A 284,803-nucleotide genomic window follows, 5' to 3' on the forward strand; every position below is an offset into this window, starting at 1 on the left:
ACAAAGAGCAAGATTCAAGCCTGCTGTTTAGATCACAAACAAGCAGAAACACAAATGCTTCTATCAAATGCTTCTAATACAAATATAGATAGATAGATAGATAGTATGAGAAATGTACAAAGAGCAAGATTCAAGCCTGCTGTTTAGATCACAAACAAGCAGAAACACAAATGCTTCTATCAAATGCTTCTAATACAAATATAGATAGATAGATAGATAGTATGAGAAATGTACAAAGAGCAAGATTCAAGCCTGCTGTTTAGATCACAAACAAGCAGAAACACAAATGCTTCTATCAAATGCTTCTAACACAAATATATATATATAGATAGATAGATAGATAGATAGATAGATAGAGAGCACATGAATTTGTTTTCCTGTCTTTTCCTCTCCTTTTCCAGCCTGCTGTTTAGATCACAACATTTATCAGTGATGCAGTGATGCAACGCGACCATGCTAATTTTCGCTAGCAATGATATGGGATTTCCTATATAACATTAGCATCAAGCTAATTGCGCCATATAATTTCTTAGCTTTTCAAACGCGAATTCAAACGCGGAAACAGAAAGTGTTTGATTACAACAAATATTATATAGTATAGTATATGAAATATACAAAGAGCAAGATTCAAACATTTTTATTTATTTTTATTGTTTGACGGGACTCATTAGAGAAACTGTCGTCTCTACGTGCGATTGAATTGTAACTTTTGAAACACGAGTCTACAAATTTTCTGCCGTTTGTTGTAGTATCGGTAACATACAGTCTGCTTGTAACTTCAACTTTTTCGTGAAGTATCACGTTTGGTGTTTTGGTCATATGAGCTTGGGGGTGAGCCAGCTTGTGCTTTGGCAGGCGTATGAGCTGGGGGTGAGCTGCTTCCACCGCATTACCAAGACAATGGGCGTTAATCCCTTCACAGCAGGGGAGTGGGCTACATGGACCCTACCAAGCCCTGTGAAATTTTTCGCTTCTCTAGGAGCTCTAGTGTTAAAGGAGGGGCAAGGTGGGATTTAAATTGAAATGGTCATCAGGTATCACTGGGTGCAGTTAAAGGGGCTACACCTCTGATCATGCAACACACAGGAGGAATCTGTTCCAACACAGACTACATTCTTAAGTTTTCCTTACATGTGAGGTTGGGTATTAACATGGAGATTTGTTCTCTGAGCAAAAAAGAGAGGAGCAAGATATTCAGCATCATCCCAGTTTATGACCTAAGAAGCCTTCTGACCTGTTGGCAGATCCAGGTAAGTGCTGGATTTCCAGATAGATCTGAGTGAGTCTAGTTACCAGAGATGTATTTGAAAACAATGTGAAATTCATCACCCATTACCATGCAGTATGGACCCTAAGAAGTGTACACTGAGATTACTTCAAATTGGAGCACTGATGTGAAATATAGCCATAAGTGCTCCAAATTGTGGTACTTTCATCTGTGTCTTGCATCTCCATTTTCTGCAGACTTTGATTCTGTTGCAGATTCAGCTAAAGATCATTGTAATTTCTAACCATTTTAGCTATTCTTAAGCAATGTTTCAATTGAGTTACATGCAATTAATTATTGACACAAGGATTTCAGCTCCCAACTACGTCACAGTATATACCTTAACAAATGCACTGACCTGTTGAACAAAATTTGGTAAGTGCTATTTATTAAGGTAGTTATAAGTGACACATGCAACAAACAATGTGGAATTTAGTTCAAATTTGGTAAGTGCTATTTGTTATGGTAGTTATAAGTGACATATGCAACCAGATATATTTATCAATTGTATAATACATGTTTTGAGATTAATTTGGGGCATGTTGAAATTGTCTTAGAGGAATGGTGATACTATGTTTTGAATCCTGTAAAAAGTGTACTTCAACTTTAGCAACTTTCTTCAGACATTAAATGTAGAAAGTGCTACCAAGTTGAGGTATATTTTTCTGCAGATTATACCACACACAAAAGTTTTAACTTATATTTGCAAGCAATTTGTATAGAAATACTGTGCCAAAACATTGATCAGGTTTTAGGTTAACACTATGGAAACATTGAAGAAAATGTCATTTGCATTTCTTTTGTAGGACTGTCTGGAAAGATGATTGCTTTCGCACGTCTCAATCACTCCAGTCGTTAAGGTAGAAATGCTCATTTATAGCCACTATTTCATGAGGTGAATGGCTTAAAGGAGGGGCAAGGTGGGATTTAAATTGAAACGGTCATCAGGTATCACTGGGTGCAGTTAAAGGGGCTACACCTCTGATCATGCAACACACAGGAGGAATCTGTTCCAACACAGACTACATTCTTAAGTTTTCCTTACATGTGAGGTTGGGTATTAACATGGAGATTTGTTCTCTGAGCAAAAAAGAGAGGAGCAAGATATTCAGCATCATCCCAGTTTATGACCTAAGAAGCCTTCTGACCTGTTGGCAGATCCAGGTAAGTGCTGGATTTCCAGATAGATCTGAGTGAGTCTAGTTACCAGAGATGTATTTGAAAACAATGTGAAATTCATCACCCATTACCATGCAGTATGGACCCTAAGAAGTGTACACTGAGATTACTTCAAATTGGAGCACTGATGTGAAATATAGCCATAAGTGCTCCAAATTGTGGTACTTTCATCTGTGTCTTGCATCTCCATTTTCTGCAGACTTTGATTCTGTTGCAGATTCAGCTAAAGATCATTGTAATTTCTAACCATTTTAGCTATTCTTAAGCAATGTTTCAATTGAGTTACATGCAATTAATTATTGACACAAGGATTTCAGCTCCCAACTACGTCACAGTATATACCTTAACAAATGCACTGACCTGTTGAACAAAATTTGGTAAGTGCTATTTATTAAGGTAGTTATAAGTGACACATGCAACAAACAATGTGGAATTTAGTTCAAATTTGGTAAGTGCTATTTGTTATGGTAGTTATAAGTGACATATGCAACCAGATATATTTATCAATTGTATAATACATGTTTTGAGATTAATTTGGGGCATGTTGAAATTGTCTTAGAGGAATGGTGATACTATGTTTTGAATCCTGTAAAAAGTGTACTTCAACTTTAGCAACTTTCTTCAGACATTAAATGTAGAAAGTGCTACCAAGTTGAGGTATATTTTTCTGCAGATTATACCACACACAAAAGTTTTAACTTATATTTGCAAGCAATTTGTATAGAAATACTGTGCCAAAACATTGATCAGGTTTTAGGTTAACACTATGGAAACATTGAAGAAAATGTCATTTGCATTTCTTTTGTAGGACTGTCTGGAAAGATGATTGCTTTCGCACGTCTCAATCACTCCAGTCGTTAAGGTAGAAATGCTCATTTATAGCCACTATTTCATGAGGTGAATGGCTTAAAGGAGGGGCAAGGTGGGATTTAAATTGAAACGTCATCAGGTATCACTGGGTGCAGTTAAAGGGGCTACACCTCTGATCATGCAACACACAGGAGGAATCTGTTCCAACACAGACTACATTCTTAAGTTTTCCTTATATGTGAGGTTGGGTATTAACATGGAGATTTGTTCTCTGAGCAAAAAAGAGAGGAGCAAGATATTCAGCATCATCCCAGTTTATGACCTAAGAAGCCTTCTGACCTGTTGGCAGATCCAGGTAAGTGCTGGATTTCCAGATAGATCTGAGTGAGTCTAGTTACCAGAGATGTATTTGAAAACAATGTGAAATTCATCACCCATTACCATGCAGTATGGACCCTAAGAAGTGTACACTGAGATTACTTCAAATTGGAGCACTGATGTGAAATATAGCCATAAGTGCTCCAAATTGTGGTACTTTCATCTGTGTCTTGCATCTCCATTTTCTGCAGACTTTGATTCTGTTGCAGATTCAGCTAAAGATCATTGTAATTTCTAACCATTTTACCTATTCTTAAGCAATGTTTCAATTGAGTTACATGCAATTAATTATTGACACAAGGATTTCAGCTCCCAACTACGTCACAGTATATACCTTAACAAATGCACTGACCTGTTGAACAAAATTTGGTAAGTGCTATTTATTAAGGTAGTTATAAGTGACACATGCAACAAACAATGTGGAATTTAGTTCAAATTTGGTAAGTGCTATTTGTTATGGTAGTTATAAGTGACATATGCAACCAGATATATTTATCAATTGTATAATACATGTTTTGAGATTAATTTGGGGCATGTTGAAATTGTCTTAGAGGAATGGTGATACTATGTTTTGAATCCTGTAAAAAGTGTACTTCAACTTTAGCAACTTTCTTCAGACATTAAATGTAGAAAGTGCTACCAAGTTGAGGTATATTTTTCTGCAGATTATACCACACACAAAAGTTTTAACTTATATTTGCAAGCAATTTGTATAGAAATACTGTGCCAAAACATTGATCAGGTTTTAGGTTAACACTATGGAAACATTGAAGAAAATGTCATTTGCATTTCTTTTGTAGGACTGTCTGGAAAGATGATTGCTTTCGCACGTCTCAATCACTCCAGTCGTTAAGGTAGAAATGCTCATTTATAGCCACTATTTCATGAGGTGAATGGCTTAAAGGAGGGGCAAGGTGGGATTTAAATTGAAACGGTCATCAGGTATCACTGGGTGCAGTTAAAGGGGCTACACCTCTGATCATGCAACACACAGGAGGAATCTGTTCCAACACAGACTACATTCTTAAGTTTTCCTTACATGTGAGGTTGGGTATTAACATGGAGATTTGTTCTCTGAGCAAAAAAGAGAGGAGCAAGATATTCAGCATCATCCCAGTTTATGACCTAAGAAGCCTTCTGACCTGTTGGCAGATCCAGGTAAGTGCTGGATTTCCAGATAGATCTGAGTGAGTCTAGTTACCAGAGATGTATTTGAAAACAATGTGAAATTCATCACCCATTACCATGCAGTATGGACCCTAAGAAGTGTACACTGAGATTACTTCAAATTGGAGCACTGATGTGAAATATAGCCATAAGTGCTCCAAATTGTGGTACTTTCATCTGTGTCTTGCATCTCCATTTTCTGCAGACTTTGATTCTGTTGCAGATTCAGCTAAAGATCATTGTAATTTCTAACCATTTTAGCTATTCTTAAGCAATGTTTCAATTGAGTTACATGCAATTAATTATTGACACAAGGATTTCAGCTCCCAACTACGTCACAGTATATACCTTAACAAATGCACTGACCTGTTGAAGAAAATTTGGTAAGTGCTATTTATTAAGGTAGTTATAAGTGACACATGCAACAAACAATGTGGAATTTAGTTCAAATTTGGTAAGTGCTATTTGTTATGGTAGTTATAAGTGACATATGCAACCAGATATATTTATCAATTGTATAATACATGTTTTGAGATTAATTTGGGGCATGTTGAAATTGTCTTAGAGGAATGGTGATACTATGTTTTGAATCCTGTAAAAAGTGTACTTCAACTTTAGCAACTTTCTTCAGACATTAAATGTAGAAAGTGCTACCAAGTTGAGGTATATTTTTCTGCAGATTATACCACACACAAAAGTTTTAACTTATATTTGCAAGCAATTTGTATAGAAATACTGTGCCAAAACATTGATCAGGTTTTAGGTTAACACTATGGAAACATTGAAGAAAATGTCATTTGCATTTCTTTTGTAGGACTGTCTGGAAAGATGATTGCTTTCGCACGTCTCAATCACTCCAGTCGTTAAGGTAGAAATGCTCATTTATAGCCACTATTTCATGAGGTGAATGGCTTAAAGGAGGGGCAAGGTGGGATTTAAATTGAAACGTCATCAGGTATCACTGGGTGCAGTTAAAGGGGCTACACCTCTGATCATGCAACACACAGGAGGAATCTGTTCCAACACAGACTACATTCTTAAGTTTTCCTTATATGTGAGGTTGGGTATTAACATGGAGATTTGTTCTCTGAGCAAAAAAGAGAGGAGCAAGATATTCAGCATCATCCCAGTTTATGACCTAAGAAGCCTTCTGACCTGTTGGCAGATCCAGGTAAGTGCTGGATTTCCAGATAGATCTGAGTGAGTCTAGTTACCAGAGATGTATTTGAAAACAATGTGAAATTCATCACCCATTACCATGCAGTATGGACCCTAAGAAGTGTACACTGAGATTACTTCAAATTGGAGCACTGATGTGAAATATAGCCATAAGTGCTCCAAATTGTGGTACTTTCATCTGTGTCTTGCATCTCCATTTTCTGCAGACTTTGATTCTGTTGCAGATTCAGCTAAAGATCATTGTAATTTCTAACCATTTTACCTATTCTTAAGCAATGTTTCAATTGAGTTACATGCAATTAATTATTGACACAAGGATTTCAGCTCCCAACTACGTCACAGTATATACCTTAACAAATGCACTGACCTGTTGAACAAAATTTGGTAAGTGCTATTTATTAAGGTAGTTATAAGTGACACATGCAACAAACAATGTGGAATTTAGTTCAAATTTGGTAAGTGCTATTTGTTATGGTAGTTATAAGTGACATATGCAACCAGATATATTTATCAATTGTATAATACATGTTTTGAGATTAATTTGGGGCATGTTGAAATTGTCTTAGAGGAATGGTGATACTATGTTTTGAATCCTGTAAAAAGTGTACTTCAACTTTAGCAACTTTCTTCAGACATTAAATGTAGAAAGTGCTACCAAGTTGAGGTATATTTTTCTGCAGATTATACCACACACAAAAGTTTTAACTTATATTTGCAAGCAATTTGTATAGAAATACTGTGCCAAAACATTGATCAGGTTTTAGGTTAACACTATGGAAACATTGAAGAAAATGTCATTTGCATTTCTTTTGTAGGACTGTCTGGAAAGATGATTGCTTTCGCACGTCTCAATCACTCCAGTCGTTAAGGTAGAAATGCTCATTTATAGCCACTATTTCATGAGGTGAATGGCTTAAAGGAGGGGCAAGGTGGGATTTAAATTGAAACGGTCATCAGGTATCACTGGGTGCAGTTAAAGGGGCTACACCTCTGATCATGCAACACACAGGAGGAATCTGTTCCAACACAGACTACATTCTTAAGTTTTCCTTACATGTGAGGTTGGGTATTAACATGGAGATTTGTTCTCTGAGCAAAAAAGAGAGGAGCAAGATATTCAGCATCATCCCAGTTTATGACCTAAGAAGCCTTCTGACCTGTTGGCAGATCCAGGTAAGTGCTGGATTTCCAGATAGATCTGAGTGAGTCTAGTTACCAGAGATGTATTTGAAAACAATGTGAAATTCATCACCCATTACCATGCAGTATGGACCCTAAGAAGTGTACACTGAGATTACTTCAAATTGGAGCACTGATGTGAAATATAGCCATAAGTGCTCCAAATTGTGGTACTTTCATCTGTGTCTTGCATCTCCATTTTCTGCAGACTTTGATTCTGTTGCAGATTCAGCTAAAGATCATTGTAATTTCTAACCATTTTACCTATTCTTAAGCAATGTTTCAATTGAGTTACATGCAATTAATTATTGACACAAGGATTTCAGCTCCCAACTACGTCACAGTATATACCTTAACAAATGCACTGACCTGTTGAACAAAATTTGGTAAGTGCTATTTATTAAGGTAGTTATAAGTGACACATGCAACAAACAATGTGGAATTTAGTTCAAATTTGGTAAGTGCTATTTGTTATGGTAGTTATAAGTGACATATGCAACCAGATATATTTATCAATTGTATAATACATGTTTTGAGATTAATTTGGGGCATGTTGAAATTGTCTTAGAGGAATGGTGATACTATGTTTTGAATCCTGTAAAAAGTGTACTTCAACTTTAGCAACTTTCTTCAGACATTAAATGTAGAAAGTGCTACCAAGTTGAGGTATATTTTTCTGCAGATTATACCACACACAAAAGTTTTAACTTATATTTGCAAGCAATTTGTATAGAAATACTGTGCCAAAACATTGATCAGGTTTTAGGTTAACACTATGGAAACATTGAAGAAAATGTCATTTGCATTTCTTTTGTAGGACTGTCTGGAAAGATGATTGCTTTCGCACGTCTCAATCACTCCAGTCGTTAAGGTAGAAATGCTCATTTATAGCCACTATTTCATGAGGTGAATGGCTTAAAGGAGGGGCAAGGTGGGATTTAAATTGAAACGGTCATCAGGTATCACTGGGTGCAGTTAAAGGGGCTACACCTCTGATCATGCAACACACAGGAGGAATCTGTTCCAACACAGACTACATTCTTAAGTTTTCCTTACATGTGAGGTTGGGTATTAACATGGAGATTTGTTCTCTGAGCAAAAAAGAGAGGAGCAAGATATTCAGCATCATCCCAGTTTATGACCTAAGAAGCCTTCTGACCTGTTGGCAGATCCAGGTAAGTGCTGGATTTCCAGATAGATCTGAGTGAGTCTAGTTACCAGAGATGTATTTGAAAACAATGTGAAATTCATCACCCATTACCATGCAGTATGGACCCTAAGAAGTGTACACTGAGATTACTTCAAATTGGAGCACTGATGTGAAATATAGCCATAAGTGCTCCAAATTGTGGTACTTTCATCTGTGTCTTGCATCTCCATTTTCTGCAGACTTTGATTCTGTTGCAGATTCAGCTAAAGATCATTGTAATTTCTAACCATTTTACCTATTCTTAAGCAATGTTTCAATTGAGTTACATGCAATTAATTATTGACACAAGGATTTCAGCTCCCAACTACGTCACAGTATATACCTTAACAAATGCACTGACCTGTTGAACAAAATTTGGTAAGTGCTATTTATTAAGGTAGTTATAAGTGACACATGCAACAAACAATGTGGAATTTAGTTCAAATTTGGTAAGTGCTATTTGTTATGGTAGTTATAAGTGACATATGCAACCAGATATATTTATCAATTGTATAATACATGTTTTGAGATTAATTTGGGGCATGTTGAAATTGTCTTAGAGGAATGGTGATACTATGTTTTGAATCCTGTAAAAAGTGTACTTCAACTTTAGCAACTTTCTTCAGACATTAAATGTAGAAAGTGCTACCAAGTTGAGGTATATTTTTCTGCAGATTATACCACACACAAAAGTTTTAACTTATATTTGCAAGCAATTTGTATAGAAATACTGTGCCAAAACATTGATCAGGTTTTAGGTTAACACTATGGAAACATTGAAGAAAATGTCATTTGCATTTCTTTTGTAGGACTGTCTGGAAAGATGATTGCTTTCGCACGTCTCAATCACTCCAGTCGTTAAGGTAGAAATGCTCATTTATAGCCACTATTTCATGAGGTGAATGGCTTAAAGGAGGGGCAAGGTGGGATTTAAATTGAAACGGTCATCAGGTATCACTGGGTGCAGTTAAAGGGGCTACACCTCTGATCATGCAACACACAGGAGGAATCTGTTCCAACACAGACTACATTCTTAAGTTTTCCTTACATGTGAGGTTGGGTATTAACATGGAGATTTGTTCTCTGAGCAAAAAAGAGAGGAGCAAGATATTCAGCATCATCCCAGTTTATGACCTAAGAAGCCTTCTGACCTGTTGGCAGATCCAGGTAAGTGCTGGATTTCCAGATAGATCTGAGTGAGTCTAGTTACCAGAGATGTATTTGAAAACAATGTGAAATTCATCACCCATTACCATGCAGTATGGACCCTAAGAAGTGTACACTGAGATTACTTCAAATTGGAGCACTGATGTGAAATATAGCCATAAGTGCTCCAAATTGTGGTACTTTCATCTGTGTCTTGCATCTCCATTTTCTGCAGACTTTGATTCTGTTGCAGATTCAGCTAAAGATCATTGTAATTTCTAACCATTTTAGCTATTCTTAAGCAATGTTTCAATTGAGTTACATGCAATTAATTATTGACACAAGGATTTCAGCTCCCAACTACGTCACAGTATATACCTTAACAAATGCACTGACCTGTTGAACAAAATTTGGTAAGTGCTATTTATTAAGGTAGTTATAAGTGACACATGCAACAAACAATGTGGAATTTAGTTCAAATTTGGTAAGTGCTATTTGTTATGGTAGTTATAAGTGACATATGCAACCAGATATATTTATCAATTGTATAATACATGTTTTGAGATTAATTTGGGGCATGTTGAAATTGTCTTAGAGGAATGGTGATACTATGTTTTGAATCCTGTAAAAAGTGTACTTCAACTTTAGCAACTTTCTTCAGACATTAAATGTAGAAAGTGCTACCAAGTTGAGGTATATTTTTCTGCAGATTATACCACACACAAAAGTTTTAACTTATATTTGCAAGCAATTTGTATAGAAATACTGTGCCAAAACATTGATCAGGTTTTAGGTTAACACTATGGAAACATTGAAGAAAATGTCATTTGCATTTCTTTTGTAGGACTGTCTGGAAAGATGATTGCTTTCGCACGTCTCAATCACTCCAGTCGTTAAGGTAGAAATGCTCATTTATAGCCACTATTTCATGAGGTGAATGGCTTAAAGGAGGGGCAAGGTGGGATTTAAATTGAAACGGTCATCAGGTATCACTGGGTGCAGTTAAAGGGGCTACACCTCTGATCATGCAACACACAGGAGGAATCTGTTCCAACACAGACTACATTCTTAAGTTTTCCTTACATGTGAGGTTGGGTATTAACATGGAGATTTGTTCTCTGAGCAAAAAAGAGAGGAGCAAGATATTCAGCATCATCCCAGTTTATGACCTAAGAAGCCTTCTGACCTGTTGGCAGATCCAGGTAAGTGCTGGATTTCCAGATAGATCTGAGTGAGTCTAGTTACCAGAGATGTATTTGAAAACAATGTGAAATTCATCACCCATTACCATGCAGTATGGACCCTAAGAAGTGTACACTGAGATTACTTCAAATTGGAGCACTGATGTGAAATATAGCCATAAGTGCTCCAAATTGTGGTACTTTCATCTGTGTCTTGCATCTCCATTTTCTGCAGACTTTGATTCTGTTGCAGATTCAGCTAAAGATCATTGTAATTTCTAACCATTTTACCTATTCTTAAGCAATGTTTCAATTGAGTTACATGCAATTAATTATTGACACAAGGATTTCAGCTCCCAACTACGTCACAGTATATACCTTAACAAATGCACTGACCTGTTGAACAAAATTTGGTAAGTGCTATTTATTAAGGTAGTTATAAGTGACACATGCAACAAACAATGTGGAATTTAGTTCAAATTTGGTAAGTGCTATTTGTTATGGTAGTTATAAGTGACATATGCAACCAGATATATTTATCAATTGTATAATACATGTTTTGAGATTAATTTGGGGCATGTTGAAATTGTCTTAGAGGAATGGTGATACTATGTTTTGAATCCTGTAAAAAGTGTACTTCAACTTTAGCAACTTTCTTCAGACATTAAATGTAGAAAGTGCTACCAAGTTGAGGTATATTTTTCTGCAGATTATACCACACACAAAAGTTTTAACTTATATTTGCAAGCAATTTGTATAGAAATACTGTGCCAAAACATTGATCAGGTTTTAGGTTAACACTATGGAAACATTGAAGAAAATGTCATTTGCATTTCTTTTGTAGGACTGTCTGGAAAGATGATTGCTTTCGCACGTCTCAATCACTCCAGTCGTTAAGGTAGAAATGCTCATTTATAGCCACTATTTCATGAGGTGAATGGCTTAAAGGAGGGGCAAGGTGGGATTTAAATTGAAACGGTCATCAGGTATCACTGGGTGCAGTTAAAGGGGCTACACCTCTGATCATGCAACACACAGGAGGAATCTGTTCCAACACAGACTACATTCTTAAGTTTTCCTTACATGTGAGGTTGGGTATTAACATGGAGATTTGTTCTCTGAGCAAAAAAGAGAGGAGCAAGATATTCAGCATCATCCCAGTTTATGACCTAAGAAGCCTTCTGACCTGTTGGCAGATCCAGGTAAGTGCTGGATTTCCAGATAGATCTGAGTGAGTCTAGTTACCAGAGATGTATTTGAAAACAATGTGAAATTCATCACCCATTACCATGCAGTATGGACCCTAAGAAGTGTACACTGAGATTACTTCAAATTGGAGCACTGATGTGAAATATAGCCATAAGTGCTCCAAATTGTGGTACTTTCATCTGTGTCTTGCATCTCCATTTTCTGCAGACTTTGATTCTGTTGCAGATTCAGCTAAAGATCATTGTAATTTCTAACCATTTTACCTATTCTTAAGCAATGTTTCAATTGAGTTACATGCAATTAATTATTGACACAAGGATTTCAGCTCCCAACTACGTCACAGTATATACCTTAACAAATGCACTGACCTGTTGAACAAAATTTGGTAAGTGCTATTTATTAAGGTAGTTATAAGTGACACATGCAACAAACAATGTGGAATTTAGTTCAAATTTGGTAAGTGCTATTTGTTATGGTAGTTATAAGTGACATATGCAACCAGATATATTTATCAATTGTATAATACATGTTTTGAGATTAATTTGGGGCATGTTGAAATTGTCTTAGAGGAATGGTGATACTATGTTTTGAATCCTGTAAAAAGTGTACTTCAACTTTAGCAACTTTCTTCAGACATTAAATGTAGAAAGTGCTACCAAGTTGAGGTATATTTTTCTGCAGATTATACCACACACAAAAGTTTTAACTTATATTTGCAAGCAATTTGTATAGAAATACTGTGCCAAAACATTGATCAGGTTTTAGGTTAACACTATGGAAACATTGAAGAAAATGTCATTTGCATTTCTTTTGTAGGACTGTCTGGAAAGATGATTGCTTTCGCACGTCTCAATCACTCCAGTCGTTAAGGTAGAAATGCTCATTTATAGCCACTATTTCATGAGGTGAATGGCTTAAAGGAGGGGCAAGGTGGGATTTAAATTGAAACGGTCATCAGGTATCACTGGGTGCAGTTAAAGGGGCTACACCTCTGATCATGCAACACACAGGAGGAATCTGTTCCAACACAGACTACATTCTTAAGTTTTCCTTACATGTGAGGTTGGGTATTAACATGGAGATTTGTTCTCTGAGCAAAAAAGAGAGGAGCAAGATATTCAGCATCATCCCAGTTTATGACCTAAGAAGCCTTCTGACCTGTTGGCAGATCCAGGTAAGTGCTGGATTTCCAGATAGATCTGAGTGAGTCTAGTTACCAGAGATGTATTTGAAAACAATGTGAAATTCATCACCCATTACCATGCAGTATGGACCCTAAGAAGTGTACACTGAGATTACTTCAAATTGGAGCACTGATGTGAAATATAGCCATAAGTGCTCCAAATTGTGGTACTTTCATCTGTGTCTTGCATCTCCATTTTCTGCAGACTTTGATTCTGTTGCAGATTCAGCTAAAGATCATTGTAATTTCTAACCATTTTACCTATTCTTAAGCAATGTTTCAATTGAGTTACATGCAATTAATTATTGACACAAGGATTTCAGCTCCCAACTACGTCACAGTATATACCTTAACAAATGCACTGACCTGTTGAACAAAATTTGGTAAGTGCTATTTATTAAGGTAGTTATAAGTGACACATGCAACAAACAATGTGGAATTTAGTTCAAATTTGGTAAGTGCTATTTGTTATGGTAGTTATAAGTGACATATGCAACCAGATATATTTATCAATTGTATAATACATGTTTTGAGATTAATTTGGGGCATGTTGAAATTGTCTTAGAGGAATGGTGATACTATGTTTTGAATCCTGTAAAAAGTGTACTTCAACTTTAGCAACTTTCTTCAGACATTAAATGTAGAAAGTGCTACCAAGTTGAGGTATATTTTTCTGCAGATTATACCACACACAAAAGTTTTAACTTATATTTGCAAGCAATTTGTATAGAAATACTGTGCCAAAACATTGATCAGGTTTTAGGTTAACACTATGGAAACATTGAAGAAAATGTCATTTGCATTTCTTTTGTAGGACTGTCTGGAAAGATGATTGCTTTCGCAAGTCTCAATCACTCCAGTCGTTAAGGTAGAAATGCTCATTTATAGCCACTATTTCATGAGGTGAATGGCTTAAAGGAGGGGCAAGGTGGGATTTAAATTGAAACGGTCATCAGGTATCACTGGGTGCAGTTAAAGGGGCTACACCTCTGATCATGCAACACACAGGAGGAATCTGTTCCAACACAGACTACATTCTTAAGTTTTCCTTACATGTGAGGTTGGGTATTAACATGGAGATTTGTTCTCTGAGCAAAAAAGAGAGGAGCAAGATATTCAGCATCATCCCAGTTTATGACCTAAGAAGCCTTCTGACCTGTTGGCAGATCCAGGTAAGTGCTGGATTTCCAGATAGATCTGAGTGAGTCTAGTTACCAGAGATGTATTTGAAAACAATGTGAAATTCATCACCCATTACCATGCAGTATGGACCCTAAGAAGTGTACACTGAGATTACTTCAAATTGGAGCACTGATGTGAAATATAGCCATAAGTGCTCCAAATTGTGGTACTTTCATCTGTGTCTTGCATCTCCATTTTCTGCAGACTTTGATTCTGTTGCAGATTCAGCTAAAGATCATTGTAATTTCTAACCATTTTAGCTATTCTTAAGCAATGTTTCAATTGAGTTACATGCAATTAATTATTGACACAAGGATTTCAGCTCCCAACTACGTCACAGTATATACCTTAACAAATGCACTGACCTGTTGAACAAAATTTGGTAAGTGCTATTTATTAAGGTAGTTATAAGTGACACATGCAACAAACAATGTGGAATTTAGTTCAAATTTGGTAAGTGCTATTTGTTATGGTAGTTATAAGTGACATATGCAACCAGATATATTTATCAATTGTATAATACATGTTTTGAGATTAATTTGGGGCATGTTGAAATTGTCTTAGAGGAATGGTGATACTATGTTTTGAATCCTGTAAAAAGTGTACTTCAACTTTAGCAACTTTCTTCAGACATTAAATGTAGAAAGTGCTACCAAGTTGAGGTATATTTTTCTGCAGATTATACCACACACAAAAGTTTTAACTTATATTTGCAAGCAATTTGTATAGAAATACTGTGCCAAAACATTGATCAGGTTTTAGGTTAACACTATGGAAACATTGAAGAAAATGTCATTTGCATTTCTTTTGTAGGACTGTCTGGAAAGATGATTGCTTTCGCACGTCTCAATCACTCCAGTCGTTAAGGTAGAAATGCTCATTTATAGCCACTATTTCATGAGGTGAATGGCTTAAAGGAGGGGCAAGGTGGGATTTAAATTGAAATGGTCATCAGGTATCACTGGGTGCAGTTAAAGGGGCTACACCTCTGATCATGCAACACACAGGAGGAATCTGTTCCAACACAGACTACATTCTTAAGTTTTCCTTACATGTGAGGTTGGGTATTAACATGGAGATTTGTTCTCTGAGCAAAAAAGAGAGGAGCAAGATATTCAGCATCATCCCAGTTTATGACCTAAGAAGCCTTCTGACCTGTTGGCAGATCCAGGTAAGTGCTGGATTTCCAGATAGATCTGAGTGAGTCTAGTTACCAGAGATGTATTTGAAAACAATGTGAAATTCATCACCCATTACCATGCAGTATGGACCCTAAGAAGTGTACACTGAGATTACTTCAAATTGGAGCACTGATGTGAAATATAGCCATAAGTGCTCCAAATTGTGGTACTTTCATCTGTGTCTTGCATCTCCATTTTCTGCAGACTTTGATTCTGTTGCAGATTCAGCTAAAGATCATTGTAATTTCTAACCATTTTACCTATTCTTAAGCAATGTTTCAATTGAGTTACATGCAATTAATTATTGACACAAGGATTTCAGCTCCCAACTACGTCACAGTATATACCTTAACAAATGCACTGACCTGTTGAACAAAATTTGGTAAGTGCTATTTATTAAGGTAGTTATAAGTGACACATGCAACAAACAATGTGGAATTTAGTTCAAATTTGGTAAGTGCTATTTGTTATGGTAGTTATAAGTGACATATGCAACCAGATATATTTATCAATTGTATAATACATGTTTTGAGATTAATTTGGGGCATGTTGAAATTGTCTTAGAGGAATGGTGATACTATGTTTTGAATCCTGTAAAAAGTGTACTTCAACTTTAGCAACTTTCTTCAGACATTAAATGTAGAAAGTGCTACCAAGTTGAGGTATATTTTTCTGCAGATTATACCACACACAAAAGTTTTAACTTATATTTGCAAGCAATTTGTATAGAAATACTGTGCCAAAACATTGATCAGGTTTTAGGTTAACACTATGGAAACATTGAAGAAAATGTCATTTGCATTTCTTTTGTAGGACTGTCTGGAAAGATGATTGCTTTCGCACGTCTCAATCACTCCAGTCGTTAAGGTAGAAATGCTCATTTATAGCCACTATTTCATGAGGTGAATGGCTTAAAGGAGGGGCAAGGTGGGATTTAAATTGAAACGGTCATCAGGTATCACTGGGTGCAGTTAAAGGGGCTACACCTCTGATCATGCAACACACAGGAGGAATCTGTTCCAACACAGACTACATTCTTAAGTTTTCCTTACATGTGAGGTTGGGTATTAACATGGAGATTTGTTCTCTGAGCAAAAAAGAGAGGAGCAAGATATTCAGCATCATCCCAGTTTATGACCTAAGAAGCCTTCTGACCTGTTGGCAGATCCAGGTAAGTGCTGGATTTCCAGATAGATCTGAGTGAGTCTAGTTACCAGAGATGTATTTGAAAACAATGTGAAATTCATCACCCATTACCATGCAGTATGGACCCTAAGAAGTGTACACTGAGATTACTTCAAATTGGAGCACTGATGTGAAATATAGCCATAAGTGCTCCAAATTGTGGTACTTTCATCTGTGTCTTGCATCTCTATTTTCTGCAGACTTTGATTCTGTTGCAGATTCAGCTAAAGATCATTGTAATTTCTAACCATTTTAGCTATTCTTAAGCAATGTTTCAATTGAGTTACATGCAATTAATTATTGACACAAGGATTTCAGCTCCCAACTACGTCACAGTATATACCTTAACAAATGCACTGACCTGTTGAACAAAATTTGGTAAGTGCTATTTATTAAGGTAGTTATAAGTGACACATGCAACAAACAATGTGGAATTTAGTTCAAATTTGGTAAGTGCTATTTGTTATGGTAGTTATAAGTGACATATGCAACCAGATATATTTATCAATTGTATAATACATGTTTTGAGATTAATTTGGGGCATGTTGAAATTGTCTTAGAGGAATGGTGATACTATGTTTTGAATCCTGTAAAAAGTGTACTTCAACTTTAGCAACTTTCTTCAGACATTAAATGTAGAAAGTGCTACCAAGTTGAGGTATATTTTTCTGCAGATTATACCACACACAAAAGTTTTAACTTATATTTGCAAGCAATTTGTATAGAAATACTGTGCCAAAACATTGATCAGGTTTTAGGTTAACACTATGGAAACATTGAAGAAAATGTCATTTGCATTTCTTTTGTAGGACTGTCTGGAAAGATGATTGCTTTCGCACGTCTCAATCACTCCAGTCGTTAAGGTAGAAATGCTCATTTATAGCCACTATTTCATGAGGTGAATGGCTTAAAGGAGGGGCAAGGTGGGATTTAAATTGAAACGGTCATCAGGTATCACTGGGTGCAGTTAAAGGTGCTACACCTCTGATCATGCAACACACAGGAGGAATCTGTTCCAACACAGACTACATTCTTAAGTTTTCCTTACATGTGAGGTTGGGTATTAACATGGAGATTTGTTCTCTGAGCAAAAAAGAGAGGAGCAAGATATTCAGCATCATCCCAGTTTATGACCTAAGAAGCCTTCTGACCTGTTGGCAGATCCAGGTAAGTGCTGGATTTCCAGATAGATCTGAGTGAGTCTAGTTACCAGGGATGTATTTGAAAACAATTTGAAATTCATCACCCATTACCATGCAGTATGGACCCTAAGAAGTGTACACTGAGATTACTTCAAATTGGAGCACTGATGTGAAATATAGCCATAAGTGCTCCAAATTGTGGTACTTTCATCTGTCTTGCATCTCCATTTTCTGCAGACTTTGATTCTGTTGCAGATTCAGCTAAAGATCATTGTAATTTCTAAACATTTTAGCTATTCTTAAGCAATGTTTCAATTGAGTTACATGCAATTAATTATTCACACAAGGATTTCAGCTCCCAACTACGTCACAGTATATACCTTAACAAATGCACTGACCTGTTGAACAAAATTTGGTAAGTGCTATTTATTAAGGTAGTTATAAGTGACACATGCAACAAACAATGTGGAATTTAGTTCAAATTTGGTAAGTGCTATTTGTTATGGTAGTTATAAGTGACATATGCAACCAGATATATTTATCAATTGTATAATACATGTTTTGAGATTAATTTGGGGCATGTTGAAATTGTCTTAGAGGAATGGTGATACTATGTTTTGAATCCTGTAAAAAGTGTACTTCAACTTTAGCAACTTTCTTCAGACATTAAATGTAGAAAGTGCTACCAAGTTGAGGTATATTTTTCTGCAGATTATACCACACACAAAAGTTTTAACTTATATTTGCAAGCAATTTGTATAGAAATACTGTGCCAAAACATTGATCAGGTTTTAGGTTAACACTATGGAAACATTGAAGAAAATGTCATTTGCATTTCTTTTGTAGGACTGTCTGGAAAGATGATTGCTTTCGCACGTCTCAATCACTCCAGTCGTTAAGGTAGAAATGCTCATTTATAGCCACTATTTCATGAGGTGAATGGCTTAAAGGAGGGGCAAGGTGGGATTTAAATTGAAACGGTCATCAGGTATCACTGGGTGCAGTTAAAGGTGCTACACCTCTGATCATGCAACACACAGGAGGAATCTGTTCCAACACAGACTACATTCTTAAGTTTTCCTTACATGTGAGGTTGGGTATTAACATGGAGATTTGTTCTCTGAGCAAAAAAGAGAGGAGCAAGATATTCAGCATCATCCCAGTTTATGACCTAAGAAGCCTTCTGACCTGTTGGCAGATCCAGGTAAGTGCTGGATTTCCAGATAGATCTGAGTGAGTCTAGTTACCAGGGATGTATTTGAAAACAATTTGAAATTCATCACCCATTACCATGCAGTATGGACCCTAAGAAGTGTACACTGAGATTACTTCAAATTGGAGCACTGATGTGAAATATAGCCATAAGTGCTCCAAATTGTGGTACTTTCATCTGTCTTGCATCTCCATTTTCTGCAGACTTTGATTCTGTTGCAGATTCAGCTAAAGATCATTGTAATTTCTAAACATTTTAGCTATTCTTAAGCAATGTTTCAATTGAGTTACATGCAATTAATTATTCACACAAGGATTTCAGCTCCCAACTACGTCACAGTATATACCTTAACAAATGCACTGACCTGTTGAACAAAATTTGGTAAGTGCTATTTATTAAGGTAGTTATAAGTGACACATGCAACAAACAATGTGGAATTTAGTTCAAATTTGGTAAGTGCTATTTGTTATGGTAGTTATAAGTGACATATGCAACCAGATATATTTATAATACATGTTTTGAGATTAATTTGGGGCATGTTGAAATTGTCTTAGAGGAATGGTGATACTATGTTTTGAATCCTGTAAAAAGTGTACTTCAACTTTAGCAACTTTCTTCAGACATTAAATGTAGAAAGTGCTACCAAGTTGAGGTATATTTTTCTGCAGATTATACCACACACAAAAGTTTTAACTTATATTTGCAAGCAATTTGTATAGAAATACTGTGCCAAAACATTGATCAGGTTTTAGGTTAACACTATGGAAACATTGAAGAAAATGTCATTTGCATTTCTTTTGTAGGACTGTCTGGAAAGATGATTGCTTTCGCACGTCTCAATCACTCCAGTCGTTAAGGTAGAAATGCTCATTTATAGCCACTATTTCATGAGGTGAATGGCTTAAAGGAGGGGCAAGGTGGGATTTAAATTGAAACGGTCATCAGGTATCACTGGGTGCAGTTAAAGGGGCTACACCTCTGATCATGCAACACACAGGAGGAATCTGTTCCAACACAGACTACATTCTTAAGTTTTCCTTACATGTGAGGTTGGGTATTAACATGGAGATTTGTTCTCTGAGCAAAAAAGAGAGGAGCAAGATATTCAGCATCATCCCAGTTTATGACATAAGAAGCCTTCTGACCTGTTGGCAGATCCAGGTAAGTGCTGGATTTCCAGATAGATCTGAGTGAGTCTAGTTACCAGAGATGTATTTGAAAACAATGTGAAATTCATCACCCATTACCATGCAGTATGGACCCTAAGAAGTGTACACTGAGATTACTTCAAATTGGAGCACTGATGTGAAATATAGCCATAAGTGCTCCAAATTGTGGTACTTTCATCTGTGTCTTGCATCTCCATTTTCTGCAGACTTTGATTCTGTTGCAGATTCAGCTAAAGATCATTGTAATTTCTAAAAATTTTACCTATTCTTAAGCAATGTTTCAATTGAGTTACATGCAATTAATTATTGACACAAGGATTTCAGCTCCCAACTACGTCACAGTATGTACCTTAACAAATGCACTGACCTGTTGAACAAAATTTGGTAAGTGCTATTTATTAAGGTAGTTATAAGTGACACATGCAACAAACAATGTGGAATTTAGTTCAAATTTGGTAAGTGCTATTTGTTATGGTAGTTATAAGTGACATATGCAACCAGATATATTTATAATACATGTTTTGAGATTAATTTGGGGCATGTTGAAATTGTCTTAGAGGAATGGTGATACTATGTTTTGAATCCTGTAAAAAGTGTACTTCAACTTTAGCAACTTTCTTCAGACATTAAATGTAGAAAGTGCTACCAAGTTGAGGTATATTTTTCTGCAGATTATACCACACACAAAAGTTTTAACTTATATTTGCAAGCAATTTGTATAGAAATACTGTGCCAAAACATTGATCAGGTTTTAGGTTAACACTATGGAAACATTGAAGAAAATGTCATTTGCATTTCTTTTGTAGGACTGTCTGGAAAGATGATTGCTTTCGCACGTCTCAATCACTCCAGTTGTTAAGGTAGAAATGCTCATTTATAGCCACTATTTCATGAGGTGAATGGCTTAAAGGAGGGGCAAGGTGGGATTTAAATTGAAACGGTCATCAGGTATCACTGGGTGCAGTTAAAGGGGCTACACCTCTGATCATGCAACACACAGGAGGAATCTGTTCCAACACAGACTACATTCTTAAGTTTTCCTTACATGTGAGGTTGGGTATTAACATGGAGATTTGTTCTCTGAGCAAAAAAGAGAGGAGCAAGATATTCAGCATCATCCCAGTTTATGACATAAGAAGCCTTCTGACCTGTTGGCAGATCCAGGTAAGTGCTGGATTTCCAGATAGATCTGAGTGAGTCTAGTTACCAGAGATGTATTTGAAAACAATGTGAAATTCATCACCCATTACCATGCAGTATGGACCCTAAGAAGTGTACACTGAGATTACTTCAAATTGGAGCACTGATGTGAAATATAGCCATAAGTGCTCCAAATTGTGGTACTTTCATCTGTGTCTTGCATCTCCATTTTCTGCAGACTTTGATTCTGTTGCAGATTCAGCTAAAGATCATTGTAATTTCTAAACATTTTACCTATTCTTAAGCAATGTTTCAATTGAGTTACATGCAATTAATTATTGACACAAGGATTTCAGCTCCCAACTACATCACAGTATATACCTTAACAAATGCACTGACCTGTTGAACAAAATTTGGTAAGTGCTATTTATTAAGGTAGTTATAAGTGACACATGCAACAAACAATGTGGAATTTAGTTCAAATTTGATAAGTGCTATTTGTTATGGTAGTTATAAGTGACATATGCAACCAGATATATTTATCAATTGTATAATACATGTTTTGAGATTAATTTGGGGCATGTTGAAATTGTCTTAGAGGAATGGTGATACTATGTTTTGAATCCTGTAAAAAGTGTACTTCAACTTTAGCAACTTTCTTCAGACATTAAATGTAGAAAGTGCTACCAAGTTGAGGTATATTTTTCTGCAGATTATACCACACACAAAAGTTTTAACTTATATTTGCAAGCAATTTGTATAGAAATACTGTGCCAAAACATTGATCAGGTTTTAGGTTAACACTATGGAAACATTGAAGAAAATGTCATTTGCATTTCTTTTGTAGGACTGTCTGGAAAGATGATTGCTTTCGCACGTCTCAATCACTCCAGTCGTTAAGGTAGAAATGCTCATTTATAGCCACTATTTCATGAGGTGAATGGCTTAAAGGAGGGGCAAGGTGGGATTTAAATTGAAACGGTCATCAGGTATCACTGGGTGCAGTTAAAGGGGCTACACCTCTGATCATGCAACACACAGGAGGAATCTGTTCCAACACAGACTACATTCTTAAGTTTTCCTTACATGTGAGGTTGGGTATTAACATGGAGATTTGTTCTCTGAGCAAAAAAGAGAGGAGCAAGATATTCAGCATCATCCCAGTTTATGACATAAGAAGCCTTCTGACCTGTTGGCAGATCCAGGTAAGTGCTGGATTTCCAGATAGATCTGAGTGAGTCTAGTTACCAGAGATGTATTTGAAAACAATGTGAAATTCATCACCCATTACCATGCAGTATGGACCCTAAGAAGTGTACACTGAGATTACTTCAAATTGGAGCACTGATGTGAAATATAGCCATAAGTGCTCCAAATTGTGGTACTTTCATCTGTGTCTTGCATCTCCATTTTCTGCAGACTTTGATTCTGTTGCAGATTCAGCTAAAGATCATTGTAATTTCTAACCATTTTAGCTATTCTTAAGCAATGTTTCAATTGAGTTACATGCAATTAATTATTGACACAAGGATTTCAGCTCCCAACTACGTCACAGTATATACCTTAACAAATGCACTGACCTGTTGAACAAAATTTGGTAAGTGCTATTTATTAGGGTAGTTATAAGTGACACATGCAACAAACAATGTGGAATTTAGTTCAAATTTGGTAAGTGCTATTTGTTATGGTAGTTATAAGTGACATATGCAACCAGATATATTTATCAATTGTATAATACATGTTTTGAGATTAATTTGGGGCATGTTGAAATTGTCTTAGAGGAATGGTGATACTATGTTTTGAATCCTGTAAAAAGTGTACTTCAACTTTAGCAACTTTCTTCAGACATTAAATGTAGAAAGTGCTACCAAGTTGAGGTATATTTTTCTGCAGATTATACCACACACAAAAGTTTTAACTTATATTTGCAAGCAATTTGTATAGAAATACTGTGCCAAAACATTGATCAGTTTTTAGGTTAACACTATGGAAACATTGAAGAAAATGTCATTTGCATTTCTTTTGTAGGACTGTCTGGAAAGATGATTGCTTTCGCAAGTCTCAATCACTCCAGTCGTTAAGGTAGAAATGCTCATTTATAGCCACTATTTCATGAGGTGAATGGCTTAAAGGAGGGGCAAGGTGGGATTTAAATTGAAACGGTCATCAGGTATCACTGGGTGCAGTTAAAGGGGCTACACCTCTGATCATGCAACACACAGGAGGAATCTGTTCCAACACAGACTACATTCTTAAGTTTTCCTTACATGTGAGGTTGGGTATTAACATGGAGATTTGTTCTCTGAGCAAAAAAGAGAGGAGCAAGATATTCAGCATCATCCCAGTTTATGACCTAAGAAGCCTTCTGACCTGTTGGCAGATCCAGGTAAGTGCTGGATTTCCAGATAGATCTGAGTGAGTCTAGTTACCAGAGATGTATTTGAAAACAATGTGAAATTCATCACCCATTACCATGCAGTATGGACCCTAAGAAGTGTACACTGAGATTACTTCAAATTGGAGCACTGATGTGAAATATAGCCATAAGTGCTCCAAATTGTGGTACTTTCATCTGTGTCTTGCATCTCCATTTTCTGCAGACTTTGATTCTGTTGCAGATTCAGCTAAAGATCATTGTAATTTCTAACCATTTTAGCTATTCTTAAGCAATGTTTCAATTGAGTTACATGCAATTAATTATTGACACAAGGATTTCAGCTCCCAACTACGTCACAGTATATACCTTAACAAATGCACTGACCTGTTGAACAAAATTTGGTAAGTGCTATTTATTAAGGTAGTTATAAGTGACACATGCAACAAACAATGTGGAATTTAGTTCAAATTTGGTAAGTGCTATTTGTTATGGTAGTTATAAGTGACATATGCAACCAGATATATTTATCAATTGTATAATACATGTTTTGAGATTAATTTGGGGCATGTTGAAATTGTCTTAGAGGAATGGTGATACTATGTTTTGAATCCTGTAAAAAGTGTACTTCAACTTTAGCAACTTTCTTCAGACATTAAATGTAGAAAGTGCTACCAAGTTGAGGTATATTTTTCTGCAGATTATACCACACACAAAAGTTTTAACTTATATTTGCAAGCAATTTGTATAGAAATACTGTGCCAAAACATTGATCAGGTTTTAGGTTAACACTATGGAAACATTGAAGAAAATGTCATTTGCATTTCTTTTGTAGGACTGTCTGGAAAGATGATTGCTTTCGCACGTCTCAATCACTCCAGTCGTTAAGGTAGAAATGCTCATTTATAGCCACTATTTCATGAGGTGAATGGCTTAAAGGAGGGGCAAGGTGGGATTTAAATTGAAACGGTCATCAGGTATCACTGGGTGCAGTTAAAGGGGCTACACCTCTGATCATGCAACACACAGGAGGAATCTGTTCCAACACAGACTACATTCTTAAGTTTTCCTTACATGTGAGGTTGGGTATTAACATGGAGATTTGTTCTCTGAGCAAAAAAGAGAGGAGCAAGATATTCAGCATCATCCCAGTTTATGACATAAGAAGCCTTCTGACCTGTTGGCAGATCCAGGTAAGTGCTGGATTTCCAGATAGATCTGAGTGAGTCTAGTTACCAGAGATGTATTTGAAAACAATGTGAAATTCATCACCCATTACCATGCAGTATGGACCCTAAGAAGTGTACACTGAGATTACTTCAAATTGGAGCACTGATGTGAAATATAGCCATAAGTGCTCCAAATTGTGGTACTTTCATCTGTGTCTTGCATCTCCATTTTCTGCAGACTTTGATTCTGTTGCAGATTCAGCTAAAGATCATTGTAATTTCTAAACATTTTACCTATTCTTAAGCAATGTTTCAATTGAGTTACATGCAATTAATTATTGACACAAGGATTTCAGCTCCCAACTACGTCACAGTATGTACCTTAACAAATGCACTGACCTGTTGAACAAAATTTGGTAAGTGCTATTTATTAAGGTAGTTATAAGTGACACATGCAACAAACAATGTGGAATTTAGTTCAAATTTGGTAAGTGCTATTTGTTATGGTAGTTATAAGTGACATATGCAACCAGATATATTTATAATACATGTTTTGAGATTAATTTGGGGCATGTTGAAATTGTCTTAGAGGAATGGTGATACTATGTTTTGAATCCTGTAAAAAGTGTACTTCAACTTTAGCAACTTTCTTCAGACATTAAATGTAGAAAGTGCTACCAAGTTGAGGTATATTTTTCTGCAGATTATACCACACACAAAAGTTTTAACTTATATGGTAATTGGTAAAATGGTAATTTCTAACCATTTTAGCTATTCTTAAGCAATGTTTCAATTGAGTTACATGCAATTAATTATTGACACAAGGATTTCAGCTCCCAACTACGTCACAGTATATACCTTAACAAATGCACTGACCTGTTGAACAAAATTTGGTAAGTGCTATTTATTAGGGTAGTTATAAGTGACACATGCAACAAACAATGTGGAATTTAGTTCAAATTTGGTAAGTGCTATTTGTTATGGTAGTTATAAGTGACATATGCAACCAGATATATTTATCAATTGTATAATACATGTTTTGAGATTAATTTGGGGCATGTTGAAATTGTCTTAGAGGAATGGTGATACTATGTTTTGAATCCTGTAAAAAGTGTACTTCAACTTTAGCAACTTTCTTCAGACATTAAATGTAGAAAGTGCTACCAAGTTGAGGTATATTTTTCTGCAGATTATACCACACACAAAAGTTTTAACTTATATTTGCAAGCAATTTGTATAGAAATACTGTGCCAAAACATTGATCAGTTTTTAGGTTAACACTATGGAAACAATGAAGAAAATGTCATTTGCATTTCTTTTGTAGGACTGTCTGGAAAGATGATTGCTTTCGCAAGTCTCAATCACTCCAGTCGTTAAGGTAGAAATGCTCATTTATAGCCACTATTTCATGAGGTGAATGGCTTAAAGGAGGGGCAAGGTGGGATTTAAATTGAGACGGTCATCAGGTATCACTGGGTGCAGTTAAAGGGGCTACACCTCTGATCATGCAACACACAGGAGGAATCTGTTCCAACACAGACTACATTCTTAAGTTTTCCTTACATGTGAGGTTGGGTATTAACATGGAGATTTGTTCTCTGAGCAAAAAAGAGAGGAGCAAGATATTCAGCATCATCCCAGTTTATGACCTAAGAAGCCTTCTGACCTGTTGGCAGATCCAGGTAAGTGCTGGATTTCCAGATAGATCTGAGTGAGTCTAGTTACCAGAGATGTATTTGAAAACAATGTGAAATTCATCACCCATTACCATGCAGTATGGACCCTAAGAAGTGTACACTGAGATTACTTCAAATTGGAGCACTGATGTGAAATATAGCCATAAGTGCTCCAAATTGTGGTACTTTCATCTGTGTCTTGCATCTCCATTTTCTGCAGACTTTGATTCTGTTGCAGATTCAGCTAAAGATCATTGTAATTTCTAACCATTTTAGCTATTCTTAAGCAATGTTTCAATTGAGTTACATGCAATTAATTATTGACACAAGGATTTCAGCTCCCAACTACGTCACAGTATATACCTTAACAAATGCACTGACCTGTTGAACAAAATTTGGTAAGTGCTATTTATTAAGGTAGTTATAAGTGACACATGCAACAAACAATGTGGAATTTAGTTCAAATTTGGTAAGTGCTATTTGTTATGGTAGTTATAAGTGACATATGCAACCAGATATATTTATCAATTGTATAATACATGTTTTGAGATTAATTTGGGGCATGTTGAAATTGTCTTAGAGGAATGGTGATACTATGTTTTGAATCCTGTAAAAAGTGTACTTCAACTTTAGCAACTTTCTTCAGACATTAAATGTAGAAAGTGCTACCAAGTTGAGGTATATTTTTCTGCAGATTATACCACACACAAAAGTTTTAACTTATATTTGCAAGCAATTTGTATAGAAATACTGTGCCAAAACATTGATCAGTTTTTAGGTTAACACTATGGAAACATTGAAGAAAATGTCATTTGCATTTCTTTTGTAGGACTGTCTGGAAAGATGATTGCTTTCGCAAGTCTCAATCACTCCAGTCGTTAAGGTAGAAATGCTCATTTATAGCCACTATTTCATGAGGTGAATGGCTTAAAGGAGGGGCAAGGTGGGATTTAAATTGAAACGGTCATCAGGTATCACTGGGTGCAGTTAAAGGGGCTACACCTCTGATCATGCAACACACAGGAGGAATCTGTTCCAACACAGACTACATTCTTAAGTTTTCCTTACATGTGAGGTTGGGTATTAACATGGAGATTTGTTCTCTGAGCAAAAAAGAGAGGAGCAATATATTCAGCATCATCCCAGTTTATGACCTAAGAAGCCTTCTGACCTGTTGGCAGATCCAGGTAAGTGCTGGATTTCCAGATAGATCTGAGTGAGTCTAGTTACCAGAGATGTATTTGAAAACAATGTGAAATTCATCACCCATTACCATGCAGTATGGACCCTAAGAAGTGTACACTGAGATTACTTCAAATTGGAGCACTGATGTGAAATATAGCCATAAGTGCTCCAAATTGTGGTACTTTCATCTGTGTCTTGCATCTCCATTTTCTGCAGACTTTGATTCTGTTGCAGATTCAGCTAAAGATCATTGTAATTTCTAACCATTTTAGCTATTCTTAAGCAATGTTTCAATTGAGTTACATGCAATTAATTATTGACACAAGGATTTCAGCTCCCAACTACGTCACAGTATATACCTTAACAAATGCACTGACCTGTTGAACAAAATTTGGTAAGTGCTATTTATTAAGGTAGTTATAAGTGACACATGCAACAAACAATGTGGAATTTAGTTCAAATTTGGTAAGTGCTATTTGTTATGGTAGTTATAAGTGACATATGCAACCAGATATATTTATCAATTGTATAATACATGTTTTGAGATTAATTTGGGGCATGTTGAAATTGTCTTAGAGGAATGGTGATACTATGTTTTGAATCCTGTAAAAAGTGTACTTCAACTTTAGCAACTTTCTTCAGACATTAAATGTAGAAAGTGCTACCAAGTTGAGGTATATTTTTCTGCAGATTATACCACACACAAAAGTTTTAACTTATATTTGCAAGCAATTTGTATAGAAATACTGTGCCAAAACATTGATCAGTTTTTAGGTTAACACTATGGAAACATTGAAGAAAATGTCATTTGCATTTCTTTTGTAGGACTGTCTGGAAAGATGATTGCTTTCGCAAGTCTCAATCACTCCAGTCGTTAAGGTAGAAATGCTCATTTATAGCCACTATTTCATGAGGTGAATGGCTTAAAGGAGGGGCAAGGTGGGATTTAAATTGAAACGGTCATCAGGTATCACTGGGTGCAGTTAAAGGGGCTACACCTCTGATCATGCAACACACAGGAGGAATCTGTTCCAACACAGACTACATTCTTAAGTTTTCCTTACATGTGAGGTTGGGTATTAACATGGAGATTTGTTCTCTGAGCAAAAAAGAGAGGAGCAAGATATTCAGCATCATCCCAGTTTATGACCTAAGAAGCCTTCTGACCTGTTGGCAGATCCAGGTAAGTGCTGGATTTCCAGATAGATCTGAGTGAGTCTAGTTACCAGAGATGTATTTGAAAACAATGTGAAATTCATCACCCATTACCATGCAGTATGGACCCTAAGAAGTGTACACTGAGATTACTTCAAATTGGAGCACTGATGTGAAATATAGCCATAAGTGCTCCAAATTGTGGTACTTTCATCTGTGTCTTGCATCTCCATTTTCTGCAGACTTTGATTCTGTTGCAGATTCAGCTAAAGATCATTGTAATTTCTAAACATTTTAGCTATTCTTAAGCAATGTTTCAATTGAGTTACATGCAATTAATTATTCACACAAGGATTTCAGCTCCCAACGACGTCACAGTATATACCTTAACAAATGCACTGACCTGTTGAACAAAATTTGGTAAGTGCTATTTATTAAGGTAGTTATAAGTGACACATGCAACAAACAATGTGGAATTTAGTTCAAATTTGGTAAGTGCTATTTGTTATGGTAGTTATAAGTGACATATGCAACCAGATATATTTATCAATTGTATAATACATGTTTTGAGATTAATTTGGGGCATGTTGAAATTGTCTTAGAGGAATGGTGATACTATGTTTTGAATCCTGTAAAAAGTGTACTTCAACTTTAGCAACTTTCTTCAGACATTAAATGTAGAAAGTGCTACCAAGTTGAGGTATATTTTTCTGCAGATTATACCACACACAAAAGTTTTAACTTATATTTGCAAGCAATTTGTATAGAAATACTGTGCCAAAACATTGATCAGGTTTTAGGTTAACACTATGGAAACATTGAAGAAAATGTCATTTGCATTTCTTTTGTAGGACTGTCTGGAAAGATGATTGCTTTCGCACGTCTCAATCACTCCAGTCGTTAAGGTAGAAATGCTCATTTATAGCCACTATTTCATGAGGTGAATGGCTTAAAGGAGGGGCAAGGTGGGATTTAAATTGAAACGGTCATCAGGTATCACTGGGTGCAGTTAAAGGGGCTACACCTCTGATCATGCAACACACAGGAGGAATCTGTTCCAACACAGACTACATTCTTAAGTTTTCCTTACATGTGAGGTTGGGTATTAACATGGAGATTTGTTCTCTGAGCAAAAAAGAGAGGAGCAAGATATTCAGCATCATCCCAGTTTATGACCTAAGAAGCCTTCTGACCTGTTGGCAGATCCAGGTAAGTGCTGGATTTCCAGATAGATCTGAGTGAGTCTAGTTACCAGAGATGTATTTGAAAACAATGTGAAATTCATCACCCATTACCATGCAGTATGGACCCTAAGAAGTGTACACTGAGATTACTTCAAATTGGAGCACTGATGTGAAATATAGCCATAAGTGCTCCAAATTGTGGTACTTTCATCTGTGTCTTGCATCTCCATTTTCTGCAGACTTTGATTCTGTTGCAGATTCAGCTAAAGATCATTGTAATTTCTAACCATTTTACCTATTCTTAAGCAATGTTTCAATTGAGTTACATGCAATTAATTATTGACACAAGGATTTCAGCTCCCAACTACGTCACAGTATATACCTTAACAAATGCACTGACCTGTTGAACAAAATTTGGTAAGTGCTATTTATTAAGGTAGTTATAAGTGACACATGCAACAAACAATGTGGAATTTAGTTCAAATTTGGTAAGTGCTATTTGTTATGGTAGTTATAAGTGACATATGCAACCAGATATATTTATCAATTGTATAATACATGTTTTGAGATTAATTTGGGGCATGTTGAAATTGTCTTAGAGGAATGGTGATACTATGTTTTGAATCCTGTAAAAAGTGTACTTCAACTTTAGCAACTTTCTTCAGACATTAAATGTAGAAAGTGCTACCAAGTTGAGGTATATTTTTCTGCAGATTATACCACACACAAAAGTTTTAACTTATATTTGCAAGCAATTTGTATAGAAATACTGTGCCAAAACATTGATCAGGTTTTAGGTTAACACTATGGAAACATTGAAGAAAATGTCATTTGCATTTCTTTTGTAGGACTGTCTGGAAAGATGATTGCTTTCGCAAGTCTCAATCACTCCAGTCGTTAAGGTAGAAATGCTCATTTATAGCCACTATTTCATGAGGTGAATGGCTTAAAGGAGGGGCAAGGTGGGATTTAAATTGAAACGGTCATCAGGTATCACTGGGTGCAGTTAAAGGGGCTACACCTCTGATCATGCAACACACAGGAGGAATCTGTTCCAACACAGACTACATTCTTAAGTTTTCCTTACATGTGAGGTTGGGTATTAACATGGAGATTTGTTCTCTGAGCAAAAAAGAGAGGAGCAAGATATTCAGCATCATCCCAGTTTATGACCTAAGAAGCCTTCTGACCTGTTGGCAGATCCAGGTAAGTGCTGGATTTCCAGATAGATCTGAGTGAGTCTAGTTACCAGAGATGTATTTGAAAACAATGTGAAATTCATCACCCATTACCATGCAGTATGGACCCTAAGAAGTGTACACTGAGATTACTTCAAATTGGAGCACTGATGTGAAATATAGCCATAAGTGCTCCAAATTGTGGTACTTTCATCTGTGTCTTGCATCTCCATTTTCTGCAGACTTTGATTCTGTTGCAGATTCAGCTAAAGATCATTGTAATTTCTAACCATTTTAGCTATTCTTAAGCAATGTTTCAATTGAGTTACATGCAATTAATTATTGACACAAGGATTTCAGCTCCCAACTACGTCACAGTATATACCTTAACAAATGCACTGACCTGTTGAACAAAATTTGGTAAGTGCTATTTATTAAGGTAGTTATAAGTGACACATGCAACAAACAATGTGGAATTTAGTTCAAATTTGATAAGTGCTATTTGTTATGGTAGTTATAAGTGACATATGCAACCAGATATATTTATCAATTGTATAATACATGTTTTGAGATTAATTTGGGGCATGTTGAAATTGTCTTAGAGGAATGGTGATACTATGTTTTGAATCCTGTAAAAAGTGTACTTCAACTTTAGCAACTTTCTTCAGACATTAAATGTAGAAAGTGCTACCAAGTTGAGGTATATTTTTCTGCAGATTATACCACACACAAAAGTTTTAACTTATATTTGCAAGCAATTTGTATAGAAATACTGTGCCAAAACATTGATCAGGTTTTAGGTTAACACTATGGAAACATTGAAGAAAATGTCATTTGCATTTCTTTTGTAGGACTGTCTGGAAAGATGATTGCTTTCGCACGTCTCAATCACTCCAGTCGTTAAGGTAGAAATGCTCATTTATAGCCACTATTTCATGAGGTGAATGGCTTAAAGGAGGGGCAAGGTGGGATTTAAATTGAAACGGTCATCAGGTATCACTGGGTGCAGTTAAAGGGGCTACACCTCTGATCATGCAACACACAGGAGGAATCTGTTCCAACACAGACTACATTCTTAAGTTTTCCTTACATGTGAGGTTGGGTATTAACATGGAGATTTGTTCTCTGAGCAAAAAAGAGAGGAGCAAGATATTCAGCATCATCCCAGTTTATGACCTAAGAAGCCTTCTGACCTGTTGGCAGATCCAGGTAAGTGCTGGATTTCCAGATAGATCTGAGTGAGTCTAGTTACCAGAGATGTATTTGAAAACAATGTGAAATTCATCACCCATTACCATGCAGTATGGACCCTAAGAAGTGTACACTGAGATTACTTCAAATTGGAGCACTGATGTGAAATATAGCCATAAGTGCTCCAAATTGTGGTACTTTCATCTGTGTCTTGCATCTCCATTTTCTGCAGACTTTGATTCTGTTGCAGATTCAGCTAAAGATCATTGTAATTTCTAAACATTTTACCTATTCTTAAGCAATGTTTCAATTGAGTTACATGCAATTAATTATTGACACAAGGATTTCAGCTCCCAACTACATCACAGTATATACCTTAACAAATGCACTGACCTGTTGAACAAAATTTGGTAAGTGCTATTTATTAAGGTAGTTATAAGTGACACATGCAACAAACAATGTGGAATTTAGTTCAAATTTGATAAGTGCTATTTGTTATGGTAGTTATAAGTGACATATGCAACCAGATATATTTATCAATTGTATAATACATGTTTAGAGATTAATTTGGGGCATGTTGAAATTGTCTTAGAGGAATGGTGATACTATGTTTTGAATCCTGTAAAAAGTGTACTTCAACTTTAGCAACTTTCTTCAGACATTAAATGTAGAAAGTGCTACCAAGTTGAGGTATATTTTTCTGCAGATTATACCACACACAAAAGTTTTAACTTATATTTGCAAGCAATTTGTATAGAAATACTGTGCCAAAACATTGATCAGGTTTTAGGTTAACACTATGGAAACATTGAAGAAAATGTCATTTGCATTTCTTTTGTAGGACTGTCTGGAAAGATGATTGCTTTCGCACGTCTCAATCACTCCAGTCGTTAAGGTAGAAATGCTCATTTATAGCCACTATTTCATGAGGTGAATGGCTTAAAGGAGGGGCAAGGTGGGATTTAAATTGAAACGGTCATCAGGTATCACTGGGTGCAGTTAAAGGGGCTACACCTCTGATCATGCAACACACAGGAGGAATCTGTTCCAACACAGACTACATTCTTAAGTTTTCCTTACATGTGAGGTTGGGTATTAACATGGAGATTTGTTCTCTGAGCAAAAAAGAGAGGAGCAAGATATTCAGCATCATCCCAGTTTATGACCTAAGAAGCCTTCTGACCTGTTGGCAGATCCAGGTAAGTGCTGGATTTCCAGATAGATCTGAGTGAGTCTAGTTACCAGAGATGTATTTGAAAACAATGTGAAATTCATCACCCATTACCATGCAGTATGGACCCTAAGAAGTGTACACTGAGATTACTTCAAATTGGAGCACTGATGTGAAATATAGCCATAAGTGCTCCAAATTGTGGTACTTTCATCTGTGTCTTGCATCTCCATTTTCTGCAGACTTTGATTCTGTTGCAGATTCAGCTAAAGATCATTGTAATTTCTAACCATTTTAGCTATTCTTAAGCAATGTTTCAATTGAGTTACATGCAATTAATTATTGACACAAGGATTTCAGCTCCCAACTACGTCACAGTATATACCTTAACAAATGCACTGACCTGTTGAACAGAACAAAATTTGGTAAGTGCTATTTATTAAGGTAGTTATAAGTGACACATGCAACAAACAATGTGGAATTTAGTTCAAATTTGGTAAGTGCTATTTGTTATGGTAGTTATAAGTGACATATGCAACCAGATATATTTATCAATTGTATAATACATGTTTTGAGATTAATTTGGGGCATGTTGAAATTGTCTTAGAGGAATGGTGATACTATGTTTTGAATCGTGTAAAAAGTGTACTTCAACTTTAGCAACTTTCTTCAGACATTAAATGTAGAAAGTGCTACCAAGTTGAGGTATATTTTTCTGCAGATTATACCACACACAAAAGTTTTAACTTATATTTGCAAGCAATTTGTATAGAAATACTGTGCCAAAACATTGATCAGGTTTTAGGTTAACACTATGGAAACATTGAAGAAAATGTCATTTGCATTTCTTTTGTAGGACTGTCTGGAAAGATGATTGCTTTCGCACGTCTCAATCACTCCAGTCATTAAGGTAGAAATGCTCATTTATAGCCACTATTTCATGAGGTGAATGGCTTAAAGGAGGGGCAAGGTGGGATTTAAATTGAAACGGTCATCAGGTATCACTGGGTGCAGTTAAAGGGGCTACACCTCTGATCATGCAACACACAGGAGGAATCTGTTCCAACACAGACTACATTCTTAAGTTTTCCTTACATGTGAGGTTGGGTATTAACATGGAGATTTGTTCTCTGAGCAAAAAAGAGAGGAGCAAGATATTCAGCATCATCCCAGTTTATGACCTAAGAAGCCTTCTGACCTGTTGGCAGATCCAGGTAAGTGCTGGATTTCCAGATAGATCTGAGTGAGTCTAGTTACCAGAGATGTATTTGAAAACAATGTGAAATTCATCACCCATTACCATGCAGTATGGACCCTAAGAAGTGTACACTGAGATTACTTCAAATTGGAGCACTGATGTGAAATATAGCCATAAGTGCTCCAAATTGTGGTACTTTCATCTGTGTCTTGCATCTCCATTTTCTGCAGACTTTGATTCTGTTGCAGATTCAGCTAAAGATCATTGTAATTTCTAACCATTTTAGCTATTCTTAAGCAATGTTTCAATTGAGTTACATGCAATTAATTATTGACACAAGGATTTCAGCTCCCAACTACGTCACAGTATATACCTTAACAAATGCACTGACCTGTTGAACAAAATTTGGTAAGTGCTATTTATTAAGGTAGTTATAAGTGACACATGCAACAAACAATGTGGAATTTAGTTCAAATTTGGTAAGTGCTATTTGTTATGGTAGTTATAAGTGACATATGCAACCAGATATATTTATCAATTGTATAATACATGTTTTGAGATTAATTTGGGGCATGTTGAAATTGTCTTAGAGGAATGGTGATACTATGTTTTGAATCCTGTAAAAAGTGTACTTCAACTTTAGCAACTTTCTTCAGACATTAAATGTAGAAAGTGCTACCAAGTTGAGGTATATTTTTCTGCAGATTATACCACACACAAAAGTTTTAACTTATATTTGCAAGCAATTTGTATAGAAATACTGTGCCAAAACATTGATCAGTTTTTAGGTTAACACTATGGAAACATTGAAGAAAATGTCATTTGCATTTCTTTTGTAGGACTGTCTGGAAAGATGATTGCTTTCGCAAGTCTCAATCACTCCAGTCGTTAAGGTAGAAATGCTCATTTATAGCCACTATTTCATGAGGTGAATGGCTTAAAGGAGGGGCAAGGTGGGATTTAAATTGAAACGGTCATCAGGTATCACTGGGTGCAGTTAAAGGGGCTACACCTCTGATCATGCAACACACAGGAGGAATCTGTTCCAACACAGACTACATTCTTAAGTTTTCCTTACATGTGAGGTTGGGTATTAACATGGAGATTTGTTCTCTGAGCAAAAAAGAGAGGAGCAAGATATTCAGCATCATCCCAGTTTATGACCTAAGAAGCCTTCTGACCTGTTGGCAGATCCAGGTAAGTGCTGGATTTCCAGATAGATCTGAGTGAGTCTAGTTACCAGGGATGTATTTGAAAACAATGTGAAATTCATCACCCATTACCATGCAGTATGGACCCTAAGAAGTGTACACTGAGATTACTTCAAATTGGAGCACTGATGTGAAATATAGCCATAAGTGCTCCAAATTGTGGTACTTTCATCTGTCTTGCATCTCCATTTTCTGCAGACTTTGATTCTGTTGCAGATTCAGCTAAAGATCATTGTAATTTCTAAACATTTTAGCTATTCTTAAGCAATGTTTCAATTGAGTTACATGCAATTAATTATTGACACAAGGATTTCAGCTCCCAACTACGTCACAGTATATACCTTAACAAATGCACTGACCTGTTGAACAAAATTTGGTAAGTGCTATTTATTAAGGTAGTTATAAGTGACACATGCAACAAACAATGTGGAATTTAGTTCAAATTTGGTAAGTGCTATTTGTTATGGTAGTTATAAGTGACATATGCAACCAGATATATTTATCAATTGTATAATACATGTTTTGAGATTAATTTGGGGCATGTTGAAATTGTCTTAGAGGAATGGTGATACTATGTTTTGAATCCTGTAAAAAGTGTACTTCAACTTTAGCAACTTTCTTCAGACATTAAATGTAGAAAGTGCTACCAAGTTGAGGTATATTTTTCTGCAGATTATACCACACACAAAAGTTTTAACTTATATTTGCAAGCAATTTGTATAGAAATACTGTGCCAAAACATTGATCAGGTTTTAGGTTAACACTATGGAAACATTGAAGAAAATGTCATTTGCATTTCTTTTGTAGGACTGTCTGGAAAGATGATTGCTTTCGCACGTCTCAATCACTCCAGTCGTTAAGGTAGAAATGCTCATTTATAGCCACTATTTCATGAGGTGAATGGCTTAAAGGAGGGGCAAGGTGGGATTTAAATTGAAACGGTCATCAGGTATCACTGGGTGCAGTTAAAGGGGCTACACCTCTGATCATGCAACACACAGGAGGAATCTGTTCCAACACAGACTACATTCTTAAGTTTTCCTTACATGTGAGGTTGGGTATTAACATGGAGATTTGTTCTCTGAGCAAAAAAGAGAGGAGCAAGATATTCAGCATCATCCCAGTTTATGACCTAAGAAGCCTTCTGACCTGTTGGCAGATCCAGGTAAGTGCTGGATTTCCAGATAGATCTGAGTGAGTCTAGTTACCAGAGATGTATTTGAAAACAATGTGAAATTCATCACCCATTACCATGCAGTATGGACCCTAAGAAGTGTACACTGAGATTACTTCAAATTGGAGCACTGATGTGAAATATAGCCATAAGTGCTCCAAATTGTGGTACTTTCATCTGTGTCTTGCATCTCCATTTTCTGCAGACTTTGATTCTGTTGCAGATTCAGCTAAAGATCATTGTAATTTCTAAACATTTTACCTATTCTTAAGCAATGTTTCAATTGAGTTACATGCAATTAATTATTGACACAAGGATTTCAGCTCCCAACTACATCACAGTATATACCTTAACAAATGCACTGACCTGTTGAACAAAATTTGGTAAGTGCTATTTATTAAGGTAGTTATAAGTGACACATGCAACAAACAATGTGGAATTTAGTTCAAATTTGATAAGTGCTATTTGTTATGGTAGTTATAAGTGACATATGCAACCAGATATATTTATCAATTGTATAATACATGTTTTGAGATTAATTTGGGGCATGTTGAAATTGTCTTAGAGGAATGGTGATACTATGTTTTGAATCCTGTAAAAAGTGTACTTCAACTTTAACAACTTTCTTCAGACATTAAATGTAGAAAGTGCTACCAAGTTGAGGTATATTTTTCTGCAGATTATACCACACACAAAAGTTTTAACTTATATTTGCAAGCAATTTGTATAGAAATACTGTGCCAAAACATTGATCAGGTTTTAGGTTAACACTATGGAAACATTGAAGAAAATGTCAGCTGCATTTCTTTTGTAGGACTGTCTGGAAAGATGATTGCTTTCGCACGTCTCAATCACTCCAGTCGTTAAGGTAGAAATGCTCATTTATAGCCACTATTTCATGAGGTGAATGGCTTAAAGGAGGGGCAAGGTGGGATTTAAATTGAAACGGTCATCAGGTATCACTGGGTGCAGTTAAAGGGGCTACACCTCTGATCATGCAACACACAGGAGGAATCTGTTCCAACACAGACTACATTCTTAAGTTTTACTTACATGTGAGGTTGGGTATTAACATGGAGATTTGTTCTCTGAGCAAAAAAGAGAGGAGCAAGATATTCAGCATCATCCCAGTTTATGACCTAAGAAGCCTTCTGACCTGTTGGCAGATCCAGGTAAGTGCTGGATTTCCAGATAGATCTGAGTGAGTCTAGTTACCAGAGATGTATTTGAAAACAATGTGAAATTCATCACCCATTACCATGCAGTATGGACCCTAAGAAGTGTACACTGAGATTACTTCAAATTGGAGCACTGATGTGAAATATAGCCATAAGTGCTCCAAATTGTGGTACTTTCATCTGTGTCTTGCATCTCCATTTTCTGCAGACTTTGATTCTGTTGCAGATTCAGCTAAAGATCATTGTAATTTCTAACCATTTTAGCTATTCTTAAGCAATGTTTCAATTGAGTTACATGCAATTAATTATTGACACAAGGATTTCAGCTCCCAACTACGTCACAGTATATACCTTAACAAATGCACTGACCTGTTGAACAAAATTTGGTAAGTGCTATTTATTAAGGTAGTTATAAGTGACACATGCAACAAACAATGTGGAATTTAGTTCAAATTTGGTAAGTGCTATTTGTTATGGTAGTTATAAGTGACATATGCAACCAGATATATTTATCAATTGTATAATACATGTTTTGAGATTAATTTGGGGCATGTTGAAATTGTCTTAGAGGAATGGTGATACTATGTTTTGAATCCTGTAAAAAGTGTACTTCAACTTTAGCAACTTTCTTCAGACATTAAATGTAGAAAGTGCTACCAAGTTGAGGTATATTTTTCTGCAGATTATACCACACACAAAAGTTTTAACTTATATTTGCAAGCAATTTGTATAGAAATACTGTGCCAAAACATTGATCAGGTTTTAGGTTAACACTATGGAAACATTGAAGAAAATGTCATTTGCATTTCTTTTGTAGGACTGTCTGGAAAGATGATTGCTTTCGCAAGTCTCAATCACTCCAGTCGTTAAGGTAGAAATGCTCATTTATAGCCACTATTTCATGAGGTGAATGGCTTAAAGGAGGGGCAAGGTGGGATTTAAATTGAAACGGTCATCAGGTATCACTGGGTGCAGTTAAAGGGGCTACACCTCTGATCATGCAACACACAGGAGGAATCTGTTCCAACACAGACTACATTCTTAAGTTTTCCTTACATGTGAGGTTGGGTATTAACATGGAGATTTGTTCTCTGAGCAAAAAAGAGAGGAGCAAGATATTCAGCATCATCCCAGTTTATGACCTAAGAAGCCTTCTGACCTGTTGGCAGATCCAGGTAAGTGCTGGATTTCCAGATAGATCTGAGTGAGTCTAGTTACCAGAGATGTATTTGAAAACAATGTGAAATTCATCACCCATTACCATGCAGTATGGACCCTAAGAAGTGTACACTGAGATTACTTCAAATTGGAGCACTGATGTGAAATATAGCCATAAGTGCTCCAAAATGTGGTACTTTCATCTGTGTCTTGCATCTCCATTTTCTGCAGACTTTGATTCTGTTGCAGATTCAGCTAAAGATCATTGTAATTTCTAAACATTTTACCTATTCTTAAGCAATGTTTCAATTGAGTTACATGCAATTAATTATTGACACAAGGATTTCAGCTCCCAACTACGTCACAGTATATACCTTAACAAATGCACTGACCTGTTGAACAAAATTTGGTAAGTGCTATTTATTAAGGTAGTTATAAGTGACACATGCAACAAACAATGTGGAATTTAGTTCAAATTTGATAAGTGCTATTTGTTATGGTAGTTATAAGTGACATATGCAACCAGATATATTTATCAATTGTATAATACATGTTTTGAGATTAATTTGGGGCATGTTGAAATTGTCTTAGAGGAATGGTGATACTATGTTTTGAATCCTGTAAAAAGTGTACTTCAACTTTAGCAACTTTCTTCAGACATTAAATGTAGAAAGTGCTACCAAGTTGAGGTATATTTTTCTGCAGATTATACCACACACAAAAGTTTTAACTTATATTTGCAAGCAATTTGTATAGAAATACTGTGCCAAAACATTGATCAGGTTTTAGGTTAACACTATGGAAACATTGAAGAAAATGTCATTTGCATTTCTTTTGTAGGACTGTCTGGAAAGATGATTGCTTTCGCAAGTCTCAATCACTCCAGTCGTTAAGGTAGAAATGCTCATTTATAGCCACTATTTCATGAGGTGAATGGCTTAAAGGAGGGGCAAGGTGGGATTTAAATTGAAACGGTCATCAGGTATCACTGGGTGCAGTTAAAGGGGCTACACCTCTGATCATGCAACACACAGGAGGAATCTGTTCCAACACAGACTACATTCTTAAGTTTTCCTTACATGTGAGGTTGGGTATTAACATGGAGATTTGTTCTCTGAGCAAAAAAGAGAGGAGCAAGATATTCAGCATCATCCCAGTTTATGACCTAAGAAGCCTTCTGACCTGTTGGCAGATCCAGGTAAGTGCTGGATTTCCAGATAGATCTGAGTGAGTCTAGTTACCAGAGATGTATTTGAAAACAATGTGAAATTCATCACCCATTACCATGCAGTATGGACCCTAAGAAGTGTACACTGAGATTACTTCAAATTGGAGCACTGATGTGAAATATAGCCATAAGTGCTCCAAAATGTGGTACTTTCATCTGTGTCTTGCATCTCCATTTTCTGCAGACTTTGATTCTGTTGCAGATTCAGCTAAAGATCATTGTAATTTCTAAACATTTTACCTATTCTTAAGCAATGTTTCAATTGAGTTACATGCAATTAATTATTGACACAAGGATTTCAGCTCCCAACTACGTCACAGTATATACCTTAACAAATGCACTGACCTGTTGAACAAAATTTGGTAAGTGCTATTTATTAAGGTAGTTATAAGTGACACATGCAACAAACAATGTGGAATTTAGTTCAAATTTGATAAGTGCTATTTGTTATGGTAGTTATAAGTGACATATGCAACCAGATATATTTATCAATTGTATAATACATGTTTTGAGATTAATTTGGGGCATGTTGAAATTGTCTTAGAGGAATGGTGATACTATGTTTTGAATCCTGTAAAAAGTGTACTTCAACTTTAGCAACTTTCTTCAGACATTAAATGTAGAAAGTGCTACCAAGTTGAGGTATATTTTTCTGCAGATTATACCACACACAAAAGTTTTAACTTATATTTGCAAGCAATTTGTATAGAAATACTGTGCCAAAACATTGATCAGGTTTTAGGTTAACACTATGGAAACATTGAAGAAAATGTCATTTGCATTTCTTTTGTAGGACTGTCTGGAAAGATGATTGCTTTCGCACGTCTCAATCACTCCAGTCGTTAAGGTAGAAATGCTCATTTATAGCCACTATTTCATGAGGTGAATGGCTTAAAGGAGGGGCAAGGTGGGATTTAAATTGAAACGGTCATCAGGTATCACTGGGTGCAGTTAAAGGGGCTACACCTCTGATCATGCAACACACAGGAGGAATCTGTTCCAACACAGACTACATTCTTAAGTTTTCCTTACATGTGAGGTTGGGTATTAACATGGAGATTTGTTCTCTGAGCAAAAAAGAGAGGAGCAAGATATTCAGCATCATCCCAGTTTATGACCTAAGAAGCCTTCTGACCTGTTGGCAGATCCAGGTAAGTGCTGGATTTCCAGATAGATCTGAGTGAGTCTAGTTACCAGAGATGTATTTGAAAACAATGTGAAATTCATCACCCATTACCATGCAGTATGGACCCTAAGAAGTGTACACTGAGATTACTTCAAATTGGAGCACTGATGTGAAATATAGCCATAAGTGCTCCAAATTGTGGTACTTTCATCTGTGTCTTGCATCTCCATTTTCTGCAGACTTTGATTCTGTTGCAGATTCAGCTAAAGATCATTGTAATTTCTAAACATTTTACCTATTCTTAAGCAATGTTTCAATTGAGTTACATGCAATTAATTATTGACACAAGGATTTCAGCTCCCAACTACATCACAGTATATACCTTAACAAATGCACTGACCTGTTGAACAAAATTTGGTAAGTGCTATGTATTAAGGTAGTTATAAGTGACACATGCAACAAACAATGTGGAATTTAGTTCAAATTTGATAAGTGCTATTTGTTATGGTAGTTATAAGTGACATATGCAACCAGATATATTTATCAATTGTATAATACATGTTTTGAGATTAATTTGGGGCATGTTGAAATTGTCTTAGAGGAATGGTGATACTATGTTTTGAATCCTGTAAAAAGTGTACTTCAACTTTAGCAACTTTCTTCAGACATTAAATGTAGAAAGTGCTACCAAGTTGAGGTATATTTTTCTGCAGATTATACCACACACAAAAGTTTTAACTTATATTTGCAAGCAATTTGTATAGAAATACTGTGCCAAAACATTGATCAGGTTTTAGGTTAACACTATGGAAACATTGAAGAAAATGTCATTTGCATTTCTTTTGTAGGACTGTCTGGAAAGATGATTGCTTTCGCAAGTCTCAATCACTCCAGTCGTTAAGGTAGAAATGCTCATTTATAGCCACTATTTCATGAGGTGAATGGCTTAAAGGAGGGGCAAGGTGGGATTTAAATTGAAACGGTCATCAGGTATCACTGGGTGCAGTTAAAGGGGCTACACCTCTGATCATGCAACACACAGGAGGAATCTGTTCCAACACAGACTACATTCTTAAGTTTTCCTTACATGTGAGGTTGGGTATTAACATGGAGATTTGTTCTCTGAGCAAAAAAGAGAGGAGCAAGATATTCAGCATCATCCCAGTTTATGACCTAAGAAGCCTTCTGACCTGTTGGCAGATCCAGGTAAGTGCTGGATTTCCAGATAGATCTGAGTGAGTCTAGTTACCAGAGATGTATTTGAAAACAATGTGAAATTCATCACCCATTACCATGCAGTATGGACCCTAAGAAGTGTACACTGAGATTACTTCAAATTGGAGCACTGATGTGAAATATAGCCATAAGTGCTCCAAAATGTGGTACTTTCATCTGTGTCTTGCATCTCCATTTTCTGCAGACTTTGATTCTGTTGCAGATTCAGCTAAAGATCATTGTAATTTCTAAACATTTTACCTATTCTTAAGCAATGTTTCAATTGAGTTACATGCAATTAATTATTGACACAAGGATTTCAGCTCCCAACTACGTCACAGTATATACCTTAACAAATGCACTGACCTGTTGAACAGAACAAAATTTGGTAAGTGCTATTTATTAAGGTAGTTATAAGTGACACATGCAACAAACAATGTGGAATTTAGTTCAAATTTGGTAAGTGCTATTTGTTATGGTAGTTATAAGTGACATATGCAACCAGATATATTTATCAATTGTATAATACATGTTTTGAGATTAATTTGGGGCATGTTGAAATTGTCTTAGAGGAATGGTGATACTATGTTTTGAATCCTGTAAAAAGTGTACTTCAACTTTAGCAACTTTCTTCAGACATTAAATGTAGAAAGTGCTACCAAGTTGAGGTATATTTTTCTGCAGATTATACCACACACAAAAGTTTTAACTTATATTTGCAAGCAATTTGTATAGAAATACTGTGCCAAAACATTGATCAGGTTTTAGGTTAACACTATGGAAACATTGAAGAAAATGTCATTTGCATTTCTTTTGTAGGACTGTCTGGAAAGATGATTGCTTTCGCACGTCTCAATCACTCCAGTCATTAAGGTAGAAATGCTCATTTATAGCCACTATTTCATGAGGTGAATGGCTTAAAGGAGGGGCAAGGTGGGATTTAAATTGAAACGGTCATCAGGTATCACTGGGTGCAGTTAAAGGGGCTACACCTCTGATCATGCAACACACAGGAGGAATCTGTTCCAACACAGACTACATTCTTAAGTTTTCCTTACATGTGAGGTTGGGTATTAACATGGAGATTTGTTCTCTGAGCAAAAAAGAGAGGAGCAAGATATTCAGCATCATCCCAGTTTATGACCTAAGAAGCCTTCTGACCTGTTGGCAGATCCAGGTAAGTGCTGGATTTCCAGATAGATCTGAGTGAGTCTAGTTACCAGAGATGTATTTGAAAACAATGTGAAATTCATCACCCATTACCATGCAGTATGGACCCTAAGAAGTGTACACTGAGATTACTTCAAATTGGAGCACTGATGTGAAATATAGCCATAAGTGCTCCAAATTGTGGTACTTTCATCTGTGTCTTGCATCTCCATTTTCTGCAGACTTTGATTCTGTTGCAGATTCAGCTAAAGATCATTGTAATTTCTAACCATTTTACCTATTCTTAAGCAATGTTTCAATTGAGTTACATGCAATTAATTATTGACACAAGGATTTCAGCTCCCAACTACGTCACAGTATATACCTTAACAAATGCACTGACCTGTTGAACAAAATTTGGTAAGTGCTATTTATTAAGGTAGTTATAAGTGACACATGCAACAAACAATGTGGAATTTAGTTCAAATTTGGTAAGTGCTATTTGTTATGGTAGTTATAAGTGACATATGCAACCAGATATATTTATCAATTGTATAATACATGTTTTGAGATTAATTTGGGGCATGTTGAAATTGTCTTTGAGGAATGGTGATACTATGTTTTGAATCCTGTAAAAAGTGTACTTCAACTTTAGCAACTTTCTTCAGACATTAAATGTAGAAAGTGCTACCAAGTTGAGGTATATTTTTCTGCAGATTATACCACACACAAAAGTTTTAACTTATATTTGCAAGCAATTTGTATAGAAATACTGTGCCAAAACATTGATCAGGTTTTAGGTTAACACTATGGAAACATTGAAGAAAATGTCATTTGCATTTCTTTTGTAGGACTGTCTGGAAAGATGATTGCTTTCGCAAGTCTCAATCACTCCAGTCGTTAAGGTAGAAATGCTCATTTATAGCCACTATTTCATGAGGTGAATGGCTTAAAGGAGGGGCAAGGTGGGATTTAAATTGAAACGGTCATCAGGTATCACTGGGTGCAGTTAAAGGGGCTACACCTCTGATCATGCAACACACAGGAGGAATCTGTTCCAACACAGACTACATTCTTAAGTTTTCCTTACATGTGAGGTTGGGTATTAACATGGAGATTTGTTCTCTGAGCAAAAAAGAGAGGAGCAAGATATTCAGCATCATCCCAGTTTATGACCTAAGAAGCCTTCTGACCTGTTGGCAGATCCAGGTAAGTGCTGGATTTCCAGATAGATCTGAGTGAGTCTAGTTACCAGAGATGTATTTGAAAACAATGTGAAATTCATCACCCATTACCATGCAGTATGGACCCTAAGAAGTGTACACTGAGATTACTTCAAATTGGAGCACTGATGTGAAATATAGCCATAAGTGCTCCAAATTGTGGTACTTTCATCTGTGTCTTGCATCTCCATTTTCTGCAGACTTTGATTCTGTTGCAGATTCAGCTAAAGATCATTGTAATTTCTAACCATTTTACCTATTCTTAAGCAATGTTTCAATTGAGTTACATGCAATTAATTATTGACACAAGGATTTCAGCTCCCAACTACGTCACAGTATATACCTTAACAAATGCACTGACCTGTTGAACAAAATTTGGTAAGTGCTATTTATTAAGGTAGTTATAAGTGACACATGCAACAAACAATGTGGAATTTAGTTCAAATTTGGTAAGTGCTATTTGTTATGGTAGTTATAAGTGACATATGCAACCAGATATATTTATCAATTGTATAATACATGTTTTGAGATTAATTTGGGGCATGTTGAAATTGTCTTAGAGGAATGGTGATACTATGTTTTGAATCCTGTAAAAAGTGTACTTCAACTTTAGCAACTTTCTTCAGACATTAAATGTAGAAAGTGCTACCAAGTTGAGGTATATTTTTCTGCAGATTATACCACACACAAAAGTTTTAACTTATATTTGCAAGCAATTTGTATAGAAATACTGTGCCAAAACATTGATCAGGTTTTAGGTTAACACTATGGAAACATTGAAGAAAATGTCATTTGCATTTCTTTTGTAGGACTGTCTGGAAAGATGATTGCTTTCGCACGTCTCAATCACTCCAGTCGTTAAGGTAGAAATGCTCATTTATAGCCACTATTTCATGAGGTGAATGGCTTAAAGGAGGGGCAAGGTGGGATTTAAATTGAAACGGTCATCAGGTATCACTGGGTGCAGTTAAAGGGGCTACACCTCTGATCATGCAACACACAGGAGGAATCTGTTCCAACACAGACTACATTCTTAAGTTTTCCTTACATGTGAGGTTGGGTATTAACATGGAGATTTGTTCTCTGAGCAAAAAAGAGAGGAGCAAGATATTCAGCATCATCCCAGTTTATGACCTAAGAAGCCTTCTGACCTGTTGGCAGATCCAGGTAAGTGCTGGATTTCCAGATAGATCTGAGTGAGTCTAGTTACCAGAGATGTATTTGAAAACAATGTGAAATTCATCACCCATTACCATGCAGTATGGACCCTAAGAAGTGTACACTGAGATTACTTCAAATTGGAGCACTGATGTGAAATATAGCCATAAGTGCTCCAAATTGTGGTACTTTCATCTGTGTCTTGCATCTCCATTTTCTGCAGACTTTGATTCTGTTGCAGATTCAGCTAAAGATCATTGTAATTTCTAAACATTTTACCTATTCTTAAGCAATGTTTCAATTGAGTTACATGCAATTAATTATTGACACAAGGATTTCAGCTCCCAACTACGTCACAGTATATACCTTAACAAATGCACTGACCTGTTGAACAAAATTTGGTAAGTGCTATTTATTAAGGTAGTTATAAGTGACACATGCAACAAACAATGTGGAATTTAGTTCAAATTTGGTAAGTGCTATTTGTTATGGTAGTTATAAGTGACATATGCAACCAGATATATTTATCAATTGTATAATACATGTTTTGAGATTAATTTGGGGCATGTTGAAATTGTCTTAGAGGAATGGTGATACTATGTTTTGAATCCTGTAAAAAGTGTACTTCAACTTTAGCAACTTTCTTCAGACATTAAATGTAGAAAGTGCTACCAAGTTGAGGTATATTTTTCTGCAGATTATACCACACACAAAAGTTTTAACTTATATTTGCAAGCAATTTGTATAGAAATACTGTGCCAAAACATTGATCAGCTTTTAGGTTAACACTATGGAAACATTGAAGAAAATGTCATTTGCATTTCTTTTGTAGGACTGTCAGGAAAGATGATGCACGTCTCAATCACTCCAGTCGTTAAGGTAGAAATGCTCATTTATAGCCACTATTTCATGAGGTGAAAGGCTTAAAGGAGGGGCAAGGTGGGATTTAAATTGAAACGGTCATCAGGTATCACTGGGTGCAGTTAAAGGTGCTACACCTCTGATCATGCAACACACAGGAGGAATCTGTTCCAACACAAACTACATTCTTAAGTTTTCCTTACATGTGAGGTTGGGTATTAACATGGAGATTTGTTCTCTGAGCAAAAAAGAGAGGAGCAAGATATTCAGCATCATCCCAGTTTATGACCTAAGAAGCCTTCTGACCTGTTGGCAGATCCAGGTAAGTGCTGGATTTCCAGATAGATCTGAGTGAGTCTAGTTACCAGAGATGTATTTGAAAACAATGTGAAATTCATCACCCATTACCATGCAGTATGGACCCTAAGAAGTGTACACTGAGATTACTTCAAATTGGAGCACTGATGTGAAATATAGCCATAAGTGCTCCAAATTGTGGTACTTTCATCTGTGTCTTGCATCTCCATTTTCTGCAGACTTTGATTCTGTTGCAGATTCAGCTAAAGATCATTGTAATTTCTAACCATTTTAGCTATTCTTAAGCAATGTTTCAATTGAGTTACATGCAATTAATTATTGACACAAGGATTTCAGCTCCCAACTACGTCACAGTATATACCTTAACAAATGCACTGACCTGTTGAACAAAATTTGGTATGTGCTATTTATTAAGGTAGTTATAAGTGACACATGCAACAAACAATGTGGAATTTAGTTCAAATTTGGTAAGTGCTATTTGTTATGGTAGTTATAAGTGACATATGCAACCAGATATATTTATCAATTGTATAATACATGTTTTGAGATTAATTTGGGGCATGTTGAAATTGTCTTAGAGGAATGGTGATACTATGTTTTGAATCCTGTAAAAAGTGTACTTCAACTTTAGCAAATTTCTTCAGACATTAAATGTAGAAAGTGCTACCAAGTTGAGGTATATTTTTCTGCAGATTATACCACACACAAAAGTTTTAACTTATATTTGCAAGCAATTTGTATAGAAATACTGTGCCAAAACATTGATCAGGTTTTAGGTTAACACTATGGAAACATTGAAGAAAATGTCATTTGCATTTCTTTTGTAGGACTGTCTGGAAAGATGATTGCTTTCGCACGTCTCAATCACTCCAGTCGTTAAGGTAGAAATGCTCATTTATAGCCACTATTTCATGAGGTGAATGGCTTAAAGGAGGGGCAAGGTGGGATTTAAATTGAAACGGTCATCAGGTATCACTGGGTGCAGTTAAAGGGGCTACACCTCTGATCATGCAACACACAGGAGGAATCTGTTCCAACACAGACTACATTCTTAAGTTTTCCTTACATGTGAGGTTGGGTATTAACATGGAGATTTGTTCTCTGAGCAAAAAAGAGAGGAGCAAGATATTCAGCATCATCCCAGTTTATGACCTAAGAAGCCTTCTGACCTGTTGGCAGATCCAGGTAAGTGCTGGATTTCCAGATAGATCTGAGTGAGTCTAGTTACCAGAGATGTATTTGAAAACAATGTGAAATTCATCACCCATTACCATGCAGTATGGACCCTAAGAAGTGTACACTGAGATTACTTCAAATTGGAGCACTGATGTGAAATATAGCCATAAGTGCTCCAAATTGTGGTACTTTCATCTGTGTCTTGCATCTCCATTTTCTGCAGACTTTGATTCTGTTGCAGATTCAGCTAAAGATCATTGTAATTTCTAACCATTTTAGCTATTCTTAAGCAATGTTTCAATTGAGTTACATGCAATTAATTATTGACACAAGGATTTCAGCTCCCAACTACGTCACAGTATATACCTTAACAAATGCACTGACCTGTTGAACAAAATTTGGTATGTGCTATTTATTAAGGTAGTTATAAGTGACACATGCAACAAACAATGTGGAATTTAGTTCAAATTTGGTAAGTGCTATTTGTTATGGTAGTTATAAGTGACATATGCAACCAGATATATTTATCAATTGTATAATACATGTTTTGAGATTAATTTGGGGCATGTTGAAATTGTCTTAGAGGAATGGTGATACTATGTTTTGAATCCTGTAAAAAGTGTACTTCAACTTTAGCAACTTTCTTCAGACATTAAATGTAGAAAGTGCTACCAAGTTGAGGTATATTTTTCTGCAGATTATACCACACACAAAAGTTTTAACTTATATTTGCAAGCAATTTGTATAGAAATACTGTGCCAAAACATTGATCAGGTTTTAGGTTAACACTATGGAAACATTGAAGAAAATGTCATTTGCATTTCTTTTGTAGGACTGTCTGGAAAGATGATTGCTTTCGCACGTCTCAATCACTCCAGTCGTTAAGGTAGAAATGCTCATTTATAGCCACTATTTCATGAGGTGAATGGCTTAAAGGAGGGGCAAGGTGGGATTTAAATTGAAACGGTCATCAGGTATCACTGGGTGCAGTTAAAGGGGCTACACCTCTGATCATGCAACACACAGGAGGAATCTGTTCCAACACAGACTACATTCTTAAGTTTTCCTTACATGTGAGGTTGGGTATTAACATGGAGATTTGTTCTCTGAGCAAAAAAGAGAGGAGCAAGATATTCAGCATCATCCCAGTTTATGACCTAAGAAGCCTTCTGACCTGTTGGCAGATCCAGGTAAGTGCTGGATTTCCAGATAGATCTGAGTGAGTCTAGTTACCAGAGATGTATTTGAAAACAATGTGAAATTCATCACCCATTACCATGCAGTATGGACCCTAAGAAGTGTACACTGAGATTACTTCAAATTGGAGCACTGATGTGAAATATAGCCATAAGTGCTCCAAATTGTGGTACTTTCATCTGTGTCTTGCATCTCCATTTTCTGCAGACTTTGATTCTGTTGCAGATTCAGCTAAAGATCATTGTAATTTCTAACCATTTTAGCTATTCTTAAGCAATGTTTCAATTGAGTTACATGCAATTAATTATTGACACAAGGATTTCAGCTCCCAACTACGTCACAGTATATACCTTAACAAATGCACTGACCTGTTGAACAAAATTTGGTAAGTGCTATTTATTAAGGTAGTTATAAGTGACACATGCAACAAACAATGTGGAATTTAGTTCAAATTTGGTAAGTGCTATTTGTTATGGTAGTTATAAGTGACATATGCAACCAGATATATTTATCAATTGTATAATACATGTTTTGAGATTAATTTGGGGCATGTTGAAATTGTCTTAGAGGAATGGTGATACTATGTTTTGAATCCTGTAAAAAGTGTACTTCAACTTTAGCAACTTTCTTCAGACATTAAATGTAGAAAGTGCTACCAAGTTGAGGTATATTTTTCTGCAGATTATACCACACACAAAAGTTTTAACTTATATTTGCAAGCAATTTGTATAGAAATACTGTGCCAAAACATTGATCAGGTTTTAGGTTAACACTATGGAAACATTGAAGAAAATGTCATTTGCATTTCTTTTGTAGGACTGTCTGGAAAGATGATGCACGTCTCAATCACTCCAGTCGTTAAGGTAGAAATGCTCATTTATAGCCACTATTTCATGAGGTGAATGGCTTAAAGGAGGGGCAAGGTGGGATTTAAATTGAAACGGTCATCAGGTATCACTGGGTGCAGTTAAAGGGGCTACACCTCTGATCATGCAACACACAGGAGGAATCTGTTCCAACACAGACTACATTCTTAAGTTTTCCTTACATGTGAGGTTGGGTATTAACATGGATATTTGTTCTCTGAGCAAAAAAGAGAGGAGCAAGATATTCAGCATCATCCCAGTTTATGACCTAAGAAGCCTTCTGACCTGTTGGCAGATCCAGGTAAGTGCTGGATTTCCAGATAGATCTGAGTGAGTCTAGTTACCAGAGATGTATTTGAAAACAATGTAAAATTCATCACCCATTACCATGCAGTATGGACCAGAGGTGGGACCAAGTCAGTGTTTTGCAAGTCTCAAGTAAGTCCAAGTCTTTATACCTCAAGTACCGAGTCAAGTCTCAAGCAAAGACACTCAAGTCAAGTGAAGTCTCGAGTCAAGACAGGCAATAATCAAGTCAAGTCCCAAGTCTGAAACTTGGAATTTCAAGTCCTTTCGAGTCTTTTTTTTTTTTTTTTTTACCAATGTTGCAGGTATATTTTAAATGTAAATAATAGACATGCGTTCTTTTTTAAATCTGTATTCTCCTCAAATCTTGATAAAACATGTGCAACTGAAAACACGAAGTATAAAAAAAAATTAAAATTACACCTCTTTATTGCACAGTTCAATTTGTTAAACTTAGCTGCAAAAATATTCATACTTTAAACTACAATTTTCCAGAAATAAATATTCTGTGAAAAAGTCATAAGTTGAACTCCATGTTCAAATAAAAAGTGCTGATATTTTCACAGTACAATACAAAGAACCATAACAGCATTTTCCCTCTCTTCTCTTATCTGGTTTCTTGGAGAACATGTGTGAGTGACACAAGACAAACAAATATAAGAACTGAACAATTAACAGGAATCTGCAACTTTAGACATTTCAGTAAACTATTCTGCATTGCATTTGCTGGCCAAAAGTCTGTATGTCATTTGTGCACGATGAATGATGTCCCCATAGCTGAAAACTCGCTCCACTTTTGTCAATATATATTTTTCTCGACGTAGATGTCTTCAAATACACAATCCATGCTGAGATAGAACTGGATATTATGATGGTGACAGAGAGAGGCTCTCTTCCCCGAGTTCAGATACAGAACCCAGGGTTGCCAACTCTCACGCATTGAGCGTGAGACACACGCATTTGACCGTCTTCACACGCTCTCACGCCACACATCCGAATATCTCACGCCGGAAAAAAATCTAGTTTATTTACCTCTGATCCACATCTATGATTCAATGAGTTACTAGTACGCTCTGGCACCAACCACTGGCGATCGATCGATCGCGATATAATACTTAATTTGTGTCCATTTTACACCCCGCCCGGTAAAAATTTACGTTCGCCAACCCCCCATTTGATTGGTTGTGCTGCAGCCCATGCATACACACACGTACAGAGTGTGGAAAAGCAGAGGACTGGTCTGCGTCAGAAGGACGGAAATGAAATTAATGGGGCGCACTTTATAAATATTAATATGCGTTTTAAAATTTAGATTTGGGGTAAAAAAAAATCAAGTCTTTGCAAGTAAACAGGTTCAAGTCCAATTCAAGTCCCAAGTTATTGGTGTAAAAGTCCAAGTCAAGTCTAAGTCTCTGAATATTTTTTCAAGTCAAGTCAAAAGTCTTAATATTAATGACTCGAGTCTGACTCGAGTCCAAGTCATGTGACTCGAGTCCCCACCTCTGGTATGGACCCTAAGAAGTGTACACTGAGATTACTTCAAATTGGAGCACTGATGTGAAATATAGCCATAAGTGCTCCAAATTGTGGTACTTTCATCTGTCTTGCATCTCCATTTTCTGCAGACTTTGATTCTGTTGCAGATTCAGCTAAAGATCATTGTAATTTCTAAACATTTTAGCTATTCTTAAGCAATGTTTCAATTGAGTTACATGCAATTAATTATTCACACAAGGATTTCAGCTCCCAACTACGTCACAGTATATACCTTAACAAATGCACTGACCTGTTGAACAAAATTTGGTAAGTGCTATTTATTAAGGTAGTTATAAGTGACACATGCAACAAACAATGTGGAATTTAGTTCAAATTTGGTAAGTGCTATTTGTTATGGTAGTTATAAGTGACATATGCAACCAGATATATTTATCAATTGTATAATACATGTTTTGAGATTAATTTGGGGCATGTTGAAATTGTCTTAGAGGAATGGTGATACTATGTTTTGAATCCTGTAAAAAGTGTACTTCAACTTTAGCAACTTTCTTCAGACATTAAATGTAGAAAGTGCTACCAAGTTGAGGTATATTTTTCTGCAGATTATACCACACACAAAAGTTTTAACTTATATTTGCAAGCAATTTGTATAGAAATACTGTGCCAAAACATTGATCAGGTTTTAGGTTAACACTATGGAAACATTGAAGAAAATGTCATTTGCATTTCTTTTGTAGGACTGTCTGGAAAGATGATTGCTTTCGCACGTCTCAATCACTCCAGTCGTTAAGGTAGAAATGCTCATTTATAGCCACTATTTCATGAGGTGAATGGCTTAAAGGAGGGGCAAGGTGGGATTTAAATTGAAACGGTCATCAGGTATCACTGGGTGCAGTTAAAGGGGCTACACCTCTGATCATGCAACACACAGGAGGAATCTGTTCCAACACAGACTACATTCTTAAGTTTTCCTTACACGTGAGGTTGGGTATTAACATGGAGATTTGTTCTCTGAGCAAAAAAGAGAGGAGCAAGATATTCAGCATCATCCCAGTTTATGACCTAAGAAGCCTTCTGACCTGTTGGCAGATCCAGGTAAGTGCTGGATTTCCAGATAGATCTGAGTGAGTCTAGTTACCAGAGATGTATTTGAAAACAATGTGAAATTCATCACCCATTACCATGCAGTATGGACCCTAAGAAGTGTACACTGAGATTACTTCAAATTGGAGCACTGATGTGAAATATAGCCATAAGTGCTCCAAATTGTGGTACTTTCATCTGTCTTGCATCTCCATTTTCTGCAGACTTTGATTCTGTTGCAGATTCAGCTAAAGATCATTGTAATTTCTAAACATTTTAGCTATTCTTAAGCAATGTTTCAATTGAGTTACATGCAATTAATTATTCACACAAGGATTTCAGCTCCCAACTACGTCACAGTATATACCTTAACAAATGCACTGACCTGTTGAACAAAATTTGGTAAGTGCTATTTATTAAGGTAGTTATAAGTGACACATGCAACAAACAATGTGGAATTTAGTTCAAATTTGGTAAGTGCTATTTGTTATGGTAGTTATAAGTGACATATGCAACCAGATATATTTATCAATTGTATAATACATGTTTTGAGATTAATTTGGGGCATGTTGAAATTGTCTTAGAGGAATGGTGATACTATGTTTTGAATCCTGTAAAAAGTGTACTTCAACTTTAGCAACTTTCTTCAGACATTAAATGTAGAAAGTGCTACCAAGTTGAGGTATATTTTTCTGCAGATTATACCACACACAAAAGTTTTAACTTATATTTGCAAGCAATTTGTATAGAAATACTGTGCCAAAACATTGATCAGGTTTTAGGTTAACACTATGGAAACATTGAAGAAAATGTCATTTGCATTTCTTTTGTAGGACTGTCTGGAAAGATGATTGCTTTCGCACGTCTCAATCACTCCAGTCGTTAAGGTAGAAATGCTCATTTATAGCCACTATTTCATGAGGTGAATGGCTTAAAGGAGGGGCAAGGTGGGATTTAAATTGAAACGGTCATCAGGTATCACTGGGTGCAGTTAAAGGGGCTACACCTCTGATCATGCAACACACAGGAGGAATCTGTTCCAACACAGACTACATTCTTAAGTTTTCCTTACATGTGAGGTTGGGTATTAACATGGATATTTGTTCTCTGAGCAAAAAAGAGAGGAGCAAGATATTCAGCATCATCCCAGTTTATGACCTAAGAAGCCTTCTGACCTGTTGGCAGATCCAGGTAAGTGCTGGATTTCCAGATAGATCTGAGTGAGTCTAGTTACCAGAGATGTATTTGAAAACAATGTAAAATTCATCACCCATTACCATGCAGTATGGACCAGAGGTGGGACCAAGTCAGTGTTTTGCAAGTCTCAAGTAAGTCCAAGTCTTTATACCTCAAGTACCGAGTCAAGTCTCAAGCAAAGACACTCAAGTCAAGTGAAGTCTCGAGTCAAGACAGGCAATAATCAAGTCAAGTCCCAAGTCTGAAACTTGGAATTTCAAGTCCTTTCGAGTCTTTTTTTTTTTTTTTTTACCAATGTTGCAGGTATATTTTAAATGTAAATAATAGACATGCGTTCTTTTTTAAATCTGTATTCTCCTCAAATCTTGATAAAACATGTGCAACTGAAAACACGAAGTATAAAAAAAAATTAAAATTACACCTCTTTATTGCACAGTTCAATTTGTTAAACTTAGCTGCAAAAATATTCATACTTTAAACTACAATTTTCCAGAAATAAATATTCTGTGAAAAAGTCATAAGTTGAACTCCATGTTCAAATAAAAAGTGCTGATATTTTCACAGTACAATACAAAGAACCATAACAGCATTTTCCCTCTCTTCTCTTATCTGGTTTCTTGGAGAACATGTGTGAGTGACACAAGACAAACAAATATAAGAACTGAACAATTAACAGGAATCTGCAACTTTAGACATTTCAGTAAACTATTCTGCATTGCATTTGCTGGCCAAAAGTCTGTATGTCATTTGTGCACGATGAATGATGTCCCCATAGCTGAAAACTCGCTCCACTTTTGTCAATATATATTTTTCTCGACGTAGATGTCTTCAAATACACAATCCATGCTGAGATAGAACTGGATATTATGATGGTGACAGAGAGAGGCTCTCTTCCCCGAGTTCAGATACAGAACCCAGGGTTGCCAACTCTCACGCATTGAGCGTGAGACACACGCATTTGACCGTCTTCACACGCTCTCACGCCACACATCCGAATATCTCACGCCGGAAAAAAATCTAGTTTATTTACCTCTGATCCACATCTATGATTCAATGAGTTACTAGTACGCTCTGGCACCAACCACTGGCGATCGATCGATCGCGATATAATACTTAATTTGTGTCCATTTTACACCCCGCCCGGTAAAAATTTACGTTCGCCAACCCCCCATTTGATTGGTTGTGCTGCAGCCCATGCATACACACACGTACAGAGTGTGGAAAAGCAGAGGACTGGTCTGCGTCAGAAGGACGGAAATGAAATTAATGGGGCGCACTTTATAAATATTAATATGCGTTTTAAAATTTAGATTTGGGGTAAAAAAAAATCAAGTCTTTGCAAGTAAACAGGTTCAAGTCCAATTCAAGTCCCAAGTTATTGGTGTAAAAGTCCAAGTCAAGTCTAAGTCTCTGAATATTTTTTCAAGTCAAGTCAAAAGTCTTAATATTAATGACTCGAGTCTGACTCGAGTCCAAGTCATGTGACTCGAGTCCCCACCTCTGGTATGGACCCTAAGAAGTGTACACTGAGATTACTTCAAATTGGAGCACTGATGTGAAATATAGCCATAAGTGCTCCAAATTGTGGTACTTTCATCTGTCTTGCATCTCCATTTTCTGCAGACTTTGATTCTGTTGCAGATTCAGCTAAAGATCATTGTAATTTCTAAACATTTTAGCTATTCTTAAGCAATGTTTCAATTGAGTTACATGCAATTAATTATTCACACAAGGATTTCAGCTCCCAACTACGTCACAGTATATACCTTAACAAATGCACTGACCTGTTGAACAAAATTTGGTAAGTGCTATTTATTAAGGTAGTTATAAGTGACACATGCAACAAACAATGTGGAATTTAGTTCAAATTTGGTAAGTGCTATTTGTTATGGTAGTTATAAGTGACATATGCAACCAGATATATTTATCAATTGTATAATACATGTTTTGAGATTAATTTGGGGCATGTTGAAATTGTCTTAGAGGAATGGTGATACTATGTTTTGAATCCTGTAAAAAGTGTACTTCAACTTTAGCAACTTTCTTCAGACATTAAATGTAGAAAGTGCTACCAAGTTGAGGTATATTTTTCTGCAGATTATACCACACACAAAAGTTTTAACTTATATTTGCAAGCAATTTGTATAGAAATACTGTGCCAAAACATTGATCAGGTTTTAGGTTAACACTATGGAAACATTGAAGAAAATGTCATTTGCATTTCTTTTGTAGGACTGTCTGGAAAGATGATTGCTTTCGCACGTCTCAATCACTCCAGTCGTTAAGGTAGAAATGCTCATTTATAGCCACTATTTCATGAGGTGAATGGCTTAAAGGAGGGGCAAGGTGGGATTTAAATTGAAACGGTCATCAGGTATCACTGGGTGCAGTTAAAGGGGCTACACCTCTGATCATGCAACACACAGGAGGAATCTGTTCCAACACAGACTACATTCTTAAGTTTTCCTTACACGTGAGGTTGGGTATTAACATGGAGATTTGTTCTCTGAGCAAAAAAGAGAGGAGCAAGATATTCAGCATCATCCCAGTTTATGACCTAAGAAGCCTTCTGACCTGTTGGCAGATCCAGGTAAGTGCTGGATTTCCAGATAGATCTGAGTGAGTCTAGTTACCAGAGATGTATTTGAAAACAATGTGAAATTCATCACCCATTACCATGCAGTATGGACCCTAAGAAGTGTACACTGAGATTACTTCAAATTGGAGCACTGATGTGAAATATAGCCATAAGTGCTCCAAATTGTGGTACTTTCATCTGTCTTGCATCTCCATTTTCTGCAGACTTTGATTCTGTTGCAGATTCAGCTAAAGATCATTGTAATTTCTAAACATTTTAGCTATTCTTAAGCAATGTTTCAATTGAGTTACATGCAATTAATTATTCACACAAGGATTTCAGCTCCCAACTACGTCACAGTATATACCTTAACAAATGCACTGACCTGTTGAACAAAATTTGGTAAGTGCTATTTATTAAGGTAGTTATAAGTGACACATGCAACAAACAATGTGGAATTTAGTTCAAATTTGGTAAGTGCTATTTGTTATGGTAGTTATAAGTGACATATGCAACCAGATATATTTATAATACATGTTTTGAGATTAATTTGGGGCATGTTGAAATTGTCTTAGAGGAATGGTGATACTATGTTTTGAATCCTGTAAAAAGTGTACTTCAACTTTAGCAACTTTCTTCAGACATTAAATGTAGAAAGTGCTACCAAGTTGAGGTATATTTTTCTGCAGATTATACCACACACAAAAGTTTTAACTTATATTTGCAAGCAATTTGTATAGAAATACTGTGCCAAAACATTGATCAGGTTTTAGGTTAACACTATGGAAACATTGAAGAAAATGTCATTTGCATTTCTTTTGTAGGACTGTCTGGAAAGATGATGCACGTCTCAATCACTCCAGTCGTTAAGGTAGAAATGCTCATTTATAGCCACTATTTCATGAGGTGAATGGCTTAAAGGAGGGGCAAGGTGGGATTTAAATTGAAACGGTCATCAGGTATCACTGGGTGCAGTTAAAGGGGCTACACCTCTGATCATGCAACACACAGGAGGAATCTGTTCCAACACAGACTACATTCTTAAGTTTTCCTTACATGTGAGGTTGGGTATTAACATGGATATTTGTTCTCTGAGCAAAAAAGAGAGGAGCAAGATATTCAGCATCATCCCAGTTTATGACCTAAGAAGCCTTCTGACCTGTTGGCAGATCCAGGTAAGTGCTGGATTTCCAGATAGATCTGAGTGAGTCTAGTTACCAGAGATGTATTTGAAAACAATGTGAAATTCATCACCCATTACCATGCAGTATGGACCAGAGGTGGGACCAAGTCAGTGTTTTGCAAGTCTCAAGTAAGTCCAAGTCTTTATACCTCAAGTACCGAGTCAAGTCTCAAGCAAAGACACTCAAGTCAAGTGAAGTCTCGAGTCAAGACAGGCAATAATCAAGTCAAGTCCCAAGTCTGAAACTTGGAATTTCAAGTCCTTTCGAGTCTTTTTTTTTTTTTTACCAATGTTGCAGGTATATTTTAAATGTAAATAATAGACATGCGTTCTTTTTTAAATCTGTATTCTCCTCAAATCTTGATAAAACATGTACAACTGAAAACACGAAGTATAAAAAAAAATTAAAATTACACCTCTTGGGGGGCGCTAGTGAGCAACGCATGGAGTAGACGTGTTTGAGGGAGCTCCTCCGCACCAAACCTTTAAAACTCTTTTTTTTGCGCCATCTATCAATAAAGTTCCAGCATTCGTTTAGCTCACGCTGAAAGAGAACATCTATTGCTGTAATTCTCTGTCTTTTAGAGTTAAAATGCCACCAAAAGGCTCGAAACAACCGAAAGAATCTCCGCAGTCGGCTACAGGCATGGATGACTCCATTAGCCGCGAAGCTAGCCAAGCAACTAGCGGTTCCCTCTGGCCTGGGAAAAAGTGTCAAACAAGATCTTGCAGACGATAAATGAGAGGTTTGATAAGTTTGAACTGTCTTTCCAGACTTTGCAAACTACGCTACAGTCAGTTACGGAGAAGATGGGCGTCGCTGAGGAGCAAATTCAAGAGCACGAGGCTCGCATTAGCTCACTTGAAACGACACTCTCGGAGACCCAGAGGAAGAACGAACTCCTCAGGTTAAAACTCGACGACTTGGAGGGTCGGTCACGCCGTAACAACATCAAAATAGTCGGAGTGCCAGAAGGAGAGGAAAAGGGAAAGCCAACGGAGTTTGTCGTCGGTCTGCTCCCCAAGCTGCTGGGAGCTGCGCACTTCGCGGAGCCACTGATCGTTGACCGGGCCCACCGTGTGCTCCAGCCAAAACCCCCAGAAGGAGCAAAACCCCGCACGATCATCGTGCGTGTTCATTTCTACACCGAAAAGGAGCGGATTTTGCGACTCAGAGCCGGGCGCAACCTTGACTACAACGGGCATAAAGTATACATCTTTCCGGACTACACGGCCGAGGTATTGAGCCAGCGGAGGAGCTTTAGGGATGTCATGCAAACTCTTCGAGCGCTACAGGTGACCCACACACTCCGTTTTCCCGCGAAACTCTGTGTTCAGCAGAACGGTCAATTCAAGAGCTTCACGTCCCCCGCTGAAGCGGCTAAATTTGTGGAAACGCACCTCAAACAAGTCTGAATAAGGACTGTAATACTATAGTCATTGACTGGTTTCAGCGGCAAAGCCGTGTAATAACGTTTCTCGGGGTTTATAACAGATGGTGCTATTTTCTTTGATATACACACTTAAATATGGTGCGGAGAAGCTACGGAGGTAGTGTAACTTGGTTGTAGCTATACCAGAGACTTATTTAGGTCTCGGTGCACTTAGTGTTCCTGTCTTCTAGGGTTGATACAGTGCTCCTTAGCAGGAGCTTACTGAGTTGGGGTGGGATGTTTAACAGGGTGTTAAGGTTAGGTTATGTTACTTTTCCCCTTTCATTTTTGGTGTTTTTTTTTCTTTTTTTTGTTGTTCGATCGTTTGTTTGTTTGTTTTTTTTTCTCAGGCTGCCGTCCTATCGTTTCCTTTTTTTTCCTTCAGACTTAGATGTCTGTAGTCAATGATGCTGGGACTGGGGTCACTATTGCATCCTGGAATGTAAAAGGGATGGGGCACCCGATTAAAAGAGGTAGGGTCTTCTCACATTTGAAGTCCCTCAAGGCTGATATAATTTTCCTCCAGGAAACCCATATTGCTAAAACACAACAGAGTAGACTCAGAGCTGGTTGGGTGTCCCAGGTCTATCAAGCAACATTTACTTCCAAGGCTAGAGGTGTTGCTATTCTCTTCCGTAAAAATATCCCCTTCCAGTTGGAAACTATGGTCTCTGATCCTCGGGGTAGATTCGTTATAGTCTCGGGTCACATTAACTCTTTTCCTTTGACCTTGGTTAATGTTTATGGCCCAAATTTTGATGCACCTGATTTTTTTTGCAAACTGTTTGATGCTGTTCCGGAGGACAAATATACAAACATTGTAATGGGTGGTGATTTTAATTGCTTTCTGGATCCTTATATGGACCGACTTTCTCAAAGGCCACCACCTGTGCTACTGTCAGTTAATATGTTAAAAAATCTTCTGAATTCTAGGAACCTGGTAGACATATGGAGATTGCAGCGCCCAACTCAGAAAGAATTTTCTTTTTATTCTCATGTGCACAAGTCATTTAGCAGAATTGACTATTTTTTGGTGAATTCTGAACTTATTTCTAATGTGGGAGACACCAAGTATCATAATATTTTGATTTCAGATCATTGCCCAATTACTCTTCAACTTAAATGCAACATAGTTAAAGAAAAATATAGTTGGCGTTTCAATCCTCTTTTACTTAAAGATCCATTATTTAATAAATATATTAAGTCAAAATTAAACGAATTCTTAGAAATAAATGACAATGGCGAGGTTTCGGATTGTACTCTCTGGGAGTCCCTGAAGGTAGTCATGAGAGGTTACATCATCTCATACGAAGCACAAAAAAAGAAAATTAACAACATCAGACTTTTGGAAATTCAAAGGGAACTCACGTTAATCGAACATGCATATAGTTCTTCTCTTGCACAATCAGACTATAATAAAATTTTAAAACTAAAATATGAATATAATTCAATTCTTAGTAAGCGTGTAGAAATCTCTTTACTTAAAATGAAACATAAATATTTTGAATTGGGAGATAAGCCGGAGAGATTATTAGCCAGGCAATTAAAAGGAATAAAATCCAAACAAGCTATTCATAGAATCAAAGCAAAGTCTGGTGAACTACTCACAGATCCAAAGCAAATAAACAGTTGTTTCAGGGAGTTTTACACTAATCTCTACTCTTCTTCTTTGGAGGTGAATGAGGAAGATTTTAACCTCTTTTTTGATAAGCTGGTAATACCCCAGCTACCCGAGCTCTGCAAAACGGAATTGGACGCTCCAATACTAGAAACTGAACTCATGGAATCTATTCAGGCTTTCCCATCAGGCATAAGTCCAGGTCCGGATGGATTTGGGGCTGAATTTTACAAGGCTTTCAGTAAACAACTTGTCCCTTACATGTTGAGGATGATAAATGATTCGGTTAGGAACAAGAGGTTGCCTAGTTCCCTGTACGAAGCGAATGTCATCCTATTGTTGAAAAAAGGAAAAGAAGACTCAGACCCTGCTTCTTATAGGCCAATAGCACTCTTAAATTCAGATCAAAAAGTTCTAACTAAGGTTATGTCGATTAGACTTGGAAATCACATTTCCAAGATAATTCACGCAGATCAGACTGGGTTCATACCAGGTAGGTTTTCATTTGCGAATACACGTCTCCTTTTCAACATTTTATACTCTGATAAAATTAAAAATGAAAAGGCTGCAATCATTTCATTGGATGCTCAGAAGGCTTTCGATCAGTTAGAATGGCCCTATATGATCGAGGTGCTTAAAAGATTTGGATTTGGTGACTTCTTTATTTCATTGGTCAAGATGCTCTATCTTTGTCCTATGTCAACTATATCTACTAATGGGCAACGCTCTAGTCCATTTGAACTACACCGTGGAGTTCGGCAAGGGGACCCTTTGTCCCCTCTTCTTTTTAACTTAGCTCTTGAACCATTGGCAATAGGGATCAGGAACCATCCACAGATTCACGGCATTAAATGTGGAGATGCTGAAAGTCTTGTGAATTTATATGCAGATGACTTGCTGATTTTTATTTCTGACCCTGAGCTGTCTGTGCCCAATTTATTAAACTATATAGACTCCTTTAGTAAACTTTCGGGTTACTCAATTAATTGGAGCAAGAGTGAACTTATGTGTATTACTAATAATATTAGCTCTAGTTTCTTGCAATCACTGCCATTTAAAATAATTAATGATCATTTTACTTATCTAGGCCTCATGATAACAAAAAACCCCAAACATCTGTTTAAACAAAATTTTCTACCTATGGTCAATAAGTTAAAAGCGAATATTGAACGCTGGAAGCTACTTCCTTTATCAATGATTGGACGTATTAATGCTATCAAAATGGTGTCTCTACCACAATTCCTATATCTCTTTCAAAACATACCAATTTTCCTCCCTTCATCCTTTTTTAGGCAATTGGACTCAATTATTTGCTCATTTGTTTGGGCCTATAAACCCCCTCGTATTTCGAAAAGACATCTGCAAAGGCCAACAGCACTTGGGGGCTTAGGTCTACCTGTGTTTAAGCAGTATTATTGGGCAGCCAATGCTAGGGTGTTTACCTATTGGCAGAAGGGAATCACAGATCATTCACCACCTGAAGGGGCTCCATTGTGGTTAAGTATTGAAGCACAGTCCTTAACAAATACCTCTTTACCAGTATTACTGTTCTCTATGACTAAACCTTCCAATAGTTCAATTGGCAATAATTTCATAATTAAAAGTTCTTTAAAGATTCTGAATCAAATCAAGAGGTTTCTTTCTCTGCCCCCAGTTTCCAGTTATACTCCTCTAGTTCATAACCATTTTTTTGTTCCAGGCCAGCTAGATAAGGTGTTTCTTACATGGAAGGAGAAGGGCTTACAGTGCATCAAAGATCTTTATTTTGACAATACCTTTGCTTCTTTTACTCAGCTTAAAATTAAATATAGTCTTCCTTCTTCTCACTTCTTTCGATATTTGCAAGTCAGACACTACGTTCAAAAAAATATACCCACTTTTTCAATTAAACCAAAAGAACCTATTTTTTACGACTTGCTACTTTCTCCCCCTGACACTAAACACTTGGTGTCCAGATTTATTGCTGCATTGTCACCAGCAGATAATACTACCTCCCTAAGGGTAGGGTGGTCCAATGAGTTGGGCGAGGCGGTCTCCGATGATATGTGGAAGGAAAGTTTGTCCAGTGTTCATCGCTGCTCAGTGAACTCCAGGTATAGACTCATACAGTTCAAAGTATTACATAGGTTCTACTTTTCTAAAACCAGGTTGAACAAGATCTACCCCTCTGTCTCTCCTATGTGTGACCGATGCCACACCTCCGAAGGTTCCTTGTCTCACTTAATTTGGTCCTGCCCTGTGTTACATGACTACTGGGCTGGTGTCTTCCATTGGTTCACTGAAGCATTTGGTGTGGTCATCGTTCCAGACTACAAACTAGCTATTTTTGGCTACTTCGATGGGTCTGTTTCCTTCTCATTTGCACAACAGCAAGCTCTACTGGCGGGTATGGTGGCAGCTAAAAAAGTCATACTTTTATCCTGGAAATCCCCAGTGGCACCGTGTTTTAAGAGGTGGTTAAATGAGATGTTGCTCATTATAAAAATGGATCAGTTACGCTACCATGACGCTAAATCATACAAACGCTTCCAGAGTGTCTGGGGAGCGGTTTTGAACAATTTGGATGGGTCCTAGACTGATACCAGTCCCAGTCGGACGATACTGGATATTTTTCAGTTTGGTTTATTGTCATCTATTCTCTGTAATGCTTGGATTCGACAGCCTGTATATATATATATATTTTTTTAATTTATTTTTTTCCCTGTTTTGTTCTAAATATCTGGGTGCTGTCACTATGTGCATTGTTTTTCTGTGATACCTTATAAATAAAGTATATAAAAAAAAAAAAATTACACCTCTTTATTGCACAGTTCAATTTGTTAAACTTAGCTGCAAAAATATTCATACTTTAAACTACAATTTTCCAGAAATAAATATTCTGTGAAAAAGTCATAAGTTGAACTCCATGTTCAAATAAAAAGTGCTGATATTTTCACAGTACAATACAAAGAACCATAACAGCATTTTCCCTCTCTTCTCTTATCTGGTTTCTTGGAGAACATGTGTGAGTGACACAAGACAAACAAATATAAGAACTGAACAATTAACAGGAATCTGCAACTTTAGACATTTCAGTAAACTATTCTGCATTGCATTTGCTGGCCAAAAGTCTGTATGTCATTTGTGCACGATGAATGATGTCCCCATAGCTGAAAACTCGCTCCACTTTTGTCAATATATATTTTTCTCGACGTAGATGTCTTCAAATACACAATCCATGCTGAGATAGAACTGGATATTATGATGGTGACAGAGAGAGGCTCTCTTCCCCGAGTTCAGATACAGAACCCAGGGTTGCCAACTCTCACGCATTGAGCGTGAGACACACGCATTTGACCGTCTTCACACGCTCTCACGCCACACATCCGAATATCTCACGCCGGAAAAAAATCTAGTTTATTTACCTCTGATCCACATCTATGATTCAATGAGTTACTAGTTCGCTCTGGCACCAACCACTGGCGATCGATCGATTGCGATATAATACTTAATTTGTGTCCATTTTACACCCCGCCCGGTAAAAATTTACGTTCGCCAACCCCCCATTTGATTGGTTGTGCTGCAGCCCATGCACACACACACGTACAGAGTGTGGAAAAGCAGAGGACTGGTCTGCGTCAGAAGGACGGAAATGAAATTAATGGGGCGCACTTTATAAATATTAATATGCGTTTTAAAATTTAGATTTGGGGTAAAAAAAAATCAAGTCTTTGCAAGTAAACAGGTTCAAGTCCAATTCAAGTCCCAAGTTATTGGTGTAAAAGTCCAAGTCAAGTCTAAGTCTCTGAATATTTTTTCAAGTCAAGTCAAAAGTCTTAATATTAATGACTCGAGTCTGACTCGAGTCCAAGTCATGTGACTCGAGTCCCCACCTCTGGTATGGACCCTAAGAAGTGTACACTGAGATTACTTCAAATTGGAGCACTGATGTGAAATATAGCCATAAGTGCTCCAAATTGTGGTACTTTCATCTGTCTTGCATCTCCATTTTCTGCAGACTTTGATTCTGTTGCAGATTCAGCTAAAGATCATTGTAATTTCTAAACATTTTAGCTATTCTTAAGCAATGTTTCAATTGAGTTACATGCAATTAATTATTCACACAAGGATTTCAGCTCCCAACTACGTCACAGTATATACCTTAACAAATGCACTGACCTGTTGAACAAAATTTGGTAAGTGCTATTTATTAAGGTAGTTATAAGTGACACATGCAACAAACAATGTGGAATTTAGTTCAAATTTGGTAAGTGCTATTTGTTATGGTAGTTATAAGTGACATATGCAACCAGATATATTTATAATACATGTTTTGAGATTAATTTGGGGCATGTTGAAATTGTCTTAGAGGAATGGTGATACTATGTTTTGAATCCTGTAAAAAGTGTACTTCAACTTTAGCAACTTTCTTCAGACATTAAATGTAGAAAGTGCTACCAAGTTGAGGTATATTTTTCTGCAGATTATACCACACACAAAAGTTTTAACTTATATTTGCAAGCAATTTGTATAGAAATACTGTGCCAAAACATTGATCAGGTTTTAGGTTAACACTATGGAAACATTGAAGAAAATGTCATTTGCATTTCTTTTGTAGGACTGTCTGGAAAGATGATTGCTTTCGCACGTCTCAATCACTCCAGTCGTTAAGGTAGAAATGCTCATTTATAGCCACTATTTCATGAGGTGAATGGCTTAAAGGAGGGGCAAGGTGGGATTTAAATTGAAACGGTCATCAGGTATCACTGGGTGCAGTTAAAGGGGCTACACCTCTGATCATGCAACACACAGGAGGAATCTGTTCCAAGACAGACTACATTCTTAAGTTTTCCTTACATGTGAGGTTGGGTATTAATATGGAGATTTGTTCTCTGAGCAAAAAAGAGACGAGCAAGATATTCAGCATCATCCCAGTTTATGCCCTAAGAAGCCTTCTGACCTGTTGGCAGATCCAGGTAAGTGCTGGATTTCCAGATAGATCTGAGTGAGTCTAGTTACCAGAGATGTATTTGAAAACAATGTGAAATTCATCACCCATTACCATGCAGTATGGACCCTAAGAAGTGTACACTGAGATTACTTCAAATTGGAGCACTGATGTGAAATATAGCCATAAGTGCTCCAAATTGTGGTACTTTCATCTGTCTTGCATCTCCATTTTCTGCAGACTTTGATTCTGTTGCAGATTCAGCTAAAGATCATTGTAATTTCTAACCATTTTAGCTATTCTTAAGCAATGTTTAAATTGAGTTACATGCAATTAATTATTGACCCAAGGATTTCAGCTCCCAACTACGTCACAGTATATACCTTAACAAATGCACTGACCTGTTGAACAAAATTTGGTAAGTGCTATTTATTAAGGTAGTTATAAGTGACACATGCAACAAACAATGTGGAATTTAGTTCAAATTTGGTAAGTGCTATTTGTTATGGTAGTTATAAGTGACATATGCAACCAGATATATTTATCAATTGTATAATACATGTTTTGAGATTAATTTGGGGCATGTTGAAATTGTCTTAGAGGAATGGTGATACTATGTTTTGAATCCTGTAAAAAGTGTACTTCAACTTTAGCAACTTTCTTCAGACATTAAATGTAGAAAGTGCTACCAAGTTGAGGTATATTTTTCTGCAGATTATACCACACACAAAAGTTTTAACTTATATTTGCAAGCAATTTGTATAGAAATACTGTGCCAAAACATTGATCAGGTTTTAGGTTAACACTATGGAAACATTGAAGAAAATGTCATTTGCATTTCTTTTGTAGGACTGTCTGGAAAGATGATGTACGTCTCAATCACTCCAGTCATTAAGGTAGAAGTGCTCATTTATAGCCACTATTTCATGAGGTGAATGGCTTAAAGGAGGGGCAAGGTGGGATTTAAATTGGAACGGTCATCAGGTATCACTGGGTGCAGTTAAAGGTGCTACACCTCTGATCATGCAACACACAGGAGGAATCTGTTCCAACACAGACTACATTCTTAAGTTTTCCTTACATGTGAGGTTGGGTATTAACATGGAGATTTGTTCTCTGAGCAAAAAAGAGAGGAGCAAGATATTCAGCATCATCCCAGTTTATGACCTAAGAAGCCTTCTGACCTGTTGGCAGATCCAGGTAAGTGCTGGATTTCCAGATAGATCTGAGTGAGTCTAGTTACCAGAGATGTATTTGAAAACAATGTGAAATTCATCACCCATTACCATGCAGTATGGACCCTAAGAAGTGTACACTGAGATTACTTCAAATTGGAGCACTGATGTGAAATATAGCCATAAGTGCTCCAAATTGTGGTACTTTCATCTGTGTCTTGCATCTCCATTTTCTGCAGACTTTGATTCTGTTGCAGATTCAGCTAAAGATCATTGTAATTTCTAACCATTTTAGCTATTCTTAAGCAATGTTTCAATTGAGTTACATGCAATTAATTATTGACACAAGGATTTCAGCTCCCAACTACGTCACAGTATATACCTTAACAAATGCACTGACCTGTTGAACAAAATTTGGTAAGTGCTATTTATTAAGGTAGTTATAAGTGACACATGCAACAAACAATGTGCAATTTAGTTCAAATTTGGTAAGTGCTATTTGTTATGGTAGTTATAAGTGACATATGCAAACATATATTTATCAATTGTTGAATACATGTTTGAGATTAATTTGGGGCATGTTGAAATTGTCTTAGAGGAATGGTGATACTATGTTTTGAATCCTGTAAAAAGTGTACTTCAACTTTAGCAACTTTCTTCAGACATTAAATGTAGAAAGTGCTACCAAGTTGAGGTATATTTTTCTGCAGATTATACCACACACAAAAGTTTTAACTTATATTTGCAAGCAATTTGTATAGAAATACTGTGCCAAAACATTGATCAGGTTTTAGGTTAACACTATGGAAACAATGAAGAAAATGTCATTTGCATTTCTTTTGTAGGACTGTCTGGAAAGATGATGTACGTCTCAATCACTCCAGTCATTAAGGTAGAAGTGCTCATTTATAGCCACTATTTCATGAGGTGAATGGCTTAAAGGAGGGGCAAGGTGGGATTTAAATTGGAACGGTCATCAGGTATCACTGGGTGCAGTTAAAGGTGCTACACCTCTGATCATGCAACACACAGGAGGAATCTGTTCCAACACAGACTACATTCTTGTTTGGAGCACTTATGGCTAATGGCTAATGTTTCAATTCAACTACGTCACAGTATATACCTTAACAAATGCACTGACCTGTTGAACAAAATTTGGTAAGTGCTGTTTATTAAGGTAGTTATAAGTGACACAACAAATAACGTGGAATTTAGTTCATTGGGGAAAAACAGACGAACAGCAAATTCAGCATCATCATAGTTGATGACCTAAGAAGCAATCTGACCTGTTGGCAGATCCTGGTACGTGCTGGATTTCCAGATAGATCTGAGTGAATCTAGTTACCAGAGGTGTATTTGAAAGTTGGTGGCTGGGGGTCGACTCTTGGGGGACTGCTCGTGCCGGCCACTTTCTGGGCTGGAGGGCCGGGGCTGCCGACCTGGGATGTTTGTGTGTTTGTCCTGGCTGGCGGTGGGCGAGAGGGCTCGGGTGGCGCTGCCTCTGGTCTCTGGGGCCGGAGGTGCGGGGAGAGCAGGTGCTGGCTAGGTTATCCAGACGTATGGAGAGTTGGATGAGGTCGTTCAGGGACATGGCCTCCCCCTTACATGCCATCTCAGCTCTCAAAACATCGCTCAAACTCCGGCAATACACCGTGAGAAGCGCTTGTTCATTCCATCCGCTAGAAGCAGCCAGGGTACGGAATTGGAGAGCGTGTTCGGCTGCTGGTCGGTTACCTTGCTTGAGGCGGAGCAGTTGTTCACCAGCATCCTCTCCTGTGGAGGTATGATCAAAGACCTCTTTAAAATGCCCCTCAAAAGCGGAGTAGGAATTTCGAACCGGGGAGTTCGATGTCAAGAGTTCCGTGGCCCAGCTCAAAGACTTACCAGTGAGTAATGTGATCACAAAGGCTACTTTGGATAGATCTGTAGGGAAAGCATGCTTTTGGAGACTGAAATATAGTGAACATTGCAACAAAAAACCTTTGCATAGCCCCGGTGAACAGTCATATTTCTCTGGAATCACCAATCTCACAGCTGAGGTGGGTTGGATATCCGTGGGTGGAGCTACCTGGAAGGGTTGGTTCACTGCGGCTATACCTTGGACTACCTGCGTCAAGTCCTGTATGGTCCTCTCCAGATTGTTGAGATGTTGTTTGTGCGTTCCGAGAAGAGTACCTTGTGATATCAAGGCGGTGTAGAGATCAGGTGGGTCTGCTGGATCCAGGGTGGGTGAAGTATTCTGTAATGCCTGGTGATCAGGCTGTGAATGAGGATCCATGAGCAGAGTGTGCAGGCAAAATTCCTTTAAATCAAGGAGGAAAAAAATACACAAAAAGGGGATTAGCAAAGAGAGACACAGGCCACGGGATGACAGGACACCAGCATCCAGGTCCGAGGACACGGGGGAGGTCAGGCAGAAGTACCGGAGGGCTAGACAGGGGCAAACGACAAAACCAGAGCAAGATCAAGTACCAAAAAGACAATCAGAGAATTCACTAGGAATATGCTCAGTAGTCACTCTTAAAGAGATGGCAATACTTCGCGAGGTAGGGGTGGGGAGGATGGGCTTTAGTACTGGGTTCAATCAGCTTTGACAGAAAACAGCTGATTACTAAAATCCCGGTGATTGTGACCTCTGGTGGTGGACGGAGGTAGTGACTCCAGGTCTGACAGTAAGAATCTGTTCCAACACAGACTACATTCTTACGTTTTCCTTACATGTGAGGTTGGGTACTAATATGGAGATTTGTTCTCTGAGCAAAAAAGAGAGGAACAAGATATTAGGCATTATCTCAGTTTATGACCCAAGAAGCCTTCTGACCTGTTGGCAGATCCTGGTAAGTGCTGGATTTCCAGATAGATCTGAGTGAGTCTAGTTACTAGAGATGTATTTGAAAACTGTGAATGTGAAATGTGAAATTCATCCCCCATTACCATGCAGTATGGACCATAAGAAGTGTACACTGAGATTACTTCAAATTACTTACTGATGTGTTACTTACTTACTGAGATTACTTACTGATGTGAAATATAACCATAAGTGCTCCAAATTGTGGTACTGTCATGTCTTGCATGTCCATTTTCATCTATATTAACAGTGTTTGAACATGTGTACCTAAGAATGTGGCCCATATGTCAAAATATCAGAATGTGTCTGTCATGTGATCACGTAAGTAAGCATACAGTTATAGTTAAACAATCATGTCTCAGTCTAAAGTTTTATTCATTCTATAAAATGTTTTTAAAACCAAAGATAAAAACACCTTAAAATTCCCCAACATAGTACAAAGTCCATCTCTTCCTAAATATTTAAAAGTACAAACATTTTACAAAACAAATCTACGTTATTGCACATCTGTTTCTTGTATTTAAATAAAAATGTGTGTTTTCCATAGGCTGCCTAGCTATTAAGACCAAATATGGTAAGACTTATCAAATTCCACTTTCACTTTCCAAAGCATGGGCCATGCAGAACAAAGACCACGTACATCTGCTTGGGATATTTTCTTACCAAAAACCTTCAACAACACTTGTGTTTATCCCAGTTCCTTTTAAATAATAAATAAGTGCAGATTTAACACACAACAGGCAGCACAGTAATGTGGCTATTTATGAGCCATGTCATCTGAATGAATTATAGAGAAGGTATTATTACATGAACCAAACTCTTGACCAATCATCAAAAATATCCACCTTTCTTTGATATGTTGATATGTACACAGATTCCAAGTCTAAATGCACATGTGAAATGTTATGTTTTTGGCAAGAGTAACACTTAAAGATCTGACATGAGGGACATTCTGTTCACACAAAAAAGTCCTCTGCACACAGCACCAGTGCCCACATGTGCACACACACATACATTCACACACTCATGATTCTAATAAGCATAATATGATCATACACTCAGGAACCTCTCCTGACTTACAATGATCTTATGACCTTAAGATCTCAGTGCTACACAGCACATTTGAGGAGCCAGGCGATGAACCTCAGGTCAAAGAGGATCATGGTTTGTGCTACTTGTCTATGAGGCCTGCCTCTTTGATCTTCACATAGAAGAACTTCTCCAGCAGGTTGGCACACTTGTAGTACTCGCTCTCTGGCGGGTTGTACTCGCGACAATTCGTGAAGATCCGCTGCATGTCTGCCATGAACAGCTTCCGTGTTGTGTAGTAGCGACTCTTCAAACGCTCACTCATGGTCTTCAAGTCTACACACATGTGCAAACACAAAATGTCATGTGGATGATGATGATGTAAAAAAAAAAAAAAAAAAAGCAGGAGTGAAGCAAAACTGCTGTGTAAGCTTGTACTGCTCACATCAACCTGCAGCTGTAACTGCAGCTGTAACCTGTTAGCTCTAACCATAACCCTGGTGTTCTAGGAGCAGAGAACATACTAAAATACACAGAATATGCATACTTCACCAGCACTGAGAAACTGAGGGAGAATAAAGAGGTGTTTAGTGGTTCATGTTGGCAGAACTGTGGACTATGAGAGAATGGTGTATCGCACACATACCCATAGGAAAGCGAATGACCTGGTAATAACCAGGTGCTTCGATCTTCTTAACAGGCTCCATAAAGGGCCATGCGTTCTGGTGCGACTGGGTGAACACAGGAAATACGTCAGCTGACACGTCCACACACCCAGTTTATGAAGGGTTGGACATATGGAGTGTGTACATGTGTGATCACCAGAAGTGGGCAGGAACGCGTTACATTTACTCAAGTACCTTTTTGGAAAAAATGTACTTGTGAGAGTAGTTTTAATATGAAAGACTTCTACTTTTACTTGAGTAAATATGTGGTGAGAAAAACACAACTCTTACTCCATTACAATCGGATTTGTACCTGCTCGCTACTGTTACTTTAGTTTTGTAAATAATTCGTTTTTCAGTGAGAAGACTGACCAACATCTTGTCACCTGAGTATGTGTGACCAATCAAATGAAGCCGGTCAGTCACGTGATCGCATACGCAAACTTTCTCCACTGGTAGCAAGAAAGTGACAGAAAAACCTACCGAACATCCCTGACCTCATACAGCCAATGTTTACATTACAAACGTGTAAAAGGACAGTTATATAATGCGCTGTCAGTTGTGTCTGCCAAAACATGTGGACATTTCAGCGTACAAGAACTCAACGTCAAATTTGAGGAAACATGTTGCGATAAGTTTGCCATATGTATAATTTTGACTTCTTTGTGTAATGCTATATCTTTGATACAACTGCAGGCATAATTTAGTATGATGTAATTATTAAATGTAACACAGTGCAATACTAAAAACCAGTTCAAACTCTGTGAGTGTTCACACTAGCAATATATAATTATTTAGTTGAAGCAAAGTTTGCTACAAATTGTTTCAGTTGGCGTCAAGTTGTAGCGACACGTATTGGCTGACAGTCTGCTCAGTTAGTGCCTTTGTGGAATACATTGAAGTTACTCAGGCCTAATAATTAGGAACAAACAAAAATACATATTTATAATAAATAATATTTATATATTATATTTATTTATAATAAATTATTTTTGTTATCATTAAAAGTCATTGTTTCCAGTAATTCAATTTTCCATGATATAATTTACTGACGCGAGACAGTACTCTGCATTTACTCACTACTTGAGTAGCTTATAATCAAAGTACTTTTTAACTTTTACTCAAGTACATTTTTGGATGCACACTTACTTTTACTTGAGTAAAATTTGGTTCAAGTAACTACTTTTACTTGAGTAAAATTGTTGAATACTCTACCCACCTCTGGTGATCACTAGAGCGTGTACATGTGTGATCACTAGAGTGTGTGTACACGTGTGATCACCTTGACCTGTTGCAGAATGGTCTTTAAGGTGCTGTACAGATGATCTGGATCTTTTACCTCTCTGCTGTAACAAACAAAGACTGATGTTACATTTTTACAGACTCACCCACAATCACTTCCAAGCATGGATGAGTCACCAAGGTCACATGATCAGCTGAGTAAAACTCTTAATCCCAAAACCAAATCAATTCAGGTTCTACAGGTTTATTTCAGATTGTAAAAAATCCTGGCAAGCTAATGATGAACAGATCAACTCCAGTCACTGCAGTCGTGCTGAGCCCTAAAACACTTTTCCAGCTCTAACGTGACTGGAACACTGATTCATTTAAAGTGAAATACAAACAGTGTTCGTAGCACATAACTGCCAGGATTGCTTCTCTGACTAGTTTACTCAGTTCTGTTTACTGTAATGTGCTTCTGTCTTGATAGTGAGACACAATGTCAAATACCTTGGCAAATAATTGATCACTGATTAATGAATAATTAACACATATAAATTTACCAGTACACAATTGTACTAGAAAAATATTTGTTAGAACTTAGTCAGATGTTGCTTGTAAATATTTCAAAGTTCCTAGTAAAATAATGGATAACAGGTCTTGAACATAAACTATATTTAAACAGTATATTTGCAATCAAATCTGATAAGTGCACATTTACTGCTTACACGTGTACAGTAATAGAAGTAATTTCCTACATACATGCTTACAGTGAAAACAGTAATTTCCTACTTATGTGTGTAGAGTAATAGCAGTACTTTAACAGGTTAACATGTACAGTATTAGTACTTTCAAATTCATGTATGAATAAAAAAATTATGTATGTATGTCTGATGTGCTCATTGTGCTTAAACACAGAAGCAATCCAAGAAAACACGAAAAAAAAAACACTTAAAAAAAAGATGGTATTTGTTTTTACCCTTTCCCCACAGGTTTCCAGCCTGTTTCACCTGTAAATAGAAGAAATAAACAAGAACTGAGATCTCTAAAAATGAGAAGCACACACAACATAGCACAGACACACTGATCCAATGCCAAAATGCTTATTCACGTACGTATGCCTGGAATACTCTCAATGGGAATCTGTCGAACACCTTCCTTAAAACAGGACAGGCCAGGATACACCTTCCGAATCTGTGCCTGTTTCCTCTCGATCAGCTTTTTAATGATCTACAAGATATGGAGACAATCACAGAGTCCGGTAAGCAGAGGAAGAAAATGTTCACCTATTTCCCAACATCCTGTCTTAACAGCCTTGTAGCGCGGAGCAGAAAATGGTTCACAAACAGACTGTTGTACCACAACGTACTAGGAAATGTGGGTGACAAGAATACAAACGTGTCTACTCACATACAGACACGCGTACACACACACACACACACATACATACACACACCTCTTTCTGTTTTTTGATGATGACGGAGAACTCTGTGTAGGGGATGCTCGGGTTGAGCTCACAGCCCATTAGTGTGGCACCTTCATAATCCTTAATGTAGCCCACATACTTGGCTTTGGGCACTTTAATGTCCTTTGAAAAGCCCTAGTGCAGAAAGAAAGAAAATCTGAATTAACACAATCATCACACGTGAAAAAAAAATTTTGGATTTTGGATTATTTTAATATATCAGTAACATATATTCAATTGGTGTAAACTGATAAATATGTACTTAACTAATGAAAATAGTGTTCAATACTGTTTTTTTCCCATGCATTTTGAACAGCCAATCACACTGACCTGCTTTTTGAAGTAACCAATAGCGTACTCATCAGCATATGTGAGGAAGTTGAGGATCTCATGCTTGATGTGGTACTCTTTCAGATGGTTCATAAGGTGAGTTCCATAACCCTGGAGAAAGACCAATAATTACACTGGTGCTTCATCACTGACAATAATTATTGACAATTTCTGTTTGAGTGAAAATCAAACAGAGCTGTGTAAGCTTGTAATGGAAAGAGGGGATGGAAGGTGCAACATGGACAACTGGAAGAGATGAAATAGTGGCTGGACAGTCGTACCTTGACCTGCTCGTTGGACGTTACAGCACAAAAAACAATCTCCGTGAAGCCCTGCGATGGGAACATGCGGAAGCAGATCCCCCCAATTACACGGCCATCTTTGATTAGAGACAGTGTCTTGTGCTTCCTGTGTGTGGAGGGCAAAACTCTGTTACTAACTAAAAATAAATGAGGATAATAGCTCAGGATTGCATTACAGACCACGCCTTCTCATATAAGAGGCTGTCTCATTACATTACAGACCACTCTTCATATAAGAGGCTGTCTCATTCACGGACGTAATTTTGGGGGGGGGGACTTTTTCAAAAGCCGGCTTTGGTCCCCCCCAGTTTTTACGGTTAAATCCAAATATTTAAATAGCGACGAATCCATGCCCCCCCCCCACTTTTGAAATCAAAATTACGTCCATGGTCTCATTACATTACAGACCACTCTTCATATAAGAGGCTGTCTCAGATGAAAGACTAAATAGTCGCAGTAGCCAAGAAGTGTGGCTTAAAGGTGGCAGTGGGGGCAATAATACCAAATACTACAGACAAGCATGATCAGTATAAAAGGAGGTATTCTATCCTAACACAGGACACAAGCAGTTAACAGTTCAAAGGTCACCAGCAGACGGGACATACGGGTCGAAGACGAGGCGTGTGATGTACTCTTTGGGCATGCGGGGCAGCTGGTGGGAGAAGACATTCTGGAGACCCACGAGCCACATCAAGATGCTCCTGTTGGGCTTTTGATTGAGGGAGTTGCCAATGACGTGGAACTCGATCACTCCTCGACGCTCTTCTAGTCGAGCGGCTTCATCTCGGGCAGAGTGAGCCGACAGCAGGCTCGTCTGAGGGGAAGGTGGAGAACAGAGTGAGAGTTTAAATTGCAGTTGAAACCAGCAACAAATATACAAAAAGCCATAACTGTGGTTTCAGTCATGGCCTGGTGGTAGGGAACTGGTCTTGTGACCGGAGGGTCGCGGGTTCGATTCCCAGACCTGAGGCCATGACTGAGGTGCCCTTGAGCAAGGCACCTAACCCCAACTGCTCCCTGGGCGCCGGGCTAGGGCTGCCCACCGCTCTGGGCACGTGTGATCCACAGCCCCCTAAGTAATCACTAGTGTGTGTGTGCGTGTTCTAACTGCACAGATGGGTTAAAAGCGGAGGACAAATTTCGATTGCGGTGTAAAAATCATAATTGACAAAATACGGCACATATACATTTTACATTTACAGATTCACTGGACATCATTGAGCAGGCCCTGACATTATTGTGATATATCACTACAATAATCATCACAGATTCTGTACCTCCGGTCCGAGCATAGCGGTGGGGTCCGTGATGGTGGACATGACTTCGTTAATCAGCTCCATGGGAATATCACCAATAACCCGGGCTTTCTTAGCACACTCATGAGACATGGTCTCTAAAGACTTTCGTTTTTCTCCACCTTCAAACACATCCACAACCAAAAACACTGAAAGGTGCAAGCTTTGATTCCAATTAACCAACTGTAAACTGCATCTTTATTAGCTGGAACATAAAATTTAAAATATTGTACAAAGCCTCCACCGCCACCACATCAGAGCATTAAAAAAATTACAATCGAGAGATAATAGATAGATGGTGCTTAGCATGATGAATTATAGGTGATAGTCGTGCTTGCCTGGGCTGGGTTCCACAGATGCAGTTTTCCGTGCTGGACTCACACTGTCCACCCCTGCCGTGTCCACAGGGGTGGAGCTACTGGTGCAGTACAGTGTCCGGGCCACACTGATCACTGAACAGAACCCAAACATCAGCAATCAAGAGAGATTCATCATGCATACACCAGCTTAAATCACAAACCTCCACAAAGTCAAAGCTCTTTCTAAACAAACCTACACAAAGTGAAAGTCTTTCCACCATGCTAATGAAACCCTAATCTGCCGTGTGGAGGAAGTGCTTCTGCTTATGCAGCAAGTTGTGAATGCATCTCCACAGGGGTGTGCACCTGAAACACACCACACATCCAGCTGTCTACTTCTTAACTCGGGCCTCCTTGTTGCCCGAGGAACCATATGGCACACACAATTGTGATACCTCTCTCGTTAACGTCTGGTTATCTAGTTAAGTTCTAACAAATGGACAAAAGGAGCAACCTGCCTAACATGGGGTTGAAACGTGAGAGGGCCAGGTAGGTCCTGTGTGAGAGGGGCTGTGGGCAAGAGCAACAAACTCACTCCTCATTTAGAGAGAGTGTGGGGGCACTGGATAAGAAACAAATGAATATTCCATGAAATAGACAATAGACACAGAATAGAAAGGGCTTGCAAATCTAACATATTACCCAGCTAGCTACATAACATGAGCTACAAGCCACCCCCAAAAATACTTTGACCAGGAATCACATGTAATTGTGGACTGGTGGAAGGAGATGGACGTCTCATGTGTGCCTGTCTGACATGTTAGAGCTGTATAAGCATAACTGCTTCTCCTCTTGCTCCTCATGCTAGTCTAGACTGCTCTGGGATCAGTGTGTAGCTCTACACTGTAGCTACCTAATAATGATATTTAGCACTTTTTATTTTACTACTATTTATTTATTGCTGCATAAGGCCATATATTAATTGAATTATTAATTCAATTCCCCTCCTGCTCCAACTGAATTTGCTAATTCTGAGGGACGGCTATACTTCAGGAGAAGTTCAGTGTTTCAGTCTAGTCACCTCTGGGGATTTGGCCCCCTGAAGAGCCAGCCATGAAGTTTTCACTCCAGATAGGAGAACTGGAACTGTACACCTCCTCCTCCAGCATAGACAGGAACCTAATACACATGCACACACACACGCACACACAAACACATGAATATATGCATGCACATATACAGAAACACAAACGCAGAAGCCTACACATCCAGTCACATGCACGCACACACACACACACACACACGTGTATGCACACATGCAGGAACACACACACACACACACACACACACACACACACACACACACACACACAGGCACAACACACACCCACACAGTATTCATAAAACACATTCATAACAGTATGCAGACTCAAGACAGGAGGTGTGATGCTATGTGTTGTTTGTGGTCTGTGTCCTCACTTGGGGAAGTGGGTGAGGATGAGTGTGCGTTTTTCAGGAGGCAGTTTGTCCTTCTCCTGTCTGGCCTGCTCCAGCAACTGCTTCCTCATGACCGTGAAGACGGAACGCAGGAGAGTGCGCCCGAAAACCTGCGTGGCCTCGTAGCGCGGGAGGCTGTCACAGAACAGTGGCACATTACAGTAGCACAGCCACCTGCAACACACACAAACACACATATAAACACAAACACACATAGAAACACAGGCACACATAGAAACACAGGCACACACAAGTTAAACATAGAAAGACAAATACAGGCATACATACATATATACATACATATACATACATAAAATATGGCTGTGACATACACATATATATATATATATATATATACACATACATACATACATATATATATATACACACACACACACACACCACTTTATTAGGTACACCTGTCCAGCTACTCATTAACGCAAATGTCGAATCAGCCAATCACATGGTAGCAACTCAATGTATTTAGGCATGTAGACATGGCCAAGACGATCTCCTGCAGTTCAAACCGAGCATCAAAATGGGGAATAAAAGTGATTTGAACGTGGGATGGTTGTTGGTGACAAGATGGCTGGTCTGAGTATTTCAGAAACTGCTGATCTACTGGGATTTTCATGCACAACCATCCCTAGGGTTTAAAGAGAATGCTCCAAAAAACAGAAAATATCCAGTGAGCAGCAGTTCTGTGGGCGCAAATGCCTTGTTGATGCCAGAGATCAGAGAAAAATGGCCAGACTGGTTCAGGCTGACAGAACAGAACCCTGAGGCAGATGGGCTACAGCAGCAGAAGACCACACCGGGTGCCACTCCTGTCAGCTAAGAACAGGAAAGTGAGGCTACAATTCACACAGGCTCACAAATATTGGAGAATAGAAGATTGGAAAAATGTTGCCTGGTCTGATGAGTCTCGAGTTCTGCTGCGACATTCAGATTGTAGGGTCAGAATTTGGAGTCAACAACATAAAAGCATGGATCCATCCTGCCTTGCATCAACGGTTCAGGCTGGTGGTGGTGGGGCAATGGTGTGGGGGATACCCCCCCCCCCCCTCCTCCATTAGTACCAATTGAGCATCATGTCAATGCCACAGCCTACCTGAGTATTGTTGCTGACCATGTCCATCCCTTTATGACCACAGTGTACCCATCTTCTGATGGCTACTTCCAGCAGGATAACGCACCATGTCATAAAGCGCGAATCATCTCAAGAGGGTTTTCCATCCACCAAGTTTTTGCGCATTTTGAAAATGCGCATGAAAAAAGCTGGATGGAAAAAGTCCAAAATTCGAAAAAAGCACCAAATATCGCAAAAAGATTTTTACGCTAGGAGGAGGTGGAAAAGTTAGACTACCGCATCACCAAAATTCGGAAAAACTGGATGGAAAAGGGTTTTTTGCACTAACGATGACGTATCATGCCTCAAATCATGTGGTTCTGTACATGATCGCGATGTAAAGATGGCAAATGCATACAAAAACAGTTCTGGAGAGAGCAAAAATTGAATTTTACTTCTCCATGTATTGAAAAGAAAAAAAAAGTTTCAAAACCTCAACGTGCAAAAATGCGTAACTGCCAGATGGATGTAAAAACCACTATTGTTTGGCGTCCTCTCACTTGATCTAAAGTTTATTCGCATATCTGTAATGAATGGAAACAAAGCTTAATTCGCATTTTTTTCTGCCGAAACTTGGAAATTGCGCATTATTTTTTCGAAAGGTTTGGATGGAAACCCGGCTTCAGACTGGTTACTTGAACACGACAATGAGTTCAATGTACTCAAATGGCCTCCACAGTCACCAGATCTCAATCCAATAGAGCACCTTTGGGATGTGGTGGAATGGGAGATTTGCATCATGGATGTGCAGTCGACAAATCTGCAGCAACTGAGTGATGCTATCATGTCAATATGGACCAGACTCTCTGAGGAATGTTTCCAGTTCCTTGTTGAATTTATGCCACGAAGGATTAAGGCAGTTTTGCAGGCAAAAGTACAACCCAGTACTAGCAAGGTGTATCTAATAAAGTGGCCAGTGAGTGTATATACCAGTGACCGTATATATAATGGACGGTACGTCGCCGTTGACTCCCATTGTGAACTTATAAAGCCACCAAGATGGCCGCACGGACACCGCCATCTTGGATGCGCTTGCGCAGTAAATGACAATTGGAGCCAGAGCATGCGCATTAGAACCGGTAGGCAGGACAGTATCTCCGCCAGAGACCTTATCTCCGCCCCAACATTCATTAGGAAACGCCCACCAGTATAGACACTTTTTACATTTTACAAAATAAACAAAGGTAAAAGGTTTTAATACTGCTGTCGAGAGTTTTGCTGTCGAGAGCTTTGATGTTGAGCGTGTTCACATTTGAGCGTCTGGTATTAGATGTCAACCAATGCAGCTATTAACACCTTATCACCACACCCCTTTAGATAACACTTAATAACTTCTATAAAATCTGTTTATCGTAGAGAAAAACACTGGGAGAGATACTAACGCAATGGGGTGTTATAGAATTGACTAAATATAATTGCTCAAAAAACATTTTACGTGTAATAAAAATTCAAAGTTTCTCGTCCGGCCCGTCCGCTTACATGGGAATGGGCGGGGTTAAAAGTTGTACTGCAGCCAGCCACTAGAGGGCAGCTGACTCACAGAGGCTTCACTTTTCACTCGTATCGTCCAGTCCACTTATATATACGGTCTCTGGTATATACACACGTAGATATTTACACAGGCACATACACACAAAGCCCTTACATACAAACACACATGTGACCATAAAACACACAAGTAAACAAAGGCATGTCTACACAAACCACAAGTAAACACTCATATAAACAAAGACACACAAACTACATGTGAAACACATAAATGCAGTACACAAAGACAACACACACACACACACACACATGAACAGGCACAATTACAGCACAGTGTTCCCATGGAGAAGGAAACACAGCTGTATGGCGATGTCCCTCGGCTCTGGTGTACCTGGTGTAGTTGATCTTGTAACCAGCAGCATCATCAGGGGCTACCCGCTGCTTCCTCTGGGATGGAGTCTCTAGCTGCCAGAAGTTGATCTGCTTGAGGAACATCTTGGCCAGCTCCACAATGGTTTGCCGCTCTTTACAAGGGAGGTGACTGAACTTATACTGCACAAAGTTATTCACCCCCTAGGACACAGGACAACATCCAGTATGTAAATAAGACTTGACAGTGCTTCAAAACTAACAAAAGAAACAGCAAAACATTTTGTTTTTATGTGAAGTTCATTCTCAAAACCACTTTATTAAATGATTCATAATCATAACTTCTATGTCAAGCTGGGAATATTTGACTAGTACCTTGAGGTGTAGCATTTTCAAAAGGGACCCATAGAAATAGTTTGGAAACAATAAATTCTGACTTCAAAGAAGCCATGTCTGTTCTAAATCACCGCTTATGTGATCGTAACTACTTTCATCAGCTATTCTGCATCCAAGAACATTTACGTAAGGAACACTGAGGTATAGTCAGTCTGACAACATAATCTATAACTTTTCATTTTGAACCTATGTCATTAGCAATGTCACATTTTTTGGGTTAGCTATGTCATTCACTATGTCACATACTTGGATTAGCTATTCCTTTAACTATGTCACATGCTTTGGGTGGCTGGAGCCAATCCCAGCAACTCCAGGCGAAGGCAGGGTACACCATGGGCAGGTCGCCAGTCCACCACATGGCCAACACACACACACGCACGCACACCTACGGGCAATTTAGAGTGATCAATCAACCTAACACGCATGTCTTTGGACCATGGGAGGAAACCGGAGTACCCGGAGAAAACCCACACAGGCACAGGGAGAACATGCAAACTCCACACAGAGCAGCCCAGACCGAGAATCGAACTTATATATATCAGTTTACCTGTTCAATGCTGGGTTTCTCAAATGGTGGGCTCTCCAAAGCTTCCACCACAGGCTTCCCCATTTGCAATATGCATTTCCTCAGCAGCTAAAAATATTTAACATGCATGTTAGGACTTGCCTAAGAAAGACACATCAAAAACACATATAATCTAGGTTTCAGCCATGACACTTGTTTCTGGCAGTGTCTTAGTTTAAATTTTATTTTTGGACTGTAACCTTTTTGTGCTAGCTAGCTGAGTAGAGAAGAGTGTCTGCTAACTTCCAGACGCTCCAGACTTCCAGTAAATGTAATTCAAAATGTCAATGTAAACAAAATCCAGCATGCACCCTAATATACTATTCATATACGTAATACTTTATATGTATAATGAGTCCTTTATAGTTAGAAAAACTGAAAAGTAGAGTTGGTGAGGGACATGTCACAGTGAATTCAGAAAATCACCTTAAACAGAGAGAAGTAGACTTGTTTAGTGTCAGCATCCTCCTCCTTGTGGACACAGGTGTAGAGGTACTCCACATCCTGCACAATACCCAGCAGCCTGTTCATCTCCTCTTCTGATACGTTCTCCAGGTGTGTCACATGATCGCCTGGTTGATATGAGAGGAATGAAGCCTTACTCAACAGGTCTGTCATATTCCCCCATGCAGTTTACATTACACACCACAGGCAGACATTTGGGACTACTACATTTTTGCGTCTCCAGTATCCGCATCTTACCTAAGGGATGACTGCAGCTCCGGCACGGCTCAAGGAGATTAACAGCAATCGACTGCTCTGCCCTAGGAGGGGTTGGGGGTGGTGGGGTCGGCGGTGGATTCTGACTTTTCCAGCCATTACATTTACAAGCTCCTTCAGCCTGAGGGAGAAACTATAACATCAGCTGCCAGAAATGGTAGGGCTTAAACACTAGCATAAATTTATATAGTTTTGACCAATTTTGCTAAGATAATTTTTTAAGACTTTTTAGATACATTAATAAATACCTAACCCTTTATAGATACGTTAGTAAATGTAAATGTGCCATATGTTGTCAATTGTGATTTTTTCACAGCAATCGAAATTGGTCCTCCACTTTTAACCCATCTGTGCAGTTAGAACACACACACACACACACACACACACACACACACACTAGATGATTACTAGGGGTCTGTGGATCACACATGCCCAGAGCGGTGGGCAGCCCTAGCCTGGCGCACAGGGAGCAGTTGTGGGTAGGTGCCTTGCTCAAGGGCACCTCAGTCATGGCCTCAGGTCTGGGAATTGAACCCACGACCCTCCGGTCACAAGACCAGTTCCCTACCACCAGGCCATGACTGCCCCCTATACCTAACCCTTTATAAATACATTAGTAAGCGCTTAACTCTTCATTAGATACATTAGTAAGTACCTAACCCTTTATAGATACATTAGTAAGCACTTAACTCTTCATTAGATACATTAGTAAGTACCTAACCCTTTATTAGATACATTAGTAAATACTTAACTCTTTATTATATACATTAGTAAATAACCCTTTACTATATACATCTACCTTCTGTTGGCATTTTTAGATACATCTACATTGTATCGACACTCCACTTTATCAGGCATAAGCATAACGTAAGGAAAAGTATCATTCAATTTAAACAGATTTTCAAAATAAGCAGTTTAAATAGCCCATGATTATTACTGCTACATTCAGCTCAAGTCGAAACCATTTAAATCTATTTGAATATTCCCAAACAATAACGCTTCCAAATTTAGCTTAAGCACATGTCTGTAGATCGATTTCACTTCAGGATGAGGACTATACATTAGATTTCGAATGGGCAAAAAACCGGAGATCGAATAACGAACTTCTCATTTGTTAAACTCTAATTTCATTAACTTCTAATATTCCAATAAAACTTAACAAAAAAAAAACACGAAGCTGTGGCAGCGCGCTGGAACGTGCGCGTGCGAGGCCCCGCCCCCCAGCAGCTGTCATCCTGTCATAACAAAGACGCCGCTCGAGCCTCCCGAGGACGGACGCTTTGCACGTCTCGTGTTTCATAACAAAGTTAAACAGGACAGCTTACTCATGTCGGCATAAATATCCCAAAAAAATGCAGTCAACAAGATAAAAACGTGCACGCCTGATCTAAAACACTTAAACTGACAGCCCGCCAACTCTGCCCAGTGTTTACGTCCTCTTACCCACTTTGGCCAAACAGCGTTTTATCTGCTCAGATCACGGAAATACTCGCACACAACATATTCTCTCGTGTTATTAGTGGGCTTGCATGCAAAAAGACCATTACGGTGAGGGGAAACCGTCCCCAGCTAATTTAAAACGTAATGGTGGGTGAAGCGGTGGCTTTTGTGCTGTGCTTGCACATTTAAGAGTGAGTTCAGTTGGAAGCAGCACTCGTATAACACCAGATAAACTAAACGAAAAAAATCGACAGACGTTACCGGATTTCACATTCTGCTTTAGTATACATGACTGCGTCTGCGACGAACCTTACAAGAGGAGTATACACCGAGTTTCTCCAGTTTCTTCAGGCGCGGGGAGGAGCGGAGCTGAGCCTTCTTCACGGCGATACGTGCGGAGCCCACCGCGGTGCCAGAACATTCCGATCCGCCAGCTCCCGGCGCGGCCGGAGTGGAGCCCGCCGCGCCCACGGCCGGGGAGCCCTGTTGAATCCCCGAATTTTCCGCCATCTCGGATCCCGGCTTCGATTTTGTGCTCCGAAATCCTCGACGACCGCGCAGCGCGTCGCTCTCTACTCCTCCACAGCGGGATCAGACATGGCGTTCATCCCTGTTTTTCATTTGACATTGTAAATGCTTCGCGCGTCCACTAGGGGAAACATAAAGGATACGACTCCACTACGACTCCGAGCAGGGGAGGATACAAAAATACAGCACTCGGCTGCAATTTCAAGGTCAAATGGACGCTATTAAGAGGTGGTAAAATACGAGTATAACCGTATTTGTTTATAGTTAATTTCAAGTATTACTGCAGAAACCACACGTAGAAGGAAGTGCAGCAACTCTTAACGGTACACGCCCAGCGTGTATTCATTATGCACTGCCATCAAACCTATGAAATACAAGGCACATTCGATTAGGACTGTGCAAATCTACGTCTGATGGAAGATGAAAATCATTTTTAGCCCTTGAAGGTTTTCAACCCAAACTTCCACGTGTTGCTCCTCTTCTTAGTAGTACAGTCGGGCAATAACTCGGTGCCATTTTAAAACCAACAACCTCATGGGCTACACTCCCTGGTTAACTACACACGACGCGCGAGACTGACGGAGGGCGAGCTCGAGCACAACGTAAAGTGACTAATTACAACGCAGGGCTGAAGATGTGTACACGCAACATTAACCTTAAAATTGTCGAATTGCGCAAAGTCAAATATTGCACCACATCCACCAGTGATTACTGTCAAAACTTTAGTGAATAGGTAATTGTGCAGGTAAGTGCAGTCGTGAGTTACGTCCAGGAAAACAAGACCACTGATGACCTGAAGGGTCTGGTTCTTTTTTTTTTTTTTTTTTTTTTTTTGTTAATAACACTACATACATTTATAAGACCACCATTGATTATAATTTAACCATTTTGTGAAAAAAGAAACATAAGTCCAACCCCCTATCAAAGCAGTTTCTGGTTACTGTACAGTTTTTTTAATGATTATCTAGACAACTCCCTATCAAGCATTAGTTCTGCAACAGTAAATGGAAAAGTAGACTACATTGCAACACCCTATTTACAGTAAATTATTTATATATATATATTTATATCACTCTGGCTGTATTTAGAGCAGACATATCCATGAACAAAGTTAGTGCAAGGCATGAAGTAAGAAACACCTGGTGTGTTAAAACCAGAGAGAGAGAGAGAGAAATGAGATGCATGTTTCTGGAAGTGATGGAGGGGAAAATCACGACTACTCATATTGTACTAGCAGATGTGCATGAAACTGGAGGGCAGGGTGCAGAGGATTCTCCACTACATGAACACAGTACTAGAGGGGAGCTGTTCTCCAACCTGCCTAGCGACAAACCTGCCACACACACACTTGCGTGCCAATAGAACTGTACTGACAAATCAGTAGAAGCTCCTTGCGGGTGGCCAGAGACTATGGGGAAAGGATCTACAGTATATACTTATGTGAGTGCAATTGTACGTGAATAATAGGGCTGTTAGTGGATTTAAAGTTTTTATAGGCAGTGCAGTCAAAAAAAGGGGGGGGCACCGTGCAACTGGGGCTTGTAGGCGCAGATAAGGGCCAAAGCATGTGCTTGTACAGAACCCGGAGAGGGGAGGGCCAGGAGTAATCCAGCTCATCCTCTCTCCGCAGCTGTGCCACTGGATAAAGGTTAAAACGCTGATCTTGGGCCTTGGTAGTGGGATATGCATCTATTATTCTGCAAATTACATCTCTATAAAACAAAAGAATAAAAAAGGTGAGCAGAAATAAAGTGGAACATTGCTGGAGAAATACAGGCAACAGTCTTTAGCTATGACAGGGTGGGCAAAAGCCCCTCCCCCTTTTCTGGGCCTATAGACAGAATAAGGGGGAGGGGGAGGGGGGGGGGGGATCTGATCATCTGATGAGCGTTCATGACATAAGACATAACCTTAAAAAAAACAAAAAGTGTAAGCCTATACACACAGAAGAAATGTAGCAGGGAATGGTATAGCTTTGTAACAGTTGACCACCAAGTTATGAAAGGGAATAGGGAAGTAATTTCATTACAGTCATAACCAGGTTGGGGGGAGGGGCGGGGCCTTGCGTTAGTTGTGGGCAGAGTTTGGTGCATTGGGTGTTTTGGATGTTTGCATTAGTTGCTGCAGCAGGGGGCCTTAGTGGGTGGGGCTGTCTCAGTTAGGTCCACACCCCTACTCCGCCCACTGTTGGGTCCAGAAGTCTGGGGTTCACTCTTCGGCAACCTTTTAGCTGAAATACAGAGTTAAGGACTAAAGTGAGCACAAAATAAATAAATAAATAAAATTTTATCCCCTTTATTCAGTAGTTATTGTCTTCACAATTGTCACAAGAACGCACGCATTTTAAAACAACGTAACATTACTTGCATTGTAGAATAAAAACAAAGGACCTACCGATGGCCATGAAAATCTCATTCACATTCACGGAGGTCTTTGCTGATGTCTCCATGAACAGCAGACTGTTGTCTTCTGCATACGACCTGGCATCCTGAAAACCAGCATTGCAGAAACATTAGTCAACAACCACCCAGTCTGCTGTCCGATTCAGGAGTCTATCCGTGCTCGATTACTTCCAGGCAAAGACTGTTATCACACATTACCAGTGCTCTTGTGCTTGTCCAAGTTATAAATGTGTCTGAGTTATGTGTCTTAGCAATCCACAATAAAGGCAAAAGCAGAAATTTAGACTCCATTTCTGAATATATGCTGCTTCAAAATGTTTGGTATTCTATGCATGCATTTAGAGCCAAAACAACTGGGTTATAGCTTTAAGTAACATTAAAGCATTGATGTATAAACATTTGTGTTATACATAGAAAGTTGGAGCTGAGGCCATTTTTAAACTCTAGCATCGGAGTTTATACGCTAGCAACACTGCTCATTATATAGATTAACATTCAAGTTTGGAAGCCAGTTTCAGTGAGATGTTGCATTCAGTAGCCAAGTGTGTCAGCAGAAGAGTAAAAATATGAACAGTATGTTATGTAAAGCCAAAACTGCATTCAGAACCCAACCTGGAATTCGACAGCTCTTTTATTTGCAAGGTCAGCCTTGTTTCCAGAAAGAGCGATGACGATGTTTGGGCTGGCCTGACGCTGAAGTTCCTTCACCCAATTCTTCGCTCTTGCGAATGACTCCTATACGGGAGGAAGAAACCTCATAAATGCTACAACCCCAAGCTGCAACCACCACTTTCATCCAGGTCCTTCACTCTACATTGTAAACAAACATTCGCCATATTTGGTATTCAGTTACAAATGTTCGTTTTGCAGTTAAAATTTTTCTTTCTGCTTGCTTTTCTGTTCACTAGTACCAGTGATGCTGACATTATGCCTAAATTCATTGCAGGGTGGACAGCAAATGATTATAGCCCGATCTGCTAAAGACAGGTACAAAGCCAACCTTAGTGGTGAATTATTAAAGTTAGTCATAGAATAATTCGTCATTATTAACATACCTTGAATCATCATGTACAAAAACTGCCTAGGTATCTCTCAGGTCAGGAGAGTGTAAATATGACCCTAGAGTCCAAATCACCACCTAGTAACTGGCTGGTGACCTTCTAAGACACCTAACTCCATGTAAAAGGAAGGTAAAGACACTATAAGACGCTATTTGTATACCCCTGTCTGAGCTAAACACAATACCTGAACAAACAGAAGAAAGAATATTCAGATATGTTGAGCCACAAAGGCTTTACAATTGGCCTACCAAAGAAAATATTCAACATCTAAAAAACAAAATTGGTTTTCCATGGAGATATAGGCTACTTGAACATGAAACAAACATGAGAAATGATGTCATATCTGCACCGGAATTATACTGAAATAACAAAACCCAAACAAATAAAAACCAAAACATAATATTGATAATAGTCCCAATATCAAGGTTAAAGACTTCTGCTAATATGTTAAGAAGCTAACATTAATTAGACTATATCTCTTCTGCAGAAATTTGAAACGATAAAAGCAGACTGCAATAGAAACTAAACTACCTTAAACTACTTAAACTACCTTTCCTACTATACAGGAAAATAAAAGTGACACATATACATAGAGAGACAACAGATGAAATCCATTAGAAACTACTAACAAACATATGGCTTGCTAATCAAACCATTAATCAAATATCATATGATTTGACGGCGTACACGTTAATCACATGCTTAGGTGCTGTAACAAATGAACACACCAGTGACTCACTTCATTGGTGATGTCATAAACAACGATAGCAGCCTGGGCACCTCTGTAGTACATGGGGGCCAGACTGTGGTAACGCTCTTGGCCGGCTGTGTCCCAAATCTCAAACTTCACCGTTGTGTCATCCAAGCACACCGTCTGTGTTAGGAAGGCCGCTGAGACCAGCAAAAGCCAGGGACAGGTCAGTAGACAACAAAGTCGCACACAGCCCATTCAACCACTCAGGATTTTAAAGTCAAGTATCAATTTTTTTCTGAACTATTCATCCAATCCAGTGTTTCTCAACCTTGTCCTTGGAAGCCATTTAAAATTCCAACGTCCTAGTACCCTTACAGCAGGTGTTCAATGTTTGTACCGACTAGTTTAGGACCATCTGGTGGACCTGGGATGCTCTGGTCTGGGTTGAAAAACACTGCTCTAAACCACATGACAACAAAAGTGGCAAAATAATATATTCTCAAATTGAACATCTAAAATTAGCTACACATTACTGCACACATCTTGTTAAATACTGCAGGAATTGAGTAGAATTCAAAACATATCCATAGGTTTGCTGACCTAGATGACCTGCATGTAAGTGTATTCAATCTAAACATCTTCCATTGATCACTTTCCAATAAAATGTTCAGATATTATATATCCATCATAATACTGCAACCCATACTGTAAAAACAGTGTGAACACCATTAACAAAAGGGCTGGCGTGATAAACCAGCATATACATGCTATGCACAAGTCACATCGTTAATGCACCTGCCAATTAAGAGATTTTATATACAACTATTCAGGTTATGTTTAAACTGCCACAAATTAATCAGGAGCAAAATTGAATTGTCCTTAATAGGCTAAATTAAAGTAAACAAGTAGACAAACTCTCAAGGAAAGCAAACCATGTACTATCTCACATATGCAAAGTGAAACTGAAACAGACACACTTGATAGCCCTCACATCTTCATGTCTCTTTCCCTCATAACCACCCACCCACCCACCCACGCACACACACACACCCACCCACCCACACCCCCCCCACACACACACACACACCCACAACCAGAACAAACCCCTACCTCCTATTGTGCTCTCCTGAAACTCATGGAACTGGCCTTTGACGAAACGCAGCACAAGACTGGACTTGCCCACAGCCGACTCTCCCAGTAAGACCAGTTTGAACTGGCAGATCTTATTGCCCGCGTTGGGCCCGTTCGGTCGGGTCGCTCCTCCTCGATTGGCCATGACAGCTGTCAATGTCCCCTTCTGACACACTTACACTGCTCTGTTCCAGTAAGACCTAAAGGGGTTTTAACAAAATGAAGAAATGAGCACTTTCACACTGACCATGACCTCAGCTCTTCTGTTTTCTTTTGTCTTGTTGCCTTCAAAGTTCTAAATCCTCATGCAGATGTTAGCAGCACCTTGATAACTGAACACCAAGACACTTTCTTCAGGTCTGAAATGACCAGGTAAATGAGGAGCAAAAGCTAATGGCCCCTGTTATTTTGATCACACCACGTGCTGGATGCTAGCTAGCTTTCACTTCAGAACAAATGGCAGTAGACGAGTTTGCGTCATTTCTGAAAATTCTGACAGAATCTGGAGCAGCACAGTTTATAATTCTCCATAGAGCTGAAGTTCATTGTGCAGTTGCTGACTCCTGCTCGTGATTAAACACCCGTACATGGCCTATGCACTCTGTATCTAGGCAGAGTCTTTTCAATGTTGTCTTCTGAACAGTGTAATCTTTCACAAAACTCCAACAATAATGGTTTTGTGCAGTAAAAACTCTATGTATCGCATTCTACAGGCCTCACACACCTACTAGATTCCCTATTCAGTGTTCAAACGGAGACAGATTTAAAGGCAGTGTGCATATGAACAAGAGTGCAGAACAAGAATCATCACATTCCTTCATAGACAGCCCGTTTTATTTCCTTCAGGGAATCAGAAACAGGCCTGATATGCCTTAAACCATGACAACAGCTGAAGTATAACACGACCCCAGCTAAATATTGTCAAAACAAACCTTCCAATTTAGACTGCGCAGTAAAATTAGTTTTTCAGTTAACCAGTCAAGATGTCACAACTCACTTAAAAAGGGTAACATACTTAGCTCATTCAACTGCATACTTACTCATGCTTAACCACCTGACTTAAGAGTAGTTGGACATATACAAATTAAATAAAGTTCCCAACTCATTGTCAGTTCTATACCTGCATGCATAGCAAAGATACTGCTTTGGTGAATGTAAAGTTTGCATGGAAATGCTCACAAATGAGTCCACTCACAGCACTAGCTGACATCTTTATCCAAGAACAGGCACACTTTCACATGCATGACGTAAAGGAATAACGTCACCTAAAACTCCAGACAGATATTACCTTACCTAAATATCTGACGCATCATAGCCCAAAATTTAAGACAATTATTTACCTTGTGCACATGGAAAGTACGTATCGGGTGTCAGTGGCGTGACTGTTTTCTGTTTGACTGCTGTTTTGTCTGGAGATCTGAAAGAATTTGGTCGTTCTCCGCCTAAATATAGAACATCTACAGCCTCGACCGTAGGGCGCTTATCACTGGTAACTTCCACATAGCAGCATGATGACAAACCAAACAAATGGTGCATTTCTCGCAGACAGTTGCTGACGGCGATTCAAGGAAGTTGACATATTGGGGTGGATAACCGCTCTGTTTACACTATTAACATTAAAAACACCCTTTCTGGCGTGGACGCGGTGACCCGTACGTCGCAGCTGCAAGCACGGTGGCTTTACACAGTGTTCACTTTATTTCCCTAACTCCACTTTCTCGGTTCCTCCGTTTTCCAAAAAATGCTAAATTGGGGAGGCCGCCATTTTTTTTCAGCACAATCCCCAGACAGCCAACTTGTTTATTCACGCTCAGACCGACATATCCACACGGCAAACCCGAAACACAACCGTGTCACACTGCCAGACGGCGTTTGGAGGTTAAGATGATTTCAGACACAATTGTTTAACACGGAAGCGCTGCGCCATCGCGCCGGTGTGATGGTCGTCAGCCCCCGTGAGTGAATTCACCTCGGCTAGTCACACTAGCTCTCCCACCCAGACGGGCTAGCCGTGCTCTCGCAATTCTGTGACAACACCGAGCATACTGTCTTACTGTCCACATTTAGGAAAAAAATAAGTTTAGGGAGACGTTATCGGGCAGGGTGAGATATACTTTTGCGAGCACAATCGGAGCGGGAGGCCTGTTATTTACTGTCAGAGAGGCTAACACGCTAGTCGCATGCTAACCGCCTCGGAGACGCCAGTACAGCCAACGAGCGACGTGAAGGATCACGACGATTTATTTTTTACCTGGGTGCCAGTAGACAAGTCGGGCAAACTTGCTTCAGACAAAGGGGACGTTAGGAAAAGAATAGCGTTTGTTTCTCCTTGATGTTGGGGTGAGTTGGTATTAATTTCACCAAGCCCGATCACGTCCCCTCCTTTCTTTTCTCTCGCAACTTCCCTTTTAGAACCAAAACACAAACAAGCACTTCCGCCCCTCATGCCACGTCAGGCGGCGTTTCTGCCCTGCAATGACGTACTTCCTGTGTTCTGGGCGAACAGGTAACGGGTTTGAAATAAACACCCCAGACTATTAACCTATTTTAATCTATTACTAAAATTACCAACCAGACAAAATGACCGTTACGTTTACTGAAAGCTTGAAAAGTTCATAGCATATGCTTTATACTTTAAGTTACGCACGAATATAGGTGTCATAGACTCACATTCTCTCTCTCTCTCTCTCTCTCTCTCTCTCTCTCTCTCTCTCTCTCTCTCTCTCTCTCTCTCGCTCTCTCTAGTCACACACTCTCTCACACACACGGACGCAATTGTTGGATAAGAGTACACAAGTAAATCATTTTTTTAATTAATGTGCCACTGACAACATGTTTCGCCAGAGGGCGCCAATGTATTGCCACGTTGATTTTAAATCCAGGATGACGATCTTTATAAAAGGAATTTTATCATGACTTGAATAAATAAATAGTACATGCATTTATATATCAATTGTTCTGTTGTTACACATTTGATAATGTTGTGTATGTGCCATTTTGACTGACTATTTCATTGTTTGTCAATAATTAATACATTAAATTGGCTCTGTACCTGTACTGTGCACACAGTCCATAAAGTTTAATCTAATCTATAAAAATACTGTCCATCTCAAAATATTATTTTCTTCTATTTCCAGACATGTCTCCATGTCAGGAAGATGTTTGTTAAACAGAAATATATATTAATAAACAGTATGTTTGCTTGCTTGTGATGCTAGTAATGCATCATGTATCAAGCAGATACTGGTTTTTGGATATAAAGCTGTGCCCTAGGTAACCGTTAGGTTAGTGATAGTTACCATCTGTCCAGACTTAACACAAATGTCTTATTCTGTAAACCTTGATATCCCACTAAATGGAAAGTGAAACAGAAACTACATAAAGACAATACCAGAGAGTAGCAATGCTGTAATACACATCACAAAGATGAGCTACACAAAGATGAGCTACAGAAAGATCAGCTACACAAAGTTCAGCTACACAAAGATTAAAGTGGCATCATGTGTCTAAAAGTTCCTAAACGCATTACCAGTTAAATTGTTGTGTTAACAATTTAGGGGTTTATTTAATGGTATATTCCATGGAGGGATCTATGTAATGGTATATTCCATGGAGGAGTTTATCTACTGATATGTTCTATGGAGCGGTTTATCTCACCCTTGCTCTTCTCTGTGTCCATATTGTCCCAATGCTTGTTTGTTTCACTCAGCGGGTCGTCGTTGGCGTATACTGCTGACGTTTAGTGTCTCATTGAAGAAAGTGGTCTTAATAGTTCCAGGAGCCCCATCTCCTCTTCCTTTCATCTGCTGCACAGATTCTGAATGGTGGATACAGAATTCTGAATACTAAATGCTGGACTGCGGTGATGTGCTCCATGCCATTTTGAGGAGTGTAAAAAAAAACTCGAAAGCAGTCTACCTATGCTGCAACATGAACTGTGATGTACTAGTTTCCCTGCAAACCAATAAAATCATGTGCTATTTTAAATGAAGAGTAAGATGATAGTCTTACTTCATGAATTGCTTAACACATGCCATCTTAATGGTGGTTCTGGGTATTATATATGACAGACAATGGGTTTGGTGATAGGTGATATGATGAGTGATGGGTTTGGTAATGGGATGAGTGATGGGTTTGGTGATGGGATGAGTGATGGGTTTGGTAATGGGATGAGTGATGGGTTTGGTAATGGGATGAGTGATGGGTTTGGTGATGGGATGACTGATGGGTTTGGTGATGAGATGACTGATGGGTTTGGTGATGAGATGAGTGATGGGTTTGGTAATGACATGAGTGATGGGTTTGGTGATGGGATGAATGATGGGTTTGGTGATGGGATGAGTAATGGGTTTGGTGATGGGATGAGTGATGGGTTTGGTGATGGGATGAGTAATGGGTTTGGTGTATCCAGTGGTTCCCAAACTTTTTTCTGCAGTACCCCCTTTTTGAAGATTATTTTTGATCCCCACAGTCAGACCCCCACCCCAGACAGACATAACCCCAAAAAATACCCTGACCACTCAGTCAACCTGTCCGCTCAGACACCCTTCCAATCAGACCCCCCCCCATAACACACTCACATACACTTCTTCATTTGCCTTGTTTACTAGAGAGACTAGTAAACACTAGAATAGTAAACTATTAGACAGACTAGTAAACAGTAGTACTAGTAAACACTAGTAGATAGGCTAGTAAACACTAGAACTAGTGAACACTAGTAGATAGACTAGTAAACAGTAATATTAGTGAACACTAGTAGATAGACTAGTAAACAGAAGTACTAGTGAACACTAGTAGATAGATTAGTAAACAGTAGTACTGGTGAACACTAGTAGATAGATTAGTAAACAGTAGTACTGGTGAACACTAGTAGATACACTAGTAAACAGTATTATTATTATAACAAAAACACAGGGAAAACAGGGTAATTAGACATAAGCACCGGGAAACCTATGTACTAACAAACAAACTACAACACCCAGCACATCATAAGACAAAGACTAGATATATATATACACAAGGGACAAACATCGGACAGCCGGGGACAAGTACTGGGAGGTGCTATAGATAAGACACTGGAGGTGTGACATGGGCTTGGAGACAGGGAGGAGCGTGAAACCAAAGAGCAACAACAGCACATGGCACAAGAAACAGAAGGAACCAAAAACAGACACGGGTGAAGGAGGATGCCTGTGACAGGGTTAGCATGTCATTAGTGTACACCAGTCTGTGTGGCTCCGTTCAGACGGCCAATCACTCAAGACCTGGGCTCGCCTTACCAGCTTTTGTTCCCTGATCATAACGTGTCTGCTAACAACACTGCACTCTCAGCAGCTGGGACAGCTGGGACAGGAACTCTCTGTGCATGTTTACTGTGGTTTAACTCTCACCATACCCTAGTGATGCTTGACACAAACACACACATTCTCTCTCTCTCTCTCTCTCTCTCTCTCTCTCTCTCTCTCTCTCTCTCTCTCTCTCTCTCTCTCTCTCTCTCTCTCTCTCACTGTCACATTTTGTGGCCTGAGTTTCCTTCATTTGTTTTCACTCAGTTGGATTCATTTGGTTGCTGTAGTTCACATAATAGCATATCGGCGGTGAACAATCACAAAAGAATATACATCAATATATTAAGTTGTGATTACAGTAAATACAAATGTTAAAAAAGACATTTTAGTTGATCACAAAATCTGTAATATCCTGAGTTGTCTTATATATATGTTTGTGTAAAAAAACTTGCATTTCAGTGTAGAATCATCTAAACTGAGTTTCACAGTATTGGGGAAGTTTACATATTCAGTTTTAGTGCCATTGTAGAAAAGCTTTCTGGGTCAGAACCATCACGTCTTTCATGGTTTCAGCAGCCCCCAGGTGCTGATTCAATCCTGTAGTTTCCAACAGAAACATATATGGCATTTAGAGTGGGTCAAACACCCATAAAAGGCCACATAAAGACCACAAATATACCACATAAAGACCATGTAAAGACCACGTAAAAACCACATAAAAACCACATAAAGACCACAGTGTGCCACTTTAAAGCTTCCATAGGTGACAGATATACAAATGTAATAGTTGACCAGAGACAGCTATGCTCAACCTGACACCATGAAAAGGCGTTTCATTTAACATTAGAAATGAAGAGTGCTCATCCCCCAGAAGGTTCTCAGAATCAAGACGACCTTGCACTAGATGAGTCCAGCATGTGAGAAAAGACAGCTTACGGCTTAGGGAAGAGAGATGTGGGTGTTTAATATCATAAAATAAATCCACTTCAGAGAAGTTTTATAATCCTGCAGAAGACAGCTTTTCCCAGTATGACTGATGACATACGCTACCACTCAAACCTTTGGACACAAATGAATGCTTATACTTCTAGTACCTTTGCTTCTGGGTAGTTTAATAACAGCTATATATATATTGTGACGGGCAGGGTGAGCGAAATAAAATGGAAGCGATCACGCCAAGTCTCAGGGAAAAAGGATGGTTTAATATGAAAAGTGCGCAAACCAAAACCCGTGAACTGATCCAAATTAAGGATATAATAACCAGCGGTCAACTGGTACAAAGACAAGACATATATAGACAAACAAACAACCCTCAGGTGAGACGGATCACGGGCTCCGCCCACCCGAGGGATGAACACAACGCAACGATTGTCAGGACAATCGTAGACGGGGGCGACCAGTCTTTTGCTACTTAGGACATTTGTGCATAAAGAGAGGAACAGTATATTTCAACATCATCACAGTTTATGCCCTTAGAACATCTATGTAGCAAGACATATCAGTCACATTTTAGGATACTAATGACATTGTTATCGTTGCTATTTATGGGAAAACCTACAAGTTTCTCAAGTGTAACATGTATTTTATATTGATGATTAAAGGTTGTGGATGTTAAGGAGTAGCTGAACTGGAGCTGAGAGCGTTGAACTCCCTCACACACTCCCAACACCTGCTATGTGTTCAACTGGAGCTGAGAGGGTTGGACTCCCTCACACACCCCCAACACCTGCTGTGTGTTCAACTGGAGCTGAGAGGGTTGGACTCCCTCACACACCCCCAACACCTGCTATGTGTTCAACTGGAGCTGAGAGGGTCGGACTCCCTCACACACTCCCAACACCTGCTGTGTGTTCAACTGGAGCTGAGAGCGTTGAACTCCCTCACACACTCCCAACACCTGCTGTGTGTTCAACTGGGGCTGAGAGGGTTGAACTCCCTCACACACTCCCAACACCTGCTGTGTGTTCAACTGGAGCTGAGAGGGTTGAACTCCCTCACACACCCCCAACACCTGCTGTGTGTTCAACTGGAGCTGAGAGGGTCGGACTCCCTCACACACTCCCAACACCTGCTATGTGTTCAACTGGAGCTGAGAGGGTTGAACTCCCTCACACACTCCCAACACCTGCTGTGTGTTCAACTGGAGCTGAGAGGGTTGGACTCTCTCAAACACTCCCAACACCTGCTGTGTGTTCAACTGGAGCTGAGAGGGTTGAACTCCCTCACACACTCCCAACACCTGCTGTGTGTTCAACTGGAGCTGAGAGGGTTGAACTCCCTCACACACTCCCAACACCTGCTGTGTGTTCAACTGGAGCTGAGAGGGTTGAACTCCCTCACACACCCCCAACACCTGCTGTGTGTTCAACTGGAGCTGAGAGGGTCGGACTCTCTCATACACTCCCAACACCTGCTGTGTGTTCAACTGGAGCTGAGAGGGTTGGACTCCCTCACACACTCCCAACACCTGCTGTGTGTTCAACTGGAGCTGAGAGGGTCGGACTCTCTCACACACTCCCAACACCTGCTATGTGTTCAACTGGAGCTGAGAGGGTTGGACTCCCTCACACACTCCCAACACCTGCTGTGTGTTCAACTGGAGCTGAGAGGGTCGGACTCTCTCACACACTCCCAACACCTGCTATGTGTTCAACTGGAGCTGAGAGGGTTGGACTCCCTCACACACTCCCAACACCTGCTGTTCAGTGCGTGCAGACCTTTGAAAGGGAGCACACATCAGTAGAAGAACCCGAGAAACGACTCAGTCCACATTGCCGGAAACAGAGCGGGGTCGAGAAAGAGCAGACTTTTAAGAAAGACCTGTTTGGCTTCCATCATGGACTAAATTGTGATTTTTACATTAACCTGTATCCTGGCACGTATGACACTAGCAGCTGGGCCACAGTGTTAGGATGGATGCATAGGCTATTTGTGGTCACTCCCTTAAACACCTGCACACTGCAATGTGAGTCTGGACTGGTGGTTTGGGCAGTGAGTTCAAACACAGACAACATGAATGAATCTTAAATAGTGGGACGGCAGTACTGAAAAGTAATGAATTGAACACAGTGGGACAGCACTGATAACACTGACAGTCTGCATTTGTTGGCAGAGATATAATGTAGTGCAAATGTGATGTGAATAATGTACAGAAGAAGTTCAGATGTTTTCTGTTTTGGCACCTGATTAATTATGTAGGAGTGTAAATGACACAAATGGATGGAACAGTTTTGGTCAGTACTTGTAAATGTTCTTGTGTGTGTTCTTGTGTGATGTGCTTTGAACCTGGGTAAACACAGAGCACTGGTTCTTTTTTGTCATATTTTAACTTGCTTTTTTTCTTTAAATAATTCACACAGCAAGTGGCTAATTCATGTTGGTATAACATGAGAGTAATTCAACTCGAAAGTCTCTAACTCTAGCTTAAGGTTATATGTTTAATAGCTCGTATGATTCATTTAGAGTGATAAACAGGTTAAGGTTATATGTTTAATTAGATATAGCTCATATGATTCATTTAGAGTGATGAACAGGTTAAGGTTATATGTTTAATAGATCTAGCTCATATGATTCATTTAGAGTGATGAACAGATTAAGGTTATATGTTTAATAGAGATAGCTCATTTGATTAATTTAGAGTGATGAACAGCTTGAGGTTATATGTTTAATAGAGATAGCTCATTTGATTAATTTAGAGTGATGAACAGCTTGAGGTTATATGTTTAATAGATATAGCTCATATGATTCATTTAGAGTGATGAACAGATTAAGGTTATATGTTTAATAGATATAGCTCATTTGATTAATTTAGAGTGATAAGCACATTAAGGTTAAATGTTTAATAGCTCATATAATTCATTTAGAGTGATAAACAGATTGAAGTTATATGTTAAATAGATATAGCTCATATGATTCATTTAGGGTGATGAACAGCTTGAGGTTAAATGTTTAATAGATATAGCTCATATGATTCATTTAGAGTGATGAACAGGTTAAGGTTATATGTTTAATAGATATAGAGATTATTTTCTGAATGAAACTAGAGTTGAGATTAAAATGACAAATGCTGTACAGTGAGTCTTTGTTCAACCTTATATGACTACCAAGATCTGTCCATTTATCCAAAGTCATTTTTAGATCATTTTACATTTACAAATGGTGAGCACTGTTCATTAAAATATTTTCACCCATTTTTCATGTGATGAGAAAACTTATTTCAAACAGAATCAGTTCGTTCCAATAGTTCCTATCAACAGTGTAGTGATATTTTTATAAAAGGAGTTTGGTGTGTCTATATAAATTCTGTTCATTGATCATTCATTGAATCAGATGGGCCATCGAATGAAACATGGGCTCTCTCAGTTCTTGAGGTGTGAGCAGCGTTGCGAGCTCATGCGATCCGACAGCTCCGGGCCAGCGGAACCACAGGATCAGCTGTGCTGTTGAAGGCCATTGATCTTATCATGGCTCACGCTCCACTCCTTCTGCACTGTGATAGGCTCCCTGGAGAAGCCCGCTTTACAAGCCATTCATCACCGCCTGTATCATTAACGCAAAACATACCACATTCTGTCTCTCACAGATGCACACACAGGCACGCAAACACACACACAAACACACACACACACACAAACACACACACACACACACACACATAAGCATATGCACACACACACATACACACAAAGGCACGCATATGCACACATACACACACACACACTCAAGGGCATGCATACACACACACACACACATTTCAGCTATCACATTCACCAGCAGCCAAACATTCTGAGCAAAGTTTGTTATAGTCATCCTATGTTAGGTTGGAGAAAGTGTGGTCACAAACTTCTATCGCTGAGCTACTTGTCATTTTTTCCACAATGGTCTGAGCTTGGACTGTACTGGGTATGGAGTGAAATACGGGTTTTTATTTGTGTGTGTGTGTGTGTGTGTGTGTGTGTGTGTGTGTGTGTGTGTGTGTGTGTGTGTATGTGAGGCAAAGCTTGCACTCACTGAAATGTGCATTTTTGTGCAAGCTTGCTATGTGTGCGTGAGTGTATGTGTGTGCTAATTTGAATGGAGGAGCTACATTATTAGTAATGGAGGAAGAAGAAATGAACAGCTAGTTTATTTGGGTCATACTATCGGACAGTAGTGCATAACACTATTGAACAACACGCACACACGTACACACACACACATGCACGCACGCACTCATGTTTTTATTTTACATGTATTCACCCTGCAGCATCATCTTTCTCGGGCTGGGATATGTGAGAAAGAGACTGGGTTGTGTTTAAGAGAGAGACTGCAATGTGTGTGAGAGAGAGACTGGGATGTGTGAGAAAGAGACTGGGTTGTGTTTAAGAGAGAGACTGGAATGTGTGTGAGAGAGAGACTGGGTTGTGTGTGAGAAAGAGACTGGAATGTGTGTGAGAGAGAGACTGGGATATGTGAGAAAGAGACTGGGTTGTGTTTAAGAGAGAGACTGGAATGTGTGTGAGAGAGAGACTGGGATGTGTGTGAGAGAGACTAGGATGTGTGTGAGAGAGACTAGGATGTGTGTGAGAGAGACTGGGATGTGTGAGAGAAAGACTGGCGTGTGTGTAAGAGAGAGACTGGGATGTGTGAGAGAGTGACTGGGATGTGTGTAAGAGAGAGACTGGGATGGGTGTGAGAGAGTGACTGGGATGTGTGTGAGAGAGACTGGGATGTGTGTGAGAGAGACTGGGATGTGTGAGAGAAAGACTGGGATGTGTGGGATGTGTGGGATGTGTGTTATCTATACTACCTTGGAGATTCCAAGCAACTACATAGCACTTTTGTAAGTCGCTCTGGATAAGAGCGTCTGCTAAATGCCGTAAATGTAAATGTAAATGTGTAATAGAGAGACTGGGATGTGTGAGAGAAAGACTGGGATGTGTGTAAGAGAGAGATTAAGATGTGTGAGAGAGAGACTGGGATGTGTGAGAGAGAGACTGGAATGTGTGAGAGAGAGACTGGGATGTGTGTGAGAGAGACTGGGATGTGTGAGAGAGAGACTAAGATGTGTGAGAGAGAGACTGAGATGTGTGAGAGAGAGACTGGGATGTGTGAGAGAGAGACTGGAATGTGTGAGAGAGAGACCGGGATGTGTGAGAGAGAGACCGGGATGTGTGAGAGAAAGACTGGGATGTGTGAGAGAGAGACTGGGATGTGTGTGAGAGAGACTGGGATGTGTGAGAGAGAGACTGGGATGTGTGAGAGAGAGACTGGGATGTGTGTGAGAGAGACTGGGATGTGTGTGAGAGAGACTGGAATGTGTGTGAGAGAGACTGGGATGTGTGTGAGAGAGACTGGAATGTGTGAGAGAGAGACTGGTATGTGTGAGAGAGAGATTGGGATGTGTGAGAGAGACTGGGATGTGTGTGAGAGAGATTGGGATGTGTGTGAGAGAGACTGGGATGTGTGAGAGAGAGACTGGGATGTGTCTCTGCAGCTGGCATAAAGCAACATTTCAGAGGGAAGTAGTGTATATACAGGATCTGGGAATGCAGCGTGCAGCACATGATTGGCGGTTTACAGTAACATTATACGTGGTTGGACACTTTACTGTCTTTCTTACACACACACACACACACACACACACACACACACACACACACACACACACACACACACACACACACACACACACACACACACACACCTGTCTTATACACGTCCAAGGATGTTGTTGACTAAAGAGCAGTTGGGTCCCTCGTTAAATAAACCCACTAATGATACACACTCCTCCTCATCCTGGACTCTCCTCACCTCCCTTCATTCTCTTCATAATTGGCCATTGCATAACTCTCCTCTTTCAGATTTCAGTAACTTGTAACCATGGAGATCCATCAACGCGTTACTCCCAGATACAGGATGTGAGAGACACAGGACGAGAGAGAAATAAACACGAGAGAGAGATACAGGATGAGAGAGACACACAGGACAAGAGAGAGAAAGAGACAGGACGAGAGAGAGATACAGGATGAGAGAGGCAAAGTCCTTACCTGCTGTGAAAGGCCATCTGATGTGCAACACTACACCCAGGTTTCCATTGTGAACCCCACGAGTATTTAACTTTCAAATGGATTTGCTCTCAAGAGTCTCAAGAGCACTACCTTCCCCAAAAAAAGAAGGCAAAGATGTGTTTAAAGGAGAATTACCAACATACCATGTGGGTTGTACTAGCAAAATATAGATGTACAATATACAATATTATATAAACAGAGTATGCACTGGAACTGTCTGATAAGGCTCTGTCTGATAAGGCACTTTGGTAAGGCGCTCAGTTTGATAAGGCGCTCTGTCTGATAAGGTGCTCTGTCTGATAAGGCACTCTGGTAAGATGCTCTGTCTGATAAGGTGCTCTGTCTGATAAGGTGCTCTGTCTGATAAGGCCCTCTGTCTGATAAGGTGCTCTGTCTGATAAGGCCCTCTGTCTGATAAGGCGCTCTGTCTGATAAGGTGCTCTGTCTGATAAGGTGCTCTGTCTGATAAGGCACTCTGTCTGATAAGGTGCTCTGTCTGATAAGGTGTAGTAAATGAGTGAGTTCTCTTGGTGCAAAAAAGGGAAATAAAGCAGCCGATCCATTACCTCAATTAAACCGCAGTCGTCATTTATTAGAATAACAGACCTTTACTCTCATCATATACAAATAAATCAAAGATGGTCAAAGTCAGTGCGATCCATTCCCAACAGGACAAAAAGTCTCATACACCCAAAAAGACAGAAACACTGAAACAGTGAGACAGTGAGATGGTGAGACAGTGAGAGTGTGTCTGAGATACGGGATGACACTGTATTGTTTCTTTAACCAGACACCACACATTTCATTCAGTGTACCAACAACTTCCCTCCCCCTCTATACACACACACACACACACACACACACACACACACACACACACACACACACACACACACACACACACACACCCCACACCACACACATACATACGCACACACACACACACACACACACACACACACACACACACACACACACACACACACGCACACACACACACACACACACACACACACACACACACACATATTCACAGACAGCACAAGCTACTTTTTCAGGGAATTCCAGAATATCCCTGTGTCTGTGAGGTACTAACGTACAGTACAGCACATCTTTTGCTCCAGTACATTCATATACATATAAAATGTCCTGGGTCATCAACACATTCGGCCTTTCTATTACTGACCAAGAGGCTTTTTAATTAAAGGGTATTTCAATTAAAGCAGTTAGACAGAAATGCTACTGTTATTATTAATGAAATTAGAATTATGCAAATGAGCATTTATCAAATACATGATTTAATTTCTAGCCACATTAGCTTATTAGTCCTGCTTTTTCATTACAATGGTCAGACCTGGAAATACAAGACTGTGTGTGTGTGTGCGTGTGTGTGTGTGTGTGTGTGTGTGTGTGTGTGTGTGTGTGTGTGTGTGTGTGTGTGTGTGTGTGTGTGTGTGTGATTGCAACATTGTTGCAGCAAGCACTTCTGTTTAAATGTAAGATACTGTCATCTTATTGCATTATACTGACTTTTCAACAGATCTAGAATAAAAATGTTGGCAAATACAAGTTAAAGAGAGAGAGAGAGAGAGATAATGAGTGAGGTAAAGAGAGAGAGAGAGAGAGAGGATGGACAATATCTCAGTCAGCAGGAGATGTGTGGCAGCTGTGGCTCATCGCCATTGGCAACTAACCCCTCCACCAAGAAACATAGCTACAGAGCACACTCCCAAACAGTATTGTTTTTAAAAGCTTCTCTGTCCTGAATCTCAGCTGGACACTGTCCATGCAGGAATGATGGGTTACAGTGTCTGATCCTTATATACCATGCTCCCCCCCCCCCCCCCCCCCACACACACACACACACAGACAGCCACACACACACAAACGCACACAGACACACGCACGCACACAGACACACGCACGCACACAGAGACACACACACACACACACACACACACACACGTACACATACACACGTACATACACACACACACACACACACACACACACACACAGACGCACCCCCATGCACACACACACACACACAGACGCACCCCCATGCACACACACACACACACACTCACAGACACACCCCCATGCACACACACACACACACACACACACACAGAGACGCACCCCCATGCACAAACACACACACACACACACACACACGTACACATACACAAGTACATACACACACACACACACACACACACACACACACACACAGACGCACCCTCATGCACAAACACACACACACACACACACACAGACGCACCCCCATGCACAAACACACACACACACACACACTCACACACAGTTCAATACTTGTTCCTTCTCTCATCTAGAGGAACAGAAGTACAGGGAGAGAAATACATGATGTAGTGTCAGCCTTCATTCTTCCATCTTCACTCACTGTGTTTCAGTGTCTTGCTGCTACAGTGCGCTGAGCCCCTTTATACATGCATAAGTAAACAGGCAGAAACCAAAGGGACTCCTCCAGCTGCGTGTATCAGTGTGCTGCACATACTGATGGCTAATAAGGTGCACTCGTAAATCATGCGTATGACATGCCTGAGGTTGCATCATAAGACTGCATGTGCAAGCACTTTTAGTTTTATGACAAGTTCAGGACAGCAAAGAGCTTATACTAAGGTCAAAGAAGCTAACCAATAACCAATTCTGTCTACGTAACTATTTGCAAACATGAAGCAATTCAATGAATCTTTATCATAAGATATCACTGAATTTTTGCAGTAACGTGCAGGGACAGTAATGTGTAGGGACAGTAGCTTTTTGCAGGAATTATATGCATGTAAAGACATCTTCCAAAGGCATTTCCAGTGACCTTTATATCTCTCTCACATGAATGGTCATTATAAATCTCTCACAGAAGGGTCAGGGTTAGAGTCTTCAAAGATCTCTTTCAGAAGGTTTCTTCAACAGTCAATGGATTCCAGTGGATTTCTTTCAAGATAGATTTTGTTTAGGGTCAGATTTTAGAAGGGTCAGATGTTCAAAAGATTGCTATGTCTTGTGGATGTGTTTACGATAAGAATATGGCTTAGGTTGGAAACAAATCAAACTGAATTAATTTAACCTGGGATTAATAATAATCCAGCGTTAATAATCCATCATTATTAACTGGTAGCAAAAGTCTTCTCCATTCAGTGTGCTATGTGTAGTGAAAACCACACCTGCACCTCAGCTTTGGCTGTGAGTCTCCATGCACACTGATCAGTCTGATTTAGAGTTCAGCACTCTCCCCAGGAGTAAACATGGTGCTTATTCGTATAAGATTTTATTGCTACAACCCAGGGGCGTGTGGCCTGCCTCTTGTCCCAGTAAAGGCTGTCCAGCATGGGGTAGAGTTCCAGCAGTGTGTTGAAAATATTTGTGCTGTGGGAGTGGATTTTCCAGGCTCTGGGACCGGATTCTTTGGACCAGGGGAGATTGGGGCGGGAAAGCTCTCACTGAGAGGTCCGTAAGTGAACTGGGGAGGGCTTCAGGATGTGCAATATCGGAGGTGCAGGGATCTGCAGAGGGGCAAACTATCTGTAGTTTCTGTGCATTAATGTGTTGAAGTCCTCCTGGATGTATCTTCACCTGTGAAGGAGGGGGATTGATCCTGTGTGTGACCCTGTCAACAGAGCTGGACAGTGGGGGTCGTCCTGCACTGCAGATGCCAGGAGTTTGTGAGGAGGACATCAAGGTCTCCATAAGGAAGGCCAAGCTCCTCATCACCCGGCCGAGCTCAGCGACTTCCTGTCCAAGGGTGCTCACCTGCCACACATAAACACACACAACTCAGAGACAGCGAGCTTTAAAAAAGCCTAACCCTAATCCCTGAACCCTAACCCTAAATCCAGTCCTATGTCACACCTGGCTCCGTTCTCTCCTGTTCATCACACACTCTAGTTTTTTACCCAGCCCTCGTTTTTTTAGTTCGGCTGGTCTTCAATGTTTCCTTGCAGATCAGTGTTTCAAGAATTGGTATGGTCTTTCATGTTCAGATTGTTGTATTAATCTAGGTTTCGCTTTGTTAGGCTAACTTTGGAAATACTCCATTTCTATTTGATGTGCTCTTCTCAGTTTCAAAACTGGCGCACACAACGAAGGTGGAGAAATATAGAACATGAGACAGAGAGAAAACAGAACTTCAGCAAAACCATATGGCACCTCATCAGGGAGACTACTGAAATATGTCAGTGGAATGCAAACTAAACGAGGACTAAAATAGTACAATTATCTGCTTTGGTCCAGAATAAGAAACTCAACCTACCAATGTAAATTCACCCAGAGACACTGGAAATGACTGGACATTTGTCTCTATGGGCGTTGTATTGATTGAACATACGTAGAACAAATTCTATAATTCTGTGAATGGGTGCATGTCAGAAACCCGAGAGTATAGGGTACAAATACATTCTACCTCGCCACCTACTACACTCCCACTCCTCCACCCCTCCATCCTCTCCACCCACTACACTCCTCCACCCCCTCCATTCTCTCCACCCATTACACTCCTCCACCCCTCAATCCTCTCCACCCACTACACTCCTCCACCCCTCTATCATCTCCACCCCTACACTCCTCCACACCTCCATCCTCTCCACCCACTACACTCCACCACCCCCTCTATCACCTCCACCCACTACATTCCCCCACCCCCTCCATCCTCTCCACCCCTACACTCCTCCACCCCTCCATCATCTCCACTCCCTACACTCCTCCACCTCCTCCATCCTCTCCATCCCCACACTCCTCCACCCCCTCCATCCTCTCCACCCACTACACTCCCCCACCCCCTCCATCCTCTCCACCCACTACACTCCTCCACCCCCTCCATCATCTCCACTCCCCACACTCCTCCACCCCCTCCATCATCTCCACCCCTACACTCCTCCACCCCCTCCATCATCTCCACTCCCTACACTCCTCCACCCCCTCCATCCTCTCCATCCCCACACTCCTCCACCCCCTCCATCATCTCCACCCCTACACTCCTCCACCCCCTCCATCATCTCCACCCCTACACTCCCCCACCCCCTCCATCCTCTCCACCCACTACACTCCTCCACCCCTCCATCATCTCCACTCCCTACACTCCTCCACCCCCTCCATCCTCTCCACCCACTACACTCCTCCACCCCTCCATCATCTCCACTCCCTACACTCCTCCACCCCCTCCATCCTCTCCATCCCCACACTCCTCCACCCCCTCCATCATCTCCACTCCCCACACTCCTCCACCCCCTCCATCATCTCCACCCCTACACTCCTCCACCCCTCCATCATCTCCACTCCCTACACTCCTCCACCCCCTCCATCATCTCCACTCCCTACACTCCTCCACCCCCTCCATCCTCTCCACCCACTACACTCCTCCACCCCCTCCATCCTCTCCACCCACTACACTCCTCCACCATCCTCCATCATCTCCACCCACTACACTCCTCCACCATCCTCCATCATCTCCACTCCCTACACTCCTCCACCCCCTCCATCATCTCCACTCCCTACACTCCTCCACCCCCTCCATCCTCTCCATCCCCACACTCCTCCACCATCCTCCAATACAGTAGATGTGCTATTTGGATGTCAGATTGAAATACCGGAGTCCCACATGATCACGTTTCATAGATGATTATGAAAGTGAAGTCCCTCTAACATTCAGGCATTTCTCCAACTCAGACAGAGTTGTGGCACTTGTATTTCTGACTTTGTGTCCACTTGGATTGTAACCCTAGTTCTGAACTTGAATGTATTCATTTTAAAATTCGAGGATGCAAGCATTTGTAAACTGTGCTATAGAAATGCAGTTTTGCTGGTGGTTGAGGTTTAGTGAGAGAAATGAATGCAAGAATTTTGTTTCCTCAATGCAATAGCAATTGCAAAATCATTCAAAGTTTGGTCCACAGAGTGCTGTCTGGGCTAATTGTATGTAGCAATTGGAAAAGTGGACTCAGAATTGAAAAATTAACAGCTGTTAAAATTGTCACGGTTGGCTGTTTCCCATAGCAACAGCATTGCACATGCTGATGGAGGCAGAAAAGCGTTTCTTTTCTTATCCCATCTCTGATAGCCACTAGAGGTCATTTTAGGTCAAACAAATTATTGCTTAGTTATTCCCTGTAAAGTATCATTATTTAGTGTTTGGGTATTTTTTAACGGTGCCCAGAAACTCCAACTCCCAGAAATCCCAGCATCAGCTAACTAGATCCTCCTCCTCTTATTATTAATCACACTTGTCCGTCATTCTGACACCTCCATATATACCTGAACTTTGCTTCACTTCATTGCAAAGTATTGCCAAATCTTTCAGTAAACATACAGATTGTTGATTGATTGATTGATTGATTGATTGATTGATTGATTGATTGATTCTCTCTATGGTCTGACCTGGTTTGTTTCTCCTTTGTCTCTTTTGGGTTTGTACTCTTGTACCTGTGACTGGCTGTTCCTGCTCTACTGTGTTTCTGATCCAAACTGGTGCTGATGCTGCTTTTGGATTCTGTTTTTATGCCTTTGCTAAAAATCTGGTTTTGTCCTTTGGATTGTCTGACTATATCTCTGATAATAAACGCTTTTTGCTGAAACTCTGCACGCGTATGCATTGTGCTATGCACCAACCACCACATGGGCTGTTCTGATGCTGTTCCCATTATGTTCAGAGTCTTCAGTTATGCACAAGCTTTTCTTATGCTTTTTGGCTGTGGAGGCTATAATGGCTTCCAGGTCTAAAAGGGTGGATGACTTGTACAGTATAGTCTAAAAATGAATCTGTAGTCATTGTCAATCAACACACATCTTCACTAGACATGTGCTTTTACACTGATCTATGTACAGTAGTGTATGTACATTAACTTTCATATGTAAAGTGCTGCTATTTTGTAAATGTATGACAGGAAGGAATCTAGCAGACGTCATGCTGTACCTTCACAGCTGCTGCTCTGTGGGACATACTGTATTTGTGCTGGTCCAGAACATAGCACAGGTGATCTCAGCTAAAATGAGCATGAGTTTGGCAGACACAGAGGATGCCATGCCAAAAAGTGATAATAACAAATAATGAGTCTGATTGGTTAATGATCCATAATGCCTTCAGAGACAACAGAAGGTATTAGAACACAGCATCAGACAGGAAGGGGCACCAGGACAGATGCCCTACACCTCTGAGTGGAACGGACCAAACACGAATTACAATAGAGCCCTGCAGAGACACAGTCTGTCAGAGGGAGAGAGGGAATGAGGCAGACAGAGAGACAGAGAGCACAAGAAAGAGAGAGAGAGCACGGCAAATGGAGAGGACGGAGAAAAGGACACGAGATGGCAGAGAAAGCACAGAGAGGCTCCTGCAGAAGAAGACTTCCTCTTGCAACGCCACCTGTGAAAAATCGAATGTGATTGCAACCACCTGATAGTTAAATCTGTCGAACGTTCACCATGCACAAGCGGTAGGATGTCATTTTTACCCTCTGTAAAGTGTAACTTTACAGTGTGTTCTAATGATTATTCTCAGACCATTAAGCACATCATGCATTCTTAGATGAGAGATCCTTGAGTTTTTTCTCTGCTCTAGTATCATAATTGGGAAGAGGCTGATATTCCTGAACAATTAGCAGAAGACCAGATTTATCTGAAGGCAAACAAGGGCGGGAGCCTGAAATGCAGCTTCAGTTTACACACAAGTTATCAACTCAAAATTAATGCAGATGGCTTAACTCAAGTTTGACCATGAACACTAATGATGAAGACATTCAGTGGTATTTAATTGGAGATATTTAAAAAACATCTGGCTAGATTTGTTAGTAGTTTATATATATATATATATATATATATATATATATATATATATATATATATATATATATATATATATATATATATATATATAAACTACTAACAAATCTAGCCAGATATTTATATATATATATACATACATATATATATGCGGGATCTAAGCCTTGTTGTGGCTCATTCTGACTTGTCCACTCCTGCTTTGACTGACCTGGTGCTTCGTGCCATGAGTTGATTCTGCTCATCTGCTACTTTATATAAATGTCAGGAGTGTTACATCACCCTTGGTCCAGTGCAGAGGACAATCAGGAGTGTTACATCATCCTTGGTCCAGTGCAGAGGGCAGTTAGGTGTGTTACATCACCCTTGGTCCAGTGCAAAGGGCAATCAGGTGTGTTACATCACCCTTAGTCCAGTGCAGAGGGCAATCAGGTGTGTTACATCACCCTTAGTCCAGTGCAGAGGGCAATCAGGTGTGTTACATCACCCTTAGTCCAGTGCAGAGGGCAATCAGGTGTGTTACATCACCCTTAGTCCAGTGCAGAGGGCAATCAGGTGTGTTACATCACCCTTAGTCCAGTGCAGAGGGCAGTCAGGTGTGTTACATCACCCTTAGTCCAGTGCAGAGGGCAGTTAGGTGTGTTACATCACCCTTGGTCCAGTGCAGAGGGCAGTCAGGTGTGTTACATCACCCTTAGTCCAGTGCAGAGGGCAGTCAGGTGTGTTACAGTACCTCTTGGTCTAAGTGTCGTAGGTGACCTCTGGTTTCTTCAGCTTTAGCAGCTAATTCTGCAGTGCTGATCTGCAGGATATCTGGAATAGTACATTCAAATAGATTCAATATATTCAATCATTTAAATTTTGAATTCATAAAGGTTATAAAGAATTTATAAAGCATTTGTAAGCATTGTATTACACAGTAGTCACGTTTAAAATTTCAAGAGAGATGTATGAATGAATTTCTTCCTGGTGAGCACACACCTGGCTTGCTAGCAGCCATGTTGGTTGGGTCCCTGGTGTTCTGGTGATGAAGAGAGAAGGGGAAGGCTGGGGAACTCTCCACCCCTTCACCAGCTTCTGTGCCATCAACAACCCTAAACATACACATGCATACATTTTTATCAGCAAACCAATCCTGGAGCTATTTTATGATATACATGCATATATTTATTGGCAAACCAATACCGGAGGTCCTTTATAATACACATGCACATGTTTATCTGGAAACCAATCCAGGAGCTGCTTCATGTATACTTGTATGTGCTTCACTCTACTGTATTCCTACTACTCTCAGGAGTGAAGTGCACGTTTAGGAAGGTAAGGGCAGCGGCTGCAGGGCTGAATGTCTGTCTGCACTGGGGAACATGTACCTGGGACTGAGATTGGACGGATCAGGTTTGCCAACTTCAGACTGTTGAAAGTGAAGCTTCTTTCCATTGCCGTGAGTGCTCCCCTGTCCCAGTGGCTGTTTGGTGTCACTTCTGTTATCCCCAGCTCTCAGGTACAGTACCTGGTCCTCAGCCTCCAGCTGCGGCTCTGCTATTGGTGGATAGCACTGGATCATTCCTCCGTTGCCCCGCCCTTCCATCTATGATGAGGAAACATTTGTAAGTGAGATTTAATTACAGAGCCATTTCAGAACCACCACATGGATGGATTTAGCTAACACCCTGCTCTCTGACTGTATATGATCATTTATTTTATGTCATTATTTAACATTTGGAGTTCTCCGTGTTACATTACGTTGTTGATTTCAATGCAGGTCCCCTAATATATTTTCATTAAACACTATAAACCTGTTTTTTCTGTCTGGCTTTGTCAGTGTTGTTTGTTTAGCTTGGTAATGGGCGTTAGAATATATCAGTGGTCCCCAAAGTAACAGCAGATACATGCTGTGTTTTAAGCTAGTTTACTGACAAATGTATATGACAATAGACTGTGTAGCAGTGATATATAAGACAATAGACCATATAACATTCTTACATAAAGCAGCAGACCAGGCCTAGTGTAACAGTATTATAGCCCTTACTGTAAGTGAGATGGATTCTATTTAAGAATGATTTTGAGTGTGCAATCCCACTAAATGTCAATGTGTTTTCTGTGGCATGTAAAGGTCAAAAACCCTGAACAGGTATGACAGATGAAGGGCTCAAACAGTGAACAGTGTTCTTTGCAGAGGTATCTCCTGGGATCACCCATGGGCTCTCCTGGGATCACCCATGGGCTCTGAGTGGGTCACTGCAGGACCTTCAGACATCTCCTGAAGACACATCTGTATTTTCATGGTCATGTGCTTTGGGTCATCGTTCAAATGTGACCTTTCACCCTAGCCTCTGATCTTAGGATTTGACTCAGGATTGCACTAGAATCTTGTAGAATCATCTGTCTTTTCCTCCAACCTGAACAGTCAACCTGTCCTTGTAGCAGAATATCCCCCTGGTGGCATGTTACTGCCACCACCGTGTTTGGCTGGAGGGGAGGTTATAATAAGCTGACTCTCTGCCCAACATGGTGTGGGCCACCATGCTCTCCGTCACTTCCAACATTGCAGAAATGGTCTTGTATTTGAATTCTGTGCCTTGACACCGTCCTGTCTCACAGGTGTACAGACAATTCTTGTGACCTTACAGATTGATCATCACTCTGAAATATTTCATGAACTCTGAGAAGTTATATGTGTGCCTTTCCTAATTATGTGCGATCCATTCAGCCAGGCACAGGTAGACTCCAGTGAGCATGTAGAAGTGTCTCAAGGACACATGTAGGACACACCAGAGCTCCAGAGCAAGTTCTTTTACCGTTAATGAAGGAAGAACGCATTCTGAAAACCTGTTTTTGCTTACTCAGTGTGGAGCAATGCAAGTAGATTGGTTAGAAAACTACCAAAATATACCAGAATGTGAAAAACATGAAAAGGCCTGAAAGCCTGCCTGTTCTTAGTGTTTTCACTGATTAATTACGCAGTAAAATATTTTCATGGACTAATTTGGTCATTTTCTCTGATGAATAATTCAGGCATCCTCTGACTGTAACTGAAAGAGTGGCACTTTCTCCAAAACAGTCATTCAACCAGAACTTCAATTAGCTTGCTCTCTCTCTCTCTCTCTCTCTCTCTCTTTCTCTCTTGCTTTCTCTCTCTCTTCCTCTCTCTTTCTCCCTCCCTCTCTCACTCTCTACCTCTCTTTCTCTTCCTCTATCCCTCTCACTCTCTCTCCCCATCTCTTCTTTTCTCTCTCTCTGTATTTCTCACTCTATCCTCTTACTCTCTCTCCCCCCTCTCCCCTCTCTCTCTTCTTGTCTCTCTCTTTCTATCTATGCTGTTTGGATGCTGTAGTGCTCTTAAGCTCCTCTCATTAGGCAAATGAGCTAGGAGATGGATCGTCGTTAAGGGATTGAGCCCAGAGCTGTTAGCAGAAAAGTGGGGATTGATTGACAGGAAACAGGGAATCCACCTGTGGGTCCAAGGACTTGCTGGCTAACCTGGATAGTTGCTGATAAATAATGCCCAGAGACACAAACACACACTTAAAAACCTCTTTGCTATATTACTGATGTCCACAGGGTCACAATCACATACTTATAGCAATATGATTTACATATTTTCCTTAGTAAAATTTCCATGAGTTGGTTCGTTGTTGGATTTTTAATCAAGAAACTCCAGAGGAGCTCAATTAGGTGATTAGTTTCAACAGCAGATCTCAATATAATCAGTATTGTACATCTATTAAACCATAAAGACTGGAGATCTGTTAGTTTACATCCAACAGGAGGTCTATTAGCTACAACTGTACTTGGGAGGTAGACGTTATGTGATAGGATGGGTGGGAATTTACCACAGCACATGAGTTTATCAAGACATAGTTGGTTATTTTACTAAAGTGCTATACTCAGCCATTTCCTCTTACCATTCCTAGATTATAAAACTATAAAACTAAAAAGGTTCACCATTAATACATAACATCTCTATGCCAACCAACAGTATAATCCAATAGTTTGCTGAAATTATTCTGAAGATTATTCTGAAGGGAGGGCTTACCAGCCACCGTAATGTCCATAGGCAGTGAGCTGTCTGCATCACACTTCAGTCAGTGCCTTAAGTGCTGTGGTGTACATGCTGGCTGTAATTATGACCTTCTGTTCCTCAGAAAGATCAGCAGCATGCCATCACAGTATAAATCTCCCAATGTGTCTCTCAATGTAAATCTTCCAACATTCATCTCAACATACAGTCTATAATTGCTGGAGAACGTTTTCTAGGAAAGCCATGTGATCCAGAATGTGAACATTAAGTAATGGAAGTAAAAGCTAAACTTTGTTTATATGAATCCACAAACAGAAATATCAAGACCAGCCAAGTTCATGGAGGTTTTAAAGGTTTCTGCTGGAATAAAAACATCCATTCTGGTCCATTCTCACTGTCAGCTGGACTCTCCAATTACTGCACCAGCCAGGGAGACCTACAGCCTCCACTCTACACCATCATTTAAACAAACAAACTCACACTAACTCACATTGCTCTGTAATGAACTGGACCACAATTCCCTCAGGTGGGTGTGTAGGGTTAGGGTTAGAGGTGTGGGTCAGGTCTATCTACACCCTCTGCTGCACAGGACTGTCAGGTCAGTGATATTCAGGACTGTCAGGTCAATGACAAATATTTTATATCAGTTAAAATGAGTGAAAGCATTTTCACCAAATGAAGTGAAATGTAAAAAAAAGTGCAAGCAAATAGATCAGCTCTGCTCACTATCAAATAGATTCGCTTTGCTTACAAGCAAATAGGTCAGCTCTGCTCACAAGCAAATAGATCAGCTAGTTCTAGTTCAAAACCAAACAACAAAGCTGTTTCTCTGTTTTTAAAATGGACAAGCTTCCTCTCAGCGCTTTTCAGCAACCCTGAAGCCAGTTGGAGCTAACAAGGTCAGTATTGTCTTACATGGATGTCCAGTCCCACCCTCAGGTTGTAGGTGAGGTCGTGGGTGATGTCTTGGACGAAGCGGTGGGAATATTCCGGATACAGGTCCAGCACCTCGTACAGGCCTCTGAGATTAATGCACTGCAGGTCACAGTACGTCAGAGCTTTCACATCCGCATTAGTCTTTATCACACGGTTCTCCACAGATAAGTTGGCCCCAATCAAGTCCCCTTTTCCTGTGTGGGTACACACACAAACACACACACAAACACACACACAATTATGTGTCATTTCAATAGAAACATTATAAAGCTTGTTTCTATCATAAGTAGAATCACAGGATATATAGTGTATTCAGACACACACTGAGGTTTGAAAAAGTGTTGACATGATGTGATACTTCATTCAGTTTTTCAAATGTTATTACAATATAATATAATATTTAAATTTATATATGCACCCTCTCAGTAATGCACTTGGGTGTATTTGTTCTTTGATTATGATTTCTCCTAAATTTCATCCTCACAGAGGGCATGTAATATAAAGACTTAACTAAGTACCAGAGACAACACAAGACTTACATAACACCAGAGACAAAACTACAAACAATACTAGAGACAAGACAAATAATACTACAGACAGTACTACAGACAATACAAGAGACAATGCTAGAGATAACACTAGAGACAACACAAAATACAACATTAAAGACAGCACTAAAGACAACACTGAACAAAACACTAAACACAACAGGGTTAGACAACACCTTCCTCTGTCAGTAGGACACTGGGTCAGAAACAATTGCCAGTGAGGTGTGCTTCCTGTCAAACGTCATTACTCTTGGAAAGCAAACATATCCACACATGCACACATGCACACACACACAAATGTGTGCACATGCAAGCATACACACATTTGCACAAACCCTATACAGTAACTGACATATTTTAGATTTTTAAATACATTTTCATTGAAAGAATACATTTTTGTTTTCCTATTATATGGAACTATTTAGTTTCCACAAAGAGCAACACACACGCACACACACACACACACACACACACACACACACACACACACACACACACACATGCAGTGACTGGCAGGATGGTTGGACTCCTCATACGTCCAGAGCTTTGTCCTGAGTACCTGCAGAGTGTGTGAAGTTTCATGGAGAGAGTGACCCGTTAGAAGAAATGCATCACCTGCGCATTTCTAAGAAACGATGTGTTAACAGCGTATCATGTCTATTAATTGAATTGTGTCATTAAACATTTTAAACATAGCTGGCACTTCTGCATTTTATGAGTAATATCCAATAACATTATAGGAGTGATATCCACTAACATTTTAGTAGTAATATCCACTAACATTATAGGAGTCATATCCACTAACGTTATAGGTGTGATGTCCTCTAACATTATAGGAGTCATATCCACTAACATTATAGGAGTGATGTCCTCTAACATTATAGGATTGATATCCTCTAGCCCAGGCCCATGATGTTTGTCTTACATGCTTGGCATCACTTGTGCAAACATACGTGTGAATGGCTGAATGACGTCAATTAAAGAGATGTATCAGTCACTGTGTCCAAAACAATCACACAGCCCAGAGAAAGGAAAGCACTGCCTATTGAGTCTGAGTACATGACTGTATGTGTGCTTATTCACGTTTCTTGGGCTGAAGTTTGAGTGTCAGGTTTTTGAAATTATTAAGTACAAGAAGAATAATCTGAAGATGAGTTGCTAAACAATTAGCTGCTTTGCTAACAGTTAAACTAACAGTTTAACAGTTTAACAGTTTGCTAACTGTAAAAAGTACAGGTCAATTTATGAAATGCTTCTGTATACCATGGGCTCCAGGTCAGTAGATAGACCACATGAGTATAAGGCAGCAGCAGGTCAGTAGATAGACCACATGAGTATAAGGCAGCAGCAGGTCAGTAAATAGACCACATGAGTATAAGGCAGCAGCAGGTCAGTAAATAGACCACATGAGTGTAAGGCAGCAGCAGGTCAGTAGATAGACCACATGAGTATAAGGCAGCAGCAGGTCAGTAGATAGACCACATGAGTATAAGGCAGCAGCAGGTCAGTAGATAGACCACATGAGTATAAGGCAGCAGCAGGTCAGTAGATAGACCACATGAGTATGAGGCAGCAGCAGGTCAGTAGATAGACCACATGAGTATAAGGCAGCAGCAGGTCAGTAGATAGACCACATGAGTATAAGGCAGCAGCAGGTGAGTAAATAGACCACATGAGTGTAAGGCAGCAGCAGGTCAGTAAATAGACCACATGAGTATGCACACAGGAGTACCAGCGCTTGGGTCTTAGAGACTGCAACATTGTAAAATAAAGATTTTAACTTTAATCTGTGACTTTAAGCTGTGTACATGCTTGTTTGTGTGTGAGTGCATGTGTATGTGTTTGGTTGTGTGTATGTGTGTTTGTGTGTGTACGTTTCGTTGTGTGTGTGCTTGTTTGTACATGTGCATGTGCGTGTTTGCTTGTGTGCATGTATGATTGTGCGTGTTTGTACATGTTTGCTTGCGCGCAGGTGTGTTTGTGCGTTTGTGCAGTTTGTTTGTGCACGTGTGTGATTGTGCGTGTTTGTGCATGTTTGCTTGTGCGTGTGTGTGTTTGTGCGTATTTGTGTGTGTTTGCTTGTGCGCATGTGTGTTTGTGTGTGTTTGTGCGTGTTTGTGTGTGTTTGTGCGTGTTTGCTTGTACATGTGTGTGTTTGTGCGTGTTTGTGCATGTGTGTTTTTGTGAATGTTTGCTTGTGCACGTGTGTGTTTGTGTGTGTTTGTGCATGTGCTTGTGTGCGTGTGTGTTTGTGCGTGTGTGTTTGTGCATGTTTGCTTGTGCGTGTGCATGTTTGTGCATGTTTGCTTGTGCGTGTGTATGTTTGTGTGTGTTGTGCGTGCACGTGTGTGTTTGTGCGTGTTTGTTTGTGTGTGTGTGTTTGTGCGTGTTTGTTTGTGTGTGTGTGTGTTTGTGCGTGTTTGCTTGTGTGTGTGCGTGTTTGTGCATGTTTGCTTGTGCGCGTGTGTGTTTGTGCATGTTTGCTTGTGCGCGTGTGTGTTTCCAGGTGGAGGACTGACCCAGTATAGCGAGCACCATGCCATCTTTGAGCACCTCCATGGATCCGGAGCAGACGAAGAACAGGGCCTGGAGGGCGTCGCCATGCCGCAGCAGGTACTCCCCTGGGGCGCAGAACGACATCTTGATGTGCAGAGACAGCGAGCGCAGGCAGCCCCGGCTCAGAGACGAGAACACCGCCAGCTCCAGGATCTCCTTGTTCAGGTGCATGGTGATGTCAGAGCGCAGCTCATCAGGAAAGTCTCTCAGGAGCTGAACACAGGAAACAGCAGGGAGACAGAGACACAGCTGTACACAGCACACAGGAATTAAAGCCTCATTTAGGGCTGACGTAGAATGAGTAGCCAGCCATTTTATAATTTACTATGTAATGTGAATGAGCGAGGGAGAGAGAGAGAGAGACAGAGGGAGAGAGAGAGCAAGAGAGAGAGAGAGAGAGAGAGAGAGAGAGAGTGAGAGGTTGTACAATCACCATATCAAAATAATGTGTTAATAAACGGTAATAATGTGAAAGTTGTACTGCAGAGTAACATACAGTCTGTCTAGCAGCTCTGTGATTACACAGCATGACTCTGTACTTGTCTTCTCTGCCACCCAGAGACAGAAACAGAACACATTTCACCCCTCAGATTACCAGCAGGCACTCATCTCTCCATACTGCTCCACTGTATTTTTGTTTCAGGTTAGGGGATAGGGGGTAGGGGACAGGGGTAGAGGATTAATGGATTAGCATTAGGGGATAGGGTATAGGCATGAGGGGATAGGGGATAGATGTTAGGGGATAGGCGTTAGGGGTCAAGGGTTAGTGGTTAGGGTCTAGGGTCTAGAGTTAGGTTCTTTACACTGTCCTCTCACTGCCCTTCATCCCTCTATCTTCCCACTCACGTTCCATCTTTCATTTTGCCTGAGTGACATCTGTCTATCATCCATAAGCAGAACACTCATGTTTCTCTTGCCCCATGTCTCACCTGCTCTTCCCATCAGTCACTGCATCTATTATTCATGACTCTGTGATTTAGCCTGGTGTTTATATTCCATCTCCTGCATGCTTCTGGAGCTCAAGGACAGTCTGCAGATAGTTTCTCTCTTCTATCTCTCCCTCTCTCCCTCTCTCTCTCTACCTCTCCTTGTCTCTCCTTCTCTCTCTTCTATCTCCCCCTTTCTCTCTCTCTCTCTCTCTCTCTCTCTCTCTCTACATTACTATTGTAATAATTATTAGTATAGTTATTGTTATTATAATGATTATTGTACCTTGTTTGTTGTTATTATTGTAATTTAAAAATAAAGCAAGAGTTGATATAGTGTTGCTATATTCCCTCAGCCCCTCAGTCCCACTGTCCCTCAGTCCTTCAGCCCCTCAGTCCCACTGTCCCTCAGCCCCTCAGTCCCACTGTCCCTCAGCCCCTCAGCCCCTCAGTCCCACTGTCCCTCAGTCCCACTGTCCCTCAGTCCCACTGTCCCTCAGCCCCTCAGTCCCACTGTCCCTCAGCCCCTCAGTCCCACTGTCCCTCAGTCCTTCAGCCCCTCAGTCCCACTGCCCCTCAGCCCCTCAGTCCCACTGTCCCTCAGTCCTTCAGCCCCTCAGTCCCACAGCCCCTCAGCCCCTCAGTCCCACTGTCCCTCAGTCCCTCAGCCCCTCAGTCCCACTGTCCCTCAGCCCCTCAGTCCCACTGTCCCTCAGCCCCTCAGTCCCACTGTCCCTCAGTCCTTCAGCCCCTCAGTCCCACAGCCCCTCAGCCCCTCAGTCCCACTGTCCCTCAGTCCCACTGTCCCTCAGTCCCACTGTCCCTCAGTCCCACTGTCCCTCAGCCCCTCAGTCCCACTGTCCCTCAGCCCCTCAGTCCCACTGTCCTTCAGCCCCTCAGCCCCTCAGTCCCACTGTCCCTCAGTCCCACTGTCCCTCAGCCCCTCAGTCCCACTGTCCTTCAGTCCCTCAGCCCCTCAGTCCCACTGTCCCTCAGTCCCACTGTCCCTCAGCCCCTCAGTCCCACTGTCCCTCAGTCCCACTGTCCCTCAGCCCCTCAGTCCCACTGTCCCTTAGCCCCTCAGTCCCACTGTCCCTCAGCCCCTCAGTCCCACTGTCCTTCAGCCCCTCAGCCCCTCAGTCCCACTGTCCCTCAGTCCCACTGTCCCTCAGTCCCTCAGTCCCACTGTCCCTCAGTCCCTCAGCCCCTCAGCCCTTCAGTCCCACAGCCCCTCAGCCCAGTGGCAGGGTTACCTCGTTGGAGTCGATGCCGTTGTTGACGGACCAGGTGGTCTGGAAGTACTCCAGCATGCGCTGCTTCAGCCCCTGGGGCAGGCGGTGCACCCTGATGAAGTCCTTCAGGTCCTTAGTGCGCGTGTGATACGACGACCAGCGAGAGTACATACGCTGGATGATGGCCGTCACATTCCCAAACACCAGAGCGTGCATGAGAGCTGTGGCAACCACGCACACGCACAATTACATTCATCACACGCACATGAACACGCATGATTACATTGAGCACACCCATGCCCACGCATGACTATGTTTAGCACAGACATGCACAATCATATTCAGCACACACACACACACACACACAATTACATTCAACACAAACATGCACAAGAATGCTTACATTTAGCACAGGCTCACACACACAATTGCATTCAGCACACATGTGGATGCATGATTCCATTCAGCACAGTTACATTTAGCACAAACATGCACACTCATGGTAATATTAACACATGCACATTTAGAATGACATTCAAAATACACCCACATGTATGATTCAGCACATGTAATCATGAGTGCATGATTACATTCAGCTCAGGCATGTGCATGATTATATATATAATATATGAATGCACGATTACATTCAGTACACACACACACACACATACACACGTTCACATTCAGCACAGCACACAAGATTATATTCAGCACACACACCTGATTACACACAGCACACACACCTGATTACTCTCAGCACACAAACTCAAATGCACGACTACACACAGCACACACACTCACATGCACGATTACATTCAGCACACACACTCACACACACCCACACACACAATTACATTTAGCACACATATACACGTGCAATTAAATTCAACACACATGCGTATGTACATTACATATAATACATGCATGCACACATAAACATACATGCATACACGCATACACACATAAAGATACACGCATACATGCATGCACACATAAACATACACGCAAACACGAATGCACACATAAACATATACGCATACACGCATGTTCACATTCTGCACATTCACCAAATTCATGCACATGAATTTCATTAACAGAAACATATCTCAATGGGTCTAATACATATTTTGTCCATCTCATAAAGGTATTTAGGAGCATTATAGCTCTGACTTCAAGTGTGTGTGTGTGTGTGTGTGTGTGTGTGTGTGTGTGTGTGTGTGTGTGTGTGTGTGTGGAGGTTTGTAATTAATCAATTAGTATCATCATCCATAGAGCAGTTGATGTCCCTTTGTCCTATGTGAATACACAGAGATGCTGTATGTAGGTGGAGTTTGATTACTCCTGTACATTTCATTGTGAAGCAGAGTTTGTGTCTTTCAGTATTGTGGGAATTGTACTGGTGTAAAGGCAGTAGAGGAACTCCACCGCCTTCTGGACAGTAGTACCATTCAGGAAAATAATGATCATAGACCATAACCATGAGCCAACAGCAGCGATGACCTTCTACACACACACACACACACACACACGTGCACACGTGCATTCTCACCTCCTATGAGCATGATGCAGATGGAGAAGATCTTCTCAGCGTCGGTGTTGGCAGAGACGTTCCCAAAGCCCACACTGGTGAGGCTGCTGAGGGTGAAGTAGAGGGAGGCGATGTAGACGCTGCGTAGAGATGGACCGCCACCACCACCGCCGCCGGCCGAGCCATTAGCCACGCCCCCACCACCGCCGGCAGAGCCATTAACCACGCCCATATAAGGGGACTCAAGACGCTTGCCCAGTTCATGCAGCCACCCTGTGGAAACCAGCAATGAAACGGTGCTCAGGATACTCAGGACGTTCAGGACTCTCAGGACGTTCAGGACGTTCAGGATGTTCAGGACTCTCAGTATCCTCAGGACATTCAGGACTCTCAGGAGAAGGACCAGAAATGGTACAACAGTGCTAATACTGACCCAGTGCTAATACTTTCCTGGGGCCCGTAAGGTTTAAAACGTCACTGTGTCCAGTTAGGCTGCACATCCTGTAACATTTCTCAACTTATGTATTGCTTTCTGCTTCAAATGTACAGTGTCATTCAGTCCGGAATAACTTGGCAAATAAATGTTATACTACCTATTTGTATGAGCTAAGATGCAATCTGATGACAAAGCACCTTTGAAAGTCACAGAAGTGATCTTTTAAATTCTGAAATTGAAAATTTGTGTAAATGAGTTTGCAGTTTTTATGTGGTTTCAAGAACTCACTGATATAGTATATAATAGATTCAATGTGTCCATAGTCCACAGTCAGTGTGGTTTTCTGATTTGTCTCTGCACAAGCAGAGCTCTTTTTCATAAGTGTAAAGGTTTATGGACATCACACCACATGTCCAATTAGGACAATGGAGAGTATAACAGAGTAATACTGCTGAGACCCTCGCTGCAGTCCCAGCTCCAGCTGAACGTGATCACGTGGTAACTCAGGTCTGGGACGCGTCCACATGGACACAGCCCTCGTTTTCATCACAGATCCACAGTTACACTGTAACACAGCTTCTCCTTAATTGGCTGCCCGTGGTCTACCTGTTCCTACTCGCTGGCCCGCGCACAAAATTTCCAGACCACTGTTGCTATAGTAACTGCCCTCTGGAGAGGGCCTGAGGGTGGTGGCGGAGCAGAGCGTGGGTGGAGCTGCGTATCAGTGCTCATGGCAGTGGGACAGGACGCTTCGCCCGCTGCTCCGCGCCTGACCACGGCCCTGTGAACCCAGCCCAATTATAGTTCAAAGAGAGGGAGCAGGGCGTCCTCCACCCATCCTCAACCCGTCCTCCACCCATCGTCCACCCACTTCATCTTACACCACTATACCTGTGCTGGATTAACTCAGAGTGGATATTAATGTCATTATTTTTTCAAAATCTATTTGATTTTCCAGAGGGGTTTAAATCCAGACTGAGTGCCCAGGTTCACATTGCCAAAGCAAGCTTGTCATGTCACTCCATATTTATTGCTGTATATGTTCTCAATAACTATAATTCAGATAATCTGAATTTGTGACAGCTATCATGTTGACACTCATTTTTACCATTTTATACTAGTTCTCAATCTTAATTTCATCCTTTTGCTCTGTATGTTTTAAAGATTTCTATTTAATTCAGTTCAGGTCCAGTCCCCTAATAGGACAACTGAGGCTGACGGTGACAATGAATGATTCCCTGACAAGGATGGATGATAGAATGATTAGAGATGCATAAACACATGAAGGGAACCAGTCCATGAAAATCATCAATGAAGTTCACATTAGTGGCGTTGAAGAGAAGATCCTGGATGAGACGGCAGCTCCAGTGCTGTGAGGTGTAGCAGCACTGCTGGTGATATTACAGTATAAGAGATGAATGAGCAGATATATCATCTAAGCAGCCACACAGATGTGTGTTTAAGAATCTCCGCTTCTTTGCGCTTGTTTAGTACTGCAATTGTGGTAATTTCTCTGTCTACATATCAGCATTGACTTCTGTATCTAGCAGTGTCTTAGCCTAGATACAGTTGGCTTTAGCCTATTTGTATGAGATAGGATGCGATCTTTAAGCAGATGACAAAGCATGTTTGTAAGTCCCAAAAGTGATCTTCTAAATGCTGAAAATGGAAATCAATGTGTAAATGTGCTGTGTATGTACTTCTATGCCAGCGCCCAGGTTAGGGTTAGGGTTAGGGTTGGGTTTAGGGTTAGGGTTAGTGTTGGGGTTATGGTTTAGGGTTAAGGTTAACCCTGTCTCACCTATATCCCAGGAGGTGTGCGCGTTGCGGTCCATCTCCTTCTTGCCAATGATGAACCAGATGCAGGCCATCCAGTGGGCCAGCAGGGCGAACATGGACATGAGCAGGGTGAGCACTACCGTGCTGTGCTGGGAGTAGCGGTCCATCTTCTGCAGCAGACGCAGCAGGCGGAGCAGGCGCACCGTCTTCAGCAGGTGCACCACCGACACCTGCCACACAGAGGGCACCGTTAACCCAGAACTCCACCATAGCAGGACGGCACAGGCAGAGAAAGGCTTATTAAGAGGAGGTCCAATGCTTTATCTTCTTTACATGCAAATATAGTACGGTAAGGTACTGGAGGACTTACACAAGCATTCTCACCTTTTAAACAAAAATCTTTGATTTTATTCAGACTCAAATGAAAAGTGAGAACAGTGAAGGCCTTGGGCTCTTAGAGAGATGAATGATCATCACCTCAGACTCAGATAAGCATTAACCCCCAGTGTGGTTAATGCTGGGGGTGTGGTTAATGCTGGGGGTATGGTTAATGCTGGGGGTGTGGTTAATGCTGGGGGGTATAGTTAATGCTGGGGGGTATGGTTAATGCTGGGGGTGTGGTTAATGCTGGAGTGTGTGGTTAATGCTGGGGGTGTGGTTAATGCTGGGGATGTGGGTAATGCTGGGGGTGTGGTTAATGCTGGGGGGTATGGTTAATGCTGGGGGTGTGCTTAATGCTGGAGGTGTGGTTAATGCTGGGGGTGTGGTTAATGCTAAGGTGTGTGGTTAATGCTGGGGGTGTGGTTAATGCTGGGGGGTATGGTTAATGCTGAGGGTGTGGTTAATGCATGGATAAGAGGATAAGCATGAAACCGCTCCTTCACTTCTAGCCAATCACAAAGGCATCTGCAGCAGGGCAGCGAGGGCCAGAGTGCAGCCAAGGACCTTACTCATCCAAATGAAACCTGAACCAGTAACAAGTCCAGTGTCTACCCCTAGGTACAACGCCTGCCCCTAGGTACAACGCCTGCCCCTAGGTACAACGCCTGCCCCTAGGTACAATGCCTGCCCCTAGGTACAATGCCTGCTCCTAGGTACAATGCCTACCCCTAGGTACAATGCCTACCCCTAGGTACAATGCCTACCCCTAGGTACAATGCCTACCCCTAGGTACAACGCCTGCCCCTAGGTACAACACCGACCCCTAGGTACAACGCCTGCCCCTAGGTACAACGCCTACCCCTAGGTACAACGCCTGCCCCTAGGTACAACACTGACCCCTAGGTACAACACTGACCCCTAGGTACAACACTTGCCCCTAGGTACAACGCCTGCCCCTAGGTGCAACACCTGCTCCTAGGTACAATGCCTACTCCGAGGTACAGAGCTTACTTCTTATTAAGTGTCTTCTAAGTCCAACACTTACTCCTAGGTGTAGGACTTTTAAAAACATAATGCAATTAAAGAAGCAACCAGAATTTATGTGTGTGGTCTGCATCTGGTTATGTCCATATATGTACTTCCTGTAGGTTTGGTTACGTTTGTGGTTACGTGTGCATGTTAATTTGTTACACCCGGCCTGTTATCGTAATGTATCGCACTTGGGTCAAAAACATCAAACACCACCTTAATGCTAGGGTAAGTGTGAGGCTGGGCGCATTGCGGAGCGAAGAGACGGACACAATCACTGAGAGGCGCACGATTTATAAAAGGTCGTACCGATATCATGGTTGAATAGACAAGCTTGGGTCAGGACCGTAAGAGTCCGTAATGCTGGGGGTGTGGTTAATGCTGGGGGTGTGGTTAATGCTGGAGATGTGGTTAATGCTGGGGGTGTGGTTAATGCTGGGGGTGTGGTTAATGCTGGGGGTGTGGTTAATGCTGAGGTGTGTGGTTAATGCTGGGGGTGTGGTTAATGCTGGGGGGTATGGTTAATGCTGGGGGTGTGGTTAATGCTGGGGGTTTGGTTAATGCTGGAGGTGTGGTTAATGCTGGGGGTGTGGTTAATGCTGGGAGTGTGGTTAATGCTGGGGGTGTGGTTAATCCTGGGAGTGTGCTTAATGCTGGGGGTTTGGATAATGCTGGAGGTGTGATTAATGCTGGGGGTGTGATTAATGCTGGGAGTGTGGTTCATGCTGGGGGTGTGGTTAATGCTGGGGGGTATGGTTAATGCTGGGGGTGTGGTTAATTCTGGGAGTGTGGTTAATGCTGGGGGTGTGGTTAATGCTGGGGTGTGGTTAATGCTGGGGGTGTGGTTAATGCTGGGGATGTGGGTAATGCTGGGGGTGTGGTTAATGCTGGGGGTGTGGTTAATGCTAGGTTTTCTCACCTGAGCTGATCCTGCCTAGGACCTAAAATCATCTTATGGCACTTTTTTGGTGGGTAAAGTTGGTGGTTGCTGATCCATCAATTACTGTCAATAGCAACCCTACCCACTGCTACTCAATGCTACCTTTCTGTCGCTGACATGGCTAATGGTTTTTGGTCTGTTCCACTGACCCCTGAGAGGTGCCCTGGCTTGTATCCACTGTAGGGGATGTGCAGTGTGAGTGGACCAGATTACCTCAAGGTTTTCACAACAGCTCAGCCATTTACCACCAGACACTCAGGAAGCATCTCTCTCAGGATGGGCACATCCTGTATTCCTCTGTCATCATCTAGTACACTGATGACATGCTTTTAAGCATGGAGGAACAGAATCCACATAAAAAAAATTTAGGGCATTATTGATATTTTTTAGCTAAGGTCATAAGGCTAGCAGGTGAGAGGGCTAACAGGTGATAGGGCTAAGAGGTGAGAGGGCTAGCAGGTGACATGGCTAGCAGGTGACAGAGCTAGCAGGTGACAGGGCTAGCAGGTGACAGGGCTAGCAGTGGAAAAGCTCCACTGTGCTGTGATGGAAGATATGGGACACTGGGTTACTCAGGGCTCTAGGGGAATCTTCTCTGCTACCTCTCCTCGAGTGTTACTGTTCCCGTGGTGATGCCCTGCTTTTTGTTTTGGGGTCGTGTGTACCAGTGTGCTTTCTGACTGGTCTGGTTTCATTGTATAACTGCTCATTTCAAGTCTGTTTCTTGTATTCATTTTCTTGTATGTATTTTCTTTCATCTTTAGTGATTCCCTGGTTTCTCTGTTTAGTTCTTAGCTGTCATGTTCTTTCGTTTGTTAGCTATGTGTTCCAGATGTGTTCCAGATGTATTCTAGACGTATTACAGATGTGTTTCTATGGCTTTTGACCCTACACCATCCCTACGACTGTGATGATAGATTTGCACTTAGTAAATGTCACTCATCTCACGCAGTTCCGCATCATACACACTGATGTAGTCCCACATCACACACTCACACTGATGTAGTCCCACATCAAAAACACTGATGTAGTCCCACATCACACACACACACTGATGTAGTCCCACATCACACACACACACTGATGAAGTCCCACATCACACACACACACTGATGTAGTCCCACATCACACACACACACTGATGTAGTCCCACATCACACACACACACTGATGTAGTCCCGCATCACACACACTGATGTAGTCCCACATCACACACACACACTGATGTAGTCCCACATCACACACACACACTGATATAGTCCCACATCACACACACACACAAATGTAGTCCCACATCACACACACACACACACTGATGTAGTCCCACATCACACACACACACAAATGTAGTCCCGCATCACACACACACACTGATGTAGTCCCGCATCAAACACACTGATGTAGTCCCACATCACACACACACACTGATGAAGTCCCACATCACACACACACACTGATGTAGTCCCACATCACACACACACACTGATGTAGTCCCACATCACACACACACACTGATGTAGTCCCACATCACACACACACACAAATGTAGTCCTGCATCACACACACACACTGAAGTAGTCCCACATCACACACACACACTGATGTAGTCCCACATCACACACACACACTGATGTAGTCCCGCATCACACACACTGATGTAGTCCCACATCACACACACACACTGATGTAGTCCCACATCACACACACACACTAATGTAGTCCCGATCACACACACTGATGTAGTCCCACATCACACACACACACACTGATGTAGTCCCGCATCACACACACTGATGTAGTCCCACATCACACACACACACACTGATGTAGTCCTGCATCACACACACTGATGTAGTGACTGCATCACACACACTGATGTAGTGACTGCATCACACACACTGATGTAGTCCTGCATCACACACACTGATGTAGTCCCGCATCACACACACTGATGTAGTCCCACATCAAACACACTGATGTAGTGACGCATCACACACACTGATGTAGTCCCGCATCACACACACTGATGTAGTCCCGCATCACACACACTGATGTAGTGACGCATCACACACACTGATGTAGTCCTGCATCACACACACTGATGCTACACGAGCTGCTTTTAAATAGCTGCAGTCTGCGCTGGTGTCCACGATGGTGTTGACCCAAAGAGCGACTCAATGAAAGGCTCAAAGTGCGACCCAACTAGCGACCCAATAAGTGACCCAACGAGCGACCCAAAGAGGATATTTACACATTTGGCTGCTGTTGTGTATGTCCTCAGTCTGGATACCAGTACTGATGGCCTTTAAATTGGACTCTAGAGCCTTACAGGCCTCCTATTGGATGTCATTTATAGAAAGGGCCCTTCCTGCACCGTTATGCACTTCCAGACTTCCATCAAAGTTTCCTTTATCTTGCTCTTCGTGCCCCTGTTTCCTGATGGTTTGCCACTGAGTTGCGAGATGATACAGTGGTGGCTGATAGTCATTAGCACATGTTAATCGTGGACATGTTCTCAGCTGGGACGCCCACATCTACCTCACATTCTGGAACTGCTGGATTCCAGTGGCATTCTGGACATTCTTTCATAGATGCAGTAGCTGTGCGTTCTGGCCAGTGACATTTCTCCTTTATTTCATTCTTCTGGGCGATAGATAACAGTTTCTGCTGTGATTGTGGATAAAGGACTTTTCTTCCTGCATAGTTCCCCTCATGTGATTCATATAGCAACGTGCAAAGCAGGATGTAAGTGTGAGTCATGGTTTAGAAGACAAGAAACACAGAAACCACAATAGGAAACAGCACAGATATGTGAACAAAACTGAAACCCAACTGGGGAAATGAAAATATAACAAAAAGCTAAACAAAACCAGCCATGAACAGGATTAAGGTTACCAAACTAGTGATGCAGAATACACAATCAACAATCAGAGCTTATTTGGCGACTTATTTGGTGCTTATGGGTGTCATTATCCCTAGAATAGAAATGGCAGTTGTGGTGCTTTGAATACTTTGTAATCAAAATTTCAGTATAAAAATGTATTTCTCATCACTCTATTAACAGCAGTATGATTGGACAGGCCTCTCTCTCCACAACACCATATCTAGCCATCCCTTAAATCACCAAAACAAAAAATCACTGTCCAGTCACTGGGACACAGTCCTGCAGAACACAGCTGTAGTAACAGATTATCACACCTAGTGCTACACAACATTACATTTAGATAACAGTACCAAACCAGTGTCTGGAACCAAGACAGAATGTGACCATGTCAACTCTAAACTCACAAATCAGCTATACTACATTATGGAAGTCAGCAGTTAACAGTCTCTCACAGTCACACACAGTCACACACACACACACACACACACACACACACACACACACACACACACACACACACACACGCACGCACACACCATAAGCTTGTTACTGTGTTGCCTTAGGCAGTCTGTAAATAACACTCATTATATAGTGTATTATTATAATAAGCAGTCCAGTTTCAGAGAGAACTGTGTCCACATATTCCTCCAGCATTAAATAAGAATGACTCCAGAATAAACAAGCATCATCCTTCATCTCACTATCAAATATTAATAAGAAAATATGGGAGGACATGGGACTCCTGTTCTTTAGCTCAGAGAACATGAGTGTTATTAACAGAGCAGTAAGGTCGTTCATGGCCCCTGGTTCAGCAGTAATCAAAACGAGTGTGTTCTTACTGTATTAGAATTTATGCTCTTATACCTATATTAGTCTGAAACTATTACTGAGATCTAAATATAGTAAATGTCAAACTGTGTAGCACAGGGGGAGAATCCACTGGAGAGGGAAGAGGATGTGGAGTGAAGGAGAGAGTAAATATCACTATCTCTCCTCGAACAGAATTAGTGAGAAGAATGGGGGGTAACAAAGACCAGGCATTTACATACAATGTGTGTGTGGGGGACTTATTAAAACAGAGAGCGAGAGAGAAAGGAGGGAGGGGGAGAGAGGGAGGAGAGAGTGGAGAGGGAGAGGGGGAGTGGGAGAAGGGGAGAAGGAGAGGGAGAGAGAGAGGGAAGGAGAGAGAGAGGGAAGGAGAGAGAGGGGGAGCAGCTGAAGTGGAGACAGTGAGTGCTATCAGGGGAACAGGGTGAAATCTGTAATTGGTGAAGATTGGGAGGATCATGCCAGAGATCACCAAGGTTCATATTACAGCACCAGGATCACAATGCTTTTGTCTTTTTGTCTTTCTCCCTCTCTCCCCCTCTCCCCCCCCCCCCTCTCTCTCTCTCTCTCTCTCTCTCAATAAGCCACTAAGCCACAGAGAAGTTCCAGGCATGTTTCATGTCCATTTACCTCACACTGGGTTTATTATCCGAAATGTGTCTGTGTGTATATACATGTATATAATGTGTGTATATACTGAGTGTATATACATGTATATAATGTGTATATGTGTGTATATATTGTCACATTATTTGAACTTTATTTTGAACTTTATTATGAACTTTATTAAAGTTAGGGTTAGGGTTAATACTTTTAAAAGCATTAAACAGACACAAATGTTCATCCAAGTAATATTAGATGAAATACATAAGGCCATTAAACATACAGTATTTGGTATTTCAGTGAGATTTGTATAAATATTATTTACACTATAATCTCTTAATACCATGAATCATTTCTAAATGTTTTTCTCTTGGCCAAATTTCATGAAAAGTAATTATCATTTAATTATCATTAAATATTTTGATCTGCCTGGTGAAGTTTTAAGGTACTTCTAGAGTTGAGTTCCATTTTAAATCCTTTAGTACACAGTACTCAGTGATACCCAAGCCCTACCCCAAACCCAAACCCAACCCTACCCCTACCCCTAACCCAACCTGTAGCCCTAGCCCTAACCCTAACCCAATCCCTTTTCATTTGAGAATCTTCATCACAGTGTGACAGTCAAACATACAGATACTGTCTCCTGTCTGACATGTTTATATGACCACTGGAACTGTACAGTGTAAGTGATATTGTACAGTGCAAGTCAGATTATACAGCATCCGACTTTAGTGATGACACTTCTACAGCAGGTTTAGACTGATGGGGTTGGTTAGCTGAACACAGCATGCTTGATGTGTAGCGCTCCCTGGGTGTAGACGCAGGAGATACACCAAACCCTATAACAGGAGAATGAGCAGTTTGGCCAGACTTACCACACTGACATTAAAGGCATAGAGGAGGTCAAAGGGCAGAGCAGCCACCAGGTCAATGATGAACCAGGTGGTCACGTAGTGAATACAGATCTGGCGTGCCTCGAAGATCACCTGGCCCGACTTGCTCACATACGTAGTGCGGAAGCTGAATACGATGTCTGAAATTAGTCAGAAATAACATTCAGTTAACACCACAGGATCCCAACACACTGAATAAGCACATTCATAAATCACAGGATCCCAACACAGTGAATCAGAACATTCATACATCACAGGATCCCAACACAGTAAGTCAGCACATTCATACATCACAGGATCCCAACACACTGAGTCAGCACATTCATACATCACAGGATCCCAACACAGTGAGTCAGAACATTCATAAATCACAGGATCCCAACACAGTGAATCAGAACATTCATACATCACAGGATCCCAACACAGTAAGTCAGCACATTCATACATCACAGGATCCAAAACACACTGAGTCAGCACATTCATACATCACAGGATCCAAAACACACCGAGTCAGCACATTCATACATCACAGGATCCCAACACACTGAGTCAGCACATTCATACATCACAGGATCCCAGTACATAATTAGTGATCTACTAAGTGATAAGTGATCTATTCCTTGGCACATAATAATTATGTGAAAATTTTTGATGTAATGTAAGCAACGTGGTGAACGTGGTGAACTACAGCCCATATAGAGGACATGTGGAGGACATATAGAGGACATGTGGAGGACATATGGAGGACATGTAGAGGACATACGGAGGACATGTGGAGGACTAGGGTTGCAACGGTATGAGATTTTCACGGTATGATAACCGTCTCAGAAAATACCGCGGTATCACGGTTATCACGGTATCACAGTTAGTTTGTATATTATTAAAAGATACACTGACCCTTAAAGAAATTACAACAAGTTATTTTTGTTCAATTAACTATTTATTGTAGAAACCTGGAACTATTGTATACAAAATGTGTCCTTTAAAAAAATAAGCTGTACACATGTTTATATAAATACTGCAAAATTAGAGAAACCTAAATCATGGATTTCAGTACAATTATTTAAGTTTAAATTATTTAATATCTGATAAACTCAGCCTGGGTCAGTGTCTGATCAACAACTGTTGTAAACGTCCGTTGTACTGCCAAGTTAGAATATAACCAGATACTGCAGAAAGAGAGGATTTATTTCTGACATGACCCTCACAATAGAGATTTCTATTTTAAGGCTTTCACACCGAGTCTGGTTTTAACATATCAAAAACAGGTACGTTAGAATTTGAACGCAATGTAAATTAATAGCGTCTTTCACATCCAGTGAAAGCAAGGACCATAAAAAGCTAGGTTTATACTTTCACTAGTGACCGTAGCACGCGACTCCGCACAGTTCTTTTGTCTTACGTTAACAAATACGAGCCTCTTGTAATTCCAGGACGAAACATGAGAGAACGTGAAGACGTTAAGATTGGGCGTTTTGGAAATAAACAACCATTAAATAATGTGATGAAAAAGCGAATTATTTCGAGTATATGTATAAATATTTAACTTAATTAAGTTTAAGGTGCTGGGAAATATTGAAACGGACCTTTAAAGTGACGTACAAGTGTTTTAATTCCACCTTTTAAACGTGTATGAATCCTGCAAACATGACTTTGTTCATTGCGCTGAGGCGCAGCGCGCGCAAAGTTACAAAATTCGAGAGGTGCACGACCTCGCGAATCGACAGCGCGCGAGACCCTCGCGCACGGGCGGAGCCACCGCGATTACGTCATTTTCGCCACTGATTTTAGTTTAGCTTTTTTTTTGTAAAAAAATGTGTTAAGTCTGATGCACTTTCTGCCATTCTCACTGCTGTGTGCTGAGTAGCTGAACCGGAGCGGAGTTGCGCATGCGCGGGTCAGTTTCTCCGCTGGCTTGCTTTTTACCGGTAATAAGCAAACGCACACGGTATGATAACCGTGCATTTTAATACCGTGGTATACCGTGAAACCGGTTACCGCTGCAACCCTATGGAGGACATATAGAGGACATATAGAGGACATGTGGAGGACATATGGAGGACATGTAGAGGACATACGGAGGACATGTGAAGGACATATAGAGGACATGTGGAGGACATATGGAGGACATGTAGAGGACATACGGAGGACATGTGGAGGACATACGGAGGACATATAGAGGACATGTGGAGGACATGTAGAGGACAAGTGGAGGACATATAGAGGACATATAGATGACATGTGGAGGACATATGGAGGACATGTAGAGGACATACGGAGGACATGTGGAGGACATATAGAGGACATGTGGAGGACATGTAGAGGACATGTGGAGGACATATAGAGGACATGTGGAGGACATGTAGAGGACATGTGGAGGACATATGGACATTTTCAAATTATGAGCTCTGGTCTCGCAGACCAGAGCTCATAATTTTGCAGGACCCACCACCAGCTATGAGCTTCCTGTTTCCCTTTCATTTTCTCTGCTCATTTAACTACTTTATAAGAGAGACAAAAGCTCTGGTCTCGCAGACCAGAGCTTTTGTCTCTCTTATAAAGTAGTTAAATGAGCAGAGACTCAGGATTAAAGGAGAAATATGAGTGTCAGATGGGGAAGACTCTCACCAATGATGAAGAGGATCTCCACAGCAATGTCGCTCACAGTTGTGCTGCGCGTCAGGTCCTCATCACCAATAAAGCAAACGTTGTACGGTACAGTGATGGCTACATAGAATGTTGCCAACAGGATTAGCCAATCCCAGCCGGCCTTAAAGGTGCTGAAGTGGAGGAGGATGAACTTTGACTTTTTGGCATCTGCAACTTTATACTCAGGCAGTGCAGGTGGATCACCAAACACATTCTGTTCCCAAGGCAACAAACAAAAAGGGAACACACAGGTTCAGGCATGTGCTGTTCACAGGTGTTCACAAGTGTTCACAGGTGTTTACAGGTGTTCACAGGTGTTGCATCACATCAGTTTGGTTCTGCCTTCCTCATATCTCTGTTTGCCTTTCAGCTAAGTGGGTGGAGCTGGGTGTTCTCTTTCAGCCAAGTGGGCGGAGCTGGAAGGTTTACAGCTGCTTTGGCCCCTCCCCATTTTGCATTTTTATTTTGCAGGACCCACCACCAGCTATGAGCTTCCTGTTTCCCTTTCATTTTCATAAAACGAACTTATGACCTACGTTTACATCCAAAAACTCAAATCCGAAACCTGCTAGTATGTGAGACAGCTGCCTGCTCTCTGGACGGGTAGGGTAAGGTTTAGGGGTAGGGATAGGGGTAGGGGTAGGGGTAGGGATAGGGATAGGGTTATCAGTTATGGATGAAGACAAGTAACTTTACATTTAGAAACAGAGTATTTCAAATCTCTGCTTAGGTCAGAGTCCCTTTAGTCATTAACATTAACATGTAGTGTAATTGTATATGTGTGCAGAGAGCATTTTAAAGCTCTATGACTGGTATTCTTACTGGAACACAGTGAGGATCCTTCCTTAAAATATCTTTCTAAAAAAATAAGAACAGCACTCCACACTCGTTCTGTCGCGAGTCTTACTTCCTCTCTCAGTCGCTTCCCTCACCTTGTTGAGTTTGATTTTGCTCTGTTTCTGCCTGTTGTGGAGATGTCCTGAGATGTGGTAGAGGACAGTGCCGGAGCGCAGGCAGGCGGAGCCAAACGTAGATCCGCCTCTGACCCCGCCCTTCACTCGCCCACGACGGCGCTCTGGGGAGGGCCACACGCAGATCTGGCATGAACTTACAGTTCGGCAGCAGCACCCTCCTCCCACTCGTACACCAACAATACACAAAGAAAGACGTTCATTAAATTTACTCAAATAAATTGCTTACGTTTTCCGACATATTTCCTACCCATCTCACACATCACAATGTCCTAGACATTTCATACAGTCTGTAATTCTTCTCTTCAGCCTTTGAACACTGCTCAGCACCAGATTGACAATGTTTACCCTAAATCTTGTATTTTGAATGAAGGTTTACATAAATGTGTATCTGATGTATTACATAATAAGGCCCGACATTTCCAATAAAAAGAGACTTTTATGAAAGACATTCTGAACAATATTTAACGCATCATACCCCCCACGTTTATCTTTGCTAGCTCAGATGTACACTGAAATGAAATAACTCACTTGTAAATCTAAAAGTCATTTTGTTGCTTTTTGATGCCAAAGCAAAAGACACTCTAGCTGTTATTTTCATACAAACAACCAGTAAGAGGCAGGGTCATTTTACCTGGCTTTTCCTCCATGGCCTATTTACATTGTACTAACGTCCATATTATTGGTGGTCCATAACGTTCTTACACAAAGTAGGTGCAGAACAATTTATGGTCAGTATAGAAAGTCTTTCTACACCTGACCTGTTTAATCTGACCCGTCAGCTGAAGACCTTTCCAAAACACAAGCCTGGTCCATGCACCTAATCACCAGCATAAAGTTACAAAGCAACTCAGCTGGGAAAATAATTAAAAGTAATAGGAATAGGTGTGTGTGTGTGTGTGTGTGTGTGTGTGTGTGTGTGTGTGTGTGTGTGTGTGTGTGTGTGTGTGTGTGTGTGTGTGTGTGTGTGTGTGTGTTGCTATGTATGTATAGGTGTCTGTAAGACTATGTGCCACCCTAGATAGATAGATAGAGGTGGAGAGCATGAGAGAGGGAGAGAGAAGGAGTGAGACAGAGGGAGAGAGAGGGGCAGAGAGAGGGAGAATAAGGGTTATTAGCAGGGGGTGAAGATCATACCAAACTATAAGCTTGAGCAGAGCAGGGGAGCAGAACTCCTCCATAACAGACTGCAGTCATCTGCAGCCTGTAGCACAGTGCTAATAATAGACCAGGTCCATCCTCACTTACTCTCACAGAACAGGACACAGATAGAGCAGGACATAGATAGAACAGGACATAGATAGAACAGGACATACAGCAGAACAGGACATAGAGCAGGACACAGATAGAGCAGGACATAGAAAGACCAGGGCAAGAACAGGAAATATACAGCACAGGACATGGGACAGGACATAGACAGAGCATAACATCGAATTGGACATACAGCAGGACATATACATACCAGGACATAGAACAGGACATAGACAGGTCAAGGCATAAAACATGACATAGACAGAACAGATTATAGATAGACCAGATAATGACACAGAAGGTACAGACTAAAACATGTGAGAGTAACACTGGAGCAATGAGAGACAGTGGGGTGATCTTGGACTTCCTGTACTGTGTCCTCTCCAAATGGACTTAAAGGACTCAAGGCCAATTCAGATCTGGGTCACCAGTCACATGGGGAAAAGGTGTTTTCCCTTCACTAATAACTCCCTCAAAACATACACCACCCCTACCTCCACCTTTACAAATACCTCTGCAAACTTCCATACAGGGATCACACACACACACACACACACACACACACACACACACACACACACACACACACACACACACACACACACACACGCACACACACACACACACACACACACACATACACAGTCACACACACACACACACACACACACACACACACACACACACACACACACACACGCACACACACACACACACACACACATACACAGTCACACACACACACACACACACACACACACACACACACACACACACACACACACACACACACACACACACACGCACACTAACCTTCCTTCTTCTCTTCCAAAATAGCTTTGGCCTTGGTGTCTGTAATGTCTTTGAATGAAGCTAGAAAGAGAACAACATCTCCTTTCTCATTCTTAATGGGTACAATGTCCAGCAGACACCAGAACACACAACCTGTAATGAAGAAGAATAGCACACACACACTCACACACACACACACACACACACACACACACACACACACACACATACATACACAGAGCATGATCATTTAAAAGCAAATCAGTGCCCATGAAATCCCAACAGCACTGAAAGAAAAACATAAAGAAATCCATCACTGTGGAACTTCTGTTATAGTCAGAACAAGACATTATACAACTGTGGAAGGGGGTTAGTGGTTTCAGGCGAGGGGTAGCATGTCTTTGTGTGTGTGTGTGTGTGTGTGTGTGTGTGTGTGTGTGTGTGTGTGTGTGTGTGTGTGTGTGTGTGTGTGTGTGTGTGTCTGTCTCACTAGCAGCCTCTTACAGAGAGCCACAGTGGGGATTCCATCTGATCGCTTTCAGCTGCTGCAAAATGTCTGGTTTCCACATCAGAGCAAGCTTCACCATTATCATGAGCAGAACAGAGTGATGAAAAACAGCCTCTTTGTGTCAGGGATTCAGCTCAGCAGAGATTGAAATGCAGAAGAAAGTGATTAAAGCTTTCTAGACCTTTCTAGACCTTTCCTGCTGATTCTAGACTTTTGGTGCTCATGTTCTTCTGAATTTGGGTAAGCAAAGTGGGAGAAGAATATTGAAAGATGTCATCACCAGGGTATAAACTGCTATAATCTCTAACAAACTAAATATATTTAAGAGGACTACAGGGTTCTGGGTACCATTTTTAAACATGAAACTTTAAATGTTTTGTAACAATTTATTATGTTTCCTAGAGGACCAAGGCAATAATATTTCAAAATATGAGCATCACCACTGACAAAGCAGGGGGAAATAAATGTCTAAATAAACCTGTCCATGTTATTTAAATAAAAATGTTTAAAAAATGAGCCTCATTGGCCTCACTGGATGTCCAGGTCGTCTGCTGCTTCATGTGTTTTCATGTTACCAAAATGGCCGATCCACTTCCCCCACCTGTCTTTTTGTAGAACGTTATTTCCTCTTTCAGTTCCCGCCGCTCCTCGAGGGCCGAATCAACATGCAGGATGAGCGTCTCGCTCGTGTCCGGCCCATACAGGAACTTGCACGCACAGCTCTGCTGCATGACCTCACTGCGTACAAACCCCGTGAGCTCACAGAAGCCATCCGAGCAGTAAACAATGGGGAAGCCCTGAGAGACCTGAGCGTTGGCCAGCAGGAAATTGCTGTCTGTGGCAAGAGAGAGAAAATGTAAAGTGGAATGGTAAGGTAGCACATTTCTGGGAAAAAAAAAACAATTCTGTCAAATGCTTCACTGTGTTGGATAGCCGACACAAACTAATTGTTCTACCTTTTCCACCTTTAATTTTTTTCTTTGCATTAATTTCTTAAGAACCAGATTGCTTCTTCCTTAAATGAAACTGCATCTTAACCTGTTTACACGTTGCCATAGTGATTGCCATAACTTACTGTAATACTTCCAATGTGTTTCTTTATATATATATAAATATATATATATGAGGAAAATAAGTCTTTGAACACCCTGCGACTTTGCAAGTTCTCTCACTTAGAAATTATGGAGGGGTTTGAAATGTTCGTCTTAGGTGCATGTCCACTGTGAGAGACATAATCTACAAAAAGGAAGAGATAGATAGATAGATAGATAGATAGATAGATAGATAGATAGATAGATAGATAGATAGATAGATAGATAGACTTTTTATATACATATATATAATACATACATACACCATATATATATATATATATATATATATATATATATATATATATATATATATATATATATATATATATATATATATATAAAATCAATGGCACCTTGCAGGTTCAAAGGTAAATAATGGTTTTATACGACAGTATATTCAGAAAGACAAGTGGGTTGAGTTGCCTAAAAACCAGACTCAAGTAAAAGTATTGTGACTTAAACTTTGGTGTGTTTCTGGTGCTAGACATGCTGGTCTGTGTCTCGGAAACTGCTGATCTACAGAGATTTTGAGGCAGAACCATCTCTAGGGTCCAAAAAAGAGAAAATATCCAGTGAGCAGCTCCCTGTGTGAAAATGCTTTGTTGATGCCAGAGGTCAGAAGAGAATTACCAGATTGGTTTGAGCTAACAGAAAGGCAACCGTAACTCAAATAAAGGCAACTGTAACTCAAATAACCATCGTTACGAACAGGATATGCAGAGGAGCAACTATGATCACTCAGCATGTCAAACACTGAAGCAGATGGGCTACACAGAAGACTAGGGGTCTTCTGGCAAAATTAATATTCAAATTAATTGTCTAATTGTCACGTTACGGTCCCCGACCCCTCCCTGTTGGGCGTGTGTTTACGTCGTCTGCGTCTACTCGTCTGCGTCAGTGGATCTTCGTGGGTGCAGTTACGACTTGTGTTAATTCGTCTCACCTGTGGCTCGTCTCGTCATCACGTAGGGTTTATGTGGTTTGTCTATTTAATGTGCGTTTGCGCGGTCCTGTGCTCGTCGTTGTTTGAGTCATATGTGTGAGTTAAGTGTAACTACATGTGTAAGTGTCATACGTGCACTGTCTGCGCTACTTGTGTATTTAAAATAAACGTGACGTTCGTCAGTCACAAGGATTCCTGTCTCGTCCTTCGCCTCGCACCCAGCGTCACACTAATATCGAATCCTATGTGCAATGCAAAGACCTGAACTGGGACCGTATAGACCAGACCAGAGTGGACAATTCAAACAGATATTGAAATAATTTGATGATTGGTTATACATACTAGAAACCAATGTTATCCATAGGTCTGTTGATGGATAAATATCCCATGATTGGAATAAAATCGCTGCATTCTACCAGTGTTCAACACGTCCATGGTGTGGGACTGGCCCTTGGACAGGTGGAAACATGAGCAGTGATTGGCTAGAAACCTGTCAGTGATCATCAGGGATGGTTTTTGTTGCAGCCCACTTTTCCTCTGGCCACATGGGGACCACCATCATCATCAATGTCAAACTCATGTCTATGAAGCATGGAGATGTTCGCAAGGTCCACCTAGAGAGGACACGTCTGCCATCAACGTTAGTTACGGCACACACTGCAAATCCAATACTCTGACCGCACTGCCATTGAGGAAGTTCCAATGGCCAGCCTCCTCACCATTGTTACTCTCTGTCAAGTCTGACTGACAGGGCACATTACCAGAATGGATGATGGCTGCCTCCCCAAGAAGGCATTGCGATGGGCTCCCCCTGGAGGCCTGGTGCAGCAGCAGCCAGTCAAGGCTGGCATGGTGCCACACCTCACACACCTCCATCAGTGACCTGCAAACCCGCAATGCGTTTTGGGACAAAGCCAAATCTCTCTTTCATCACACAACACCCTGACCTGTGTAGATGGAAAAGAAGAAAGAAAGTTTTCTGCATTTGCTTGTTTGTTTTTATTTGTGTTCAACACATATTTTGGGTTTTGATGGGAGTGGGTTGCTTCTTTGAGGACCATTGTTAGCCTCAGTGTTTGCCCCAATGTTAGCCCCAGTGTTTGCCCCAGTGTGTGTTAGCCTCAGTGTTTGCCCCAGTGTTTGTTTGCCCCGGTGTTTATTTGCCCCGGTGTTAGCCCCAGTATTAGCCCCAGTGTTTGTCCCCAGTGTTTGCCCCCAGTGTTTGTCCCAGTGTTTGTCCCAGTGTTTGCCCCCAGTGTTTGCCCCAGTGTTTGCCCCAGTGTTTGTCCCAGTGTTTGTCCCAGTAATAGCCCCATATGTTTGCCCCCAGTGTTTGCCCCAGTGTTTGCCCCGGTGTTTATTTGCCCGGTGTTAGCCCCAGTGTTTGTCCCAGTGTTTGTCCCAGTGTTTGTCCCAGTGTTTGCCCCCAGTGTTTGTCCCAGTGTTTGTCCCAGTGTTTGTCCCAGTGTTTGTCCCAGTGTTTTGTCCCAGTGTTTGTCCCAGTGTTTGCCCCAGTGTTTGTCCCACTGTGTTTGTCCCAGTGTTTTGTCCCACTGTTTGTCCCACTGTTTGTCCCACTGTGTTTGTCCCAGTGTTTGCCCCCAGTGTTTGTCCCAGTGTTTGTCCCAGTGTTTGCCCCCAGTGTTTGTCCCAGTGTTTGTCCCAGTGTTTGCCCCCAGTGTTTGTCCCAGTGTTTGTCCCAGTGTTTGCCCATCACCCTAAACTGCAGTTTTGTGATCTACTTCTTGGTGGCATAAAACAAATGAAGCTGCTTGTTTCTCTTTCTGGCTGGTTTTGAATTGCACCATGTCACGAGCAGGTAGAAAGTGCAGCTTCAGCGTGATGTCAGTCCCACACGCTCTAGTTCAGTGTGCTTTCATTACATAACCAATTTTCTGTTGGATACTTCTGACATTGTTCTGTTGGATAATTCTGACTTTTTTCTGTCGATGTGTCAAGAACAGATTAATGACATAGGCCTAATTAAATATGTTAATGTTATCATGAACTCCCCAGCAGATTTGAGGGGGAAACACCCTTGACCAGCAGCCCCATTTATAGACGACTGACAGGAGAAAGAGGTTCACTTTCCAGCCCTGTTCAGCAAAAGCAAAGTTTTGACTTTTAATGTCAGACATGCGGTGGAGAAGCGGAAGAAAGCAGGAATGGGAGAGTGAGGGAGAGAGAAAGAAGCACAGGAGAAGTGAGTGGCAGTGTGAACGATGGAGCAGGAGTGAGGAGAGGAGAAGATGTGCAAACACAGGACGGGGAGCCCAGAACTCTGGCTTGGCCATGGGCGTTAAAGGCAGTGGCCTGGCAGTCCATCCCAAACGGAAGTCAATTAATCTCACTCTCTTTATCTCAGTAACATTTCAGTCAAGGTTATAACCTTGACAGCTCTACAGCAGACAACCAATTTTGTGTGTGTGTGTGTGTGTGTGTGTGTGTGTGTGTGTGTGTGTGTGTGTGTGTGTGTGTGTGTGTGTGTGTGTGTGTGTAGCTGATACAATTTTGTGTAGCTGATATGGAAGGCAAACCTCCTTCCATATCAGCTACAATAATTCTTGCAGTCCTAGAAAAATTTACTCTCAAAATCTTTCATTGCCCCTGAATCAATATGAAATTGTTAAATGGTTTTGGTTCAGTTTGTTTTTGCAGTACGACCATCAGCCTCATGCGTCAGACATTTGTCACCGTGCACACACGTTGGGTTCAGACGGAAGGTGACTTTCCTTCTTTTGGCTATGCTAGGAATAAAATGCTATACATTCCCCTCCCACACACACACACACACACACACACACACATACATACATACACACCCACACACACACACACACACATACATACAGACACACATTTGGTACATATAAATACACAGATTAATCAAACACTCAGAGATCCACAAATATAATTACCTGTCCAACCTACATACACACTCCATCTGGTTCTCTGTCAGATCATGTGCAAATGGACAGATTGAATAGTTGAGCAAAGAAATACATCTTATATGCAAGTGTATGTGTGGGTTTTCATTTGGGACACCGAAGGCATTAGATTAATTATTAGGAAATTACAGCTATTCTCTTTCTCTAGTCATAACGTCCCTTTTCTCTGTTATGCCTGTCCTGAGTCTTTAATAACAGGAAGCTGAACGTGAAGAGGGAGGAGAGAGAGGAGGGGTCACGTTTCTCTTCTGGCCCAGTCTGTTCGTGTTCTCCCTCCATATCTCTGTGCACGCACATACACCACAGCTCATGTCCCAGACTGTAACACCTGAGAGCTATTTAAAGAGCCAGCATGATTAGTGAGGGAGCAGGAGCACAAGGAGAGGGGCTGGGGGGGTGGAGAGAGGGGCTGGGGGGTGGAGAGAGGGGCTGGGGGGTGGAGAGAGGGACTGGGGGAGTGGAGAGAGGGGCTGGGGGGTGGAGAGAGGGACTGGGGGGTGGAGAGAGGGGCTGGGGGGTGGAGAGAGGGGCTGGGGGGGTAGAGAGAGGGACTGGGGGGTGGAGAGAGGGACTGGGGGGTGGAGAGAGGGGCTGGGGGGTGGAGAGAGGGGCTGGGGGGTGGAGAGAGGGACTGGGGGGTGGAGAGAGGGACTGGGGGGTGGAGAGAGGGGCTGGGGGGTGGAGAGAGGGGCTGGGGGTGGAGAGAGGGGCTGGGGGGGTGGAGAGAGGGACTGGGGTGTGGAGAGAGGGGCTGGGGGTGGAGAGAGGGACTGGGGGGTGGAGAGAGGGGCTGGGGGGTGGAGAGAGGGGCTGGGGGGGTGGAGAGAGGGGCTGGGGGGTGGAGAGAGGGACTGGGGGGTGGAGAGAGGGATTGGGGGGGTGGAGAGAGGGGCTGGGGGTGGAGAGAGGGATTGGGGGTGGAGAGAGGGGCTGGGGGGTGGAGAGAGGGGCTGGGGGAGTGGAGAGAGGGGCTGGGGGGTGGAGAGAGGGATTGGGGGTGGAGAGAGGGGCTGGGGGTGGAGAGAGGGGCTGGGGGGGTGGAGAGAGGGGCTGGGGGGGTGGAGAGAGGGATTGGGGGGTGGAGAGAGGGACTGGGGGGTGGAGAGAGGGGCTGGGGGGGTGGAGAGAGGGATTGGGGGGGTGGAGAGAGGGGCTGGGGGTGGAGAGAGGGGCTGGGGGGGTGGAGAGAGGGACTGGGGTGTGGAGAGAGGGGCTGGGGGTGGAGAGAGGGGCTGGGGGGGTGGAGAGAGGGACTGGGGTGTGGAGAGAGGGGCTGGGGTGTGGAGAGAGGGGCTGGGGGTGGAGAGAGGGACTGGGGGGTGGAGAGAGGGGCTGGGGGGTGGAGAGGGGCTGGGGGGTGGAGAGAGGGACTGGGGGGTGGAGAGAGGGGCTGGGGGGTGGAGAGAGGGGCTGGGGGGTGGAGAGAGGGGCTGGGGGGGTGGAGAGAGGGACTGGGGGGTGGAGAGAGGGGCTGGGGGGTGGAGAGGGGCTGGGGGGTGGAGAGAGGGACTGGGGGGTGGAGAGAGGGGCTGGGGGGTGGAGAGAGGGGCTGGGGGGTGGAGAGAGGGGCTGGGGGGTGGAGAGAGGGACTGGGGGTGGAGAGAGGGGCTGGGGGGGGTGGAGAGAGGGACTGGGGGGTGGAGAGAGGCTGGGGGGGTGGAGAGAGGGACTGGGGGTGGAGAGAGGGGCTGGGGGGGTGGAGAGAGGGGACTGGGGGGTGGAGAGAGGGGGATGGGGGTGGAAAGCAGAGGCAGGGAATCACTGGCTGGGGAAAAACAGGAGTGTCAGAAAAGATTCTGGAACCTTCTATTCTAATGGGACCGGCTATGTTTGAGATGCTTCCTATGCACTGATGCATTGCACCATGGTTTGTGTGTGTGTATGTGTGTGTGTGTGTGTGTGTGTGTGTGTGTGTGTGTGTGTGTGTGTGTGTGTGTGTGTGTGTGTGTGTGTGTGTGTGTGTGTGTGTGTGTGTGTGTATCTGACTCTGAATGCACATGCTTGGAAACCCTTCAAAGCTACAACCTGAGATAGCAATTATACACCTCCAAGGTTATCGCTGTCTCTGTGGCCATTCTGAAGTGTAGGTTCTTTAGGTAGAGCGCACTTGGAACGTCCTACTTTAGAGGCTCAGTGCACTTATAAACTGTAACTCTTCTGAATAGATTCTAAATTCTACTACACTGAGTTACTGAACTGGGCGTGGTGCAGTATAATAGGCACAGCAGTGTTGTGTGAGTGGAAGCTCCAGTCTTGAGAAGGCTGTGTGACCTCTACAATACAACCACCATCAATCACACAAGGCTTCGAATTCAGCGCCTGCTACCTTAGTCTGAAAAAGACAATTAGGACTATCGTCTGTGCTTACACACAGCACGCCCACCCAGCACAAGGAATCAGATATTGTACATTGGTCTGTATGTGTGTGTGTGTGTGTGTGTGTGTGTGTGTGTGTGTGTGTGTGTGTGTGTGTGTGTGTGTGTGTGTGTGTGTGTGTGTGTGTGTGTGTGTGTGGGTGTGTGTGTGTGTGACAGAGAAAGAGAGAGAGAGAATTTAACCAATTATGACTTTGTCTAATGAAACTAATGGCAGTTTAGATATACAGTTTTACTTTTAGTTTCTTTTGTACGATTTTGGAGCCTCCGTACTTTGTGTATCCTTTACTTTTTATAATGGACATTACATATTGTAGCTATGAATGGAGTAGCTTAGAATATCAGTGGCATGGAGCACTTTTTGATCCAAGGAGCAAGGTTGACACTAGAATGTCACTCTGCAAGAGAGATAGATGGATGGAGAGAGCAGGGAGAGAGAAAGATCCATCTGTATTCTGCTCTGTCTGAGTCTGAGTTGAGAAGCGTGTGGATGGGGTTAGGGAAACCTGATGAGATAAACACATATGGTGTGTAGAACCCAGAGAAAGCACATGCACTCTGCCAACTAACATGCAGCAGATTTTTGTGTGTATGATTTCACACTACTGTTGTTACATTTTAGTGATGCATTGATGTATTGAACTTTGTTTTGTTCACAACAACAACTGAGAATCAAGCAGTGAGTCAAACACTCATTTCATACGTGTGGACGAGGCACGAGGACGAGTGTCTCACTAAGCAGCACGCTCACTCCCGCTCGTCTCCACTGCCCTGTACAATCCCCTTCACCCAACGTGGTTCCTCCCTTCTCTTCCTCCTCTCTCCCCCTACCCCCCACCTCTGGTTCACTCTGTTACATTTTTTCCCTTAATCGTGACAGATGAGCTGTCTGAGAAGTTCTCCGTTTTATTCTGCCCAGAGCGAACAGCAGACTGAAGTCTTTGTGTACCAATATGAGACGCGTCAGATATTCATATAAACATATAGCTACTATTTGTCCACAGCTTTACATTGAACTTGCACGTGTAAGCAAATCTCACCAGGACGTCTCACCCTGAGACAAAGACATGCTCAGGCACGTAAACATGTCTGCTTCATTTAGGAGAGATATGATGTTTGAATCATTTTTATGATGCAATGAGCAATGAGCACAGTATCTGAAATGTAACAATTACCTGAGCAAGGTGTCATCCATCCTGCTGATAATTGTGATAAATGAACCATTACCTAAAATCTTCTTTTAAAGGGCTGCTCACCTAAAATTATGGTTAATCTCTTTCTGTCGGATCCTGCACAAGACAAACACTCCAACACTGATGCACAGTAATTACCCACCACATATATAGTAGTGACAGGTACCTGCATGAAAAGACATTTTTTATGGCTTTTGTCATAATGGAACAGCTCTGAATAGCACTGTGCCTCACAAATGTAATTTTGCTGTATAATCATATAATCATATGTAGGTTATGTCCCATGCATTTGCCATTAACACAATGGTTTGGAGCAATAAGGAGTCTCTGCAGACATATACGTTTATAACCACTGAGAGCAGCTATGTCCCTACATCAAGGTTTATATTAGATGATTAGTCACACTGCTCGTGTTATTCAGCTTGGCTGAAGCCTCCTAATTATGCTATAGCTCGTTACGCTATTAGTCCTGTCGGTGTTATTATCTGTTCTTCCTGCAATATCTCAAAAGCATCTACACGGTTACAGATTCACAACTGAGGGTTATGCAAACTTTACAGCTCTAGGGATGTTGACGTAGCCCTTCGGGAGGAGACGTGTAGTCACAGTAAATGGTAAATGGTATATTTAGCTTCACAAAGCTCCGTGGTGTAAGGTTTTAGATCGCACAGAAATGGAATTTACACAAAAGAAATTTTGTTCTAAACTCGCAGAGAAAACTGTGGGATTACGATGTACCACATATGCATTTAGAACCACGGACCTAGTTATCAGCAGCTGCCATTAGCAGACTTTTCTCCATTCGTACACAGCGCACAATACATGTTCTCACTGTGAGAAGAGCAGAGAAAAAGTGGACTACACGTTGAAACAGGGACTTCGTGTCTGTAATTATTTAAGGTGCTTTGCGCGAGGGACAGTGAGCGAGGAACATTTATTTGACAACCGCGCAAAAGACACGCTTTGAGATAGAGTCCCACCTGACGCTGTGCTGCGACCGGCCAATTAAATTTGATCGATGTTACCAGCGGGGCCACGAGAGGGAAAAAGTTTATGCAAGTTCTCTAAGCGTACGATATTTGTTAAGAGTTTTATACTTAAAGTTATATTTTCTCTCTGTGAGCACCGCGTGAAGCTCTGTGCCATTTTATGGCTTGAGCCGTGATCACGTAAAAGGGAAATCCCTCGTGCGCTGTCCGTGGTGCTGACCCAGCAAAATTGTTGGATTCTCTTGTTTAAAGATGTCACGAGGAATGAAAGAAAGCGATGTCTAAAAGCTTCAAGCATTGTTTTATTGTTGTTTTCTTAAGGGTTCAATGTGTCCTTTAGATGTATGCTTTGGCTACTTCATACCACATAAATAAATGTAGTCTAATTCGAAACAGACTATTATTCTCGTTGGACAAAACAGATAAAAAGATGTAATTTTTAGATCAAATACTTTCTCGACTTTGATAGTGTATTTTCCGTTTCAGATACTTAATTGCTTTTTCTGCACAACAAATACTTGCCATATATCCTATCCGGCCGTTAGTTGGTAGCCTATCTGAGGTCTTAATAGAATATAAAAGTTAATTTTTGAAAACATCAAAACAATTTTAATAACTCACGTGTGCCGTCAAAACGCGTCGCTATAGTATCCAGAAATGTGTTCTGAGGCGCGAGCAATCCCTTCATTACAGGCATGTTCACGCGCTGTGATCGAAGTCCCCATCAAAGTTACGCAGCGTTATAAAAAACGAAGGTAAATAAAAGTTCTCCCGTAAAAGCGTGCCGTTGCTAGGGTTCGGCAGAGAGCGGAGATTGGTCTCTCGAGTAGGCAAACTAGCTGAATGAGAGGCGTGTGCCTGTGGCTATGGGAGAGTGACGCCCGCAGGTGCAAATCAGGTAAACGACTCTCCATCTGTGAGGCGGAGTGTGACGAGGACTCAATCAGCCTTTTAGAAATTTACAGTCTCGTAATATTCCAAAAATGACCCACGTTCGGTTACAGTAGCCTAAATCCATCCATATAGTTTACTAAAAATATGTTATAAATTACGGTATTAATATGTAAATACAAAATATGGAAGAGCTAACCATGTAGCTCTTGGCGAGCCCTTTCCTATCCAGTGTAATTCACTAATATTTATTAACCATAACCCGGTCTAATTTAGCAGCAGTGCCGCATTAGTTCATCTGGTAATGTGAACTAATCATAGAGCCCATTTCATACAGAAGTGAGACGGGCAGGCGTGCGCAGAGACTTTCACGTCCGCAACGATGATAAAACCCTTTGGCTACAGTGCGTCTAATTGTTAAGATAGGAAAATCTACATGCTCGTGTTTTTTTAATCATTTGGTGGCTTGCTTGCAGCAGATAGCTAAATGCTTGCACAAAAATGCTCACAAAGCAGTAAGGGTCCTCACATATTCTCTGTTATTCTATATTATGGAGACTGTCGCGCTCGTGCACCACCCCGCGGGTGAGCAATATCCACGATGATTTCGCCCAAACCTCCCCTACCCCCCCCCCCCCCCCCAAATGTTCTGATCTCAACTCGCAGACTGCTTCTCGTTTTATAAACTCAGATACCAAATATACAGATAAATGACAGTAAAAATAATTAAAATGTACTAATAAAACTATAACAGTCAAAAGTAAATAATGTACTGACAGAACGATGTTTATATTTTACACACTGGCGTAACCATTGTGAATGTATTGAATGTGAACTATTCATCCCCGTCTACTGTCTGTCACCACGCCGTCTGTATACTACAGGTAACAAGGACCCAAGTGTAAGAGTGAAAATAATTAATTGCATGTTATATTAGAGCAGTGATTTTCATGGGCCCCCCAGTGGGCCACAGTGGTACTATACTAGGGGTATACTCTCTCTCTCTCTCTCTCTCTCTCTCTCTCTCTCTCTCTCTCTCTCTCTCTCTCTGTGTGTGTGTGTGTGTGTGTGTGTGTGTGTGTGTGTGTGTGTGTGTGTGTGTGTGTGTGTGTGTGTGTGTGTACGTATGTATGTGTTGAGTTGGAATAAGAGAACATTGTTCAAACTGATTATAAGAGGCGGAGTGTGAAGCTACGAGAAGAAGGAATCTGGCAGCGTTGTTGGGGACTCGTGTGGTGCCACTGAGACGACGAGTCCTCCATTAAACCAGAGGTTTTAACCGCAAACCTCATACCAAACTCATGTAGAATTCATGTTACCCCGAATTGCTATGTTTGCAATATTGAGTAAATATAGCTAAATTGCTAAATATAGCATATTGGTTATATTACAGAAAATACATAATGGAAGCGATCACGCCAAGTCTCAGGGAAATAGGATGGTTTAATATGTAAAGTGCGCAAACCAAAACCCGTGAACTGATCCGAATTAAGGATATAATAACCAGCGGTCAACTGGTACAAAGACAAGACATATATAGACGAACAAACGACCCTCAGGTGAGACGGATCGCGGGCTCCGCCCACCTGAGGGACGAACACAACACCACACCCACAGGACAAGCTGCCGCTGTAGACGGGGGCGACCAGTAGGGGGCCCTCCGTACCGTGACAATATATATGAATGAATATATATATATATATATTAGTGCTGTCAATTCCAGGTGCCGCGATTAAAAGTCCTCACAAGGATTTTGCTCAAGCTTGCTAGATTTTCTAATTAGCAATCCAGGTAAAATTAGTGGAATCAACACAATCCAGGAAGCCTGAGCAAAATCCTGGTGAGCTCTTTTAATATATAATATATTAATATATATATATACTTTTAATATATTGTCGTGGCGGCGAAGAAAGGAGTCTGACGCGAAGAGCTCACTTTAACAAGAATTGTGTTTTACTGAGAATCTCCTAGGTTGTTTAACAGACCCCTTGCTGCTCTTTATGGCAACTACCCCATTCAACTGCACTCACTCCACGATGAGGGTGTTCCTATGTTTTCCCCACAGACCTAACACATATTTGGCCCCAACCACCATAACTAGAAACATCAAAATAACTATGAACTCACTTATCTTAAACAGACTATTTACAATTTACAGTGTCTCTCTCTCATCTCCCAGCCTCCTCTGCTGGCGTGTGGGCGGACTTGTCAGTCCGTGTGCCCGGCGCCGTCACAATATATATATATTAGATATCCAGTTTGTATTCAATTCTGTAAGGTCTATACCAGGGGTACTCAATTGGCGGACCGCGGTCCGGATCCGGACCCGAACGCGATCCTGTCCGGACCCAATCTCATTCCTGATTAACTGGGGGGTCCGCCGCACCGGACCTCAGGTCACAGGTATCTGCCAAAATTGGACCGCGGACAAATTTAGTTGAGTACGCCTGGTCTATACGTTCACCAAACATGTCGACCAAGAATTATATGTCATGTCAACGGTCTGTGTGAATGACTTGTCATGTAACTAATAAAAATGTGATGTGATCAGTTTTCTATGGGTGAAACTTTTTACTTTCAACCAAGGCTGAATTGTTCCTTAACGATCGCTGCATTCCTGTTATATTTTATCTTTTATTCTAATCTGGACATTATGCAATGTTCATCTGTTACTTTCTGTTTTACTCTGATTTACATACGAAGCGACAAACCTGACAATTTCGTTATTCTCTATGGAGAAGATCATGTAAATGGATCTTTAGAACCAGTCTGTTAAATCTCAGAGTTTATTGGCGCTACTAACCATTACATTTTTATTTTCAGAATAATAGTTTATAGAACACAATTAAATAGGCTCAGTACGAAATTATGCATGGTTTTAACTTGCGTTACAAAATAGCGTAATTCACACTTTTTTACCAGCAGGCGGAGGCATTGTTCACATTTTTAATGTGCTTTGCTCAACACTCTCCCTTTCCATGAGAAATCAAATTGTATTGAGAGTGTTACTGGAATGGTCATCTCACGTATAACAAATTCATAATCATCTGAAATTTATTCCAAGCTAAATCTAGAAATTGTACAAGAAAAACCTTTTGTACAAGAAATTGTACAAGAGTTAACCTTGTTTCACAGCTGCACTGATTAAAAAACTTATTTGCTGTGATGTGTGGTCTCTATAATCAAAAGGGTGGCAATTTGGAAAATTTTAATAATTATATTTTTATTCAAGATATTAAAATTTTGCATTATGATAAATGCACACAAAACCACACTTGTTGTAATCCTATTTCCCAAAATAATTATTCATTCTTACATGTAAAAAAGAAACTATTATTCATTATGTTACATTTTGTTATTCCCACTGTGTACTCTGTTTGGGTGGAGGCTCCATGTTCACCTGTGTGTGTCTGGGTGGAGGCTCCATGTTCTCCTGTGTGTGCCTGGGTGGAGGCTCCATGTTCACCTGTGTCTGTCTGGGTGGAGGCTCCATGTTCACCTGTGTCTGTCTGGGTGGAGGCTCCATGTTCACCTGTGTCTGTCTGGGTGGAGGCTCCATGTTCTCCTGTGTCTGTTTGGGTGGAGGCTCCATGTTCACCTGTGTCTGTCTGGGTGGAGGCTCCATGTTCACCTGTGTCTGTTTGGATGGTGGCTCCATGTTCACCTGTGTTTGTTTGGGTTTACTTTGGGGTCTATGGTTTCAGTCCTGGTGAGTGTGAATGATTGTATGTTTCTGCATGTCCAGTGATGTCTACACTAATGAAGTTCTCCTGTTAGTGTGTGTCTGAAAGACCATGTCTGCATGCCCAGGTGGGTGATGTTCTGTCCTGGGTGTTGTCCTCTCTCCCTTCCCTGCAGTTGATTCAGTCCCCTAGGGGGTGGAGGCTTCCAGTTGAGAGTATGCTGTGTGTGATTGGCTGCAGCTTCTCACCTGTGTGATTGGATGTAAAAGGTGTGTATGTTAATTGTAAAGCAACCTTGGGTTCTTTGTTGCTGTATAAATATAACTTCATACATATAATCTGAATCAATTAATTAATTTAATCTTGGCGACATAAGGAGCTTGTTGTATGGTTTCATATAAAATAAGTGATGTTTGGAAGGATGGGAATACATTTAAAAACTTCTTGGTTGAGATATAAAGTTAATTGGTTTTTAAGTTAATTGTCAATTACAGAGAATTTCCACAGCACAGTATTTCATTTTCACTGTAATACATAGGTATGTACAGACCTATTATTTTCTGATCGTTGTAAATAAATAAAATATTTTAAAGTTTAGATTTAACAGTTTCTTGAATAATGTGCATATAGTATTCAAGTGTTTAATATAGATATCGGAGTATAAGGACTTTTATTATGACAACAAATTTACTCCCTTTTGCACTTGCGCATGCGTTCGTCCGGGGTCACGTGCTTGACCAACCGCTGCTCTGCGGCACATCCGCCTGACTCGCGCGAGTGTTTACATGCGGACCGCAGGATGGGCAGAGCCGCCTGATCCCTGGCAGGTAACGTCTGTGTCTCCGTGTCTGTGTTCACTCCTGTGTGGCGAAACTCACGGTGTCGTCGCCTGTGAAATGGTCCGAGTGTCTGGCAGGAGTGTCCCGTGTGTGTAGTGCAGCGCTATGAGAGTGAACGGAAGTCTGAACCTCAGGCCTCCTGCGCCTGCTTGGACCAGCCCGAACCCCGCCGCGTCTGACCGGGCCGCTCGGTACCGCTCGGTTCCGCTCCAGGCGACTGATGTCCAAGTCCAGATGTTGCAAGTCTGGCTGGCTGACTACACCTGTTATGATACCTGCAATTGTTATGACGGGTAGTTTGCTAGTTAGGTCACTTGGCATTAGTTTTCTTCCTCATTCTCAAACGTTGCCGCTTGTACCATAATGAAGAGTTATTAGTCTCGCTGGTGATGTACCAACACTTTCTGAACATGAATACGCTTCATTTATGTTGTTTTAAACAAATTTCTATTAACACATGTTTTTATATAACCAAGGTCTCCTCGGTATGTTAGTTAGGTTAGACACGCAGGACACACAGTGGCATTTAAGGTCGCCACCAGGTTGTGTTTACGTTCGGCTTAAAGGATGCAGTGAGTTCTGCATCAGACGGAAAACCGCAAGTTAATGTTTGTTTCTTGTATATTCCTACATTAGCTCATTGACACAGAAACTAGCCTTTTTCATTTGGGTAGTTTTGCTCTTTTGAATCTATTGGCAGGTATGTTACACGTGTTGCCGTCCCACTACAGTTAAGCATAACACTTTAATAAAGGTTAGTGCTGTCTGCTGCATTTTATTTTAAATTGTGAGATTGTACAATATGGTCTCACATTCTCGTATGTTAGAATAAGACATTGTGACCTTTTTAATTTTTTTTTTGTCTATGACCTGAGGAAATAGAGTCGGAACAACAAAACGTTAGTTTCAACCTCCTAAGACCAGCTGCAAGATCCAGAAATGCAAACACCCTCACTAAGGTCTAGAGCATCGGGACATGGACGGAGAGGACAGAGTGAATGTCAGAGAAACACTCATTAAATCAGATTATGAATTGGATCATTTCTGAGCAGCACAGTGTATGGTGTGTTTGCAGTATTGAAGGTTGTAAAATGTCTAGCTTTGTGATTAGTGCTGAAGCACTGTTCTGTAATTGGCTACTGAAGTGAAGGCATGTGAGTTTATTTAAGAAGGTTTAGGTGGCCAGAGTAGGGTTGCAACGGTATGAGATTTTCACGGTATGATAACCGTCTCAGAAAATACCGCGGTATCACGGTTATCACGGTATCACAGTTAATTTGTATATTATTAAAAGATACACTGACCCTTAAAGAAATTACAACAAGTTTTTTTGTTCAATTAACTATTTATTGTAGAAACCTGGAACTATTGTATACAAAATGTCTCCTTTAAAAAAATAAGCTGTACACATGTTTATATAAATACTGCAAAATTAGATAAACCTAAATCATGGATTTCAGTACAATTATTTAAGTTTAAATTATTTAATATCTGATAAACTCAGCCGGGGTCACTGTCTGATCAACAACTGTTGTAAACGTCCGTTGTACTGCCAAGTTAGAATATAACCAGATACTGCAGAAAGAGAGGATTTATGTCTGACATGATCCTCACAATAGAGATTTCTATTTTAAGGCTTTCACACCGAGTCTGGTTTTAACATATGAAAAACAGGCACGTTAAAATTTGAAAATGAACGCATGTAAATTAATGGCGTCTTTCACATCCAGTGAAAGCAAGGACCTTAAAAATCTATGGATGATTTACACTTTCACTAGTGACCGTATCGCGCGACTCGGCACAGTTCTTTTGTATTACGTTAACAAATACGAGCCTCTTGTAATTCCAGGACGAAACACGAGAGAACGTGAAGACGTTAAGACTGGGCGTTTTGAAAATAAAGAACCATTAAATAATTTAATAAAAAGCGAATTATTTTGAGTATATGTATAAATATTTAACTTAATTAAGTTTAAGGTGCTGGGAAATATTGAAACGGACCTTTAAAGTTACGTACAAGTACTTTAATTCCACCTTATAAAGGTGTATGAACCCTGCAAACATGACTTTGTTCATTGCACTGAGGCGCGGCGCGCGCAAAGTTACAAAATTCGAGAGCTGCACGACCTCGCGAATCGACAGCGCGCGAGACCCTCGCGCACCGGCGGAGCCACCGCGATTACGTCATTTTCGCCGCTGATTTTAGTTAAGCTTTTTTTTTGTTAAAAAATTTGTTAAGTCTAATGCACTTTCTGCCATTCTCACTGCTGTGTGCTTAGTAGCTGAACCGGAGCGGAGTTGCGCATGCGCGGGTCAGTTTCTCCGCTGGCTTGCTTTTTACCGGTAATAAGCAAACGCACACGGTATGATAACCGTGCATTTTAATACCGTGGTATACCGTGAAACCGGTTACCGCTGCAACCCTAGGCCAGAGTAACCCCGGGCTCCAGTCACTACTGAGATGTTGAGATGTGAACACACTCTTCATCTCTTAAGCGTTTCTGTGGTTGCCTTTTGGAACGTGAGGTTTCATTCTAGAATGTTCTGCATTCTTTGCTTTCTCAGTTCCTCTTATACGGTGGAATCACAAATAGACACGTGATTAAACTAAGGAAGACCTGCGTAAGATCTGAAACAGATGTCTAGAGTGGTTGCTTTGGCGTTCATGTGGTGATGATTGTCAGGGAGTTGGAATACATAGCAAAATCCTATAAAAATCTCTTTCATTCTGCGAGATAAGTAATCGCATTGCACATCTACAGTTACTTCGTATATTTAAGGCATTTGGTAGACACAGTTGTTACAAGCAGAAGTGTTTTGTGGTCTCTTTCAAAAACATGTTCATGCAAGGTCAATGTAAGGATACTGTTAGTGCATAGTGTTGGCCAGAGTGGGAAAGAATACAGGAAAGGGTTGTGCATTTAAGTGCTTGTTGAGTCTTCAGTCTTCTTTTGAAGACAGCCAGTGTCTGAGATGTATGGACACTAGAAGTCCATGAGGCAGGGCAGAGAGGGGACGAGGCGGGTCCCACCAACTATTTGCTGTTCCATGAAGCACCTGTGTCCACGTGACAGGGACTCAGAAGCATCCTTTAGTGTCTCCATGACAACACTGGTCATGTCATGGGGCATTTCCAGCCAAAGGTCTGTCAGCACAGCGTTGAAGAGAAACTCTTTGTTTTCCATCTGAGTGTGTGTCAATGAATAATAAATACACTAATGGACACTAGGGGGCGCCTGTGCTGACACTGCAGTGGGGAGGTGTGTGGAGCACCAACACACATCGCACAGACACAGCAGTCACATGAATAAAAGCCAGACTGTCTTGTGAAGCAGCAGTGTGTGCTGGAGAGAACTGTGTACTCCACCTTTGTTACAGATTAAGAATGTGGTCATTCAGTCCGGTGGGTATGTGACAGTTCAAAGTCTGGACCTGTGGATTAACCCTATGGAGTGTGTACACACTGCCTGTAAGACATGTTGGGCAGTGGTGTCTTAAAGGAGCGACGTGGCTGGAAATAAAACCACAGCAGTGATCTGGGCCCTTTTGACCTTCTGAGGAGTCTTGCAGTGTGTCTGTGCTGTTACCCTCTGGGTTCATACTGTATGTGATCAGTCAGCATATGTATGTGATCAGTCAGCATATGTAGTGTAAATCGACTTTTCTCAGCCTCTTAAGGGCATTCTGTGGGTCTCCTTGTAACTTGAAGCCTCTATTTCTCGCTACTGCTGTTTTGTGAGCATTGGTACTTTGTTCTTCATTAATTCGTCCTGAAAGTAACTATGAGCTTTGTTGCTGTCTGTCTTGCAGGTGTTTAACGTTCCTGTCTGCCTCATTATCAGACCCATGTCTGCAGTTATTGCAGAGCCTGTCATGCAGGTAGTCTGATGTTGTAGTGGGCTGTGCACCCTGTCCTACAGCACTGACGACAGATCAGACAGTAGTGGACCTGCAGCACTGACCACAGCACAGACAGTATTGGGTTCGTGTCACACCTAATGTTTCCCAGAGTTTCTAGCAAGAGTGAAGTAATTCGTTTCTAGCAAGAGTGAATTATTTTGGTAGCATGTTCTATAACAGTGGCCTTCTTTAATTAATTAGGTCTGCTTTTAGCTCAAGTAGAAGGACGTCAGGCACAACAGTTTGTTGATCATATTGCTGTGCATATTGCATATTGAAGCTTTAAAGGGGTTAGGGTGATGATTTGGGTTACAGCTACAGTAGCATCTTCTGGGCAGAAGGGACCTGGTGCCATTTTCACCCTCTTCATTTATATTCTGTAGTGTTTCCATCCTGATGTAATTTAACAATATTCTCTGCCATGTCTGACGTGTGTTTGGCGTAAAATATATCTGAGGATACTGAGAAATATGACGAGTACAATATGCTAATTATTTCAACTTGAATTTAACTTAACTGAACCATACTGAATTTGTCCCTAAGCAGAAATGCATTTCATTTGAAATAAAGCTAAAAAATATCCCATTTTTGCTTTATAATATGGTTTGAGACAGGTTAACTAATATATAACCCGATACAAGAATTTTGACCACACTGTATTTCATAAGGAAATGTAATCTACAAGTGATCAGTATTCAATGGTTGAAGGTCATTGTACTCACTAAAGTCAGACATGCCACAACTGGTTTTCTTATCTGGGTTTTAAATGTCATGAGTTGTCAATGTGTTTTGTTTATTCATTTTTTTCTATTTTAATGTAAATGTTTTTTTTGTTTCTTGTTTTTCCTCAGCTTTACGTTTATAGGAGTGTGACCTCTGCAGCAGTCAGATTTATGACAACAGCCACTGAAGTGTAATAGTGAGTACTGTCGTAATCCCTCACACTATACATTTTAAAAGTGCATGCATAATCTCTCAGCCTTTTAAGTAATTCTATATATTTTAAAAGTGCATACACAATTCTTCAACCTGTAGCAGTTCTATATACGGTTCCTCTGGTTATGGCCAGCCTGCTCTGCTCACACTCCTGGGTCGTCACAGTGTGCTCATGGTGTCATGTGCTCTTCGGCAGGCCATGCAGCACCCAAACTTTGAGACAAGACACCCACTGCAGCAAGAAGAGCAGGAGACTGGTTACGACCCTTTGCACAACTACAACCGAAACAGAACCAGTAAGGGAAGCTCACTGGTGTTTTAGCAGCAGCACTACGAGAAATAAAAATGTAGTGTTAGGGTTAGGGTACTACGAAGTACAGTTAGGGTTAGGGTACTAAGGAATTACTAGGCTGTGCCTGTGCTTTTCCTGTATCTGAGTGTATTTACATAATATAAAAATATAATCTAAATATATCTGCATATTTAGATTATATATATGAATGAATCCAGGGTTAGGGTAGGGGACGAGGAGTAGTCCAGGGTTAGGGTAGGGGACGAGGAGTAGTCCAGGGTTAGGGTAGGGGACGAGGAGTAGTCCAGGGTTAGGGGAGGCGACGAGGAGTAGTCCAGGGTTAGGGTAGGGGACGAGGAGTAGTCCAGGGTTAGGGAAGGCGACGAGGAGTAGTCCAGGGTTAGGGTAGGGGACGAGGAGTAGTCCAGGGTTAGGGTAGGGGACGAGGAGTAGTCCAGGGTTAGGGTAGGGGACGAGGAGTAGTCCAGGGTTAGGGTAGGGGACGAGGAGTAGTCCAGGGTTAGGGTAGGGGACGAGGAGTAGTCAAGGGTTAGGGTAGGGGATGAGGAGTAGTCCAGGGTTAGGGTAGGGGACGAGGAGTAGTCCAGGGTTAGGGAAGGCGACGAGGAGTAGTCCAGGGTTAGGGTAGGGGACGAGGAGTAGTCCAGGGTTAGGGAAGGCGACGAGGAGTAGTCCAGGGTTAGGGTAGGGGACGAGGAGTAGTCCAGGGTTAGGGAAGGCGACGAGGAGTAGTCCAGGGTTAGGGAAGGCGACGAGGAGTAGTCCAGGGTTAGGGTAGGGGACGAGGAGTAGTCCAGGGTTAGGGTAGGGGACGAGGAGTAGTCCAGGGTTAGGGTAGGGGACGAGGAGTAGTCCAGGGTTAGGGTAGGGGACGAGGAGTAGTCCAGGGTTAGGGTAGGGGACGAGGAGTAGTCCAGGGTTAGGGAAGGATGTTCATATGTGATGTTCATAAGGGATGTTAATAAAGGCCAATCTGAGCACATTAAGTGTCCTTATGGTGTATTTTCTAGGAGGATCGCTAGACAGTGCCCCTGAGTCCACCTTTCAGTCTTATAGGTCAGTCAATACTACTAACCTCCTTCAGTTGTACACGAGTGTGAAGTCAGTTTTTGGTCGTAGATTTAATGCTGTGTGTGCGTTTGTCTTATTTGCTGTGCAGAAACGAGTGGGACGACCTGTTTCAGAACAGCAACTATCTCGCACGGATCAGACAGTCAGGCATTACTGGTCGATTACGGAGTAGCCGATTCCGCAGTGTATGCTGGAAGGTAAGCGGTGGGCTTAATGGAGTATGATAATGAGGCTGTGCTAGGGGGCAGGACGTAGTTCTGGGTGTGACCTTCATGACCTCGTGCATGCCAGTGCTCATTTCCTGTAGTGTGTGTCTGACATCTTTGTGCTGCTCCAGCTCTATTTGGATATCTTGCCGGAGGACAAGGGCCAGTGGATCAATAAGACCAAAGAGCTCCGAGCTCAGTATGAGAAAATCAAAGAGAGGGTGAGTGTGCAAAAGTGTGTACGAGCGTATGTGGTTAAGTGTGTGTGTGTGTGTGTGCATATGTTCATGCGTTTGCTAGAGGTGGCACGATACCAGTGTGTCTGGGGTTGTGATACGATATCTCACATATCTGTTGAAAATTTCAGCCTGATTCACTAAATATAGTGACAAAATCACTACGTTGCCAATGCTGCTGCCACTTTATCGCCATTCACAAAATGATGTGTCTCACCACACCTCATATTTAGGGAGAGTGCACATATGTGTGTGTGCACTTGTGTGTGTGTGTGTATGTGTGCGTGTGTGTATGCACATGTATGCGTGCGTGCATGGAATTTAACCCTAATTTAACCCCACATGTATATTTCTTCTCCTCCAGCATATCACAAATCCGCGTAAGGCTGCCGGCCAGCAGGACCTGATGGTGAACAACCCTCTGTCTCAGGATGAAGGGGTGAGTGACGCGTCTTACCCATGTTCCCCTGGGAGGGGAGGCACTCCAGCTGCCGGTCACTTTTAAGCAGCATCTGTTCCCCCCCATTTAGAGTCTGTGGAACAAGTTCTTCCAGGACAAAGAGTTACGGGGGATGATAAAGCAGGACGTTTGGAGAACGTAAGTGCACGAAACTGATGCTGTAATGACGTGTGAAAGTGATGCCTTTGGAGACGTGACATAATGTGTGTGATGCACCTTTGATGCAATGGAAACATAAATGTGAACGTTGTAAATGTTCTAACATAATGCAATGTAAGGGTTTGGACACCATTGAAATGATAAAATGTAAGTGTGTGAAACTGACACGTTTGATGTCAGCACCACTGCCGTAGAAGCTCACAGCTGGAGGGCTTCACCCATCGTGTCCATGGTCTGGGGCTGATGTGCAGGTGCCACTGTGTCTGCAGGTTTCCAGAGATGCGTTATTTCCAGGAGGAGGATGTTAGGACTAAACTCACCGACATTCTCTTCTGCTACGCACGGGAAAATGAGCAATTACTATATAAACAGGTATAAACAACTCTAATAATGGACATAAACAGCTCTATAAACTGCATATTTATCATTTCTTACATGGAAGGTATTGCCCTGAATATTCTCTCTCTCTCTCTCTCTCTCTCTCTCTCTCTCTCTAGGGCATGCATGAGTTGTTGGCTCCTATAGTCTTTGTTCTGCACTGTGACCATCAGGCGTTTCTACATGCTGTTGAGACGGCCAGTCCCAGGTGACTCACCCTCTTATCTCCAGCACTCAGCATTGCGAATGATTTAGTCCAAACGCTCGTTTTTTAACACACACCAATAATTACATTCAAATTAATTATTTGTCAGCAGAGTTTTAAGAAATTGCTGCATTAGCAGCTTTAAGTGTTTTGAGGTTAATTTCTTCCAGGTTTCAACACCGTGTGCAAGTGATTTTTAAGTGATTCTTCCTGGGGAATTTGCCTCAATGGGGTTGGATGATGCTTGTGAATGACAGTTTGCAAACCGATTCTTGACTGGACTAAAATGTTTGATTGGGCCATTGAAGAACATCTCTGCTGCTTTGGCCTTGTATTGAAGGTCCTCCTGAACCCTGAAGTTTCTCCTGAGACTGGAGCAGGTTCCTGTGTTCTACAGCATCCATCCTTCAGTTTTAATGCTGAGATGAAATAAACCAATAGAAACACAAACTAAGCATGAAATGACACTGTAGTGCACACTGAGGTACACAGGATGGCCAGCTCGGCGTGTTCGACATCCGCCAGTGTAGTGTACTTCCTAACATATCAGACCCTCCAGAAAGTTGCGATGTTGCGATTTGCAACTTCAACGCAACTTCAAGCAAACCCCGCGAATTCAGGGCGGTGTTGCAACTTCAGCCAATCACCGCAACTTTCCCGCAAATTTGCCCAATCACTGATGTCGTCTTGATGTGACGTCGACAAACTCCCGCCTTACCTCCGTATATACTTTCAAGAGGAGCAGACTGAAAGCAGCATGAGCGACGAAAATAACGGCAAAAAGATCGGGAAAAGCAGTATCCCGGTACACTACATGAAAACGGGGATAAACTGTCCAGATCCGACCCGCGAATTGATTATCTATGGCCCCCTGGATGATATTTAATTACTATTAGAACCGGCCCGCAGGCCACAGCCGCCCGATGGTGTTTTGCACCCACAAACACTACATTCCCCACAATGCAACGGTAGCCCGCGAAGTCACTGCAGCGCACGCAAGCGGCGAGGGTCTGAGATAAAGTTTATAAGTTTAAACTTTGAACTGAGATTAAGTTTAAAGTCAGAGATGAAATTTATTTATCTCTGATCCATATCTATGAGTTACTAGTTCGCTCTGGCGATCTTGAAAAGTTGGCAACCCTGAATAAATAGGTATATAGATCATTAAAATGGACTACTAAATAGAGGAAACCATACAACATTTACTCCCTATTGTAATGTACTCACAAAAAAGCAAAAACACACCGCAACTTCCATCACAATTTTTTTTTAAAACACCCGCAACATCAAACATTTTAGCCCGCAACAATCACAAAAAAGGCCCGCGAAATCCTGGGGGGACTGACATATTCACAAATGCTACCTCTAGCATTCATGAAGTTTTTACAAATCATGAATCAGTTTGTTTAATATTTTAGTCTGAATGCTGTGCGTAAGACTGTGTGCTTGTTTTGCAGTGAGGAGATGAAAGTTCTTCTGGATCCAAATTTCCATGAGCATGACTCGTAGTAAGTGTCTGTGTTGACCTGCCGTTGAGATGGTGGTGGTGGTCCGTGGTTTGTGGATCATAGGTTATAGTGTCCCCCTCTCCTCTGTTTCAGTGCCATGTTCTCCCAGCTCATGGAAACGGCAGAACCCTGGTTCTCGAGTTTTGAGCGGGAGGTGCGGAGGGTAAGACCCCCGTGTCCCCGATGGTGTGAACATCACGTTTGGTTTTGACAGTGATGTCTCCTGAACGCCGTGTTGACGTTGCAGGGGAAGGAGGAGATGCTAACTAGCATGCCCTTCGCCAGACCCCAGGACTCCGGACCCTCTGTTGCCATAGTGACCAAAGTGAACCGAATTCAGGACCAGCTGGTGAAGAAGCATGATATCGAGCTGCACATGCACCTGAACCGTCTGGAGATCGCCCCGCAGATATACGGCATGTACGTCTTCTCTTTCCTTCCCAGAGTGAGAGGGATTACACCAAAGAATCAGGCTTATGACATCTTGGGATCTTTTTATAGAGCTTATGAAGTGCTTTATAGGGGTTTTTAATAATTCACTTTATAAACCTGTTTAGGTTGAATTCTTTTTTCACCTGAATATTTAGATAAATTGATTTCTAGCTGTACATGTGGTATGCATATGTGTTGCATGTGTCCGTGCGTGTTTGTGTGCGTGCATGCGTGCGTGTTTACATGTGCGTTTGCTCTGCAGCCGCTGGGTTCGGCTGCTGTTCGGTCGTGAGTTTCCTCTGCAGGACCTGCTGGTGGTGTGGGATGCTCTGTTCGCAGACAGCATCACCCTGGACCTGGTGGACTATGTGTTTGTGGCCATGCTGCTCTACATCAGAGATGCGTGTGAGTTCTGCACCTCGGCCTGTCTGCTCAGCCTTACACACTGCTGCCTCTACATTGGGGCACCATCTGAGGGACCTTTTGAAGAGGGCTGAGTTATAAAAATAACATTTGGACATTTTTCCAAAAGTGCAGTTCTGCCCTGTGGCTGTTCTCTATGCACAAAGAAAGGGATCAGTGTGAGGAGGTGTAGGGATCAGTGGATCAGTGTGAGGAGATGTAGGGATCAGTGGATCAGTGTGAGGAGATGTAGGGATCAGTGTGAGGAGGTGTAGGGATCAGTGTGAGGAGGTGTAGGGATCAGTGTGAGGAGGTGTAGGGATCAGTGTGAGGAGGTGTAGGGATCAGTGTGAGGAGGTGTAGGGATCAGTGGATCAGTGTGAGGAGATGTAGGGATCAGTGTGAGGAGGTGTAGGGATCAGTGTGAGGAGGTGTAGGGATCAGTGTGAGGAGGTGTAGGGATCAGTGTGAGGAGGTGTAGGGATCAGTGTGAGGAGGTGTAGGGATCAGTGGATCAGTGTGAGGAGGTGTAGGGATCAGTGTGAGGAGATGTAGGGATCAGTGTGAGGAGGTGTAGGTATCAGTGGATCAGTATAAGGAGGTGTAGGGATCAATGGATCCATGTAAGGAGGTGTAGGGATCAGTGTGAGGAGGTGTAGGGATCAGTGGATCAGTGTGAGGAGGTGTAGGGATCAGTGTGAGGAGATGTAGGGATCAGTGTGAGGAGGTGTAGGTATCAGTGGATCAGTGTAAGGAGGTGTAGGGATCAGTGGATCAGTATAAGGAGGAGTAGGGATCAATGGATCTATGTAAGGAGGTGTAGGGATCAGTGTGAGGAGGTGTAGGGATCAGTGGATCAGCGTGAGGAGGTGTAGGGATCAGCGTGAGGAGGTGTAGGTATCAGTGGATCAGTGTAAGGAGGTGTAGGGATCAGTGGATCAGTGTGAGGAGGTGTAGGGATCAGTGTGAGGAGGTGTAGGGATCAGTGTGAGGAGGTGTAGGTATCAGTGGATCAGTGTAAGGAGGTGTAGGGATCAGTGGATCAGTATAATGAGGTGTAGGGATCAATGGATCCATGTAAGGAGGTGTAGGGATCAGTGTGAGGAGGTGTAGGGATCAGTGGATCAGTATAAGGAGGTGTAGGGATCAATGGATCCATGTAAGGAGGTGTAGGGATCAGTGTGAGGAGGTGTAGGGATCAGTGGATCCGTGTAAGGAGGTGTAGGTATCAGTGGATTAGTATAAGGAGGTGTAGGGCTCAGTGTAAGGAGGTGTAGGTATCAGTGGATCAGTGTGAGAAGGTGTAGGGATCAGTGTAAGGAGGTATAGGGATCAGTGGATCAGTATAAGGAGATGTAGGGATCAGTAGAATAATTTTATAATTAAGAATGTAATAATGATGAGGTTAAATGTTTAATGATGTTAAACAGAAGTACAGTGGGTTAGGCACTGCGTACCAGTTACTGCTGCAGCCACACAGTCCTGACCTCCTCTATCTGACGCATCATTATAATAAAGAAATAGTATTCATACTTTTTAAGAGCATTTCCGTGTAGTTAATACTGCATGTATTTGTCTTCCTTCCCCTCACAGTAATTGCCAGTAATTTTCAGACATGTCTGGGCCTCCTCATGCATTACCCCCCAGTGGGAGACATCCACGCTCTTCTGCACAAAGCCCTGTTCATCAGAGACCCAAAGGTACACACACACACACACACACACACACACACACACACACACACACACACACACACACGTAGGTCGTGATCTGGAGATGTAACTGCATCATCCAGCTGGGCTGCTCACACACAGATAGTAGGATCTCCTCCCTCTCTGTTCAGTCCTTCAGTTGATCATCTCATTCAGATTCTCATACCTCCTTCTTCTGGTTGATCTCATGGGCAGTGACGTGTTCTGCCTGAAGTTGAACACGTGATCTGCACGTCTCTGAGGCAGACGGAGCGGAGCCTGCAGAATCTGCATTGTGCTGTAGGACATGGAGCTGTTTTTAGAAGAATCTGATGTGTCATGTGAACACACTCAAACTCAGGGAGTGCTGGAGGTCAAGAGAAACCTCAGTGCTGCAGCTGTGTTTCTGCTTAATTACAGAACACTGCTTAATTACAGAACACTGCTTAATTAAAGAACGCTGCTTAATTGAATTATATATGATGCCAAGTCCCAAGTAGACAGACCAGGGCCGTGTTCAGACAGGACATACGCCCGGTGCAGTTGGTGCTGATCCAGTTGTGTCTGATCATTGGGGGTCTGTGCTTATTTGATGCCACGCCGCTTCCTTTCAGAATAACCCGAGGCCGGTTAACTACCAGTTCCAGCAGAACCTTGACTACTACAAAACCAGAGGCGCTGACCTGCTCAGTAGGACACGGTAGGCGTGGATCTGCACTCCTCCCCAACACTCCGTTTCCTTCGGGACTCCGCCTCCGTCTCAGCAGCTTCGTGCTGTTTCTGCAGGGCCAGCACTAAAGCACCTCCGCTCAACATCAACAAGGTCTCCAGCTCTCTGCTCAACTTCGGCAGGAAGCTCATTGCCCCCATGGCGGCCGGTTCCGCTGGTGTCCCGTCAGTCACCGGCGAGGTGCTGCCAGTTCCACACCCACAGCCTCAGCCGTCCCGCCCGGGTCCTGAGCAGCCGTCCGGCCCAGCCGCCCCAAACTCACAGTCCCAGACGCATCCGCAGACCCAATACCGTCTTCTGAAGTCCGAGAGTATGCCTGTGCATCTCAGTACCGGTAAGCCGTCCGGACATCATTACAAAAAGGCTCACATACATGTTCACATAAAGGTGCATTCATGTAAACAAAATTCTTTAGAAGTTTATGTAAGTTTGTCATCAAATTCTTCTAGTATGGATGTGCGTGCATGTGTGCATAATGCATGCGTGTGTGTGTACGCATGCCTGTGTGTGTGCGTGTGTGTGTGTGCGCGCGCGCACATTTGTAGTAGCCTTACTGTCGTGTCTGTTAGATGTAGGTTCTCCTGGAGTATCTGAGATCTCTCTCCCCCCCCAGATACTGTCTGACATGCCAGGTAACTGCTCCTGTTCTCAGTCCTTCTGTTCCACACATGCACCTGTCCTAGAGATGTTTTGCGTGTGTGATTGTCTCCAGGTGTGATTTATGTGTATGTTCGCATGTGTCACTGCACAACAGCAATTTGAATGCGAGTATGTGATCAAACGTGCTTCTGTTGTGTAGTGGACTCCACCACGCGATGACATGGGAGGTCCATCCTCACACTCCTTTCAGTATATCACCAGTGAGAGAACAGTAGACCTTAATGGTTCCCAGTGTTTGAATCTGGAATCTTCATTTCATATGCATCGTTGTCCACTGCAAACTTAGCAATTTTGATGTTTTGCATGATCTGTCCTGTCCGTAATCTGATCTGAACTTGACTTGTTTTCATCTGTTCCATGTTATAATTTCACTGACCCTATACCAGAGGTATTCAGTCTGACTCTAGACCAGAGGTATTCAGTCTGACTCTAGACCAGAGGTATTCAGTCTGACTCTAGACCAGAGGTGTTCAGTCTAACTCTAGAGTTAGTGATCTGCTGGTTGCATTTAACCAAGGTCGCAGTCTAACCGAACCTTAACCTAACACTAGAAAACCTTAATATCATCAGTGAGCCAGTCTGTTTTGAAACACAACCATAAACAGAGCAAATGAAAAGCTTTTAGAAATAGTCTCAGCAGTAACTAATAGGAGCAGCATTAATACCAGCAACCTATGCCACCAGTGACCAGAATATCAGAAGCAGATTTGAAGACCACTGTTCTAGATCTTTTCCCTCTCTGACTAATGGTTGCACTCTTTTTCCTCTTAAGGTCAAACCTCCAGGACTGTAAGCTCCTCCCCCAGTATTGAGAGTTTATCAGGTGGACGGGACCATCCCATGTCTTCCCCTCCTCTTCCTGTCTCTAAGGGGCGGGAGTCCAGCACATCATCCCCTCCCCTCTCAGCTACTAAGAAAGAGTCATTCTTCAACATCAGCCGTTCTCGCTCACACAGTAAATCCATGGGGAGGAAGGACATGGTGAGCAGCCACTTCCTGTCTCTCTCTCTCTGTCTGTCTCTCTGTCTGTCACTGTCTCTGTCTGTCTCTGTCTTTCACTGTCACCATCTCTCACTGTCATGTCACTGTTGTCCATGTTTTTGCATGTTTAAGATTCTGCTTTAACTAAACTAAGGTTTCTGTTTTGTAGGAAATACAGTTGCATATATTGTTAACAAAAGTATGTGTGGGCGTGTCTGCCTGCGTGTGTGGGCGTGTCTGCCTGCCTGCGTGTGTGGGCGTGTCTGCCTGCCTGCGTGTGTGGGCGTGTCTGCCTGCCTGCGTGGGTGTGTCTGCCTGCGTGTGTGGGCGTGTCTGCCTGCCTGCGTGTGTGGGCGTGTCTGCCTGCCTGCGTGGGTGTGTCTGCCTGCGTGTGTGGGTGTGTCTGCCTGCGTGTGTGGGCGTGTCTGCCTGCGTGTGTGGGCGTGTCTGCCTGCGTGTGTGGGCGTGTCTGCCTGCCTGCGTGTGTGGGCGTGTCTGCCTGCGTGCGTGTGTGGGCGTGTCTGCCTGCCTGCGTGTGTGGGCGTGTCTGCCTGCGTGTGTTTCTGTGTATAGGAGGAGCTGGAGGCCCAGGTGTCTTTCCTGCAGGGACAGATCAATGATCTGGAGGCCATGAGCAAGTACTGTGCAAAGATGATGAATGTGCACATTGGTGAGTTGGGCAGTGAGTTACCGATTGGTAATCAGATGGTTTAGCGCTGCGAATAATGAGGTGGTTCATGCTTGGTGGACAGGCAGGATTCAGGACGTCATCCTGCAGGAGCACCTTCAGAAGGAGGATGAGGTTCTGGTGTCACTTGCGGGACTCAAACAGGTTTGGTCCTAATGAAATATACTGAATTGGAGAATTGTTTTGTTAGTTAGTTTGATATATATTAAAACTGATATTTATAACAAATTAACTTGATACTATGCTCAAGTGTTGTCAGATAAAGGGTTAGAGTCCCGTACACCGGTCCCTGTGCGGTGAGACGGTTAGGGTCCTGTATGCCGGCCCCTGTGCGGTGAGACGGTTAGGGTCCTGTATGCCGGCCCCTGTGCGGTGAGACGGTTAGGGTCCTGTATGCCGGCCCCTGTGCGGTGAGACGGTTAGGGGCCCGTACGCCGGCCCCTGTGCGGCACGACTGCAGGCCGCCCTCACACGCTGCTGGACTTTCTGCAGATTAAGGACATTCTGAAAGGAGCTCTGCGCTTCAACCAGAGCCAGCTGGAGGCGGAGGAGAACGAGGAGCTCACCATCGCAGACGACCACTACTGCTCCGCCGCTCAGCACCTTCACGCTGGCCACGCTGCGTCCGCTCAGCCAGGGACCGCTGGGCCTCCACCACACCCCAGCAGCCAATCGGAGCAGGAGAGGCAGCTGGAGAGGCAGAGCCGGAGCCCTGATTGGACAGAGGGAACACTCATCTCACAGTCACAGGTTAGCAGGGAGTGACGCGCTCACACGGCACACAAGCACACATTGAGACTTTGTGACACACACGCAGTGAGGTTTCACTGTTCTCTCAGTACAAAACTCACTGATGTAGGAGATATTCTCCACAAGGGGGCACAGTTGATCTAGTAGCTTTGATGCACATTGCATCCTGTAGAAGGTCATACATTTGCATTAGTTATGCATTATCTATGCTGCTGTGGCAGTACTAAAGATGTTAATTCGTGCTGAGTTGAAGCTGACCTATAATCATAGAACTGACCTATAACCATATAAAGTCATCCTGCAGCTCCTATTGGACCTGTTTACAACATGGTGCTAGTAACACCAATATCATAGATTCAATTCCCACAGAGTCAACATGCCGTCACACTGATAAACATGTAAGTCACTCTGAATAAGAGTGTGTGCCATATATCATACATTTCAATGTTCTCTGTATACCAGAATTCTAATATGTGGGTTACTGGCCCTGAATTCACTATTTGTGTGACTATAATGGCACACGTAACAAGAGTTTGGTACAATCATTACCGACATTGCCCAGAACCAGAGAATAGAAATTTAACGAGTGTACTGTGACTGACGGGTATTTCACATGACCCTGTGTGTGCTGGTTATTTAATGTTCACATGGCCCTGTGTGTGCTGGTTATTTAATGTTCACATGGCCCTGTGTGTGCTGGTTATTTAATGTTCACATGGCCCTGTGTGTGCTGGTTATTTAATGTTCACATGGCCCTGTGTGTGCTGGTTATTTAATGTTCACATGGCCCTGTGTGTGCTGGTTATTTAATGTTCACACTGGCCCTGTGTGTGCTGGTTATTTAATGTTCACATGGCCCTGTGTGTGCTGGTTATTTAATGTTCACATGGCCCTGTGTGTGCTGGTTATTTAATGTTCACATGGCCCTGTGTGTGCTGGTTATTTAATGTTCACATGGCCCTGTGTGTGCTGGTTATTTAATGTTCACATGGCCCTGTGTGTGCTGGTTATTTAATGTTCACATGGCCCTGTGTGTGCTGGTTATTTAATGTTCACATGGCCCTGTGTGTGCTGGTTATTTAATGTTCACATGGCCCTGTGTGTGCTGGTTATTTAATGTTCACATGGCCCTGTGTGTGCTGGTTATTTAATGTTCACATGGCCCTGTGTGTGCTGGTTATTTAATGTTCACATGGCCCTGTGTGTGCTGGTTATTTAATGTTCACATGGCCCTGTGTGTGCTGGTTATTTAATGTTCACATGGCCCTGTGTGTGCTGGTTATTTAACGTCTGGTGAGCCTGTATAAAATAACCCAACATCCACCAGTCTGTCCCTCTACTTCCCCTCTCAGGCTGTTGAAGGGAGGAAGTGGGACGACTACATCCTGGTCTCGCAGGACGGAGAACTTCAGCCAACTGAGGGCGAGGAGCAAGGAGGTCCTGCAATTGCCCCACCCTTTAAGCATGGGTGGGGCTTCAGCCAAGCCGAGTTTCAAGATCCTCTAATGGGAACGACTTCTGAATCATCCCACCCAGATGAGGGCAGTACGAACAGCAAGGACTCTGATTTTACCATTGTTAACCCAAATGATCTTTGAATCCTGAAATGTAGTCAGTCTGTTTTGTCTTTGAGCCCCTCTAGAGGAAAAATCTCTTTACTGTACTTTTGCACATATACACTCAGGCTGATTGCCTTATGAGCCCCCTACCATCTTTAACCTAGACTATGATTCGGGTAATCCTACATCTCTAACTTGGACATCGGTTAGGGTTGAGGTAGTACCACCATGATTAACCTCGACTACGGTTAGCGTTGGGGTAATCCCACCATCTTTAAACTAGACCCTGTTCCATAACTTAGTCCTTTAACTGTATTCCGGTATCCTGCTCCCCAATCCTGGTGTCAACCAGTTAGCACATAAGCTGCTTGGTCTTTATAATTTAAAACCGATGCCCTCAAATCAATAGACTCTGTAATTCAATCTTAATATAAACACTGCACACAGTCCGATTTTCATAAATCATACTTGAATACACATACTGGGAGGATCTTGAGAGGATGGATTAATATACATGAAGCATATCAGTGAGATTTGGAATAGCAGGCATTTATGGTAACTGCGTATGTGCTGAGCAGTGATCTGTTTGTTTATGTAACTGTTTTGTTTGTAGTGCAAACATGCACTGTGAAAAACAGCTCTGCTCTCAGTGTAACCTGCCCACAGACTCATACACGCAGACTGGCTCTACTCTTCAGTACTCAAACGGTCTCTTTCTGCAATATGACTAATAATAATAAATAATAACGGTGACTTATGTGCACTACATCTCACTTGCCAGAAGGGGGAGCCTTAATCATCAAGATGGACCCTCATCAGTAACTTCTCTCTTCAGCATTGATTGTTTGATATTCGGTGCCTGAATATGTGGCCATTTAAGTGTCCATCTGGTTCCTTGGGTGTTTTGTTTTCCTTTATATTTTTCTAAACAATTTTCACCCATTTTCCATGTAAAGTTTTGTTAAGTTCTAATGTTTTATGTTAACTCTGTTCACTCTCTACTCTGTTTTGTACTTGGTGTCCTTATTCTAGTTTCTCTTGGTTCCCATGGTAGCTGTGTATGTGTTGTACATGAGGGATGTTGGAATGATATTAACTCCACATTAATAAAAAGGCATTACTGCTCTTGCCTTTATCCACCTATGTGTGTACTGGGTATTATGGTTATTTTTTTCCACAGTCTGTTCAATTGTCCAGAGTCTGTTGAAAAGAGTCATTTTTATTTTTCTCCTGAGAAAAAGACCCGTTTAGGTAGCATGGAGTCGATTGGAACAAATCACAGTTTCACTGAGGGACATTGACTGCTTGAAATAATGTTCCAAACAAAGAGAACTTTACTGATCCCAACTATATTTTTGTTGAGAAGTTAAGAATAGGGAGTTGTATTAAGAAGAGATTGTGATTCAGTTATGGAAAGAAGTCAATCTTAGAAATAACATTTACCTTAATTAACCATTCACAAAGGTTTTGGATCTGGTAAATTTATTTGACACCAGGCAGATATTCCAGCCTTTGTAGAGCACACACACATTACTGTAGAAGTAATTTGACATTTAAGCATCCTTGTCATTATCAGGTTTACTCACAAATGATAGCAGGATATCTTTAGGCACTTATGAGTATACTCTTTCTATATTTTTTCTATATAAACAGAAATTAAATATCTGACACCATAGTAGGATTAAATATCTGACATAGGATTTAATATCTGACATCATAGTTTGATAAAATATCTGATACCATAGTAGGGTTTAATATCTGACATCATAGTATGATTAAATATCTGATACCATAGTAGGATTTAATATCTGACACCATAGTATGATTAAATATCTGACACCATAGTAGGATTCAATATCTTGACAGCATAGTATGATTAAATATCTGACATAGTATGATTAAATATCTGATACCATAGTAGGATTTAATATCTGACATCATAGTTTGATAAAATATCTGATACCATAGTAGGGTTTAATATCTGACATCATAGTATGATTAAATATCTGATACCATAGTAGGATTTAATATCTGACACCATAGTATGATTAAATATCTGACACCATAGTAGGATTCAATATCTGACAGCATAGTATGATTAAATATCTGACATCATAGTATGGTTAAATATCTGATACCCTAGTAGGATTCAATATCTTGACAGCATAGTATGATTAAATATCTGACATCATAGTATGATTAAATATCTGATACCATAGTAGGATTTAATATCTGACATCATAGTATGATTAAATATCTGACCTGTGCCCATTAGTGGCCAGTGTAGGCGTGGTGTTCTGTCGTGCTGTTGTCAGAACGCCAAAACGAGTCTAGGTGTTATAGTTTCAACTGAAGGGAATTTGGATACATGTTAATTTATTCTGTCGTTTTAGTGGTTTTAAACATGGTAAGTAAAATTATGCCCACACACAATGTAAATAATACAGACACGTCCCCAAGTAACATCGTGTGTTACCATGTGTGCGTGAACCGTTTTGGACGGTCCTCTCTTCTAGAGGTCATCGTTCGGTTTCTGCTAGCGTATGTGGCACAAAGTACTAAAGTTATTTATAAAGGGGGATTCAACCAACTTCGCGATTTGGCTCATTGGTGTTCGTTGGGCTCCTTTAGAAGATTAATGTGAATGTTTGAACCTCGGGGTGCCGCCTGGGTCACCTCAGCCTCTCACCTCTCCTCACGTAGATGACTAGCGCACTAGCCGACGTCCCTGTGCCCTCAATCCCGCCTGTCGGAAACATCACTGCAGTACTGATTGTAGGAGTAGTGCTCGAAATAAGTTTACATGGAGCAATTAAAACAGGTTTATTAAAGTTTATTAACTAAATAACATGTTTGTATATGGCCGAGTTTAGTGTATTAAACCTCCGTGTCTGACTAGCTGCTGAGAGGTTCTTTGCTAGCTACGTTGTTAGCTGACTAGCGAGCCAATGCGCGGTTGTGTGAATTTTAAAAACTTAAAAAATGTAAAATGGATAAACACACGTCAATTTAACACATTATTTCGAGCAAATCGGAGTGTTATTTTTCAGTGAATTTCAGTGCACCAACCTTGTTTTTGTGTTTGCTGACCAAACGACGTTTGCTTTAAGTGTATTAGCCAGCTGAGAAATGAATCCTAAAAAGTTTTATGTTCTCATGTTAAGATTTATATTCTTATATTATGTTATCATATCACGTTTTAATTTTCAGGATATGCAGAAGCAGCGGTGTGGATTTCAGTCGTCGGCGCTGAAGCTGTCGAACGGGTACATACTACCGGAGGGCAAAACCACGCCGAACACCCTGTTCGTCGGGGGCATCGACATGAAGGTTCCTGAGGCAGCAAGTTCACAGTTTTTTCTGTCTCTGAAATTAAGAAATCAACCAAATAAAAAACAATCACAATAATGTCTGGCTCATTCTGAGATGAGTTTTTACGTCTCTTCTTAAGGTGGAAGAAAACGAGATCCGAGATTTTTTTGCTAGATATGGGACTGTGAAAGAGGTTAAGATCATCACCTACCGCGGTGGGATCTGCAAAGGGTGAAGTTTAAAAACTTCTTATTCATGTTTGTGGAAAAATAAATGTACTTTATGCTCTGATTGCTCATTAATGTTTTGACATCATTGAAAGTTTTTTTTTCTGAGCAGGTATGGATTTGTTTACTTCACTGAGGACGTTGACATCCAGACCATCGTTGAAGTAAGGGGGTCACTGCTAAACAGTCAGATCTTTTGATACACAGGGAAGAATGGCTTATCTGAATGTATAATGGGAGATTCAGTTGTTTATTTGAGCCAAACGTGCGCTATCTTGTCCTTGCACCCCCAACACGTGGCTGAATGGCTCAGCAACAGATCACTTTTAAAGGGAAGAAACTCAAACTGGGCCCTGCCATCATGAAAGAGAGGAGTTCTCGTGAGTTATGTCCTTCCGCCATGTCCTTTCATTACATTTGATTAGCATTTTTAAGAGGAAAGCTACACAACAAGGCATAAAATAAATATATTAAGGCATTTGCTTGATTTGTAAAGTGACAGATGCATCAGAGATTGTCAGGCGTAGTTAGGTATTTGTAATTAGCATTAGGGTCAGTATAAACGTTTATACTCTGGTATAGTATCAAGATAGTTTGCACAGCATTTAGTGTTAATAGGTTTCAGAGATGCACAGAAGGAAAACTACATAATCTTTAGTTATAGTAGAGAAAAAAACCCTTGGTGTTTATCTAGATTAGGATTACTGCATGGACATGATAATGTAGATGTGCCCAGTTATTATGCAGTCGTCTTATGAGTGTGTGTAATGCAGGTTCAGTGCAGTCCCCTCTGATTGGTCCGTCTCAGTGGGTTAGTCCGTCTCCCTATCTGTATTGTACCTGCTGCCCAACTGGCATGGCTCCCTCGTCACCTGTGCTCAATGGAGGCAGTCCTTACCTACAGGTAAATGTCACCTGTGCTCAGTCCCGACAGGTAAATGCTGGAACATTCATATTGTTCATACTGCATTAAACTTTAGGTTAATGGATAAAAAAACATAAGGTTTCTAGTATCATCATTTCCAGTCAGGTCATTGGTTTGTAGCTTCTGAACTCCATTAGCACTTTGAGTTAACTTGTCGTATGATCATTAGTGTGTCTGTATTGTTTCAAAGTAAAATGTACCTTGAATGTAATGTAAAACTTACATTACCGCTTAGAGATTTTTATATATTTTATATATTGGATCAGTGGCTGAGTATTCTGTTTGGTTGCCATGGTTATTTTGTAAAAGAGCTGGTACATCATGTCAAACATTGCATTTAATTGGGTAAGCAACAAGGTTTAGCTGTGCAGACTGTTGCAGGAGGGAGGAGACACAGGTGAACTCATCAGATCAGTGATGTCATCTCTTCTTCTGCAGCCTTATTCGTTCTCCAGCTTTCCAGGAGTCATGGTGCCTCAGGTGCCTGTGAACTACACACAGACCGCCTACTCCTACCCGGTGTGCAGCCTCACACACACACACACACACACACACACACACACACACACACACACACACTGGGGTAGTCCTTGTGAGTATATTTGGCTGGCTTGCACATGTGTGGTGGCCATGTCAAATCTCACAGGTCTGACCGCCATTTGCTTTGCCACCATGCAAGCCTGTGTCAGGGACTGCGTTACAGTCACTCTGCATTTATCTCTATGCTACATTTAAGAAGTGTATTTCAATCATGCGTTGAGTTTGTGTTTTGTAAATTGTCACAGTGTTGTGGAAGGAGTTTGTCACCCATCTCTTCACTAACTGAACTGAGCAGCTCTGATCAAAAGCAGCTTTGCCATCTGTGCAGTGGAAAATGGCAGGAATTAATGGGCTGATCTAAAAGTTTCTGACGTTAAGTCGGTGTTAGGGCTGTTGCCAAGCAACCAGTCTGAGTGTTAGCCATAGTGGGAACTTTAAACTGGTGTTTGGATTTACATGTTTTCTTCATGCAAGCTTGCATGGTGCCGTAGCCCCTGTGAGCCTGACGGCAGTCTGTAGAACTTCTGTATACGTAGCCGACCGTTTTTGACAAACCACACCTGAATGAAAGAGAAAAGAGCCAAGATGTATCATCAATAATAATAATTATTTAAAAATCGTAATTTTTAATAATAATACGCATGTCACTGCATTGTACACTGATTCAGAACAAGTCAAGAACAACCAACACAGAAACTATTTCTGCCAGCCAGTGGGTTACACTAAAGGATTTTGGTATGTCAGTGTTGATAAGTGTGTGTGTGTGTGTGTGTGTGTGTGTGTGTGTGTGTGTGTGTGTGTAAGTATCCCCTACCCCAGTGGTGCGGTGACCAGAGATCGAGGATCGTCAATCAGGTCAGTGCTGCAGCAGAAGGATACGACTAGATTTGTAACTGTCGCATGTTTATACAGTCTTAGACCATTAGAGGGTTGTGCATACCGCTGTATGATCCGTGTGCTACACTATACACAAGCTAACCCTAATGTGTTTGTCTTTCAGAACTATGTGGACTGTGGGGTCCAGACTTTGCTCACTCTTTTATAACTCTCAGGGTACACTGGTAAATAACATTTTCTCTCACGTATGTCATTACTCAAGAGTACTAGTACCATATTAGAGGTGTGGGTTTAACTATAGCAACTGTAAGTTCTGATTACTCAACCTCACCTGCTATAATCCGTGTTGGGTTCCTCTCGCCCCTTGTTTGACCATCGTCCCTAAGTGCTGTGTTTGGTCTCAGGGTGGGGTTGCTTTGAAGCTGAGGCCAGCATCTTGATGGAGTTGCAGAGATGTATGGAAGGACGCGCTCAACGCTACGTCTCTGCTGTGATTTACTGATGGGTGTATCTGTGTTTTCAGTGGAAAAAATGGGTGTCATGAGTGTGACTATAGGTCCGCCCAGATAATGGTGCGGCGGTCTGTCTGTGAAGAGCACCGTGTGCAGGGTGTGGGTCTGCACACCCGGCTCGTCAACACACTACCCTCACACTGTGAACTTATTTATGTGGTCTTTTTATGTTGTCCTACCAAACCCTTACGAAAACACTTTTAGGCTCACAGATGTGTATTTATACTTTCTGTACTTTATTCGTTTCTTCTAAATGTTTGGTGCAATTTTTTCATCGTTCTCACAGCTTGGATGCTTTTGAGGGGGAAACAGTTCTCTTCAGGGTTCTGGGAATTGTTCGGCAAATTCTGTTCAGTTTCAGTAATCATTGGCTTGTTCGAGCTGGCAGTCATCTGTTGATTTATTTCACACGTTTCACTGCTTTGAGCACCTTTTTTCTGCGTTTTTTCTTTGTGGTGTTTGTACTGTATTTAGGTACTTGGGCACACCTAATACTAACTACTGTGTTCAGGGATCACTGGATTTGCATCTAGTAGCTTTGCCAGTTTTCCAGATGTGTGTGTGTGTGTGTGTGTGTGTGTGTGTGTGTGTGTGTGTGTGTGGAGGTTTGTGCAGTTGTGTGGATATAATCACTGCAGTCATTCAAAGAATCATATCATACTTTTAAACGCAGCCCTGTGTGTGTGAGAGAGTGTAAAGGCATGGTCACATTTCAGATTGTTTTATCTCTGTTAATTGAGTCATGTTTTAATTCACTAATGATGAAGTTTCATTTTCATGTTCTATCACAGTTTGATTTTGATGTTGGAGTTTTTTATTTTTTCACTTTTCAGGGTTGTTTTTTTTTCCCACCAAACTAATCTTTAAAACATTTAACAAAAATGGGGTGATTTATAAACACTTTTATAGAACATTTAAATTTAACTGGATTTAGAATTTGCTGTATTGCTTCCACTTTGCATGTCCCTTGGCATCATGGGAACTAGTTTCTACTCTCATTGATGGCATAATTCAGGCACTAACTTTATATTTTCAATGTTAAATAGTTTAACATATAAGGTTTGGTTTCTTGTCTTGTTTAAGAGAAATAAAGATGATGTTAATGTATCTGATGTTGTCTAGTCTGCCTTTCTGCTCATCTCGTACATATCGACCTGCTGTGGTGATGGAGTGGTACCTGAAGTAATTCCTTACACCAGTAACCGTGGCATGGTAAGCAGCAGTGTGTGGAGATCAAAGATGAGAGCTTCTTTTACTAATTTAGGCAGCATCACCATAATGACTGTTCAATGTGCATTTCTGCAAAATGTGAAAGTTTACTGCTGTGTGTGTGAGGTGTCAGGGTAGACTCATGTATTGGGGGTGGTGTGTGAGGTGTCAGGGTAGACTCCTGTAATGGGGTGGTGTGTGTGAGGTGTCTGTAGACTCATGTATTGGGGTGGTGTGTGTGAGGTGTCTGTAGACTCATGTATTGGGGTGGGGTGTGTGTGAGGTGTCAGGGTAGACTCGTATATTGAGGTGGGGGGAGTAGTTCTGTCCCAATTCTGGCCTTATAATGAATTATGCATCAGTGTTGCCAGCTGTAAATTAAATATGAATAATTTTACATCTACACCCCCCCCCCATGCTCACATGACCGTAGACGACAGCCTCGAGACGCAAGCAAACCCGTCAACATCCTCTTTTTCTCCACAGCACGGTTTGAGTGACAGATTCATAGTGACTCTTCACGCTTATCCTTCCATAAGATTTCTTACAGCTTTCTTAGTATTTCATTGACTAACATCATCTGAGTTAAATCCAGAGATGAATCATGATGCTGTGTGCTGCTCCAGTGTATACTAAAAATAGTACTTTTTCAAAAACCCAGTGTGCCTTCACGATCTGCTTGATCGCGGAGTTCTCCGTTTGAGGTGGATGTCCGCGTGCAGCGTGAGTGTGGAGTGGCAGGTGAGTGAGGCAGAGCCGACTGGTGCTGTAGGAGGTGCCGTGGTGGAGAGGAGGGGCTCTCTCTCCCACCGTATCGCTGGGCAGAAACCACACACTACAGTCTGTGCCGGCAACACACACGACTGAAGTTTGTAAGGACGCGGCTGCTGGACGTGGAGCAGGTGAGGTGTGTTTAGGGCTTTACTCTGCACGCTCGTGACTCGCTGCGTTAGCCGCAGCAGTGTTGGTAACTGTACTACGAGTGTTGAGTGAGTGTTGTAGCTGAGTGTGTCTCCTACCTCAGTTGTAGCCCACGCCTGGTCACCTGGATTATATTGGTTTGTCATCAATTCCCTCGACCTGTCCAAATGTTTAACAGCATGTTATGTATTTATGCATGTATTTGTTTGTGTATGTTTGCCTGCAGACTTTCTCTAACTTTCAGTCCTCAGTCCAGATATATTTTTAAGACTATAGACGTTTTTATTAGTGAAAATTAGTCTGGTGTTACCTGTTTACACTATAGATGTTATTAGTGCAAGGTCTCATTCTTTGTTTTTACCTTTGGAGAGAGCTGCTACTCTGGTGTTTTTTCCTGTTTAGAGAGAGCTGATACTCAGGTGTGTTTACCTGTTTAGAGAGGGCTCGTGTTCTGGTGTTTTTATCTGTTTAGAGAGGGCTGATACTCAGGTGTGTTTACCTGTTTAGAGAGGGCTCGTGTTCTGGTGTTTTTATCTGTTTAGAGAGGGCTGATACTCGGGTGTCTCTTTAAGGGTACCAGACATCGTCATGCATATAGGACAACATGGAAACAGATGCTATGTTTATATTGTGTATTATCGCTGTTTGTTTGTGATTGTTTTTTGTTTGTTTACAGCTTCCTTTCCAAATGTCCAGGTTAACGTTGGGCTTATGTGCTTACCTGCTCTAATGCACAGTGAATATGTAGCAGTCTGTCCCCATGCTATAATGTGTGTGTGCGTATGCATCCATGCAAATGTGAGGGTGAGAGTTCAGTCTGGGTCACATGAGTGGAGGCAGAGCTAAGTAGCATAATGCACTGTGAGTAATAGAGCCACCAGCAACGAGAGGAGAGGGGGATGAGAGAAGTGGAGAAGAGGGATGAGAGGGGAGCTCTGAGGGAGCGGAGGGATGGAAGAAGAGGGGAGCATGTGGAAGGAGAGATGGAGACGGTCTGGCCCTGACAGATGTGACGTGAATGTTCTACTGGCCTCACATTCCTCCAGCGAGTCTTCTGCTCACAGACATGCACACAGCCCCCTCTCCAAGAAACACTGGTAACCTCACTGTGCAGAATCTGCAGACAGTTCTTGCTCAGCATCAGACCTGTGCACACATGAGGGCTGTTTTGCTTTCTGATTAAGTATAGAATTTAATATGATTGATGTAAATTAAAAAAACAACACAGGTTATGCTAATGATGCGCGTGCGTGTGTGTACAGCAGCTGTATCTAGTGACCTTTCAGCTCCTCTTTTTATTGCCTATTCCAAAATTAGACCAGTGCTACTAGTTCAATTTCTGTACAAATGGTTCCTGTTATCTTAGAAACATTAACCAAACCAAAGAACTGGACCGTCTTATCTATTTCCAAGCATGTAGTGCCGGTTCTGATGTGACCCACAGCTCCTGTAGAACTGTAATGTCCTGTACATATCAAATTACATCTAATCCAGAAGCGGTAATTTGCCATGAAGCCACCCAGCCTTGACTGTGACCCGGATTCATTCTGGATCAAGTAAAACCTGAACTTAATGCACTTTTAATACCTAGACCTCTGCACAGCAGAGAGGCAGATATTGTAATGGTCTGACTAGCATCTTTTCCATGATTACGCTGCAGACAACAAATACTAGACACTTGTGTGAGTGTACCTTGAATCCTGGACATGTATGGGAATCCACCCATACGAGTGAACACACGAGATTACAGGGACTATAGGCTACTGGGACTGACTCGCTGTCTTGGTAGAGTGCAGACTCTCCAGAGACACTGTTGGACAACCCCTCCAGTTCACTGATTAGTTGCATTCTCCATTTCAGGGGAGAAATGTACTGTATGTGCTTCTGAAAATCAAAATGGAAACAGCAGACAGCATGATTCATAACTGATGTCTTCTTATGCGCTGTAATGCAATAGCAGCGTGGTGTGTATGTATTAGAGGTGTCTTCAACTAAGGATTTTCATAGTCGAATCTGATTCGTCAGATTTTCCCTTTAGTCGACTAATAGTCGAATCAGGGTTTTTTTTTCCTAGAGCGCCTTAAGCGGGATCCCGTTCTCATTCAGGACTTTTTTCTACTTAAGTAAAAACCTAAAACGCTCAGATAAATGAATAAACATGGTAGGTTGGCTCTGTTCAGCATTTATTTATTTATTTATTTATTATTTAATGAAACGTTAGAGAACAAAAAAAAAGTCACCGTCAGTGCGCAGTGCGCATACCGAACTTTGTCAGACAGGCACTGTGCAAAATGTCAAAAATATTTTAAATAAAATATGCCTGCCTGAAAATATAAAAACAATTTGCCACACAACAGCAAAATATTATAAGTAAATATTCAAGTAACGGGGTTTAAAAAGCAAACAAAAACAAAAAAATTATTTGCCTACTTGCCGAGACGCGACGAGACGACACGACCGAAACGACAAATGGCTGAACAGTTTTTTTTTTTCGAGTGTTCAGCTCCGCTCATTTGGATTGTGCAACTGCAGGGTGTGATTTATTAATGTGTAGTAAGGAAGAAGCCTATTGTTAATGCGCACACATCATTTAAAAATATTTATTAACAGAAATTAGGATGATTTTATTTGACAAAGGGCTATATATAACAAAAACAAAGACATTTCATGTAACAACTAATGCTTAGCAGCATCCTTGGGCACCCCCATGCAGTCACAATGGTACATTCGACTATGACCATAGTCGACTAGGGGTCCTCCAATGGAATAGTCGAATCATCGACTATATTGCTGGTCACCCCTAGTATGTATGGACACCTCTCACCACCTCTGGGTCTCACCACCTCTGGGTCTCACCACCTCGAGGTCTCGCCACCTCAGAGTCTCACCACCTCAGGGTCTGGCCAGACCGAGACACCACAGACAGTCACAAGATGCCACTATTTCTGTTGTATTTGTTTCTTGTTACTGCCACAAGGGCCATACACCTACTGTAGAAAACAGACAATCACTTCAAGGATGAGTTACCGCCCAAACAAGCAGACTTACGCGTCACAACAGAAACAACATTAATCAAATGAACATGCTTACTGCCCCCTGCTCTGACCAATCAGATGACTCCATGCAGTATTCTTGAAATAAGGATAAATATTTTAAAAGTAGGACAAAGAAAACTCAGACATAGGGAATGGCCATACTTGTGGTGTTCCCAGTTGAATGCTATAGTCATTCTCATGTGTGAAACCATTTACAAACATTTAACATGTCCTACTTTTCATGGCCCACTTTTGCAGAGAACAAATTTTACGAATTATTCTGCAGCTCACAAGCAAACTGACATTTTTGGTTCAGTTCTCTGTGACTAGTCAGACTTAACTGCTGTAATTAATTTACCCAAACTACAGCCATGAGTGATGTAAGCGTACCTGCCACACAACTGCAGCTGGCTTCTTAGAACAGGGAGTAAAAGCGAATGTGAATCCGAGCTCACAGTCCTCCTGGCGCAAGTAGACAAGCATTTTAAACACAGAGTCTCTGGTCCTGGGCTTGTGTGGAATTTAATTTTGATGTTTCTGATTTGGCTTTTGCCACAGGTGTGTATGAATACCTCCAACACACATAGATTGTTTGGGGATTAGTCTTCACGCATGACACTGTAGGCATCCTGTCCAGACTCTTGATGGAAGGTGTAGATCTGATAGTGAAACGGTGCCTCAGCAATACTCCAGTATCACAACAATACATCACAACACAAGGTTGCTGCCATTAAGGTAGAATGAGTTCTAGGGCTTCCACACAAATGACCTTCTTTGAGCCTTAAACATTGTTAATTTGATCCACTGCACAGTTTTAGGTCTCTGTTCTTTCTCCTTTAAGCATGTTGGTGCTGTGGCTTACCTGGAAGAGGGTGTGAATGCTCTAGGAGGGCACAAGGATCACCAAAATGGAGAACAGCCTCTCACATAGGGCTTTACAATAACTCAATATCAATACATATCATTAAAATGTTTCAATAATGGTGATATGATTTGTAAACAAATTTTCAATATTTCGATAAATGCTATTTACAATGTTACAGTGTTCAGAACAGAGTTCATTGCGTTCAGTGACTGATGATGTCCACCACGTGCAAACAGCCAGTGCTCAGCAACAGCGGGCTATATTGGCTCCAACGTTACATGTACTAGCTGCAAAATGACTACCGCTGACCACAATGCAAATGTGACTGAACGAGCTTTGCTGAGCGATAATAAAGCCGATGAGATAGTTGATAAGGAGACAGACTAATATTAATATTGACAAAGCCAACAAGTTTGTTTATTTGATTGTGATGTCGTATTTCATGTTCATATATGAAGGCTGAAGGGTTACAATTATTTATTTGTACTATTTATTTCTAAAGTAAATATAGTTTTAGGGCCTATAGGAAGAGGTTTCATATACGTACAGACATCCTTTGTGTGCATTCTTGCCAGTTTTTTCTTTCATATTCATACCGATATCAGAATTATTTCATATTGACAGAAATTAATAAATATATCGTGATATAAATTTTGCCCATATTGTCCAGCCCTACTCCACATCAAGCACTCATCACCCAGATTTGTGTGGCCAAAACACAGAAAGATGTTGTTACAAGATGCCCAGCTGAACAACTAAAACCTGAGGTCCAGGGGCTGGAGTCCTGGGCTACGCTGCTTTAGCATGACAGGACATCCAAATTCTTGTTCTTCTGTGTAAAAGGTACAAACATCCCTTTGCCTGGTGAATGAGGCATCTGGTTGTCTCGTGCATCTTTTAAATGCCACTTTTGGTCATGCCTGCTTACTCCGTCTCGCCTTCGGGCGATCAGACCTGTTCAGACCATCACAGCCATCGCTACAAATCTGCCGTGATGTGTTAGAACAACACACATGATGCTGCTGTCACCTTACATTACCTTGATGTTCGCCACAGTCCTACACTGGAGACGTAGCAGTCCGCAGAATTAGCCACACACTGATTAACCTTGTGTGCGGTTCCACACTGTAATTGGATCTGCCCTCACAGATCAAATATGATTTCCTGTGTTTCAGTTATCTGATTGTTATTGCTGGTAACCATGGAGGTTTGTGTGTGTGTGTGTGTGTGTGTGTGTGTGTATGGCAGAACGGGGCAGCTGCAGGTGAAGTATGAGGCTTGCTTGTGTGTGTTTGTATTTGTATGTGTGTGTGTGTGTTTGCATTTGGAGCAGAGGTGAGATTAATTTCCAGAAAATTTGTTTTGCCATATTAAGTGTGTATGTGAGAGGGGGAGAGTGTTTTTGGGGTGTGGGGCATGTTGGGGGGGTGGGGCTGGTAGAGGGGTGGGAGTGGAGTGTGTGTGTCGTGTGTGTGTGTGTTCATGCCGTTCTGTTCTGCATATTTATGTTTCGTTTCAATTTCAGTGTCAATCAAGCTTACGCAGCATGACAATTAGTAATAGTACTGCCAAGACACTCGGATAAATCAATACATCAATGAATAAATAAATAGCATATATGTAATACTCCCATGAATAAATAAATAGCATATTCATATCTCATTCCTTTTGTCTGTGTGTGTGTGTGTGTTCATTCAGGTGTATAAAAATGGGCTGTTCACTGCCTAAACCAGGTGGAGATGGAGCTCCAGGGAAGATCTACTCCACCCTCAGGAAACCACAGGTGGAGACGCGCAATGGAGTGGCCTACACCTACCACTTTCTGGACTTCCTGTTGGGAAAGGAAGGTACAAACAGACATGTTTGTGTCCAGTAATTTAATTCGAGTCAACTGGATTGAGTTTCTCTGTGGTTTGTATGATTTTAGGGTTAATTTGCTTTTCTGGCATCATAGCACCTTGTGTGAAAGGGTGAGGCAGTAATACACCATGAAAGAAGTCTGTGCGATTTCACAGCAGTGACACATGGAATGGGAGACACTGTCTTTCATGGTTTAATAAGCTATTAGAGCATTCCAAGCCAAATATAGAATTACTGATATTTTGTGATTCTTTGACCTTTCGAAACACAAGCTCCAGTCGAGTAGTTTACTGCCTTATTCATTTGCACCTAGCCTCCATTATTTTGCCTACACAAACAAATGGTGCATTTTAAGCACTACTTATGCATACAGCGTAGAATCTCCTGCTGGCAAAGGCACCTTTCAGATGAACTTCCAGAACTGCAGGCTATGAGCTGTCAAAAGGAAAAGCAGGATTAGTGTGTGAAGAGCAGAACACGGGTGTGTGGGCGTGACACGCAGACGCGTGTGATCCTGCTCTCCGTCTGGGCTCACGCTTCTAAATATATTAACACTGATTTGGGTGCCTTGAAAGAGTAAACAACGGCTTGTTCCAAATTCAAAGAAAAATATGAAAAACGAGTGAAGGGACAAATCAGGAAAGTGTGTGTATGTGCGCGCGTGTGTGTGTTTTTCTATGTTTGTGCGTGTGGTTGTGTGTGTATGTGCGCGCGTGTGTGTGTTTTTCTATGTCTGTGCGTGTGGTTGTGTGTGTATGTGCGCGTGTGCATGCATGCGTGTGTGTTTTTCTATGTCTATGTGCATGTGGTTGTGTGTGTATCTGCACGTGCACCCCTGCATCTCTCCAAATATTTTTAGAAAACTGCAGCTTGCTTCTCCACACACACCCTTTACTCACCCTGTTTTAAGTCCTTATCAGTAGTCAGACAGGCAGGTCATTTATATGGAAAATTCACAGATGCTTCTGAATCTCTCACTGTTGAACAGCCACACGCCCACAGTGACTGTGCTGTGTGTAAATGTTTACATGTTTGTTTTGGGTTGCTTGTACATTAATAGTGATCAAGAAAGTGAGAGGACAACACAAAGACTACATGGAGATTCAAAGAACACAAACACAAGAGGAATTAACATCAGCCGTCCTTAGAGGATTACAAGATCGTGGAGATAGGGAGAGTTCATTCCTGAGCTATAGGATTTGTGTGTGTGTGTGTGTGTGTGTGTGTGTGTGTGCATGTGTGTGTGTGAGAGAGAGGCAGTATCGCCTGTCGTCAGACTGACATTGAGCCGGATTCATGGTCAAAAATCACTTTAATTTAATTTTGTCTGTATCAGTAATATAATTTCACTCACTGCCAGTATATTACTCACTAATGAAACATAGATAAAGTGGTTACCTAGTAACATGCCACAAAACAGGCATAAAAAGCCCAAATCTCCCATTTGCAAACCATAAACACACACTTTAATATTTATGGCCCATCAGTATGTAGAGGATGGAAGTCCTGTTTTTTGAGGTCAGATATTGCCCACGGTTTGTTTCTCTGAGAGTTGATTCACAGTTGATATCTGGTCAGGCAAACCTACAATGACAGGCATGAAATAATAGTTCAGAGTGTATTAAAAAGCTATCTCTTCAAATCGTAGGACAATTTTTATGATAGCTGGTGGTAATTGTTTCATATAAGCTCTTACCTGTGTGCTCTTAACTGTATGCTCACTATGCTAGCTATGAGTCTTAAAAATTGTGCAGGATATTATAGCCAAAATCTCCGGAGGTTTTAGACAGTGTGTAAACCATCATTGCCAATTCAGCTCTGAACATATGGCTCCCATATTACACTCGCTGTGTCACACTCACAGTTCCATTTTCAAACGTGGAATGTGCGAAAATGAAAGTAAAGTGGAGGAGGTGTGTACCAGCGACTGATGTATGTTTGAGGGAATGGTTCAGTAACAGGTGTTTTCAAAGGAGAAGGAAACAGACCTGACTGCAGTACACCCTTTAGTGGGAAAAATACTATGGGGGGGGCACTTTTGGGTGCTGGGGCACTTGTGGGGTCATAACAGAGTTGGCAGCTTTGATTACAGCTGTGAACTGAAGTGAAGAGGAGGATCTATGGTGATCAGGGTGGAGCTGGGGTGGATGTCACTGCCCTCCATCACATTATGGACTTGGTGTTCTTACAGTTAGAATATCTCTTCATCTTGCATTACTCATCTTTACCAGGGCGGAGTGAGGGCTGCACCTGTTTTAGAAGCTTCCGCAGTCACCATCAGCAGTCTTCCCTGTTCCCTTCACATGTGTGAATGTTAAGTGCGATGTGTTTAGTTTTTTGTTTAGAGGTTAATTTGGATTGCTGGTGAGTGTGTGTGTTTGTGTATGTGCATGTTATGCATTTGTCTCTGCATCAGTGTGTGTGTGTCTGTGTGTGTGTGTGTATTGCACGTGCCGTGCCAGAGCATGTGAGCGAGAGTGTGAGCAGATTAGATAATTTATTTGACAGGATAGTTTGAAAATGAAACGGTTGACACCTCTCGATGTGTGCCCCGCTCTCCACGGTCGGTTCTCCTCTCCTCTCTCTCCCGCTCTCTCTCTCCCACCTCTCTCTCTACTCTCTCCCTCCCTCTCTCTCTCTCTCTGCCTTGTGGGAATGATATCAGCTGTGATCTGGAGAGCTGTACAGGTGAGACAGGGGCAACACACGTCTGCTCTAGGGTGTGGATATTCTCCCTGAACGCCTCGGCTAATTAACCTCACATACTTCACCAGTCTGCTGATTGCTCATGTGTAGCAGTAATCGCTGTGCTAACCAAGCTGAGCTCCCTGACCTATCAGGAGCCACTCCTCTGCATTTCTCTCTCACTTTACTACATTCACACTGCTTGCAGAGGGTTACCATGGTGATTAGCCTTGAGATATATGGCCTTATTGCTGAACCTGATGCATAAGTGAATGTTAATGTATAAAAATGGTTTGGGTTTGAATATGTGATTCAAAGGCTTTATGAACAGTTAGTCTTTATGTATGGTTAGTCTTTATGAACAGTTAGTTTTGATGTATGGTTAGTCTTTATTTGATTTTTTTACACTTTGAAGCTCAGTATCCAAATTGCTCTTAAAGTGTCAATTTTAACCAGATAAATACACCCCCCCCCTCTCGCTCTCTCTCTCTCTGGATCAGAGGTGGCGGTGTCATCACTGCTTTGCCTGTCTTCGGTGCGAGAGTTACCTGTACAGGTGTGTGAGTTCTATCAGCAGGGCTTCATACTGGCTGCTGTGCACCCTTTTGTACATTCTTCTGGCCCTGCTGGGGCTAACCTACAGAGACAGTTACACCGGGCTGTCCTCATCAGAGAGACACACAGGTACACACACACGTGCACACACACACACACACACACACACACACACACACACACACACACACACACACACACACACACACACACACACCACACACACACCACACACACCACACACACACACAGGGGTGACCTACAGAGACAGTTACACCAGGCTATCCTCATCAGAAAGACACACAGGTATAAACACACACACACACACATACACACAGGGGTAACCTACAGAGACAGTTAAACCGGGCAGTCCTCATCAGACACACACACACACACACACACACACACACGACTAACCTACAGACACAGTTACACTGGGCGGTCCTCATCAGAGAGACACACAGGTACACACACACACATGGGACTAACCTACAGAGACAGTTACACCAGGCAGTTCTCATCAGGGAGGTGCACAGGTACACACACACACACACACACACACACGGGACTAACCTACAGAGACAGTTACACCAGGCAGTTCTCATCAGGGAGTTGCACAGATACACACACACACACACATGGGACTAACCTACAGAGACAGTTACACCAGGCAGTTCTCATCAGGGAGGTGCACAGGTACACACACACATACACACACACACACACACACACACACACACACACATACACAGTATCTCACTCACTTGGACATTTTCATACAAGCTCTTGGTTCTTTATTTGGGTCTATTTATACCATGACAGGAGCACATTCTTAAGTGTGTAATTTGCATACTGTATTTATACATTGACAATCAGTAAGGTTCTATTGATCTGTGCCCATGTCATAGGTGTTCAGAGAACGGACTACTGAAATGTGTGCGACCCCGACTGGAAACAGACGTCTGTTTCTCTGGTCTTGAGGTGCCTGACCCAGACGTCATTCAGGGTTATGTGAAAAAGGTCAGCCCTCTCTCTGGAAATGGGGTTTTTTGACTCTCTAATCTTTTTTTATCAGTTCTCAATAAAAAAAATCAGTTCATTCCATAAAAAAAAAAATACAATTGATATTAATGCTGAAAAAATAATGAACCACACGGAAGTAGCAATCCTGCCTCCACACGTGCGTTCTGTTATGGTCGTTATTCTGTGACCTTTCTGCCAGTGTGGTAATGACATTTATACAGAGATAAGCTATGTTTGTCTGTGCATATGGGGATGTACGCTATGTGACATTTACTGATGATCTAAGGGTGTGTGTGTGTGGGGGGGGGGGGGGTCTAGGAGGAAGCTCTTTCAGAAAAGTGCTTTCACCATTATTCACTCGTTGCTGTAGTGTTGCTCCTTAGCTAACGAGTGTGGTGAATACATATCAGGATACCGCTGTGTTTCTCTGGCAACACTGTAGCCATAACTGATCTGTGAACAGCCAAGACCCCCAGGAATCTGTGTTTTATACATCTCACACATGCTCACCAGAAACGTTAACATGTGACTCTCAGTGATTCAGTTGTGTAGTATGTTGTGGAGTAACTAGGGGTAACTAAAGGCTCTCTCACTCGCCCTGGGGTAGCAGGTGCAGGACCTGGCTGACTCTGGTGTCCTGTTCACGGGCTTCCTGCAGCAACCTGGAGGTGGAGTGAGTTTCCTGGGGCACTGGGACCCTGGGGAGTTCTCTTCCCTACACTCCAGCCCCTCACCCATAAACCGACACCCAAGCTGTCCTGTACCAAGCCCCAGGAGCACCTGCCCAGACCAGGACCATCAGCTCAACTACAGGAGCGAGGACCATCAACTGGATGGTCCTGGTTTAACAACGGAACTACAAAACAAGGACTATCAAAAGTGTGATCAAGTAAGCCGATGTCCAAACAACTGCAGGCCTGTTACTGTTAAGCGTGGAAGTTCAGACCTTCGGAGGCTTGAAGCTGTTGAACGGCAGACACAGGTACAGGTTTCTATGCACAGAGACAGAACAGATGATCACAGAACCTGCTCAGTAGAACCCCTGGAGGAAGAACCATACACCCAGGCCTGCAGGGGGCCCCTAAGAGCAAAACACCCTGAGCAGCTTCCTGACAGACCTGAAGAGGCTCCTGATGCCATGTACTTTCTAAACCGTGAGACATTAGCTCATTAGATCCCAAAGTTACACTTTTTCATCTACATATTCCATCTCTAATTGTACGTTTCTGTATGTTCTGTAGGTGTGCAGGTGTTCGCTCTATATAACCATGCTGTGGTGCTGTCTGGGTCGCCGAGGTTCTATTCCCTAAGAATTCCACTACAGGTCCACAAAGAGGCGGGGCTCATCACTACAGTTGATGCTCATTGGCTAGATCACATGACCCAACACTTTAGAAGTGGTGCCCAGTTAATCGATGGCTACTTTCACCTTGGGGATGACGCTGGTATGAGAGCTTTAGAGGTACAACGCACTCCTGCCTCCTCCTACTATGCTAATTCCCCTTGTCTGTCTCCTCCCAGAGTCTTTGTCCACCATGGAGAGTGTGTTCATATTCCAGAGTGCATCCAATGACGTGATGACAACAACATATGATGCCATTGTTGTTGAGCAGTGGACCATTATTGATGTGAGCCATTTTTCTCCACGTCTTTTCAACATAGTCACAAATACTTGACTTATGTGAAATGTTAGAAAGAACATGTGAGCTGAGAGCTGAAGACCACGTCGCTTCCTAACTCTGTTTCTCCTCTGCAGGGTGTTGCAGTGAAGACGGACTACATCCCTCTGCTTCAGACCTTGGCGCGCTACGGCTGGAGGTTGATGTGTGTGCTGGCCACCCCTATCGTCAAAACCAACAGGTATTCATCAGTGTAACCTGGACCCTGTTGACACAGCTGCAGTCTGTTTCATCTTAACCTGCCTGTCTGGTTTTTCTTAGTGATGGCAGTTTGGCTACAAAACAGTTCCTCTTCCTCCAGAGACCCGTGTTGTCTCGCAAGAGGAGAGACTTCAGGGTATGTAGCTCACCTACACCCACACATGCCCACCTACACCCAGACAGCCCACCTACACCCACATGCCCACCTACACACCCCACCTACGCCCACAGATCCTGCCAACAGCTTATCCATACACACCTACACCCACACACTCCACCTACACCCACACACGTTTTTTATTGCATATATTCCAGAGAATGACCCACAAAGAATGCCCCTTCCAAAGATTGATCCCTCCAGAGTGATTATGTATTTGCCCCACCTTCTTTCACACACCAATGTGTAAAATCTCTATCATTATACTCAAATCATACATTATTCAATATATGCTCATTACAACCCATTATTATGCAAATTGAAGTATGACATTATATATTTACATTTTTTAAATTTATATAAAGATGTTCTGAACTCGCACCATGAAACACCTAGAAGATAAGGTTGCTTTCTGCACCAGTCTGACCTTGGGAGAGAGATAACCAACCATACACAGAGAACCCCAAAAGACGCACAAAGAGGCTTTCAGCTCTTTATAATGATCTTACCCAATACTGACAAAGTTACTTCCAATGTCTGCTCCTGAAATAATGAAGCAGCTCTCCGTGCCTGTTGAGGGAATGTTCTGGAAAGGTCCATTTATCGGGATTCCACAGTGGTCTCCTACTCCAGGACCCACTGAAGCTATCAGCTGTGTAGAGGTTGGGGTTAATGCTGACAGCACTTGTGTGTGTTTTACAGAGGCTTCACCTCAAAAGTCGGAACAAGAGGAACTTAAATGGTAAACAAACCATTGGGAAGGAACTCCTGTGTGCTGCATCTCCAGTAGAGGAGATGACAAGAACGCTGAAGGAATGTGAGTACAGGAGAACGTCTGAGAGCGAGCTGAGACTGACCAGCAGGGGGCCCCCCAACGTAAGGGCTCCACGGGTCATGCAGTACAGCAGCCCCACTCAAGGAGAGAAGGGGGCGGGCAAAAGTGCAAGCACCAATCAGGACGCAAAGGAAGGAGTTGCATGTGGCACAAGAGCCAAAACACAAACCACAACATCCATCATCAGAGAGCAGACTCTGTTCTCTGGAGTGTGCTGAGGTCATGGGGTGTTTGTGGTGAGTTTTGCAGGTAATGTTGCCAACAAAGGACATATCTCTTCCCTTCACACACAAGAATGACACGTCTACAAAATCTAATTCATATTCATGCTAAACACATCAACCTTCAAAGAGGAGAGTTATCGGTTCACTGGTACACCTGTGTACCCTTCAATTAAACAATCCTGTATAACTAATTCGTACAATTTAAAGGTGTAAACATTAAAAAAAATAAATGTATTCAAACAATAGTTTAAAGTGGGACTGAACCATAGGAGTGCTGATCTAAGCACAAATAAACATGTGCACAAGAGAAATGTCCATGACTCATCTTTATTTACACCTACAGGCGTGTGATGTACAGCGTTCTGCCTCGTCTCTTTCCAAAACTGATCGATTACCTCCAGGGCTGAATAGTTGCACTGAAACAACAGTCACCATCAACTATTTTGTGCCAGACATGTCAGGGGTCACAACCTGTGGCCCTGAGCCAGTCGTGGCTCTGTTGATGACTGGCTCGCAGAGAAATCTTACCTGACACGATGTTTCCTGACACGATGTTTCCTAACACGATACGTAATTAATAATTCCGCTGACATTTTAAAGTAAAAACATTACAGAAATCAGTAAAAAAAAAATTGTATCGCTCTCACGGAAATACATTTTAAAACATGTGGCTCTCAGCCAAAAAGGTTCCCAACCCGTTTTAAGTCATTAATTACTCAACATACATCTCAGTTAGACTAACTCAAGCACATTACAGTACGCTCTGATTGACCTCTTAAAATCAAAGTTAATTATAAATAGACAATTATAAACAATGTAAAATTGTATTCATTACATGTCTGTTATCAGCACGTTTGCCAGCAACATTTTTCATTAACCAGAGCCGGACAAACTGGGACTGACACTAAAGTACAAACCACCAGCACCTGGCAGTGTTATGATGAAGCAGGATCTCGGTCAAACGTAGTGATGGGCAAATGACACCGAGGCTTCGGAGTGCGTCACTCTTACTGAAGCAGAGTGATTCTAAACGCTGTCGGAGCTTGTAGTGAAACACCAGTGTCACTGTTTCGCTTTGTGCTTCATTGCTTCAAAATGTTTCAAAGCTTTTCATTGGCTCCCAAGTCTTTCAGTGTGTAGCATTGGCTCAAGGCGTTTCAATGCATTGCCCAGGACAGCTTGACAGGTTTGAGAAATTTGAGTGGTTTGGTGTATCATTACATATCATCCTTATCCAACATTTAACTCTTAATATTACTTTATAATTTATTCGGTGTAATGTGTTACAGTATGGGGGAGAGTATTGGGGGGGGGGGGGAGTCTCATTGTATTGTAATGAGAAAATAATCATTATTTGGTATGAATTAACAAACACTTGAATGACCACTCAGACTTTTCTGAACTTTTATTGCTATCATAGGATTCAAACAGTGCCATTTCTTCAGTGATGCTCTTTAGAGCTTGCTATGGCTTCAGTTGTCCACCAGATGTCACCGTCACTGAAGCCTTGAAGCTTTTCAGCACATTTGTTAGGAAGGTCTCTGTGCTTTGTCAGGCTTCACTTGCCCATCACTAGTCAAAACGTGAAACTCCCAACACCTTCAGTATAGCAGCACAGCTGAGTGTGCCACTCATTACGGGCTGCTAAGAAACACAAGAGGAGGCGGAGCCTGTTGGGCACAGGTAAAGTCATACAGGTGTGTCAAGTTGGATTAAATTGTGCGTTTAAGGAAAATAAAATTGCTGGTCCAACTGCTGCCAAAGAGGCGGTCCTTGTTCAGACCCCAGGGCACTTCATTGGCTGTAGCCTTTGGAAGACAAGCCTACCACCACTTCTCAAAAAGGATTCTGTCCTCTGATAGGCCGAGACTCTGCAGGTGCCTGCTCACACTCTCAGTCATGGGTGGTGGCCCACACAAGTAACATAATGTGCTTTCAGGGTCTACGTGATGCCTCAACACCTCTTGAGATATCCTTCCACCTGTGAGGGGACACGTGCAGCTCACTACATCTATAACACAATGTTCATGTGTTCATGAGAGCTGTGTGCGCCTTACTGGTTGTGTAGGGCTGTAGATTCTGCTCCATTTCAAAGTCCTGCTGGGTCACATGGAAGCTACAAGAGAATTTATCTGGGAATTCTTCACAAACCTCAATAATGTTGTTCTGAAATGACAGAATAATAAGAAGACGGGGAAGAATGGGTCAATGATAATGATGATTACACAGGTGTTAAATAACAGATTCAACACACACATTATATATCACATCACATATACATATAGACACATCACACCCACTTTGAACAGCAGTTCCCGTGTGTTCTTGGCACTGTAACAAAGGTGCGTGTGTCCTGGCTGGTATCCATGCACCTGTCTGAGCAAGTCAGCCGTGTGTGTGAGGATGGAGTACAGGGGGTTAATGCCGACCCCCCCAGCCACGAGAAGCAGGTCCATGCGGGGGTCACACAGGCTGGGGTCAAAACAGAAATCACCCCCAACCCGTAACGACACACCAGAGCCTACTGTGCACTAGCAGAAGAAGACAGAAGGAATCACAATTCTGTGGAGGGTGTGGTGAGGAAAGGCCCCGCCCTTCTGTCCTGGCCCCGCCCTCTCACCTCCGTGTGTACCCAGTGTGCGGGTGGGTGCTTCGTGTACTTCACTGCGAGCTCGATGATGCCGTCCCGCTGCAGGAGAGCCGGGCTGGAGCACACGGAGAAACCGCCCACCTTCTCCACCCCCGCAATGAACAAGTCCACCCTGGACAGGGCACAGACATTAACTCCACCCAACTCCGCCCCGCCCTGCCCACTCCACCCCACCCCACCCCACCCTGACCCTCCACTCCACTCCACTCCGCCCTGACCCAACCCTCCACCCTGCTCTAAATCATAGTAGAACAATTAATTGTCTCACTGAACATCAAGTGTGAAGCTTCTTCCTGTGCAGTACATTTGCTGATGGCTCGTGCTGACAGCTTGTTTTGGTCATTTACTGAACATGTTTGCCCCAAGCCAGGTCTAGCCCTAATCCTGCCCGACTGGATCTACCAGCATGCTAGCTGCTTCACTGTAGCACAAGAGATTGTAAATCCTTTTCTGCTGAAAGTTGGTAATCAATTTATCATTTGTACTTGGAGTGCCCTCTCCTGGTCATGTGATGCAACTTCCCTCCCATGCCCAAATCATCCTTCATATCGATTATGAGGAAAGTGGTGTTGATTGTTTAAGCAATTTGAAATATAAAAAGACCCTGTTTAAGTAATAATGAATGCGATAGAGGGTTAAAGGATGAGGTGATGAGGTGACGTGTTCATTACCACTGGCCAGCACGGAAGCTGAAGTCAGGATGTGGGATCTCCAGCTGCACCTTCTTCACCGTGTTGGACTCGTTTGTAATGGCACATACACGTGCAGAGAATACAGCCTGTGAGTAAGAGCGCCCACACACACACACACAAAGATGTCATTACTGGAGCAAGAGCACATCATCATCTTAAGCAGGTTCACAGATCTGTAAGAGTCCATCAGTCCATCACATATGTAGTGTACCACAATCATTATGAAACATCTCCCCGGATTTATCAAAATAACTGAGCAAGACCCTCAATCCACACACACACATGCACCAACATGCACACGCACCAAGGCCCTCAATCCTTAACTGCTCAGACTGTGTTTATTGTGGATTTGGATAAAATCATCTGCCGAATGCCATAAAGGTAAATATGTTTAGGGAGAACTGTTAAAGACTTTATACGTCTGTCCACACAGACAGACCTCTATCTATCCCTCTCTTTAGGTGTCCAGAAACAAACAAAAAAAGAAATTGTGCCTATTTGCTTGGGCTGCTCCCCAGATAAGAGGAGGATGGATAACAACAAAAAAAAAAAATAAAATAATAATGACTGCAGATTGATCAGAGTTGTGAAAAGGTCTAGAGGTGATTCTGGATGTGGTATGTGCATCTGTGGTTCACAGCTGACGGAGTGAGTTATTATCGCTATTTGAGTGAAGGTCAGGATTAGGCTGAAGAAAAACTTCATTGTTTACTTATGTTGATGAAGACAAAAATGTAATATAAATTATCTTACTGATAGCAAAACATTTTGTAGGTAAATAAAAGAAAAAGAAACTAAGAATTCTGGGACAAACTACTGCAGCACTGCGGAGTGGGTCTGTGCTGAACCGGTCAAACACCTCCTGCTCTTGGTCAAGGACGCTCACGGCTGTGGGATGAGCTTCGGAACTCGGTTCACTCCAGCTGTCCAACATTTTACACAGCTCTGTAAATATCTGATCCACCACGTGACTTAACTTTCACCGTAACTAATTCGGATCTGTTGACATTATTATGAGTTTTTAAATACATTTTCATAAAGGGTTGCCAACATCCATGAGCCTAAAGAGCGAAATCAAAGTTTTACCTCTTGTCTGTAAACACTAGCCGTCCTTTCAAGGTGGTCTGCTTGTCTTGAAGACATTTTCCTTTGTGGAAAATGACAGTAAGTTAACGCCAATATTCGGTATTTCCTTTACAAAATGTATACTACATCTTTAATTGGCTCTCACCGTGTGGCTCTATACGAACACAGCTGGCCACGTTTGCTTAGGAGTGACTTCGTAGTTCCGACGAAACATCTCGTCGTTTTTAAGAAACGGGGGAGGCTCATAGCGCTCGGAACTCCAGTGATCTTTGTACCGGGAGGTTGTCTCCGTGTGCCGGGAGGTTGTCTCCGTTTGCGGGGGAGTTTGTCTCCGTGTGCCGGGAGGTTGTCTCCGTGTGCCGGCAGGTTGTCTCCGTGTACCGGGAACACTTCACAGGAGTGAAGGCCTGGCCTTCATAACATGCAGTTAAAACTCAACTCAAATAAATAAACATTCATTAACTAGACACAAAATGGTAGAAAAAGTGCGAATACGTGCGTCTTCCGATAGTTAACTAAGCTAGCAGGGTAGATAAGACAGACAGCTAGTGCTGCAGGGTAGAGATGTACAGATGTTAAAGTCGCGCCTTAGTAAAGTCACTACACCAGATCAGGGACTCCTATGTGGAGATATATAGATTATATTAAAGACTTTTAACTTATCTCGGGTTCTCCGGAAACACACGATTGAACCGGATATAGTTACCGATTACGAGCTTGAGTCAGAGACCGTATATTTAGATGATCAATTCTGCGCAAGATCTGTGCAATGTTTTCTCCTATGTATTTAAACGTAACTGTATCATAAGTGTTTTAATACTTAGTGTAGCATTTTATTGGTATTAAAATTCATTTATCCGTAAATGTCTTTTAAGACTATGTCCATGAATATGAATTTTAAAAAGTGTTTGCAGCACGTTTTTTTCTTTTGTATCGCGAGGGGTCTTCTCGGCATTAAAAATACATTTTATAATACCAAGTCCTTTACAGCTGAGATACAATAGATACTTTAGTGCTGAAGTAAAAAACGAAAAAATATAGTTACTTTAATTTTAAAAAATAAATAAAACAGAATAATAATGTGAAAGAAGGAAAACATAAATATAGTACAAATTAATATATTATTAGAATTATCATTATAATATTATTAAATATTCTACTTCTAAATAAATAGATTTTGGGGCATTTATAGATTATCTGGGCGTAAATTCTCATAACTGCTCACCAAGTTACTAAAAAAACCAAGCGTACCTTCCCAACACTAGTGGTAAAACGATTTGGTGCCTTGTGAAAGACAGCGGCGACTGCTGGCCATAGGAGGAAATTACATATAGCGGTTCATGACGAAAATACTGTATTTCAAAATGCAACTAAGACTAATTTTCTTCAAGGGTTTGTTAAAGAAGCAATTAACATGTAACAATTGTGAAATATGAAAACAATAATAATACCGAAAGGATAATTATATAGTTGCTCAGAGAGGAAGTCTAAGCTCTTGTGAAATATACAATCAAATGGTTCTCATGATTGATGGAGTGGTTGTCGTATTAACAACTGCTAATCTGTCAAATAAAACAGATTTAATATCTTCTGGATCTTTTGTGTAGTCGTTGTGTAGGAATGTTTCCAGACACTGTGGCGAACTAACTAATGGCTGTTTTGACTTAATGATTGTTAATTGAAAGTCAATTTAATTGAAAATGTGGTGTCAGACATTTGCACAGTGCTGTGCACCGTCTTGTGAAAGTTGGAATCCGTATCAGTAGCCTACTCAGAATCAGCCCTCAAGTTTTGCTCAGCGTGCAGATCAGCGTGCAGATCCAAAAATAACATACACCAAGTACATTTTTTCTTCTCCTTTAGTGTTTTTATTTTATGCGCTGCCATTTGTGGTTTTACATCTTTGATTTTGTTTTTCAAAATAAAAATAAGGCAGTTCCTTCAATTAGTTTATCTTTTTAACTAACTCGTGTATAATTAAATTTCTTATCTTAACGCCACATCAGTCACGAGAAATCACTTTGAAGCCGTTTCTCCTCGAGACACCAGGACAGCACACGTGTGTGCCAGTGTTGGCAGGAATCTTTCCTTTTGTGGGCTCGTTTGAGTAGACTTCAAGCAAAGATTCTTGCTTGGAAAAAAATAATCTAGGTTTCTACTGCTAGTGAGACATTTTGAATGTATTCACGTCTTTGTTCACATCCATTCAACCTAAATCGTTCGTGAGAGCGCTGTTTGTTTAGGTTATAGCCTGTATATTCCTGGAAAATTTGTCTCCTAAATTATACATCAGGATTCATCAGGGAGGTGGATGCCACAGGTGTCTCGCGCGTGATTTCTGTCTCCTTCGGGCATATAATCTAAGAATCAGTAAAATCCAACTACACTACACTGCAGTAGCATGTAGCTATGTCTGAACCTCGGTGTGTTCGGATGTTTTTTTCTGCCATAACTTTAATTATGAAATTGAACGTGGAAGTAGCGACGTCCTAATGAAGGTTTGATGAAGTAAGCTACAGCCCGCATTGCGTAAACGCTTGCAGCGCGAGACGGCCCGGTCAGCAGACACGAGACGTTCTCAGCTGACCTCAGAGCAGCTGAGAGCTCAGAGCATCTGTCCGAATGTCTCTCCAAAAGCGTCAGTCTAACGGTAAACAACATTTCCCCTCAAAACGGCATATAAAGTCATACTCGGAACGGAGCCTTAATTACCATAAATACAAATGTGTGGTTTTATGGTGAATACCCCCACTAGGCTAATGAACATGCCCAGACAGCACAGATACGTCGGCAAGACGTTTATGCGACGTTCACAGTTACGTCGTTAAAGCATCTGCGGTCGGTCGTTTGCTCACTGGCACGACGTCGCATAGACGTCGTTACCTGATGTTCAAACGACGTCCATCTGATCTCCGAACGACGTTCATCATCTGATGCTTTTAAGCTGTATTTACGATGTTTATACGACGCTTACAGCTTCATCGTTAAAGCGTCTATACATCGTCTTACCAACGTCGTTTTTAGATCAAGCCATGCGAGTCCGTTATTCCGTCGAGCGTTTTCGCAGTTTGCATGTTTTGTTCTTTTAAAGATCTTCACGCGAGCAGCAGTAGCCTATTTATTCTTGTTCTGCATATAATCCCAGGTAGACAACTAGCTAGATAACGAAATAGTTGTTTGTGGAGTTTAATTCCTATTTCCTGTTATTCAGATTTTGCCTTTAAAAGATTTAAAGAGACAACCAGTTTAAAAGATGTAAAGAGACAGCCAGTTTACAATTTTGAAAAGTTGTATTAACTAATTCACATGCACAAACAAAAACTTAACAAATTCTAATGTGTACATAAAATATTATTTTGAAAAGTTGTATTTTAGAACCAATTCACATGCATAAACAAACAATTACTAAAAAATGATAAAATGTAAATCACATTATTATTATTATTCAAAATAATCATCTTTCGGGAATTGCGTGTCAGTCTGTCCATGACAATTGCGAACAGTCCTCATCCTTTAACTTCCACCACCTGATCTTAGGTGGCGCTCTCACTCTCCTCTTCTTCACCTCTAAAACCATCCTACATATCACCATCCTATGCTGTTTAGCTACACTCTCCCCTGGTAACACCTTGCAATCACTAACCTCTCAGGTTTTGTCTCCTAGAGGATATAGTCGACCTGTGTGCATCTTCCCCCACTCTTATATGTTACCCTGTGCTCTTCCTTTTTCTTAAAGTAAGTGTTAACTACAGCCATCTTTATTTTTATCCTCTTAGCAAAATCTACCACCACTTGTCCTTCCGTATTCCTTTCTTTAACACCATATAATAATAAAAGTGTTGTCGTTGTTTAACTATGATATTGTAAATCATTTTCTCAGTGCTGTAACAAAAACGGAACTGTCCATGTATGAACACGAAGGGCTTAAATCGACTTGATCACGTTGATTCAGCGTGGTCTTCCGCGATGAAGTCTGTCAGGCGCCAGACGAAGCCAGTCTTTCATCGACTTTTCTGCATCAGCTTCACATGGGTGGGACAGCTGAGGATTTCTCATCGCAGATGCTGTAAGTACAACATTGTTTAATTAGAAAATTACTTGTATGTTTTAGTTTCTAAGATAATTTTGAGCCTAAGGATGAGCCTGTTGCTAATAAGCCATTTAGGCACTATTGCTAAGAAGTGCTAATGAAAAGCTGTGTACATGAAGTTTAGTGGCTGTTCAGATACAGAAACTCTATGGCTTGTGGGTGTGGAAGAATGAATGGGATGGAAAGAGGGATGAAAACACAACAGATGAGTGCAGGTACTAATTAGTATGCCTGTGGTTTAGAGCAATACGGCACTATGGATATTATACTTTGAATACATTTTTCCAATGACTGCTTTTCAATTTGGCACTAATTTCTCTTCATATTAGAAGGCAAGCATTTCTAATTAAATGTATGTGCGTCTTAAGATTTAAGAGTGACACTGAATTGTTTCATGTAATATGCATTGCAAATCATTTCTGAGATATGCCATCTTAAAATTTCTTTAAAAGTCAGTTATTTTACTCAGTGGTGTCCAGTTCTATCCAGAAAGGGGCACTTTGGCTGCAGAAGCACACATGATAATTTTTTAAAAACTGATACCAACATGAAGCCTTTGTGGATAAGATTATTCACCCCTGTTGTGACTATACACATCAAAACTAAGGATCACCAACCAAGACGGTAAATGTCAATTATAAAACAAAGCTATTTGTGATTTGTTTTTATGGTACTATATTTGTCATGTTTGGTATACTATGGTCTTATTTTCATACTTACATACTACAAGTTCCTTGATGCGAGTGTGCCCAATTCCTTTTTTTCTCCTCTGCCACACCAGTTCCCTAACCACCAGGCCCTGACTGCCCCCATCTAATGACAGCTTTGACATCTGTAGACAGACAGACAGATAAATAAAAACCAGGGACCGAATTCATAAAAGGTTTTTAAAATTTACAAAGGTATGAGTACAAACATTAAGGAGTTCATAATAATGTTCCTTAAATCAACCCTCAGGATGGATGGATATATCGTTCTTAATTTTGTACTCGAAAGAAAAGATAATTACTTTGTTCCTAAATAAATGTTTATCTTTTACAAGATGTTTACAAAATGTGTACTCTGTGCGAGTTTGTTAAAATGGTATATTTCAGTACTGACCTTTTTTTTTTGTGTCACTGTTGGTCAAATCATGTTCTAGACGCACGAAATCCTCTGCACACTGGAGGGGGAGTATGTTTTCTTCCAGATCTTCTTCCAGTGGTGTTGGAAGATTTCTGCTCCTCTCTCCTGCCATTGCCTGAACAACTGCAGTTAAATGCTGCAGTTGCAGCTGCACCTCACCAATAGCCTCAAGGATGCATCAATCAGTGGCTGTGACATATATAACATACACAACAATAAAATTTAAATGAATATTCAAAAAGGTTTGCATTCACATTATTATATACATTGATATATTTAATTTGAGCAAGGATGTTTAGTGAAATTGAGTTTGTTTGGAATTAAATTTTTGAAAACATACGAGTGCACTGGGAGGGTATTAAACGTCCTGAGGCGCGAGCTCTTGATGCTAAAAAAGTAGTAAAAACATGCAGTAATTAGAGTCAATGCAATGGACAAAAATAAGGATAAAATAAGGACATTGCCTTAAACTGCTGTGCCCAACAACAAATATTTAATATGAAGACCCAGTGTATGTGTAATATTGCACTGCTTAGAGTAAACATTTTAAACTTTCAGTATGTGTCCTACCATGAGGTGGAGATGTGAGACCAATCGGAGGACTCCTATTGTGGCTGTGGCGCTGTGGAAAGAATATGTCTTTGGTAAGTACATGTGTGTTCATATGTGTTTGTAATTTCTTTATAAAGGTACACTGCAGATACTGTCTGCATTTTAGGGAAGTTTACATGGAGTATCTGTTTTACTGTACCCTATAACCTTACTTTGATAGGAGGACATTGTTCTAAAATCCACATTCTGACTGTGTAGTGGCGGGTTTGATGCTGGGGGGGGAAACATTGACACAATAGGTTTAATCAGACTTAATTGATCAGATTGTAATGACAGTTTAGATCAGCAGTGCTTTCTTACTTTGAAAAGTATCCATTAGAATATGACCACTGAGTGGTGTCAGCAGAGCAAAGTGTAATGTTCACAATAAGTGTGTTTTTAGCATCATGAATACTATTATAACAATGCTGCAATACGTGACTCCCTCTGGGATTAATAAAGTGATCTATTTATGTTTCTAAATGGGTTGAAATGTGGTGTTGTATTAATTTAGTAGGTATAATGTGGAAGTATGCAGGTTTTCTTTGTTTTACACTTTTCCCCCTCATTTTCAGAAGTGTCGACTGGATTCCTGGCCCCTATTCTGTGTGCGAGTAGTTCTGCTAGGAGATTTATTGAATGTTAACATTGCTGATATATTTCTTTTAGCGTTGTTTAGTGAAATCCCTGAAGTTAACCTCCATCCAATGCTGCCTTACTCTGGGTAGACTTGGGGCTGTGAATACATAAATGGCATATGAATATTAATACATTTAAGTCATTATTTTTTGTATTTCAATGCAGGTATGATCAGGTACCTACAAGTGTTTGGAGGGTTTACTGGTTTCCCCTTGGCTGTAAGCTGTGGTTTTGATATTGGAGCTAAGAAGAGGTAAGGACATTAGTCCTATACTATCGTCATTACATTAGCTGCCTGTTAGATTCCGTATTAACTATAAAATACTTTTATTAACATATAAAACACTGCATGGCTTAGCTCCAGAGTATCTTAGTGAACTTATTGATCATTACAACACAGCACGTTCACTTCGTTCACAGGACTGCAGTCGGAGACTACAATACCATTATCATCACTCCGACACGGAATGAAAACCTGGCGTTCATCACAAGACATTTACATTGACAATATCAACACCCAGAACTTTTATTCTAGTTACCTTATACTTAGCCTGATTATGTGATTTGTTTGTGACTTGTGTATTCATCTGTATAATTTGTTTTTGTGTAATTTGTGTGTTAACGGGCCGCCCAATGGAGGATGGGTTCCCTTTTGAGTCTTGGTCTTCCCAAGGTTTCTTCCTATTCCCCACCATCTAGGGAGTTTTTCCTTGCCACTGTCGCCTTTGGCTTGCTCATTAGGGATTTGGACCCATAGTATTGTTAACCTTGTAAATCCTGTAAAGCGCTTTGTGACAACTTGTGTTGTGAAAAGTGCTATACAAATATATTTGATTTGATTTAGTAAGGGACAGTGCATTTTAATTATGTATGTATATATTATTTGGAGTTTAATATATTTGTAGAGAACATTCTGTACATCAGGGTTTCTCAATCCTGCTCCTACACAATATTTGGGTGTTTTTGTGCTTACTGTGTACTTGTGGTGGTGGTGGTGGCCGAGGTAATTTGCTCTTGGGCCTCTTTGCTTTGGTTGAGACTCTTCATCTGACCACCAACATGGTCTCTTTTTTGATCTGCAAGTAAGTTATAGTTGAAGTCATCTAAATCACAATATATACTTATGTCTAGATTACCTCAGTGGAAGATGAATGTACCTTGATTTAGGTCCGTTTTCTCCATCGGAAATAAGGTCGGATGTGTCACATGATGTCTTCCATTTCCTGTTGACATTGTCTAGTGCAGGGGTACTCAACTAAATTTGTCCGCGGTCCAATTTTGGCAGATAGCTGTCACCTGAGGTCCGGGGGGTGGCGAACGCAAGTTGTTGAGCTGGGGTGGTGAACGTAACACTCGTGACGGAGTGTTTTTTTCAATAGCCCTGAAATAAATACTCCGGTTTAAAATTAATTCTCCCGTCAAAATGAATAAATATGGTTTTTTTGGGTCCGTATCCAGTTAATCAGGAATGAGATTGGGTCCGGACAGGACTGCGTTCGGGTCCGGATACGGACCGCGGTCCGCCAGTTGCCGACCCCTGGTGTAGTGTATCTAAAAAGTAAGGAAATAAGTTAGCCAACAACACTAGCGATTACACTCCCTTTCCCTTTTTTGTCATACTGATTTGTCTTTTAGTTACAAAGAAGCTAAGCTAATGCGAACTAGCTAGCTAACCTAGGCTACAGCTAACGGACAAGCTGGTTTGAATTCGCGGTGTTGTCTCGCGCGATTGCCGTCAGGGCCGTTGTAGTAAAATGATGGTTAGCTTAGATGCTAACACTTTAACCGTAGGCCGTTGTAGTAAAATGGATAGCTAAGATTTAACTTTCAGAGATAGTTAGATTCTTGGAAACAACCAGTTATTAAACATTACTTCATTATTTATTTTACCTCAGTAGAGTTATAACTACATAACCTACCTGTGTTTCCCTGAAGAAGTCCGTCTGTTGCTCACCCACAGGTACAGGACTGCTGGACGCTCATTGGTCCTTTCCATTATACGTCAACATTCTAGAACGTCATGGCGAGTGTATTGACCCCCAGTAATTTGCCAGGACAAATGTATTAGAGAAGGATGATTATACATTGCTTAACTGTATTGTCCTATATTAATGAAACTCAATCAACATGAAATGGTCTCAGCTATGTAATTCTAAAGTGAATTTGACCTACCATCAACAGAGACTGAGTTACAGGGGGGTGCATTTTACGGCAGGTGCTTGGAAGCAACAAGGTAAATATAAAGCAAAGTTATTAATATACAGTGGTATTATAAATCACAATAAATCATACACATACTAGAAATCATCCCAAATGCATTTTTGAGAATAAGAGTGTATATTGTCATAATTACACTAAAGGGCGTTCCTGCGAAAGACAGGCTGTAACGTGCAGCACTCTCCATCATGCACGTCAGCAGGATCGTGGTGGTGTCTTGGCTTTGAACGTGAGTGTACAGTAGACTACAGCAGTTGTTGTAACATTATAATTTTAATTTAAAAGTTCACAAGAACTTTATCCGTTTTTACACTTGAACCCAAATTATGATGATGAAGGTCAAGTGGCATTTGTCAAGATCTTTTAGTTACTTGTATTAAAGATTTTGTTGTCTAACAGTCAACCTTATTATTTAGCAATGCAGGCTTATCATTTTGATCGATCTAAACTGTCCTTAGTTTGCGGAGTGCATATTAAAGGAAATGGCTGTCAACACCCAAACCACTCAAGAGGCAGTCAATGAGCTGAGGCTGGGCATTGCCATGACTCACGCCAGATTCCTGGAGGAGTTGTCTTTGTGGTTGATCACTGTAAATGGCATAAAATTTATGTCCTCTGAAATGCATGTTCTTTATTAAAATAATATACGTTTTATGCTAGTTAATTAGTACCACATCCTGTATGGACATATGTTTGACATGTAAAAATGAGGAAATGTATTAATACTTTCATCTCAGACAATCTGAGCAACCTGTGCCATTACTGTGGAATGGAGGATCATGATCAAACAAACTGGGTAAGCGCAGCAACACATCTAAATATATTGATCTGCATGTACTATTGTTGAGATATTAGTACTACAAATATGAGATATTAGGCTATTAGTCGTACATAATGTCATAATATAGCATTTTCTCAGGGATCCTTTAAATCCTACAAACTACGAATTATACTCATTTATAATTATGCTCAGTTATACTGTGAATTAGACCCATTTTCTCAAATTTCTGTCAGAGACCTTGGAACAGGCTGTCTTTTCTCAGTTTTATTAGTATTTTGAGAGGAACAAATTTCTTTAAGTCAACCATCTGTGGTACAGACCAGGGTATTCACCAGATATTGCTGTATTGTCAATAACAAAACCTCCCCACAAAGCCAGGAAAAGGTTCTCATCTGTTCACATCCTACTAGATTGGTCTACTGTTTTTGATACTGTGAACTACATGTGAATTTCATCACTTTCTTGTGATGCTTGGTTCTCATCCTATCTTCAGGGTTTATCTGGTCATGTAGCCTGGGATGGCTCACACACAACCTCACCTTCAAGTGTCATTGCTGGAGCTCCTCATGAGTTTGATATTTTCTCTTGAAATGCTAAATCAATACGAGCAACATCAGTAAGCTCTAGTCATCTTTACACTTGACTACTGTAACTCACATTTTGCTGGCTTCTAGAAAGCATTCAAAATACTGCAGCTCATATTGTTTGTCAACATGTGATTCTTGTTGAAAACACCATGCTGGCTTCCTGTTCAAGTAAGGAAGGTCTAATTCTCACATTTTCATTTTCAAAAGGCTCATCCTTTCACTGCTTTGCATCCAGGCTTCTACCTCTAGGCCCTTGTAATACACACTCTTATTCCTGATTGCCCTCCCGTTATGACCCGTGCCCGTGACTACGACTCTGTTTATGGAATCCCCTTGAATAAATCTCGCTCTTCTCAGCATTTGTGTCCGCCTCCCTGCTCTGCGTCAAGCAGAATGTTACACTCACCTTTTAGGCAGTTTAATATGCTAACTCTGACATGCAAATGAGTGCAGTAAATTCTCAATCATTTATTTTGTAACATCTTTGCACTTAACTTATCAATAGAGCACTGCATCAAATCTTTGGACTAAAAATGTAAAGCATGATAGTAATTTCTACATTTTAGATGGGCACCTTTCAGTTAGACCTGCTTTTCATTTGTTCCAGATATGCAGTGACAACTGTGAGAGATGGTACCACCATGACTGTGTCCAGAAGCCTCCAGTTGATAAAGATTATACATGTCCAGCTTGCAAATAAAATGCATTAATGGCTGGTTATTATGATGTATTATTATTAGTGATGTTTATTGTTTGTGATTTTAAATTATTGTTTTTGTTAAATTACTGTTGTTGCTGTTATTATTGTTGTAAATACTTGGCCTAACCTTGCACTGTTGGTGTTTTTTTTTTCTTTTGTAAACTTCTTGCTTTAGGTTCTGCTGTTATTTATTTAACTGTAAAATAAAAAATATTACCAATTATTTCTATTATTTCTATAAATGTGCAGTAGCTCTCACTTTTTGTTTGAATGTTGTTGATTCTAGCTCAAAATCATTGTAGCCATATAGACACAACCAACCATCTTTACAGATGCAACACCATAACTTTAATTTAAAATGTATATGCATGTCAGTTAGAATATACAGAAAAATAACGTTATAATTATATCTCAGTATTAAATATAACAGGATGCACTGCTGTCAGGCCTCGTCAGTACATGATTTTTCTAACAGACTGAAACAAACACAGCACTCACATACAACACAGTATGTGTCGAACACAGGACATAACTATCCATGCCTTCATTGCAGCTGTTGTTGATGCTATCAATCCATCAAAACATTACTTAGCAAACTCTTTAATATGCCAACGTTTTGTAAAATCAAGGGCAAATAGTAACTGCCCACCCGTGGTAGATAGATCAGCACAGTAATTCCAATGACGCGCCCACCGAACTGCGACGAAACAGCAGAGCATGTTAGTTCTCAGCGCACCGCACGCACCGATAATCAGACGCCAAAAGAAGCGCCATACCCCGACGGTATTAAGCTGGTCCACCAAAGGAAGCCAGGCCCAACAACGATAACTTGCCACCGTTAGAGGTGCTGGGAAAACCGGATGACAGAAGGGAATCCGCACCCGTAACCACACCCCCGCTATTTATAATGCCAGGATTAACCTACCCCGCGACTCACACGGCTCCACCGCAATTTACAATTAGGGAGGGAGTGGGGTTGCCCCAAAAATCTCACTCTGCCACATCAGGATGGGAAACGTTGTTTTGACGTCGCAGCGATGCAATGGCGATGAATATGACGCTCCCGCTTTAAATCGTAAATTAGATGTGCATATGATGTATATGCGACGTTCGAAAATGGAACGCGATGTTTCTACGATATACTGATGTAAATACGACGTCTCTGAGACGTACTTGTGCTGTCTGGGTGCTTTCAGCATGTTAACACCTCAAGTTTTGAAATATCTTTTGAGACCTGATAACCTTGCAAAAAATGTGCAGAGAAAGAAGTACAGATACAACCCACGTATAGTCCAGTTGGTACGAACTAAAATAAGAATATTCATAACATAGCCATGTTGAAGCTAATGTTGTAAACATTTCAATGTGTATTTTCATCTAAGTATTTTTGCAAATAAACACATGAATAACCAAAGTTAAATAAGCAATGTATTAACGAATAATTAGCCTACCTAAATGAAATGATTTAGTCTAACATCAGCCAGTCAGTTTATGTAAAACAATAACAGTTCGTGGATGAAAGGTAAAACTAGATCTGCATAATTCTGTGTTCCAAGTTTTGAGGATTTACCGTACAGTATGGGTGAAACATGTTTTCATCGTGGTGTTAAGGAAACAACGAATTAGTGAAAACCATAAAGGTGATTTTAGAACGCGCACTGCCGGTGTTCTACGGTGTGGTTTACTCTATGTGATCAAGTGGCTTTTCTACAGCGTGGATGATTACGTGGCTGGTCCTGGTTCCGACCCTGACTGCGCACGGGCTCTGTAGCTGCAGCCTCCACGGAGTCCCCGCGCGCTTAACACGTACGTTGGTAAAAGTTTCAGGGACGATAAAACAGATTTCAAATAGGCGGTGTGGTGAACTAACTATGACTTTGAAGAAACTGAGGAAAATATCAAATTATTTTCAATAATAAACGGCCATTTAAGAAAGTCAAATGGTGGGGAAGGTGACCAGAAGCAGTGTTTTGACATGTATTCTGTAGCCGTAGTCTTATAGCACTAACGCGTCTGCTGTTGTGGTTGATACTTTACAGAAACTCTTCTGGATAAAGTGTGCGGTTCGTTGTTATGTTGTCAGTAAGATATTATTACAGTATTTAAACAATCACACACATTACATCCCTGTGCCACTGAACATTTATTTTATATTCTTATCTTATAATTTGTAACCGGAAATTATCTTATTAGTCCAGACCAAAGGCTAAAGGAGCTCTTCCATCTCATGATATTCGGGTGCTCGAATTGCCTAATAACATTTAACACGAGGAATGACTTTGCAAAACTTTGTTCCGCATACCTATTTTTGGGCGAATGCGCGAGGCTATTCACTAGCCCATATTAATTATATGGTGGATTCAAATAACCTTGTTTTACCTAACTCATAAAATGAATACCTGTATTGTATTTTCGTTTCCAGGTTTGTGGATAATTATTTTAAATACCCCGTTTTTACAACAGGCAAATTATTCGTTTTGTTTACTAAAGAACATACTTTAGGATTTTAACCAAAAAGCAGTATGGTATGTTGAGACAATATTTAATTGTGTAGTTCAAAGAAAGCACGCAAATGTGGTCATTAAAACTACAAAGATGAACAACAAAACTACAAGCTAAACAGGTCACATTGAAGGAAGAGGTGCGTCAGCCCTCACGAGTCGCGCGGGACTGCGCGAGCCCGCTGACCCTAATTGGGAGTCAGATGCGTCTTGTTATAGAAACGTCACATGGACGTGTGCAAAACACTTACTATTAAATTATGGCTCGGACATGAATCTTACTGAAGGGATATTTGCTTTGTAGCACCCAGGACGTTAGACTGGGGACAAAAACTTGGTCACGATTCGTTTTTTCTTTTCTATTATATTTGTAATCAATATGGTGCGTTTGGGAGGTATTTTTGTGCTGGTTTGTGCCTTCTTCGTTGTCAGGGTGGACTGCAAGAAAAGTAAGTGCAATTAATTTAGGTGTTTGTTTTTATAATGTATACATAATAAACATCTGCGCTAGATAAAGAAATAGCATTGGACATTAACGGCACACAGGTGTACCACGAAAACCGAGATTCAAGAACAGGAACGGGTCTGTACGTTTATAAACAAACTGAAGACGCACTGAACAGTAATTATTTAATAATAAACGCTCGTGCCTGGTTATCCTAAAAGGTTAATACTGCAAAAGAATTGAACATTTAAGACTATTCACATAGGACGCGTAAGGCTAAGAAATATCATGTGCAAATGTTGTTGTCTATTCCAAAACTATTTTCTCTGATTAGCTGTTTATCTCTGGTGCTGTCCGCGCGCCTGACACACTAATCCTAGTCTTATGAAAGCAATTACCCGCGGTATTTGTAAGAAAAACAGCTATATTCACATAGTTTCTGGATTATTAGTTATTTATATTATCTTTCAGCGTTTGATTAAAAATATTTAGAGAGCGACCTATAGGTCCCAATACATATATCCCGATACATACTTTTTATTCTGTTTCTTCTTTATTCTGCTTACTATTATCAACTGAAGGGCCGTGGCTCGATAATAATAATAAATAATATACTAATATAAAGTATATGTTACTTTTCATAAAACCAAATGCGATTTACATTTTAGGAAAAAAGGCTGTTTCCTCGAGCACTAAATGCACTCAATGCACTAAACCGCATTGCCAAAATTAAATGGTTATCCTGGGTTAAATATGTTCTGGGTCTGGGAACCTCAATAGTAAGATCACTGGTCCTTGAAGCTAAGTTATGTTAAACCTTAACTAGTCTACTGATTAAATAAAACTAACTTAAGAATTCGAAGAATCAAAACCCAGTCAGTGAGGCAGAGTGCTGCGTATAGCGCCCCCTCCTGGAGATCCTTCATCCCCAGCCCAATTACCGAGAAACCCGCCGTTTCTAAGGCATTACGTCAAACACGACCCGAGTACCTGTACAACTTTAGTCGATTTATAACCGGGTCGGCTGGCTTGTTAAACAAACGACGTAGATAGGCCTACATATATGAAAATGATTTCTGGAAACGAGGTAGTCTGCTGTAACGAATAATGTAAAAAGTAAGTTAATAACGCTATCGGGGGAACCTGCTCCGGTTTAGTTTAGTAAATATATTTAATGTTGTCCTTAATTTATTTTGAAGACGATTAAAGAAATGTTAACATTTCAAACTTCCCCGCTAACCTCGATCTCATCACTATCCTTGCAAAAAACATGCAGCATTTGGAGACATGTTTCGCCACAAGCAAAAGGCTCTTTTCCCGTTCCGTATTTCCGGGTGGGACCCCGACACCAATCCGTGGGACGAGTCGCTGTATCCCCAGTTCAAGCCAGATTTCAAACACAGACATGGTAAGTTTCCTAGAAATAAAAAAAATTACATTTAGGTGAATTGAGATTAATTTCCAATCACTACGTGCTCCATAGAGTTGAGACATTAAGCTTCTCACGTTCCCCGTTCTCTCAGGCAAGCCGACAGTGCGCCTCACGAGCGACAGTCCCGCAATGAGTGGCTCGTGCTTGACGTTTACCGCAAAGCTCGAGTTCCCCAGGTGTCCACGCGAGGGTTTAAGTAGCAGCCTCGTGTCTGACGAGCCCTGTGTGAACGGTAGGGGGAGACCTCGGCTTCTTCTGTTGGTATACGCAGACTTGTGTTGAAGCTCATTACATTTGTATTTAAACGTAAAAACTTATTGTGTTTAAGTTGAATAATGTTTGTAATAGCCAATTAGATTATGATCTTTAGTTAGTAGGCCTACTTCTTAATGTCTGTGGTCTGTTATATAGGTGCATCTCAATAAATTAGATTATTGTCAAAAAGTTATTACAATTCAATACAAAAAGTGAAACCTATATAGGCTATATAGATTCTGTATTGATTAGATTGATCTATTTCAAGTGTTTATTTCTGTTGGTGTTGATTATTATGGCGTATGATTATGGATTACAGCTTATATCAACCAATGAAAACCCAAAATCATTATCCGAACAAATAATGATTAATAATGGTGGAGCTACACCAGCACTGATTGTGGAAACTTCACCCTAGACCTCAAGCAGCTTGGTCTGGAGGAAGAGTGGAGAGTCACACAAGCCAAGCTGCTTGAGGTCCAGTGTGAAGTTTCCACAATCAGTGATGGTTTGGGGAGCCATGTCATCTGCTGGTGTAGGTCCACTGTGTTATATCAAGACCAAGATCAGCGCAGATGAAATTTTAGAGCACTTCATATGCCAACAAGCTTACCCATAGAGAATCTATGGTGTCTTGTCCAGAGGAAGATGAGAGACACCAGGTCCAACAATGCAGATGAGGTGAAGGCTGCTATCAAAGCAACCTGGGCTTCCATAACACCCCAGTAGTGCCACAGGCTGATCACCTCCATACCACACTGATGCAGTAATTTGTGCAAAAGGAGCCCCGACCAAGTACTGAGTGCATTTATTGTGCATACTTTTCAGTAGGCCAACATTTCTAAATTAAAAACTAAAAGTTGGTTTAATTTTCTGAAATAATGATTTTGTATTTTCATTGGCTTTAAGCCATAATCATCAACACATTAATATAAATAAACACTTGAAATAGATCCCTCTGTCATGAATCTATATAATGTATGCATTTCACTTTTTGTATTGAATTACTGACATAAATTAACTTTTTGATGATATTCTAATTTATTGAGATCCACCTGTATATTAAGCATACATGACAATAACTCCAGATGCAGTTGAATAACTAATTTGTTCCTAAATATATCCACATTTTTCTTTTTGAGATCAGCTGACGGGCAGGTGCTTTCTGGTTATGTGTATAACTGGACGTCCTGGCTGGATGATTATGGCTTTGGCTGTACAGATTTGAAGAACTGCGATGTATTCCCTGATGGAAAATCATTTCCCCAACGCAGACACTGGAGGCGCAGAGATTACGTCTATGTGTGGCACACCATGGGTCAGCACACACAGAGAGTTGTATTGTCCATAAATTCTGTCTGCATATCTGTCCCTCATTCTGTCCCTCATTCCGGCCCTCACCTCTCAGGTCAGTATTTTGAGACCTGTGATGGCTCCGCCTCCAGCCTGACGCTCAATACCACTAACTGGACGTTGGGAGCTGGTGTGATGGAAGTTCTGGTGTACCGCAAACGTGAGCGCAGGACATACGTCCCTCTGTCCACTGACAGCACAGTGTTCTTCATAACAGGTGCGTGTCTCCCAGGCGCACTTACAAAACCAAGACAACCACAGTAATGGAGCAATGCATTCTGGGACACTACCACAGAAAGAAATAAGAAATGTCTTTTCTACATTCACTAATAACTGGTTAACTGGTTTTGCACTGGTTCAGATTTATATGGACCTACATTTCCAGAAATGTGAAGTTTGTATTTTGTTTCTTTCCTCTCTTCACATTCCCAGTTTCAAACTCAGTAGAGCAGAGTGTCCCAGCCACTAAAGCCATGTGGCACAGCTGAGACCAAATTTAAAAATTAAATTCCCTCAGGAAAACTAAATAATATGTTCTTCGTGTTCACAGATCAGATTCCACTATTTGTAAACATTTCCCAAAAAGAAGCAGCTAACATCACTGAGAAAAACGTCTTCATGAAGGGATATGACATCATCTTTAAAGTTCAAATTCATGATCCCAGCAGCTACCTGAGCACTGCACACTCTGTTGATTTCATTTGGACATTTGGAGATGGTAACCAGCTGGTAACACATAGCAACATAGCAGCCCATGCCTACGGGACACTTGGCAACTTCACAGTGAAGCTGATGGTGAAGGCAGCATTTCACACCCAATGTCCTCCACCCACTCCTCCACCCACTCCTCCACCCACTCGTTTTACTCAGCCATATACAGGTAAATAAAACACAAACACACACGATCGTGCACACACACAAACACACACATGTATATACTCGTAAATCCACATCACTGACCATATCAATATATTTATAAATAATAATTTGGGGCAAGTAATAATAGATTGTACTTTGTTTTGTCATGAACAGTGACCACACCCCCACTAAGTACTCCTGCAACCAGCCCTAAAGCAGAGACTACACAGGGTGAGACGCGTCTCACCCACACGGGTGCCTCATGTTTATTCATCAGTGTGAGGAACTCCAGAGACCAGAGTGTTTAACAGGGCTTTTCCCCCCTTCGTCTTGTAGCCATCACCTCTGCGCCCAGCACCACAGAGCCTGCCCCCACTTCTCCAGAGGTGACGACCAACACGACTAACGTGACTTCAACCACAGACCCGTCCACTACAGAGGTTCTGCTCCTGCTGCCGGAGGAACACACACACTTCACAGCATCTGAATGTTTCCGCTACATGTATGGAAACTTTGAAGAACAGATTGTCATAATTGGTAAAAACATCTTAACACAAGCCCACGCTTGCCTGAGATTATTTACTGTTCCCATGGCAGTGCACATTAAACATGGCTTAGTTAATCTGGCTACAGCTTTAGTCTGTGTTTTGGGGGTTGCTCTGAGGTGCAGACAAGCCCTTTGTGTTTCTGAAACATTTTAAGAATGACTAAAACCTAAATGTTTAGGTGAGGGAGTATAAATTCAGTTTGTGGTTATGCATTTCTCTAACTGTGGTGTTGTTTCATATTATGTATTTCTCTAACTGTGGTGTTGTGTTTCATGTTGCCATGGTAGCCCCTCCTTCTTTTCACCACATGGTGCCAACTCAAATTGTGGAGGTGTTTACTTCCAAGGTGACAAACACTACTGTGAACTTTGTGGTTACCTGTCTAGGCAGGTAAGCAGCACACACCCACTGAAATGATCAAAAAGGAATATTTTTACTGATGTTGAATACTTAGAAAACACCCTGGCTGTAATAACAGCTGTTTCTGTCTACCTGGTCTAGTCTCCCTACTTCAGTCTGCACCACTGTGGCTGACGCTACCTGCCACCAGGTAATGAGCACCATGTGTGAAGATGTGAATTCACCTGGTGAAAGTTGCCATATCAGCCTGGAACGCACATTCCCAGAGCCGGGCACCTACTGCATCAACGTCACCTTGGGGTTGCCAGGTGGTTTGGCACTCACTACCACGACTGTAACTATCGGAAACAGCCCAGACAAGGGTACGTCCTGAACGTTGACCAGCTCTTTGGTTCTACTCCAGTTTACTAATGATAAACTGAGGCTACAGGCATTGAGGTTCCTTAGTATCAGCTGACACGAAACAATTTTCTTATTTATTCTTCTTAGAAAAATGAATCTAGCTACCTTATCTGACCTAAATATATGAACCACTGTTCACTGATCAAAACGCTGAAATGAGAGGAACAGACAGACCTTCAGGCTGGTTTTGTGGTAAAGTTGCACTGATCTCATCTCTGTTAGGTTCAGCTCACGCGGTTGAGACTGTGGTGTCTGCCAGTGCTGTGCTGCTCGTCGTCTTTGCCTTCGTCACATTCTTTGTGCACAGGTACGTAGAAAGTGCAAAAGAAATACAGGGAACAGCCATAACATTAAAGCCAGATTCCTCAAAGTGCGTAGGACCCTCCTGCCACCAAACCAGAGGCACTTCACAAAACCTCTGAAGGGTGTTTAGATGTTTACAGCAGATTCTTTCAGTCCTGAAAGTTGTGAAGTGGGACCTCCATAGATTGTACTTGTTTGTCCAGCACATCCCACAGATGCTTAATTAGATTGAGATCTGGTGAAAATGAAGCCAAGCCAACACCCAAACTCTCTGTTATGGTGCTCAGGACACAACATCCCTGACAGAGGCCAATGCCATTAGAGAATAGCGTTGCCATGAGGTGGTTTAAGTACTCAATAATGTTCAGGTAGGTATTCCATGTGAAAGAAACATCCAGAACTCAAAGTCTCCCAGCAGTATCGCCTCTAGCAGCCTGCCATAGCTCCATAGTGTATGCTGGTAGTTTCTTTTCCATGTAAGTGAGATGTGCAAATTAAACAAGGCCACCTTCTTCAATTGATCCATGAAGCTCTAATGCAGAGATGCCCATTAAGTGTTTTGGGCAGTGGGCACAGCGTGAGCAGTCAGACTGGTCTGGAGACCCATGTGCAGCAAACTACAGCCCAGTCCTGACATCGTCCACACACCTCAACCCCTCAACCACTCTGGCACTGATTCACTGATTGTCATTCCATGGACCACTTTTAATAAGTACTCCCCATTGCATGCTGGGAACACCCCACAATACCTGCAGTGGTGGAGGTGCTCCACCTCAGTCTGTCACAATTTGGTCCATGTCAAAGCTGCTGAGGTCCTTACACTTGTTCATATTACAAAACACATAAACTAGCAGAACTGTTGACTGGCTGCCGAACATATGCCACCACTTGATGGACACCACTGTAATGAGATCACTTATTCACGCGTTGGTGTTTTTAATGTTGTGGCTGATTGATGTGCACATATATGATTCACAAAGAGTTTCCCACTTTTATTGTAATTGATTAGTAGCAGTGATCCCACTTTTCTTAGCCCTTTCAGACTCAGTATAGTCATTGTTACTTCAGGATGTAGTGCAAGACATCGAATCTGCTGGGGCTGAAAAATGCATGCAAATGTAATCCTGTTATGCTCAATGGCGCCCACTGCTGCCCTCACAGACGCTACAAGGTGTATCGTCATGTCAGGCGCCCCCTGCTGGAGGACGCCAACGGAGACGGCCTGGTCAGGAGTTCCCAGAGCAGACTCAGGGCGGTGTTCTTCCCAAACAACGAGGAACGAAGCCGTCTGTTGACTGACAGGCGTTCCTGAGCTCGACATCTTACTTGCAATCCACTTTATGGATTTGTGAACTAATCTACACGTATTCTGGCTTTATGGAAAAAGTATGATTTTGTAAATGTATATTTCTAGATGCAGTCATGCCAACCTGCTCATTTTTGCTAAAAATTAGCGTCTTTAAAACTTTCAAATGCGTTACAGCCTAAAGCCCTGAAGGTTACAATGTTGTTTTTGATAAATCTTCAGTCGTTTCCATGGATTATATATTCATCTAAAAGTTTTCCTAGCTTTTTTCATTTGTTAACCGTTCTAAATACATTAACCTCTAATGACCAAAAACGTTTTATGCACCAATCTGTTTTCAGTTATAAGATGTTATCCTAATAAAAAAAATCATGTATACACACACACACATAATATAAATAAATGGCTGTCCACCTGAACAAATGCATGTCCATATGTGAATACTCGTTAAATAGAGGGACAAAATCGCGAAGTTGCCAACTGTGCTACCGATTTATGGTCATTCGTCACACCACATCTAATGGGGATGTGGAAAAACTACTGCTCCAGACACCCAATATCAACAGACTTCATATATATTACACAGCATTTTGTTGTTCGACTACAAAGCCAAACCCACAACAGTAATGCTAGTTTGTAGACTGTAATTAGACTGTAGTTTAAGATTGTCTGTACACCATGATGCTCTCATCTCAGGAAGTGTAGATGAGCTGAACTAGAACACAAGTTTAGAGGTTTCAAGAATGACACTGCAAACTTTTACAAATCAAGCAGCCACAAAGTAGCACCATGTCCATTTTCTAAACCATGGTAATAATGCAAATCTTTACTGCAGTGTACAATAAATACAAAGATAAAAGGTTACTTAATAAAGAGTCAAAAACAAAAGGTTGCTAGGAGCCAACTTGACATTTATTTATTTTTTTCCAGAGGTGTGTGACAAGCAGGTGTGTGTGCGGGGGACACCAATACAGTCGGAGGGGTTGTTGCTTCATGCTGAAATCTGATCACTTTCCTGAAACTCCACATCACAGTCCCACTGCAACATGACTCACCACACAACAGCCAAGATATCGGACTGGATCCCAGTCCAAAAAAACAAAAACACAACGGTAGATTAACATAGCATTCTTTAAGAAAAGTAGTCAGGGAGAAAAAAAATATTTCATAGTTCAGAAATCAGAAAGGCAGGCCTGTAAAAAAAATAAAAATAAAAAAAATCTCCTTTCTTCATCAGTTCTAAATGGCCATCTCATCACACCTACATGTGACATGAAGCCCAATACACAGAAGCCACACTCCAGCAAAACCAGTTAAGAAAGAAAAAGGCAAAAGTTGAGATTTTAAGTAATCAAAGCCATCAGGACAATGCAGGCACAACATAATACCTTTAAAAGAATCAGCACTCCTTTCAAATCAAAGCATGTGATTTTTTTTTAAATATATCTTATTTTCTTCTGTAGGGAAAGTAGCTGAGAGTTTTGACCCTAAATTCTAACAAATAGCAATAGTCCTAATTCAAACACATGTCTAAGAGGTAGATCAAAAAAGAGGGAGGAAAGAAAATTAACAGAATCACTCGTGCGGCTCCCATCAGCACAGGCACACAGACCCCACGCAAAAGCCACGTTCTCGGGCCTCGAGGAACGGCTGTGCGCTGGGACCGCAGGGGTGGGCGGAGCTGCCACGCCCACTTCACTCAGCTGAGGTAGACATTCTTACTAGTGTGGAAGCATGAATACACTCTTAGCACAATCATATTTACATTCTGTATGAACAACAACAATGTTTGTTTTTCTTTTGATTTTCTCCATTTTCTTGGGAAAGACGTTTCTCTTAAATTATGCACTGTTCAAATCTATTTCTACGTTACTGCTGCTCCAACATGTTCATTAGTATTGTAATGTGTAGCAAAAACTCAAAGATCCTAACAGTGTGATGGAGTCCAGCCCACAAAACAGTAAGAATTATAAAGGGGACGGAGGACGGGACGGGACACAAAAACAAACAAAAAAAAAAAAAAACAACAACGCCCCCTCAGAGACATGAAGTGCACCATCGAGGGAAAACCAACCCTCAGACTACATGAAGGGCTGGACATGTTAATGTGAAAGGACAACACTGAGGGTACGGACGCACCAGAGAGGTACAGCAGGACATCAACACTCCTCCCTGACCTCTGTTAGCTTCTGTATCCACTCAGCGCTAACGAAAAGTACGCAGGAAACGTACCAGCCAAAATATCATTAGTATACTTGATAAACTAAATGGCATTGCTGCAGTATGCAAGGTTGGCATTATTCGGCATCTATAGCTTTTACTTTTTTGATGTTTTCAGAGGATAGTGGCTCCTCGGAAACACTGGCATTTTTCTTTAGATTCTCCCAGCTGGTGCCAACAGTGAGGACCTAACCCCCCTCATCCCCAGACATGCAGACGTGCACTCACACACAGTTACTGTCCACAACGCAACGTAAAGTGGGGGTTAAGGATTCACATGTTGGCAACAGACAATATTTTAAATTTTCTTAAAAAAATAAAAATGTTCAAGAACTATTAGCTTTATAAAGTATACAAAATACCACAAAGCAAAATAAAAAAAGGAACAGTTCATATATATTTTTATTTATTTTATATATATATATATATATATATATATATATATATATATATATATATATATATATATATATATATATATATATATATATATATATATATATATTCTCTTCTTCTGAGGTACTCTAGCCTGAGGTAGATCAGTAAAATATGCATATTAATTTGGCTTCCTGGCCAACACCAATCAACACTTCCCTCAGTTATATGCGGCAGTGTTGCTCCACCTCCTTTCATAACTTTGAATATAATGAATATATAGTTCTTTATAAAATGCATCCGAATTTATAAAATGCCACTATCAATACTGGGACAAAATATTCCTAAGCCTCCCACATTCAGTCCCATCTCAGACCCAGAGGTCGTACCCCAACTACACCCACCCCTAGCCAGGCTAGGAGAGCAATGCCTTTTACATGGAAAACCAGAACAAAAAACCCAACAATTTAAAAATAAAAAGAAAAAATAATAGTTTTGTGCAGTTACCACACTAGGGCAGTGAAGGGGAGACTATTTTTCATAGTCATGTTTTCTTCTCATGTTCAAAAGAGACAGAAAACGTGCAGTTGACATTCTTACAGAAATGGCAGGAGGCAGAGGGGTGTTCAGCTGGGGAGGAGGGGGTGGTGACCGGATCAGACCACGACTCCCCGAGAGGCCTCGTTCCACTTCTCCATGGTCAAGTGATGGCTCTATTTCCTGCGGGGCACTGGGACGCCCATGGGTGGGGCCTTAGGTTCCTGTTGCCGTCTCACCTGAGAGAGGATTTCCTGAATCTTTCGCTGAGCCAGCTTAGGGGGAGAAAAAAAAAAAAAAAAAGACAGTTAAAAATTTGGAAACCAGGACAAAATGGACGTCTGGATCCAGTAGGTTGCAGTTTACCTGGCTTGCATAGAAGTGACCGGTGATCTTGACCACCACTTGGTCATTTTCATCTGGTGTCTGATCACGTGGGACCACCACCTCTGCACTAGTGAGATTCTGCAATTCATTCACCTACAAGGGAATATGAAATAGCTTTGAATATAGTAAAAAATAAAGATATTACAAGTCACCAGTCTAAATGCACAGCAGGAGAACACATGGTCCTCAGGAATGACTATGATATGGCAGCACTGTGGGTAGGACTTTAAAGCACTGCAATTTAGAGCTCAGACATTGAACACAGGCATTCCATTATTTAAAAGGCATCAATATGAACACAATTGTCAGGGAACAGAGGCCCAGGACACACACATGCTCTCATATACTGGACAAATGACACCCATCAGTGTGTGTGTGTGGCTGATACCGTTTTTCCTCCCTTGCCAATAACCCGGCCAGCAGCAAATGCGGGCACTTTGATGTGAGCCTCTAGTTTGACCTCTTCCTTTGGCCCAAAGAAGTTCTCTTCCTTCAGTTTCCCAAAAATTCGTCCCTGAGCCTAATGAGACACACGCACACACAATCAATTATAGACAGATAGATGAGAGATGAGGCAATTTTTGCCCGGACATTCAAGAATCTCCCAAGAGATCCACAACAGGGCAAGACGGCAGGTTTTCTACATAGTAGCACCTGCTCCAGTGAGAGAAACAAGACCCTTTCACACTTGTACATATCTCAGAAGCAGCCAGGACACGTCAGACTGCAGAAGACGGATGTGAATTATACATTTTAGGAAAACCCAGTTTACATTTTGGAAGTTATCTCCATTTCATTCTCTGTCATGTTAAATGTCACTCACTCCATATTTTAAAAATGCATTGAAACGTAAGGGACCTAAACACATTGAACACTGCTAGAATCACTTTATTGTTTTGGGGGGAAATGCATTTAAACAAAAACAAAATAGGGCAGGAAATTAACAGTTTACATTGACACTGTTGCAATGTTCACCTAATGAACGTGACTGATAGCTGGCGCACATTTTAAAGTTCTTGTTCTAGTATGGGCTTCAGCTGCAGGGTCACACTGTGCATGCAGCTTTAACGTCAATGTCAGGCTCTGGTCACACATTTATTACCTTGAATTGTGCCTCGGGGGGGCCTGAAATGATGACCGTCCTCTGCTTGGCATCCAGTCCATCAGCTGGGGCGATCTGTCCAGACGACGCACACAAGCATGACAAACTCAACTTCTACCAAACATCAGGCTCCAGAATGCTTAAAACCCCCCATTTAAACTGAGGGCGACTGAACTGTGACGTGATTGGTCATTTACTTTGATGGACGCGCCGGCAAAGCGGCTGAGCTGCTTTATGTGCTGGCCCTGTTTGCCGATGATGGCGCCCACAGCCAGCGCGGGGATGAACAGGTGCACCGTCTCCGACTCCAGCTGCTACACACACACACACACACACACACACACACACACACACACACACACAAACGTAGCATAAGAAACTCCACCCCCTCCACGCACTGGCTTTGTCTTGGTGCTTTCATGAGGTTAACCATGGAAACCTCCATCACACTTTTACAACAACCATTCTGCTCTTCTAACCAGTATGACGAGAGAAAATCTACCTTTCAGATTTATCTCTTGTAAAACATACACGATTCTGAACATGTGGAGCGAGCAGGTGAGTTGTGCTGCAATACGACTGATCAAGTCTCAGGATGTAGCGTCTCCAGCCGTGCAGGACAAGGGCACTGTGAGGTTGACTTTTACTTATCCTACAGGGAAACTAGCATTGATACACAACACACAAATGTGCTTTTAAAAATAAAAGATAAAAATTCAGTTTTGTGCCCTGCAGATACAGCAGCGGTATAAGAGCCAGGTGACCTGTCCCCTCACTCCATACACACGCACGCACACGAATGTGTGTGATGGGACTTTGCAAAAAGGCACAAACATAATAGAAAATGTTCTGAAAAACCTACTGTACAGCCTGAAAAGTGTCAGCTGGAGAAACACAAGTTATTTTTGCATCTCCCCAGTTTTCACTAAAGAATTTTACCTGCAGGCTGGAGCTAATTAGTAGACAATTTTACTTTGCCAAGATGTGAACAGGCTTCCCAGGCTTCACCCACACAAGCCACGTTGCCCCACCCACCAGGTCTCATCCAACTAGAAGGACTAAACAGATTCAACACATCGGTAATTCTCAGGTTTCCCATTCTGTCCCCTCCATCTCACATTTCCCTAATCAGCCCGGGCAGGAAATGTGTTGGTTACAAAAGACTCTACCGTTCCACCAATACAAACCAAGCATTGAGAAACACACTTCCTGTATCAGACTTCACACACTCTGCAGTTTCTGCAGCCGTTAGGCAGAAGGCTGGGGAGGAAGCAGTGGGAGGTGCATGAGGCACTGGCTAATGTGGCTTTCAGCCAATCAGGTAGCAGGCAGCCAAAAGCTCTGCAGTGCATTGTGGGTAGGGAGCCTTAGAGGCCCAAAATGGCACCCCACTTCCAAACACGCTGCACTACGGGAGAAACACATTAACACTGGTAGACTTGTGCATGTCCACACACACACACACACACACTACACACATGCATGCACAAAACATGCAGAAGTCTTCCTAAAACATTTACACATTTAAATGTTTACAGCAAACACTCCCATAAGGTGCGCACACACCTAAACCTGTGTAAACGAGCACCTTTCCGGGCAGAGTTTCCCCCATTTCTGCTGGGACCAAAGGAGACTGCAGACAGTAACCTTGCCATCACCAAAGATGAGAAGACCAGCTTATAAGACCAGACAACATGATCCTCTGGAGAACCAGACTGCGAAATGGAGAGCCTGCATGTCCCTATTCACACCCTCACACACTTACCCCATATGATGGGTATGAAGTCTGTCCTCCAGTGACTGGTCCAGGCAGCACAGAGGGGGACACGCCTCCCCCCGTCCTGCTGGGGAAAAGGCCCAGCGCGTTGAGGTTGAGCCCAGGAATCAAGTTAGACTGCAACTGCATAGTCACATGGAGAGAGGGAAACTCACCTTACGCAGGAGGGCCAAGATTACACAGCACAGCGGGAAAACACTGCAGCGTTTAGATCTACTTTATCATCTGGGAATAAGTGTTAATTCTGATTCTCCATAGTCACTCTGGATTGTAGATCAGGTTTGTTTCAGCTGTTTGTGGCTTTAGCTGGAACAGACAGGTGCCATGTTTTTGTGCCATGCGTGTGTGTAAGGTGACGTACGTTCATAGCTGCCACGTCGTTCTCGTAGGACTCCCGGATCTTCCTCATCACCTCCTCCTCGGCGCACGCACACGCCTCCACGGGACCCTTCACCGTGATGGTGCGCTCTGGGTTGTACAGGGTGAGGTCCTGCAGCCTGCGGGACAACACACACATCTGGACACTCACTGCTAAGCCCTTCGCACAAGACACACTGGTGTCCATCACGTATACGTTACTCAGCACTGGCTGATGGAGCACCCAGAGAACCCCCAGTGAGCATGTGCAGGGGGGACTGACGGGGAGATGGTGATCTTGGTCCCCGTGTCCTGCTCGATCTTCTTCAGGTTACGCCCCTCTTTCCCAATCAGGCGGCCAACAAAGTTATTATGAGCCAAAATCTTCAGAGGAATCTCCTCCGTTCTGCGGGAGAGAGGGCGACAAAGGCATTACAGCAAAGACACGAGAGGTACTGCCTCCGTGTGTGTGTGTGTGTGTGTGTGTGGGAGAGACATACATCTTGGTGTCGAGGGCCTCTTTCTGCATGATCTCCATGATGCTGCGACAGGCGGAGCTGCAACCCTCTGGGGTGGAGTGCACCGTGATGGGTTTCTCTGCAGCACCAGCATTCTCTTTACGATGGATGTCAATTCTGTGTTCACACACACAGCGTCACACAATCAAACATTTCCAGTGACCGGGCAGAATAAGGTAAACTTGACACTAAAGACCAAAGCTAGGGTCAGGGTGAAACTACATTTGGTGTTGAGCAAGGCTAAATGTCTAAGGTCAGACACTTTACAGAGCGCACACGCACGCACGCACGCACGCACGCACACACACACACACACACACACACACACACACACACACACACACACACACACACACACACAGTCCTTACTTTGAATGCGTCTGTTTGGTGATGTTGCGGATGGTGGCACCCTCCTTGCCTATGATGGCTCCCACAAACTGGGTGGGCACGAGCATGCGGAGAGGGATGTCTGACTGGAGCTTGGGCCTGGCACCCAGAGAGGGGGAGCCCTGACGGGGCGGGGCCCGGGAAGCTCCGCCTCTCCTCACACCCACTGCAGGGGGCTCTATGATGGCAGCCTCATCAGGGATGTAGGACACTTTCAGTGCATAGTTCTCCATCAGAACACCATTCAGCTTCTCCACTGCTCTAAAAGGAGGGGGGTAAAAGCTCAGTGTGCAGGACAGAGTTGGTTTGCATTAGCTGGCCACCTGTTTTTGTGGTAAAATTGTTCAAATCAACCATTTATTATTATTGTGGCGAAGATGCCCATATTTCCTTCGCATGTAATTATTAGTGTAGAAGTTACATGAACAAATACCAAAAGAAAATGATTTCCTGATTTTCTTTTATTTAAAAGAAAATAAATGCAATAAGTGGCATTCTTGAGGACAGAAATATCCATTAGCACAACATTTCAGAACCCTTAACATTATTTCAACTCATTAGCAACTCTACAGTTCCCAGAATGTCCATTAGGTGGCAGGAGCGCGTTTACATCACTGCCAGTTGACTGCGAATCACAAGTGGAGACGAGTTTCACACTTTGCTGGGAGAGACGCGGCACGCGGTACTCACTGGCGCGCCTGCTCCTTGGCCGCGTATCGCACGTTCACTACAGCCGTCTCCGTGTCCGTGTTAACTGCAGTCGGAAGGAGAAGGAAGACCGATATACGCCCGTTGTAAAGGTTTAAAAGAGGTTAAGAGCTCATGAAGGAACCCCCGCCCCAATCAGATGTATTGTATTAACCTTGTTCACAACTCTCCACAGTGCCGTATTGAGCCAATAATCCATCCAAGACCTGCACAAGAAACATGGGATTACATGGGGGGCATATGAATAAAGAGCACAAACTGAAGAAGGGACAATCTCTAGAAATACAATAATCAGCCGCTGCTTTAAATACAGTGGCTTTCTGGGCACAGAGTTCCAAAATGGCCAGCTGCGCTCAAGGGCTGCAGCGCTGCAGACAGATATATGGCAGACCTGCACACTGAAGGTTAAATGACACATCTGAGAGCAAGTGCTGAGTGTCCGTGAGCAGCTCTCCCAGTTCTCCCTGCCAACACCACCCCCACCCGTTCCACTGCAAGAAACAGAAGTAGATAAAGAGTCTGTGTGGCCTCTATACATCAACACGCAGGCCTCATACCTTCCACTGCACGCCTACTTCCGGTCTACTCCGAGCAGTCCTATTGGCCCCCTCCAGCTGCACGATCAAAACGCTTTGCAGCGCAGAGGAGCTCAAATCATTGGACACACCAGCAGTCAATCTCTGAAGTCTATCCAATGAAACAAAAGTACTCAAGAGAGCAAAAGGGTTGAGGTTGCCGTGGAGGGCGGTGGGGGTGTGGCTGGGCTTTCAGAACCAGTGCGTGTAAAGGGGGTGGGGCAGATCTACAGATATCGAGTGCACACACGGAGTAGGGCCTGCAGGCAGACGGGGGCAACGGGTTAAAATCTAACCCCGCCGAGCTCGCCCAGGCCTGGACACTGTGCAAACAGCATCACACACGGCCTGGTCTTCAACACCACGTGCTCGTACTGTTCACGGGCCCAATACTGTAAGACAAAAGACAGTCCGCGAGCCTACAATCAACACGCCTAGTCGGGTAGGGCATTATTTGTCCTATGCCAATGATAACTCGAATATCCTCACTACTATGGCATTTATTAAATATATTTGTCTATTGAAACCACCGCTCTCTAAATAGCCATATTTCCACTTAAGCGATTAAATCGAATGAAAATGCTTCGGTGAACAGATTCGTCGCATTCTTCATATAGTAACGTTGTCAGATGGATCTTAAGCAAGTTCTAATCACCATGTTTATTATTTTAGCATCATTGGTGACCAATGCAGTTTAAATGAAAGACGGTGTAAATTAAAGTTAACCATGTGGAGCGTTGTAGTTCCTAGGAGGCCGCGTGCCTTCTCTCACACACACACACACACACAGACGTATGACGTCCGTAGGCACCACAGAAAGCAAAAAAGTAACAAACGTAGGCAGGTAGTCTCCGTTCTCTAGTCATAGTGGACAAATGTCCAGATTAACGACCGTCGTGAACATCAGTGATGCTGCGGTTCGTCCCCGGATTACCGCTCACAGTCATGTGGCGCGCCTACTTCGTAATACTGCATAAAATCAGTTGTCAAATGGCGAGTTTAAATTTAGGTGCTTTTTGGATTTTGTTTTTTTACACGTGAACAGTTTGAAATTTATTTTTACAATAAAATCATATAGGTATAGAGCCAGGTAACGCATAACTCTGGTCATTACCAATGATTCATCATGTAAAATAGAGACAATTCTTGTTTATCTGAGGACAGTGGACGCGCAGTGCAGCTCCACCTCTACGTGATCAAGGCGGGTAAAAGAATGCGTCATCGTGACGTGTTTCCTGGCTGGTTTGCAGGTAGCGGCATCATGGCAGGGAGGAGGTGAAAGTTTCGGTTTTACTAGTAATATCCTCCTTCCACATACATAAAATACCATGGTAACGGGCCCCGTGGATCTCGTTTGTATTTCTGAAGGGGGAGTGTGGAGATAATCGATTATGTTCGCGGGGATAGCCGGGATTGTTTAATGGATACAACAACCTTCTACTGACGGATACGGCGATTTTCAGATATCTGAAATAATTGTATACCGATGCAGCTTTTCACTTTTTAATATTCTTAAGCACAACACAGTGCTGGATAGTCTGTTCACAATCCAATCAAATGCAGATCGACAATCTCCAACGCACTTTTAAATCGAGAGAAACAAAAATTCAAAAATATAGTGTTGCATCATTTTAAAAGCATGCGGTATTCCCACAAGTCTTTTAGAGGCAGCCACTGTGTGACGTATACATGACGCACGTAAAGTTCGGTAGTGTGAGGAGTGAGAGAGTTGGAATCGTGACCTGGTTTCCGATTCACGTGGACTAAGAAATAGGGGGGGGGGGGGGGGGGGGGCGCGCAATGGAACAAGGAGGGAGGAGTCAGTGGTTAAAAAGGCGGGGATATCTGGTTCTGGGGGCGCAGCTGGGAGAGAGCGGTCTACCTTGCACGTGAGCTGGTGGCCAAAGAGCAAAATTCCCTGGCCACAACACTCACCTCAGTATAGATAGTGTGCCTAATGAACACCTTGCATTACATTTACAGAACGTAGAATGCAAAAAGCCATCTGACTTTCTTGTAATCCCACTTGGTTGGACAGGCCATTGTAGTCATGCTTAGTCTTCAGTGTGATTAACCCTGGCCTTCCCACACATGCACTTAATTACATTACTAACAGCACAAATCAAGCACTGCGCTATTCAGATGTCCAGATCCACCACCATCTGCTCCTTTCACCAGCCTGCATGATTTTAACACAAGAAGGCAGTCTACGACAGGCTTACTGGTTTCTCCAACCAGTACAATCATGAAGTCTGCACCTTGATGCAGAAATGCTTACAAATTTCTCCTTTCAAAATGTAGACTCCTGGAGAGATGGACACATGTTCCCTTTAAAAATGATCTATTCATCCAACAATGGACATTCTTCACTTTAAGAGATGGTCTGTCACACCCGTTAGCTTAATGAAACATAGCCACTACTTAACCATAGCCACTGGTATTAGTATGAACACAGGCATAGTTTGGAAAATACACAAACACTAACTCTACCACCGTTTACTTGAACAGTGGTTTCCACTCTACAGTAATCCAAACCATAAACACGGCGATCTTCTGCTACATGGTGAATCTTGTTTGAGAAGGAAACCCCCACCTTCTCCTGCCTCTGATCAGAGTTCACGGATGCAGACACATATGGAGCTGCCTCTCTGAACACACCGGCGCACCAGTCACACAGTGGAGATGCAGACACCAGTATGAGCATCTTCCAGTAGAAACACCCAACACCTCCCTAAAAAGAACTCTTAGCTGATCTCCCTGTAAGTCACGTGGTCAAATTTGGTAAATTTTTTTGGGATCATGAAAGACCATGGGAAAAATTTTCATGATTCTATCTGAACAGTTTTCTTTTAGAACCTAAACATAGGAAAAAATCCTTAAATTAACTTAAATAACCATCATATGCATATAACTAACTAAACAAATTGCACTCATCTTTTTCATCACGCGTTTGTTTTACACAATTAAATTAACCAGTTCAGTCTAAAGACTTTCTATATACATGAACTAAAATGGATGTGTTGTATTTCAACTGAGTAATAGGAGAAAGCTAAACGTTCTCTTGTGTCTGGCTTCACACAGCTTCACCTCTAGCATTGCTCTCTGACTACAAAAGGTACAAAGTGGATGTAATCACCACTCACATCCACTGGGTTACAGTAGTCAAGCATAATGAAGCAAACCACCAGTCACATGATACTTTGCAGAAAATTAAATACAATGGATAAAAAAAAAAAAAAAAAAAAAAAAAACCACATTTCTTCTATATACGGAGCAGCATTTTGGCATTTCTATGGCATTTCTATGGCAGTTTGAGAAGATATTTTCAAATCTGCATTTTGTGCTTGTGAGTAAAGCTCTTGATGCTAAATATTTCCCTAGAGCACCAAGCATGAGGCATTAAATGCTACAGCCACTGACATATCAAGGCTGTTTAGGCCCAGATGATCTTGTAGGATCACCATTTGCAAAACTACAACTAGATTCCTTCAGAAATAATTTCCCCCATCGTGCTCCTGGTGAACAATGGAGATCAGAAACTGTTGAACAATTAAGCAGACAGAAGCAGGTTTTGGCGCCAATATCTTTGCGTGAGCAGTGGTTTGTACAGCAAGAGAAGAAAATTAAAAACAATATCAAAAGCAGAAGCCCCCTCAGCCCCCTACAAATCCTGCCTTGCAGTGTCCTCTATTTGTTTGAGAGCTATTGGTTCTTTATGTCGACACGGCACCATGTGTAGGAGCCAAAACAAACACTCATTAACACTGTTGATTTTATTGGAAGATCAAAGTGAGGAGGACACTAAAGACCATCCTGACCACCTCATATCACACCAACTCAATGCTGCAGGGCACCACAACTCAGCAAAGCAGCGTTTTAATCAGAAATATAGCAGACAGTAAAATCTCTTGGATGTTGTACTGGGTGTTTGGTGTGAGGCCAGTAGAGTAAATGGCCAACTGGTTGGAGTTTTTTGATGAAACAGAACTGTGGGTCTTGCATTCTGGAGGTTTATCATATCAACTATATAAACAGAAGAATCATGTCATTCTACTGTATGAACATCTTAATTATGTAAACATGAAACATTTCACATCCATTTACCCCTCCTCCTCACCTATTCATCTACAAATATGAGGCGTGTCCAAAAGGAGCTTCACCTCTCAAGTCTCCAAGTACGTTTCTTGGTGCAGATTCTAGCCAATGAGTTATGCTCTTTTAACATCAAGTGATCTTTTGGTCCCTCACAACCAGGCACATTAGAACAGCAGGTGGCAGCTCTCAAGCTTGTAACAGCTCTCACGAGGGTGTAAAAGCACATACTCGTGATGCACAAGAATAAAAACCCCACCAATACACGCAGCAAACGGGTCCAGGTGAGTCAGTGTGTTCACTTTGCCCAGTGAAGCCAAAACCTCCAAGCAATTACTTTGGACACACTGAAAATATAAATCCCACAAACACTAGAAATGCATTGAACAGCACAGACACTAATACACAATCGTCCACATCTGCTAACTGCTCCATATGCTATGAAGAGAACAAGTATCAAAAGTCTGAAAATGTCACCGAACTGATTGTCAACAGTTCTTGAAACATCTAAACAGTTATATAATATACAGGTTATATAATTAACAGGTTCAAATGTTGTGGTCGAGTTTGCTCAAGAGAAAGGCACTACAGTATCCTGAGATCTTCAAAGTATTGAAACATGAAAATTACACAACTTGCTCAATCCTTGGCAATCAACTCAAATTTCCCTTTAAATTAGTTTTTCCTGACACTGAAATTAGTTAAAAGGAACAGACTAGAAAACCATTGACACAAACTCAGTGGTCTATGCAGTGATCTCGCAGGTCTTTATTAATGAGAATCTGAAGCCTTTGGGGTTTACTCACCTCCCACTGCATGTGAGGGGGGATGTTCCTGATCTGTAGTTTACAGCTCCTGTAACACAGAGCAAACATGGTCACGTCATCCACAGAGGGCACACTGGAACAAAACCAACTCTACTATATTGAACTTCTACAGGGGAAAAAGAGACCAGGAATAATTGGTCTCAATTTAGACCAAAACAAATTAGATGAGCAGCAATAAGGCGGTCATGGAGTCATGCTCCACGTGGACGTGGAGAGAGAAATTGAGACATTGTGGTGTAATGAAACTAAAATATTTAATTAAAATTATATTTCACCAATATGCATCTCAAGTGTGCCACTAAAAAGGTGGCAACCTGCTTGAGGTAATTTTGTGCAATCCATCATCGACTAGCCGCTTAACTTTGTGGCGAGGACCTTGACCGGACCCGTGAAGCAGTCCAAGGACAGAGAGAGGATGTGTTCAAGAGCACAACACAAGGAAGCCTACTGATTTTAACCCAGTAAGGATAGATATGATCTCTCATTCTCTCACTCATACACACCTCTAAAGTTTGCTCATCTGTTAAGTATAAAATGAGTTACTTGTATACCTATTTAGATCTGTAACCATTTGCCATACTGCAGGTATACCTTCTGGTTTATAACAGCAAGCTTTCAGAGCCCTCAGACTAGACTGGGCTAAAACAGATGAAGGTTTTGAGACCCCAATCCAATACCAACATCAAAACTTAACCGCCTGTGCGTTAGCAACCGAGCTTGACCGCTGGGTTGTACATGGTTACTATATATACATTAACTTTCCTGATTGAGGACCACATGACCATTTAAAAAAGGAACACTGCCCCACAGCTTGTGTGAGGTTCAACACATGCTGAAAACAGCTAAATCAGGCACACTGATCATCCAGTTGTGTGTGTTCATCTGGTGGGTCCCATACAGCAACTTGCTCTCACACTGCTAGCTTTGCAGAAATGGCCCTGTGATTTTTTAGTAAATATCAAAAGGTGTTTAAAAGAAAAGAAACGCTGTGCTGCTGGTTCTGTAGCCCGCTCCCAGGACGCGGCCGGGTCTGTAGCCCGCTCCCAGGACACATCTGAAGTAGGGGTGTAACGATACATTGTGGCACGATGCATCGCGATTCAAAAATGTAGCGATGTGCATCGTTGAGACTGACGATTGCGAGTGCGTTCTGTTATTTTTTTTCCATTTAAATGAATTGCATTGTTTTAACACCAGAGGGCGCCAATTGATTATATCCCTGCAAGTACGTCACGCGTCACGCTCCGTTTACAGCTTCTTCCAGTTTGCAATGGAAACAGGGGCAGGTGAATTTGAGATTGAGGATGCTCCCTCGTCTTTTAAATCCGAGGTGTGGCATCATTTTGGTTTCCCTGTTTCCCGAAACAAAAACGGTGAAAGGGTAACCGACAAAAACAAAACAATTTGTAAATACTGCAAGAAAACCATGGCCTACATAACGGCAAACACTACAAACATGATGCAGCACCTACAGCGCAACCACGGTGAAAAGCTCAGTCCACTGCCTGCGAGGAAGAAGCTACTCCAAGGCCAAACATCTCTAGAGAGTGCTTTTGCACCCCCGCTTCCCCAATCCAGTACAAGAGCGCAAGAAATAACCAGGTGCATTGGTGTTTTTATTGCAAAGGACATGAGGCCTTTTTCGGTAGTCGATAATGATGGGTTTCGACTACTTCTTAACACGCTCGAGCCCAAGTATAGCATTCCATCGCGCCCGCACTTTAGTCGCACTGTACTACCAGCTCTTTACAGTGAAACAAAGGCGAAGGTAATGCAAACTCTCAAAGAGGCAGATAGTCTAGCGCTAACAACCGACGGGTGGACTTCGAGGGCTACGCAGGGCTACATTACTATAACGGTACATGTCATCACTGGTGAGTGGAAAATGGAGAGTTTTGTCCTCCAAACACGTCCGCTTTTCGAGTCGCACACGGGGTTACACATAGCCGAGGTGTTGAAATCAGCCGTTGTGGAGTGGGAGCTCGAAAGAGCTAATCACAACATTGCTGTCGTTACGGATAACGCACGAAATATGGACGTAGCCGTGAAAGAGTCTGGGCTTGCACCACATATTAAGTGTTTTGCCCACACTTTAAATCTGGCTTCCCAAGCAGGCCTAAGTGTAAACCGCGTCAGTCGGTTGCTGGGTCGAGTGAGACGCATAGCCGCCTTCTTTCACCGAAGCGCCACGGCCACCGCCGTGTTGGCGGCTAAACAGAATCTACTGCAGCTCCCACAGCACAGACTAATCAAGGATATAATCACACGGTGGAATAGCTCTCTGGAAATGCTTGAGCGCTATCTGGAACAACAAGCAGCCGTAACGGCAGCTCTCGTAAGTACAGAGATACGTCGAAATGTCCGTGACATCGACACTTTGGACAGCTCCGACGTCAGTGATGCTGAGGATATTGTGAAACTTCTGAAACCTCTGAAAACAGCGACCACCGTGCTGTCCGATGAAAACAACCCCACAGTCTCACTCATCTTGCCGCTGAAGCACATGATTGAGCAGAGCATGGAGCCCATCGAAGAGGATTCTGCCACCGTGGCTAACATTAAGAGGGCCATACTGAAAGACATCTCGAGCAGATACACTGGGGAGCATGATTATCTACTAGAGAGCACAGCACTGGATCCTAGATTTCGAGCTCTGCCCCATGTACACCACGAGCAGCGGGAGGGTGTCTTCCATAGGATCATGAAAAAAGCAGTCCAGCTGCAATGTGAACAGGTACTTTCATTTCCTCTGTGCGCATGTGTCTAATTGTTAATGTTTCAAATGCAATGTAGGTGTATGTATAAAAACATTAATTTCTAATGTAAATAGCTAATTCTGCATCATGACTGTGAATATATAATTTTTCTTCACCTTTGCATATGTGAAAATGAGACACAACCTCAGGTTGGGTTTGGCTTAAAATATCCTCTTTTCTCTATTATGACCCAGACTGTAAAAGAAACAGAAAAGGTGGGAGCAACAATTGACCTGACAAGCACAGCACATGGAACTGTTCAGGGACAGCCACCTTTCAAGAAGACAGCACTAGAAGATCTGCTTGGGGACTGTTTTACTGAACCACCACCAGCAGCACAGACCAACAATGGGGTAGAGGCAGAAATTCAAATGTACAGAAAAGACCCTCCAATTCCACTGAGCAGCTGTCCTCTAAAGTGGTGGAAAGAAAATGCACATTTGTATCCATTGCTCTCTCCTCTAGCCAAAGCATGTCTGTCAGTGCCTGCAACTTCTGTTCCTAGTGAACGAGTATTTTCAGCAGCAGGGGACATTGTAAGCGCTCAAAGATCTCAGCTCCTCCCTGAAAATGTAGACATGTTGATTTTTCTCAAAAAAAACATGTCAGTGCCCTAGGTTAGGCTAGTTAAAGTAGAGTGTTTAAAAACTAAGCATTTGTTCAGCCTTTTAGTAGGTTATAGTACAATACTGTTGCAGTAGTATATTTTGTTGCATTAGCATAATTTAAAGATAATTCTTCATTCTTTTAATTGCAGAGAAGAGGGTTTTTTGTGTAAAAGAAAAAGTACACTTATGTTTCAGAAAAAATATAATTTGTTTTCACTTGGCTATTTAAGATGCTGAAGCCAAAGAAAAGTGTTTTGTTTACAATATTAAACCTCTGTTTTTGGTAATTACCTTTAATTGCAAGGGGACTGAGGCCTTTTTTATGGAAATGTGCATTGTTTTACATTGTTTACACTTAAAAAAAATAAATAATTTTCTTAATTTGCATTTTTAGAAAATATTGTGAGAAAATCGAATCGTGACCTCAGTATCGTGAATCGAATCGTGAGCAGAGTGTATCGTTACACCCCTAATCTGAACTAATGAGTGCCAGACATGTTGAGCACCGTTACATCAAACAGATCTACCAAGTTTGTATAAATTCACCAACCTTCAAATGACCACATTACCACTATATAGAAACACTGCAGGTACACAATGTGTTGACAGAATCCACGTCACCTCAACACAGACCTGCAGGTGCACGTGCACCCGGTCATCACACCATCAGACACGCTGGGTAAAAATCAGACTCTAATGCGTTTTCTCTTATGCTCTGTAGGATTCTGCAGAACATGCAGGGTCTTGTCCACATGCTATTCAGACACACTAGACTGGCTCATGATCACTATAAACTAATCAGTATTTACTGTCAAATTTACAGCAACGTTCTTACAATCAGCCCAAATCTATAAAAACGCTTCACATTAAAAAGATTTTCAGACACCATGAGGAATAATCTTTTACATTCAAAGAAACACCCTGCTGTTTCTGCATCATGTCTCATCATATTCATGGGACAACTGAACTGCTGCACCTGTAAGGACTGTAGAGCACAACACCTAGGTGCCCTCAAGAAAGAAAACAGTGTGAAGTTTTATTCCAAAAAAAGCGAAACCTCAGGTCAGACAGAAATCCATTAGAAATAACAGCCGTGTGAAACGTGCAGAATCCGTTTCAATCCCATTGCTTTAAGCAGAGTTGTGTGAATGGAGAGGAAGAGCACGAACACCGGGGAGGGGGGGTGTTGGGGTGGTGTGTGTGTGTGTGTGAAGACACCTGTGTTACAGCGCTGGGCGTGGCACTCACACAGGCTCAGGAAACATACATGTGACTGGTCAGAAACAGCTGCCTTCAAATGACTAAAGTTCACACTGTGTGTGCGCGCACACGTACGTGCGTACATGCCTGTCCACCTACATTCACTGAATGTACAGAAGAGATCAAGCAGGTCCACACACCCCTTTCACATCGGAGACCTGTACAGTCAAAGGGGGGCTGGGTTAGTCGATGTAATCAGCGTCAGACCCAGCACACACCAGCCAGCGGCGGTCACGGCGCTCATGGGACACGCACGAGCAACATGCGAGCTTAGTCAGCATGTTCCAATTGACACACAACTAAGCCCCATGTTTACTAAGCCCCATGTGAGCAATTTCCGATTTGATGTGTTAGAATATTTTAACGATTAACATTCAGCTGTGAAAGTGAAAGACCACACCTGTACCAGCTGATTTTGGGGGGGGGGGAGAAATCATGATCAAATAACAGAGGATGGTGCAAGCAAAAAAATAAAAAAAATTCATGCATATTAGACAATAAAAGGTTTCTGAAATGTCTGATGCGTAGTGTGCAACACAGTCTGTCCCAAAAACACACATACACATGACTGCTACCATCACAACAAAGATGGCGGACTGCACCTACTTACACAATAAGATCTCTAAGCACGATAAGGAACGTGTTATTTTACATCTTTCCTAACAAAAATTTTAACCATACAATGAGATACTTCACTATCCACCAGACACTAATTTAGGCTGTGTGGAGGTGTGTGTGTGTGTGTGTGTGTACGCGCGTGTGTGTGAGTGTGAGAGGGGGAGGTTCTGTTAAATATACAGACATTAAAGAATGACATTGCAGGTCAGGTTAGCAGTGTCACTGGACGGTCACTGTAAAGCCGTTTGCTGTGTTTTGCTGGAATTGACTAACAAAGCATCGCCCTGATAACGGTCTTAAAAATAACCACAGACATCTAACCCCATGTGATCACAACTCCAACTACGAGATGTTATTAAAGAATACTAAATAAAGTTACCTATTCAAACTATATTAGGTATAATATACACAAATGCACACCAATAAATTCACAAAAATTGAACAGCCACCATTTCACTAAACTTCCATTAAAGCTCAATCCCCCCCCAGAAGATTCAGAAACATCACACTCTTCCAAACCTGGTCCGGGTTACAAGGGGAATGCATTATGGAAATGGTCTTCTGCAGATTAACCTATAGGAATGAGAGGGAAGTGTTGGGGGGGGGGGGGGGGGGTGCGCCCCATTTCATTGCAGTAGAGGCCCCTTCTGCCCCAGGGGGTGGGGCCTGGTTACTATAGTGACAGGTTACCCTACAGACAGGAATGTGTGTATGTCTGTCTCTCGTTGGGGGTGTAACTCCTGCTTACAAACCGGAAGTGAAGGGGATCTTTAAAATCCAACTAGCACTCTCTATGCATCTGTGACAAATCTGCACGTATTTAGACCCATGACAAGTGAAGCTTAATAGAAAGACTGTTCTTCTAGTAGACGGACATCTAGGCTTTTAGCTTTGTGATGTGAAACCTGGCAAGAGGAATGATAACATTAAACCAAAATCTCATCTCAACTTATACTTCAAGAAACATTAATACAAAAGTCAAATTGACCACCCAATGGTTATATGAAGTTCCACACACAACTAAAGTACAAAAGTTAAAAGTTCTGCATGACCAATGGCTTAAATTTGTCCATAATCTGTCTGCCCCCCCCCCCCCCCCAAATCTCTCACCACACTTACTACAAGCAGGAAAACTACAATTCTGATATCAACTTAATAGCAACAAATAAGGCAGAACCTCCACCCAGAAACGGTGTGGTTTCCTAATGACTTGAAGACCCAGTGTCGGTCTACAAGGATATTGAGCCTTTACAATCTGTAGTAGCAAGACTCTTCTAAAATATCCTCCCACTGTGAAACAAAATATGATTCAAGTTTGCTCACCATTGTTTTAGCTGTAAATGACATTACAGTACATTGGGGTTTTGTGTTGGGTGTTTTGTGCTGAACCCAGTAGGCGAGTTCAGTCACCAGAGCAACAACATCGCCACTGACCTCAACATTAATCCGCATCATCTTCAACCCCCCCTTATCAAGTGGTGCCATGGCCATGTGGACACCGTCAAATTTATTAATAAATCTAACTGAAGTTTAAGAATCAGATTTGAGAAACTGCTGGAGGCTGCTGTAGAATTTCTCCCCACACAACCCTTGGCACCCCCTGACAAATGTTCATTTAAGCCCTCCCCAACTTAAGCAGATGCCAGTCAACAAACACGGTACTGAAACACAGGGCCATGACCCTTGCTCATATTTGCATATTAGCAAATATAAAAGCACCCTGTCAGATGTTTGCAGAGGAGAAATAAATAGTAAAAAGTTTTGATTACAAGTTTAAAAAAATTTTAAATAAAAAGGTGTGTTGGTGGGGGTAAATCACCCTTCCATGTTCTGCCAGCCCCACACACGGATGTTCCCAAGGAGGACCGTCTTTTCTCACATGTTAATCACAATGAAGTGCCGTGACTAAACTCCACATACAGCAGTCATGTCTACCAGAGCGCAGATCCTCGGAGTCTCACACTGCAGCTTCCCAGGATGCAAACTTCGCCGTTACTAGCGGAGGCCTTCCGTTACACGAGCCTGTATACGTGCAGGACCACGCTACATACCGTAGACATGTACCGCCCTTCACTCCCATTTTGACACACTAGTAGATAACTGTACTACTTAAGAGGTTACGGGCAAATGAGTGACAATTAAATAGCGTTGGATTAATCCACTTTTTAAGCCACACATTTAAAGTCGTACTGTAAATAATAACAAAAGACACACGAGTATCACCGCCACGTTTGTATTTTAAACAGGTATTTACACATAAACGGTTAATTGGTGCTCCAAACTTAGTTACGCATTTTTGGTGCCTTTCTTGAAAAACACCCGAGGCGTAGTCACCACGTCGACATGAATTCTGCTTGTTCCCAGCAGAAAAAGACTGCATATTTATATTTACATTCGTAACACTGTATAATTAGGCTGACCGATTTTTAACAGCCATAATAGTCAGATTAAAACATTGTCCATCAGGCTTGTGTAGTGTTGGGCGTCGGGCCAGTTCTACCCGGGTTATTACCGGGCAGGACGACAGCACTGCAGTGGCAGAGGAAGCGTGAACCGGGTCTGTCACGTGAGAATGTCGTTACACGCTTTCCACAAACACGCTTTCGTAGAACAGCGTGCAGTGTTACACAACTGGTTTGGTACCTCTACTGTTAAATTGAGCAGTAGGCCCATTGCCTATTGTTTAGATTAAACTATTTAGATTTTTTTATTAATCAACAGTTGTGGCCTGAATAAAGCTAGTTTTGTTAAGAGGCCTCGACCCCTTCGTGACACGCGCAATGAGGAGTCCATCTCGTGCAGCAACAGCGGGCGGGGAGGGGAAATGGGGGCGGAAGCGCGAGGCGGCGGTAGTACAGAGTGGGTCCTCCTTAAATGGAGGCCACAGAACGTGTGGCCTTGTAGATGTATGCCCCCTGCCTGGTCGTCACGGCCTCGCACACCAGGTTAAAATGTATACAGTTGCTAAACTGATTTGATATTACCATTAACAAGAGGGTATTTCAAGCGGGCGATGGCCTAGCGAGCTTCGAGACACACCGTGGCGCCTATTGTTGGATCCATTGCGAAAAAATTTGGTTATAACACATTGTTGCACACAGTGAAAATACTAATAAAAATGTCTTAATAAATGGACGCACAACTGACGGTTAATTTCCTATGTAAAGGTATAGTCATTATAAGGTAACAAGAGTGGGGCCATGTTCACGACGAAATTAAAATCAGTAAGACAACAGACTAGTAATTTTATGCGAGAGAGCAACCCTATTAGTTACGGGTGAAATTCGACTTAATTCCACGTGGCTTACCTTTGTCGTTTGGGGACGGAATGCTCCACCTCAAGAAGTTTTCCGTGAAGTTCTACCTTTCCTGAAAAGAAATATCAGTTACATTAAGATTTAAAACTGAATTGTTTACAACGAAAGGAGGACTCAGGGGAGTCCGTAACTTAAAATGCGTTAACAAATCTTAAAATACATGCTTACACAGCATAACGTTAAAAATGTCTAGAAATAAATTGCAAAGAGAAAAAATAAATAAATCCACGTTTATTTATAGAGGTTAAACATGGAACACATGGAAGTTGCCACCCCCCCTCGCCCGCGAGCAGGCCTCGATCATGCGTGGGCTTATTGAATAAGCGGAAATTTACTTTCCAGTTTTACTATTGTATACATATACGCTGCTATTGTAAGGTGTTCTCTGTATACTTAAATACCTTCTAAAATGGTTGGTCTTAATCAATGCAATCTTCCGAAAGGCCTACATGCCACCAGTACAACCCAAGCACCTGGTGTGTAAGCCTTCGTGACAGTGACAGAGTGATAGTACAAGAGGTCGGGTTGGGTTTCCGAACCCAACTAGGATACTTTGTAACGCTTATCTCTTCTTACACTGGCCGGAAGTATTCCAAGTTCTGTGGGGGATATATACGTGCAGACCGAAGGGGCATAATTACCTGCTTGAGTTATGTGAGTCAAACACAGCATAGTACAGGCTACACCGGCTCTATGACTGAATTTGAAATAAACGGATTATACTCTTATTTGATTATGTTGCTTGTAGTCATGAAAGAAATGGCCTTTAACTGACTGTCCTCATGCGTTTTCTACAACTGGGGATATATACATTATGTCTTCGGCGTGGGAAACCTGTGTGTTTTAAAAATAATTCAAGGGGCAGAGTCGATACACATTCGAGTTTCAACCAGACCTTTACATCAGTTTGCAGTTCTGAAGCATATAGGCACAGCCGACCGTAGTACATGGTTTGGCGATGTGAATTCAGACGAATTTTTAAAAAGTGTTTATTCTCACCTGAAAGTGTGTCGATGGCCTTCATTGCCATCTTCTCGTCGGGGCAATCCACGAACGCGTAGCCAGTTTTAAGTAGAAAAGGTGCACTGACGGGAATCTTCCACTGTTCAAATATAGTTTCCAAGTCTAGCGTACTCGCTTGCTCACTTACGTTACCGATATATAGCTTATTCATATTGTTGCATGCAAAACAGCGACCGTGGTGCCCAGACCAGCCCTTTATCGCGTCCCCCTTGGATGGGCAGTGTTTGGAGAGAGCCGCACTATCGCTCAGCGGAGGAGCTGGGAGTGTTGTCCCAGTCGGTCCAGGCTGCCTAGATATTTGGTGGACGGGAACGCCGTGGTTGCGCGCACGAGCTTCTTTTTGCCGTTTAAAGATTTTGCTTTTATTCCCTCAGCGCGGTGGGGGCCTGCAATTGAAAAAGAGAAACTACTTTTTTGTCTTCTACCAGGCTTCTTTGGCAATGTGACTGAAAATGTCACACGTTAAATGTAGGCACCGCCTCCAAATAAAACCGAGAAAAGGGGGGACAAACCCTAGGGTATTCCGTTTTTTCAATGAGCCACGTGTTCAAACTACAAATCAACCTCGCACGTGAGCAGTCCCGGTTGTTCAATTAAGTGTTGGACGAGGCAAATGGCTTAGGAGAGACCAGGGTGGAGACAGAGAGAGAGAGAGTTGGGGTAAAACCTGGCTACGTGCATGGAGGGGTTCCGTGCGAGCTCTCTATACCGTTCACTCGTATTCCTTTCGGTGGACTTTTTTCCTCCCACGGTCGTAGTTCTCGCTCCTTATTGGTTATTGGTGAGGTAGTAAAACGGCGTTGCACGCACGCGCGCTCATAGTACGAAATGCCACAGCGGGGGCTCACGTGCTTATGGTGGGCTACCATGTAGTGGTTGATGGGAAGGGCCTGCCATTCATAAAGCATATGGTGCGTGCTATTCTGTCTACATACAGGCTACATACAGGCTACGGCATCCAATCTTGCGATTATGACGCAGTATAGTCTCAATATATTATGCTAATATATTAAATTACGGGCGCATGTTTGCAGCTTACGTTTATGTAAATGCTTAACATCTAAGTATTCTCCAGTGTTGGATACAGAACAAAATATCCAACACGTACCCAAATTACTCCTAACTGTTAAAGAATAGTGGCTTATGTATAGTAAGTGTGCGTGTGTGTGTGGGTGAGAGAGAGAGAGAGAGAGATAGAAACGTGTGTGTGTGTGTGTGTGTGTGTGTGTGTGTGTGTGTGTGTGTGTGTGTGTGTGCGCGCGCGCGCGCGCGAGCGTTTGTATGACTGAGACAATTTTATTGTAATTGTACACTGGTACAACTGTATCGGTACAACTGGTTTATCGGTTGATTCGCTTCCGGTGTACGTTTGAAACCTAATGAAAGGGTAACGCCATGTTAGGTGTCGGGAGAGAGATGGCAGATCACAGAGATCAAGGTGCTGATTCCTATGTTATGCAGTGTATTTGAAACGTAAAGGCAGCTAAGATCCATTTTGTTGTCTTAGTACAGAGAAACAGATTAAGTCATACTGAAAGGTGTATTTACACATTCAGTTCTCAACAGAATTATTTTTTTACAAACTATTAACATTTTTTTTACATTTGACTATTAACTGTTAATTTAAATTGTGGTACCCCAATAACTGAAACAAAAAATATTTAAATCTATATATAATATAGCTGATGAATTTATCAAGAAAATATTGAATGTAAAAGCACATGTTTAAATGCCATACACGCAAAGTATAACAGATTTCATATATTCGGACTGTTATGAACAATCCAGGCCTCTAGTGATATGTATGAAAATGTTCTGTATCAGGTGAGGACATAAAATCATGAAATCATTACTGTGCCCACAAAACAGTTTGCTTCCAACACTAACAGTTTCTCGTGCCTGAAAATACGCCGGTCTAGATGCAATGCCTGGAGTCGCAACAAAATACTACAGTACAATGGCTCGCCTATGAAGCGTTCTTATTGGTGGATCTGATCATCCAATCAGAGGAAGGCGCTTCTCCCCGTACTACTCGCACTGGAACGCACATGAGAGTTCATTCATTGGTTTTCCATAGCTGCTGTAGAATACAAAACCAGGCGCGAAAATGTCAACTATATCCATGTGGGAATAGGTTGTATTTCAAAGCGTTAGGTTAACTTATTTAGATGAGAACACAGCCTATATTAGACATTTGTTGTAGTTACTGAATTTTTACGACTTTGTCTTACGACTAACCCCAACCCTAACCCTAGATCTTTTCCTGTAGCCTACCAGTTTGATGACTTCTTTGTCGCAGCTTATATGAATCCGTCTTGTAATGTATTTTTCATTAGTGTAACATACTTAAAATTGCACTAATGTATTTTAACATTTAGCATATGGTAATATGCGGTTGGTTAACAATGTGATTACCCTTTACCACTCATATGGTGGTTAGTTCCGATGCTGTAGTACAAATGATCCTATTGTTTCCTTTTGAATTCCTTCGCCCGTCATCATAGGCAAATTAAATATTTTATGAACTCGCGCGACGTACAGTTAAACCCGTTATGTTGTGTTGTGCCTTACACCCCTTGCAAGGTCTACAACAATTCGTATGTTCACGTCTATTTATCCCCAGGAATGCGAGGAGTCGCTCCGCCCGTCATCTGACATGTTCTATAGGGCAGTCCAGAGTAGAACGTGTGGTCGCCTAACCGGGGGGGGGGGGGGGGGGCGCGTGCCATATAGATACTTTACACGAGCAGGTCCATGCGGAGCACAGATCGGTACGCTACAAAATATACACGCGAGTTACTAACGACGTTAGACGTTTAATTTGTAACGAACCATATACCAACAGGTTTCAGATGGCAAAAAACGTGTTTGGCGTTTCCGTTGACGAACGTGGCATATCTTTAAAGTAGTAAGTAATCTTTAAAGTAAACGTGATTTTTTGGTACCGTTTCCTGAAGACGGTCACTGTCTCAAATCGCTTATCCCCGGCGACGCACGCCAACGTATGGAATTGTCTGCTGTAAGGTACTTTATGCGCCATGTTGATTTGAATTTACTGTCAGGGAAAATGTTTGCAAACTTTAAATTACCCAGAGTTTAAGTTTTTAAAAACATTTAATAAAACGAATAAGAAGGCTGCGATTATTTCTAACCAATTCCAATTCTATAGACGTTTTCGTCCATCTAAAATCCTCGTTAAAGTCGACACACACGCTACACTTATTCCAGGGCTGGGTCTGCGGCAGAAAATGGCGGTTTAGAATAAAATCTCTTGCTAGCTTGGCACATTGTTCGATTGTTCGTAGATTCGTTCATATTAAAATTTAACACTTTTTTGATTGACTGATCAACACCATGTTGTTTTCATCTTGGAATTTTGTGGAAAAAGTGTCAATTTAACTGTAACTAATAAAGTTGGGTGACTTTTTTTCATTACCACTTTGGTTTACTGACCATTATTTGTTTAGATCCTTTTAACGTCTAGTGTTGTACTGCTCACATACTAAACATGCAGCAATGTGACATTTAACGTTACTTACTTTTAGGTTCTGTCATGGCTGTGTTTTTAAGTTAAGCTACTTTGCTGTGATATTCTATAGGCTCCAGGGCCCGGGTTCTCAAAAGCATCGTGAAACAAAAATTATCTTTAATTGGTAGATCAATCCTCAACACTGTCTCTAATTTAAGATGATATTAGCACTACGGTGATTTGAAGAAACTGGAATCAGAATAAATTGTGATTTAACTCTAAAACTCCATAGAACTGTTTAATTTGTGGAATGGATGTCGAATTTGCATGTATGTATAAACTCAAAAAATTATATTTCTGAACTTTTTTGCTAAAAGAAGTAACATTGCACGGCCTCGTTCGTCATACATTGGTTTGTGAACATTAGTAGGTTGTGTAATGTATATAGACCTCGCCATGTGGAGTGGAGGGGGATTCTTTCTGAAGGGCCTCTCTGTTCATGAGTAGCCTACAGCTAACTACACATATAGTTTAACTTTAGCTTCTTCTTTGTTCCTATTTTTGTTCATTATTTTTGTTGGATATGACACTGTTTGCTTGTACTGAAAACGTGCATAAATATGTTACATTAAATGTTGTGTACAGCTTTTGAAAGAAGAATCATGGGTGTATGATCTTAGCAATGAATATGGCCGACCAGAGGTTCACTGAAGGGTAGTCAGAGTTGGCAGAAAAAAAGGAATTTCTCTTTTATTAATGTACCCAGTCGAGACTTCCTCTGTAGTCACATTATGTGTAATTCCAAGTGCTATTGTTATTGTATGTATAACCTGTGTAGGTCTTTTAAGAGGACGATGTTTTATTCAAACATTAAAAATACCTTTGTTGTATATCAGTTCTGCTATGCAGTAAATAATAGTAAAGGCTTGAAGTGCTGCTGGTGGGTATAAACCCATATGCTGTAGGTTTTTGGTCAGGTTAGGAGTGCCCCAGTGTGGAGTGTGAGGCCCACAGCAGTGTACCGTGATAACACAGTAATTTTGCAGAGCTGCAAACACATCTTACACTGGATTCCGTTCAGACAAGTTCACTTATGTGGATAACTGAATGCCAGGACACACCGGACAACACTGACACCTGTGCAGACGATGAACTGATACATACAGATTGATTGATCAATCAATTTTTATTTACTAGCATTTTTAATAAACGGTTGTTGGTTCTGAATGTGAAAAAAATCCAGAGACTCTTTACAACTACCACTGAAATTAACTGAAAATTATTTAAAAGTCATGTTTCAAGTCTGCTGTATGATCTTAACTTTTTAGAGGGGTGTGACTACACACCTCAGAGCACAAAGTGCACTGGATCGCAGCAACATTTCAAGATTTTAATGAAAGGTGGTGAAAGCTTTTCAAAGTCTGCTGTTTACTACTGTATGATATTAACTGTATGATAATATCAAGAATCATGATACATCTGATGAGAATAGAAATATCTAATAAGAAAACAATTGTTCAAGAAGAAATAAAATATAGCAATTTAAAATGAAACGGTAAAATACTCTTCTGGTGAAATGTTATTTCAAGTGCATGTATCTGTTTATCAAAGGCAAAATGAAAAAATAATAATTCTAGATAAAGAACCTGAAACCAGTGTATTCTGGTATGCTATGTTTCCCAAAACAATTAAAATTATGTTTTGAAATGATGTGACAACATCTATAAATATTACCTATGCATAATGGCATGAATTCCATAATGGAATTTTTCCTTCTGTGACATTTTATATAAATTATATGGTTTATCGCTGCTTTAAGTGGAATATTTGTGACAAAAATTGACACATCATATTAGGGAAGAAACTGAATTCCTCTTTTGGGTTAAAACACAAAATTAACTGTTTGCATATTGTGCTGTAATTTAACAACATGTATCTGAGTAGCTCTGACACGAGGGAAGAACGAACCCACTGATCAAACACACATGAGGACCAATTCTACCTGAAATGTTAAGTCTGGGTCTGTGTTTACAGCTAGACATGAAATAATAACTAGTTTGAGACTGGTTTTACATCGTTTCCTCTTCACCTGCAAGTGGGAGCGTAGATTTCTTTCTGGAATGCAAAGATGCATTTTTGGAATGCAAAGATGCATCTTTTTTTTCTTGAGTTTATAATAAACAGTTCCTAGTGATGAATTGAAATAAATAGTTGAACTTTTAATTTGGTATTTCATATATCTGTTTTTATATCCAAATGATACTGTGCCTTACACACACACACACACACAATTATATTTAATTGGGTTATGAACCTGTTGTCAGGCAGTTGTGTATCGTTGCTTCAGCATCAGCAGACTACTGTAGGGAGGAAGTGCTCACACAGTTATTTTTAATAGTGTGCAAATTCTCAGGAAACAAACTCCACGTTATTAGAAACATCATTTAGAAAAATCATTAACTATTTATTACTAACATCAAAGTGAGCAGTTAGAGGCTCCCCCCGGTTTATCTATTGCAATGCCCAGTTTACATTGTGTTCTCTGTTCTCAGATAGCATAGCTGTATTAATACTTACAGTGACCAGATGTAGATGAGTGAGTTATCACAACCATCTCCATCCAGCTCACCCCATCTGATGGGTTACCTAGAGATAAATCTGAAAGACAGGATATTACTGTGTAACTATCAAATCACTGCATACACAGGATTAACATATGAAATGATTCTAATCTGTTAATTGACCCAAATATAAATCAGTACCCTTTATGTCAGTGTGGAGATTCCAGTAGAGATATTTTACCCTGACTTATTCCAGTAGAACTGTTTTGCCATGGGGGGAAGGGTTTTTACACCTGAAGTTACACTGATGATTAAGGCCCTCAGGGGTCATCAGATACATCGTACATTCAGATGGCTTTGCCATCAATATGTTAGCTTCATCCTTAAGGTTTCATGATCAACATATTGAAATGTGTTTTACTTCTAACTAAATTGAATAATGAGATAACAAATATATAAAATGCATTTCTATAGGAAAAACGTTTGCGCATGTTTTGGCTGAGAGAGAAACATGACATGACACTGTTACTAAGCAATTTACCATCAAGGGATTTAAAGAAAACATTGTTTTATGAGCAGAGGTGAACGCCCTTGAGGAGCAGTTTCCAAACACACACCTGCCTGTGCCATTTAAGCTTTAATCTACAGCCTCCCAAAGATTACAGAGTACACAGGTGTGTTTAACACAGATCATGGAGTACACAGGTATGTTTAACAGATTATGGAGTACATAGATATCAAACAAGTTTTGCATTTTCTCTGACACACCTGGGATTATGAAATGGAGATGACACAGAAACTTTCTGCTTCCTGGTTCAAGTCTTCTGCCTTATAGGTGTCAACTCACCTCAGATGCCAACTGGTATTTGGCATCATCTCCCAGCAGACTATGAACTACAATACCCAGATGCTATGCTCAAGGAGAATCTTTACGTTCAAGGAAGTCCAGTTTTATGTTGGATAACTTACCTTGATTTTGGTATGTAGAAAGATCTGGTCAGTGTTACACCTTCATGAACACGACTTTCAAAATTAACATTGTGAGATTACTATCAGGTGGAAGATAATTGAGAAGGCTGAATTTTAACTTCAAAACCTCCCTGGTACAATGATTAGCTGTTTTCCCTTGTGTTTCCTTTGTAAAAAAAAAAAAAAGCAAAACTGTACTTCAGTCAGACATGAAGGTGTCCCAAGAGAAACCTTCATTGTGTCCATGTTAATATCCACACCCTTGTGAGCCAAGACTCCGTTATACAGCCTGAATTCTCATCAAGGATAAGTTACTCTCCAAATGTGTCTTTTTCTTAATATCTTGGTTATCATCAGTTGTGTGAGAAAGCTTCTCAGCACAGAAATGCATAAGACATTTGCTGTTTCCTTTTCCATAGACATGGGAACCCAACTCCCTTCCTGCAGGGACAGATTCCAGTCGGGTTAGGTAGTTTCCCCGTTTAAATACACCTGACTCAGCTTGTCTGGTAAGGACTCGTCTGGTAATGACTAGGTTAGCAGATGTGTTAAGAATAGGAGAATCACCCAAGCATGCTGGAGGCAGGCCTTCCTAGAACAGGACTTTGCAGCAGTGACTTTTACTACCTCTAGGTCATAGATATTTTTCATCTTGCATCTTGTTTTCGATTTACTTTCACCCAGCTTTAAAATGTGTCAGACTAAACTCAGCATTTTGTAATCTTTCATGTCTACAGCAGCCGGCTTCACCAATTTAAGTATTTTCTGCACTGCACTTCTATAATAACAGGGAAAATGAGGAGCATTTTAAGGCAGTGGGCAGCTGTCTTTGTATTCACCAGGAAGCTTCCAGAACAACTTGTGTAAGATTTCAGCAGCGTTTTGCTAGTGCATTCTGCATCATGCATTGTCCACCAAAAGCTAAAAGCCCCAAATGTACCTGTAGATAGGTGACAGGTGGGAGGAGCCTTCAGAAAAGCGGCTCAAGCTGGTTCATCACGGTACTGTCAACAACTCCTTCCCAACTTAAAATACTGTCAAAAAATCTGAGGCCAGTGATGCTGAATGGCTGTCCCATGAGTCGTTTATTAACACAAGATACGAAGATGCACAAGGACAAGTTTACAGGTACGCAGACATCTTTTAGCACTGTTCGAAGACCTCTTTGCAGTATCAGCAACTGGCCTGTATGCAGTATTCCCAAGAAAGGATATTGCATCTTACAAAGTATTTATTTCTAGAGTAAACGGGAAACCAAAATCCATGTTAGTTTTACATCCCTGACATTCATAGACACGAGAACTTAATACTTGAAAAAATGTGTTAACTGAACAGATGAAATCAAAATGGCAGGTTGTGTCACATAAGGTTTATCTGCACTGTCAATGCTGACTACATTCTCACAAACTCACAAATACAACAGGCCCATTCACTCAGGTACACAACCTTTTGTTTTCTTTTTAAACAAACACTATAAAATAATAAGAAGGCATGGCCTCCACAGTTCTAACAGTATCACAGTCACACTAGAAAATACAAACCAAAACATCTATTAAACGCAAACAAGTCTGTTCCTTAAAGCCACTTATTCTCCTTCTAGTAGACTTAGAAGTTTAAAAACTTCTTTTTTTTTGCATTCACAGATCCAAGCCAGTAAGAACAAAAGGGAGGGATGTTCATGTTTTCAGTATCGTCCTGCAGAGAGAAGAAACACTGAAGGTTAGCTTCAGACTGAACAGATGCTTAGTGTGCAGTTTGGAGATACTTGTTCAGAATTCCTGTCCTTCACACATGCTAACAAGGCAGGTGTGCGTCTACAGTCTGGATGCAGAGACTGCTGTCAGACTATAGAATATTAGTGTAGACTCAACATGTACAAAGGCAAACACGTGTGTTGTTGCTCACACTCACGTGGGCTATAGGAGCGAGATCTTGAGTGAGACCTGTAACGACTGTAGTACGGAGACGGAGAACGCCTTCTGTGGAGAAGAGAAGGTGCGATTAGCAGACCATGATTTGGGCATTAAAGGGCATGATAGCCATATTACTCTCACCAAACCACAGGCAACCCAAATAATTTCTCCTTCATGTGTTACAGACACTTCATTGTGACTGCTAAACTCGGGTAACACTGCTGTCTATAGCCCATCCACCAGGTACCGTAGCACTTTACTAGTTCATCTAGGAGGCAGAATTCAACTTGGGGAACACAGTAGTATCTGGTTGGTTGGTACAAGGTAAATTTGACATCCGTCACCATAAATCCAAGTGAAAGTTTACAACCCTCAAACATGGCCTTCTTTACCAACCACTCACCATAAAGCTTGATCAATCGGGCCTGAGCTTCAGCTGTCCTTGGGTGCATTTATAACAGTTGTTTGATCATATGCTGTATTGTAAAGATTTGCTAGCACGACTAACGTCCCTCTAGAAGGAAGCCAGTGTGGTTCAGAAAGGTTCCAGAGTGCTGCATCAGCATGTCTACATATTTATGTCCACACACTCTTATTTCTGCAAGACTGCATTTATTCGCTCACTGTTTTATTCAGTATACTGACTGTGCTGGCATGTTGGCCAGATTGCTAATAAATAAAATGTGGGGATTTTGTGCAGTGATACTGAAGCTGACTAACGCAGTGATGCTCACATAATACTGGGTCCATTTCAAGTGGTGACCATCAGTACGAGTAGGTATCCAGCAAAACTGACCATACTAAAAGAAATTTTAATTAATATATTTAGAAAACTTAAGTTAGTCACCTACATTACACAAAAGCAGGCGTACTCAACTAAATTTGTCCGCGGTCCAATTTTGGTAGATACCTGTGACTTGAGGTCCGGTGCGGCGGGGGTGGCGAACGTAAGTTGTTGAGCGGGGGGGTGGGTGGGGGGGGGGGGGGGGGGGGGGGGGGGTTGGCGGTGGCGAACGTAAGTTGTTGAGCGGGGTGGCGAACGTAACACTCGTGACGGAGTGTTTTTTCAATAGCCCTGAAATAAATGCTCCGGTTTTGTTTTGCTCCGTATCCAGTTAATCAGGAATGAGATTGGGTCCGGACAGGACTGCGTTTGGGTCCGGATCCGAACCACAGTCCGCCAGTTGAGTACCCCTGCTCTAAAGGCTAACTAGCTATTGGCTGGGCATTATGTTTAAAGTAATTTAATCCAGGCTGGTCACAGTGCAACCAGCTGTTCCAATGTGTTAAATATAGTGCTGTATGCAGTGGGAAGTCCACACTCAGAACTGACGTACACAATCGTGAACTTTAAAAGCAACACATGTGCTTTGTCTAGGCAGCCAACTGTAAACTGCCTGTTGTAATATTATGTTTGTGTGAAAATGGAAATTGTGCAATGATCTAAACAACTAAGCGGATCCCAACTCCAAGGTAACCTCCATCTCCATCTGTTTGTATGCCTGTTTGTGACAGCAGGACACTGGGAAGTTCATCAGATGATGTAATACTGCTAAGACCAGTGTAGCTCACAACTCCTTTGATCTATTCATCCACCATCAGCGAGTGTAGTAAGTACATTTGGGGGATTTTGTTGTTGTATTTATGTAAATGGATGCAGTATTTTTTACTCACTCACCTGTATCTGTAGTCGTACTCGTCGTATCTGTCGTACCTGTCGTAGCCGCGGTCATAGTACGACTCTCTCCTCCGCCCAGCACTGCTACTTCCACCACCATTACTGCAACACGGCAACAAACGTGTCACTGTTCACTATAGTCACTGAGTGGATGAAGTAATTAATTGATCCCTCACTGATTTTGTAAGTTTGCCCACTGACACAGAAATGAACAGTCTGTAACTTTAATGGTAGGTTAATTTCTGTCAGTAAGCACAACTTACAAAATCAGTGAGGGACCATATATAATTACTTCATCCACTGTAAAGCAAACAGAATTCCAGAAACATCAGTTTGAGATCCTCACTGTGTGGGACGGCCCATGTATATTCCTGGCGTAGGGGTGTGTGGCCTTTTGGTGATGGAATAGTCCACTCTGATGCGTCTTCCGTCCAGCTCCATGCCATTGGCTCGCTCCATAGCCTGTGATAAAGGCAACGCGTTACACTCGTCTAAATAAATTTGACTTTAACCAGACAGAAAAAGCAAGAACACAAAACACAGACTGCGTCCTATTGACGTTCAATGCCCTGACGTACCTCTTTGGCATCCTCAATGCGTTCAAAGTAAACAAAAGAAAAGCCGCGTGAGCGTCCCGTGCGCTGGTCGTACACCACGTTGACTCCAGCCAGGGGGCCGTAGCGTGAGAACACCTCCCTCAGGTCCCGCTCGGTGGTGTACAGACTTAAGCCGAACACTCCTAGACACGTGCTGGGGTCGGGATTGGCCTGTTGAGGGAGGCAACAGGAGCCAATGAGTCCTTACATAAACACATTTTTTGTTGCACATGCTTCTGAACTGCTCTTCAAAACAAACATGTTCACCATATTTCTGTATTACAGGTCTTAGTAGCAATTCTGAACAGGCAAATTCTAGCAATATTTTATTATTACAGAAAGGAATCTGATCACAAGGTCAACCTTATTTACTGAGATCAAAGTGCAAATCATGGTAAAGACAACAATAGAAATGCCTAAAAAACCATTTACTCCCCCTGGTGGTAAATGTGTATAAGATCTGTGTGTTAATTTTTAATAAATATTTCAAATTACACATGCTTGGAATATAGAATAAATCTAACTGCTATTCTCACACACACAAACCACCATTATTTCTAAATTAGTGTACACTTCTTTCACTTTCGGTGACAGAAATACTGTAGGTGTATTGCTGAAATAAACACGACCATGTGAATTGTCATCCCTGCAAACCCACACAGACACACAGCTGATGACATTATGTTGACTTGCATTTTTGTTAGTTAACAAATCCCAAGAGCCATGTGCTCTCAAAAACTGTTTACAAAGAGGAAGTGCTTCTGGCTACTACTGCTTCTACTACGAGTCTGTTCCTTTGGAGTATAAGTTGGCATAGTGTCAAAACACCACATTAAGCACCAACACTGACCTTTAAATGAATCTGGTATTGGCCAGACACAACAGATCAACACCATATGGCCAAATATATGTGGACATCCCCACCCCATTACTGAGATCAGGTGTTTCACACACATTACTGACAGGTTTATAACATCATAAACACTACCATTCAGTCTCCACACACACCGACAACAGACCAGGTCAGACCAGAGAGCTCAGTGAAGAGCACAATCACAGGACTTCACCTGACACAGTCAGTGCTTAAAACATGTCAAATCTGTAAAACACAACTGCGTTAATGGCGTTCGTTAATTTGATACTCTTATCGGGCGATATAAAAATTATCGCCGTTAATCTATTCTTAAAGTTGGGAACTGGGTCAAAATGGGTAAGCAAACTATGATGACTTTCAACTTGACAGTTTAGCTCGGCTGTATTCCTAACCAAATTGCACAGTAGGGGCGAGAACGAGTTTTCAAACCTGTGAATTACAAATCGTTCTTGTGTTTACATGGATGCAGCCACAAAGTCACCAGGTTTGCTTCATGGAAAATTAATTTTACGAACGTAAAGTGTTACCGGAGCTGAGCTCGGAGCGGTCGTTTTCTGCATGGTCCTAGCGCTAGATTCGTCGCTATTTAAATATTTATTTTTAACCGTTAAAACTGCAGAGGACCAAAACCGGCTTTTTAAATTTAATTACGTAAAGAATTACGCAATTACAAATTACGTCCGTGAGGTTAAATGTACTAAATGTTGGCTTACATTTCAAATATCATGTTTAGCTGAATGAACATGTTATCAACCCCTTTTAATTCATGTTTAACTGAATAAACCAAACATGAGTAGTCTACATTTTATTGAGCATGTATTTTTTCTTCAAGTATCAAAGTAGAACAGCTTCCTCAAGCAGTCATTGATGCATTCTGGAAACAGGAGATGAGCCCCTGGTCTAATGCACCCTCTGTATTAAGAAACCCTATCTCAAAAACTGACTTCTAGTCATTACTTGGGTAGCACGCATATAAGCCAATTTAATATAGATTAATCTAGATTAATTTCAAGATTTCAGTGAGATTAATCTAGATTAAAAAAATTTATCTATGCCCACCCCTAGTTTCTATCCATTATGGCTGATCAGGTAAAATACCTCACAAAGCCAAACCTGTGGTTTAAACAGAAAAATGGAAAGACCGACGCAGACACAGGGCAACGCGAGCATGACTGGAATGATTGAAATGATGGTGGGTGCCACAAAGCAGAGACGTGGTGCAGTCCACTGGACTGGAGAGGCGGACTGGTGATGGTGGGACTCTGCTTTAAAATTTTAGAGAGCATGCCAAAACTGAAGGCTTGTGATTGGTCGTTTTGCATGTTAATCAAATTTGTGTGTCCTGCAGTAGCATGTGGCTCTTGGCCGTGTTAAGGCTGACAATGTTTGCCACATGTCAGGCCATGAAACGTGCTTGTCTAGACCTGCCCCAGTTAACCTTCAGCGCAAATACATACTGTGAAACGCAATCGTGTAAAAACAACCATAACCACTCAGCCACGAAGCTGCAGATAATGAGAGGTGTTGAGTGCTGAAGGGGGCGCTGTAGCTGCCGTCTTGGGTTACATCATCCACCATAGAGCTCAAAATTGCTCCTGTAAGGAACATCAGCACAGAGTCTGTGTTGGAGCTTTATGAGATGGCTGTCCATGGCCGAGCATGTGCATGAGTCTGAGATCACCGGATGTGATGGCAAGCCCCGGACACAGCGGTGTCGACACCGCCACTGGGGTACACAGCTGTGTAAACATGTTCTCTGAAGTGACAAATCACACTGTCTGGCAGCCTGATGGACCAATCCGGGTTTGGCAGATGTTGCCGTGACGATATCCCCTACAGGGATGGGTCGTGCCACAACGGTGAAGGACCAGTGGAATGTTAAGTGCATACGTTTGAAGCAATTAAACACAATCATTACAAAATTAACAACGTAATTTTCTAAACCTTCTAGATCAATTCAATTGAACATTTCCAGCCAACCGGTGAGTAGAAGCTTCCCATACCTGTTGGCTACAGACTTGATCTACAGCTCCTTTAACAGAGTGGAGGATCCAGCTGTGAGCTGCAGGTGAAGACAACACCTGTCTCTCTCCAAAGATGGACAATTACACAGAACCTGTGGTGGCTGCTGGGGGCCAAAATACTGAAATAATACTGTTTACAATCAAGTAGCCATAGTCAAGAGATACTTCAGACATGTGTAGAGATTGAATTAATTTTATAAAACTGTTACAGCTTCCATTTTAGATGCCCAATATAACTGTTAGCTAAAGTGTTCTGCATTATGGAGTTTTATTGCCAACAGAAGCTAAATGCTTTACATGGTCATACAAAAAAGGTTCCTGTATCCTAGGTGTTCAGTATCATTAGGAGAGTATTAGAAGCTTCTTCCACTTTTTAAACTGCCACTTATTCCCCTCTGGTGTTGTGGTTCCTGTGGCACTGAAATGTTCCCATCACAATGACATTGTATTCACCCTAAATAAACACTGTGCTCAGGGGTCCTGCATTCTATCTACCTGCTCTTATTAGCAACAACTGTAAGCATTTGTGGACTGGCTTCAACAGTGTCAGTCACACAGGTGAGGAAATACTAAGGAATATGGTTTTATATAAGGTATTCCATTTCTGCTAACAGATAACACTAGATTTTACACACTGTTCCTCTAACAGGCACTTAACCTCTTCTGAAATAAACATGAAAACAGAAGCCAGCCACCACATGAACTCTGACCTTAGACCACAACCCGAGCCCACTGAATCACTGACCCTTTGCCAAGTCCCTCCCCAGAATGGCCACTGTTCAACCCTACACTAGCAACCGTAACTAGGGTTGAGAGGCCCGTCAAGCTTTCAGAACATGATTTGCATAAATGGTGTACGTATGTGTTTCACTTTGGTTTGACACCATAAGAACCTCTTAACTGAGATCACACCTGGTGTTCAATAGGACAACAAATGAACACACCCTAGTGTCACCATTACTGACGATTCTTTTAAAACCACAGCTATGTGCCGTTACAAGAAGTAAAAAGGATTATGAAACAGAACTTCCTCAAACTGCAGTGCCGTCCCCTCACCAGCACCATGTACCCAACGGATACCAGCACGTGCAATAAATAAGATCACCAGATTGTCTTGGCACAAATGTGTAGCTACTCTCAGCAGGAGGGAGGCACGACGACACCTTACGGGAGAAAACCCCATGTGCCACCCAGAGGTGCTGGGACACTATCTGCTGAACAAATGCTTTAACCATGGGAAAAAACACTCAATTCCCAGGGTTCCCTCCCACCACAACTGCTGCTCTGCAAATGGAGGGAAGTGCCTTGAGAAGCACGACTGCCATCGGTATAAGTACTGACACTCCTCTACTTCACTAGTATTTCACTACTGCAACTAGATGCATCAGCCCATCAGCTTGTAACTCTCATCAATACAAAAGAATGCCGTTTAAACAGTATGTATGAAGCCAACAAGACCTTTAAGCTCAATACCTCCTCTAAGACACAAAGTCCAGCTGGCATACAGCCATATCTGCACAAACTCTTGGTTACACTGAGCATCGTTATTCTAGTATGAATACACAACTTTCCTAAAATTCACTTTCAGACTCCCCCAATTCTGCGATTCCTACCCTAAAACAAAAACAGACGAGCTGGCTTGACAAACGGAGACAGAACAAGTTGCCATATTGCCAACTGTGATTTTCACCCCAATCAGAATTAGTCCTCTGCATTTACCCTAGTGAATTCACACTAGTGATCACTAGGGGGCTGTGGTGCACATGTGCCCGGTGGACAGTCCTAGCACGGCACGGAGGAGCAGATGGGGTTAAGTGCCTCGTTCAAGGTCCCTTCAGTGACCAGAGGGTCGAACCCATAACCACCGGACCGTGACTGCCCTGTGCACAGGTGCTGCTTTGGGTTCCAGCCTTACTTTGAGAGTAAGAGGATTTCCTTCCCAATTAAACCTTAGATGGAGTCAGGAGGACATATGAAGGCAAGGTGACCTTGATTTGAAACAGGGTATCTGCACATTTTTAAATCTCAAATTCAGGCATGAAAATGGGTCAGGGGTTAAAAAGGTGAGAAGACCGGGGGGCGGGGCATGTGACGTCATGTAAAATCCATTAAAAAAATGTTTTGACTGTCTTGTCAGTGGATTCAATATACGAGCCAGATCCGTAAATGCGAGAAGCTGTTTTCGCCATTCCGGATGGCTTAGTCAAAACCATTACGTCTTAATGAACCAATAAATACGGCGAAAATGAGTGTAAAAATACCACGGTTCACGTGTTTTTATTTTCTAACATGGGCTAAAGCACAGGGTAGACTCAAACAACAAGCCTTTACAACTTCACCTTCAACCTTTTCAGCCCTGGCGCGAATGTTATCCTCACACGTCCCTGGATTCACCAGTTACAACTACAGACACACTAGAAAAAAAATCTTGTTTCTCATTTTATGTCGCCGTTAACTACACGGGGTTGACGCGAACTTAGTATGCCCATCTACCTATTTATCACAAGAGCTTGTGGCTTTTTCTGACAGTGTTCAACGCTGTAGCGAACGGCAGTAACTTTGTTTTACCGCAAAATATGAAAACGATTGAAACCATTAATAACCCAATTAAATCTACTGGGAAATGTACGATCTGGTAAATGTAGTGGTAAATGTACGCTCTTCTGACTTGTCCGCGGTGTAGCACTAGGTCCTGCTTCTCGTCCCGCTTAGCAGTAAATGAATAACATGAACGTTCGTATGATTGAGCGCTATTTGGCCTCCATGAAGGTTCTGGGCGGATACTGCTGGAATTGCCGATTTCGGAAGTGCTCTGTTTGCTTATTAAGTCAATATGATAATTAAAATATATAAATATAAACTCCCGACCCCCCCCCCCCCCCCCCCCAAAAAAAAACTCCTCGGATCTACACGATTCACGTAGGTCACCCTTTTCGACTTCAAAACGGCGAATTTCGCCGAAAGGTGACAGATTTTCATGCCTGCAAATTCAATGACTTTTAAGACCTTTTTAATACCTCTCACAAGAGAAAATAATACTATTACTGGGGATGCAGGTGTGTTCCACATCGTCGACGGGGGGGCGAACGAAAATTGTTGACGTTGTTGAGGCCGTATACTCCAACGCTAAGAATATAGCACTAGGACCCTGGAGCGGTTATTTTCTGCATTAGCGCTAGATTCGGCAAAGTTCACATCGCGCCAGAACAACTGAACAACACACACTTATAATAATTTAATGCCTCCCCTCATAAAATTCCAGACATTTTAAGACATTTTTAGGCCTTGAATATGGAAAACTAAATTTAAGACATTTTAAGACTTTTTAAGGACCCGCGGGTACCCTGTGAAAGAAAGATTTTCATGTGAGTGCTCGGTGCGGATGGCCCTTACACTCACACGGCTTCCTGCATGCCGTCTGCGATTGGACATGGGGGACGTGCTCTGGCTCCTCCTGCGGCGGTACTCTGGGCTGTAGGACCGGGACCGGGACTTCTTCCGTTGAGAGTGAGAGTGTGAGCGGGAGTGACTGTGGCGGCGGGTGGAATGACGGTGGGAGTGAGACCTGTTGGGACAAAGAAAGACACATTATTACAATAACAAAACCCACGACATTCGATAACATTAAAATTCAAAAGTGAAATTTTTAAATAGCACAGACTGACCTTGACTTTGAGCGAGACTGTGATCTGGACTCAGAACGTTTGGAGGCTCTGGACGGGCTGGGAGAACCTGATCTGCTGTCAGACTTAGCGCGGACAGGACTGTCCCGCTCCGACTTGGAAGGTGAGCAGGAATCCTAGTATTACAGCAATGAAGTTGCATTGTTTACAACACAGTTACAAAGCAGATGTTGCATTCCCACTTACACTCAAAGCACACACAAGCATACACAGCTGCGGAGAAAGTGTTAGAATCATTCTGAACAAATTATGGTATGTTAATAACATCCTTCATAAAATCTAAAACATTAATTATGCTTAACACCTTATGATTCTCTTGCTCTGGGTCACCAAAGTAATACTCAACATGCATTTCATCAAGAAGAAACAGGGAGTTTTTACAGATACTTGGAACATACACTTGGACATTTACTTAACCTATGGACACATTCATTCTTCTGTTTTCTTTTAACGCTATTCCTTTCAGGCATTTTATTGTTCTTCGGTCTTCATTTGTTCAGTTTTCATTTTTTCTCGCCTTCCTTTTTTCATTTCTTCACCCAAAATTGAAACCTTTTTTTCTGCTTAGACACATAACGCGAGTGCTTCTATCTGACCGATCTTCTGTTCTTTACTCCCCTTCCCATTTAACCGTCTGCTCTGTACACATTTTCATTATCCTTCTTTTATCTTGGATATTCTTCCACATTCTTGGACTTAACTCTTCAACTCCTTCGCGACCAATAACCTTAATGAAAAAAGAACATTCAGAGGAATTAAGATCATGGGTATTTTGGAAAATGGAATCCTGAACTGCTAGTTAACTCCTCCTCCTGAAACAGCAGTTAACAAAAATGTTTACATTCTGCAATTAGTAAACACCAAATTATTATGGTGCCATTGTATAATGTTAACTTACATAAGATGCAGTTATGAGCTGATTAATATTAATATCCATGTAAGATATGAGCAAGAAGAGTTAATTGAAATCGGAAAAACGCTTACAAGCAGCAGCCAACATGGTTTTGTAACTTGTTGATTCTGGGTGGAGCACCTTATTATTTATCTACCTAACTACAGCTACTCAAGAGACTCTGAGACAGGTTATGAACGCTGTCTATGCTGCAGGCCAGATAGCAACATTACTATGGAAAATGCAACCAAAAGAGAAACCTACAAGAGAAGCCTGCCAGATAACTCTGATAAAGCTCACCTTTGATCAGATAGATAAAGCTGACTAGTTAGACCGCCAAGTTAACGTTAACTAGCTATGACTAATACAGGAATTCCCAAAAATGTCCCTAGTTCAAAACCAAACCGCACATTTGAGTTGGTTTTACTGATCCAGCGCCTTTATTTGATCTTAATGAGGTGAATGGAGTTCAGGCCTCATGCGGCCAACACCAGTCACACCACCACAGCTCTAGCTGACCAGCGCTTCTCCTGCTGCAGGAGAACGACCCTGGTGATCTAACAGATACATCTACAATATAATAACCATATACACCTATAACCTTATCTTTACATTCGGGCACCACTGCTGACAGCGAACACAGCTGGTGTGAAGGTGCTGTGGACGGGTGACGGCCTAGCCAGCCTCGCTAGTCACCCAGCTAGCTAATGCTAAGACGTCGGACCGTACGCGGCACACCTGACCAACAAAACCACAACAGTTATAGCCGTTAATAACGGGCCGGGCCGGCTAGTGTTAGCTACGAACCCCGAGAGAAGGGCGGTACCGCAGAGAGAGAGCGCCTCAGCTAGGGTTAGTCAGGCAGGGCCGAGATGGTTTGGCGAACAATAACTGACTACTTACTCTGCCCTCAAAGTTCCCGTCCTCGATGTCACTCATGTTCAAAAACGTTCACTTTTCAAAGCTAGTATTCAAACTGCTACGCGAATGATACAAGCAGCGTTTTAACGGACGTTTGCCGGTTAGCTAGCGACAGCTCTCCGTGCTGCGCAACAGGAACAGAACACAAGCGGGAAATGGCGGCCGCGTCGACCTGAAGCGCCACCGCAGGGCCCGCCCACTTTATCCTCCCCTTCTTTAGGGCGGCGGGTCTCTGGTTCATAGGTGACGTTTACAAACATCTGTCTGTAACAGCTTTTAAACCAACCCACTGCCTAGTATTGCTTAGTGGAAAAAACACGGAGAAAAAAGTAGATCAAAGGTATCTTATAATTTAAATAACTGCAATACATATATATTTTCAGTAGAGCGCGCACGCGAGATGTTCCGGTCAGTAACGAGGATATGATGATAAAATGCCATTAATAAGAATATTAATGAAATCAGGTTAACTTTTATAATATATATCTAACTGTATTAATTATAATAATATACTTTTTCTACAGCAGCGGACGTTGGAGAAGCCAGATGCTAGGAATGTGTACGTAGATGCTAGAAATGAGTGCTAATCTCAGTAAGTCACTGGAACAGAACCCTTTATTAAACATCCCTTAAGAGTTTAGGATTTTACATGTTTCTTGTCTGCAAACAACTGCTGGTTTGTATCAGATAAACTGCTGCTTGTATTAGATAAACAACAGCTTGTTTGTATCAGATAAACAACTGCTTATTTGTATTAAACAAAGTACTGATTGATTGTATCAGATAAACTACAGCTTGTTTGTAACCGAAATCAGCAGACATACCATCTATTCTATGTTATATGGCATACAGTGAAATGTTATTAACTATTCCACTGATTTAGCTGCTGTTTACAAGGATGTTCAGAGTGAAAATAACTTTGATGGCATACTGCTTGAAGTGCTAGATTCCTAACGTTTTTAAAAACTGGGGTTGATCAGGTACTGAAAGAGCCTCCTGGAACTTGGCCTTGGTCTGGATTTTCATGGCAGTAACTTTAAGTTTTTCTTTGTCACGTGTTTTATGCTGAGGAATAGTTCCTCAGACCAAATTTAAACACATACGAAAAGTATTTCTAAAGGTAATTCAGCACTGGCACTGCAATTAATCTTATTCCATGCCCTGAAAGCTGTGAATGGTCACTTGATTAGATATTAAACTAGTCCTGTGATGTTAGACAAGTCCTGTGATGGTAGACTAGTCATGTGATGTTAGACAAGTCCTGTGATGGTAGACTAGTCCTGTGATGGTAGACAAGTCCTGTGATGGTAGACTAGTCCTGTGATGTTAGACAAGTCCTGTGATGGTAGATTAGTCCTGTGATGTTAGACAAGTCCTGTGATGGTAGATTAGTCCTGTGATGTTAGACAAGTCCTGTGATGGTAGACTAGTCATGTGATGTTAGACAAGTCCTGTGATGTTAGACAAGTCCTGTGATGGTAGACTAGTCCTGTGATGTTAAACAAGTCCTGTGATGGTAGACTAGTCCTGTGATGTTAGACAAGTCCTGTGATGGTAGATTAGTCCTGTGATGTTAGACAAGTCCTGTGATGGTAGATTAGTCCTGTGATGGTAGACTAGTCCTGTGATGGTAGATTAGTCCTGTGATGTTAGACAAGTCCTGTGATGGTAGATTAGTCCTGTGATGGTAGATTAGTCCTGTGATGTTAGACAATTCCTGTGATGGTAGATTAGTCCTGTGATGGTAGACAAGTCCTGTGATGGTAGACTAGTCCTGTGATGGTAGATTAGTCCTGTGATGGTAGATTAGTCCTGTGATGTTAGACAAGTCCTGTGATGGTAGACTAGTCCTGTGATGGTAGATTAGTCCTGTGATGTTAGACAAGTCCTGTGATGGTAGATTAGTCCTGTGATGGTAGATTAGTCCTGTGATGTTAGACAATTCCTGTGATGGTAGATTAGTCCTGTGATGGTAGACAAGTCCTGTGATGGTAGACTAGTCCTGTGATGGTAGACTAGTCCTGTGATGGTAGATTAGTCCTGTGATGGTAGATTAGTCCTGTGATGGTAGACAAGTCCTGTGATGGTAGACTAGTCCTGTGATGGTAGACTAGTCCTGTGATGGTAGATTAGTCCTGTGATGGTAGATTAGTCCTGTGATGGTAGACAAGTCCTGTGATGGTAGACTAGTCCTGTGATGGTAGACTAGTCCTGTGATGGTAGATTAGTCCTGTGATGGTAGATTAGTCCTGTGATGGTAGACAAGTCCTGTGATGGTAGACTAGTCCTGTGATGGTAGATTAGTCCTGTGATGGTAGATTAGTCCTGTGATGGTAGATTAGTCCTGTGATGTTAGACAAGTCCTGTGATGGTAGATTAGTCCTGTGATGGTAGATTAGTCCTGTGATGTTAGACAATTCCTGTGATGGTAGATTAGTCCTGTGATGGTAGACAAGTCCTGTGATGGTAGACTAGTCCTGTGATGGTAGACAAGTCCTGTGATGGTAGATTAGTCCTGTGATGGTAGATTAGTCCTGTGATGGTAGATTAGTCCTGTGATGTTAGACAAGTCCTGTGATGGTAGATTAGTCCTGTGATGGTAGATTAGTCCTGTGATGTTAGACAATTCCTGTGATGGTAGACTAGTCCTGTGATGGTAGACAAGTCCTGTGATGGTAGACTAGTCCTGTGATGGTAGACTAGTCCTGTGATGGTAGGTCCTTCTCTGCAGTTCTGCCTGTGACGTTGAGGAAGCAGTAGGAGTCGTAGTTGTATCTAGGATGTTTATAATGTCCATCTCAGCAAACAAAACACTATCACAGCTCTCAAGAAGAAAACCTAAAGAAAGGCGCTCTAGGCGCTACAATGACGTCTGGACGCAAAAGGCACTAAACAGTCACACTTGGGCATGCACTTGAGTATTCCGCCGGTCAGACTGTGAGCTGGCTCAGTCTCAGTCTCTCTCCTGGCTCAAGGAATACACAGCACTGAACAGCTGGACCTGCAGGACTTTAATCAAGGGGGGAAGTGAAAATAGATGTGAGTGCTTAACTGACTGAGGGTGTGTTAATATGTTGGTGATTAACAATGTGGGAGTGTAGTTGTGGCGGAGTGACATGTGGTGCGCGTCTCCCGAGCCCTGGGACCACCTACTGTGACACTGCCATATTTCCATCTGAATACCATGAATTATCTTTTTTTTAATGAATTTTCAGTTTATACTGTATTAATAAGTATGTCTAAACATTACTGTAGCTGCATTGACAGAGGTTACACAATAGGCCACCGGATGACTCAGGAAAAATGATGACCCAATACTGCAGTACTTAGCTGACTGAGAATTAACATAGCAGTGCCACCACTGATGGAGTAAAGTTTAATATTAACATAGCAGTGCCACCACTGATGGGTTAAAGCTAGATAGGTGATCACTAGAGAATGTAGTGTGATTTTAAAACTTTCAGATGTGAACACAAGAACATGTACAAGTATTTTCACATAGTAATTCACAGGCTTGCCGAACACTATGGTTTGAAGACAGCTAAGTATTACATGACAAACACACTTCTGCTTTATGCCTCCACAATGTAAGCAGAAAACAATTTAGTGAAAATTAAAACAGAACATATAATTAACTGACAAAATTAATTCACAAATGAACTGTACTGCACGTTTTTCAGAAATAAGTAATATCTTAGTTTACTGTTCTTTGCTAAACTGAATTTAAAAACAACTGTCATAAAATGTGCATGTCAATATTCTGGTTCTGTTACAGGTAACAAAGCAAGATGTAAATACGACTGCAGCTTGATTGTGATTCATGTTTTATTACAGGACAGTCACGTAGTGTGAGGAAGATGATTGGGAACCTCCCAGCCCCTAGCAGGACTCACAGGAGCAGGTGATGCTGCTGGTTTAACATTGCAATGACAGAGGAAACAAAATAATAATAATAATACGTAATAACATGCGTACAACAGTGAACAGTGTGCTTATCCACAACACAGGTGTTCCATTTCGGACTGGATTTACGCTGTTGATTAACTGGTACTATTGAACAAGTATTACAATCCAATATCTCTGAATTTTCTGCCAGTCATTTAACCAGGACCATTCGGTGAAATCAGCTGTTCGGTTAACTAGCAGTGATTAAATATCCATGATTTAAGGTTCAGAGCTAAAGCTCTCTGCACTAAAGCATATAATACATATGTGTATGATCGTGTTGTGGTAGTGAACCCCAAGATCATGGCAATTCTAGTCCAGAGTCGACCTCTTCTGATTGAAGACTAATACTAATGTAGCCTGATACACACTCACTCCTGCCACAGGCCCATCACTGAACACTGCTGGAAGCCAGACAAAATGGAACTAAATCCTACTAAGACTATGGCATTACATGTACATCATGTTAAACATGTAAATTAGGCCTTCATTTGGTGAGCAAATATTGTACTTTGGATTTGCTAATGTTCTTGCCCGGTTGATCAGTTAATGCACATGCTTTCGCATAGCCAGTGCATCACTAGAATAGATTTTTTATGGTCAGCAAATGTAGCAAAACTACACCCATAGTTGTAGGTTATGTGCACACTCAATTAGCAGGCTGACGAGAGGATGAAGGTATTGCAGAAGGTGAAGTTCGATTATGAGAAGCTCTGAAAAACTGCTCCCGTTGGAAAGTTCCACAAGGTCCAGGCCTAAGCAAGTCTGCTCCTCTAGTTAAGGGTTCTTTTATGCAACAACATCATCTGATAAAGAACCTATGTGCTTAAAGGCAAAGAAATGGAATATTAAAAAGCTGCTCTGTTCTAAAAATATATATAAATATACTTCAGTCTCAGCAGCACGGTTGCTGCAACAGCGTAGCGTGGTCCCTCCCTCTGCTTCTTCATACCCACTAACTCCCCAGCTGGGTGCTGCGAGCGTCCACGCCTTTGCCAGGTTTGTGCTGTTTGGTAGGCCTGTGCACAAGGGCTGCTGCAGCCAGGACGGCGCCCCCTGCAGGGTGAGAGCTGTTGTGAGCAGAGGCGTTCACTGCCGTGTCTAGTCTGCCCTCCAGCTTCCGTAAGCGACTCAGAATGTCATCCAGCAGTACTGCTATTGTTCTCCTCAGGTCAGCTGAAGGAAAGAGAGAAAAACAGTAGAGAAACGAACTCACTCTGCAAACACGTTCATTAGTTACTGAGCAGATCTATTTAATTTGACTAAAAATCTTAAAATATGTTGTCCAGCATTTGTTACATGCATTCTCTGCTAATTATTGACTAATAAACTGATTCTCACAGATTCTAGGTTCATATGGTAGTCCATGATTTTCTCTAGCATACAATCTGTGCCACAACTCAGAGCCAAAAAACATTTCCTATCCAAAATGTTTTACACTTATATTAAAACTGCACCAAACATCTGAAATGGTCCTTCCAGCTGCATTCTGTGAGTTTTTAGGCAGATCTATCTGTTTTAAAGGACTGATAAATTATTATTTGTATGGGACAGCTTTACAATACCATAATACCAAAGTCACAGTTTGACCAGATACATATGCATTACGTTATCACACCCTAAAGTCCCAGCATTCAGCATTGAATTCTCAAAGGACCTTGTCCTTCTTTGACTAATTCAAATGAGGCAGTGCCATATTCATTACCATATCCGGCCATGGAGGGGCCCTGGGCCCTGGCCGGGTCATGGTTCTCCTCGCTGAGGGCTCTGACGTAGCGGCGGCTGAGCTCCAGGATCTGCTGACGTAGCTCAGCGCTGCTCTGCCGGCGCGGCTGTGTGACGGTGTAGCGCAGCAGGAGGACGCACCACGCCAGGCCAAACAGCAGCAGCAGAACGCTGAGCCGCTGGGATACGCTCCGCCGTAGCACACAGCTCAGCATCCCCACGCACCTGGGCAACAGGCTTGGGGGCGGGGCGATGGGAAGGGGGCGGGGGGCGGTGGCCAGTAGGGCGTGGCAGGGCAGGCGGGAGCGTGGAGACGTCTGAAAGAGGGTAAGGGAGAGGTGCTACATGTGATAAGGTTGTTATTACAAACAGGAATAGAGCTTTATGGTAAGGCACAACGGGCTGGTAGTAAAGATGATTTAGATATCCTAGAGAGCAGAATTTGTGGCCACTCCTTGTGATTACACTGGGGAGATATGGGAGTGGGACTGAGAGGGAAGCGTAGGACTCTAGACAGCTCCTGTCTCTGCTCGGCTAGTCAGGCCTGGAATCTCCTTCTCATCTGGCCCCATTCAACTAATAGACTACAACATAACAAAACCACATAATATTGAAAATAAACACACAAACAGTGTCCTGAAGCAAGTAGACCAGACCATGTGACAATACAGTAAAGGTTTAAAAAGACGTTGCTTGCCAATATCCAGAACAGCACAAAAAACCTTAGCTGATTAGCACAAGGCTGAAACCATAATAAAGCTCCTTCCCACACACCCCAGCAATCCTAACTCTATTGAACATCTCACACATCTAAACATTTGAATGCAAATGTGTCCATCCTAATTTGCCATCAAATGTAGGTTTAACCTTTATGTCAAACTCTGTCAGGATCATCTGCAACAAAACTCACTGAGGCTGGTTCTGACTTCCATTAATTATACAGGAGACATTAGTCTGCATTGAGCATGGCCCCACAGTGACCTTGTTGTTTCAGTCCTGAAAAACAAGATCCACGTCACACGTGAATTTCTATCACACCTGTTGTACCCAGGTCAAGTTAAACATTAGGCAGAAACAGCTATTCGGGTTTATGGCAGAATCCCAACAGCAAGACACGGATCTGTGGTAGAATAAATGTAACTTAATCTAAGAATCCAGAATGAATAAATAATTAAGCTTGTCATCATGTAACCAAAGAAATCTGATGAGCGTGAGTAATAGGCTATTTCTGAATGTAAAGACAGACAGGTCATTTATCTTGACCTTTGAGTTAAACTAAAGCTACAGTCTAAGATGAGGTAGTTTTACTGTAGGATTTACGTAGGCAAATCCCACATTCATAATTTCTCTCTTTGCAAATATGTATAAAAATGTCTTATAGGTACAGATTAGTCTTAGACTAGTTTTAGTAGATCACAGGACGGCTGCTGGTTAGATAGAGCACTTCCACCCCAGGTACACGGACACGTCTACACGCTACTAACAAGAAACAAGAAAGATTCGGGCTTGCAGAACTCTTAATCACGTTGGGGTTTTTTTCTTGTTCAGATTTACACAGCTCAAATATCCAATGCACCCGCGAATCACTGAACCTTTAACTTTAGCGTCCCCGGGCTACCCTGTGTTTAGGTTAGGAGGTCGCCTTGTGAAATCACTCCCTGGCCATATCACGTCATTAAATGTGAATAAAGTTGGATGACGTACCTCTCAGTTGCCTCGTAGTCTACTGGAAACGCGTCAAAGACCGACTGTTACTGTGGAAAACGCACCCAACCACCGGCTGTGTATGTGTGCCGAGTGCGTTAGGGAGCGGGTGCTATCCACCAGGCTAGCCTGCCAAGCTAACCCGAGCTAACTTTAACCCAGCAGTGTCTACTGTTAACACCGGCCAGAGTCTCTGACAGTAGCGCCGTAGACGCCGGAGCGCGTGTTTTCCTGTTGGGCGTCTCGCGCGGCCGCGGAGGACGTCACGTTTCCCTCAGCTGCGCGTTACAACGTTGCCAACGACATCCGCCGCGCGCGGCTGTGACCACAGCTCCCGATCTACCGCCACACGGCTTTACGTTCAGCGAGGCGGCTGTTAAAAAAAACAGACGGAAGAATTCATGGTGAAGACCTTGATATTAGTCCATGCATGCCAAGAGAAAATAAGAATGCCGCATCTGAGCACAATAACACCTTTGATACAGGAAAGTAATTACCAACACAGGAGCAGCGTGTCGCGTCCATGGGTTTAGGTTCCTCTCTGGTGTTCTGCTCGGTCGCTGCACAACAGGGCTGCGTTCAACACGAACCGTACACAACTGTTTCTCAACGGAAATCCCGTAACGTGACGCAGTGTTTCGAGCTAAGCAATGCTTACATGTCTCCAGTGTTGCAACTACAAATCAGTCGGCTTAGGTTTGGAGTTAAAAGTGAAATTGATAAAATGATTTTGTGACGATTACTGCACTGACGTACGCATTAAAAAGTACAGAAAATAAAAACATCAGGAATTAGTCAGCAAAACTACTACAACGGTCCAGTGCAAGTGCACCAGCTTAAGCTTTGAAACTGTTAACAATGTTACGATTATTGAAAAACTTCTGGAGACGTTTTTCACTAGAGAAAAGAGGCATAGCTCTAAAACGATTTTCTGAACCTTGACAAAAAATCGCAACCAAATGCGCGTGAATATTTAAAAAATAAACATTGCAGCTCCGCTTTTGACGAACGTTTGTAACTACTCTGGTGTTGTTTGCGGATATATTTTATTTCATTTAAAAATTGTACAGTGTTTCTTTTTTGTTCTTTGTTTCCGTACGGACACTTTAAATGATGGCACAAATGAAATCTTTTAAACAAGCATGCAGTTGTTAAAAAAAGTTTGTAAATTAATGCTAAATCGCCAATATGTTTTGTAATCTAAACCCTGGTTTTCCTCACACACATTTACGGATGTTGCTGGATGTCGCAGGTTATCTGCATCTGGTATGAAGAATAGCTTAGGTTTTAGTGTCTATATCAGCATTTAAGTCGGCGTGCTTTATATGCAGGTTTCAAATTAAGCATATTGGTCCCTCATATTGTATGTTACAGAATCATTTTGTAATCCAGTCTGATGCTGGATTGGGAACTTTATCACTAATAAAAACATCTGCTGGAACAAAAATCCAGTCTGTTAAACATGTCAGGCAGAACACCTTTTTATTACACTAAACGTGGAGCATAAGGCATTATGCTTGCGACATCACATAACTATTTATTTTTAATTTGTCCACATTCCTTTCATTATTATCCTTATTATTTTATTGTGTATTTTACTTCTGTTTTTTGCTTTTAAAGCGATGCCGCTTTAAGACCGTTTCCTAGCAACGCCACGACTCAAACCCTGCAGATTTCGGTCGTTAGCTAGCTAGCTGGCCTCATAGTCTCCATAATAGTATAATGGAGAGAATACACATCGGGAAAACCGCAGAGGAGGCTGTGAATGCCTATTTGGAATACAGAAGGTAGTTATATACGTTGGGTAGAAGCCTGCTAGTGAAGATACGCTAAAATATGCTGGACACCTACATGCAAACCCGATATTAGCTATAGGTACACGGCTAGTTAACTATTAATGTAACTAGCTACACACAATCGCGAGATAACTATCTAACCGCTGTATTTCAAACTGAATACAAAAATGTTCTGCAACCAATAAATGATGCATAAAGGACCAGAGTAAAACTAATATCAGCCAAAAAGAGTATTGTTGTTCTGGTTTGCTAGTCAAATTCAGTCGTTATTGAGGTGGTACTAAAATCAATCATACATATGTATCCCAACGTAAACTGAAATTATTTTAGTGACCTATTTTCGGTCACTCAAAATGCAGTTATTATGTCCCACATCATGTTCTACACTTTGTCAGGATTGTAGGGGAGGATGATGGAGGAAGACTGTTTACCCAGGCTGAATTTGCGGAGTACAAAAAGAGGGTTGTGCCAAGCAGACTGCGTAACCGGCTCTATGTGAGTTTTGGTGTACCAGGGACAATAGATTGCAAACTTATTGGCCCAGAAACACTTTGCTTTTGTTTGCACAGGTATGTTGACAGACTCATGCAACACACACATACACACACACACGCAAGCTCTTTCACAGCAAGTCATTTTTAACCAACAGATACAAACAGCATCGGACCGATTTTGTGGAGCTTCCTAAAGCAAGGCCCATCTTCTTGCCATGTGCAGTGCAGGGCTGCCAGTGTGTGACCTATCAGTACGTACATCACAGACCTCAAGGCACACGCTGCCAATGCAAACACCTGTGCTCTGACCACCGTGAAGCTGCAGATCACCTGTGCAAGAAATGTTAGTGTTGAGTACACACACACACACACACACACACACACACACACACACACACACACACACACACACACACACAAACACACACACTGGAAGTATGTATACAGTTCTTTACCAAAAGATTATTCAGCCACATTTCTAGGCATTGCGGGCATTGTCATTGTTTGGGGTTTGCTCCTTAATGTTTCTTTGCTTTTCAGGTAATACGTGCACTGGCTTTCAAAGCCCATATACTTGTGGGTGTGGCCAGCCAGGCCATGCCCACGTGACCCTGGTGGAGACGCGGGAGGAGCGGGAGGGGCGGGGCCTTCCAGTGGGCATGGCGGTGCCATATGCTGCAATGGGTGGCCTGAGTGGCTTCAGCTCGTTAGCAGATGGCTACCTGAGACTGGACCCCAGTGGCTCAGGTGTCACAGGCACAGTGGTTCTCACTGCATACACACACAGACACGGGGAAACTCACACTGGAGCTGTTGGAAATGAATGTAACTATGACATAGGATCCCTAATGCACTTCATACGTAACGCTAACGTTTATCTGAAGCTTAAAGGTATGGAACTGGGTTTTTTTCCAGAGGTGATTGTTGGCCTTTTTCAAGAGTGTCTTGACCATGTCTTGACCATGTAGGGAACATGAGCACCCCCTAATGGAGGTGCAGGGATGACCCTTTGCTACATTTATTCCGCCTGACTGGGTCAGAAGACAGAACAGCATGGTGTCTTTGGGATAGCTCTGTTGTTGTAATGTGCTAATGTGGAATGGTTCTTGCTCGGTCTGCGTAGTAATGCAGGACGCTCTTACTCATCCTGTGCACTGAGTGGTCTGTGTTGTGAACAGGCTCTCCTCTGCATGATGCTCTAGACTCGGCTGAGGATGACACGCACAGACAGTGTGAGGGTGCCTGTGTGCGCCGGCCACACACCCCGCAGTGCCAGCAGGACACAGTATGTCTTCAAACGCCTGTTCTGTGTGAACCAGTACAACAGCTTTGTTTGCTGTGAGCTCAGTTCTTCAGTCATGCCTAATGTTGCACAGTGCTGGTACATCTGTGTTCTTACCTCACACTGAGTGTGAAATGTACTCACCGAGTTTCTCTCTGATATAATCTTCTGTTTCAGCTCATGAAGCAAGAGAACACCAAACATGAAGTGTTGCCAAGGAAACCAAGAGGACCACTCATTAAGGCTGCAGGAAGAAGCTTCAGAACTGAACGAGGTTCTCAGATGGATCAGATGAATGGTTCTGCATAATTACCATGTGTACTCCTTGAAATCACAACTGAATAACAATGATTGGTTCAAACCCATAATAGAACTCAATAATATTTTTTCCTTAGTACATTTTTTTGTATAGGTCCTGAAGCCTTAAAACTGTGTTGTATTTTGAAGCTTTAATTGTGGTAGTTTCATTAATATTCATAGACCCCACTGTTCTGTTTGCCCATATTTTCAGAAGCTGTAGCCTGTATTTTAAGAGATCCAAACATTAACAATAAGATTTAGTAACATCTATGAATTAATATTATTAATGTGCTGAGCGGCCTGGAGCTGAAGTTTATTGTTTTATTACATCCACAGCAAAAGTGCAATCCACATTTATAATAATAATAATAATAATAATAATAATAATAATAATAATAATAATAATATTTATTTGTATAGCACCTTTCGTACATACATGCAACTCAAAGTGCTTTACAGCATAATAGTATAACTAATTGAATATAGTTTAATTGATTAAGTGAATAAAATACATGTTCTACTTCTACTTTTTATGTCAGTACTGCCAATAATATATTGTCTCAAAAATGTGAAGACACTGGAATGGTAAATTAACAATGACCTAAATCATAATCCAGCAACAGCCACTTTCATCCAGCAGAGGTCAGTAGTGGTGTGCAGGCTCCTGTTGATTTCCAACTACTCAAGAGGAATGATTATGTAGGACTTTGCATTCTCTTAATTGGTGTTAACTTTCTCTGCCTTGCTGTTCTTCTGAACTGGGGACTGTTTGGCAGAACAATGCTAATTATGAATTGTAAGCGTATGTTCTCTATCAAAGCCAGCCATCTGTGCTACTGCTGTTCATTGTCACTTTGTCAGTCATTTGAAGCTGACAACAATACCCAGTGAATTTCATCTCCAGTCAGTACCACTTTTACACTGGAGCACTTCACTTGCTGAATCTGGCCTGCATGCTGAATCTGTACAATGCTGCTAGAATGTTTCATTTATTTACATAATGTACACAGCAACGGTCAAATGAATAAGATACACACTTTTTGGAAATCATTTTTAAACTAGGAACTGAATTACCTCTTTTTTTTCTTTCTTTTTTGTGTGATCCGACCTGCTTGTTGATTTGGGTTAGTATCTTCAAAATAGCACAGATTTCAGTCTTTGCCTTTCACCCTTACTATAGCATTTCAATTTGTAAGTGGACAGGTGATGGTAGGTTGACCATAAGTTCTGAGGTCTGCTCTAGTCTTGAAAAGAATCGGGGTCAGACCTCTGGCTGTGCTCTCCTACCGTGTTTAAGGGGGCTGGCTGAGACCGCCGTGCTGGAGGTCCTGTTTCCAGGCTGTGAATGCTAACTTCCCTCCTAAATGGTGTTCTGCTGGCAGGAGAAATTCTCAGTCAGCACTTACAATCTATACAGTCTATACAGTCTATCTATATGTCTATACAGATCAACAATAAGGATCCGTCTGTACTTCTATACATCCATACAGCTAAAATTAAAAGTATAAATGCACATGCAATGAACATTTGTAATTGTCCTTAACCACAAAGAAACCCCAGGAGCTTTAAATGTTGCACTCATTGTTCTCTGTCAAATAAACATTAAACATTTATTAAAACATTTAATAAACATTCACTACACAGTTACAGATGCAGGAGATCAAATGCAACTTTAAGAGTGAGACATCAGAAAAAAACCATTTCAGTCATTTGCTGAATAAGCGCATAAGGCATAAAGGACATAAGTGTGAATGAGGTGCATACGAATACCATCACTACCCATCCGTGGTGTCAGAATCCTGATGTGCCTGAAAAGCTTCAAGCTCTGTTTACAGGCAAAGTGGACAGTTCTATGGGTCATTTAGGAAGTTAAATAAACTAATGACATGAAATAAACTTTTATTTTGGTATTGGTATTTAAAGCACGGACGTAATTTTGGGGGGGGGGACGGGGGGGACATGTCCCCCCCACTTTTTCAAAAGCCGGCTTTGGTCCCCCCCAGTTTTTACGGTTAAAACCAAATATTTAAATAGCGACGAATCCATGTCCCCCCCACTTTTGAAATCAAAATTACGTCCATGATTTAAAGCATTTAGATGTTTAAAGCATTTCACTTTTAGAATGTAGTAATGCGGTGTGCTAGGTCTAGGATTAGGCTTAGGTTATTGTTAGGATTTTCTGTATAATAGCGATAACTTTAATTGCCTGTGACTTGTAGGTGTGTAACAGTGGCACAGGGAACGAGAGACATGTGTGTTTGTGGGGAGTCTGTTCTCCATTGCAACAAGCAGCACAGAAGCGAGCAACATAAGTTATAAAGAAGCAACACAGCAAAATAAGAGTGGGAGTGATTGTTGCAGTGCTGATAGAGTCCTCATAGTGTTGATGTAGTGGTTAGATAGAGTAACAGCCCTCGTAGTGTTGGTGTAGTGGTTAGAGTAGCAGTCCTCGTAGGTTTGGTTTAGTGGTTAGAGTAGCAGTCCTCTTAGTGTTGATGTAGTGGTTAGAGTAGCAGTCCTCTTAGGTTTGGTGTAGTGGTTAGAGTAGCAGTCCTCTTAGTGTTGATGTAGTGGTTAGAGTAGCAGTCCTCTTAGTGTTGATGTAGTGGTTAGAGTAGCAGTCCTCTTAGTGTTGATGTAGTGGTTAGAGTAGCAGTCCTGGTAGTGTTGGTGTAGTTGTTAGATAGAGTAGCAGTCCTCATAGTTTTGGTGTAGTGATTAGAGTAACATGTTATTGCAGGTTTTCAGTGGAGGTGTTCAGAATTCCCCACATCTTTACACACTCTGCATCCCACCTATAGATATGGTTAATTACTATTTTTGACACAGTTGAAGAAATTAAATCCAGACCTATTTTTTGTATCTAAAATGCTAAAGAAATGAGCAGTTTGTTGTGCCTCTTTATGTGCATTTGAACTGAAGAGTGTGACTCATCCTAAGCTCCTCAGGATTCTATCAACTCTGATTTGTAATGGCTCCCTTTTGGGCTGTTCATGATGTTCAAACAACACGTGTTTAAAGACACAGACACAGTGTGATATACCAGATCTGTAGAGAAATTTGTGTAGAGTGTGTTGACTTATTCAGATCTGTAGAGAAATGTGTGTAGAGTGGGTTGACTTATTCATTTTGCAAAATTCTGCACACATCTCATTGTCATTTATATATTTCATAAATGACCAGATTATCCATTCCAGTTTTGTCCAGTGTTTTATCAAAGCCTTCATTAATCCCAGCAGATGTACAATGGTGGTAACAAACTTTTCAGAATCAAGAAGGGAAGCAGTAGCAGTAGCAGTAGCAGCTTGACTGCTGCAAGACTCGGTCTTCCACGATGTAATGTCAGTCTCTTTTGCAACTCTCCCAACAAATTTCAGGTCACCACAGATTTTCCTTGGACATTGTTTGGACATAACCAGACGCAGACCACACATACACACTCCTGAAGGGAGGGGTCAGGGGCTGTACCGTGACAGATGCAAGATTTCATGATGTTGAGTGGAGAGTTTAGATTTCATACGGAAGTGACCCAGACTAGTGGGTAACAGATGATAGATTAATGGATGTATGGATGGTGTGACGGGGGTATTGAGGCGGCCGGAGGCACTGGTTGCATGTCAGGAGCTTTATTATCCATGACAAAGAAAACAACTTAAACGAGCACGAATCAAAACAGAATATGCACAGCTCACAAAGAGCTAGAAAAAGAGCATAGAAGAAGGGCTCTCCTCACGGCGTAGTGCAGGACGTAGGAGACGCTTCAGTCCTCGAAGGAATGTGCAGCACTGGACTGCACGACCTGTGGACATAAAAAGGGGTGCAAACTGATGGTGTACAGGTGTCAGTAATTAGGTGAGTTGGACCGGGGAAGTGGCCTGGTGCAAGGGGGCGTGTGCGTAGTGCGTGAGCGTGTGAGTACACGCGCCCTCTGGTGGCCTCCTGGCCGACCCACCGTGATGGATGGAAGTCAGAAGGTTGTGCAGATATGTGTGTAGTTATGGATTTGTGTTTTGTGTTTTGGTAAATGGAGTATAATTTGTAGAAATATGTTTTAGAAATCAAGAAAAACTAATTTACTAAAACAAGTTTATTGCTAAAGTGCTACTGTGCAGAACATTCTCAGTTCTGTCAGAAGGGGAGAGGAGCTCACATTACACACTTTGTTTGGGGCCCATTTGAGGCTGTAAACATGACTCTACATAGAATTTTTAATGAGGGCAAACAAGACATAATTAGCAACAATTTAGCAGTCATTCTTAAGAATGATTGAAAAAATCATCAGTTAATCGTGTAGGTGCTCCAATTAAAACTAATGAGCAGACAGTGTTCTGCACACATGGAGTAACAATTAGTCTATCATGTCTAATCACACAAACAAATCTCATTTGTCTTATTGTCTGGCTAGTGGATAGAAAATGCAATAGATATGTTCAAACTGAGTTTGATTTCTCCAATGGTTTCCAGTACTATGGCCATTACAGTTCTGTGGCAATGCAATACCTGACAGGTAAACTGAGACCTATCACATCATTCAAACAATATCGAAGTCCCCATGCGGAGAGGATTTCTTAATGTCCACATAAAACATCAATGCAGCCGCTTCCATAAAGAAGATAACTAATTGGATTAGAAGCATCAAACCAGTGCAGATAAAGTGATTTGATATAGAGACAAATTAAAAATCAGATTGAATTACTCACTGCCTTTTGCATTAGGTGTGAGCTAAACTGGTGTGTAATTGCAGTGGTGAGTGATAAATGTTCCCTGGCAGATTCAATGAACAGTAGAGGGTCAGGTCTGGAGAAGCCTGCCAGGTCTGGAGAAGCTTGTCAGGTCTGGAGAAGCCTGTCAGTGGTCTGCAAAAATTCACCTGCGTCTTGAGCAGGTGGCTAAGGGAAACACACTCTTGTCTGAACATGCACACACACATGCAAACACACATGTGCACATAAGCACACACACCTGGGTCCAAAGTCACAGAACGGTAGACCAAGCCTGCAGAAGAAATCTCATGTGAAAGCTGACAGCCCAGTTTGGTCGAAACAGCTGGTGATGTTATTTGTGTGTTTGTGTCTCTGAATGAGATTACAAGCATTCATATCCAACACATGTAACACCAGTGGCTGAAAAGCCATTTCACTTCCCACAGTTATTCAGTGATTGACCTTCATATGCCTCCCTGACCTTTCTGGTACCTGCACACTACTAGCACACTATTAGCACGCTACCAAATCACTGAACCTGTGCATTTACTCTCAGGACTGTGGAATAGCTGCTTTCTCCATGGCTGAGTGGTTTCCAGATTTGTCAGATGAGATTGTTGTGTGGAGACCTGTGACAGGTAAGGGAGTAAATGAGTCCAGTATTTCAACCCCGTCTTAACAATGTACGTGTTCAAAATGTCTGACAAACCTGACAACATGGACAGGTAAAGTAATAAAGGTCATCAGCATGTTTCCTTCACTGTTAGTCTGTCAGTTTGGATATATCTTCAGTTAACTCTCCTTCTCCCTCTCCTTATTTTTCTCTGTACCCTTCTTCTTTCTCTCCTTCACCCTCTCTCTTCCCTTCTTTTTCCTTCTCCCCTCTCTCTCTCTCTCTCTCTCTCTTCTTCTCTTTCTCATTCTCTCTCTCCTTCTCCCTCTCTCTCTTCTACTTGTCCAGGGTCATCTTCCTCTCCTTCCTCTTATTTCCATCAATGCTGCTGTGCAGAAGTTGGGTCAGATAAGTCATGTCGCCCCCTCCATAGAGCTGGCCTGTTTAAAACGAACCACCTGAATTCATCAATACTGCCTGATTTACAGGGTTAAATACAGGTGTTATACAGAAACTCATGCCATATAGATACTCCTGTAATATAGAGTCACCTGTTGTGAAAGTAATTGAACATCTAAGTTAGGCAATATTAACACAAATAGTGCTTACTGCAGTATGAGGACATTGGAGTATTGCTAATGAAATTAAAAATTGTAAATTGGTTTACAAGCCTCTACAGCTGTCTAGCTTTCTCACTTTTTTGTCAAATCTTTGGACAACTCCCCATCCATGTAAATTGATACTGTGTCAACCTACTCAGTCATGAGTCACCTGCAGATTAAAGTCACTCTCTGGATACGCAACGCCCACAAAGGACCCGGGCTATGTGAGAACACCAGCCTGGCACTGCTTGCAGCTACTTTAGGAGTTGTGTCAAACTTTAAGCATACTGTAGCTTGAAGACAGCTGTGTATATCTCAACAGAGTTGTATTTTGCACATGCTGAGTCTGGTTTAGTGTAAGATCAAATGTTACGTACGTACTGATAGTAACGCAGGTGATGTGCGTTGGTTAGTGAATCTCTCCATTACACTTAATAAACACTTTGTCAGTCACTCTCTGAGATGCTGAGAAAATCAAGCTGAGTGCCAAAGGAAGACTGATTCCCTTTAAGAACAGGCGAGGGAGATGGCCATGTCATTCAGGGTGCTCTCTCTCTCAGAGATGAGAGGAGGATGACGAGAAGTGATGAAGAATGTCGGCCTGGCTGTTTGGCTTATTCAACTCGAGTGAGTGGAGAAAGACAAAAGCTAAAGGCAGGCATGTGAAATCAATAATAGTTTCCCTGATGAGAATCAAAGATGATTTCTTTGTTTTATGCATCAAACTCCTCCAGCACGGCCTGGGAGTCGGGCCCCTCCCACCGCCCTCGGCTGAGCACACACAGACAGCAACATGGACACACATCCACGATTCACTGTGAACACAGAACAAATGGTGGAACTGAAAATGTGACTTAAAACAATGTTTTAAGTGAAATATTCAATATTCGAGGCATGGGGGATGTGCATAAGATGAATATGTCTGGAACAAAATGTATTTTCTTATCACTATAGACTAAAGTCTTTACACACATCATTTACGGGGCTGCTCATTATATAATGGGTTTATGAAGTCAGATATAGAAAATGAGGCAGAAAGACAAAAATGTAGAACTGACAAAACTCAGTCATGAGAGATTAGTCAGAAAAGGAGAATGGTTTAGCACATTCTGCTGTGGTTCTGATGCATTTATCAGACTTAAAGGGCTTTCACTGTCAGACGGACCCATCACTGTAATTCACATATACTGTGTGTGTGTGTGTGTGTGTGTGTGTGGTGAGTAGTACACTAGTACACTACAGGTGAGCAGAATACATATTACAGGTCAGCAGAACACATATTACAGGTCAGCAGAACACATTCTACAGGTGATTAGAATACACATTGCAAGTGAATAGAACACACACTACAGGTGAGTAGAACACACACTACAGGTGAGTAGAACACACTACAGATGAGTAGAACACACACTACAGGTGAGTAGAACACACTCTACAGGTGAGTAGAACACATTACAGGTGAGTAGAACACACTGCAGGTGAGTAGAACACACACTCTACAGGTGAGTAGAACACACTTTACAAGTGAATAGGACACACACTACAGGTGAATAGGACACACACTACAGGTGAGTAGAACACACTCTACAGGTGGGTAGAACACACTCTACAGGTGAGTAGAACACATTACAGGTGAGTAGAACACACTGCAGGTGAGTAGAACACACACTCTACAGGTGAGTAGAACACACTTTACAAGTGAATAGGACACACACTACAGGTGAGTAGAACACACACTACAGGTGAGTAGAACACACATTACATGTGAGTAGAACACACACTGCAGGTGAATAGAACACACACTACAGGTGAGTAGAATACACTACATGTGAGTAGAACACACACTACCAGTGAGTAGAGCACATTCTACAGGTGAGTAGAACACACACTACATGTGAGTAGAACACACACTACCAGTGAGTAGAACACATTCTACAGGTGAGTAGAACACACTACAGGTGAGTAGAACACACTCTACAGGTGAGTAGAACACACTCTACAGGTGAGCAGAGCACATTCTACAGGTGAGTAGAATACACACTGCAGGTGAGTAGAACACACATTACATGTGAGTAGAACACACACTGCAGGTGAATAGAACACACACAACAGGTGAGTAGAACACACTACAGGTGAGTAGAACACACACTACATGTGTTGTGACTGTTGCAGCTTTGTGTGTGCAGCTGAAATCCTAAATGAAAGCTGATGATATATATAAATAACACCTGTAGAAGAATTACTGTCATTATGTTTCAGTGTGACAGTGTGAGTGAGAGCAGTGTGTGTGTGTGTGTGTGTGTGTGTGTGTGTGTGTGTGTGTGTGTGTGTGTGTGTGTGTGTGTGTGTGTGTGTGTGTGTGTGTGTGTGTGTGCCAGGTGACAGGTGTGCCACTGTGTGCCATGTTCCATTCATTCTGGCCTCCTGGGTAGTGTTATTGTGACCACAGCTGTGACACAATTTCATTGGTCAATCTGGTTTTATTGAAGTTTCTTCCAGACCTGTTTTGACCTATGATGTCACGTCTTAACTCGCTGGCCTAGAGGCAGAGTGGAGCAGGTCACATGTTCAACCTCCACACTCCAAACCTGTTGATTCCTTCGGCTGCTTTGGCCTCCTTTTTATTCCAGTATACAGACTTTTAAATCTCACACACACACACACACACACACACACACACACACACACACACACACACACACACACTGACTCACTCAAGGCAACTAAAACACCTTAATTGACTATTTCAGAGCAGGAGCAAGTGCATGCACTAATTCTGAGAGAATATGGGGATGTTTGATGTTTTGCTGCTGTGCTGAATGAGCTTTTAATCGAGTGTTGTGAAATAATGTTGTTATGTTAAATTTATATTTAGCTGAATAGAACCTCAACATTGCCTAATGGTGATTACATAACTGTGTTTAAGTCACCTTAGCAGATTTATATTGCGTTTTAATTATGCTGTAGTAACAATACTTCTTCAAAAATAATTAACTGTCTTTATTGATAACACTGGAAGAAAAAGAGTGTCAATCAAAGCATGAGTGGTAATGTTAGATGATGGGGCTTCCTGACCGCCATTATTTGCAGCTATATTAGCAGTCGTGATACTGAGGGAGTTCTACATGTTCAGTGTTTCTGTCATACAGTAGTGAGTGTGACGCTGTGGTGCTGGAGAAAGGACGAGACACGAGTCCAGGTCTCCGGTCCAAACGACACGTTTTATTCACGATATATTGCGCAATGGCGCACATAGAACAAACACAAAGCACACAACGTGCAGACTATAGACAACGACGAGCACAAGACACTGCGCGAACGCACATTAAATAGACAGACCACACCAACCCCACGTGATGACGAGACGAGCCACAGGTGAGACGGATAATGACAAGACGCACCCGCACCCAAGGAGATACACTGACGCAGACGAATAGACGCAGACAACGTTAACACATGCCCCAAAGGAAGGGTTCGGGAACCGTAGCGTGACAGTGAGTCTGAGGTGGTTTCACATGTTCAGTGTTTCTGTCAAAGACCAAAAATGTCTGTGATGGGCTTTTAAAATGTCCTTGCTAAGAAAAACAGTGACATTTTACAAACTGCTTGACTGCAATAAGATTTCTTCTGAAACTTTTTTCTTTGAATAAATGTCTTGAGCTGGCAACCATATGGTTGACACATTACTGTACATCACATGGTTGAAGTTGTGAAACACGGTACACCACATGGATGAGGTCATTGTAGTACTTTACAGCACATGGATGAGGTCATTGTAATATTTACAACACATGGATGAGGTCATTGTAACACTTTAGAGCACATGGATGAGGTCATTGAAATACTTTAGAGCACATGGATGAGGTCCTTGTAATATTTACAACACATGGATGAGGTCATTGTATTACTTTAGAGCACATGGATGAGGTCATTGTAATACTTTAGAGCACATGGATGAGGTCCTTGTAATATTTACAACACATGGATAAGGTCATTGTAATACTTTAGAGCACATGGATGAGGTCATTGGAATATTTTACAGCACATGGATGAGGTCATTGTAATACTTTACAACACATGGATGAGGTCATTATAATACTATGTGGTCACATAACACTGTACAACATAGTGCAGTGTGACCACAGTAAACGTAGCCTACAGTAGGCTTCGTTAGCAGTGCAATTGGAAGCTCTTCCCCAACCAGACCACATCAACACCTGCAGAACTAACCGCAGACCTCAAGCGTATTGATCGTGGTCGACGTAATTTGCAGTTCACAAGTAGCCTACATGGGTTCTTACTTTCCTCTTAAGATATTTTTTCGTTTATTTCAACTATACTGTTTTACGAATCCTGTAAATGTGATTTAATAAATACCACGTGATACGTTTAACTAAAACGTTTATGAAACTTTTTTATTCACGTTCACATATTTCGACGATTTGTACAAATTATGGTTTGCCGACCTAAACGACAGTGACGACAGCTCGCTTAATCCATGACGTTTGACTGCGCGTGCTGATGAGACCCTCTTTCACTTGAACGGGCACCCTCCTCTGAAATGCACGCGCCACACAGGTATAAAAACCCACCAGAAGCGCGAGGAACGACTCACAGCACGGTCAAACGGAAAAACCACGCGTGCTAACGGAGAGAAGGCTACAGTTCATTGTAAGTTATTGAATCAAGTTGAAAATAGTAAAATATTTAGAGAATATAAACTTCTCTCGTAGCGAAATCCTTGGCATAATTTTAGTATATTAAACGAAATTTCGAAGACAACACATATCTCTGGCAATAAAACAAGTCGAGTTATTCGTGTGCGCTCGAGCTTTAGCTATTTGCAAATTTCGAAACGTTATCATTTTAATATACTGTAACAGTTCATCATAGACTACAAATGTTTTAGCAAATATTCACTTTGATAACAGCAGCTATTTGTTTTTTATTTTAATAAATAATATCCAAGACGTTGTTAACACTGTTATAAGTAATTATCCTTGTTGTTCTAATTGATGCCATGCATTCTTTTCATCCTAGATGCGTCTTCAAGCGAGTATGTGGTTTGGATGGTTGGCATGCGTCCTTCTTGTATGCTTGGGAACGCTTGCGGAAGGGTATCCAATGAAGCCCGACATCCCGGGAGAAGACGCACCTGCGGAAGAACTAGCCAAGTATTACTCCGCCCTGAGGCACTACATCAATCTCATTACGAGGCAGAGGTGAGTCATGGTGTCCCATCTAGTTAAATGAAATTCTGTTTTATCAGAATAATCAACTTAAGACAAAAAGTTGCAGTGAGCTTAAAGGAAACTGCAGTAAGAAATCTTTGCCATAACGAGTCTGTTGCCATCATCTCATAATTATGACATTTGCCTTTCTAAGTCCTTATTTGCGTCAAATACTAATCCACCAAGAAATCCCTGATCATTCTCGCATTAAGACGCTTCCACTCACTGCTTTATAGATTAGTCTAAGCTAATCGTGCTCGCGTCGCTGTTCACAGACGCGCCAACTGTGAAATGAGAGTCGTGGGTTTAATTGCATTTCTCTCACAAATGAAAAGTGCTAAATACTTATGTTCCTAAACGTTAGTAAATGTGGGCTGTCGTGATTGACATAAACACAAATTCTCAGCACTTTACGGGCTTTAAATAAAATGGTTATAAAACAAATGAAACAAACAAAAACAACCAAACAAACAAGCAGTCAATAAATAATACAGACGGGTCCTGTGGAGGAAAACTGAGTTAAAAATGCTAATTGACAGAATGCAAATGCAGTATGCTTAGAGCAAATACAGTGTGAGTGCTTAAAGGCAGGACTGGATATTTACAGTCTACACCACATTTGATTTCTCAGGTATGGCAAGAGGTCAGACATTGATGCATTAACTGCAAGTCTGTTTGGAGAGGCACAGACCCCACAGTACAGGTAACCTTCACAACCCCCCATTCTCGTAGGCATGTATGTTTCTCCATATTACATATAGTACAGGTGTGTACAATGTTTAAAGAGCTAATGTTAATTTCATCATTATGAAATTGTTATTATTTATGTTATTATCTGAGTTGTTTATTTTCTGATTTACAGATTTGATGACCCTTTAATGTGGTGATTTCTGCCAACAAGTATAAGCTCACATGTCAGAGCTCATCCTGTTAACTTATCAACACTGTCAGTGGTGACGACCTCTGACCTCATCAAAATGACTACTGCCAGTACGACATCATATTGTTAATATGTAAAATGTTTGTAAACCATTGTATACAATTCAATCCAATTCTGCAGGACTTCACAATAGATATATGTTATGTTGAACATGTATGTCATATAAGTCAAACAAAACATATTAAATGATGAAACCATTGTTATGTCTGTTATAATTTCCAGTGTAATGGTCAATGTGAATCAGTCATGTTGTGAAGGTCTCCTCATGCATATTAATTTAAAAGCACCAAAATGGTAGTGATTGCATGCCAGGTCTCCAGACCCCCTCTGTAGAATCCAGGTACTTATGTTTAATACATTTGTTGTAACCACACATGAAGAGAGCATGTACCACACATGAACACTGTACACTATAATTGTACTATTAAATATAATTGAACAGGAAGTCTGTGCTTTCATACATGTTCTTCTCTGTTTGATGTGTTTTGGTGTGTGGAAAAGCTTGCAGACACACATGGAATTACTGGACCAGGGAGTTCACTTGACATTCACTAATAACATTTAATACAGTTAGGGGGAGTGACTCCTGTACAACATCCAGCTGCTGAAATGATAGAAATGAAATGACCAAAATCATCCAGTTCAACCATGGAAGCAACTAATGCAAATTAAACTGTACATTATATACTCAGTGGGCAAATTATACTGTATATGATATACTCAGTGGGCAGATTTATACTGTATATTATCATACTCAGTGGCAATCCTCATATTCACTGAAAGGATAAATTGTGTTATTGATGACATCACAATTAACATTTCCCAAAACTGTCCCAGTTACACATCATAATTTATCTCCACAGCCACTATGCTATGCATAATACAGTACTTATGCTATGCATAATCAGTACTGCTCCACAATGATGAAGATTTTTTATCCCAACACAATTATAAGGTTTCTATTGAGATAAACTAGTGAAGTCCCATAGACATGAGTAAAA

At 41.5% G+C, this 284,803-nt stretch overlaps 12 protein-coding genes and 5 long non-coding RNA genes across 74 annotated transcripts; 9 read left to right on the top strand and 8 right to left on the bottom strand.

Annotated features, from left to right (window-relative positions):
* Positions 1 to 71,194: 71,194 nt before the first annotated feature.
* On the bottom strand, positions 71,195 to 86,250 carry kat2b (K(lysine) acetyltransferase 2B). Of its 3 annotated transcripts, none has more exons than XM_077009340.1 (18): positions 85,363 to 86,250; positions 83,596 to 83,734; positions 83,320 to 83,465; positions 82,876 to 82,962; positions 81,955 to 82,136; positions 78,929 to 79,120; positions 78,531 to 78,628; positions 77,489 to 77,602; positions 77,133 to 77,272; positions 76,461 to 76,669; positions 75,835 to 75,961; positions 75,554 to 75,664; positions 75,215 to 75,358; positions 74,874 to 74,988; positions 74,738 to 74,768; positions 73,820 to 73,880; positions 72,519 to 72,603; positions 71,195 to 72,208 (listed from the first exon to the last, which is right to left on the bottom strand). In XM_077009340.1, the coding sequence occupies exons 1-18, from the start codon at positions 85,561 to 85,563 to the stop codon at positions 72,015 to 72,017; spliced, it is 2,376 nt and encodes a 791-aa protein (XP_076865455.1). In that variant the 5' UTR covers positions 85,564 to 86,250; the 3' UTR covers positions 71,195 to 72,014. The 3 variants fall into 3 exon arrangements, with proteins under 3 accessions (XP_076865455.1, XP_076865454.1, XP_076865456.1); XM_077009339.1 differs by having other exon boundaries at positions 73,820 to 73,883; XM_077009341.1 differs by having other exon boundaries at positions 73,820 to 73,883; positions 85,368 to 85,505.
* Positions 86,251 to 86,511: 261 nt separating this feature from the next.
* Positions 86,512 to 93,303, bottom strand: rab5aa (RAB5A, member RAS oncogene family, a). The gene is made up of 6 exons (XM_077009343.1): positions 93,121 to 93,303; positions 90,849 to 91,069; positions 89,784 to 89,935; positions 88,596 to 88,718; positions 87,976 to 88,069; positions 86,512 to 87,811 (listed from the first exon to the last, which is right to left on the bottom strand). Exons 2-6 carry the CDS (start codon positions 91,012 to 91,014, stop codon positions 87,696 to 87,698), a joined length of 651 nt encoding a protein of 216 aa, XP_076865458.1. The 5' UTR covers positions 91,015 to 91,069; positions 93,121 to 93,303; the 3' UTR covers positions 86,512 to 87,695.
* On the top strand, positions 89,857 to 94,829 carry LOC143517165 (uncharacterized). The gene is made up of 3 exons (XR_013131868.1): positions 89,857 to 89,961; positions 93,282 to 93,375; positions 94,579 to 94,829. It is a non-coding gene; the product is annotated as an uncharacterized LOC143517165 (long non-coding RNA).
* Positions 94,830 to 105,090: 10,261 nt separating this feature from the next.
* Positions 105,091 to 149,086, bottom strand: kcnh8 (potassium voltage-gated channel, subfamily H (eag-related), member 8). Its single transcript, XM_077009344.1, has 15 exons — positions 148,864 to 149,086; positions 139,302 to 139,535; positions 138,214 to 138,345; positions 136,111 to 136,253; positions 135,158 to 135,392; positions 132,512 to 132,669; positions 124,994 to 125,201; positions 122,778 to 123,029; positions 121,250 to 121,449; positions 119,034 to 119,283; positions 115,946 to 116,160; positions 112,380 to 112,597; positions 111,991 to 112,103; positions 111,743 to 111,822; positions 105,091 to 106,992 (listed from the first exon to the last, which is right to left on the bottom strand). The coding sequence occupies exons 1-15, from the start codon at positions 148,937 to 148,939 to the stop codon at positions 106,495 to 106,497; spliced, it is 3,012 nt and encodes a 1,003-aa protein (XP_076865459.1). The 5' UTR covers positions 148,940 to 149,086; the 3' UTR covers positions 105,091 to 106,494.
* LOC143517167 (uncharacterized) lies at positions 139,428 to 141,880 on the top strand. Its single transcript, XR_013131869.1, has 3 exons — positions 139,428 to 139,569; positions 141,263 to 141,377; positions 141,477 to 141,880. It is a non-coding gene; the product is annotated as an uncharacterized LOC143517167 (long non-coding RNA).
* Positions 149,087 to 153,537: 4,451 nt separating the features above from the next.
* On the top strand, positions 153,538 to 172,061 carry tbc1d5 (TBC1 domain family, member 5). Of its 3 annotated transcripts, XM_077009346.1 has the most exons (24): positions 153,548 to 153,643; positions 157,466 to 157,637; positions 158,407 to 158,474; positions 158,688 to 158,787; positions 159,815 to 159,860; positions 159,964 to 160,072; positions 160,213 to 160,302; positions 160,682 to 160,756; positions 160,848 to 160,915; positions 161,206 to 161,308; positions 161,434 to 161,522; positions 162,977 to 163,027; positions 163,121 to 163,190; positions 163,275 to 163,447; positions 163,722 to 163,864; positions 165,455 to 165,561; positions 166,167 to 166,252; positions 166,339 to 166,616; positions 166,852 to 166,914; positions 167,715 to 167,923; positions 168,497 to 168,593; positions 168,676 to 168,755; positions 169,104 to 169,361; positions 170,714 to 172,061. In XM_077009346.1, the coding sequence occupies exons 4-24, from the start codon at positions 158,691 to 158,693 to the stop codon at positions 170,957 to 170,959; spliced, it is 2,538 nt and encodes an 845-aa protein (XP_076865461.1). In that variant the 5' UTR covers positions 153,548 to 153,643; positions 157,466 to 157,637; positions 158,407 to 158,474; positions 158,688 to 158,690; the 3' UTR covers positions 170,960 to 172,061. The 3 variants fall into 3 exon arrangements, with proteins under 3 accessions (XP_076865460.1, XP_076865462.1, XP_076865461.1); XM_077009345.1 differs by lacking the exon at positions 157,466 to 157,637 and having other exon boundaries at positions 153,538 to 153,643; XM_077009347.1 differs by lacking the exon at positions 157,466 to 157,637 and having other exon boundaries at positions 153,538 to 153,643; positions 166,858 to 166,914.
* Positions 172,062 to 172,905: 844 nt separating this feature from the next.
* On the top strand, positions 172,906 to 178,385 carry dazl (deleted in azoospermia-like). Of its 9 annotated transcripts, none has more exons than XM_077009353.1 (10): positions 172,906 to 173,327; positions 174,131 to 174,262; positions 174,372 to 174,463; positions 174,572 to 174,623; positions 174,773 to 174,839; positions 175,233 to 175,363; positions 175,823 to 175,903; positions 176,744 to 176,779; positions 176,925 to 176,985; positions 177,166 to 178,385. In XM_077009353.1, exons 1-9 carry the CDS (start codon positions 173,289 to 173,291, stop codon positions 176,967 to 176,969), a joined length of 675 nt encoding a protein of 224 aa, XP_076865468.1. In that variant the 5' UTR covers positions 172,906 to 173,288; the 3' UTR covers positions 176,970 to 176,985; positions 177,166 to 178,385. The 9 variants fall into 9 exon arrangements, with proteins under 9 accessions (XP_076865468.1, XP_076865466.1, XP_076865465.1 ...); XM_077009351.1 differs by having other exon boundaries at positions 172,919 to 173,327; positions 174,779 to 174,839; positions 176,729 to 176,779; positions 177,166 to 178,383; XM_077009350.1 differs by having other exon boundaries at positions 173,127 to 173,327; positions 174,131 to 174,259; positions 176,729 to 176,779; positions 177,166 to 178,382.
* A 593-nt stretch (positions 178,386 to 178,978) lies between these two features.
* Positions 178,979 to 192,827, top strand: rftn1a (raftlin, lipid raft linker 1a). 5 transcript variants are annotated; one of them, XM_077009359.1, is made up of 10 exons: positions 178,979 to 179,389; positions 185,002 to 185,150; positions 188,349 to 188,532; positions 189,312 to 189,423; positions 190,034 to 190,580; positions 190,668 to 190,871; positions 190,948 to 191,054; positions 191,183 to 191,286; positions 191,367 to 191,442; positions 192,166 to 192,827. In XM_077009359.1, the coding sequence occupies exons 2-10, from the start codon at positions 185,012 to 185,014 to the stop codon at positions 192,514 to 192,516; spliced, it is 1,824 nt and encodes a 607-aa protein (XP_076865474.1). In that variant the 5' UTR covers positions 178,979 to 179,389; positions 185,002 to 185,011; the 3' UTR covers positions 192,517 to 192,827. The 5 variants fall into 5 exon arrangements, with proteins under 5 accessions (XP_076865474.1, XP_076865473.1, XP_076865476.1 ...); XM_077009358.1 differs by having other exon boundaries at positions 178,979 to 179,384; XM_077009361.1 differs by having other exon boundaries at positions 178,979 to 179,384; positions 190,037 to 190,580.
* A 1,082-nt stretch (positions 192,828 to 193,909) lies between these two features.
* Positions 193,910 to 197,592, bottom strand: oxnad1 (oxidoreductase NAD-binding domain containing 1). The gene is made up of 7 exons (XM_077009363.1): positions 197,096 to 197,592; positions 196,951 to 197,011; positions 195,844 to 195,950; positions 195,143 to 195,284; positions 194,823 to 195,053; positions 194,580 to 194,688; positions 193,910 to 194,503 (listed from the first exon to the last, which is right to left on the bottom strand). Exons 1-7 carry the CDS (start codon positions 197,194 to 197,196, stop codon positions 194,346 to 194,348), a joined length of 909 nt encoding a protein of 302 aa, XP_076865478.1. The 5' UTR covers positions 197,197 to 197,592; the 3' UTR covers positions 193,910 to 194,345.
* Positions 197,593 to 198,993: 1,401 nt separating this feature from the next.
* On the top strand, positions 198,994 to 207,833 carry LOC143517174 (uncharacterized). Of its 21 annotated transcripts, none has more exons than XR_013131880.1 (11): positions 200,877 to 201,016; positions 201,648 to 201,664; positions 201,822 to 201,942; positions 202,182 to 202,407; positions 202,724 to 202,809; positions 203,561 to 203,648; positions 203,816 to 205,355; positions 205,577 to 205,628; positions 205,756 to 206,408; positions 206,887 to 207,009; positions 207,588 to 207,833. It is a non-coding gene; the product is annotated as an uncharacterized LOC143517174 (long non-coding RNA). The 21 variants fall into 21 exon arrangements; XR_013131889.1 differs by having other exon boundaries at positions 205,756 to 206,202; positions 206,350 to 206,408; positions 206,887 to 207,833; XR_013131890.1 differs by having other exon boundaries at positions 205,756 to 206,192; positions 206,350 to 206,408; positions 206,887 to 207,833.
* LOC143517173 (uncharacterized) lies at positions 200,874 to 205,620 on the bottom strand. 7 transcript variants are annotated; one of them, XR_013131875.1, is made up of 10 exons: positions 205,315 to 205,575; positions 204,553 to 204,946; positions 204,369 to 204,471; positions 203,579 to 203,638; positions 202,930 to 203,492; positions 202,736 to 202,787; positions 202,506 to 202,553; positions 202,142 to 202,354; positions 201,761 to 201,872; positions 200,874 to 201,014 (listed from the first exon to the last, which is right to left on the bottom strand). It is a non-coding gene; the product is annotated as an uncharacterized LOC143517173 (long non-coding RNA). The 7 variants fall into 7 exon arrangements; XR_013131871.1 differs by having other exon boundaries at positions 202,930 to 204,471; positions 205,315 to 205,405; positions 205,568 to 205,620; XR_013131873.1 differs by having other exon boundaries at positions 203,579 to 204,471; positions 205,315 to 205,583.
* Positions 207,834 to 210,441: 2,608 nt separating the features above from the next.
* Positions 210,442 to 217,871, top strand: gpnmb (glycoprotein (transmembrane) nmb). Its single transcript, XM_077009366.1, has 12 exons — positions 210,442 to 210,630; positions 211,903 to 212,034; positions 212,150 to 212,290; positions 213,461 to 213,631; positions 213,722 to 213,883; positions 214,217 to 214,546; positions 214,699 to 214,755; positions 214,861 to 215,061; positions 215,360 to 215,462; positions 215,574 to 215,794; positions 216,057 to 216,141; positions 217,299 to 217,871. Exons 1-12 carry the CDS (start codon positions 210,561 to 210,563, stop codon positions 217,447 to 217,449), a joined length of 1,824 nt encoding a protein of 607 aa, XP_076865481.1. The 5' UTR covers positions 210,442 to 210,560; the 3' UTR covers positions 217,450 to 217,871.
* A 2,313-nt stretch (positions 217,872 to 220,184) lies between these two features.
* Positions 220,185 to 241,591, bottom strand: igf2bp3 (insulin-like growth factor 2 mRNA binding protein 3). Of its 5 annotated transcripts, none has more exons than XM_077009368.1 (15): positions 240,864 to 241,591; positions 239,856 to 239,916; positions 231,285 to 231,333; positions 225,966 to 226,017; positions 225,794 to 225,857; positions 225,086 to 225,364; positions 224,699 to 224,833; positions 224,482 to 224,604; positions 224,203 to 224,338; positions 223,830 to 223,964; positions 222,262 to 222,375; positions 222,065 to 222,139; positions 221,351 to 221,482; positions 220,942 to 221,055; positions 220,185 to 220,850 (listed from the first exon to the last, which is right to left on the bottom strand). In XM_077009368.1, exons 1-15 carry the CDS (start codon positions 241,036 to 241,038, stop codon positions 220,752 to 220,754), a joined length of 1,743 nt encoding a protein of 580 aa, XP_076865483.1. In that variant the 5' UTR covers positions 241,039 to 241,591; the 3' UTR covers positions 220,185 to 220,751. The 5 variants fall into 5 exon arrangements, with proteins under 5 accessions (XP_076865483.1, XP_076865482.1, XP_076865485.1 ...); XM_077009367.1 differs by having other exon boundaries at positions 222,262 to 222,378; XM_077009370.1 differs by lacking the exon at positions 240,864 to 241,591 and adding an exon at positions 240,266 to 240,345 and having other exon boundaries at positions 222,262 to 222,378.
* Positions 241,592 to 248,952: 7,361 nt separating this feature from the next.
* tra2a (transformer 2 alpha homolog) lies at positions 248,953 to 260,657 on the bottom strand. Of its 6 annotated transcripts, none has more exons than XM_077009382.1 (9): positions 260,450 to 260,654; positions 259,053 to 259,381; positions 258,637 to 258,770; positions 258,371 to 258,536; positions 252,056 to 252,244; positions 251,824 to 251,939; positions 251,478 to 251,579; positions 249,798 to 249,862; positions 248,953 to 249,581 (listed from the first exon to the last, which is right to left on the bottom strand). In XM_077009382.1, exons 2-9 carry the CDS (start codon positions 259,122 to 259,124, stop codon positions 249,571 to 249,573), a joined length of 855 nt encoding a protein of 284 aa, XP_076865497.1. In that variant the 5' UTR covers positions 259,125 to 259,381; positions 260,450 to 260,654; the 3' UTR covers positions 248,953 to 249,570. The 6 variants fall into 6 exon arrangements, with proteins under 6 accessions (XP_076865497.1, XP_076865496.1, XP_076865495.1 ...); XM_077009381.1 differs by having other exon boundaries at positions 249,798 to 249,865; positions 260,450 to 260,651; XM_077009380.1 differs by having other exon boundaries at positions 258,365 to 258,536; positions 260,450 to 260,648.
* Positions 260,658 to 260,692: 35 nt separating this feature from the next.
* LOC143517183 (uncharacterized) lies at positions 260,693 to 264,369 on the top strand. Its single transcript, XR_013131898.1, has 3 exons — positions 260,693 to 260,807; positions 260,992 to 261,059; positions 264,302 to 264,369. It is a non-coding gene; the product is annotated as an uncharacterized LOC143517183 (long non-coding RNA).
* ccdc126 (coiled-coil domain containing 126) lies at positions 264,275 to 268,490 on the bottom strand. 2 transcript variants are annotated; one of them, XM_077009386.1, is made up of 5 exons: positions 268,339 to 268,490; positions 267,842 to 268,214; positions 267,048 to 267,133; positions 266,118 to 266,454; positions 264,275 to 265,588 (listed from the first exon to the last, which is right to left on the bottom strand). In XM_077009386.1, the coding sequence occupies exons 4-5, from the start codon at positions 266,350 to 266,352 to the stop codon at positions 265,368 to 265,370; spliced, it is 456 nt and encodes a 151-aa protein (XP_076865501.1). In that variant the 5' UTR covers positions 266,353 to 266,454; positions 267,048 to 267,133; positions 267,842 to 268,214; positions 268,339 to 268,490; the 3' UTR covers positions 264,275 to 265,367. The 2 variants fall into 2 exon arrangements, with proteins under 2 accessions (XP_076865501.1, XP_076865500.1); XM_077009385.1 differs by lacking the exon at positions 267,048 to 267,133.
* fam221a (family with sequence similarity 221 member A) lies at positions 268,142 to 273,187 on the top strand. 6 transcript variants are annotated; one of them, XM_077009377.1, is made up of 6 exons: positions 268,142 to 268,245; positions 270,033 to 270,132; positions 270,287 to 270,474; positions 270,672 to 270,878; positions 271,310 to 271,416; positions 271,591 to 273,187. In XM_077009377.1, exons 2-6 carry the CDS (start codon positions 270,047 to 270,049, stop codon positions 271,720 to 271,722), a joined length of 720 nt encoding a protein of 239 aa, XP_076865492.1. In that variant the 5' UTR covers positions 268,142 to 268,245; positions 270,033 to 270,046; the 3' UTR covers positions 271,723 to 273,187. The 6 variants fall into 6 exon arrangements, with proteins under 6 accessions (XP_076865492.1, XP_076865488.1, XP_076865491.1 ...); XM_077009373.1 differs by lacking the exon at positions 268,142 to 268,245 and adding an exon at positions 268,499 to 269,628 and having other exon boundaries at positions 270,033 to 270,206; positions 271,334 to 271,416; XM_077009376.1 differs by lacking the exon at positions 268,142 to 268,245 and adding an exon at positions 268,499 to 269,628.
* The last annotated feature ends 11,616 nt before the right edge of the window (positions 273,188 to 284,803 follow it).

The sequence above is a fragment of the Brachyhypopomus gauderio genome, chromosome 6 (assembly GCF_052324685.1).
Source record: "Brachyhypopomus gauderio isolate BG-103 chromosome 6, BGAUD_0.2, whole genome shotgun sequence".
Classification (NCBI taxonomy): domain Eukaryota; kingdom Metazoa; phylum Chordata; class Actinopteri; order Gymnotiformes; family Hypopomidae; genus Brachyhypopomus; species Brachyhypopomus gauderio.

Excerpts from the sequence above, each read along its gene's own strand:
- tbc1d5 (XM_077009345.1), top strand. The coding sequence starts at position 158,691 with ATGCAGCACCCAAACTTTGAGACAAGACACCCACTGCAGCAAGAAGAG. Across the intron at positions 160,757-160,847 it reads CTCTGTCTCAGGATGAAGGG|AGTCTGTGGAACAAGTTCTT; the intron begins GTGAGTGACGCG and ends CCCCCCATTTAG. Across the intron at positions 161,309-161,433 it reads AGCAATTACTATATAAACAG|GGCATGCATGAGTTGTTGGC; the intron begins GTATAAACAACT and ends CTCTCTCTCTAG.
- ccdc126 (XM_077009385.1), bottom strand. The coding sequence starts at position 266,352 with ATGCTGAGCTGTGTGCTACGGCGGAGCGTATCCCAGCGGCTCAGCGTT. Across the intron at positions 265,589-266,117 it reads CCCCTCCATGGCCGGATATG|CTGACCTGAGGAGAACAATA; the intron begins GTAATGAATATG and ends TCTTTCCTTCAG.
- igf2bp3 (XM_077009367.1), bottom strand. The coding sequence starts at position 241,038 with ATGAATAAGCTATATATCGGTAACGTAAGTGAGCAAGCGAGTACGCTA. Across the intron at positions 226,018-231,284 it reads CCCCTCACATGCAGTGGGAG|GTCTTGGATGGATTATTGGC; the intron begins GTGAGTAAACCC and ends TTTCTTGTGCAG. Across the intron at positions 223,965-224,202 it reads ACGACGTGGCAGCTATGAAC|TTGCAGTCTAACTTGATTCC; the intron begins GTACGTCACCTT and ends GTGACTATGCAG.
- oxnad1 (XM_077009363.1), bottom strand. The coding sequence starts at position 197,196 with ATGAGCCTCCCCCGTTTCTTAAAAACGACGAGATGTTTCGTCGGAACT. Across the intron at positions 195,951-196,950 it reads CTAGTGTTTACAGACAAGAG|GCTGTATTCTCTGCACGTGT; the intron begins GTAAAACTTTGA and ends TCTTACTCACAG. Across the intron at positions 194,504-194,579 it reads TCTACAGCCCTACACAACCA|GTGGAAGGATATCTCAAGAG; the intron begins GTAAGGCGCACA and ends GTCCCCTCACAG.
- fam221a (XM_077009372.1), top strand. The coding sequence starts at position 269,564 with ATGGAGAGAATACACATCGGGAAAACCGCAGAGGAGGCTGTGAATGCC. Across the intron at positions 269,629-270,032 it reads GCCTATTTGGAATACAGAAG|GATTGTAGGGGAGGATGATG; the intron begins GTAGTTATATAC and ends ACACTTTGTCAG. Across the intron at positions 270,879-271,309 it reads ACTGGACCCCAGTGGCTCAG|GCTCTCCTCTGCATGATGCT; the intron begins GTGTCACAGGCA and ends TGTTGTGAACAG.
- rab5aa (XM_077009343.1), bottom strand. The coding sequence starts at position 91,014 with ATGGCCAATCGAGGAGGAGCGACCCGACCGAACGGGCCCAACGCGGGC. Across the intron at positions 88,070-88,595 it reads AAAGAGCTGTCGAATTCCAG|GATGCCAGGTCGTATGCAGA; the intron begins GTTGGGTTCTGA and ends GCTGGTTTTCAG. Across the intron at positions 87,812-87,975 it reads TGAGATTTTCATGGCCATCG|CTAAAAGGTTGCCGAAGAGT; the intron begins GTAGGTCCTTTG and ends TCTGTATTTCAG.
- dazl (XM_077009348.1), top strand. The coding sequence starts at position 173,289 with ATGTTAATTTATTCTGTCGTTTTAGTGGTTTTAAACATG. Across the intron at positions 174,464-174,571 it reads CGCGGTGGGATCTGCAAAGG|GTATGGATTTGTTTACTTCA; the intron begins GTGAAGTTTAAA and ends TTTTCTGAGCAG. Across the intron at positions 175,904-176,728 it reads AGACCGCCTACTCCTACCCG|TATCCCCTACCCCAGTGGTG; the intron begins GTGTGCAGCCTC and ends TGTGTGTGTAAG.
- gpnmb (XM_077009366.1), top strand. The coding sequence starts at position 210,561 with ATGGTGCGTTTGGGAGGTATTTTTGTGCTGGTTTGTGCCTTCTTCGTT. Across the intron at positions 214,547-214,698 it reads TTTTACTCAGCCATATACAG|TGACCACACCCCCACTAAGT; the intron begins GTAAATAAAACA and ends TGTCATGAACAG. Across the intron at positions 216,142-217,298 it reads GTCACATTCTTTGTGCACAG|ACGCTACAAGGTGTATCGTC; the intron begins GTACGTAGAAAG and ends CTGCCCTCACAG.
- kcnh8 (XM_077009344.1), bottom strand. The coding sequence starts at position 148,939 with ATGCCTGTAATGAAGGGATTGCTCGCGCCTCAGAACACATTTCTGGAT. Across the intron at positions 138,346-139,301 it reads AACGTTCTACAAAAAGACAG|GTTGTGTGTTCTGGTGTCTG; the intron begins GTGGGGGAAGTG and ends TCTTCATTACAG. Across the intron at positions 136,254-138,213 it reads TTTGGAAGAGAAGAAGGAAG|AGCGCCGTCGTGGGCGAGTG; the intron begins GTTAGTGTGCGT and ends GGCCCTCCCCAG.
- rftn1a (XM_077009359.1), top strand. The coding sequence starts at position 185,012 with ATGGGCTGTTCACTGCCTAAACCAGGTGGAGATGGAGCTCCAGGGAAG. Across the intron at positions 190,581-190,667 it reads TGCCATGTACTTTCTAAACC|GTGTGCAGGTGTTCGCTCTA; the intron begins GTGAGACATTAG and ends TATGTTCTGTAG. Across the intron at positions 191,055-191,182 it reads AGCAGTGGACCATTATTGAT|GGTGTTGCAGTGAAGACGGA; the intron begins GTGAGCCATTTT and ends TCTCCTCTGCAG.
- kat2b (XM_077009339.1), bottom strand. The coding sequence starts at position 85,563 with ATGGCGGAAAATTCGGGGATTCAACAGGGCTCCCCGGCCGTGGGCGCG. Across the intron at positions 75,665-75,834 it reads CGTCCAACGAGCAGGTCAAG|GGTTATGGAACTCACCTTAT; the intron begins GTACGACTGTCC and ends GTCTTTCTCCAG. Across the intron at positions 72,604-73,819 it reads CCATTCTGCAACAGGTCAAG|TCGCACCAGAACGCATGGCC; the intron begins GTGATCACACGT and ends GTGTTCACCCAG.
- tra2a (XM_077009378.1), bottom strand. The coding sequence starts at position 259,124 with ATGCCTGAAAGGAATAGCGTTAAAAGAAAACAGAAGAATGAATGTGTC. Across the intron at positions 258,771-259,052 it reads GGTTAAGTAAATGTCCAAGT|GATTCCTGCTCACCTTCCAA; the intron begins GTATGTTCCAAG and ends CTGTAATACTAG. Across the intron at positions 251,940-252,055 it reads GCATTGAGGATGCCAAAGAG|GCTATGGAGCGAGCCAATGG; the intron begins GTACGTCAGGGC and ends CCTTTATCACAG.